Source organism: Sporothrix brasiliensis (genome assembly GCF_000820605.1).
Source record: "Sporothrix brasiliensis 5110 chromosome Unknown Cont20, whole genome shotgun sequence".
Lineage (NCBI taxonomy): Eukaryota > Fungi > Ascomycota > Sordariomycetes > Ophiostomatales > Ophiostomataceae > Sporothrix > Sporothrix brasiliensis.
The window spans coordinates 6,518,538-6,764,174 of record NW_024467139.1 but is presented as its reverse complement, the minus strand read 5'-3'; the positions used below and the strand labels follow the sequence as shown (position 1 = coordinate 6,764,174).

The window sequence follows — 245,637 nt, the reverse complement described above, 5'->3', positions numbered from 1 at the left end:
TAACTAACCCTAACTAACCCTAACTAACCCTAACTAACCCTAACTAACCCTAACTAACCCTAACTAACCCTAACTAACTAACCCTAACTAACCCTAACCCTAACCCTAACTAACCCTAACTAACCCTAACTAACTAACTAACTAACTAACTAACTAACTAACTAACTAACTAACTAACCCTAACTAACTATCCAGTGCGCTGCGTTGGTATGCGACCTGCAGCGTGCGGTAAGGGGTTATCTTGATTGAAAAGTGTGCTGATCAATGCAAGTCTGGGTTGATTTTCCGAATTAACTCTCCTCTACTGACGCGATTGCTTTTCGAACCGCGCATCGAATGTAGGATACCTTTCGTTGGTCATGGAACAAGCGATGCTCGCAACTCCGGGAAGTGACGCGGGCTTTTACGAGTCGTCCGGATCATTTAGTCCCCGGACCTTGTGAAAGGTCCGGGTTCGTAGATTTGTCACCAGCTTCCAAGCACCCCACTTATTTTGACTTCGGTCCATAGTCCTCCTCCGGCCTCAAGCGTCTTTGTTGTCACTCCGGAGATAAAACACCACCAAAATACTCCGTAGAAACCAAAAGACAAATATACGCGACGCGTCCAAGGTGGTTAACCACGGATATTTTTCCTCCGGCATGACAAGATTAACAATTCGATGCACGGTCCGTAGACGGCCACTGTACATTAGAGGCAAGCCCGGGCCGACTTGCTTCACTATGTTTTCTTTCACTTTTTCATGGATTTCATTCTTTTAATCATTTACGCGTTTCAATCACCAATGTTTAAATTAGTACGATGAACATGGAAAACGATTCCTCAACTCCGCCTCAGAGGATGTGAAGACAGATTTCTCGACTTTGCCCGCAGGAGACAAGAAGACCGCTTCCACAGTATCTCCTCCGTACTCCAATGCTTTGTCCCGAGATGCCGAATTGCAGAGACAAGTAAACGGTCCGTTATCTACGAATATGTGCTATTAATTGATGCTGAAATACCACTTCTAACCAAACTATTTTAGACGTGGAAGCGACAGCTACCATGCCTTCAAACGACTCGGCAAAATATCCAGCAGATGCCTTTTCAGTGCCGCGCCAGATCCTTTTTGTCGGAACCATATGCACGGCCATGTTCACCAATCAATGCGGAATGGGAAACACGATAGCAATTGTCAGCGTCATAGGCGAGACCTTTGGTATTTCCTCCAAAGATTCAGGACATCTGTCGTGGCTTGTGGCCGGCTACAGTCTGACAATCGGCACCTTTATTCTCGTCGGAGGTCGCCTCGGCGATGAGATTGGCCACAAGCGACTGTTTGTCGCCGGCATGTTTTGGTACGCGCTGTGGAGTCTGGTGGCTGGCCTTTCCGTTTATGCAGCAAATGACGCTGGGTACGTTCTTTTTGTCTGTTCCCGTGTCTTCCAAGGCATGGGTCCTGCGTTGACGCTGCCCAATGGTCTGGCCATTCTGGGCCGCTCCTACTCGCCCGGCCCACACAAGAACATGGCATTTGCATGGTTCGGGGCGTCCGCCCCCTTTGGTGCCGTTGCCGGGTTCGTGTTTGGCGGTCTTTTTGCTTCCGTGTCTTGGTGGCCATGGACATACTGGAGCCAAAGTATTGCCCTCGTCGGCGTGGCTGGTTTCGCTGCATGGGCCATCCCACACGTTTCACTGGACGAGGCCCGGCAGGAAAGGCAGCCGTGGACAGTACGCAAATTGGTGGCTACTTTTGACGTTCCTGGCATGGTCACTGGCGTTGCGGCTCTCGTACTCGTCAACTTTGCCTGGAACCAGGCCGTCGTCGTTGGCTGGCAGCAGACATACGTATATATCTGTCTTATTCTCGGCTTCCTGTCCGGTGCCGCATTCTTTTATATTGAACTGTCCTCCTGGAACTCTGCGCCTATCTTGCCCCTTTCGGCTTTCAACACAGATATTGCCTTTGTGTTTGCGTGCACCGCAACCGGTTGGGGGTCTTTTGGTGTTTGGGTGTGTACTCTCCTGCCGTTCTCTCTCCACATCGCACACGCACATACATACTAACCTAGCAGCTGTTTTATGTCATCCAGGTCGCCATCAATATCGGGGGCACCACGCCACTGCAGATCGCCGCGTGGATTATTCCAATCATACCCGTAGGTCTCGCTTCGGCTCTCGCCGTAGGAAAGCTGCTCGGCCGCGTGCACGCGTCAAACATTATGCTCGTGGGCCAGACTGTCTACGTAATTGGAACTGCCTTAGGCGCCGCCCGCCCACCGCACTCCATCTACTGGACCTACTTTTTCTTCTCGGTTTTTGCCATGACCATCGGCCTCGATACATCGTTTCCTTCGGCCACGGTCATCTTTTCTGATACAGTTCCACGAGAGTACCAAGGTATGGGTGCGAGCATTATTGTCACCGTTATCAACTACAGTATTTCGCTCTGTCTTGGATTTGCCGGTACTATCGAATCGAACATCAACAATGGTGGTCTTACAGATAATGACAAACTCCACGGCTACCGTGGTGCTCTTTGGTTTGCTGTCGGTCTTTCTAGTCTGGGCCTTGCGTTGAGTGTTATATACACAGTTATACAACCCGGTAAACCTCACCGACTCGTCACCAACCACGACCCTACCTTAGGGACGTCAAGTCATCAAACGGCAATAAATAGAACGTGACAAGAGCAAGAACAAATGAAATACAGCTATTTGAGGTACATCACACAAATCCACCTACTTTGCGGTTCTTTTGTAAAATCTATTACGGTCATTCTATTGTCAGCCTGATCCTTTCCCGCTCATACGGGAAAAGTGTTATGTTTGAAAATTCTCTGTGACTTATCGGACAACCGCTTCTCAGTCCTCTGCAAAATCTTTTGTAAGTTCCAATGAGAGTATGACAAGGCGGTTCGGAGGTGTTCATTGTCAGCAGCGATTCACACAAGTAAATAGCCCGGTGGTTGTTGTCGTACTGAACGCTCGTGCCATTCGGGCTAATCCTCTCCAGAAGGCCTACACCACACGGGCATTCCACGAACTGTCGCACAATTTTCAACGTCATCTGGAGTTCATTGACTGGCAATTGTGTACACTTTGGTTCGCGCAATTTTTGATGCGGTATTTTCCAATTATTTTCATCTCCCAACCACTCTGATTATGCTCCCTTCTATGTTGGCTGCCACCCCTACTGGCTTCGCCTTCATGGTGGTCTGACATTTTTCTCCAGCCCTGGTTGTTGTCTGCCACCGCCTTGTCATGGGTAACTCCTTCTTTTTCTGGCTTTACCTGCCTTCCATAGACTTCCACATAGATGTTCCCAAAAATATAAATAGCCTACTCCTCTTCACTTCTCCGCTCTCCATATTCACCCCTCTCCTTTTCACTTATCGTCCAGTCATATACAAAATTTTCTCTCCATTATTAAAAATTAGGTCCGGGGTGGCGAGCTTCGTGACAGAGGAAAGGTCCAACCAAAGAAAGCAACACGGTCGCAGCGTGGCTCGTCTCCGCACAAAACGGGAGGCACATCAGGAAACAGATGTCGCTGGGCTCAGTATGAATTATGGGATATACAAGCCTACCCAGGGATACTGGGTGCTGCCAGCCTTCATTTCCCGACTTGCCCTTTTGTGTTCGGAGGTTCCTGTCCTATTTGCCATCACGACGGCACCAATCCACCCGGCGTTGTTTTGGCTATCTCCATACCCCCATATGCTGGACTTGTCGTAAATTATGCCATTTCCCTTAACTCGACTCTCAAATAACGAACGGCGCATTTTACCTTGTCCTGCAGGAGATAAGCCACTGGAGTTACGTCGGATTCCAGGATGGTCGGCAACATGCGCGTTAACGGAAATATCTAGAAAGTAAGTCTGACTTGCGATTGTGCGGTGCATAGCGGCAGAGATCGTCTTGCCAGGTGAAGGAGCCAAATACGGCATCTGTGTTATTAAACTTGATACTAAAACAGGGTGAAAACAGCAGTTACTACTTTACTTCCTCCTTCACATCTCGCTTCGGGCTAGTCCTCTATCTTTAAGCACCAATACAAACATAGTAGCCTACATCAATGTTGGTGCACTCAGCATTCACACCCGTATTCCACTTGGCAAATTGTGCTGCCGTGATGCCGGCCGACTTCTCAATGGCGACGCAAGTATCACCAGAGACGACCTTGTGGAACGTCTTGCACGTGGAGATGGTGCCGGGTTGCAGCGGCGAGGGCGTGGTTGGCGTCGACACGGCAGGGCCACCACCGATACACAAGTAATAACCGATGTCGATGTTGGAGCACGTGCTGTCAACACCGCTGTTCCAGGCGGCAAACTCTGCGGCCGAAATGCCCGCCGACTTCTCAATGGCGCCGCAAGTGTCACCGGAGACGACTTTGTGGTAGGTCTTGCATGTCGATAGGGTGCCGGGCTGGAGCGGGGACGGAGCACCGGTTGTGGAGCCCGTACCGCCGCCACCGGCAATACAAAGGTAGTAGCCAACATCAATGTTAGAGCAGGTGGAATCGACACCCGAGTTCCACGCGGCAAACTGCGCAGCCGTGATGCCTGCGGCAGTCTCAATGGCGCTGCATGTATCGCCCGAGACGACCTTGTGGTAAGACGTGCAATTGGCCAGGGTGCCGGGCTGTAGCGGGGACGGAGCACCCGAGGACGGGCCAGTGTCACCGCCACCTGCAATACAAAGGTAGTAACCGACATCGATGTTGGAGCACGTGCTGTCAACACCCGAGTTCCACGCGGCGAACTGCGCAGCTGTGATGCCTGCGGCAGTCTCGATCGCACCACACGTATCGCCGGAGACGACCTTGTGGTAGGACGTACAGTTGTCGAGAGTACCAGGCTGGAGTGGGGATGGAGCGCCCGAGGACGGGCCAGTGTCACCACCACCGGCAATACAGAGGTAGTAGCCAACATCGATGTTGGAGCAGCTGCTATCAACACCGCTGTTCCAGAACGCGAACTGCGCAGCGGTGATATCGGCGGCCGCCTCGATGGCAGAGCAGGTGTCACCGGATACAATCTTGTGGTAAGACGTGCAGTTCGAAAAAGTACCAGGCTGCAGTGGCGAGGGAACGCCCGACGGAACACTCGACGAGGGAGAAGCACTCGCGGACTTGGACGTCGAGCTGGGCGCAACGCTCACGATCGAGGATGTCGCCCCCGGAACGCCGACACACACGGCGCGTCCGACGAGCAGGCCCCGGCAGTCGGCGCCGACCGACGGGTTCCACGACGCGAACTGGTCGGCGCTGATGCCGTATGCGGCCTCAATCTTAGGGCACGTGTCACCCTTGACGACTTTGTAGTAGTTAGTGCAGTCTGCCGCCTCGCCGCTCTGGGTCGGCCCCGGTGGGCCTGCCGCTTTCGATGACGAAGACGAAATCGAAGACGAGGAGCTGGTGGTGGACGAGGTGGTGGACGTGGCGGACGGGATGCGCGAGAAGGACGTCCAGAAGCTAGAGGGCCCGCCGGACCCCGACGGCAGTTCGAAGCTGACCGAGGTCTTGCTGCGGTGGGGCCCGACGGCGCCTGAGCTGCTGCTGCCAGTGACGGTGCCGCTCACGCAATACAGCGTATCGCTGTTGAGGTTCGGGCAAACGACGCCCGGGTTCAGGGCCTGAAACTCGGCGACAGTCAAGGCCCACTCACCGGCGAACTGCGAGCATGTGGTGTTGTCGTCGGCGCCGGCCTGAAAGTAACAGTCGACGCCGCGGGCCGCAATGGGTGCCCAGGCAGCAGCGGGGGCAACAGGGGCCGGCGTCGGGACGGGGACGGCGACCGCTGCGACGAGTACGGGAGAGGCGGCCAGGAGCCCGAGGGCAAGGGTCATGAAACGGCCCATTCTGTTTATGATTTATGTTTTGGTTGTAAGAAAAAGCAGTGTTATTAAACGGAATGGGATTGTGAAAACGAGAGACTGGTGCGTATGACAGACGACTCAATGACGACTAGCCAAAGCAGTTGGGAAGAAAACGAGAGACTGATAAACGAAAGACTGGGAGACGGGGAAGGGAGGAGGGATGCTGGCGATGGACCAGAGGTACAGAGAATTTCGAGAATTCCTCAAGATGATAACCCGTTACTATCCTGGGGAGACGATCTTCTCCTCCAAAAGACGACGGTCCGGTGGTTTATACACGTTATGAGCGCAACATTTGGTCGTGTAAGTCAAAGTGGAGAGATAGCCGGTCAGACCAGGGAGTCAGAATCCTACGGCCGGCACAAAATATGTGCGGCTCTTGCGGTCTTCGCCCAATATCCGACCGATTCCCGACTAGGAAGCGAAGGAATGGGTATTACGGAGTACTAGGTACGTAGGAGATGGAAGAAAGCCTATGTGTAAAACATCACCTCGAAAACATCAAACCTTCACAGGAAAGGTAACGAGATAAAAGACAAGCCTCTGATGTTCGCTCAGCAGAAAACGTGCCGAAGACAGGCGCTTCCTCGGTCGTGGCAGGCTTATACGAGACACGTTCCTGGGTCTGTGTCTTTCTTTCGTCTGTTTTATTTGAGTTTCTTTTTTTTTCGTCGTCAGCTTCGCACGACTTTTCTTGTTTCCATCGAGAGTCACCGACGATCCCGTGTCGTGAGAATTAAGGTTGGATCGTACATGCGCGTGAAATGAGTGTCCCGAGAAAAATGAAATTGGCAGTGGGGGTTGAGCATGTCCGCTGCTCAGTCTTTTTTTTTTTGTACGGGGTACGATGTTGATGAGCGATCGGCGAGAACATCGATGCTTTTGTACCAGCGGAAGTCCAAGAGATGTGCAGCGAGTCTCCTTTCGGGTCCTCAGCGGGGGCATACGATACGGGGTCACTGAGATAAATCGTAAGGATGCAGACCCCGGCGTCGGTGTGGGCGACAGAGACCGACATCCTGGCGATGGTCCCTGGCGGCGGGCCCCTTTTTCTAGCGTTTTCTATCGATAGTCTGACTTGCATGCTTAGCGCGCTGCTTGTTGCCGAATCCTGAACGCCCAGTGCTTGCGGGCCGTTGCGGCAAGGATTGTTTAACAAAAAGGCAGTTGCGGAATCGACGGCACACGAGTGGGACAGCTTTGTGGGTCCGAAACCAAAAATGCTCCGTGAGATTCGACCGCCACTGTCAGCAGCTGCCAACCACCACAGATGCGCAACGAGTGCACGTGGCGTCGGAGGGCGCCTGCAATAGGCGGAGGGGCGGTTGTGGCGCGGCCGGCAAGCTAGAAGCCTATGTGTCGCTGAAATCGTACAACGTCGTATGTCGCACGGAGGACGGAGCTTCGGCACCGTCAAATGGCCCGAATGCTGTTGCAGCGAACTTGCATCATGTATGATACTGTTTCCCCGCGCTAGCTGGTACCTGCACAAGAAGTGGAGCCTGGGCTACTGAAGTGTTCCTGTGGTTGCAGAACTACTTCGAAAGATGGGAGTACTCCGTAAGTATGCTTAATTTAGCTTTTTTTTTTTTGTTTGTGTGCAAACCTGCCCCTTTTCGGTTGACAAGCGGTTGGCGGCTGGCCGGGGGGTGAACCACTCCATACATGTGCATCGTGTGCTTCTTTCTGTGATTCTATTCTTGTATGAGGTACCTGACTTTCCGTCTTTCGGTCACTCAACCATACGGCTCGTTTCGTTTCTCGGCTTTTCGTTTTCGCTCCCCTTTCTGTCTCTCTTTCACCCTCCCCTCCCCCCTTTTTGATTTCGTCTGCTCTCTTTGCTTCCTGCCGCTCGTGTTTTCGCCCTGTGTCGCCAGCAAAATTAGCGCCTAACCCCCCCCCGCAACGCACGCCCGCAATGTCCTTCCGCCGCGCAGCCCTCTTGCTCGCCGCGGCCTGGGCTTTGCCGGCCGTCGTCACGGTCGACGCCATCACGTTCCCACAGACGGTTGAGGTCGACCTCGTTTTCCCGCGCAACGAGACCTACGCGCCGTCCCCGATCTTCCCCGTCGTCTTTGCCTTCCAGAACCCGGCCCTGGCCCCGGCGCTGGACCCGGACTTCAGCCTCAACCTCTGGGTGAACGTCGAGCACAACTCCACAATCTATCTGAATATGATTGACTTGACGGCCGTCAACTTCACCAGCACCACAGCCGCCAACGGCACCAGCGAGCCGCTCTTCGTCTACACGTACGCCGTCAACCTTAACACAACTAGTAATGGCGCCGACCCGGTGACGCGGTACAACCTGGTCTGGGCGTTTGGCGCCGGTAACTGCTCGGCGCAGGAGGAAGGCGGGCCCGTTACACTAGGCGGCGGCTTCCGCAGCAAGAACGTCGTGTTCTCGATTGCGCAGAGCGGCGGCGCCGCGCCCGATATTGCCGGAGGCGAAGTTAGTGAATGCTCGCGCCTGACCAACATGGCCTTCAACCTGACCGACATTCTGCCCGTGGCCGACGTGAGCAAGAACGACGGCCACGACACGTGCGCCGTGTTCTCGGACACGACACCGTTACCCGTTGGCAACCCGTGTGCGGCCACGGCCGACGCGGCTGTGGCGGCGAGCATCTCGGCGGCCGCGACGTCTCACGTGTGCGCGGCCGTGAGCCCTGCGATCAGCTGTCCCAGCAAGAATTCGGGCGCGGCCCTTTCTGTCTACGCTGCCAGTACATGGGCAGTCGCTGCTCTGGCCGCGATGATTCTCCTGTAGCGGGCCAGTGCAAGTTGTTGTCAGTTGACCGGAGGCGAATATCCGCTTTTACAGAAGTACAGACCCAATCACATTATTTTTATTTCACTTTGGGGGTGGCTTGGAACCTGCAGGATGCGACACACTACGGTGTCCAAGAAGGACCCCCCTGCAGGAACGGAAATACCAAAGTTCCCCTTATATCCAATTTGTAATAATAGCATTGTTTATATACTCTTGACAAAAACAAACAAGTTCGACAATTTGAGTACAAAGTACTTCGCACGTTGTAGAAACCAGAAGCAGGACTCGCACCAGACAAGACAAGGAATCACAGCCAGGATCCAGCTCCGAGACAGACCAGAATCAGAGCCAGGTACCAGGAACCAGAACCAGAAAAATAGATGATTAGCCGCGTTCTTGGCAAAGTGCGTGCGCCGAGACAAGCTTTGGCGCCCAGCCAGTCACCCCCACCCCCGTGTTCTCTATTCTATCCTGCTTCCCACTTGGACCCTGTCGAGAGTGGCTATGTCGGGTACGCCGGCGGCCAAACTCGTTCCGTGGCATCCAGCGATCGACTTTCTCCTTTGCGTACGCCCAGAACGGAATACTACGACTGGCAGCAAACAGATTCTCGGGGGCTCTCGTAAGAGTTGTGCGGCGGTAGTCCCTGTCTGTGCGTTAAAAGCCTACGCAGTCTTCGCATTTGCTTTACTAAGCTTCTTTTCTCCGCACCCCCCTACGACATACTCCGTACATGCATTGTGCACGTTCCTGCAAGAGTCCACAAAGGAGGGCGGCTATCTAAAGACACGGGTATGATAGAGGTATTATGGAATACGGCATACGGAAAATACGCGGTACGGACCAGGGACAAAACGAGGAAAAAAGAAGATAGAAAAAAGTAAAAAGAGTGCTTCTACAGAAGGCTGTCAACAAAGAAACCGCCCCCCCGCGCACACGTGTGCCGTCTTGTCGTTGTCGTTTCTGCTCGGATTTCTCGCGTCACTCGCAGGTGTCATTTTGGGGCATTTTAAGATGACTCCTACTGGAACCATGGGACGAAGTGGGTCCCCGTCGATCGAGAGCTGCCGATCCTTCAACCGTGCGCACTTGTGTCGGTGTCCGGATCGGAATGGGCACAGCGACGCACAAAAAACTGCAAAGGACCGCAAAGGGTAACTGCAAAAATGGACCTGCAAGGATGTGTCCCCATCACGACTTTTTGGGAAATGGGAAACCGTCCAGGGGACAGCATACATGCAAACGACCACGGCAAATGCGAGTATGCAGGAGAAGCGTGAGATGGATAACACAAATAAGAAACTAGGACAGAAAAAAAAGAGAAAAAAAAAGAAAGAAAGCACCAATGTCAAAATAGAGACGGAGAAAAAGCAATGGGGCGACAAGGGGCAATGCACAGCGTGCTGAAAATGGTATGCGCCTCCATTACTCGGGATCCGCGGCATCGGGACACCGATGCGGTTCTTGAGACACGTTCCTCGACCGGGGCAAGCGAAACAAAAAGGCACGGCCATCCTCTGGCGACGGCCTCGACAGGAAATGGCTTCTTCTACTCCCCTTCTCAAGCAAAAGGAACTTGGCTCTCAGCCGCCATCAAGCATATTCCTCACCTTCTGTCCAAGGAGCTCTGCTCTCACACTCCACAGTAACTTTCTGTGGACGAGGCAGTTTTCTGTCCTGTCTTTTTTGATATCTTGAACCACTTGTCGATTCTGTCCAAATTTTCACCTTGGGCAGTTTTTGGTTCTATCCATTCTTTTATTGAGTTCTTTGGACTCCGTCCCTTCTCTCTATATTATACACTTTTCATATACCAGCCACAATGCTTCCCTCGTGGTTGTCGTCGTCGGCGGCCGCCGGCCTGCTGCTGCTGTCCTCAGGGCTGATCAGCGGTGTTGATGCCCGCTTCAAGCTGCGTCAGCCTGCGGCTCCCCACTACAAGAGCCGTGACGGTGACTGCCCCATATCCTGTATCAAGGCCGGGCCCGACCCGGCCAACTGGCCGGTGTACCGCAGCGTAGAACAGCTGAGCCGCTGCTCGGAGACCATCTTCTACCACATTTCGCTCTACGATAACGTCGACAAGGACGACTCACACCATCGCATCTTTGCGTGTTCGTCGTTCGGCTCCCACAAACCGGCCTCGCCGGCCCACTCCAACAAGATCGTCACCCAGGTGGCCACCAACGCCACCTTCACCGTCGGCCACTGGGACGACAACTCGCCTACCAACGTCGACCTGCGCACCATGTCTGCGCAGGTGCGCCGCTTCCTGAGTGCTGGCTACCAGGCTGCCAACAACGGCAGCCACACCGCCCAGCCGCAAACGCAGGTGCTGTTTGCTCAGACCCGCGGCAGCACCATGGGTCTGTACGTCGGCAAGGACGTGCAGAATATGGCGTCCGTGGTGCAAGCCCTGTCGACACTGGAGAAGACCATGACAGCCTCAAACGAGACACACGGCACCGTGGCGCTCGAGCTGTGTGGCGCCGAGTACGATGCCGACCACTTGATCGGCTTCGTGGCGACGAGCAACTCGTCGTTTGAGGCAGTGCAGAATGTGATGCAGTCGTGGTCCAAGGCCACGTGCATTGACTTCAACTCGACGCAGACGTTCGTCAGCCCCGTTGGTTACACGACACCCCTGACGCCGCCGGCCAGCACGGGCTCGCTGAACAGCACTCTCTCCGCGGCCAAGAGCGGCCTGGGTCTAGGCGCCCGCTCCCACGCCCACGCCCGCGCCCACATTGCGGCTCGCTCCAGCCCGCTCCTGTCCCCACGTGCCGATTGTACGACCGTACAGGTCGTCTACGGCGACGGCTGCGGCACGCTGGCCACCAAGTGCGGCATCTCTGGCGCGGACTTCACTAAGTACAACCCCGGCGCGACGTTCTGCTCGGACCTCAAGCCCGGCCAGCACGTGTGCTGCTCGGCGGGCACGCTGCCCGACTTTTCACCCAAGCCTAACGCGGATGGCTCGTGCTATGCCTACACCGTCCAGGCCAACGACAACTGTGCCACCATCGGCGCATCGTTTGACCTCACCAACGACCAGATCGAAGGCTTTAACAACGACACGTGGGGCTGGCAGGGCTGCGGCAACGTGCTCCTAGGCGCCGTCATCTGTTTAAGCACGGGTTCTCCCCCGTTCCCGTCGTCCTTGTCCACTGCTGTCTGCGGCCCTCAGGTGCCCGGCACTGTGCCGGGCCCCGGTGGCACCTTTAACCTGTCGGGTCTCAACCCCTGCCCGCTCAACGCCTGCTGCGACATCTGGGGCGAGTGTGGTATCACGGCGGAGTTCTGCACGGATACCAGCCTAGGGCCCCCGGGAACGGCCAAGAACGGTACCTACGGCTGTATCTCTAACTGCGGCACAGACGTGGTGAAGGGCCCCGGGCCAGCGAATCCGATCAAGATTGCTTATTACGAGGGCTACGGTATGGACCGCGCTTGTTTATACCAGGACATTTCGCAACTTAGTACCGACTACACACATGTGCACTTCGCGTTTGCGACGTTGGATCCAAACACGTACGCCGTGTCGACCGGTTCTACGTCTAGCACCTTTGAATTTAACAACTTCGTGAGGCTCGGCTCAAGTTTCCACCGTGTGTTAACGTTCGGTGGCTGGGCCTTTTCGACCGACCCGAGCACATATCTTATCTTCCGTAACGGTGTGACGGCAGCCAACCGCGTGGCTATGGCTACGTCTATGGCAAACTACGTCAAACAGTATAACCTCGACGGTGTCGATATTGACTGGGAGTACCCGGGCGCACCCGACATCCCGGGCATCCCGCCCGCCAGCCTCGACGACGGCGAGAATTACCTAGCCTTCCTCGCGGTGCTTAAGAACCTGTTACCCGGCAAGACAGTCAGTATCGCAGCACCCGCATCCTACTGGTACCTCAAAGGCTTTCCTATCGCCGAAATCTCCAAGATCGTCGACTACATTGTGTTCATGACGTACGATCTACACGGCCAGTGGGACACCAACAATGCCTACTCGCAAGAGGGCTGCTCGACCGGCAACTGCTTGCGTAGCCACGTTAACCTGACGGAGACCATGACCTCGCTGGCTATGATCACCAAGGCCGGTGTCCCATCCGCTAAGGTGGTCGTCGGCGTCACCAGCTACGGCCGCTCTTTCGGTATGAACGACGGCAGCTGTTACGGGCCCGAGTGCACCTTTGGCGGCACCGCGCTGGAATCCACGGCGACCCCTGGCCCTTGTACGAACACGGCGGGCTACATCGCCGACGCGGAGATCAGCGACATTGTCTCCGGCACGGACTCGAACAGCGGCAAGCGCGCCGCCTCCAGCCGCATCAACCAAAATTTCTACGACAAGGACAGCGACAGCCAGATCACCGTGTACGACGGCAACCAGTGGGTGGCGTATATGACGCCGGACATTCTGGCCTCGCGCCAAACACTCTACTCTGGGCTGGGCCTTGGCGGCACGACCAACTGGGCCACCGATCTGGAGACGTACAACGAGGTGCCCGGCGACATGCCGACGTGGGACGAGTTCCTCCTGAACGTCAAGGCCGGCGTCAATCCGCTGTCGCTAGCGATTGATCCCGGCAGCCTCACGGGCAACTGGACAAAGCTGGACTGCTCCAACATTGCTGTGGTCAGCACGGAGAACATGACGTCAGAAGAGCGGTGGAACGAGCTGGACGGACCCGACGCGTGGGCCGACGTAATCGACCATTGGAACAAGGTCGACAAGGCGGTAGGAGGTGAACTCTACCTGAGCCGGTCCATCAGCACGTCCATCAATGGTCCCGAGTTGAGCAACTGCGGCGTGATCGGTCGGACCGCCAACTGCGAGCAAATCTTAGTGTGCAAAGACATCTACCCCACGACTGGCTCGGGCCCTGTTGCCTACGAGCTGTGGAACTCGATGGCGTATTTGCACGAGATCTACGGCACCTTCTACGACGCGCTCGTGGCTGCGGCGGCACTGACGTTCGACCCGTCCTATGGGGAGTTTGAGAACACCTTTGCGCCGGTGAAGCCGTCTGATGAACTGTGGATCAGCATTCTACTGGATGTTGCCAACCTGGTGGGCACAATTGCCGTTGCGGGTTACTTTAACTCCATCCTTAAGGGCCTTCCCTTCTTCAAGGCCAACGGCATACAGTACGACAACTACAAGGATTCGGCCAAGGCCCTCGTTAGCTTCGCCGTCGGCATCACGGGCGACTATGTCACGGGCAACGAAGGCAGCTGGACGGCCGGGTCGCAGACCTCCTTCAGCGCCTACCTCGGCCAAGTGGTCAGTATTTGGGTCAACTCGACCGAAAACCAGGTCGCGGCCCTTTACAGCGGCTCTACAGACACGCTCCCTATCTTGACGAGTTTGATTGCCAAGGGCCAGATGATTGAGGGTGACAACGGCTCCGGTACCCGGGACGGCTCTATGCCGGACGTAGGCGCGTCCGACGAGACCACGGGAGAGATCCGGTCCAGTATCGCGTACGGCTTCTACGGCTATGCCATCCCGGCCGTGTGGTCCGCGTCCGGTGCGGGAGTGTTCGTGCTCGATACGGGCGCCGACTGCAGCAACCTCAACGTCGTGTCCCAGTACGTCGACGACAGTATCCAAAAGCAGGCCATGGGCTGTATCGATAACCACTTGTACTTCCTCGTGTACCCAGACGGCCCTAGTAGTACTACGTGCCCTGCCGACGGCTCGTGTCTCGACAATTCCTTCTCGTTGCCCGACGGCGTCGACCAGATGGACGGCACTAAGTGGGGCGGCGTCACTGTCACCGACCTCATCCAGGGCTCCGTTAACACGTTTAAGGCTAACGGCAACAAGAACGGCGGCAAGACCGCCAACCCGGGCGATGACACCACGTTAAACAACCTCTACGACCAGGACATCACCACCGCAGGTTACGTCCGCCTGCCCGTGTGCAGCGGCGACACGGCGTACTGGAACTGGGAGGAGTACAGCGACCGCACGCTGGAATCGTGGCCCTGCTACGTGCCGCCGCCAAAAGACGATTGCCAGGCGTCCAGCTTCATCGACCAGACCAGCGGCGCATCGCCCAGCGTTAGCGACTGCATGCAGATCGTCAACAACATTATAAACACCGACGGCGAGTGGACCACGCAGGTGGTCGGCAAGCGTCAACGCGCTCTGGTGAAGTACGGCGGCTGTGCGTTCGGCGTGCAGGCCACAAACACGCACGGCAACGTCAACTTCAAGGTGGCCGCCTCAGATATTGTCGACATCATCCAGGAGTCGATCAAGCAGTTTGGCGGCAGCGGTCAGGTCGGTGCAAAGGGCTACATGGACTGCAAGGGTAACATCAACTCGCAGGACATTGAGTGGGGTCTCTACTAAATGGCATGTGAGGCAAGGAGGAAGGATAGAGGGCGGGGGTTCAGTTAACGACAATTCTCTTGTCTGGAGTGGGGGCGGGGTGTTTTTTTTATATTTGTGGGAGGTTTCATCTCTTTCTCTCTCTCTCCATCTCCGTTTTATTAACTCCCCTTCTTTTAATTCTGCTTTTTGTCCCCTCGCACTCTTTTGGTGTTTATTTTGTATCATGTAAATACCAGACTTTTCCGCAGATCAAGATAACGCAACTGGGTATTTATGCATCTAGCCAGTGAACAAAGGCAAACATGCTCGAGAAGACGGAGCTAAAGCGGTTCGTGATAGTGGAGATGTTGCGGACCACGTCGTGGCACTGGCACAGAACCGAGGGATGACGGTCGTGAATGTGGCTATGGACGCCGGGATGTGGCTGAGACAAAATTCACATGCCTTGGGAGCTGCGAGAAAGACACGACAATAAACCCGACTAGCATGTTAGTCCGCGACACGCCGGTGTTCTTTTTCCCACCGTTGTGCCAAGAACATTGGCAGTGCGCGATCTTATATGGATCTGGTTTGTGGCCGATCGCTTCAACATACGATTAGGCTGTGGTCTCCGCTTATTGTCCCGTTGCCACCAGCCCCTGCAGCTGAAGCATTGAAACATGAAACAAAGCCAGCGTCTTACAGCAAAACGCGCCGCCTAGTTAGCCAATTGCCAGCAAGTTACCAGAATACGTAAGGCGTAAATGGACTGTGTAGCTGCCGCCGCCAGTGCCTTCTTCTCTGCTTGTCCCTTTTTTCCCCTTCCGTCTCCACTGACGAATGCAGGGGAAAATGTTTAGCGCTCCTCAACGCGCTGCTACCAACGAACACCGGCGTATTGTATCCCTGACGGCGGCCCTTTTTGGTCCTCCTTCCTTGGCTAGACAGCCTCCGACTGGCCGGCCCTCATCCCTTTCACAGGGAAACGGCAAACAACCCCCACGAACGCACGAGGATGGTCGTCTGCGCTTTAAACTTTTACCGTGGCAAACAGCCACAGCGTGGAATTCGAGTAGTTACAGGGAGTATGGCCAGGGATGTTGCCTTATTTTGTACTTTCTTTCTACTTATTGTTCTATTTCGTTTTTTTTTTTCGATTCTGTCTGCTCGCTCCACACGGGATACGAGAGAAGGATAAAACCAGCGTCCTCGCTGCTTCTCGTGCGAGCAAGCACAAAGCCCTTTTGTCTTCATCCCCGTTTGTCGTTCTTTTCGCCGTGCAGAGTCTGTCACCACCGTGTTTGAATGCCCTCTGGCTGGTCCAAGCATTCTTCTTTCTTTCCTTTGTAGAGTCGTTTTTCTGTCTCTGTTCCCTCATACAGCATAGACTATTCACGAACGTTCCCACGGAGGTTTCGACAATGTTCTCAACGCTCTCTCTTTTCGTGGCCTCTCTGGCCGTGCAGGTCGCGGCCCTGCCCAGTGCCAATCGCACGGGCGTCCGCTATATTGGCGCCAACATTGCCGGATTTGATTTCGGCATCACGATGCAGGGCGTCCAGACTCTTTCCTCCATACAACCTCCTCTTCTCAACGTCTCTGGCATCGACGGTGCCGGTCAGATGCACCACTTTGTCCGGAACGACGGCTTCAACATCTTCCGCCTACCGGTCGGTTGGCAGTACCTCGTTAACAGCACTCCTGGTGGCGAGCTCGATGCGGCTAATTTTGCCGAGTACAACACCCTCGTGCAGTCGTGCCTCAACACCACGGCCCACTGCATCGTCGACGTGCACAACTACGCACGCTGGGAAGGCCAAATCATTGGCCAGGGTGGCCCGTCCAACGAACAATTTGCCAGCTTGTGGTCTCAACTTGCGACGAAATATGCCAACAACAGCCGTGTCCTGTTTGGCATCATGAACGAGCCGCACGATCTGGATGTTTCCGCCTGGGTCGACACTGTCCAGACCGTCGTCACCGCCATCCGCAAGGTGGCCCCGAAACAGACTATTCTTTTGCCGGGCAGCAAGTACGTTCTACTATTGTCTACCGCGCATAGTGTATACATGCAAAGTCCACTAACAGCAAATGCAGTTTCACAAGTGCTGGCGCCATGGCTGGTGTTGCTGGCCCGCTTCTTCTTGACGTGAAGAACCCCGACAACTCAACCAGTGGCCTCGTTTTTGACGTGCACCAGTACCTGGACTACGACTACTCTGGAACACACACCACCTGCGTCACAAATGCCATCTCTTCGTTCCAACCACTGGCCACGTGGCTGCGGGCAAATGGCCGTCAAGCATTTACCACTGAGACTGGTGGCGGCAACACCCCATCCTGCGTTCAATACGTGTGCGAGCTGATGAAGTTCCTGAACACAAATAGCGATGTCTTTTTAGGCACCGTGGCATGGGCAGCAGGCTCGTTTGACCCGTCTACGTACGAATTGAGCGTCGTGCCCACTCGGACGGGCTTGACTTGGACCGACAGCGACCTGGTGACGTCGTGCTTAAAGCGGTAGTTGGATGCCGGAATCTGTTTGCACTGCACTGTACATATTTCTTTCATTTTGACTTTTTCAACCCTCTTTTGTTCTTGCACTCATTAGACTTTTTTGTCTCGATTTTTTTGGTCGGTATTGACACCAATGTCTTGCTACCGCTTTTCTTCCATCTTCATCATGCAATAGAATTTTCTTTAGCTCTGCCTGCCAATTGTCGTTCTTCACATTCCGTTCTATTCTGGCTTATACTTTCCAGGACCTGTCACACCGGGTTTTGTTAAGAACGATGTAATTTCCAAATCTGCATTTGGTTGTCGGTACTCCGGATGAGCAGACAGCGCGATGCAAACAACATGGCAAATGGACATGCTGCCCATTGCCGGCACCCAAACTCCCAATCGCAATGCCAACGCACCGACGCCAAGGCGTCCCTCGCTGCTCATAATCTTTTTGGTGTCAGAGGCTACGTGGCCGTCGTCGCGGCTGGCGGCGGTGGATTGAGGTTTATGATTTGCAAGGTTCTTTTTGACTGTGTTTCTTGTACCGTTTTGTTCTGCTGGTTGTTGGATTACTGACTGATGTTTCACGAAAATCAGGGTCTCGTGAAAAATGGTGCAAAGGTCTATGTAGTGGCGTTATCAACCGACCTTATCGATGGCTGTGTAGCCGAAATGAACGGACACGAGCGACGCCGGATCGGCGACAAAGTATGCATGTGATGTATCAAGCAGGAAGCAGTCGCCGAGCTGGCTGCGTATATAGCCGGACGCGAGGACCGAGTCGACCTCTTGGTCTCCAATGATGGCATACGACGTGGTCCGCCGATTAAATGCGACGTACCGACACCGCCGTTGGTCGAGCTCCAAGCCAGCATGTAGTCGACGCATCACTCGGACTGGGCATCGTCATTCGTTGTGAACACAACTGCGCATTATTTTCTGTCAGTGGAACTTTTGCCACAGCAAGCCAGATATTTCAGGGTCAAGGCCGCCGCACTGGTCGAGGCAACACCATCATCACAAGCTCGTGCGCCAGCATGCACAATGTCGATCTGACGAGCTACGCAGCCAGCAAAGTTGCCACGGACCAGTTAGCACGGCTTCTGGCGGTCAAGCTTTCACGCCTTTCCGTCCATGTCAACAGTATCAATCCCGGGTGTAAAATTTGGCACGTCGGTCGTCTCGGATGCCGAAACGACATTCACTAATATTCCAGTCGTCCGGAGCAAAATGAATCCTTTTGGCGCAGACGACAATATGTTCAGCAACCTTTTTGACAAGGTGCCTGCAAAGCGCGGCGGTGACGACATTGACGGGAATCAATTTGTGTATTGATGGCGGTCGTATTTGCTAGCCAATAGACAGCAGTAAGATTGTCGTGGGCGAGATCGGAGGTGGGGGGAGGGGATGGACCGATAACGACATATATTTCGATATTTTTAAACCCTGGCTTGTAGCTCATACTTGGCAATACCGTAGACAGCATCTCCAACCACCTCGAATCACACAATAATGTCCATTGTCGTCATTCCCGGCGCCCCCCTGTATGTTGTTTTTATCTGCCCATAAAACAACCGTTTTGTAATCTCACCAGCTCACATGTATTAGGCCCGAGCTATCAGACAGCGACCTGGACGGCCTCCTGGCTGCTCTGAATGTCCGCAATGTCTCGCCTACAGACAAAGCGGCGTACAAGCCCGTTCTGCAATCGTTCATGGCAGTGATGAACAAAGTCGGTGCAGAACCGGACTACACCCCACCGGCATTGGTGCCGGAGCCGTCATCGGCAGACCACAGCTTCCGAAGGCCGACTCTTGCCGAGAACCCAATGAATGCGTGGAGTCATGTATTTAATACGCCACTCACCGATACATCTCCATCTTCTTCGACGTCTGGCCTGCTACAGGGCCGTGTCTTCGCAGTTAAGGACATTATCTCGGTTGCGGGCTTGCCAACGACCATCGGCCTATCGCCACAGCTCTTTGCAGGTGGACAGTACCAGCCCGCCGATATCAATGCCACCGTAGTGTCGCGCATCCTGGCCGCCGGAGCTGTGATTCGAGGAACGTCCACGTGCGAGGGCTGGTGTGCATCCCCGTTATCGCATACATCCTTTTCTGGTCACGTCCACAACCCGTGGCTCCACGGACACACTTCGGGAGGTAGCAGCAGCGGGTCGGCCGCATTGGTTGCCGCCCATCATATGAAAAGGATATTTCCCGTCGATACGGCTCTGCGAGAGCCAACGGGAGCTGTCCTCACGGCTGAAATTGCCCTCGGAAGCGACCAGGCCGGGTCGGTGCGTATTCCTTCCAGCTACTGTGGCATATATGGTTTCAAGCCGACATTTGGCCTTGTGCCGTACACAGGAGCTGCTGCCATGTCGCCCATGATAGACCACCTCGGCCCCATGGCAGCATCTCTCGAGGACGTCGCTGCGGCGCTAGAGACTATTGCAGGGTACGACGGTCTGGACCCTCGCATGTCTCCCGAGTCACCGCTGCGGGTCAACGTGATGCCGTACGCGGCCATCTTGGCAGACTTCCGCAGCAGAAATGTGGCCGAGCTGGGCACTTGGAAGATCGGACTGCTCCGTGAAGGCTTCGAAATGACGGGAGTGGCAGACGCCGTTCGTGATACGGTGATAACCGCCGCTCAAAAGTATTTTGAGGCTGCGGGGGCACAGGTTATTCACGTCTCTGTCCCTGCCCATGCCAACGGTGCCGTTCTGTGGAATGCTTCAACACGGCCGTCAATGGCTACGTGGTTACTACAAGGCCGCGGATCGGGCCACCTTACGTATGTGCCACAGCACATTCAGCCTGTGACTGGTCAGCTACCGTTGCCTGAAGGAGAAGCTGGGCTGCAAACAGCATCGGTTCTGAACGAGCACACCCCTGCTGCGGTCAATATTCTCCTTAGCCAGCAAGTGACCAACTCGCTTCTGACACCCGGCCTCGAAGCAAAGGCGCACCGGCGAGTATTGGGTCTTCGTGCTGAGTATGATGCCGCGCTGGATGAGGTCGATGTTCTCATCACGCCCTGTGCACCCAGTGTTGCCCGTCCACTGCCCTCCGCTTCGGCATCTGTGGCTGACAAGCTCGCATATGCAATTGGCACAACCAACAATACAGCGCCCTTTAATGCCACCGGCCATCCGGCTATTAACGTGCCCTGTGGCTTCTTGCCGTCTCCTGAGCGACCAGATGCCCTATTGCCGGTGGGAATGCAAGTTATTGGGAAGCGCTTCGAAGACAATAAGGTTATCCTGGCTGCGGCTTTGTTCGAGCGCGGACGACACATTGTCAGTTTGGGGGATATTCACCGGCAGTGAAGCTGGCAAGCGGGTGTGTTTTGGAAGATTATTAAATCAGCAGGTACATTTTATCTAAAGTATACTGGCCGGACAAATTTGTGACATAGGAGACACTGAAATTATAATTTACAGCCAGACATTAAATTCTGAGAACCTCATTGTACGTCCATTGGGTGTCAACTATTGGCACCAGAGCCTGCCAAGTGACCCCAAATTGACGGAACAATCTGCCAGTAGGATCATAGTCGCCTCTCGCCGGGAGACGACAACAATGATACGATAGTCTTTCAGCGCCGTTGGCAAAAGTGTAAGTGTTCTGCAGTGTAGTCTTTCTTCCGGACGGGTTTACCATGGTGTATGCTACTGAGACCGAGGGCAAGACAAACAAATAATTTCGTTTTACTTGTTCCCGGTGGCGTCATACACAATATACACCTCTAGGAAATCTACTACTCTTAAAATTTCGCACACACACACACAGTTAGTTCTGTTACAGTTTATTCCCCGGAGGGCTCTGAGACGCCAATAACCTGGACTGGTTCAGAAAAGGCGAATAATAACAACAACAAATCCGTTACTCTGCGTTTCATCATTTGAGTCGTTTTGTTACAAATTTCATTGTGCCTCTACATATTTTACCTGGCTGAAACCCCTTTTTTTTGGTTTTCTCCAAACAAGCATATGCTATTTGACCCATTTACCCACGGCTTGACTACGCTTGCTATACAGCATTGAATTGTTAAAGTGAAATACTTCTAGTCGATTATGCTGCACGAGATTGAATATTAAAATTTGACAAAAAAAATAGACGCTAATAGTACTCCAATACGGGAATAGGAACAGTATGAAAATCTTCTTGGAGGGGGAGAAGCAACCCTGAGGGAACCATGTAAACATGTGCACGCCACAAAAAGAAAAAAAAACGCCGTACAATGCCATTACTCTCAACAACCTTACCCCGAAGGCCTCAGTAATACTCTGGTAAACTGCCAAAGCTCGGCGCGGAGCCGCCACAGTTAAAGGAGCGCTTGTATGCGACCTGGGGCATGAAACCACCCTGCAGGCCGGCCTGGTAGCTCCAGAGCGGTGCGTTCTCCGTCTTCCAGGTCCAGTAAAACCAGCCCCAGGCGGTCTCATAGGCAGACATCTGGGCCTGGGCAAAGGTCAAAAGGAACGTCTTGTAGTCGTCCGAGTAGCTGGACACCGGCTGGTTGGCCATGGTGCAGCTGCACTGACTGTTTTTGGTCGGGCAGGCAGGCGTGGCCTTGCCGGAGAAGTTGCCAGTCCACCGGGCACCGTTGCCGACGCCGTTTACCCACTGGGCGCAGTCGGTGTCGGCCTGGGACCACTCGCCAACCATCGTGGGGCCGAAGCCGGTGTCCGTGTTGATGCTGTCGGAAAGCTGGCCCACAAAGGTCGAGCAGACAAAGTCGACCTTCTTGGCGTGGGCGAAAACAATCAAGTTGGTGTCGAAGATGGTGTACTCGTGCACATCGACCACGAGGCCGTTGCCATGGCCCTGCAGATTGCCCTGCCAAGCTGGCAGGCCGCGCAGAGCCTCGCTGAAGACCTGGGTAGCGGCCACACCGTTGTCGGACACAATCTTGACGGCCGATGCGGTCCAGTCGGAGAGCTTGCTCTGGGGAATGGTGATGCCGGGCTCGTTGACGAGGCCGTAAAAGGCAATGACGTTCTTGTAGCGGTCCTGGGCGAAAAACTTGGATAGCTGGTCGTGGATGTCGAGCGAGCGCTGCGCGTTGGTGTTGCCGTCGGTGCCTATGATCCAGTTGATGTTGCCGGAGCGGCCGCTGTGGTTCCAGCCGTTCTGGCTGCCGGGCACGGCGTGCAGGTCGAGGTTTACACGCAGACCGTGCTTCCGCGCCCACTCAATGGCACGCAGCAGGTACCGCCAAGAGATGCCGAGCACGTACGGGTCGCCCGGGTACGTGGTGACGGCCCAGTACGAGTAGGGGATGCGGACATGGGAGAGACCGGCGGAAGCAATGTCGGCAAAATCCTGCTCGGTTATGAACGTGGCATAGTGCTTCTCGAGCGTCGCAGCGGCCTGCTCGGGGCCGAGATGAGCACAGAGCGTGTACTCGTCCGAGACACCGGCGCCGGCCGGATAGTTGAAGAGCGAAGGCGTGATGAAGGGCTCGAGAGAGAACCAACCGCCCAGGTTCACGGCACGGATGGGGTTATCGGAGTAAGAGCCCCACGGCTTGTTGAGGGCCGGCACATTGGGGTTGGCTTGCTTCGAGTCGTCCCAGGTGGAGTTGAGGCCGACAATAGACAGGTTGCCTATGGTCTCGGAGGTGTAGGTGCAGTTGAAGTCGGTCATGTCGAGCCACGTCGTCGGGTCGTTGTAAGTCCCCTGCACTGAAGCGGGGATATCCTTCTTGGTCGAGCAGGCGCCGGCCGTCGGGGAGGCGGTTGCTTTGGTTGACGTCTTTGTGCTAGTGGGTTTGGACGTCGCTTTTGCAGTCGCGCTCGTTGCTGTGTGTGTCGGGTCGACACCGGCGGCCACGCTGCTGCTAGATGCAGACGCCGAGGCCGCGGCAGGCGTGTCGTTGACGGTCGCCTTGTTGTGGTTGCTCGTGTGGATGATGTTCTTGGCCACCAGGACACCAACAACGATGCCGCCTATGGCGAGAGTGGTCGCGATTCCGCCGATGAGGAGCCACATGGGCTTCCTGCTCTTTCGTGGCACCTTCTCGCTCAGTGCTGCGCCGCCCGCCGACCCATGGAGGACGCTATGCAGCTTGTCGGTGCTGCCGCCGTATGGCGTGCTGAGCTGGTCGGTGCTGCCAAACTCGCTGGGCCGAAGGCCCTCGTGCATGGCGTACGAGTTCATGTGTGCGTCGTAGGCCTGCCCAAATTTGTGCAAAGGGTAAACGAGTGACTGGAGGGACGAACCGCTCCGAAAATGCGCAAATCAGGCCTGGTCGTGTTAGTGATGCGTCGAGAAACAAGAAAACCGAAGTCAGGGGTCGAGCTTGCCAGAGAGGCTGCGTAAACAGACCACCTACAGAAAACGCCAACCAGAACAAGGCAAACAAAGCAGGCAAAGCACTGTGGTAAAGAAGGAAAAGAACAAGAGGCGACGGAGGGCCAGCTAAGATGCCGCACGTTTTACTGGGGGCGCCGACATTACATATGTCGTGGTACATTCGTACTCAGTAATGCTTCCGCACGCCGTACGTTTGTCCACTGTCAACAAAAGAACAAGAAAATACGGTTATGCTTATTTCCCTGCGCTAGTTCGCCCGAGTTTGTCTTGGCGACGCGCCTGTTCCTTCTCGTGTCGTGGTTTAATTTTAAAATAGCCACGTTCAGCAGGGACCGACAGGGACCATCTGCATCACGCCCCTCCACTAATACGGCAGGACGGCCTGGTCCAAGACCGTTGACAGAGCCCAACAACTCCAGGGCTCTGAGCGGTTCAGCACGGGCCTCGCGTTTACTGTTCGGAGTTCTGCTTTAAAATAATAAAAGGAGAATGGCGAAAGTGATATGGGAACGATCCAAATACGAGAGGCACAGAATTACGGATGACAGACCCGATGCAAACGACATCGCCAAAGGAGCACTCTAACCGCAGACAGGTCTGGCGGCGCCGTATTGAGCGAAGAGCAGCTTGGCCCAGGCGATTGCCCTCGCTGCAGTGTCGTATTTTGATCTTAAGGATTCGGTGCGCGCTGCATTTGTAGCACCTAGTGCCAATGTGACATTCCATCCTCCTCATTCCTCATTCCCCATTCCCATCAGGCTGTTTTCGGCGCGGCGGCATCTTGGGGCCCGCTTTTGTCTCCTGAAGCAAAATACAGACGACCGTAACCAAAAGGGGCAGCACTGCGACGGCGCAGCAAACTTGAGCGAGCAAATTTGTATCTTACCAGCCATATGAGAGACCAGTGAGCAAGGAGCAAACCAAAGACAAAGGTGACAGCAGGTCTCATCTCGCCAAGGCCATCCAAGCCCCCTACTTGAATGTCAGGTGCTGGCTCTTCCCGTGTCCGCTCACGGCCGCTTTCGGATTTTCCTCTGTCCTGCCAGTCAATTTGCCGACACGAGAGGCTGAGACAGGGGTTACTTTTCAGTGACACCCACTTCAAGCTCAGCACCGAGACTTTCTAGGGTCCAACAGTCGACTGTGCGCAAATTAACTGGCAAATTTATGGAATAATGCACGTCGACAACACTGATTGTAAATGCATCGTGTGAGGGCGACCACGGAAAGTGACACTTCGCACCATATGAGCTGGCAATGTCTTTCCTTGCGGCGCAGGTCAACGGTGAAGGCATTTTGCCGCTCAACAAATACGACCAGCATAAAGGTACTCTTCGACATCAGCCGGACAAGGTCGACCTCACACAATTCCCAACAAGCAGTACTATCTGTCGTTATTTGGCATTATATTGCTCTTTCATGAGAAAGCCAGCAGTGAACACACGGCTTGTCGGCGCCCTAAAGGAACGCCTTTCGTCACCAGCTTCAGACTCATCTCAGCGCCGCATTGTAGACCTTGGGTACCAGTATGTTAACCGCACCAAATACAACATACAGTTGTTGCCAAATACATGACTCCAAGATACAGTTAAACCTCCTACTTTAAAGGTTGTTCCCCGTTAGTCTCGGCTCTCGTCACAGTGAGAGCAGATCACCACTTTCTACGTTAACGCCGCCCTCCGCACTCTACACTTCCCAGGCTGACTAGCCTTTGCCCCGGACTGTCGTCGAGTATCACTTGGAATGCCGTATCCGCCTTAATATGAGCAAATCAAAACATGGCATTGCATTTAACGGCCGAATTGGCCCGCGCCTGATACAACATCGTTTCCTCGATTCCCTGGCCAGAGGGACGAGCGAGCAAGATCCAAATTGAGGCTCCTAGACACCTGGCCGACGGGTGAAAATATAGTTCCAAGGAGCAGCGTCGGGACCATAGGAGAGCCATTGCCAGGACTGTACGATGGCGGATGGTCACACGGTCCCATCCAGATCTTTCAGGACTTCAAATACCTCGTTTATAGTCTGGGCATGACGGTGTGTTACGAACGGTCTCAGCAAAGAAGGCATGCAGTCATCTAGGACAGGCAACCACGATACTGACGCAGCGTCGAGGCTGATAAACATATTTGTATAAAAGAAGAAAGCACATCGCGGTGTCTTGGCGCAGCCGGGACCGCCATTAAAACGTAAGTCTTCCCAAAAGATAAGTCAACCAATTCACCATCCGACCTTGCCCATGTGGACCACAAAACCCCATATTGCCACCATGGTATACAAGACACAAAAAGAAAACATCAAGACGTCCAAGAAAACTTGCAGCTAGAACAAAAAAACGCATGTCGCATAAAACAGAAACGAGGCATTGTTAGAAGGCCACGGCATAGCTATACTTATCTGACACATAAGCGTCAGGCTTCGTAGGCATGACATTCTCCATCGCATCACGGACCTCGAACTCTTCCATTACGGCACCGAAACTGAATGTGTAAGCAAGGGAACAAACCGAACAGGCGTGCGTGTGTGTGTGTGTTGTACAAGCATGGGATTGAATGCGTACCCGTAGCAGCGGACCTTGCTGCTCAGCTCCTCAGTCAAGCGTTGAAAGTCCTTTTCTGTGAGTTCGGCCAGGCGCGGGTGTGCCAGCACCATGCCCCATGCCATCACGGGTGTGATTTCACCGTCGAGGTTGAGCTTGGCGCTGAGGGCCAGCAGAGTGTTCAGGTCTGCCTTGGAGAGCTCCCACGTCCGCTGGCCGGATCCGATGTCTGCACCCTTGACATTGCTGTACCCAAAAGGGATTTCGGACGTCAGTTCCGGGAACGGCTCGGGCGGGCACGTTGCCATCAGCGCATGGCCGCATGGCTCTCCGCCGGCTTCGACTCCGCGTTCAAGCAACCATGGCAGGTGGTCCATGCACGGCTTTTCGAGCCTGTTTTTGACCAATTGCAAAAAATAAAATCCAACGTTAGCCATACTGTCGCCGAGTCCGTCCCTTCGGTGTATTCTTGTGTTTCTCGGTGGCACATCGTCTGCTTTACCGCCATGTCCTTACCCTCCAGGAGATCGTGTAGGCATTGGGGTAAAGGGGAGGGCATAGCAATGGATGAACCCCGGGGTAGAAGCACATGGCACACGGACCGCTCAAAAGCCTATGCCAATATACCGCCAACGTCACCACCCGCCGCAGGGAAACGCCATCAAGCGTCTTTGATATCCTTGTGCACATAGCCGGCCTCCTTTTCTTGATGCTGAGGCTGAGAAATGTTCCGACAATGCCAATTAGAGGCGCACGTGTACAAAAACAAGTTGTTGCTTGCTAGGGCGGTTGCTAGTCTGACAACGGGCCAGCATGGGAAGAGGCAGAAACGGTGGGCAATATGGCGGGTAGAGACGAGGATAACACGGCGCAAGGCTCCAGATGAGCCATAGCCAGCCAGGAAGGAGGAGACAGTGGTAGAGCAGCCGCAGCCACCGACAGAGAGGGGGGCAGAATTCCTACGTTAAGACGAAATCAATGCCGGCTTGCTCGTAGTCAATACCGGCATTCTTTCGAGGATCGCTCATGTTTCCTGTCGCGAGGCCGTGGGGCGACTGACCAGTGCCATGCGGAGAGGTCAATCCGTGCTGGCTGTTGGCGGAACCGACTGGCGGCGGGGTAAAGGCACTCGTGTGTGAGCTGGGAGCTGCGCCGTAGCTCCCTGATGCGCTCGCGGAATAGCCGACACTCGGGTTGCTTGCAGTGTCGTCAAGCAGACTGCTTCCAAGGCCCGCTGGGAGAGCAGCACCGCTGTTGCTGAGGATTTGTCTGAGCTGGCGGTTCTCATCGGCCAGGCGGTCTTTGTCCTGGGCAATGTTGCTATAGATTTCTTTTAGTCTCAAAACCTCATCCTCGAGTGCCTTGATGTACAGCTCTTTGCGCTCGCGATGTGTTCTCTGGGCCTGGCGGTTGAGTTCCTGGCGGCGCGTCAGAGCTGGCCGACTGTCTGGCTTGGGTCCGCGACGTTTTGGCGGGTTACCATCTGGAGAGTATGGTTAGCAATCGAGGAATCTCTGGGATCTATCAAGGAGCGCCACTGACTGCGCATCGACAGAAAAACACTTACCCCTTGTTACGCGCTTCTCGGAGATATTTTTCAGAAAGCTGAGGCCCGTGTTGGTTGACGCGAGGCCGTCGTCCTGGAGCGATGCCATTGTCGACGTCATTATCGTGGCGGGACGAGATGGAGAATGAACACCAGCGGAGCGCAAGCGGGCACAGGGACGATAAATAGGATTGAAAGGCGTCCGTGGAACGTCCTGCGCAGGTTGGCAAGGTGGCCGGGTGCCAACAAAAGAATTCAGTCGATCACGGATTGGTTGTGGAGAGAACGAGGCAGCGCCAGCGTCGATAGAGGCGGTAATGCTCTTTCGATGCAGATGCAAAAGGCGAGGGGAATCCGACGGGTGGACGATGAAACTCTTGGAAGCCTCAGAAGAGCGTTACATCCAACTTTGCCGGGAAGGGGTCGACGGGAGTGGTCCAACCAGCCACAGCAGGTAATGATGCGCAACCACAAAAGGGGGCCTCTGTCGAACGTGGGCGGTTGGCAGGCGGAAAGGAGGGGAAGGGCTTAGTGCGCTGTGGCAGGCTACGGTGGCGATTTCGCTTGGAAGAACACTGGCAGCTTGCAGGTGCCTCTGCAGCCTCTAGTTGGTGTAAAAAGCTTCCACTTTAGCTCGTAGAAGGCACGACAGATAAGAGGAAGGAGAGCCTTTTGTGGTTTGGCGGGAGCGTTGGCGGAGACTTCAATCGACCATGCCGTGCTGACGACGAAATTATGCTGAGACCTGTTTAGAGGGGAGTGAGATGGGGGTGGGATGGGGATGGGAAGACAAAAGGAGAACAAGCGAGAGGATCCAACAGTACGGTTGAGAGTGTGTTTGATGGGATTGAACAGGAGGAGGGCGTGAGTGGCCAAGACGGGAGGCAGCGATGTCGTTCCAAGTAACACTGACCGAATGGTGTCTAGAGGGAAGACAATGTTGTTGTGGTTGAATGCTCGTTGCTTTGGATATTGGCCGTCGTGAAGTGTGTCCTGTGAGGCCTGCCCTGTGAGCAGAACGTGCGCTGCGATTTAAATAGTCGAATGAATTGAATTGACGCAGTCTTCTCTTGCGTGGTGATGTCGCGTTTTGTGAGATGTGAGATGGGGGCCTGGCCGTTTTATCAAGATGCGAGGCAACGAGATGATGTGCAATGGGCTCCAGGGGAATGGACGAAGTTTTCAACAGGGAGGAATATCAGAGGAAGTCATGGGGAGACCAGATATTAAAGAAAGAGCCGTCGAGTCACGACGGCAGCAGAAACGGCCAAGGTTGAAAGGCGAGACGGGCAAGGAAATGGTGCAGAACCCCGACGCCTTGGAGCGAAAGCCGTGAACCGCAAGAGCGACGAACGGCCGGAAGACGGTTGCAACGCCCCAATTTAGAGTAGAAAGTGGCGTCGCTGGTGTCCTTCCTCCCTGCTACTCTTACAACGTTTCGTTGTGGGTTCCCTTGCCCTTCTCCATACCTCGTTTCTTCTGTCGTCTTGTAAATTGCCTTTGATCTCTTTTTACTGTCATCCATTCTCGGTCCTCTTGCACCCGGCGCACGTCAACACAACTTCCTTCATCAGTCCATGCCGAAGCCATTACGTATTCTCGCTTCCTTCTAGCTTCTCTTGGAATTTGCTTTACTGGTACGGGTACAAAGTATCTTACATTGTCCTTGTACGTATTGTCACGTACGACGAATTTCTCTTTGTATCCTTTGCCCTAGGGGGCTGAGCACCACAAGCCGCTGACATGAGGGGCATAAAAAACGTCGGTCCCACTTCTAATGTTCTGTACTGGGTATTTCCGCTTCCAGGGCACATTATTCGTCGTGCCAAGATTGAAAGATGGTCCGCTTTTCCTCGCCCTGCCGTGGAATCCCTGACCACAACGAGCGAATGTCACTTTGAACAAAAGTCGTACGGCGATTCCTTTGAGGTCCATCCTCTTTCGTCTGCATAGCTTTCCCGTTTTTATCTTAACCATTTCGCCCCTCTTCTTAATTGTGCAGCACGTTTTGACGAGCAGCTCCTCCCTAACCAGGACACGTCGGAATGTACATGCATCTATGTCAGCAGACCGCGTATAGCGACTCCACCACTTTCGACCCGGTGCAATGTGAAGGACGCAAAAAGACGTTCAACTGAAAGTCGGTCTCGGCGGCGGGCTCGAGAACTTTAGTGGCATGTTGTCCATATTCTAGACTTGGAACGCTCTGCTGCGCCTGTACGATGTACATGTACAGCAGGTTTGGGTGGGTTCTTTCCCTCCTTTCGTTGCCTTCCGCCTCCTCGGTGTACCAAACTGCAGCATTCGCACTAGCGCTTAGCACGCTTGCCAATCGTGCCTGGTTGAAGGAATGCGACGACAAAAAGGGAAAGCATGATTAGACTGCGCTTGTTCTCGTCGTCTCTCATACGAAGGAATTACGGAGTGCTCCGTTCGTTTTCGCATCCGGCCTTTTGCCTTTGCTCTCCACCCTTGCCCTTGTCCCTTTTTGCATGATAGCTAGTATGCCGTTCGGAGCTGGCCCTCGTGGAGTTCCGGGCCAGATCGGTACTGGCAGTGTCCTTTGCGAGTATTTCCACCCACTGCTCTGTGCCTCTAACACTGTCTCTTTGGGGACATCTTTCACGGACACTGCCTGTGAGACGGACGGCGGTGTCGGCGAAACAAGTATTACACCCGATTTTCTTACTCTCAACCAACCTGTGATACTGATACTCTGGCACTCCCCTCCGGAGGATATGGGGTCTGCTCACTGACGCACTGTGGGGCAAGGCGATCTAGGGCTTACTGCAAGTTTGCAACAACGGCACTTTCAGTTTAAATCTTGAGAGTGGCACCGCATCCAATTCCAACGTGTCGTGGTGGGCAACTGGCCATATGATGCGATGCGCTGTCTGCGCATATGGCCGCTTGAAAGTGCACTTTCCTGCCTGAGACCATGGGCAGCGGTCTTCTAACCTCCTTGTCCCTGCGCTCCATGTGCTGTCCTTTCGAATAATGAACTCCCCAAAACGCACTTTCGCCTTAGTAAAAAAAGATAAAATGATTGAGCTGACGTAGCACGAAGAACGGCTTCTTCCACAAACCCGTTTTGGCCAGCTTCGCCTGCCTGAGTCGTAACGAAGTAACGGGCTTTCGACTCTCACTACCCCGGTCACGCGGGCTATCGCTGGATGCATAAGACGTGAAACAGTCAAGGCGCACGTAAGCGGCCTGAACGCAAAGCCACCGCGGCGACACGACACTCCCGTAGATCGTCACCTGCAGAAGCTTCAGTTGCCGTCTCTGAAGTCTGTCCTTGATCCAACGACCTCGGTCCTTTCCTCTCGATCCTGCCCTGTTCTCGCGGCAGCCAGACTCTGTACTCTGCCGTCATTCCACCCACCGCCCATATCTTCACGGATTCATCGCCCTACCATGGCCTCCCCAGTTGATCACGTTCGGGGTGTAATCATAGTCTTTCCTTGGCTCGCCTGGGTCTTCATCGTGGATGTTCTCCTTTCGGCTCTCCTACCTTTCCTCCCATTCGTTCCCGACGTTTGTTACAACATCTCATCTGCACTCGCCGAGTCCGGCTGGGCCTGGATCCAACTTATCTTCACAAATGCCAACGGGGCCGTCATCACTGACTCTGGCGATGCTCTCCCGCGCGGCGAGTCGGCCATTGTCGTAGCCAACCATGTGGGCTGGTCCGATTTTTACATGATCCAAGCCCTGGCTATGCGCGTGGGTATGCTTGGCCGCTGCCGCTACTTCGCCAAAACACAACTCAAATGGGTACCGTTCCTGGGCTGGGGCTTGTGGGCACTCGGGATGCCCCTGATCAGTCGCCGCTGGGACCGGGATCAGAAAGAACTGGACCGAGTATTCGCGGGTATTGTTGAGCGCCGGTGGCCGACGTGGCTTGTCAGTTTTTCTGAGGCAACGCGCTACACACCTGCCAAATACCAGGACTCCATGGCCTGGTGCACCGAGCACAACCGGCCGCAGCCGCAGCATCTGCTCTATCCACGGACCAAGGGCTTCGTCACTACTGTCAAGCACCTCCGCAAGGCACCGCAAGTCAAGGCTGTCTACGACCTCACCATTGCCTATGAAAAAGGCTCCAAGTTCCAAATTCCGCCCTCCATGTGGGAGACGCTCAGCGTCGCCCGTCTGAGTGACCGCAAGAACGGCAAAGGATACCGGTTCCACGTCCACGTTCGGCGGTTCCCCCTGGTCGAGCTGCCCACCAAAGACGACGAACTTGCTAAGTGGCTAGAAACTCGCTGGGTCGAGAAGGGCATATGGTTAGAGCAAAAGAGGCTGGAGTGGGCAGAGAGCCAGGCCGAGTTGAAATAAGAGTTTGAGCGCGAGATATAAAAAAAAAGAAGCAGAGGGGACACGTCACAGGGCCAACATAGCAGGATTTATCTTTTGGGATGAGATACGACGAATGGTCCAAGGGAATAAGGAACCCCTCAACAATGGAACGAATCTTTATATTATTCGTGCCCAGCGCTATATAAACTTTCCTTGTGGTTTTTCTTCCATAGTGTTATGTTTACAGGTATAAAGTTGGTAAATGGCAATGGTATACTTAGTTTAACAGTTTAGCCAACCATTTCATTTTCAGTTAATTTTACAAAAAAAAAAAAAAAAAAAAAAAAAAAAAAACTACACACCCCAGAAAATCTCAGAAACAAGGAACATACAAGATACACCAGAAAGGAATTTAAATTAAGTGAATATGAGTTTGAACATAATTGAGCAACTGGTAATTACTTTTGGCCATAAGCTGACACCAACTTAAACCCTGCCCAGGTTTAGCGACAAGTGTGCTATTTACGCTATTGCTTAGCGACTTTTGCTTAGCGAATTGGGCGCTGGTCGACTTTAGGCAGAGCCTGTTATCTTTATCGTGCGTCACGCCGATAAAGGGACGGAAAGGTGGGGAAGGAGCTGCTAGCCAGACTTGGTATGCTTCCTCAATCTGAGTAGCACCGACTTGCGATACATCTCTGCATTGCCGAGAAACGACACTTCCCTTACTGCAAGAATAGTGACGGGGCCAGAATAAGGCACTGAGACAACACCATGGCCAAAATCTCGAGCAAGGTGGCCGAACGCCTTGCGGGTGTCGACGACGCCAAAGACGCTGGCACCGCCCTCCTCGACATCCTCCGTGATTTTTCGACGATTTCCGGTCCGGCCACCATCCAGGACGACCTGGTCGCTATCGGCGACGCCGTTTTTGAGCGGTCATTGGGCATTGTGGCAGCACGGCAGGTGCTAGATCGCCTGATCAGCACACTGCGCAGCTTCGACAAAGACTCGTCCGACACGGTGTGGATTAGTGTGGGCGACCACCTGCTGCAGAAGCTCGAGGCTGCCGCACAGCACACAAGCTTCCTGGAACAAACAGCGGAACTCTATGATCTTGTGGCCACGGCACACGAAAACGACGAAGACTACGCGGCGGCGGCCAAGCGCCTGGCCTGCATCCCACTTGACAGCAGCCAGCGCCGGGTCAGCCAAGAGGACAAGGTACGCGTGTGGGTGCGCATTGTGCGCGACTACCTGGAGGTGGACGACAGCGCGGCGGCCGAGTCGTACCTCAACAAGCTCAAGAGCGTCATATTCGACGTGCACGACCAAGAGCTCAACCTGCACTTCAAGCTGTCGCAGGCACGCATCAACGACGCCAAGCGTGAGTTTCTGGCGGCCAGCACGGCGTATCACGACATCAGCTACAGTCCCGCCATTGCCGAGGAGGAGCGCATGCACACACTGAGCATGGCCATCAAGTGCGCCATTCTGGCCCCTGCCGGACCGACGCGCAGCCGTGTGCTGGGTCGCCTCTACAAGGACGACCGCGCGACACACCTCGTGGACGAGTACTCGATTCTTGAGAAGATGTTTCTGAACCGTCTTCTGACGCCGGCCGAGGTCGACAAGTTCGCCAAGAGCCTGCAGCCGCACCAGCTGGCGACGACGGCCGACGGATCGACGGTGCTGGCCAAGGCTGTCGTCGAGCACAATCTGCTGGGCGTTTCGCTGTTGTACCGCAATATCCCGATTTCCAACCTGGCGCGGCTGCTGGGCCTGGACGCGGCCAAGGCCGAGGAGACGACAGCACACATGGTCGAGCAAGGCCGACTGGTGGGCCGCATCGACCAGATTGACGGCTATGTGTGGTTTGAGGGCGGCGAGGCGTCGGGCGAAGCGGGCAGCGGGCGTACTGAGGGTGCCGTGGACAAGGAGCTGCGCCAGTGGGACACCAACGTGCAGAGCTTGGCCGAGGAGGTCGAGAGCATTTCTAACGCGCTTCAGCAGGTTTACCCGGGATTTGTCGCGCAGAATCTTGCAGCTTGAGCACTCTCGCCAGATATGACCGCCGTGTGGCCGTAGGATGACAGGTGGTGGTTCATGCATATGTGCATATATCGGCGTTCTGGACCTGGAAGCGACAGCATGCCGCTCGTCTTGTTTATGCTTATTCTTTTATTTTTATTTTAGATTTGTTTATTAACTTTTATTTTTCTTTCTTTTTACGAACTGCCTACAGAGTACTTAAGAATTTATAAAAAATCTCTACATTTATTGAAAGACCTATCATCGCTTGCATCTAGCCCATGTAGTAAAATATCATAAAAAAGCTTACTAGAACTCCAGTTTTATCTCATGCGGCCTTGTGGGTATCCTTTAGTCAGTACACGAAGAGAAAACAGTACCCAAACGAGAAAGAACAAAAACAAGAGGCAGAATCTCAGTGCCAACTCTGTCTAACCCCTTCTATCATCTAGTCGAGGTCCACTCGCCGTACAACTACATAACCGTGGCGGAGCTCGTCCGGCCCCAGCTTCTCTTCATCGAAGTTCACATCATCATCTCGGAACATCTTGCGTTTCCGGGGACGCACCGTAGAGAGTGTTGTTGGCTCTGGGCCGGCGGCAGCGCTTTCTTCTGCCTTAAGGATGCCAATGAGAGACTCGGCGACAAGTTCACCCATGCGGTCGTAACCGTCGGGTGAGAAGTGCACGGCGTCGTCCCAGTAGCGTCTACGCTCGTCGGCGGACATGTCTTCGTATGAAAAGGCCTTTTTAAAGTCAAACGCATGGCTGCATCAATTAGTACCACTCTCTGAAACCTGGGCCGGGTGTCGTCCGACTATGCGCCAAGGGCAAAGGAATACGTACAAATTCGAGCTTGTGTAGCCGAGGATCAACGAGTTGAGCTCGTCGCGGCGCTTGTTGATGCGGTTTACCGGATCGCCTGGCCGTCGTAGAATGGCTACCTCGGGAACAGTGAGTGCCAACACCTTGGTCTTTCGCATCTTCGCAAAGGACCACGTGCGCTCGAGATGTTCGAATATGGTTTCTGGCCGACTGTTGATGGCTAGGTCATTTGTACCGCCGAGCACGATCACCCAGTCGAAGATGCTATCTTGTGGCGTGCCTCGCTCGCGGTAGACCGTCCGCAGCCGACTGGAGAAGTGTTGTGTGAGCCCGCCGTCCATGCCATCCGCTTCGATGTCGACCTGCAATCCCGGAAAGGCCTCTTGCAGTTTCCGGCGCACCATGTGGAGGTAGGGATGGTATTGTAAGCCATCCTGGGTATAGCCGGCTGTGAGTGAGTCGCCGAAGCAGAGGATGCGAAGTGGCCGCAGGGCCATAGCGACGCCAACAGCAGAGGAGGGAGAAGAGTGATAGAAACAGAGAGGAGTGCGGGGAAGAGGATGACTTGCCGCTCAGAGGCTGGAAGTCGAAGGTTGGACGTCGGCGGCCGGAGTCAGTCGGATCGCAGTGAGGGTGATACAGATGTTGGTGTAGGTATATTTTACGTAGAAGCAGTAGGAGGAGCTTGCGTATGGATGGTAGAGTTGTGAATACTTATCAGCGTGACAGGGTCGGAGGCGAGAGGTTGACGGACGTGATCAATGTCGGGTGGGGCACAACTGGGAGCTGCCAGATGCCCCTGTAAGTGTGGGTTTGTTGCCTGCCTTGTGATGACGCTGGCCTTCCAGACCATTCCAGGCGGCGGGCGCACTACAGGCCACGCATTTCAGCGCAGGACAGGACGCCACAGGTGGCTTACGGGCAGCTAGGCTGAGGCGATTTAGACACTCGTGTGGAGAACTGTGACAGGTGGTTGTGTCATTTGTCACCCTGTGGTTATTGGGATTCTGAACATCAACAGAAGAAAACTGGCCGAAACTGTACAAGAACGTAGTGTATGTTTCTCAGAAGCACAAAACGATAACCATCAGCATTTTTGATCAAGTATGGTTGTACAAGAGTCCAGTATTCAGTTCATGCCGAAGGCAGCCTGCCACTGATATATAGACGTGCCGTCTGATACCGAGTCGACTGCATGGGAAGACATACCATTACAAGTCCGCCATCAGCTACCATTTCTATTCCTTTTGACGCGTGCCTCATCCCACGATACACCGACTTGGTTCATGGAAAATCCAGCCATGATAGTCACCCGTGACACGGCATGTGCACAAATTCACGCGCACTGTTTGTTTGTTGTGATAATACAGCAGCTATTATCTTGGCCCGGCTCGTACCACCTCTTAAAGCACGGTGTTGGACTGCATTTCGCATTTGACACTCCGCAGGGGTCCATGCCAGCCGGCGTTGTTTGCTTCTCGCGCTCTTTGAGACGGTTTGTCTTCAGGGGGGCCTTTCCTGGAGTGCCTCGCTTGTCGTTCAAACGCTTTGGGCCCCTCCCTCGCTCCCTACAACGGCCACCCGCTCACATTTCTCCCTTCCATTGCTCTTCCATTGTGCGTACGACATTCCTGTGCGTCTTTTCCCCTGCCGCTTAATCCCGGCCATGTTCTCTGCACGCTGATTGGCCCGGCCGCACATCAGGTGGGCTATTTAGCCTGGCCGCCCCCGTCCCTTGAGGCATGCGCTAAAAATGCGTGTGCTCTTTGGATCTGCGTAATGCGCCATCCAACGAGGTGTCGACTGGCTGGAGTAAGCCACTCACAGTCACCGTTTTACGGCGGACATGCACTGTGCAGTGTGCCGGCGTACGAGTAAGACATTGGGCGTCGGTTGTTTCTGCTCGCCTCGTCCACTGTCCTTGCTCCGCTCGCTTGCCATTCTTGCCAGGTCTTTCCAAATCCACACTAAATTCACAGGCCTCGTGACAGAATCCACCACGTCGAGACGGAGTAATTCGTACGGCACCTGGAAAACGTCGTAAGATTATGTTGCGTATTTCTAGATCGCCTTGGGCTGCCCCAGTCGTTAGCCTCCCTTGTTTACCGTTGGCAGTGTGTCGCAAAGCATCATTTCTTTTTGCACTATATGTATTTTTTGGTCAAGGAACCTTAATTTCTTAGCACTACTATTGCTGCCCTTTTGTGAGGGTTTCTTGAACCAATTTCCAGTTTGTTTTATGCGATTCTCCACTGCTGTTTGCTCCTTCCTTGCTTCGTTTCCTGCGTACACCGTAGTTGCCATTGGCGTCTGGGTTGTACTCAGTGCTCGTTTGCTCCTGATATTTTGACGTTATCTTACGTTTCTCTCCTGCCACTTAGTGGCTCTCCCCCCCCGCGTGTTGTCCCCTTCCGGCCCATCACTTTCTTCGCCGCGTCCAGACCATCACAGCGAAATCACCCACCTCGACACACCTCGAAGCAGCGGCAAAGCCAAAAGTTTCACATCTCTGCCCAGGACAGCCGACCGCTGACAACGTCCTTGTGTTTCCGAATATCGTCTGATCTCCCTGTTGCCACCGACGGATGCTGCCGTGACAGTCTCCCACCGTCCCGAGAACCGCCATTTCACTCCCATCACGTCCACAATCCGTCTGCGTCTATCTCTCCGGCAAAGGCGAGACTTTGGATCCCAATTCCGAAGACGCGAAAGGGACACCAGACCACGGTACGGACGGCGACGACGACGGCGACAACTACGGTCCATACGCTATAAAATATCGCTCTCCGGCTGCCGGCCTGTTTCGACATGTCTGGGAGTTTGGCGGTGCTCTAGCTCTGGCTCTTTGCCAGACGATAGCCAGGACCGCAGCGTCTATCGCGAGCGCTCCGACAAGATTGACGCCCGGTAATTCGACAGGGTATCGACCGAGCCAGCCCCGTCTGCGTGCGCTGCGCATTTCCCTTGACTTGCATATTGCTTTCGACGATAATCGTGCACGACTTTCGACCGTCTCCCTCCTCCTTTCCTGCCCGCCGTCCACGCGTCACCACCCACCGCATTGACATCTCGAGGCGTTATTCCTTGATGCCAGCCCCCAATCCGGGCCCGACATGGAGCAACCAGACCCCGATATGCTCGCCCCGCCGGCGGTGACGTCCCTACGCGATGCTGCTGGCAGTATGCAGCGGTCCTTAAGTGAGGACATCCGCGAAGAGCGGGACGAGCTGCGTGAGGCTGCCGAGCAGACCCTCAATGTCTTCATGGACCTCAACCTCGACGGCACCATCCGCTGGGTTAGTCCCTCGTGGGTAGACGTTCTCGGCACGCCCGTCGACGCCGTGCAGGGCACTGCCGTGGCCGACCTGGTCATTGGGGACAACAAGGACGTCTTTGCCGATGTTGTCAAGTTTATGAAGAAGGATGACTCTCGCAGTCAGATCGTTCGCTTTACTATGCGCCTCGGCGCCCTCTCTAAGCTCCTCCCTGCCGATCTCTCTCTCGGCCCATCCGAAGATGACAACGCGACAGACAGTCCGGATTCACCGGCCGACACTATCGACCTCGAGGCCCAGGGCATTATGGTGTACGACACTGCTTCAGGTGACGAGAGCCACACTATGTGGATGATTAGGCCATGGATGGCGCCGCGCGAGATCAAAATCAACCTCCCTCCACTTATTGTCAACTCCCTGGGCTCCGGCGCCGAGATACTCGCCAGCTACCTCACGCAGCTCGCCGAGCATGGCCTTGACGACGATAAGGACCACCCCCCGCCACAACCTGTCCTCTGCCGCATCTGCGAGCGCCAGATTCCACCATGGTGGTTTGAGAAGCACACCGACCTCTGCCTTCAGGAGCACACTGCTGAAATGGACGTCCAGATGGCCCAGGAGAGCCTGACCGAGCACCGCCACGCCATCGTGAAGGTGCTCGATGCCCTTGAGGCGCGGAAAAGCCGTTCGTTGACCGGCGACTCATCGCCACTGCTCATGGCCGAATACAAGGGCCTGTCCATCGGCCCACCGCTCTCCTCCAACTCTTCCTCATCTGCGACATCCTCCCCTTCGCCCGCCCCGGGCCGCTCCCGAGATCGTTCATCTGGCTTCGGACACGCACGAGGTCGATCGTTTGCCATTCGGCGGCCCCAGGCGCGGATCGTCGAACTGTTGCTGGATCTGTGCGACACGGCCATCGAGATCAGCACGCCGGCGATTAAAGAGTCGTCCTCATCCCAAGCCCCCGGCGAACTGCGCACACAGTCTCCCCAGTCCGAGTCCCGCATCTCCCAGGTGACCCAGTGGCAGTCACCAAGCAACAACACACTGGAGCAAGAACAGGGCCTCGCACTGCTCTGTTCTGATACGGAAAAGGTCGCAAAGGCTAAAGTCGAGACCGTTTTGCGCCACCGCCGTGTTATCGAATATGCCGAGCGTATTCGCGTCGAGTTTGCTGTCATCGTTCAAGATTGCATCGACGGTGCCATGCGTAAAGCCGCCAGGATTGCTGCTGGCCGCCTTAGCGACTCAACCGAAGACGAGGAAGAGGATGACGTGGACCAAGTCCCTCCTGTGGATGGCGAGACTGAGCCGCACACATTTGAAGAGGGCTTCTTTGCGGGCTCCTTCGATGCCCCATCTACCTTGGCCATGGCCCTCGAAAAGGCCAAAATCAGCGACAACCCTGACGACCGCCGACTGTCCCAGGCAACTCACTCTCTAAAGTCTGGCAGCCCTTCCGAATGCCCGACCCCCAAATCGAACCGAGGCGCAATTGGCATTCCTGGCCACCGCGACTCGCGTCGTGGATCGATGCTATTCGAACACGATGCAGGCGACAGTGATGGCAGCTTGCGGTCGTCGTCCCTCGCGTCTCGACCACCACCACGCACCGAGTCTCCCATCTCGGAATTCGGCGACCTTCGTCGCCAGGCTAGCTCGCGCCAGCATCACCGACGAAGTCTCATCATGTCAGGTACCGAATCACCACGCCGACAGGAATCGCCGTCTCGAGCGGCTGGCCACGCGCCGTCTTCTCCCCTGCGCATCTCAAAACCCAGAAGCATACCATTGCCTGCGGACGGTATGGCTTCTCCGGAGGCGTCTCCTATGTTGCCCACCAGCGAATTCGGTTCACCCTACATGAGTGCCCAGCACTCTTTCCAGCAACAGACACACCACCACCAGCTACATCACCACCGCAGGCAGTCGTCTATCTCCCTGTCGGCTGCTGGTGACTTCTCTGTGCGACAAGCGCCATCATCGCCGCGACTCAGTGCCGCTATCGGTGCTGCTCCTATGGCCCGCGCTGTCCCGCCATCGATTAAAGATTTTGAGGTCATTAAGCCGATCAGCAAAGGTGCTTTCGGTAGCGTCTACTTGTCCAAAAAGAAGTCGACTGGCGAGTACTTTGCCATCAAGGTGCTGAAGAAGGCAGACATGGTAGCAAAGAACCAGGTCACAAATGTCAAGGCGGAGCGTGCAATCATGATGTGGCAGGGCGAGAGTGACTTCGTGGCCAAGCTCTACTGGACCTTCTCGAGCAAGGACTACCTTTACCTGGTCATGGAGTACCTCAACGGCGGTGATTGTGCATCCCTCACTAAAGTTCTCGGTTGTCTGCCCGAGGATTGGGTCAAAAAATATCTGGGTGAGGTCGTCCTTGGCGTCGAGCACCTCCACAACCGCGGCATTGTCCATCGCGATCTGAAACCCGACAACCTCCTTATCGACCAAAAGGGCCATCTCAAGTTGACCGATTTTGGGTTGTCCCGCATGGGATTGATTGGGCGTCAAAAGCGTGCCCTGAACAGCACAGCATTGGAGCCAGTACCCGACTTACTGAAGCAAGGTCCTTTTGCCCGTTCGGCCTCGATTACGTCATCCCGCTCGGCGTCGCTTGACCTCCACAACTTGGGCGCCCACTCACCAGGCGGTACTCCCCAGATGACCCCAAGCGACTCAATTGGTAGCTTTAGCCAGCCGTCGTACTTCAACCTGAGCAACAACCTACCCCACGAAGCGCGCCGGGTCTCAGGCCAACGGAGCGACAGTGGTGGCAGCGATGCACTGACCAACATGATCAGCAACCTCTCGCTCACCGACGTGTCTTCCGCTAATTTACCACCTGCCATCCATTCCCCACAAAACGATGCCACTGCCACGGAGGGCAGCGGTTCCCCCGACCTCCCCTCCCTGCAAGCGACCAATACACAAACCAGCAGTGGCCCCGAACAGGGCAAGGGCACCCCGCCTCAGTCGAGTATGCCTCCACCGAACTGGGCGCTCTTTGACCCCGAAGATACAAACCGCCGCTTCGTAGGCACGCCCGACTACCTAGCGCCAGAGACGATCAAGGGCGAGCCTCAGGACGAGACAAGTGATTGGTGGTCTGTCGGTTGCATCATGTTTGAGTTCCTTTACGGTATCCCGCCGTTTAATGCTGCAGAGGCAGAGCAGGTATTTGAGAACATCCTGGCGCGTCGCATCCACTGGCCAGACGACATGGACGACGACGTGTCACCGGAGGCCAAGGACCTCATCAACAAATTGCTCTGCATGGACCCACATGCCCGTCTGGGTGCCAACCGCGACGAGAAGTTTGCCTCGGGCGGCGAAGAGATCCGAAGCCACCCTTGGTTCGAAGATGTGAAGTGGGACACCTTGTTGCAGGACGAAGCCCAATTCGTGCCGCAACTTGAAAACATTGAAGACACCGAGTACTTCGACGCACGCGGAGCAACCTTACAATCGTTTACAGAGGAGATCGAGGACCCGTCGTCATCTACGAGCGCACCTAGCACCGACTACGTCGACCGGCCCCACGATGCTTTGTCTCGCGTGCGGTCGCAGGCGAACTCGATGAAGCGTGGTCTAATGCCGCTACACATTCCGCCGCATGTCCGTGATCTCAAGAGCCGTCGTTTAAGCGAGCCGGTGGTGACGGACGACTTTGGAAGCTTTGCGTTCAAGAACCTGCCAGTGCTTGAGAAGGCCAACAAGGATGTCATCCAAAAGCTCCGGGCGGAGGCTCTTGCTGCGCAAAGCAAGCAGCCACCAGCGGGTGGGAGCTCAAGTGGCGCAGGCAGTAGCAGCACTTTGGCCTCTCCAAGCCCTGTGCTCGAAGGCAGCCCTGTCCTGCCAACTCCTACAACCGCAACCAACCCGCAAATCCAGCGAACACTGTCGAATGCCAAGGGCAGCCAACGACCGCAGTCGCCGTCTGGACTGAGCCAAGCGAACTCTTCACCCAGCCGCGTTTCGCAGCCCTCGTCACCGCTCCTTGTCTCATTCCACGCGGCACCCGACGGCCGGCGCAAGGTCTCCAATGGCATGAGTCTGCTCCCGCCAGCCAACACGACCGCCGGCATGCAGCACCTGCCCGGCAACCCGCTGATCGAGATCCCCCGTGTGCCGCCTAGTTTGCAAAAGGCTGCGACCACGGTCGGCGTGTCGTCTCCGGTCAAGGGGCGAGGTGCACCGCCGCCATTGCCTCTGTCGCCGCAGAAGGCTCTCTCTACACCGCGCCAGTCCAGCAACCCAACAAGCCGCTCGCGATCTTTGACCGTGGGCTCACAAGAAGGCAGTCCTGTCGCCACCGACATTCTTAGTCATCGCAACCGCCGTAGCCAGGTGTTTGACATGTCACCCTCCTCGTCAGACAACGAAGGCGATAAGGCCAACGCGATTTTGCTTCGCGTGCAACGCCGGCGGCAGAGCTCGAGACGCATGTCTCAGATTGCCATTGACAGCGGGCCCGTGTTCCGCCCTCTGGACGTGCTGATCTGCGAGGACCATCCCGTGTCTCGCATGGTGATGGAAAAGCTGCTGGAGAAGCTTCGCTGCCGTACCATCTCGGCGGCTAGCGGTCCTGAGGCTGTACGGTATGCAATGAGCGACATCAAGTTCGACATCATCTTTATGGAATACAAGCTACCGCAGATCAGTGGTGCCGATGTGGCTCGCATGATTCGAGACACCACCAATACCAACTCACAGACACCGATTGTGGCAATCACGGCTTATCTGAAGGAGCTCCAGGCGCGACAGCACTTTGATTCATTGATTGAGAAGCCCATTAGCTCCTCAAAGTTGACCGAAGTGCTGGCCAGCCTCTGCCACTGGAAGCCACCAGCACCAAACCAAGCATCATCACCTTCGTTATCCCTATCGCACCCTGCTCCGTCCGGCCTCCGTCAGGAGAACGGACGACTGGAGGACAGCCCAACGTCCGGATCGTCCATTTTCCCTCACCGACCAGGCAGCAGCTTCCGGGGCTCTAGCCGAGGTGATTCTATCGGATCGAGCCTGTTTGGTGACTCAGAGTCAATGACGACGGACGACATCCCCTCCATTGCCAATCGGAAAGCCACAGGCGATTGGGACGACAGCGGTTTGGGGATCTCCCAGGAAGAGTTCCTCAGCTCTGGCGCCCCAAAAGCGGTCCAGGCCGCGCCGCCTGCCTCCCAACCCGGAGCAGGGCCCGATTCCAAGCCGGCGACGCTAAATACACAGTCGACCGACACGTCGTCCGAGCAAACCCACGTGTCTGTGCCCGTGAGTTTGGCCATGCACTCCCCTGTTCCAGTGCCCCTGCCGCAGAGGTCGCTCGAGAAGTTGCGTGCCAAGCGTGAAGCCATTGAGAAGCGACGCCTCGACAGCAATATTGATTCGGCCGATGACGAAGACGACGAGCTAGGCCTGGGTCTCACCAGTACGATAACCAACGCCAGCAGCGGCAGTTCAAGTAGCGGCGGGAGTGGTCGTCAGGGCCCCCAACCGCCTTCCCAGTTGTCAAGCCAGCAGCCACCGACGGGCGCTGCGCGCCAGCATTTCCGCACCAAGTCGATGCTTCCGTCATCGAAGCTCGGCATTGAGATGATGCGCGCCAATAGCCACGATAGCGTGGTACTGTATGCCGGATCGGAGAGTGCCGTGACAAGTGCCAGCACGAGCACGGCAGGCCCGACCACACAGGTAGCCACGCCTGCCGATACAGATACGGAGGGGGCTGGTCCTGCGGGTGGAGAATCGTCGGTCCCTCGTACACCCGTGGCAGAAGAGACGCACGCAACACAAGAGGCACAGGAGGTACACGAGGAGGACGAGTACGATGAAATGGCTGATACGACTGTGATTCACACCTCCCCTGATGAGTTGACTGCGGCCTCCCCTGGCAAGGATAGGGACGCTGCCCAGTCTGCGGACACAACTGTTGCCGAGACCAAGGCTGCTGCCAGTGCCAGGGCAGACTCACCAAATGACTCGGAGAATTTTATCTGAGCACTGCAGCAGGATGCGGATGTAGGAGACGGGAGAGTGGAGGGCTGTTTTGCGTTTCGAGACAGGGTAGGAGAGTGAGCAAGAAGAGCGTGTGCTTTGCGTTCGTTCTCATTCTTCTCGTCGTTTCCTTGTTCATTGTTTGTTTTATTTGTGTTCATGTAAACGCAACTATTGCAGCGAGGCGTTTGATGGCTTATCCCGAGATTGTTGAGCCTTACTTTGATTGTCAATTTCATTTGTTTACTTTGCTTTGATGCCGTCTATTTTGTTTTTGATTCTATGTGTACCTTTCGGGATTTGACTACCCTGCCGCTGTTGCGCTCTTTGCTCTTGGAGTTTCCATTTTCCGAAGAGCCTCTTGCGTTAAAATGATTTTTTTTTTTAAAAAAAGCACGATTAGGAAAACGTCCGACAAAGGAGCAATGTCGTATTGTCGTAGTATCATGCATTATTTTGAGGTATATCCGTTTTTGTCTGCCTCAGGTCGTACGCTGTCATTTTGACCGTCCTAATCATCAGTTACTTACAAAGGCCAATTAAGTACTATGTAATTCTCCTTAGACTATGTACATTTTCGTCGCGGAGATTAAGATTATTTTGACGCTATTTGAAAACAGCGCGCCCTGTGACACGCCCGTGGAGTTGTCTGGCTCGTAAGGAATGGATGCCGGGGTGGTATGTGTCACTCCGAGGAGTCTCAATTCGATGCATCTCCGTCTTATGCCCGTTCAGATGCAGCACAACTGCTCCGAAAACGTTCGTCTACAACATACGCCGAGACGAATTGGTGTCAACAGTGATCTTGAGTGATGCGGAAGCGGATGTCACGGGAGGCAGCGGGGAATATATTTCTCCTCTAGCACCTAGGTGCCGATCCAAGGTTTAGTGTTGCTATAGAACGGCCGATCCCCGCAGTGGATTTCTGCAGGCCTGTTTCGTGAGTCAACAGACCGTGAGTCAACGGAGGACGGAATCTGCAGACTATTTTAATCTGCTACGTCCACAGGCACCAAAGCGCAGCCAACAAACATCGTCATCCTGAACCCATGACACACCGCACCACAGCACACCATGTCTCCCAATACCGCCATCCGCGATGAGCCGGAGCACATCCGCACGCTCTTGACGCGCCTCCACGGTGAGTCCAAGGCCCAAGAAGCGTCGCTGTCGCGGGCGCACTACGACAAGGCGTTGATCCACGATGTGATGCGCGACAAGTTCATCGCGCTCGACGAGGACAAGGCGCACTACATCTACCTGCTGTTGCGGGCGACAGGGGCGACCACGATCGTGGAGGCAGGCACGTCGTTTGGTGTGAGCACCATCTACTTGGCACTGGCCGCTCTGGCGAATGCCAAGGCCGCGGGCGGGGGCAAGACAGCGCGTGTCGTGGCGACGGAGCACGAGCCGACCAAGGCGGCACGGGCACGCGAGCACTGGCAGCTGTGCGGCGACGACGTGGTCAAGGCGATTGACCTGCGCGAGGGCGATCTGCGCGAGACGCTCAAGACGGATTTGGAAGCGGTCGACTTTCTCCTTCTGGACAGTAGGTCAAGAACCCCGATTGCTGAGCCTTCTTGCATGGACTCCGGTTATTCACACACACAGTCTGGACACCCATGGCGCTGCCGACGCTCAAGATTGTGCAGCCCAAGCTGCGACACGGCGCGCTGATTATTGCCGACAACACGGTCACGGCCAAAGACAGCTACAAGGAGTTTTTGGACTACGTGCGTGCGCCGGGCAGTGGTTTCATTGACACGACGGTGCCGTTTGAAGGTGGCCTCGAGGTGCTTGTCTATGCTCCAAGCCAGTAGGCTAAACGTGCCATTAACGTATTGAGGACTTTGGAAAGACAGGCGAGCTCAACCCTAGCTGTAAGCCTGGTCGATTGTTTACGTTTGTTTTATGAGTCGTGTTCTATGCAAGCGCCATTTCAACAATGCATGGTTAAGCAGGGTCAAGGAAAGACTGCAAAATAAACCCATATTCATAACCACATATTCACTATGGACTCTCCTCCTGCAACTGCCTATCTTCCTCTATCTATAGATTTCACAAAGTTGGTCCATCAAAGGGGACCTAGTAGGCACGACCTGTATCACGGACACCGACAATGGCGAGACGCAGGTAATCGGGGTTTTCCTCGAGATGCTTCTTGAAGTCGCCGGTGCGCAGCTCGTCGACGTCCCAATTGGCGGCCACGTAGCGGCCATGCAGAAAGTGGGCCTCCTTGGAGGCAGCCCAGACGGCAAATGAGCCGGGCAGATCAACGGAGTCGAAGGGCAGCATGTCCTCGGTGATGCCAAAGTTCCTCCAGTCGTCGCCGTACAGCATGCCCGGGTGGAAATTGAGGACCTGCAGCTGATCGGGCTTGTAGGCATCAGCGATCTGCATAATAGCAAACGTGGCGGTCGACTTGGTCAACGGATACGAGGGCCGCACGGCCACGATCGGATTCTTCAGCATGTGGATGGCGCCGGTGGTTAGGTGGAGGAGTGTCTTGGGGCTCTTGAAAAAGTCCTTTTGCTTCTGGAACTTCTCAGCAAAGTGCAGCGCGCCCTTGACGTTGACTTCAAACTCGCGCCACAGGGTTTCGATGCCCAGGTTGTGCAGCAGCTTGGCCTCGGCAGGGTAGGCGGCGTTCAGCACCAGGATATCGATGGAAATAGCCTCGGCCGCGAGCCAGTCCCAGAGGCCAACTACCTCGTCGTCCTTGGACACGTCCACAGACCGGGAAAGGAACGTTGTGGGCGACTCGATGCTGGTGGCGTACGACTTGAGCTCCTCAACAGCCGCATCCAGAACAGCCTTGTTGCGGCTGACAATGATGACCGTTTTGGCATGGGCCGTGGTGAAGGCCGTTGCAATAGCCTTTCCAATGTTAGTGCCACCACCAGTAATCAGCACAGTCCGGCCGGCCTGGGCCAGCTCAGGCCGTGCAGGGTCAATGGCTCGGTACGTGCTGCTGTGGGAAACCGTGGTGAAGGTAGCCGGGGCCGTATCCATGTTGGCCAGAGAGGACAGGTCGAAATCTTTATGAGCGGCCATTGTGGGCGGTGGGGGAGATGGGAGAGGAAAAGTATAAAGTAAGTGGTCGATGTGGATATGTGAGAGCGAAAGTGAAGATGTTGGGTTGAGGACGACTTGATTCAAAGATCGATGATCATGTTTTGTGTGACCTTATATACCAGTTGACGACCTCATATTCCACACGACTACACCACACGTCTTAACCGGCGACATTTCAAAGCGCCAAATACAACCAACGGCGTGCTTAAAGTCTCAGTAGGTTTTTGTCATGGCCTTGCGTGACAAAGTCCGTAAATGTTCCTGTCTACGGACGCTTGTGGGCATTTGCGGGCGCTAGTGGCCAAATCCGCCGACCTGACGCGGACACGCTGCGGTGGCATGCGGACGGTATCGTGCGGACTGGGCTCAATTAACCTTGTTACAGCGGACGGAAGTGGACCACCGGCGGCACATTGCGGGATCTAGCCTAATTAAGCTAGCGCCCACCCGCTGTCAATGCCAAATCAAGCGCTGACGAACAGGGCTTGGTGGTAATGGCCAACACAAAGTCGCCGAAGGCCACAGCACATAATGTAAGTCATGTAATGCGAGTCGGTTGAACATCACTCTCCGAGACATTTGTTGGTATTTGATAGTGGGCGATGCCATTCCGCAATACAATACTGGGTATACTTGGCCAATAGCGTTGCAGCGAACGGAGAAACCTGGGCAGCAAATCTTGTCATACATATTCTCCTCTCCAATTGCCCCATACTTCATTACATAGGAGTCGCAGTCAAAACAGGAGGATAGAATGGGTCGGTTAGCGGATGTAATTACGTCTGTCGTCCAACGGCAATGACATGCCAATATCGGCGTCAAAGTTGATGTCCTTGAATGGCTCCGTGATAAGTCGTAGTGAAAGTCATTGTGCCTTGGTGATGACAGCATCTCGGCAAGGTCTGATCCCGGCCGTAGTTCCGGGGGCCGAGGATAGGCCTCGTGGCACGTTTTGTGCTTGGTGCCCACGAGTCGGCCGTCGCCCCGAGCTTTGCCGTCATCGCGGCCCGCTGGAACCGCCGCGAAAAGCAGCCCATCCGCCAAGTTGCTTGGCTCTGTGGCACGCCGCTTTTCGCCATCCTGGGATCGCTGATTAGCTGCTGCTTCGGCCACATGAGCGACCGAGACACTGCCTTGTAGTGGGCCATGTTTTTGAATTTCGACTTCATCACCTTCGTCCGGGCTTGGTGATCGGTTTTTGTTTTCCGTCGGATCGCTGGCGGCGCGCTAGGCGTCGGGCGTTGGTCTTCTATACACATTTACTAACAACTGCATAACATATATTGGATAACACCTGTTTTCGTGTGGTACCCCTGATGCTCCTCCCTGTGTACACGTGGAGGAAGGCAAAACGCCACGAGGCAGCTGTTCGTGGTGAGGTCCAAGAAGATCCAGACGTTGGAAGACAAAACCGACTACGAGATCAAGAGCTTCCGCAATGTCACGTTGAGTAGTATGGGGAATTTGCACACCCTTCTGATAACATTTAACTGTATTACTTACAATAGTAATGATTTGAGTGGCGTACCAGGCACGTCAACGCTGTCAAATGGCTGAGGAACTGGTGTCGCTTTTACGGGCGGCTTTGCAGTGGACGGAAGTGGACGACGGAGGGTGGGAGCTGGGCGGACGCGGGCGGAGCTGTGCGGGGTCTAGCCTAATTAAGCTAGCGTCCGCGTGCCGCCACAACCATCGCTGACAAACAGGAGGTAGAAGGAGCGATGGATGCCAGCAATCGACTGCAAACTGCGCTTCTACTCATCGGAATACTATTCCACAACCACACACGAGGCGCATGCCAGTATGGGGATGTTCCTTGAGCCAAAGGCGTGCAAGGCGTGCGCCAAGTCGAAGCGCAAGTGCGGTCGCGAGCAGCCTGCGTGTTTGCGCTGCCAATCCCGTGGTACCGCCTGTAACTACCCGCTGTCGCGACCAGGCACCTTTGTGGCGATCCTCGACGATGCGCCGCCTACGGTGAACACGGCCCCCACACCGTCGCTGGCTATCACATCGACCAACGGCACCCCCGAGGCAAGCATTCCGTCAGCGCGCTGCGTGCTGAGCCGACCCCCTCTCTCACCCTCAACAGCGTCAGCCGCGATTGTGCCACCTGGAACTCCATCGGCTTGCCATACGCCAATACCACCCATCAGCTCACACCAGTGCCTGGCCTGGTTTCTCAACACCAACTCGTGGAAGATTGAACACTCGGAATCGTCCGTGTCGACAGCATACAGCAGCTCATTTCTCAAGATGTATGTGGCACGCATGCAGGACTGGCTGGCGCAGTGGGCCGACACTGGGACGAATCCGTTTATTCACCTGCGCCTCTACGATGCGCGGTTCCCGGACAACCTGCAGATCGCCTACACGACACTGACGACATACCTCAACCGCACCAAGCACAACGCCGAGCTCGTCCTCGACATTGTCGAGAACCAGGCGAGCAAACTGGTCGACAGCAGCGACGACGGCATCCTCTCCGGCGGCAGCGACGCGTCGCACGACCTCAGCCTCCTGGACCAGTGCGCCCGGTTGCACGCCCTCGTTGTGTACCAGACGATCAGCCTCTTTGACGGCGACATCCGGGCGCGTCACCTTGCCGAAGGCCGACTCCCACTGCTGAGCCGCTGGGCAATGCAGCTCGTGGAGAGCGCGCGACAAAAATTTTCGTCGACATCGGCTGTGCTGGACATGACGACGGCCCTGTATTTTGGGCCCATGGACAGCCACGAGCATCCCTGGTACCTTTGGATCTTGACGGAGAGCATACGACGGGCGTGGCTGATCGCCAACGGCCTCAATGCTATTTATTGCATGCTGCAGCGTGGCTGGCACCCGTGTCCCGGCAGCGTCATGTTTACGACGCGCAGAGGTCTCTGGGATGCGCCGTCGGCGCTCGAATGGGAGGCGAACTGCTCGGTCGGCGCGCCGGAGGGAGTCGGATTTATGCCCCGGTTCGCGCTGAACCAGCTGTTTCGGACGTCGACGCCGGACCAGGTGGATGACTTTACGCTGCTCATGATGGAGATTACCTACGGTATCGAGCCGGTGCAGAAATGGCAAAAGGAGAATACGACGAAGGAATAAACAAGTCGGCGGATGCGATGCGTGTCTGATTTCCTCTGCCGGCGTCAAATGGGAAGCTGGTAGTATAGCAGTAGGGCGTGATGCTACAGAACAGCGGGGGGCGATCCTGCCGAATACTTTCGATACTGATATTAAAACTAGCACGTTGTTGTCAATATCTAACTATCTTCAGAGCCATATCTCACCATTGCCCCATAGAATGTCCACTTCACGGTGAATTATGAATTGCAAAATAGACCGCAGTTCCATGTTAGCAACCCATTAAAGCGCTCGACTGTGTACGGAAACCGATTTGTAGACGACACGCTTCTACGCTGGTTCGTAAAGAAGAAAGAAAGCTCGGTATACTTTAGATTAAGAAAACATGGCAACAAACAGGTCAAAATTATACTAATTGATAGTAGTGGTGGACAGAAGATAACGAAAGCAGATACTGAAACCATGAAAAGCGTAATGAGATGTTGAAACGATGTAAAATCAGAGGTCAAACGCGAAACATGAAAGAAGGCATCGATATGAAATAAACGACAAAACAAGACGACGAAACAAGACGCATCGAAATCCAAAAACGAAGACTCATAACAGGAGAGGGGGTTAGTGCACGATTCGGCTCCTTGCTTATCTAATTTTCTCCTTACTGATGTATGACGAACCCTTGTCGTTATACACCCAGACGCGTTTCCCGTTGAACACTCCTTCTTTCCATTGAGCCCGTCTTGTCGACCTCGATTTTCTGTTTGCACATCGAAAGAGGTACTCGTCGGGCGACAACACGTGGGAAACTTTCCTAACGGTCACAAATTCAACATAGGCCTGTATGTTGTCAGAGTTTCCTGTCACAGAATCAACCAGCATTCGACCAGAGGATGTATCAGTATCCTCCCTACCACTTGGCCCATGACTGCTTCCTGCTGCTACCTCATGTGGCATCGTAGTAGAAGCCGATGGAATGGCGGTGTGAGTTTCGCCAGCTTGTCCGGACGCTTCGCCCATATCGATGATTGCCTGTCCACTCCCCAAATCATAGTCGGTAAGGTCAAATTGTGCGTGGGATTCGGTAAACTGGTCCCAGGTCATGTCATCGCCTTCGTCGTGCATCATCGTTCCCTCGTATCCAGTTTGAGGCTCAGCGCTGGGAAGGCTCGAAACGCCCGGTGTATCGCCGGAATGGGAAGCTGGATGAGACGCAGATGTCGACATGGTCTCCGTCAATATGGACGCAGTGTGGTTCTTGATTTCTTGCACGACATGGAAAAAGACAACAGCATCGGGGTGTTTCGCATCGATGTATTCGGACCGAGTTGCTGTGACTCCAGGTTGGCCGTGTATGGGAGTCAAACTTCTGGTTTCGCAGTCAAACTTCCACAGACGGAAGGACAGGCCGATTGTAGTCATCGCCCAAACCTCGCGATTGGCAATATCGTCGTCCATGGGCACGTTGAGATTGCAGACGTCATAAACTTGAAGCTCAACTTGTCGTGCGTTTCCGATATCGCTCTTGCACTCAACCCACAGCAGAGCAACTTCATCGTTCATCGTGTTGCTCACCCGGGTAACTGCCATGTCGGAACGGCGGAGGGAGTCATCGGGGTTGACCTCATGCTGCACCATATAGAGATCTCGTTCCCAAAAGGCATGCTGCAGGGCAATGTTCCAAAATCCCCTAGCTTTGGACTCGGATGCGCCACATGCTTTTTTATAAAGCATTTCGAGCACCGGGTTAATGACGATCGTCATAGTTGCAGTTCTTGTGTACACGGCGGTTTTGTGTTTTTTGAAGTGGTCTTTGTCGTCTTGGATTGTAACGACCGCCCCGACAGAACGAAATAGAAGGGAGCAGGTGCAAACTATATAGTGCTATGCAATGCTAATGGTGTCGGGCATGTCACATTCTGACAAAGGAGGCAACTTTTCTTTGAATAATCACAGCTTTCCCAGGCCTCCACTTGCGAGCCTACGTTTTAAAATAGAAAGAGCCTCGCGATATCTGTCGCCATACGCAGTTGCTTTTTTAGCGCCGGCCCGTTCCGCGGCCTATGTCTTCCACACCAAATTGTCTGTCTACTAGCCAGGTCAGCATCAGACCTTGGAGTTCCATCAGCGCCTACGGTATCCAATAAAATGTTGGTTCTGCGTTTCACGTCACATTCAATCTGAGAGATGGTTGGCCATTGTTGATTGAAAAGAGTGCAATACTACTCCACTCTTATGCCCCTTGAAGCTCGATGCCATTATGATACAAATATGTCCTGCGCGGACTGAACCACCACTCAAGGACGCCACGCCACGGTACTGTTGTCCATTTGTCCTTGAACCAATCGTCGTCGTCGAAATCGGCCCGAATTTCGTTACTGTCACTTTCATTTTCCAGTGCACGCGATGCGACGGCGGCAACATAGTAGCCGTCGTAGAGGCTTGCTGTTCGTTTTGACCAATGCGGGAACCGGCTGGCCTGAAATCGTCGGTGGCAAATGTGCAGACCATCAGACCGCGATTGGTCTACCCTGAACATGCTTGGATTCAATTCGTCGGCCATCGTTGCCGCCCAGTCAACGCGCCACTTGCCAACATATGCAGGGGCTCGGCCGTCTGCGTAGGAAACCAACATACCAACGACCGGACGGTGCGGTACAATCGGTTCAATGCAAAGTCGGATCGATGCGATATTTTCCAATGAGCATGATGAATACAGGCCGCCCGGCAGTGGTCCTCGGAAAGGACCAATCGACAAGGGTGATTGACGATGCAGCATCTCGTCCATCAGCATAGCTGGCGGTCGCTTCTGTTCTGCATCGGCCTGTGGCAAGTGTGCAGGGTCCTCAAGGTCCGCCAGGCCGAACGCAGTCAACTGTACTGTGAGCCGGACGCGGTGCTCGTCAAGACGGTTGAAAAACATACGACAGCAATTGCCGTTCCGAAGGCGGGCGAGGCACCGTACAGTTGAGCGTTGCAAGTAGTCGCCCCAGAAAGCCCCAAATTCTTTTCTTCGTCCATAGTTTGTTTGAAACTACACCAGAAAACAACAAAGAAATTAGTGCAAAGCCACGGTAACGTCGGGCAGGTCTGCGTTAACACTCACCACAAGTCCAAGACTGCTCTTCGGGTTAGAACCAGGCCTTTCATAATATGCCAGACGCCTGTAGATGGCAACAATGGTCTCGCCTGGCACAAGTGGCATGTACACCCAGGAACAGTAGGCAAGCCCAGGGTCCATATCATAGGCTCTTGCAAGCGCTTCACTGTCTTCGCCCCGTGTATGTGCAATGATGGAGTAAATTGATCCACCGTTACACGCCACTGAGTAACCGACGGTGTCTGGGTAATTGATGTTAACATACGACATGCGGTACGGGCCGGTCGCGGTTCTTTCGCTCGGAGATGGTCTACGTGGCGGCATAATATAGCTTGTCTGGGGCGTCGAGACAAGGGGCACCGGCCAGAGAAACTGTGATTCTGAGATAGGTACGGCTGCAGCGGTATCAAGAACAGCAGGGGCTCTGGAGATGGATCGCAATTTAATGCCCTAGTACTCCGTCAGTACATATATACAGTTATATGTTGGAGGGGAATATGGACGGCGGTCGCAGAACTTACGTCACTTTGAATCCTCAGTGTTAATGGGTACCCGTCCGCTGATTCTGCTGCTTTTAGGTCCAAGGACTCGCAATACCAAGAGACTTCATGTCTTAGAACTTGTGTTTGGTGACGGCACCAAGTAGTGATCTTGTCTTGGTCGTCGGCATCTTCGTGGCGAAAAAAACGGACACAGCGAATGCCAAGGTGGTCGCCGGCCACAAAAAGACGCACGTGGGATGCGTTCGTTCGCAGACGTCCGGGGAACACTAAAAGGCACAGCTTCGTCATGGTTTTGTCGGCGGCATGCGGCGTCACGAGCTGCGGATCCGCTCGCGACAGGCTATGCACGTAGTATCGCCCCTCGTAGAGGATAAAAGAAGCATACACTGGTTTGTCTAGATCAATGCGAGCTAACCCTTCCCGGAAGGTTAGCTGTGCATCCAGTTGTGCTTCAGATTGTGCGTCAGCTTGTATTTCGGTTTGTACTTCGGGCCGTTCTTCATTTCGTGAGGTTCCCGGGCTGTCTCGTGGTGCTCTCCCAGTTGTGTCTCGCATTGCGTTTCCGGTGGTGTTTTCGGTGGTGTCTTCAGCAGTGTCTTCAGCGGTGTCTACTTGTGCTTCCCCGGGCCCGTCCTTTGATATTCCGTCGAATGGCTTATTTACTGCTTCCTGGTGTGAATTATCGTGACCTTCTCCTAATGTTCGAGGCTGCGGTATTTCTCGCGCATCAAGTTTCGGGTCATCATCCACACGATCGGCCAGCACCAGGGCCGAAATAAACGCGCACTCGCCCGTCAAGTGCTTTGCCACCATCATCCACAGCTCCATCGGCAGTGGACGCATCCAGGTATTAGAGCCCTTTGAGCGTGGTTCTGCCAGGTCCGACAGCCGCCGGGCCAGTGAATGTTGGATACGGGCGACCCGATGGAGCTCGTCTGCGTGGGAGATGGGAAACGTGTATTGTGTGATTCCAACGAAGATTCGAGATATTGTAGACCAAGGTGCGGTCCCGTTGGAGGTTATGTCGGTACTTATTTCGACGGACAGGTGGCTTGGCAGGCGGCCAGGAGTCGATGGCAAGGGCATAACGCTGTCGTTGACATGGGCAGCAAAGGCGCAGCAGCTGGGATGCATGCCAAAGGCTTCCTCGTCGCGGATGCTGCACTCCTGTCTGCCGCACATGTGAACGCAAATCGGGCGTACGTTGTCGTAGTACAGGGTGGGTTCATCGTAGGGAAACTCTGGAGTGACAATGCCGTCAATGCCTGTGAGCAATGTGAGTAACGAGAATCATACCATTCGTGAAGTGGCAGCGACGTTTGGGCTTTCCTTACTCGTAACGATCAACTCATCTTGGGCAAAGGAAAGCTGGCAAACCACACATCTCGGATGGGATATGCAGGAAACAGAAATGTATGGCTCTTCTTCTTCGTGCGGTTCTAACATTGCCATTCTTCGTTGTCAATACTTGAAGTTTAGACGATTGTGAATAAAAGGGGCGGCGTTATGTGGAGTATTGTGTGAAGGAACACGCTGATCGCCTGCCTTTGGCGGGCGTCATTGGGCACTACTCGTTGATTGGTTGGACCTTAGGAGCCTTCGGGGACCGTGCGTCGACATGAAGAATCGTCAACTTCGTACCACCACCGCACACATCATGACGCCGTAAGACGCCTGTACGAATATCTGAGAGTCCTTGTTCGCAGATTACTCAGCCGAACGTACGCCATATTTTGTATTTCGTACCTAAAATTTATTTACGGGGAATAAATGAACTTGGTTGAATTTTAATAAACAGCAAAATAAAGGCGAGTACCGGACACATTGAACGGAGTCGGGCCTGTAAATTTCGCGCAATCGGCCAAGATGCGATTGATTAGATTATCTTTGAGCTACATGTCTTGTCAGCGAACAGCCGTAACTCTATACCAGGAAACTAATTCATCTCTATCGTTCAATAAAACGGAACCTATCACTGTCAATAGAGGACTCAAACATGGTCTGCTGCGCGTATAGCCTACTCATACTCCCTCCGTCTCTCTCGCAGCGAACGCACGGTATTCGATGATTTACTCCCGCGTTGGCACATTGCTACATGTCCATACGCTCGGAGTATCGTGTCGAGCCAAAAGTAGCACGCCCATTCCACCCCAATTTGAACTATGGCTGACTGATAACGTCGGCTCTATTCACAGTTCGCATCCACATGTTCTTTGACGGCGCAGCTTTGTGTTCTCTCCTCTGTCTGGAGCACTTTCAGACCTGTGAGCTCGGTTTCTTATCTCTCGGCACGCCAGACGACATGGCCGGCACGAAATTGAAGCAGGATGAATCATGAGGCAGTACGGAGCATTCTCCCGCGCAGTCCAGCGGATGCCCCAAGGCGGATGCTCGAGTGCCGTGTCACAAGGCTCAGTGGGCTCTCTGGGCGAAGCCCCACTACAGCTGCGCGCCCCATGGCACTTACCGTAGCGTCTGTTGTAGCATCTGTTAGCGACCCTGGGTGTTCTTTTCCAATGCCAGGAACACCACAGCATCGCCAAAACAGTCCCAAGCGAGCTCCAAAATCCCAAACCGGTTTAGTAGGATATTGGCATGGCTATTGATAGCCGTTTATGTGCCTCGACAACCACCACCACCGTCGTGATGCGGAGAGCCCTGGAGGGGAGCTTATATATGTCTGAGGGAGGGGTGAATAAGTCGGAGACAAAACGAGGGAAGCAAGACGTACGACAAGACGACATCGTCACGACTTAACACGGTCGCCTACGCATCTACGATAACCCTGACGAACCACTTACGCCAGCCCCAACCCCGACCAACATGGTCGTCGGCGCATTCCCGCTGTCGGGCAAGATTGCCGTCGTCACCGGCGCCGGCTCGGGCATCAACCTGGCGTTTGCGAAACAGGCCGTCGAGCAGGGCGCGTGCGTCGTCGTTGCGGACCTGACGTTGACAGACGACGCCAAGGCGTTTGCGGCCGCCCACGAGAAGAGCGTGGTGTTTGCCAAGACGGACGTCACAAAGCGGGCGGACCTCGAGAACACGGTGGCGGTGGCCCAGTCGACCTTTGGCGACGTGCCGGACGTGTACATTGCGGGCGCCGGCGTGTTCGAGCCGGACTGGTCGAGCTTCTGGGACGACACGGAGGACGACGGGTACAAGCAGGTCGAGGTCAACGTGAACCACCCGATGAAGCTGTCGCGCATTGCCATCCGGAGCCTGGTCCGGCGCAGGAAGCCAGGCGTGATCCTGGTGGTGGCGTCGCTCGCGGGCTACCAGGGCGCGTTTGCGTCGCCGCTGTACTGCGCGACCAAGCACGCCGTCGTGGGCTTTGTGCGGTCGGTGGCCGACCTGGACGAGCTGCAAAACATCAAGGTTGTGCTGGTCGCCCCGGGCTATGTGCACACGCCCATGTGGACGGCCGATCCGGTCAAGATGAAGCAGTTTGGCTACAAGCCGTCGATGGCGGTGATGCCCGAGGAGGTGGCGCAGGGCATGGTGGACCTGGTCACCAAGGCGGAGTATGGCGGCGGCGCGTGTCTGCAGGTGGCGGTGGGCGAGCGGCGCACGCTGGGCGTCTGGAACATCCCCGCGCCGGACACGGACGGCGCGCGGGTCAGCAAGGAGGTGCTGGAGCGGAACTACAAGCCGGTGCTGGAGAAGATGCGGAATGTGTAGTCGGGGGGGGGGGGGGGGGGGAGGAGCGTCGATGGGCCCGGAGTACATGGAGCCACAGGGTCAAAAATAGAAATAGCCAAAATAAGCTTGAGTGAGATTTCGGTGACCGCTCGTTTGTAATGCTGCTGCCTGTTTCTGTTATTGTCGATCTTGCATCTCTGCATCAGACGTTAAAGGACGGTGCAGGCCTCCGCAGAAAAAGGAAAAAGCTTATTTTGAATGTGCCGACGGGCCGTTGAAAACACCATCACGCGTGAGAGTGTGAGATGGAGGTGTGATGGAGCGTGATGGGGGTGTGCTGGTTCGTCGCCAAGCCTTCGGGCAAAACTCGTGTTTAAAAATAAATTAAGGAAGGAAACGTGCACACAGATGAAGACGCGGAGCCAGGGGGTTAACAAGTAGTAAAGGGATGTTGGAGCGGCACGTCTGTATGGAAGCGGCACATTGAATCTGGACCGCGAATCGGTGTCTGCTCTCCGCCTGTGTCACGGTTTTGAGGATTTTGTCGTCTGCCTTCTCGGCTCATTTCATTTGAATTGCCAATTTTGTGCGAAACGGTGAAAACGCACAACATGGCACTCTAAAACCGGGGTCTAAACAAACAGTGGCATTCTCTGGAGATTGGCCGGGTCCATCATTTTGGCAGAGTGGCATCGTACGTACACGGCTACGACACGCGAGCTTGCGATCGTTGCGATCGACAGGGAGTGGAATCAAAATGGGAAAGGCCAAGAGAAAGGGTACTTTGAGAACAGGGGAGACGCGAGAATGGAAAGAAGGAAAGGGGACGAGGGGGATCTATGGAGAACCTACCGTAAGTACAAATCTACAGCCACCGTTGTGGAGAGGAGTGGGACGCCGCATCTGAGTGCCGTCGACAGCTTTAGCTGGCGCTAGGCAGCAGAATTAAATCCAACACGAAACGAACTCAGGCTGTGGGAGCACGTTGGACTGGCCCTGGTTGTGGTTGTTTGAATGTGCCGCTTCCCTGTTTCCAACCATTGCCTCGACGCCAATAGCGCACCTCCCAGGGAAGCCCCTTTGTTACTGGGCAATTGCTGAAAGGCTTGGCCTATCCCTGGCCCGCGCCAAGTGTCCACCCGCAACCAAAACAAACTCCCGAAGCTGCGCTGCAACGCCACTGACGTCGGGCGCGACGTCATCCACTCCAAACATCTGCTCTGTACTGGGCCGAGGACCTTGTTTGGACGTGTCATGCACTGACGGGCGCTTTGTCTCATCACGTTGTTCCTCCTTGCGCGGCACAGCATCTGTTGGGCGGGAGTTGACTGGGATGAGTCGGAGACGGGCGGGGAGAACAAAGAAACCGAGGAAAGCGAAACAGAAACAAATAATTTGCGAGATAGAAACCGAGAACAGCCGCAACGACGGAGCAACGTTTGGGCGTGAAACTCCGGCAACAATAAGACACGAAAACGGGAGACGGGAGAACTGCAGACGGGTCGAAAAAAAAGTCGAAGAACAACACGAGATGACAGCCAAAAACACAGTCGCCGCTCCGTAAAAACTTGGTCGACAAAGTGGGCCAAACCTCCCTGAGATCGGCCACGGCGCAGCAGATGGAAGCAAATACCAAGCAGTACCTTCGTACTCGAGACAAGGTAGTCGAGACAAGCGAGGCAGGATACTTTCACTTGTTGACCCCAGCCATCGCGTGGTCTGCAATTGAGCTCGTGTGAGCGTCTTCCGTCGCAGACTGACACGTTCAGTTGGCCATTGCAATCCCACTGTCCCTCACCTTTTGTTTCTCCTTTTTTTTTTTTTTGGGATTTCTCTTCTTCCTCCTCACAACTTAGTACTTTAAGGCTGGCATGCATCTGCGGTCCACACCATTGCGAGTTCCTTCTTGAGCTGTGCTCCCTCGCCCGTGCGACAATTTCGATCGTGTCTCGACCGTTCTCGACATTCCTTCCACTCAGTCCATCACTTCTCGGACCTTTCTCCCCTCACCATGTTCCGCCAGCCATGGCACGACCGCGTTGCATCACGGCGTCGCCTCTTCAAGGTTGCCGTTGCTGTCGGCTTGGTCGGTCTGTTCATGCTTTACCGCAGCCTCTGGTACGACATCTCCTCGCCCGTTCCGTATGTTCCCTGGACACGCACCGACTACGGCGGCACATGGATGAATGGGGCCTATGCAGACGTTGAGGGCGTCACAGCCGCGCCGCCCGCACGCTGGACACTGCCACCAAGCGCGCCCGGCAAGGCCAAACACCAGCGCACGGCGCGCGTGCACGCCCAGCTGATCCTCGAGCAGGCCGAGGCGACGCCCGACCAAAACCACCTGGGATGCCCGGCCCTGAACCACGAACGGTACGCCGAGCTGGTGCCGCAGCCTAGCGAGGGGGACGGCAGCTCGCACAACTCCCACCGCACCTACTTTTTTGCACTCGACTTGCGCCAGGTCGTCGGTCTGCTGCCCACGCTGCTGGGCTCTATCGTCGAAGCCGTGCGCTTCCTCGGCCCCGCCAACTGCGTCGTCTCCATCGTCGAGGGCCGCTCGAACGACGGCACCTACGAGACGCTCCTCCTCCTGCAAAACGCCCTCAACGCCATGGGCGCCGTCGTCTACATCCAGAGCACCACCATCAACCCCCTCTTTGGCGACCGCATCGGCAAGCTCGCCAAGCTGCGCAACCTCGCCCTCGAGCCCATGCACCTCGAGTCGGCCAACATGCACCCCGACCAGAGCGTCATTCTGTTTCTCAACGACGTCGCTGCCTGCACCGAAGACCTGCTCGAACTGGCCCTTCAACGGCGTCGCCAGCACGCCGACATGGCCTGCGCCATGGACTACCACCGCCTCGACCGCCAGTACGGCTACAAACTGACCTTTTACGACGTCTGGATTTCGCGCACCATGGACGGCGAGGCCTTTATCATGGCCCCGCCGGGCCTCGCGCAGTGGCGCTTCGCCGACGACCTGTTTCCGTACGACGACCTCGCGCGTGCGCGCTATGCCCAGCGCCGGCCGTTCCAGGTGTTTTCGTGCTGGAACGGCGCCGTCGCTCTCACCGCCCGGCCGTTCTTTGACAAAAAGGTCGAGTTTCGCCGCGCGCACAACAATGTCGGCGAATGCGGCGCCGGCGAGCCGACCTTGCTGTGCAAAGACCTGTGGAGCCAGGGCCACGGCAAAATCGTGGTGGTGCCGTCCGTCAGTCTCGGGTACTCTTTGGACGAAGGGCTCGATGTCAAGGGCAGCATGGGCTACACGGCCAACTGGACGGCCACAGAGGACGCCGAGGGTGACGGTATTGAGCCCATGGCCGTCGATTGGAACCCGCGGCCACCCACTGTGGTGCGCTGCATTCCCAGCTGGCGCAAGCAGTTCTGGCAGGCCTGGGACTTTGGCCTGGGCAAGTTGCGCGCGGGCAAAGCGTAGCCGTGATGGGCGGGGCGAGGACTGAAAAAACTCGACACGACAACTGCATTTCTGGCGTTGGGCGCACCTTCATTTGCAGCGTTTACTTTGTACAGGGTCAGAATACCATTTTGATTTTCTAAATAGCACCTTTTCAATGGCACTTTTGCATACAGCTCATCGTCCCAGTACCACCACATGTGCCAAGACAGGGCTGAATTCCGTGCCATCCCACCGGCCGCCCCGCTAACCTGTTCTGACCCCGCGTCAGGACCATGAGCTGAATGTTGCCGTGGGTGGGTTTCTGTTGATTGTCGTGGCTTTGATGAAAATAAAGTGTGTTGTACGTTTCTCCTCTGTCCTTGCAGACGTCACGCTCGTCTGATTCCGTGTTAAGACACAGCCGCCCCGCCACCTGCCGCCACAATGCTCTGCTCACTTTGTCAGGGCATGTCCCTCCAGCGGCTGGTGGGCCTCGCCAAGCGCGACTTCCGATCAGGCTTCTTTCCCAGTTCGGACTACTACCACCACCATGCGTCCTTTGCCGAGCTCGAGGCATGCGCCACCGGGACCAACCACAACGGGTGTTACCTCTGTCTGTTGATTGTCGACTGTTTTGCCAGTGCGCAGCACGACGCCAGCAACCCGCTGTGGCCCGTGCCGCCCAAGCCGGGAATGGCAGCCCCGGCGGGAGTACCCGCGCCTCATGCGGCAGGCGCGACCATGCGCGACGTCGCCCGCAAACTCCCTCATTCTGACGTCCGCATCGCCCTCCGCGCCCGGCACGCGGCCACGGGTGCCACCATCCAGCTGGTCCAGATGTTTGATATGTTGGCAGTGCGACTCGGCGACCGGCTCGAGCTGGGCGACCCGCTGCGGGTGCCAGACCTGTTGCTGGTGCTGCGCATCCCCAGTTTCATACAGTCCGCTGCGGACTACAAAACGCTCCAGAACAGCCTTCCCGTAGTGGATGGATACCGCATTGGCTGCTCTACGCCAGACAGGCACCTGGGCTCGGCCGGAAACTTCAAGCTAGCCCGCAGCTGGCTCGACGACTGCTCTCAGCACCACAAACACTGCTCAACGACGGCACATACAAAATTGCCACCTCAGCTGCCGACGCGCGTAATTGACGTGACCTGCTCGCCGGCCAGGATTGTGCACGCCGTGGACATTAACAAAGGCCGGCCAGACCATGGGTGTGCTGAGTACGTGGCCCTCAGCCACTGCTGGGGACGGCCGCCCATCAAGACTCTGTTAAAATCGACGACGATCAAGGAATACACGACTGGCATCCCTGAGCAGGACCTGCCGCGCAACTTCCGGGATGCCATCACAGTGACACGCAATCTTGGCGTATCCTACGTGTGGATCGACTCTCTCTGCATCATCCAGGATTCAGTCAACGACTGGCGGTATGAGTCGGTGCGGATGGGCGCGCTGTATAGCCGGGCGACATTCTCGCTGCTGGCCATGGCGGCCGACCAAAGCGGGAAAGGGCATCTCAATGAGGTGCCCTGGTCCATTGTCCCGGCGTGCACTGTGCCCTTCGACACGGATGCGGGTACAGCCACCCTCCAAGTATCGCCCATCTACCAAGACAGCGAGAACTTGCGTCAGCTCAGCGACACGGCGCCTCTGAGTGTCCGTGGCTGGACCCTGCAAGAAGTTGTGTTTTCGGCACGCATCTTGTTTTACGGCGCCCACCAAATCTACTGGTTCTGCACCGAGGGCGGCTACAAGTCGGCCGAGTCGCTGCCGGACGGCATCTTGTATCCGCATAACAAGTATCCGAGCATCGCGTCGGCCTACTTTGGGGAGGATACCACGGCGACACCGACACCAGCACCGCTGTCGATGGCGTCCGCGCCCACCGTTGCCGCCTCCACCACGGAAGCCATCCTGACCGACTTTTACCACTTCGTCGAGTCGTATGCCCGGCGCACCTTGACCTTTGGCACCGACAAGTTCCCGGCCGTGGCCAGTTTTGCTCAGAATGTGGACCGCGCCATCAAGCGCAGCCAGAGCCAGAGCCGGGGGCCGGGCAAACCGGTCGACTACTCGTACGTGGCCGGCATATGGACCGGTGACTTTCGGCGCGGCCTGCTGTTCTGCCCCGACGGCATGCACGCCCCGCACGTGCTGCAAACGAACGAAAAGGACGGGCTGTACCGTGCGCCGTCGTGGTCGTGGGCCGTGACGGATGCACCCATCATCTTCTTGGCCGCGCAGACGCCCTTGACAGGCACGCCGAGTCCACTGAATGCCCAGCTGCTGTCGTGGTCCGCGCGCCCACGCGACCCCAACAACGCGTTTGGTGCTATTGACGGCGCCCGCATCGTCGTCAAGGGACGAGTGTGTCGGCTGCGGCGGAGTGCCACGCACTTTATCGGGGCCTATACGTGGGACAAGGACGAGGAGCAGGGGTCGGCATGGTTTGACGACCAGCCGACTGTGGGTGCCGGGCCCGACTTGCTGTCCACAGCCAATGGCAGCTGCATTGTCTTTGATGGAAAGACAGAGGAGGATACCGACGGTGAAGACACGTTCCTTTGCACATATTATGCGCCAGGCACGACGACAGGTGCAGACAGCAACAAGCAGACGGTGGCGCCAAATGTCAAAGACTATGAGAAGCAAGAGTATACGCTGCTGATGGTCGACCTGGGCCAAGCAGACGACGAAAAGCAGGTGAAGAACAAAGTGGATAGAATTGATGGGGGCAGTAACGACAGCAGTGATGACGACGGCTTCGACAATGACTTTGACGATGATGGCGATTTCAGCGGCGATGAAGACTGGGATATGGCCGAAAAGTTGATTCACTGTCTGATTCTGCGACAAGCAGCAGCCATGGTGTACGAACGAGTTGGTGTCGTCATTCTCGACTGGAAGAGCCGCAGTCGCGTCAACCACTGGCGTGAAGAGACCATGTCACTTGTCTAGACATATGGGAGACTATGGGATAATAGCATATGATGACAACATGACTATAAGTGGATGTTTATGCTAGTCTAAACCAGAGCCAATGCGCACTGTATGCAGCGACCATTTCCGGCTGCGCACAGCTGCGGATCAATGTAAATGACAATCAAATGTACAATAACGCCAATCTTTCCTTGTTTGCCATGACCTTGCGGTCTCTCCTCCCCCTCGTCTCATCATTGTAGCCCCTCCTCCACCAGGTCCTTGCAGAAGAAGCGCATAAATGGGTAATCGGTCGCCGTTTTCTTGCCCAGGGTCCAGTTCTCCACCCGACGGATGTGGTTCTCAAAGATGGGGCTCAGCACCAGGTTCTGGCCGTCGCCCAGGTCCAAAAAGGCACCCGAGTCTGTGTACGGCCAGTTTACCGACATGTCGGCGCCCGTTTTGACGCGGAACTCGTCAAACTCAAAGTCCTCTGTGAGCCACGACTTGCTGCGAATGATGGCGTCGCGCGCCTGCGGCCACGTGATGATGTCGACCCACGGCGGGTGCGGGACGGTGCGCTGCAGGTGCGTCGGTTTCAGAAACTCGGGCAGCTTGTCGTAGCTGGACTTGTTGCGGCAGACGAGCCACCGCAGCAAGTGCGACAGCGTGTACATCAAGGCAATGCGTGTCGTGACCGAGCGGACGTTGCTCTTGGCCACGACGTGTGTCGCCAGGGCAAATGTCAGCGGTTTGGACCCGTCGTCGCCCAAATTGGGGTTGAGCAGCGACGAGATACTGGGAAACTCGGCCTGTGTGAGCTCGCCGGCACCGCCCGACTGCTGCTGCAGCCGCCGGCCCGAATTGGTCGTGTCAAAGATGAAGCGGTCCAGGTCGTTGGCAGGCGCCAGGTGCAGCGGCACGGTCTGCCACGCGGGGGTCGTGGGCGGTGCCAGGCTGTGTGCAAAGGCCATGGTGCTGCCGTCGCCGGCACCATCGACGTTTGCCAGCATCGGTGGCGACAGCGTCACGTCGTCGTGTGGGGGCGGCATCGGGAACTCAAAGGCAATGTTGCCGAGCTCGCTGTCGTGGTGGTTCGGGTCCAGGATCTCGCGCAGGTTGACTGTCCAGATGGAGTCGCTGTGGCTCGCGTCGACGTCGTCGTCGGGGAGGACGCCGGGCAGGCCGCTGCGGTGGGCGACGGGCACGGCAATGGTCGGCATCGACGACAGGGACGACATCGATGTCGTCGACGTGGGGGAGTGAGGCTGCCGCCGCAGACACACGCGGCCGCTTTGGCTTCGGCCGCTTCCAGCGCCGCCGACAGCCGCACCACCTCCTGCTCCAGCCACTGCATCCGTGCCTTCTTGCGCCGCTGACAGTGCTGCTGGTTCGCCCGGTCAATGGCCCGCTTCCGTTCGACCTGCGAGTCGGTCAGGTTCGACACCCGCCGCGCCGCCGGGTCCTGTCTGCCCATGGTTGATGATGTCTCCGTGTCCTTTAAGACGTATCGATCAAGCAGGTTGCTGAAGGCCTCGACGACAATCGTCGTCTTTCTGCATCTGTCCCTGTTTGTCGTTTGTCGTCTGCTTGATTTGCAATCCAGGCTCGAAGAAAACCCGCATGAATCATGGTGAGAAAGAGGGGGCGGTACGCATTAGAACACTTTGGGGCGTTTTTGGAGCATCCTTGGGCCATCTTGGATCGTCTTTGGCCGTCCTCTGCACGTCGTCCCCCAGGACCGCACGACTGGGGCTTTTCTGGGGGGAAGGGGGGAAACGGGAGAAAAGACCGAACGACTCCGCTTCTCCGCCTTCGACTCCATTGCGTGCAGCGGGGAAGGTGCGGGAGCATGAGCCAACAAGAACTTGTCCCAAATAGGAAGGGCCACATCCAAGGCAATCCACCAATCAGCGGCATCGCAACTCGAGATGTCGTCAATGACAATTGAATCAACTATGGCTTACCCTCGTATGGTGATTCAAAGACGAAATCGTTGCGGTTGTTAAAAGAAACAAAAGTATTGGGTGGTATGTATAGATTTTTTTATCAGAGTTTTTTACTTTTTATTTTTTTTTCTATTTAATCTGCAAAGTAAAAGGCTGAAACATTTCATGCCAGTTCCTGTTTTTCAGAGGATTATTTTCGTTGCCTTTGTCGATGCATACGTGAAATATTAAACCATCAAACTAGCAATGATAAAACGCGTTTATAAAACTACTCTACTTTGTCCCCATTGATATCTTACTTCCCTTTTTTCTTCCGGTTTTCTGTTCTTTTGTAAACTTACGAAGTAATCTGTAACAAGCATTGTCCGTCCTGTGTGCCTCAAACCAGAACGGCATCAAGGAATGCTAATCTTGGCATGGTCGCTCTTCTTGGCCGCTCGTCCGCCAAAGCCCCAGCCGATTTGATGCGCTACTTGGATGTGTGCACCAAGGTCATCGGCCCAGGCCCAGACCAAACCGGGATTTTTCTGGAACATGCGACCCGCTGCAATCAGGTCCAGGGGCACATCGTCTTCCGATTTGCCGCCCGAGATCAGCTCCTCGACCAGCGTGCCCGTCTTGATGCTGCCGACAGCGCTGACGAGCAGTGCGTCGCCCACAGACTTTTTGATCTGCTTCGCAAACGGCGCCTGGTAGCCGGGCCCGCCATTGACCTTTTGGGCAACGTGGTTGCCGCCGCTGGACACGTCCAGCACGTCGACGCCGCGTTTCGCGAACAGGTGCGCCAGCTGCACGCTCTGGTCCACCGTCCAGCTGCTGCCCGCGTACTCCGGGTTCGTGTCCAGCCAGTCGGTGGCGCTGATGCGGACAAAAAGCGGCATCGTCTTGGGAATGACGGCGCGCACCTCGTCGACCAGCTCCAGCGCCAGGCGCGTGCGGTTCTCGAAGCTGCCGCCGTAGTTGTCGGTGCGCTTGTTGACGGCGGGCGAGAGGAAGGACGAGACCAGATAGCCGTGTGCGTAATGGAGCTCGATGACGTCGAAGCCCGCCGACACGGCACGGTGTGCTCCGGCGACAAAGTCCTTTTTCAGCTGGGCAATCTCGGCGAGGGACATGCTGCGGGGCGTCGGATAGTGCTCGTTGAACGGCTCATCGCTGGGGCCCACGACGTCGTCGGGCCATCCGCCGACTTCGACTGTCGCCGTGGCCCCGGAACTGAGCCACGGCGCGACGGTCGATGCCTTGCGGCCGGCATGGGCGAGCTGGATGCCGATGAGTGCGTTTTGGCTGTGGGCAAACTGGACGTGCTTGCGCAGCGTGTCGACGTGCGCATCGAGCCAGATGCCGGAATCCTCAGGCGTGATGCGCCCGTTTGCCTGCACCGCAGTGGCTTCGACCATTAAGAGACCGGGCTGAGACATGTGTTAGTGGTGAGCGAGGGGCTGGGCTATGATGTCATTGAATGCCCCCGACGGCGCGAAGAATGGAATGGGACGTAATTACCCCACGTTGGGCCATGCCGCCAAGGTGTGTAATGTGCCACGGGGTGTGGAATCCCTCATGGGCGCTGTATTGGCACATGGGGCTCACCCACACACGGTTCGGCAGCTTGATGCTTCTGATTTGGAGCGGCGTGAACAGCTTCGGGAGCGCTGAGCCGTCGGCCGGTGGAATGCCGGTGCCCGCTGGCGGGTCTTGCTCTGGCGTGTAAAAGGGCACATTCTTGGCGGCTGGGTTGGGGATCGGGGCCGTGCACTTTTCCTGCTTGGCGAGCGCAGGCGTCTCCGGGCGCGACACGGTAATGCCGTGGTGCGGATGGACGATTCTCTTCTGAAGATAGGCAGCCATGGCGAACGGTGGGTTGGACGTGACTGAAAGACGAAATGATGCGTGGTTGACTTGTCCGATGCTACAAGAGTATAGACCCAACAGCTGCGGCCCATATATATATACAATATATATATGCGTACAATTCTACAAGCAGGTGATTTCATGCTGCTCTACGGCGCACAAAGCGCGCAAATCGATATATTAATAAGGACCAAACACCGATGCAAGCGTCTGTGGCATCTGCCGTCCGCACCTGGGCCACGATCGACGGCGCTAGAGGCGCCCACATTGGCGAGCAGAATCCAACGCCGAGCGGCAGAAGTATTAACCGCTCTGCCGTCGGAATCTATGATGAATAATGCGCATAGCAAAACACCTGGAATTCCGAATCGATACAGACCCTCCTGCCTCCGCAACGTCCGCTTCCGCCTCACCCCGGACTATGGACGGTAGACGCCGAGTCTGCTCCTGGGCGCGCACATCTCTCGGCATGGCTGAATAATAATGTAAAATAACATATTTGTCATAGACGTCACAGCATACGACAACCACGATGTGCAATTTGTCATCACGTGATATGACCCTGATGGTGACGTGACGATATTCTGACGTGGGTGGGACAACAGCGGCAAGACGGCTTAGGTCAGCAGGAAACTGTGAAACGGGCTCGATGGGTGCGATACAATCACTCGAGAGTGGTCTCGCTCCTTCTGGCAAATTGTTATCTACCGTGAGTCGACACGAATATAGGTGGCAAAAAGCGTGCAGAGACGGCGGCCCAGACCAGATGCTGACCAACGTACCGCCAGAGAACAATGCCGACCTCGGTAAACTTTTGACGCGTCTTGTGGTGCGTCGTGGGCGTGTCTTGCTTTGGATCAGCCAGCTGTGTCGCCTGTGAGCCGACGTGCAAGCCATCGCCAGAGAGAGGTCCGTGAACGGGCGACAAGCAAGCAATCGTTGCCCGCGTGAGTCAGAATGCCGTGCGGTGACCTGGCCACCAAGCTCGAGGTTGTCGTGTTTGCGTAAACGTTATCTGCCCAGCCAGCTGCCACAGTCGCTTAGAATTGAGCTTGAATAATGGACCGTACCAATCCGATCATGCAGTCTCAAAGCCACTAAGGAATCCAATTACTAGTTACTGCTCGACGTTAAGATACCATGGAACGCGACCTGGGGCGCAGTCTGGACAGCGTGCCATGGCATATCAAAAGGCCTTTGGGGCGATTCCCGGCGGCTGCATCCTCGACGCAGTAGCAGGTTCGCGCGATTGGCACCGACCCAACGAGTCCACATCGGCAAGCAGTGTCTTGCATGCTTGCAGGAGTTGGCAGTAATACATGGCGTCGGGGGTGTTCCCTTTGGGTTTCTTCGAAGCTGGACATGGCCAAATGGGCCTTGCAGCTAGAGTGCCCTGTTGCCATGGAACAAGCCCTAGCGCTGCGCAAAGACGGGCCAGCATCTTCAGCGCAGGCCCAACCGCGAGCGAAAGTTAACTTAGAAACTGAATAATGCGGCTGTGTGGGCAATGCTCTTGACTCTCAAATCTGAAACCTGCAAGTCCTACGAACGTACTCTGCATTGTGTAGTGCGAAGTAGTCATTTCACACATGGAGAGAAACATCTGCTATTCACGTAAATATTGAGTAAGCCTGTCAAGGCAATGAAACACAGAGATAACCCCCGATAAGTACAGCAACTCCCCAGGGTGGACCATTGGTAGCAGCGCTAACCCCTGAAAAGTAACCACTGTCACATTTTCGTCTCACAGCCCAATTTCCAGTTGCCGTACTGCCGGGCGCGAAGTCGCGAGCTGAATGTGCAGGCCATTACTAGCCATTGCAAGCGCTCCACCGTTTTAAAGTACCTGGAATTCCAAATATGGGTTTCCAGCCAGGTACACAGTGACGACGTGTGCCGATCACCCACGGAAAATGTTCCGCTGCCATCACAAACCATTAACAACCAGCCCGGCTCGACCCACCGGTTGCCAAGGTTAAACGTCCAACGTCCAACGTCCAAACGGCCTGCGACAGAGACGAAAATAATACACCGGATACATCGTGTCTCGAGGCGCAGTCGCTAACCAACGAATTAAAAAGCCGAGCGCGGCTATTCCCTGTCGCGTTCCCCCCGGACTTGGCTTTGTTGTTTCCGTCAACCGGCAAGCGAGCATTGATCGCCGTTCTGCCGTCAGCACTATGTTGTATTGCAGCTCCTTATTCATTTTAACGCGGCAGCGCGAGTTGAAGTCAACGGACGATGAAAACAAGGTTGTTTGTTGTCTGAGCAGTGTAAGCTTTAAGGATACGGCATGTCACAGGGGATGAGACGTATGCGACGGATACGAAAGATGAGGGAGGAGCGGAAAGGAGACCCCTGTGTTTTCGTGAAGAATACCTTATCGTCAATGTATACATATACCGCCTGAAACTTGTGCATCGTCCTTTTGTTGGATGCTTCTTCTCATCGTTCTTCCTTCATATCAACTGTGTTTGCTGCATATCTTCCGATCCTCCAATAGCAACTCTAAACTCGACTTGCCCAACCATCCACGCACCCCTTCTTCCGGCTCCCACACTTCTCCTCACCAGCAACCAATATGGTCCGCGGTCTCTTTGCTGTTGCAGCTCTGGCTGCCTCTGCCGCCGCCGAGGCGCACGTTACCGCTCTGGCCCGCCGCATTTCCGGCAACCAGCTCAGCTCCGCCCTCGAAAACTTTAGTACAGGGGACCTTTCTATTGGCGGCGACGGCTCCGGCAATGGCAGCAGTGCCGTTGTCGTGATCAATGGCAGCACCGTCAATGGCGGCGGCACCCAAACGACGGATACCGAGTCCAGCGCCGCGACACACAGTGCAGCAGGCGGCTCCAGCCCCACGGCCACGCCCACGGCCACCAACGGCAACGGCAACACCCAGTCGGCGACCAACACCCAGAACGGCGGTACCCCCGCGGCGACCACGTCGAAGTCGGCAGCTGCCGCTTCGCTTGGCCGTGGCAGCGGCATGGGCGCCGGTGGCATCTTTGGCCTGACCTCGGTCGTGGCCGGCCTGGTCGGAGGCGCTACCATCATCATTGCGGCAGCTCTCTAAGTGCACCTTGTCGTCTTTACTTTGTCCTGCCGTACATACGCGCACATCATCCTCGGAGAGTATTGGATACAACTCTCTGTTTCACCTTGTTGCTTCTTTTCTAGTCTGTTTTCTGTTGTATTCTCTTGTTTTGTACCTCGAACATGTTTTATCATCCTGTTGCATAGGCCAAATAGTAATTCGATTTTCTCAAGTAACTGCAGCGATTTTCCTGCGGTCGTACTTATTTAACTCTTCGTGCGCATTCCGACGCGTGCTTTACGGCTAAGTGGCCATGTGAGCAATCTAAAAGTTCTATTTTCACAACCGCGGGCTGACTACACAACCCGCTCGAGTTTTGATTCACGCAACGAGGGCTCAAAAACAACTGGGAGGATCTAGCACCTCAACTGACTTGGAGTACAGACTGCTTAGGCAAGGAGTGGGTCGTTGTTGTCGGCCGTCTTCTTGCCTTTGCCCTTGGTCTTAGCCTTTCCTTTTCCCTTGCCGACGTCTCTGTCACTGTCTCTGCCGCTGTCGATGTAATCATCGTCGTCATCGTCATCGTCGTCATCGTCGTCATAGTCGTCGCCACTATCTTTCTCCTCGTCCTCCCGGGCAAACACGGCGGCAGTGGCCTGCGTCGCGAGCGCTTGTGCCATTTTCTTGTCATCAATGCTGAGGTCGGCAATGACATCGGCCGCGCCAACTCCCCAGAAAAGCTTGGCGTCTGCCGCCGTGAGAATACCGTACTCGCGGGCAAAGACATACAAGATGGAGTTGCGCAAGTACTTGCCGGGACTGCCCCAATATGTCTTGGCTAAGGGCGGGAGGTTGTCAAGGTCAGCCCAGCATTCGTCGATCTCGACGCGCTGGCGACGCAAAAGAGAGACAATAGCCTTGAAGTAGAGGTACGTCCTGGCGGGGCGGAAACCGTTCAGAAACTTGAGCGGTCGGCGGTGGAGGTCCTCGTATGTCCACAAAATGGCGTTGCGCTCCCCAAGGTTCCTTGTCAGAAGGTGCAGGACAAACTCGGTCTCCTTAGGGTCATCGCTCGCGGGCAGGATAATGGCCTTGGCGCTATCTAGCAGCTCCTTGTAGCCTTTGCACACGAGCAGGCCGTTCTGCGGATTCCAGAGAAAATCCTGGCGCTCACCAAATAATGCTTCGGCCGTCTTCGGACCTACACTAGCATTAACAATGTGAGCCACCGTGACGTCGGGCATGTGGGTGTGCGCAATAGGGCAGTATATGAGCTTGCCGTCGTAGAGTGCGTCGCCGCCATAAGAGCCAAACAGTTTCTTACGAAACTGGTTCCTCTGCATTTCGGCGCGGAAGGCGCAGACAGTTTTGCGGGCACCCTCAAGCTCCGGGTAGCAACGCAAGACAGCGTCAATCATCACCCAGTCTTCGTCCACGTCCCGCTTAATTCTCTCCGACACGATGTCGGTGGCCCAGCCGCTCACCAGCGCGGTGCTTTTGGATCGCAGGACCGACAGTGAAATGGCCATGGCCTTTTGTTTGGCGAGGTAAGGCGCCATCTCAGTCTTGTACCGGGCCGTAGGCAGGTTAATGCCGCCCTCCTTCCATTTTTCTTTGAGAGAGACGATCTTGTTTGTCATGTCCGCATACCTGCCAGCGAGAACTCGCTCATCCTCCTTCATATTTCGAAAAGCGCGGATAATCTTCGCAACGCTTCCATCGTCTTCGGCCTTCTCGTCAGGCGTCTGGGAACAGAGGGGTGTCTTCTGTATTGCCTCATGCTCGGCCACGTCTTTAGCGGACATGGCTTGGCGTAGAGTGGGTGTCAAAGCCGGAATTTGCATCATGCCCTTTATGGGCGTGACTGGACCCGCGAGTCGAAGGGCGACACGACTCTGTCGTGTTGTACCGCGAGTGGTCGTGTCGGTGGCTTCAGGCGAAGCCTTGCTCTGTGGATTGTCGATATTGGGATCAATGGCAACATGGGGCTCATTCTTGTCGACGGGAGAGGCAGGGGCATCTTGGGAGGACCTATATGGTATCGAGTCAGTACACCGGCCAGACAAAGAGGGCAACCAAATGTTGTTTTTATGCTGTTGTTGAAATCGAGATCCACAGAGGCATCATGGGCGGTCATTGTTCCGCTGAGGTGGGGACAACGTACATCTTGCTGGCCTTTGCCGCCTTCTTCTTGGCCTTTCCAGCCATTGTAGGAGCGTGGATGAGGGAGACAGGAAACACAGAGAAAAGGTAATGAGGAAGAAACCGATGGGAAGGTTCAAGAATATGGGGTGTGGAAATGAGAAGCCAAGTAGAATATGGGAGGCTGGTGAGACGAAGAGGACAGTCAAGCCAAGAGAGGGAATGTTTTGTGTAATGGCTGCGAGCATGGGTATTTTTGCTCGAACGATACCGGAAACGCGTCGAGAAGATTGTTTCCTTTTTTTTTCATTTTTCCCTTTTTTTTTTGTCAAGACAACGTGTCCGGTGGCTTTCGAGTTCTCGTTTCGGAAGGCACTCGAAATTCGTGTAGGAAAGAAGCCGTACGATGCAGCAAACGCGTTGTTGGTTGCTTAGCTGTAGTCGAGACGTAGATGTGTACACGTGACTGTATTTGATACATGACGCCAATGAATTAAGTTCGGCCAGTGTGTGCAAGATTTGTGAATGACGCCCAGACCCAACCAGCGTTTGCCGCGAGATTCACGTTGTTCGTTTGATTAGCTTACTACGTTTGCTTTACTCGAGATCGTGGGTGTTGAGCCTTGTGATTTTCGTGGCTTCATAGCTTCATGAAACTTGCTGCAAACAATGCCTGATGAGCAGGACAAAAAACAGAATGAATAGATATAAAAATCCACATTTTATTCCAATGGCCGTTAAGCATGAATGACGCATACCACAGCATTCATTCACTTGCATCAGAATTCCAAACGGAGCAAAAGTTCCCACCCCTCGTACAGTGCATCCAGCAGGCCGTAATTAATGTTGCCGTTGAGCAAAGAGGCAGCGGTCCGGGTGGACAGAGAGGGGTGGGTTCTCATCAGTGAGTGGTGTGCCCTCGATGGTCGCTGTAAAATTAGGCGAGGTTAGCCGCCACGGCGGACCAAGTGCACAATCTTACGTCTGACCGCTGGAAACAAGTGCTGTCAATACGCCCCCCAGTGTGTAGCAGGTGATTGGCGGGGACGCAACTCCCTTTATTAGCAGCGGTGACACCCTGTATCCGCGCAGTAGGTTTCATTTTACCTTATCGTCCGGGACTTGTTAGCGATGCCGCTACCGGATTTAGTGCTTTTAGTGAACGCCACTCGGTTAGCTATGATAAGGTTTGAATACGGCACGGTAGACACTATGGACAGGGCTGTGAAAGCGGCTCTGCCAGGCCCGCCAAGGAATTGAAAATGAGCGTCGGCAACAGGTCAGATTGAACGTGGTGATATTGAATGAAATTCATATAGCTGCACAGAACAATGGGTTCAAAAGAATTCATGCAAAACACACGAGAAATACATGTCAAATCTCTCTAAATATGGACGCGCTCCTCTCTCACGTATATGCATAAATATGGCTCGAAGACTCAACCAGACTCCGTAGATGCTTCATTTTCACCCTGTTGACTCTCTCACTCTTCCTCTCGTCTCATATGCATTACACTGTCTCAGAGGCCTATGCTCGGCGCTCCTGCTTTGGAAAGAGCTGCATTGACGTCACCCAGCCTCTCTAAAAAGTGCGGCTTGTAGGCTGCGCGCTGCGACTCGGGTGCCGGATGGGCATCGACGACGGCATCCTTGGCCAGGAGCAGCGGAACTGTGATGTGGAACATGAAGGCGACGGTGTCCTCGCAGATGCGAATGGGCACGAGGTCCTGCGTCGTCGCACTGACCCACGTCTCGTAGGTCTCGCCATGCGGCATGTAGCTGGCCTCGTAGCTCAGGCCGCCGGCCTCTAGCGAGTGGGCACTGCCGCCGTAGGTCCCGTAGAGCAGGCCCATGACCTCGGAGGACATGTTGCGGTGGTAGTAGGGCGGGCGGAAGGTGTTGCTGGTGGGGATCCATTTCGGCGTGAACACGAGCAGGTCCGTCAACGGAACACCGGGGACGGTGGACCGCACGGTCAGGACACTGTAGACGGTCGGGTCGGCCTGGTCGCGCTCGACGTTGGCGACGTTGATAAACTTATCGGTGGCGTACTTGAAAGGCACCAGGTTGCCGCGCCATGCGACGACGTCAAAGGGCGAGTGGTCCAGCTGGGACACAAACAGCTTGCCCAGCAGCTTGTAGACCACCTCCCAGCTCTGCTCGTCAATGTCAAACGCGGCCACGGGGCTCTCAAAGTCGTTGGGCAGGGCCATGCCGTTGGACCCCATGGGCCCGAGCTCGGGGAGGTCAAAGTGCGCTGCATACACCTCCTGGATGTAGCCGCGCGCGGCCTTGTCCTTGCCTGCGTCAACGTCTGGCAGCTGCACGCGGAACCGCAGCCCGGCCTGCACGACCACAATCTCGCCTGGCCGCACCATGAGCCAGCCCAGCTCCGTCTGGATCTGCAGACGGCCTTGCTGCGGCATGATGAGCAGGTCGCCGTCGTTGTTGCAGAAGGCGCGCCGTCCCATGCTGCGGTTCGCCGTGTACATGTGCACCGCCAGACCCTGCCGCAGACTCGGGTCGCCCTGGCCGCCCACTGTGCGGATGCCCTCGACGAAATCCTTGCTCTCGTTTTCGGCCGGCAGCGCAAACGGATCCCAAGCCAGCTGGTCCGGCACGACCGCCACGGCCGGGTTCGTCGCCAGAAAGCTGGACTGTAGTGCCGGGTTGAGCTGGTCGGCCGCCTGCAGCGGACCGTGTGCAACGGACGGCCGCACGCGGTACATCCAGACGTGCTGGATGCCCGACCGCGGCAGCACGACAAACGACGAACCATTGAGCTGTTCCGAGTAGAGGTCGAAGGCACACTTTTGCGGTGTGTTCTGGCCCAGCGGCAAGGCGCCAGGGACGGCCTCGCTGGCGAACCGATTGCCAAAGCCTGTCTGGTAGATGTAGGGGTCGGCGTCGCTGGGTGTCGTCACGTAGCCGCCGCGGGCCATTGCGGAGGCCATGGTGGGGGTACGGTGTGTGTGTGATGGAGGGACAGGAGGGCGTCGTCTGTTGGTCGGGTGAGATTGTTTCAGCCAGGGTGGGTAACGACCAAAACCAACAGGCAGAAGGGGTGAGGGGACAAAAGAGACAAAATAAAAACAAAAAGGTTCAAGATTGAAATGCTATAAACGGTTCGCTCCTCGTGTATATGTAAACCATCGACACCAGGCAGCTAACGAAGCCCAAGAGAGCCCCTGCTGGTTCGGCGGAGAAGACTGAAGGAGACACGAGGGAAATGAAGACGATCACAAGAGAAAGGCAAAGAGGGAAAAAGGGAACACGGGAACGAGGGAGAGAGGAGAGAGGAGAGAGGAGAGAGGGAGAAAGGGAGAAAGAAAGAAGGTAATGGGACGCCTCTCGATCCAGGCCAGACGCCGCTGAAGAAGAGGAGGTGCGAACCATTGTCTCATCCAAGTCCTTGTTCCCCTTCCGGCAGGCAAGAATCCGTACGGAATACCGACAAAACGAGGCAGAGCCAGCACGGGCAGGCGCAACCCCACGGCGATCTCACTGAACGGCCTAAGAGGGACCCATTGTTTGCCTGCGCGCCCGCTGCTAGCTCGCCGTGGCGGGGCAAGCTGGCTCTGGACAGCGCACTTTGGTGTGCGACATGCGGTGTATTGCGACGTCGTAGTGTTGTATTGTACTGTGGTTTTGGGGCCCTCTGCCGGAACCCTTGCCGGAACTGGTGGCGCGGCCACACCGGTCGAGCCTGCCCAGACAGAACCAAGACGTTCCCCGTTCGTGCTAGCGTTATCGCCGTAGCCAGCCTCTGCAGCTCCTCTGCTGTCCAAGTCCCCAACCCGCACCAAGCTCTCTTGGGCTTCTTGGCTGTTGCCGGCGGCAACGGGATTTGCAGGCAAGTGCAGTGCAGCAGGGCCCCTGCCGCCCTCTCGTCCTTTTGTCATCGTAGCGATTTTTACGTCAATCTCACAGCCATCACCACTTTTCTCACCGCTGCCCTTGCGAGCAGACTGGCCAGCCACCGTCATGTCATATCCGAGCCGCGACGGCGGCATCCTTTACGGAATGCCAAATACCGCTTGAGCGAGAGCAACAGACGACGAGCGGTCGCCAAGGGCCAAATCAAGCTCGAATCAAGATCGACATATCAAGCTCAAATAGCAAGCTCGCCGCGTCAAGCGCAGCACACCTAGCTCGACACACCAAGCTCACACTGCAAGCTCATGCACCAAGCTCGGCACATTTGACATATATTCACAACGACACCCACCAGTCCCCTCCTCAAAACGTGCCAAGACCTTTCCCATGGCCGTAGGCTCAACCATCGTCGCGGGTGTCGCAATCTTGCCGCCCAGCGCGTATGCGTTGCTGCTCGTGCTCGCCCTTGCCGGCGTGGCCGTGCACCGCCAACTTGCTTATCGGCGGCGTCGTGCCGGCCTTCCTCTACCTCCCGGACCGCCGGCTGAACCTGTCCTGGGCCACCTCCGCGTCATCCCGGCGGCCAACCCCGAGTACACCTACATGCAGTGGAGCAAGGAGTACCAGAGCGACGTGCTCGGCTTCCACATCCTGGGCCAGCCCATCGTCGTGCTCAACAGCGCGCGCGCCGCCATCGACTTGCTGGACAAGCGCGGCGCGAACTACGCTGACCGCCCGCGGTTTGTCCTGTTCGAGGCCATGGGTTTCAAAAAGACGCTAACCTTTTTGCGCATGGGCCCTGCGTTCCGCCTGCACCGTCGCATTCTCCAAAAACGCTTCCAGAAGAGCGCCATCACGGTCGACCAAGACCTGCAGACGCGCGAGACGCACCAGATGCTGCGCGGCCTGCTGGCGACACCCGACCAGTGGGAGACGGTGCTGCGCCGTTTCGCGACCGCCGTTGTCCTGGGCATTGGCTTCGGCATCGGCATCCACTCCGACGCGGACCCGTACATCCAGATGGCCGAGGACGCGTCCTATGCCCTGGGCCACGGCGGTGCACCGGCCGGCACGCCCGTTGATTATTTCCCCGGGTTGCGGCTGCTGCCGAACTGGATGGTGGACCGCTCGCTGCGGTTTGCGCGCACATGGCGCTGGGCCATCCGCCAGCTGCACGAGGCGCCGTACCACGCCGTCGTGGCCTCTTCGACCGCCACCGCGGCCGACGACGGCGCGCAGGCAAGCAGCCTGATTCACGGCCTGCTGGCCCAGCGGCAGTCGCAGCTGCGCACGGGCGCCCAGCCGGAGTTGAGCGAGGACGACATCAAGGGCGCCGCGGCGGCCGTCTACGCCGCCGGCCAGGACACGACGTGGGCCACGATGATTGTTTTGATTCTCAACCTCATCCGCAACCCAGATGTCCAGCGGAAAGCACAGCGCGTGCTCGATGACGCCCTCGGCGACCGGCTGCCGACGTTTGCCGACCGCACGCGGCCCGAGCTGGAGTACATTGAGCACATTGTCTCTGAGACGCTGCGGTGGTGCCCCGTGTCGCCCGTCGGCGTGCCTCATCGCACCGTCGCCGACGATGAGTACAGGGGCATGTTCATCGCCGCCGGGGCCTATGTGTACGCCAATGCGCGCGCCATCACGCACGACCCAGCCGTCTATGCAGATCCGGACGCATTCGTGCCCGAGCGGTACGCCCGTGGTGAGCCGCTGCCCGTCGGCCAGTTCGGCTTTGGACGGCGTGTCTGTGTGGGCCAGCACCTGGCGCAGGCGAGCGTGTGGATTGCGGCAGCCTGTTTATTAAAGAGCTTTACCCTCAAGGCAGCGCTCAACGACGATGGCGACGGACAGACGACGAAGCCCGACTGCGAGGTGAAGCTGACCTATGGTTTGACGAGCCACCCAGAGCGATTTGGCTGCATTTTTGAGCCGCGAGGAGACGTGCAGAGTCTAGTGGAACGGGCGGTTGTTTGAGGGGATGAGTGAATGATGACTGGGTTTTTTAAATAATGATGCGTGGCATTTTCAAAGACGGCAAGATATGTTGAATTTCATAGCGATAGTGTATTCATTGATAAATGACAAAGAAAAATATCATGACTGGACATCAGTTGATCAATTTCGTAATGAAGCGAGAAACGAAAACATTTAAGGCAAAATTTGACAGGGTCAGACCGGCAGGTCGCTGTTAACCTCCTTTAGCCGCTGTATGTCGCTCACTGTATCCCTGAACTAAACGAGTGCACCACAGCACTTACACCAACCAAAACGGGCCCGTATCCCAAAGCCTGTCGCCGTTGTCATCCACAAGCTCCTCGCCAGACTGGTCCACCCAATACACGCCTCCGGTGACTGGGTCGACCTTGCGCGTACATCCAAACGGGCTGCTCGTAGAGGTCCCATCTGCCTGCCGCCAATGGGGCTTTCCAGAGAAAAAAGTGCAGCTCTCGGCAAGGGTGTTGTTGATGGGCGTATTGAAACGCCGCATGCCCTGGACCCGCCGAAATCCCTGCACAAGCAGGCGGTAGAACGCATAACGAATTGGCGTGCCACCGACATTGTCTCGCGGGAATACCCAACAGTCAACGGTGCAGTTGGTCAAGATATCCTGTGGCTTCGAGATACGGAACTGCAACATCAAAAAGGTTGTGTTGTCGAAGCAGAAGATTTGTGGGCAGTTGTATTTGTGTGCGTAACTAAATTGTTGAAGATAGTATTAGCGTTTATTATAACGTATCGGATAGAATAGTAATAAGAGGGGGGGATATAAACTTCACTGACCCTCTGAGCTCGCGAGAGAACTGTGACTGCACATTGTCTAAATTTCCTTCTTGCCACGCGACCCGGCGTATGATGTTTCTCTTGAACTCCCCGATTGCTATATTGGGCCTCTCTCGACCAACCTCGAGGCCTTGGACAATGTACGAGAAATCCACCCGTTCGCTCCCGTGTGGTGGCGGATGGTGGCTGGTCTGTGTCACGATTGGGTATCGGTGGAAGGCCGGCAGTAAGACATTAGACACCTCGTTATGAAACCAAGAGATCCCATCTTCTTCAGAGTAGAGTCGGTAGCGTCTAACGTTCGGTCGGCGGGCCACTTGCTGCATACGAAGTACATCATCGTCATTCTCCGGTGCAAAGACGTCAAAGTTGGCCGTGACCGTGAACATGTCGGCGTTCATGTAAGTGTGCACACGTAGCTTCTTTATGGGAAGATAACTGTGTGTCCAAGCCTTATTGCTCTGTGACATCATGTCGGTGGCCTCATCGACAGGTGCCGGGTGCTCGTTGACGATGACTCCAACAGTGGTCGCCATATTGAAACGTGGTTGCTTTGAACACAAGACGTTCACGAAAAGCAAAACAAAGAAAGGAAAACGAAGAAAACAACAAAGTAGGAGCTTCATCGTGTTTACAGTTGCATTAGGCAACAGCCGCCCCCAACTCTGCGGTATTGCTGTTGACGCACGGGGAAGGAGCCGTCGAATCATACCGTACTGTTTTTTTCAAGTGTCGTCACGTGATACACATTACCGTCTCTTAAATTTATCACGCGTCGTTAAGGGGTAGAATTCCTTTTTTAAAATGCAGAAACGACACTACGGCAGAAACAAAAATCAACCGCGCAAAGCAACAACCAAGACTATCGAGGCAAAATGGGGCGGCGCGACTCTGATTCTGAAGAGTACGTTGAGCCTGGCACGTACCCGCGCATGATTCAGGTATGTTGGTTGACCGACAGCTCCCTGGCATCCTATCCCAGCTAACGACGACTTTAAGTTTAGGCTCGGTCTGAGCCGGATCCATGCCAAAGCAGACTTGTTTCACACAGTCTTCCCGCACGTTCTCGATCTCACTATTGTCCCGCGACGTTGGTACGGCCTGGTCCGGCGCTGCACGGCATGGCTGCCGATGTCGTTCCAAGCCGTGGTCCGCCGTCTATGGCCCGGCGCATTTTTGCCTTCGCGTGTGGTCCTTAAAAAGTTGTCCCGACCAACAGAGTGTCGGACGGAGCTCTTTGACAACGAGATCGCCATGTACAAGCATCTACACGCCCTCCAAGGCAAAATCATACCCGAGTTTTACGGCGAGGGGTCGATCCGAGAAGACAACGGCGAGCGTAAACGTGCCATTGTCTTGTCGGTAGTCGATGGCGTGGTTGCTAACTTCCAAGCCGTTCCCATCCCCATGGAGGAGTTCAAGCGACGTTTAGGTGTGGCTCATGGGGAGATGCTACGGCATGGTGTGGCATATGATGACGTTCAGCTGAACAACGTCATATTACAGGAAGACGAGAGTGGTGGTAATGGAGACGGACGTATCGTCTTTGTGGATCTGGAGCATGCATTTCTCAGCGAACCAGAACACGCGGAGCGACGTGCAATAAACCTTATTATGGACTATGGCTATCGCTATCGGGATTGTCTCAAAAACTGGGAAAACAGGCAACGGGATGGCTATCGCTATCGGGATTTTCTCAAAAACTGGGAAAACAGGCAACGGGATGGCTGGTGACCCTAGTTCAGCTCGTCATGTCTGTTCGATTGTCTGGGGATGGTCATCTTAAAGGCAAAGTTTACGAGTTGTGGTAGGACACAGAGGGTCAACCAAAGAAACAAATTCAATGTAAATGACGTGAGATATATGACTGTCATCATAGCGAAATACCTTGTATCCAACCCTTCCTCAACCTGCCGAGTGCTTCCTCTTCTGTGACGACGTCAGCGTACTTGCTGTCGAGATCAAACAAGTTGGCGTCCTGGATGGCCTTGGAGCGGTCGCCGCAGGCCGAGGCGACGACCATGGGCCGGAAGCCGCTCTGCATGGCGTCGAGGGTGGACGCGCGGACGCAGCCGCTGGTGCTGACGCCGCAGACGACGACGGTGTCGATGCCCTGGACGGCGAGCTCGGTGGCGAGGGTGGTGCCGAAGAAGCCGCTGGCGTAGCGTTTCTTGACGACAATGTCCTTGGGGCGGGGCGTCAAGGTGTCGCTGACAAAGTCGGCGAGGCCCTGCCTGTTCAGCTCGCTGCCCGCCTGCCACACCGCGAGCGTCTTGGCCTTGTGCCAAAAGAGGCCCGCGTCCGCCATGTCCGGCTGGGTGTACTCGACGACGGTCCAGGCGACGGGACAGCCGCCGTCGCGAGCAGCGTTGACCAAGCGCTCGGCACTGGCCGGGACGCCGACGGCGTCTGGGTTGGCGGACAAGTCGAGCGGCGAGCCGGGGGTCCAGTAGGCCTTGCAGATGTCAATCAACAAGAGGGCAGGCCGCTTGCCCCAGCCCATGCGGCGGCCGTAACCCGAGGCAGCATACGACGCGGCGTCCTGGTGGTCGTCCATTGGACGGAGGCGGTGATTGTGGGTGTGAGGTACGATGGTGTGGCGTGAACAGTGATGAAGGTGTGACGTTAATGCTGTGTGGTGTCGTCGTTCACAGGGCTGTAGGTTTAGCGGGCCGCAGTGGTTTTAGTGCTGGAGGCTGGTGTTGTAGCGGCCCACTGTGACAGGTGTCTCGCTGCAGGTGGGGCCTTTAGCGCAAGCAGCCCACGATACATGCTCCCGGCAATCGCCCGGCAAGTTAACTGTCCCATTTCCATTTCCTGACATTGTCTTTCGACGCCCACTTCTTGTTATCACCCACCAACTGTCAAGGCAGTCAGGAGGCGTAATCTGTTTTTTTTTTTTTTCTTAATTTGTTTCGTTTTTTCTAAATTGGTTGGTTTTCATTGGATTTACTATGTCTGTTGCAAAATTGTGCTCTTGATTCATTTGTGGCTTTTATTTTCATTATTTGGACTTCATCCCATGCTTTCACAGTATTGACACGTCGTTTTCAATTCACGCATACCACATTTCACCCATCACCCATACACCCATACACCCATACCTCCCATGCAGCATGTCCCGCCAGATCTACCAGCCACTGCACCCAGCGGTCCGCCCACTGCTCGACCCGCAGTATGTGGCATTCCACGATGCACACATGCAGTATGTGCAGCAAGACGACTCCAAGGTCTGGGATGGCAGTGCGCGGACCAAGCCGTCCTTACCGCCGGGTACGCTGGATGTGGTCCCAGTGGGGTCGACAGAGGACATTGACGTGGCGACACTGAACGGCAAAACCACGTTTCCGATGCGTGTGTTCCGGCCGTCTTCATCGTCGCCATCGCCTTCGTCGACATCGTCGTCGACTCCTCCTCCAATCTTCGTCTGGTGCCACGGTGGCGGCTGGGCGATTGGCAGCGTTGCGAGCGAAAACGACTTTTGCACGCGCGTCTGTGAAGGCGCCGGCGTGATTGTGTGCTCGGTGGGCTACCGTCTGGCACCCGAAGACCGGTTCCCTGCGGCGGCGGACGATGCCTATGCAGCTCTGGTGTATGCATCGTCCGACGAGGGTGGGAAGCGTATCGGGGGCGACCCGGCCCGAGTGGCGGTGGGAGGAACGTCGGCTGGGGCGACACTGAGCTGTGTCGCTGCTCTGCGGCAGATTGAGGCGCTCGGCACCAGCACGTCACCGCTCCGCGGCTGCCTCTATATTGTCCCCGTGGTGGACAACACGGCGACGGTCGAGACAGCATGGCAGCCAAACGCAACGACCGCGCCGTGGCTGACACCCGGCCGGATGCTGTGGTACCGGCGAATGTACATGCCTGACGAGAGCGATTGGTCCCATTGGCATGCGTCACCCAATCTAGCACCGCGTGAACTCCTAGAGAAGCTGCCCCAAACTTGGGTGGCCGTGTCCGAGCAGGACCTCTTGGCGCCAGAGGGTATAGCTTTTGCCAAGCAGCTGCAGGAGCTAGGCGTAAAGACGGAGCTGCAGGTGCTCCAAGGCTGCACACATTCGGTCCTGGCCTTGGACGGGTGAGTTTGTTTCCCGTTTTCTGTTTCCCGTTGTGGGACTACATGATTTATTGACCACTACTAAAAAACAACAGAGTCATGGACAAGGGGAAGAAGCTGGTTGAGGATGCTATTGAGGCTGTTCGGACGTTTTTCAAATAATGGGACGTGCTGAACGGCATGATTTTATGTAATGCTATTGGGACGCGCTACCGCTATATTTATATCTATTATATATATCTATTATATATCCCCGGCTATATACTTTATTACAGTCATTGTTGTGCTGCACGCCTACTCCCCATCCACCTCCTTCTGTGCAGCAATCTCGCGCGCGCGACGCCATCTGCTGCCAATCTTGATTTCGGCGTACATGAGCACAAGCATGGTCGCACTCACGAGACCCCAAAAGACATAGGTCCAGCGGTACGAGAGCGTGGTCGTCATCCTGTCGATGACGGCGACCAGCACGGTGGCGAGGAGACACCGGACCAGATTGGTGCAGGCGGTGGCGGACGAGCTGCGGGACTGCAGGACGTCAATCATGAGCGTCATGGTGGTGTTCAAGATGGAGATGGAGGTCCACCCGAGGACAAACTGGAGGATCAAGGCGACGGCGATGTGGGCGCGGTACTCGAGGCAGAAGCCCCAACCAAAGACGGCGGCCGTAAAGACGACCAAGTGGATGGGCATGGTGCGCAGCCGGGCGTATTCGCGGGGAAAGTCGGCCGGGTTGGCCAGCGATGCCGGTGGGAACGTTTTCTTGACACGGGCAAAGTCCCAGTCGAGGAACTTGCCGGTCGTCGTGCTGCCGACGATCATGCCGCCGCCGGTGGCCAGGTAGCACAGGCCGATGGAGGTCTCGTCGAGGAACGGGTAGATGGTGGCAAAGGACGACGAGATGGTGGCCGTCACGGTGTAGTTGATGCTGTAGACGACGCCGGTGAAGAAGAGCGTCATGGAGATGTCCGGGTACAGAAAGATACCAAAAGGGTTGGCCGACACTTTACGGGCGCTGGCCGGCGTTGGTGGATGGTTTCTGGGCACCGTCTGGCCATGGCGGCCGACAACAGGCACGAGCGGCCGGTAGACGCCCGTCAAGGCCACACTACCGTTGCCGGCAATGCTGCGCATCGTCTCCGGCAGGAAGAGGATGACCAACAACAGGCAGACGGCGGCCATGACGACCAAGAACCAGAAGATGTACCGCCAGCCCAGCCGTTGGCTGAGGACGCCGCCAATCGCAGGGCCAATGCACGGCGCCAGCATCGGGCCCAGGTTGAAGTACCCAAAGTAGCCGCCGCGCTCTTCGGGCGTGGAAATGTCGCCAATGACGCCGGCGCCGAGGGCAATGGTGCTCGCACAGCCAGCGGCTTGTAGCAGACGGAGGACGATCAGCAGCCAAAAGGCCGACGTCGGGCACAGTGCGAGGCCAATGCAGGAGGCGATGAGGATGGTGAGGCACGCCAAGAAGACGGGCCGCCGGCCGTAGCGGTCGCTCAGCGTGCCCCAGAGCATAGGCGAGACGCCTTGCATCAGCAGGTAGGCGGTGACGGTCTGGTTCATGGCTTCGGTCGAGACGTGGAAGACCTTGGCCAGCGTCGGCAGGGCGGGAAAATAGATGTTGGCGGGCAGCGGGCTGTACAGGCCCGTGACGGCGACGAGGCCGACCATGGCCCATTTTTCGTTGCGGGAGTAGACATGGTAGGGCGGGGGACGTGGTGGTGAGGCATCCAAATCTTGCAGGACGCCGTTGGGGGTGAGGGCATTTGGTGGCGACACATTCTCGAGGTCCAGCCTTTCAGTGTCCGTATTGACGTCGACCGGTGCTTGTTGGATTGGTTCTGCCATTATGCGCCATTTCGTGGCGTTGAGATGTGATCTAAGTGTGATCCTGTGGTGATCCTGTGGTGATCAGTGGGATCCGAATGGTGATCCGAGATGCAATTGAGCCGGCGACGATGACGGGAAATCAAATAAAAAGAAGACTCAACTCGACAATTCTGAATAATTCCAAGCGGATCAAACAAAACAAAACAAACAAATGGCCCTTCGCCGAACACGGAGAAGAGCAAAATGCACAGGAAAAATTAAACTGCATTCGGCTACAACTCAAATCGAAAGAAGTCGCCGACTCGCCGTAATTACATTCCCGCCGCAGTGGAGTCGGCACCTGCTATTACAGCCTGCGAGCCTATTTTCAGTGGGCCCGACTGCATCGCCGGCAGTCCTCAATCGGTGGTCGTACCTCGACATCATCTGTGTTATTCCCATTATTCCCATTCTCTGGCGATGTATGTCGTGCATCGTACTTTATCGTGATTTTATCCGTGCAGTTGTCTCTCCTACGAACTCCAATTGGCCAATCAGTTGATGTGGGAAGTCGAATGTAAGAGTGTGCTATTTGCTTCTGCCTTTGTAGTGGATTTGTCCCTGTTAGCACTACCCATTGTCCACTGTTAGTTGCCGGAGACGCTTAACGGACAAGGTAAGAATTGACATTTCTAATTCGTAATTACGCCAAGGGTCAATGGCCAGCTACGCGGTAAAAAATCAAGGCGAGCCTGGCTCCTCCCAAGGGATGGCCAGCCGGCAACTCACCAAACCTTACCGTAGCGAGTGCCATAGCACCGCGCAATCGGAGCCGGTCCACTACTAGACCCGAGTCCACCAATCGCCAACGGCGGAAGCGCAGTTTGACCCACTGTTATGATTGTCGACAATCGCTTTGTGGTGTCCAATCTTTTCCATGTCTTTGTCGGAACTATCTTTTTTACATCCCATCCGCCCCTGAGATACCAACGTCCGTGTTGTTATCCCACGCGACCGACACAGACTGCGTCACATTTGCTGTTGTCGGGCATATATCAGACGGTGCTCGCAGCCAGGGCAATGTCCAGATTGGGTAGTTAAGTCATCCCATCAACCGAATCTACAGCTTCCGATTCGGACGACATTACATTCCCGAGTCGACGCTTTCCGCTCTCCGCTCTCCGCGTTCATCGCCCATCGCCTACGACCCTCTCCTCCCTGTGAACTCGCCTCCATCCCTCCCATGGACGCCGACGTCGAAGCACGCGGCGCTTCCGCGCCTCCGCTCAAGTCGGAGAAGGACGCCGCCGATGCCCACGATCCGTCCTTGTCGTCCTCTACCGACAACATGGCGGCTGCCGACGACTCCTCGGCCGCGGCGCACAAGCCCTGGCACAAGCGCGCCATCGCGTACTTTACGGCCAACACGATGGAAGCGTCTGCGCAGGGCCCGACGCCGCTAGAGAAGCGCACCGACCGGCGGGCGTACACGGGCTTCACGCTGTGGTTCACGCTCAACTGCAACATCCTGCCCATCACGTTTGGCATGCTGGGCCCCGAGTTTGGCTGCTCGCTGCGGGACAGCGCCCTCGTGGCCCTCTTCTTCACGCTGCTGACGGCGCTGGCGCCCGCGTACTTCAGCACGCTCGGTCCGCAGACGGGCATGCGCCAGATGATGCAGGCGCGCTACTCGTTTGGGCGCTACATTGTCAGCATCCCCGTGCTGCTCAACATGGCCACGCTGACGGGCTTCTGCGTCATCATGGTCGTCATCGGCGGGCAGTGCCTCACGGCCGTGAGCGGCGGCAGCCTGAGCCCGTACGTGGGCATCGTCGTCATGTCCCTCGTGGCCCTGTTTGTCTCCTTCTGCGGCTACAAGGTGCTGCACGTCTACGAAAAGTACTCGTGGGCGCCGGCCCTGCTGGCCATCGTCGTGGCCACGGGCTGCGGCGGCAAGCACCTCAAGGAGCAGACCGCTGTCGATGCGTCCCCCGCGGCCGCGGTCGTGTCTTTTGGCATGGTCGTGGCGTCGTACATGCTGCCCTGGGCCGCCATTGCCTCTGACTTTTTCACCTACGTCGACCCCCGCGTCCGGCCGCGGACCATTTTCTTGTCCTCGTACGCCGGCCTCGTGCTGTCCACCGTGCCGCTCATGACCCTCGGCGCCGCCATTGCCGGCGCCCTCGCCAACGTCCCGGCCTGGAACGACGGCTACGAGGCCAACATGGTCGGCGGCGTCCTGGACGCGATGCTGCAGCCGGCCGGCGGCTTCGGCCGGTTCATGACCGTCCTGCTGGCCCTGTCGCTGATTGGCAACACCTCGGCCACCTCGTACGCCATCACCGTCAACTTCCCCATGCTCGTGCCCGCCCTGGGCCGCGTCCCCCGCCACCTGTACGCCGTCTTCCTGGCCGCCGTCGTCATCGGTGTCGGCATCGGCGCCTCCAAGGACTTTTACAACAACCTCAACAACTTCATCACGCTCATTGGCTACTGGGCCGCCGCCTTTATCGCCGCCTTTTTGGTCGAGCACCTGTGGTTCCGCCGGGGCGACTGCCGCAACTACGACCCGCGAGACTGGGACAGCGCCGGCCGCCTGCCGCTGGGCATCGCGGCCATCTGTGCCGGCCTCTGCAGCGTTGCCCTCATCGTGCCGAGCATGTCGCAGGTCTGGTACGTCGGCCCCATTGCCGAGACGACGGGCGACTTGGGCTTTGAGTTTGCCTTTGTCGTCACCGCCCTGCTCTACGGGCCCTTCCGCCTGCTCGAGAAGAAGCTGTCCGGGCGGTAGTCCACGGAGCATGGCTATGCACACACACATATATGTTGCCATCTATTGTATATTTTGTTTGATGTTTTATACTTGTATCTTGTTATATATCGAGTCGCCATAGACAAACACACCACAGCCTCCCACCGCCCACGTCTCCTAAATGACATCAGGCAGCGACTGCTCGTACTTCATGTAGTCGGCAATCTCGGCGCACAGGTCGTCGGCCGCGTCCTGGGCGATGGGCACCATCGGCAGCCGTGGCGCGCCGCCGTAGCCGTGGTAGTGGTCCAGGACGGCCTTGAAGCCGGGGATGGCGCGCTTGGTCAGGCTCCAGTCGGCTTTGGCCAGTGCTTGTTGCGCGGCACGCGCCCTGGGCAGGTCGCCCTGCACGGCCAAGTTGTACACCTCGACACAGGCGCGGGGGACGATGTTTGCTGCGCCGACAATGGCGCCGGTGCCGCCGACGACGACGGCGGGCAGAATGCAGTCGGCGACGCCGGAAAAGGCAAAGTAGGGAGACGACGAAGGCGACGCCGTTGTCGACACGTCGGACACGGTGGCCGGGATGTCGCTGATGACCCGCGCCATCTTCCCCACGCTGCCGCACGTAAACTTGGTGCCGACAATGTTTTTGTGTTGCGCCAGCCGCACCAGCGCATCCGAGTCCAGGTCGAACCCGCCCGCCGCCGCCGGGTAGTTGTACAGCACGACCGGCAGCGGGCTGGCGTCGGCCACGAGCGCAAAGAACCGCTCAATGCCTGCGGGGCCCATGCCGCCGCTGCCACCGCCGACGAACGCGGGCGACAGGATCAGGACGGCGTCGGCGCCGGCCGTGGCGGCATCGCTGCAGAGACGGAGGGTGCCGCGGACGGAGTTGGCCGACGTGCCGGCAATGATGGGCACAGACGCAAACCCGGCGGCGTCCAGAGCCCGCCGTGTAATCGCGACGACGTCGGCGCGCTCGTCGCCATCGAGCAGGGCGGCCTCGCCATTGGAGCCGTTGCAGACGAGGCCCGTGCAGCCTGCGCGGACGAGACGGACGGCGTGCTTAGCAATCGTGGCGGCGTCGAGAGCATTGGGCGCTTCACTCGAATCTAAACCGGTGGTGGACGTAAAGAAGGTCTGTGTCGGGGCGTAGATGCCCGGGACGAGTGAGCGGACCATTGCGGGTGGGTTGTATCGCTGAGATTGTGGGATTCTTGTGAGTACAAGTGTCTGTGGTAATGTTGAGGTAGAACTGTGCCGTGCTCCTCGCAATGTTGATTATAAACTACTTCCTTGCTTAAAGAGTGCACCATCAACGACTGATTATATGCCACTTGGAGAGCTCATCGCAGCTTGCCATTTCGAGGTCTGTCTGCAAAGCCTCGCGCCTCACCTCACAGTAGAGTATTCGACCCTACGCCGTAGTCGGGGTTTCTTTCTTCTCTTTCTTTTTTTCCCTCCATTTATTTCTTTCCGCCCGCAACGCGAGAACTGCACAGTCAACCGTTCTTCCCCTTTATTTCCATATCCGTCATCCATGCTGCCATGGCTCCCAAGATGATCATGCTCGCCAGACAAGCAAGCAAGGTCGTGCCTGCCGGGGTGCGGCGCCACGCACCCCTGCTAGTACTTCTGTCCTGCAGCGTAGCCGTCGCGTGTAGGCGGCACGGGGAGCGGGGGAAGGCGGCGCGCTGGTGGTGTTTACAGTTAGCGGCTCGTTGGTGTGGATGGTGGAGACGGACGACTCCGAATTGGCGGCGCTGCTATGAGGTCCTCCGGCTGTCCATTTGATCGTCCTACGGAGACCTTGCTCACAGTGGGCTCTCGCCTCTGCCGTCGGTCTTTATTGCTCCGCTGTCTCCATGGTCGCAGCGATTGCTTTTGGCTGTTGGAGGCACAAAAGCCAGAGCTCCGAGACGTGGACCGTTTTGACGAGGTAGATGCTTTGAGGTCGTTTGGGCGTGTATGGTCTACTTGCTGTGCCTCTATTAAAACATATTCGCTCCATTACTTTTCTGTTCGTTTATCTATTTTGTCTACTGTTTATTATTTGATCATTTTTGTTCTGTGTCTTGTCCATTTGGTTGATTTCTGCTCTTCGACGTCAACTAGAAGCATCATATCAACATCTCCAAAATTCTGCGTCCCCTCCTCATCTCAAAATCTCCATCTTCACTCTACCCCCAACATGGGCTCCGTCGCGTCTTCCAGCTTGACGGTGGCCGACGTCACCATCACCGGATTCACCGTCACCGACATCCGCTTCCCGACCTCGCTCGACGGCGTGGGCTCCGATGCCATGCACGTCGGCACCAACGGCTCGCACCCCTACGTCCGCCTCGAGACGAATGTCGGCAGCGCGCTGGTCGGCGAGGGCATTGCCTTTTCCAACGGCCGCGGCAGCGAGCTGATCTGCATGGCCCTGAGCATCTTTACACAGCGTGTCGTCGGCAAGACGATGCACGAGCTGACGCGCAATATGGGCAAGACGTGGCGGTACATGGTGGCCGACAGCCAGTACCGGTGGATCGGCCCCGAAAAGAGCGTGACGCACCTGGCCGTGGCGGGCGTGCTGAATGCCGTGTGGGACCTGTGGGGCAAGATTGTCCAGAAGCCCGTGTGGCAGGTCGTCTGCGACATGACGCCCGAGGAGCTGGTGCAGTGCATCGACTTCCGGTACATCACCGACGCCATCACGCCCGACGAGGCGGTGGCCCTCCTCAAGACGACCCAGGCCGGCAAAGAGGCCCGCCTCGCCGAGGCGCGCGCCAACACGGCCGTGCCGGCGTACACGACGTCGCCCGGGTGGATGGCCTTTACGGGCGACCGCATGAAGGAGGTGCTGCGGGACACCATCGACCAGGGCTACACCGTCTTCAAGTTCAAGGTCGGCACCAGCGTCGAGGCCGACCGCGCCAAGCTGGCGGCCGTGCGCGACGTCCTGGGCTACGACAAGGGCTACCAGATCATGATCGACGCCAACCAGGTCTGGAGCGTGCCCGAGGCCATCGCCTACATGAAGCAGCTCGTCGAATTCAGGCCCGTGTTCATCGAGGAGCCCACCAACCCCGACGACGTGCTGGGCCACGCGGCCATCCGCAGGGCGCTCAAGCCCTACGGCGTCGGCGTGGCCACCGGCGAGGCGGCCCAAAACCGCGTCACGTTCAAGCAGCTGCTGCAGGCCGAGGCCACGGACGTGTGCCAGATCGACGCGGTGCGGCTCGGCAGCGTCAACGAGTGCCTGGCCGTCATGCTCATGGCGTGCAAGTTTGGCGTGCCCTGCATCCCCCACAACGGCGCCATGGGCCTCACCGAGCTGACGTCGCACCTGTCGACCATCGACTACGTCGCCGTCAGCGGCAACAAGTCCATGCTCGAGAACGCCGACAGCCACCGCGAGAACCTGCGGCACCCCTCCCAGATTGTCAACGCACACTATGTCACGCCGCTGGCGCCGGGCTACTCGACGGGCTACACCGACGAGGCCCTCGAGAAGTATACCTACCCGACCGGCTCTTTCTGGCAGAGCGACGTTGGGCTGGAGATTCGTGCTCAGCCAACAGGTGGTGGGCTGTAGAGACAGTCGAGAGATGGGGGGAAGTGTGAGAGATGACATAGATTTCATGGCTAGGCTGGTTGTTTTTGGTTGCTTTTGGTTAAATTAAATTGCATTGAATTAATTTGACTTGAATTTGAATTATCTCCGTCGTCGTAGTTGTTGGTCACCTGTTTTGTTGTCCTCCCGTACTGTAGTTGGCTTTCGGCCTACTTTACCTCCCGCCCGTTATTCTCGCTCATACCCTCGACAGTATCCTCTGCTTCCTCTGCATGTCCTCCAAAATAGACACCACAGCCTCCAAACTCGACATGTGCCAATTGCGAATGTTGCGAATGGCCACCGTCTGCAGCTCGTCAATGTCGGGCACCAAATGCTTCAGCAGGGGACACAGTGACGACAGGGTGACGACCACCACGGCCGCCAGCGAGCTCAGCGAAAACGTCCACGTGTACTGGCTGGGCCGCTGGATGATGTGGGTGACATTTAAAATGTACGAGCGGCAGGCGTCGATGCACAATGCGGCCTTTTCCCGGATGGACTCGGGAATTGTGACGGTCGGCGGCGCGCTGACAATGTACAGCACAAACGGTCGATAAATAATGTGCCGGGCGGCAAAATACCGAATGCGCAGCACCAGCTGGCGGTCGGTGTGGCCCTCGGGCACGGTATTGAGGAGCGGTCGGTAGGGTTCGGGGATGGACGCGTGCCACAGGTCGAGCTGCCGGCGCAGCTCGTCACAGACCGTCTGCATGGCCGTAATCTCCTCGATGGTGAAATTGTCCGTGGTCATGAGGGCGGCGGACGACAGCCGGAACAGGTGCTGCTTGACGGGGTACAGGCAGTTGTGGATCCGGTTCAGCAGGCGGCGTATTGAGATCTCGGCCAGATAGCACGTGGACTGCAAGGGCGACAAGCTGTCGCAGCTGGGCAGGGCCGTCTCGTCAGTCAACTGCTGGAGGCTGCTGCGGGGGAGCTCGAGCTCGGCCAGCCGGTCACACTCGAGCAGAAAACAGGACCAAAACAGGCGCAACAACGCGTCGTACTCGTGCGGAGCCGGCGACTGCTGGATCTGCTGGATCTGCCGCGCCTCGAGCCCCGACAGCTTCAACTGCAGGATGGTCGAGGCCGAAAAGATGAGGCGCCAGCTGTGCAGCGGCCGCACGATAAAGGCAAAGTAGTTGCTGGCCAGCACCAGCGACTGCGCAAGGATCGTGCTGTACGAAAACGACCAGGCCGACTGCGCGACGAGCGTCGGCAGGGCGTGCTGCATGTACTCCATGCCGGGTGGATTGGTGCGGAAATCGGCAGCACCGGGCGCCGACACGGCCACAGCGCCAATGGCCAGGACGACCATGCACAAGGCGTTTTCAATGGCGCTCAGTCCCGCATCCGCGCGAAACCGCGCATATAACGCTCGGAACTCGGCCTCGTCCAGCACCGGGTGGCTCTCGTGGGCCATGCTGAAAAAGACTGACACGAGGTAGTCGGTGACATCGCGGCCCAATGGCGGCAACGGCCTTGGCTGCGTCGAAAAAGACGATGCCGCGTCCAGAGCGAGCGATGGCGGTAGTGGATCTCGCGATTCGAGTAGGAAGAAGAGGTCCGGAGGATACTCGCCGATCAGTGCCTTCATGGCCGGCAGGCTCAGCAAGTAGCTCGACGACGTCTTGTGCTTGACGGGGATGGTCAGGGGTGGCACGCCGGTCATGTCCTCAGCGATGTTAATATTGGTGAGTGGCAGCGGTGTCATGGATACGCCCATGTGCGACGTGGACAGCGACGCCAGCGACCGGTCGTCGGGCACGGATGCGGTGGCGGCATGGCTGGTGCCGTTGCTGCTGCTGTTGCTGAGGCCGCTGTTGCTGCTGTTGCTGTTATCACCAGCAGTTGTTGTTGTTGCTGCGGGCCAAGATGCTGTCGTCGACCCAAGCCCTCCTACCATCGACAGCAGACTGTCCGATTGCGCCTCGAGAAGGACCTCGATGTCGCGCAGCCGACTCAAGATCTCGCGGCTGCCGCCCGACGTGTCAATGCGCTGCGAGGGCGCATCGTCATACTCGCAGTTGACCTGCGCTTCGATGCAGTTTTGACACGAGGGCTTGCCGGCATTGCATCGACGTTTTCTGAGGGAGGAAGAGGCCAAGATGTGTCAGTAGGCTGTGAGGGCGGTGAAGGAAGGGGTAGCCAACGGAAGGTACATGGCAGAGGGAAGGTGGCAGAAAAGTGGACTGCGAGGAAGGAGCGAATCGACTCTACTCAACTCACCTGTGCCGACAATAGGTGCACGCCAAGGCAACCCTCTTACGGTTGAAGCTCATGCTGTCGGAGAAAAGCTGGAAGAGGCAGGGGGAAGACAGTCGAAGAGAAGATACCGGCTGGCAGTATTGCCGTCAGTATCCGTAGGGTCTGTCAACGGCGGGCTGTCGGCTGTCTGCCCGCTTCGTTTGCTGCAATCTACTTTCGTCCCTGTTTGTTGTTGAAAGAAAGTTCAAGCGACCGCAAAAGCGCATCGGGGAAAGGCGCCAGCTGACATGCGCCTTATACAGAGACCAAACGCATGCAAAAAGGCAGGACTCTGAAGACGCTGGAAGCTTGGGAGAGTCGCCTGAGGACGCTAACGACTAGTGCCTAATAGCGCTGCCCACACGCTATGAGGGCCAAGTCGCGTGGTCTCGCGTGGACTACCGAATTATGGGGAAGGCAGAAGCCGAGGACGGCGAAGGAGTCGAAGAAGGCGAAGACAAGCGGGCGAAGAAGAAAGAGGAGAGCAAACAGCGAGGATGGGGAGTGGTTAAGAAGAGTCCGAATAGCGGCAAAAGCAGGAGAAGCATAGAGCGTTTGATTTCGGGATAGGACGACCTTCTTGGCAAAACTATGAGGCTGTTTGTAGGACGATTATTTGTGTGTGTTGGTTTCGACAGTAATGTGACGAAGAGGTGAAACTGGATGAATATCGCAGATAGTCATCCCAAAGAGAGAAGTCGGTCAAGTCGGCAAAATGGCTACTTGGTTTGGTGACACGGCAATAATCACATTATGTTCCAAGCTGAGAGAAACAGTCGACAGAATCAATTAGAGGTATTGTACACACTATCTACAGTCGATACATTCCAACATACATTCTTGAGAACAGGGAGCGTGAGAAAAGGATGCTCGCTCACGCCTCCTCGACGTGCTTGCTTCCCGCCTGTGCCTTCGTGTCCAGCACCTCCTGCCCCAGCTCCGAGGCCTCGGCGGCCGCAATGCGCTCGTTCTCGGCATCGATAAAGACCTGCGGGCGCTTGCGGTCGGTGAGGGCGGGCTTGCCGAAGACAAAGATGGAGGGGTGCGTGATGAAGATCTGGTCCATATCCTCGAGCGTGCGGCGGGCCGTCTCGGGATACAGGCAAAAGACAACGGGAAAGTAGGCGTAGCAGATGATGGCAAAGATGAGGTAAAAGGCCCAGCCCAGGTTCTTGACGCCGGTGGCGGTGAACTGGGTGACGGCAAACGAGCCGATCCAGTTGGTGGCCGTGGCGGCGGCGGCCCCGCGGGTCCGCCACGACAGCGAGTTGATTTCCGAGTTGAAGACCCAGGGGACCTTGGCAAAGGACGTGCCGTACGTAAAGTAGTAGAGGAAGAACATGGACGTGGTGACGTTGCCGAGGATGCGCTTCTTGGACGGGTCGTTCTTGGCGCCGAGCAGGGTCAGGGCCGAAATCAGGTAGGTCGAGCCCATGGACACCGATCCGTAGAGCATCAGTTTGCGGCGGCCGACCTTGTCAATCAGCAGCAGACAGACGCAGGCCGAGAACAGGTAGATGACGCTGTTGATGGCGGTGAACAGGCGCGCCTTCTTCTCGCTGAAGCCCAGGCTCGTCTCGAGCAGCGTCGGCAGGTAGTAGCCGAGCGCGTTGACGCCCGAGAACTGCTGCATCAGCTGCGTGCCGCACGACAGGACGAGGCGGCGCAGGGTCTGGGTCTGGTCGCGGCACAGCAGGACGTCCTTGAGCGGCATCTGGTCGCAGCGCTCGAGGGCCAGGGTCTGCGAGATGTTGAGGAAGGCCGCGGTGACGGCCGGGTCGTGCACCGACACCCCGGGGCCCTCGAGACGCGCCAGGATGGCCAGGGCCTCCTCGTGGCGGTCCTTGAGCACCAGCCAGCGCGGCGACTCGGGCACGAAAAAGAGCATGGGCACGACGACGAGCGGAAAGATGAGCTGCAGGGCGAGCGGCAGGCGCCACTGCAGGGGCCCGCCCTGGAAGTAGATGCCAAAGTTGATCCAGCTGACGAGACAGAAGGCGGCGGTGTTGCACCACGAGCCCAGGGCCACGAGCTTGCCGCGGACCGCCGGCTTGGAGCACTTGGCCTGGAAGACGGGGCAGACGGACGAGGTGACGCCCATGCCGTAGCCGTTGATGATGCGGCCGACGATGAGCTGGGGCAGGTCGAACGACGTGATCTGCAGGATGGCCCCGATGATGTTGCAGGTCATGCCCAGGACGACGGACCGGCGGCGGCCAAACTTGTCGCCGTACGTAAAGGCGGTGATGGCACCGACAAAGGCGCCCAGACTAAAACACGACGAGGTGATGCCGGAGATGTTGGACTTGAGCGTCTGCGGGAACTGCTTCCTGAAGTCGGCGGACACGAGCACGCCCGAGAAGACGCCCTGGTCGTAGCCAAACCAGCCGAGACTGATGGCGTTGACAATCGTGATGGCCACCAGCAACTTGACGCCGCTGAGGCGTTCGTTGAGGGCGGGCATGGTGATGATTTTGTGGAAAATGTAAATAAAAAAAAGGGCAAAGAGGAGAGAGAGGAGAAGTCAAGCGAGGAAACAGTCTTGCCAGAACGAAAAAGAGGGACTGGATATGGAGAAACAAACGATCGTCAAGACGGGGGTAAGAAGACTCATATATAGACGATCGACAATGGAGGTGTGATTGAACAAGTGCCAGATAAGGTGACAAGGGGGGAAGCAAGTAACTGGGAGGAGAGAGGAGGGTAAGGTGCCGGCGCGACAGACTTGCAGACAGACTTGCAGCAACAGCTAACCGAGATGGTGTGTTGATGGCTTGTGAGCGACACGAGGAAGACAACAGAGAACCTGCTCTCCTACTCCAGATAAAAAGAACGTAGAAAAGAATCTACGTTCGTCCGTCAAGGCTGGGTGGCATCTCTGGATCCAAGTGAGGAGCGAGGGACGAGAGACGATGCTGATGCCGACTGTGTGCCTAGTGGGACGAAGAAGGAGACGGCTGAAGAAAGACAGACGAAAAAGAAAGCAACGAACAGCAACACAAGGGTACAAAACCGACAGGCGAGTACTGGGGAAAACTGGAGACAGACATGGAGACAAGCTGGAGACAAGATGGAGACAGGACGGAGACTGGAGAGACACCCGGGGCCAGGCTGGGGAACGGTACCAGGGCCGTGGTTAGCCTGCAATTTGTTTCCATCTTTTGCCCTTTTTTCCTTCTCGTTTCCTTGTCCGCCTGGCATGCGCATTCCTTAGTGTTGGCGCGTCGGGTGTGGGCGGCAGCGCTTGCCGCTGGGACCGGCCAAGCCTTCCTTTGTGGTGGTTCATATGCCGCTGTTGCCCTCTCCGGGAAGTGGATCCCTCTCCACATCCGTTTACCCTTGGGCCAATTCGTGCCTTCCCCGTAGCCCGTCTGCCCCTGTTCTCCAGTCAATAACAACATACTTCCCAAGGAAGGAACTACCCCACCGGGGGGGGGGGGGGAGTGGAAGGCATCCACGGACGAGCTCAAACTATCTCCAATAGCTTCTCCGTTTTGACGCCAACTTGTATCGCAGGTTCCATATCGGACGGCGTAGAAAGTCCCACAGTGGCGGCATTGCCAATTCTAGGAGAACAACCGGTAACTCTAGAGATTTGACAAGGCTCCGCGTATCGGAAGGAACCAGGCCAAACTTGCCAAAAGTACGGGGAAGGATGACTTGTCGTGACAACGTCAATCTTTCTCAACATTCCACACTTGGCCTTCAATCGACACAGACTATGACCGCCAACACTTCCTCAACTTCGTCCTCGCCAGCCACTCAACTCACCTTCCCTACTCAAAATACAGACAAACACACCATGTCTTCACCGTAGGTGCCCACGTCCTCTACCCGTCTCGACTGTCGTGAAGACCCTCTTCACAGCCACAACTGACCTCCTGCCAGACGATACGTCCTCGTGACGGGCGCCACTGGCTTCATCGGTGCGCATGTCGTCGATGTCCTCTTGTCCCGCGGTCTGCGCGTCCGCGGCGCCACGCGCTCCGCGGCCAAGGGCGAGGCCATGCGCGCGGCCCGGCCGCAGTACCAAGACAAGCTGGACTTTGTCACGATTGGCGACTTTGGCTCGACCAACGCTGGCGAGCTCGCTGCTGCCGTGAAGGGTGTCGACGGCGTCATCCACGTGGCCAGCCCGTTTACGTACGACACCACCGACAACGAGAAGGAGCTAATTGTCCCGGCCATCAACGGAGTCAAGGCGGTTCTGGCGGCGGCAGCAGCCGTCCCGGACGCGACGGTCAAGAGAGTGGTCGTGACCTCGTCCTTTGCCTCTGTGCTGGACGCCGACCGCAAGGACCGCGCCAACGGCGTCTACTTTACGTATACGGGCGCTGACTGGAACCCCTTGACCTATGCCGAGGCCGCCGACAAGGCCACGGGCGCGGTGGTGGCCTACCGGGGCAGCAAAAAGTTTGCCGAGCAGGCGGCGTGGGACTTTGTCAGGGAGACGGCGCCGCCGTTCGACCTGGTGGCGCTGTGCCCGCCCATGACGTTCGGTCCCATTGCGCACCCCGTCGCGACAACAGCCAACCTCAACGAGTCCAACGCCATGCTGTGGCAAGTTGCGTCGGGGGCGACGCCGCTGCCGGTGGCGCGGGTGCCGTTCTGGATCGATGTGCGCGACCTGGCGCTGGCCCACGTCGAGGCGTTGCTCAGACCCGCGGCCGGTGGCCAGCGGTACATTCCTGCATCGCCCGAGCGGTTTTCGTACGGCCGGGCGGCACAGATCGTGGTGGACCATTTCGACTGGGCAAAGGCGTCGGTCACGCCGGAAGAGCAGCCCGTGGACGAGTCACACGGCGTCGATGGCGCGGCCGCTGCCCAGGCTCTCGGTCTCAAGTACAGGACGTTTGAGCAGACGGTGGTCGACCTCATCACGCAAGCCAAGACGATGCCGTCCAATAGAGGGTAGATGGTAGACAGTACATGGTAGATGGGTGTATCAATGATCTATGGCCGCAATTCTCTACGGGATGACTTCCGTCTTTCACCGTACCTGTTTGCGCAAACCATTGGCTCGTCGCTCGTCGCTCGTCGCCTACTCGTTCGCCAGCGCGTCCTCAAAATACACAACCATGGCCCCCTCGTGCACCGACTGCGCAAATGTCCGCAGCTCTGCGTGCGCTGCACAGCCTTTGTCGTAATACTGCATGTCCTCGAGCGAGTCAAACACCGAAATGGCCGCAAACGTAAAACCCTGGCTGCGGGCGTCGGCCAGCGCAGGGCCGGCCTTGACGGAGCGGATGTAGGGTGCGCCGTTCTGCCAGCCCGTTAGTGGTGAGCAGCCAGAGTGAAGCGATGGTCAAAAGCCACGTGGATGATAGTATCTGCTGTCACAATTGAAATACTAAGTCTGCCTTTGCGGGACCTACCTTCAACGCTTTGGTCGGCATGGCTCGGTACAGGGAAACGAGTGCCTGCCGGTCCGCCGCCTTGGGGACTTTAAAATATGTGACGCGCGTGATGGCCATTGTGTGTACGTTATAGGTGTGAGTCGAGTTCTTGATTCACAAAAGTAAAACAGGTAGAGATTTTGTCGGCAACATCAGTTTGGCCGATAGTAGTTCGGATGTATTCCGTCATCGGATCGGATGTAAGCCCGGACGCCACGTGATTCAACACGTGGCATTATACACGACCTTGATCAAGCGCGAGGGTAGGACATGCCGTAATGACGGTAAGGCACCATGTGGCAGCGTTAATTAAGGTCGTATAAGCTGTACGGGTGCGATGTTTCAGGTCGTTTATAGACGTACGGTTTATTCGTGGTGTGTCCCACGGTATACAAAGGAGCCTGTTCCAACTATCGCGGCCCATGTGGTATCCTTCTGCCTTTGCTGGCATCAACAAACTGTTTTGAGGTTTGTCTTCTGCCACCGCACCGTGTCAGACAAAGTCTTGTTTATTTTACGTCTTCGCGTTTCATCATTGCAAAGACTCCACGACTCCGTCAAGGTCCAGCGTTTAATTGGTTTCCACCGTCGCCCTATCAGCGTTCCTATCGCCAATACTCTTTCTTCGTCCCACTGCTGCTACGCTGCAATCCTCTTCGTCTCCGTTTCTGCGTCGCAGTTACATTTACTTACTACATGTTGGCTGTCTCCATGTTGGCTCTCTGTTTGCGAATGCACATATATGCACTACCCTGGAAGCAACGGCACAGCTCACTTACACGCCACATATGACGTCACATTTCCGAACGGCTGATTCCCGCTTTTAATCTATTCGTCTGCCGTCCGATACAACTCCCGCTACAGAATACAATATCTAGTTTCGTTTATTATCCGAAGTATCATGTGGGTTGCTCATTTGACAAGATCACCACGCGAGCAGGGCGCAAGGGTGGAGCTACTAGAGGCGACTCAGAACGCTCCGGGGATAGGCGGCAGCGCCATGCCATTGTGGACGTTTGTTGACAGTCTGGTACAAAGGCTAAGCGAGATTCTTATATTGACGCTTTGGAGCTCGTGATTCCAAAAAGAAGAAGGCGGGAAGGCATGCACCAGTAGATAGCATAAGAAACGGCGACCGAGCACTGCGACGGAAGAGGCCCTGTGCGGAGCTTTCCTTTTTGGAGACAAGAAGAAAAAAAAAAAAAACACAACTATAACTTTAGCTCCGCCAAAAACAGCGATATCGCGGGCGAGCAGGACGGTATATAAACTTTGCCAGGTTAATAAGGAGCGTGTATGCAATACTCCAGCTACATTCACCCATTCATTACCGTCACTCATCGCCATCACTATATTCCTTGTCCTCTAACAACCTCGTCACATCCTTTTCACACCTTCACACAACCCCGATCATGTATCCCGACACGTTCGAGGGCTTCGCCATTCCGTCCGCCGAGCAGTGGAACCGGCCGAAGCGCATCGAGTTCAAGCCCAAGCCGTTTGGCGACCACGACATCGACATCAAGATCACGGCGTGCGGCGTCTGCGGGTCGGACGTGCACACGGCCACGGGCGGCTGGGGCAACACGCACTGGCCGCTGGTGCCGGGCCACGAGATTGTCGGCCACGTGGTGAGCGTCGGCGCGGCCGTGACAAGCGCCAAGGTGGGCGACCGCGTCGGCGTCGGTGCGCAGATCTTTGCCTGCCTGGACAAGGCCGCCTGCGGCGCCTGCGCAACGGACAACGAGACGTACTGCCCGCAGCAGCTGGACACGTACGGCAGCGTGTACCCGGACAGCGGGACGCTGGCGCACGGCGGCTACGCGTCGCACATCCGGGCGCACGAGCACTGGGTGTTTCCGATCCCCGCGGCGCTGCCGACGGCGCTGGCGGCGCCGATGCTGTGCGCGGGCCTGACGGCGTACTCGCCGCTGGTGCGCAACGGCGCCGGGCCCGGCACGAAGATTGGCATTCTGGGCCTCGGCGGCATCGGCCACTTTGGCGTGCTGTTCAGCAAGGCCCTGGGCGCGGAGACGTGGGTCCTCTCGCGCAGCGACAAGAAACAGGCCGACGCCGAGGCGCTCGGGGCGGACGGCTTCCTGGCGACGGCCGCGGCCGGGTGGAACGAGGCGCACAAGATGACCTTTGACATGATCCTGTCGACGGCGTCGTCCAACGACGGCTTCGACCTCAGCCCCTACCTGTCCCTGCTCAAGGTGCACGGGCGGTACATTGCCGTGGGCCTGCCCGAGGACGAGGGCTGGCAGGTGCGTCCCCAGAGCCTGCTGAGCAACGGGTGTCTGATTGGCAGCAGCCACCTGGGCAGCCGGCGCGAGACGCTGGACATGCTGCAGCTGGCGGCCGACAAGGGCATCAAGAGCTGGGTGGAGACTATCCCCGTCGGCGAGGAGGGTGTTGGCAAAGCTCGTAAGTGAGAGGGCGGAGGGGGTTTATGCTGTATTACTGTTTGTGGAAGCGTGACAGCAAACTAACAACATCTAGTGACCCGTCTGCATAACAACGACGTCCGGTACCGCTTCACCCTGGTCGACTACGAAAAGCAATTCCCATAGGAGGGTAGCCGCGTCCCTACGTTGATAGAGTGGTTAGAACGGAAAGTTAAAATTGGTCATGTAGGACCACAGGCCGTGCCACAGCGTATAATTTTATCCTCCGCTTATTGGTAGTCTAAAGGAGGAGCCCCGTTGACAACTTTTTGTGGATTTTCTTGGTCAAAAATAAATAGATATATAACTACTGGTCCTCGGCGGCGACGTCCGCGTGTAAATGGAGAAAGACGTCCGGCGTCCTCGACATGGCCTTGTAGTAAGTGAGCTCGTTAGAAAGACTGTTCTAGCTTGTTCGGTCACCGTCTACGTGTTTTCGCCCACTGGCCTCTTTTGAAACCTGATTCAAGTAATTGCCGAACTTGATTAAAACTTTATTGATTTTATTATCAATTTTGATTAAACATACAAAATATAAAACGGCCAGCAAAGGAAAGAGTGCACACCACCCCCAGACACTTAGGCATATTCCTCCGCTGCCACCACCGGCTTCTCGTCGCTCTCCTGGCGCTGCACGTCGCTGATGCGCGCCAGCTCGTCCATGACGACGGCGTGCGCGCCGCGGACGGGCTTGGTGGCAAACAGGCGGTCCATCTGCTCGAGGGGAATGGCCTTGGTCTCGGGCAGCAGGAAAAAAACAAAGACGGACGACAGCAGCATGAGCGCGGCAAAGAAGAAGTAGACGCCGTAGCCCATTTTCAGGAACATTTGCGGCGTGAAGCGCGAGATCAAAAAGTTCCAGAACCAGTTGTTGGCGGCGGCCGACGCCTGGCCGAGCGAGCGCGTGTTCTGGTCAAACATCTCCGAGTTGATGACCCAGGGCGTGCCGTTCCACGAGGGCGTGTAGACGGCCGTCCACAGGTAAAAGAAGAAAATGGCCGCGACACCGCCCGGGGACATGCCGGCGGAGGAGTCGACCTTGGGAATCACGTCCTTGACGAGGGCGCCGATGATCCACATGCAGACCGAGCCGGCAACCGAGCCAAACAGCAGCAGGTTGCGCCGGCCGAGGCGGTCAATCAGGTACAGCAGCCACACGAACGTGATGGACGTCTTGACGACGCCAAAGATGCCCGTCGTCAGGAAGCCCGTGTTGGTGCCCGTGATGCCGAGCGTCTTGAAGACAGTGGGCGAGTAGTAGTTGATGGCGTTGATGCCCGTCGCGTTCTGCCACAAGAACAGCATGCCGCCGAGGAAGAAGCGCCACTGCACGCGGCTCTTCTTGAGCGCGCGGAACGGCTTGAAGAAGCCCGCGCCCATCTCGTCGCGGAACCGCGTCAGGTCCTCGTCAATGTAGGCCACCTCCTGCAGCATGTACGTGTCGTCCGCCGGCAGCTGCCGCAGCCAGCACAGGACCTTCATGGCCTCCTCGCGCCGGCCCTTGGAGAACAACCAGCGGGGGGACTCGGGCACCCAGAAGCTGCCAATCAGCAGCAGGCCGGCCGGGATCAGCTGCACACCAAAGGGGATCAGCCACTGGGTGTTGTTGGAGGGCAGGTGCTCGCTGATGCCGTAGTTGATCCAGAAGCCCACCAGGCCACCAACCTGCCAGCCCAGCTCGTACATGCCGACGAGACGGCCGCGTATGGCCGGCGGGGACAGCTCCGAGATGTAGATGGGGACCATGTTGGAGGCGCCGCCAATGCCGAAGCCGGCCAGGAAGCGCGTGCCGACAATCACGTTGAGGCCGCGCTGCGCATTGGCAGCCAGCATGCCGCCGGCGCCGGCAATGAAGAGCACAGAAAACAGCCACAGCGACTTGCGGCGGCCGATGAAGTAGGAGGACGCATAGGCGGCCAGGGAGCCGAAGAAGGCGCCAGCCTGGTAGACGGAAACGATGTTGGCGGAAATCAGAGCACGCTTGGAGTCCGAGTAGGAGGCGAGGTTGAATTCAGCAATGAACGAGGGCAGGGCAATGGTGGTGCCAATAAAGGCCGAGTCGTAGCCGATCATGCACGACGCCCACGACACAACGACCGCACAGGCGTAGATGCGCCAGTTGTAGACGGCGCTGGGCGTCGGCCGATCCTCGCGGAGTGAGAGGATAGACATGTTGTGGGAGTATGGTGCAGTCAGAGGCCGGCGTATAAGTGAATAAAAAAAGAAGAAAGGCCAAGAGATGTGGAGAGAAGACCCCGGACTCGATAACGGAAGGAAAAGGAGGCGGCTGCAAGACGAAGGCACTGCCCGATATTATATATCTGGATGGGATGGGATTGGGAGACGTGTGCGAGCCAAGGGTCACACGGGGTAAGGGGAAGCTAGGAAGAAGACGAGATGACCTCTGTCCAAGTCAGGGTAGCATGGGACCGGGGTATGGGGAGGATGCGGAGAAGCTTGAGCGTTGGAAGAGAAGAAGGAAAGGACGGGCGCGATGGAGTGGAGAGGGAAAGGAAGGGATGGAAGAAGACGGCAACTCGGAATGTGGAAGATGGTTTTAGGTGGTGACGAATGAAGTGACCGCAGACATCGAATCCAGAGTGTGGATGGATATGGGGAGAATGGAAAAAGAAATACACACAGCTAAAAACAGGAGACCAGGGAGGAAAAACAAGAATCATGAATCTGGAATCGGAATTCAATGTGAGAAAAGCGATGAGGGAACGAACGAGGTACGTCGTTCAGGGAAACAGAAGACGAGAAGAGATGAACGACACTCAACCGCATGGTCCACAATGCCAATACAACCTCGACGCGTGACCGAATGCTGTGAACGTTCTTCCACACACAGGACCGGCAGTGCCCAGTTGTGCCGAGTTGTGTCGACTGTTGTGCAGAGATGCGTGGACGAAGAACTGTCAACCACCTGGCCGACCTCAATCCACGATGCTTCGGGGGAAAACCCCGACCGCAGACGACTGGCGCTAGCGGCAGTGCCTGGTGGTTCCTGCGCTTCCTGGCGCTCCTAGGGCCTTGTCAAGCTTGTCTGTCCTACTTCTTTCTTTTTTTTGGTGACTCTAGGCGTTCTTGGGCCTTCTGGCTTGTCTTTTGTCGACTCCGTGGCCCCGCAAATGTCCCCGGATCGCAGCCAGCTCCCCGGATTTATGGGTGCAAGAAACCCCGTTTTGGGAGGATAAGAGTTTATCCCAAGTTGGGTGCATCAGACAGGGTCCTGGGTGGCAACGTCGTAGCGCGTGTGTTGGTGTGGGTTGTCAAAAAGGTTCAAGAGCCCGGCACTTGGCAGGTGTCAGGCAATTTGGGACGTGTGCGTGGGACTTGGCTGCGGTTGGCAATTGGGTGCTAACCCGTGCCAGAATAGACAGCCGGCCACAGGAAGAGCCCCAGCTGTCTCCAAAATCTCCAGAGCATCTCCAGATCCCAGAATGAATGTTTTCCCGGTGGGGGGTATGCCGGGGGAGCGTGTAGCAAAATCTCTGGAAAGAAAATACCCACAGGCAGAAGACAGACCGCCAGAATATGTCACGGGAGACAACACCAACAATTCCAAGAGTGAGATTGGCCGGCCAGGGTGGTATTGATGGGGAAAACGTGGAGTGGGCATGGAAAACGTGGGCAACATGCCCGACTCGTGGCCAGCAATCCAATGAGACACGATTGGTCGGTGCAGGGTCATGACAGCAAGAGGAAGACCACTGGGAAGAAGACTGTCCATTTTGTCTGCCAAGTTGACAGCTGCAAACAAGTCCGTGGACATTTTCCGCATAAAAGACCATCCAGGTTCGGGACAGATGGAGAACGACAAGACTTGACGAATTGGGAAAGAAAGAAACAACACTGACGACAGCCATCGCTGATGCCAACGGAATCGGAACAATGGAAACGGAAAGACGGAAATGAAATGGGAAAGAAAAAGAACACGAATCGAAGATGAAGATGAACATCGACATGAACATGGAAGCGGCATATCTCATTATTACATAAACAGGCTACAAGCCACCAAACTCGCCCATCATGGCGCCCAAATTGTTGTCTATGCCCGGCGCAAAGCCCAGGTTGGCCATAAACTGCGAGCCAATATCAGTGTCCAGTCGGTCCAGATAGTCAACCGCCGACAGGTCGTCTAGTAGTGCTTCATAGTCGAGCGTGCCACCACTGGCACCGGGCGGCCCGTGAAAAGCGCCGTCAAAGTTATCGACGGCCATATTGTCTGGTCCGCCAACCGCACTGTAGGACGAACCCGTCATGGGATACGTCGGGGCGACATTAGCGGCATTAGCAGCAGCAGCAGCAGCAGCAGTGACGGCAGTCGGTGACGAGGTCGACAGGGGAGGGAAGCCAAAAGCAGGCGACGGTCCGTTTCCATTGTTGATGTTTACATCTTGTGGCTGCGGCGGCTGTTGTTGAGGTGCCTGCACTGCTTGCGGGGATGTCTCCAAAAAGGACAGCCTATGATGACGTGCCGTTGGTGGTTGCTGTTGCTGCTGATGCTGATGCTTCTGATGCTGCGGACGCACAGCTGCAGCTTCAGGGCTCGCAGATTGATAAACAACAGGTGCATTGTTTGCCGTGGTCATAGTTGCTCCGGGGATTCCTTGTCCCGAAGGTGCCAGCTTCTGCCGCAGCATTGCGCTGGGCCGTGGAGTGGTAGCATTTGCCACTGCAGGCAGCTGTTTTTGCGACTGCTGTTGCGATGTCGCAGTATGCTGCCAAACCGCCACAAAAGCATCTCTCAAGGCGCAAAATCGCTGCTGCAGGAGAGACGGCAGCTGCTGAAACAATGGATGCTCGACAACGGTCAAGACACACGGCACCAGCGTGGGCGGTGCGCCAGCAGATCCGAAACGGGCAACAAACTGCTCGAGGACATCGGCCAAGAGATGGGCACGGGCAGAATCGATGCTTCCATTGACGTTGGGGGGGCCGGAGAATAGTGGCAATAATATGTGCATCCAAATAAAGGTGATGCGGAGGATATAGGCCGACGGGACGGCGGCAAATGCTCGGTCGGTCGACCGCACAAAGGCCGAGAAGGGCACATCGGGTCGTATTACGCGGTCCAGGGCATCGCCGTGGGGGTTGTCGTTCGTCCCTGCCGCCGTCGCTGCAACCACATCGTTGTAGTCAGAGGGCGAGGGTGCCTGGGAGAGGTTCGTTTGCTGGTGCTGCATACAGGTAAAAAGATCATGCAGCTGGTTGAATGTCGTCAAGGAGTACGCCGGACTGCGCTCTGATGTGGCCCCGCCGTCTTCAAGGCCAAATCCGGCACAAGGTACCCATGGCTGCCACTCATCGAGGCCGTCTTCTGGCAGAGCTGGGCAATTGTGTGGGGAGTGAGGAGAGAAGGAGCTGGGGTTTTGATGTGATCGATACGCCTGTTGTTGGTGTTGGTGTTGATGGTTGTGGTTTTGTGGTAGAGATCGCAACGGCCTCGGAGATGACCGCACAATGGCCAAAAAGGCCTCAATAACGCAGCAACCACTCGTGACTGCATCGACAATGCGTCGACGGATGGCCATGGGGCTATTCTCGCCGACTCGGGATAGGCAGTCGGCGTCCTGCACAATCTGTCGTGACAGGGCCACAAGCACGCGTGCGGCTGTATGCCGGCGTCGGCCGACGTTGATCAGGGCCAGCAGCAAGAGAGCGCGCGCATGGGGGATCTCAAAGGGTCCGTCGTCGAGCGGGATCATTTGGCGGGCGACGTTGTAGATACGATGTGGCGGCCATGCGAGCGACGGGTCGCAGTGTATTGTGGAAGGTGTGGCTGTTGACGTTGCTGTTGGTGTTGCTGTGTTTGGATCGGCCTGTTGTCGACTTCGCGACGCCGCATTCTGAAAAGAGGCAAGGGCCAGGACGCTCCAGAGCTCGGCAGTGGCGGCCGACGGAGACGACGGAGTGGCTGATGCAGTCGGCGCCGACGCTGGCTCACCCAGCTCGCGCTCGTACTGGTAGACGGCCTTGAGCAGGTCCTGGCGCTCGAGGATGGGGAACCAGCAGTGGGTGTAGGAAAAGTACACGTCCAGAAGTTGCCAGTGGTTCGGTGGGAGTGGTACACGAGAGTTGCAGTGTACGTCGTCGGTGTGGCCACCTGTGCCGGACCGCGGTGAGGGGATGGTGTTTTCAGACGGGGACCATGCTATGGCGGATGCAGCAGGCTCCCCGGACAGTGTATCGGGAGCTCTCCCTGGGCCCTCTGGGGAGGTGTCGTCGTCGGAGCCGGCCCTGTCGTCGGACACGGGCCGTGCCACAGTGGCGCTGAAGCCGTCCGTCGACAGCAGCCGGTCGATCTCGCGCCGTGCGCGGCTCTTGTGCCACCGCCGGTGGAGGCGGTTGTGCCTCTCCAGGTCCTGTTGCTGCTGCTGCTGGTTACCCGCCGCGCCGGCCTCGGGGTTGAACAGACGCCGTGCAGCGTCGCCGCCGCGCCGGCCAAACAGGCCGTCCAACGCGTCAGCGCATCCCGGCACCTCGTCCAGCAGGGACGACAGAGTCAATTCGAGCGTGCGGATGTAACCCGTCTGGACACCGCGTTTTTTGGGGCTGGTCTTGTAGGTGCAGGCGCGGCGCTGGGCGACACACGAGGAGCACTGCGGCTGTGCACCATCGCACTTTTCGCGCATCGCCCGGCACTGGTCGCAAGCACGAGAGACGCGTTGACGCTTGGGTGCGGGCACCGATGTCGTCAGGCCGGTTGCCGTGGTCGTGGCGGAGGTTGATGAGGCGGCGGGAGAGTTGTCTTGTGCGGGCGGTTGTTGTTGTTGTTGTGATGATGGCGGACGAGGAGCCCCTTTGGACAATACTGCATTTGCCGACGCGGCCATGGTTGTGCCTTCCTTTCCTCGTCCTCCTGTTCCTGTTGCTCCTGCCGTTTGCACCGGTGGTTCAGACGTTCTTTCTGTTTGTGCTGTGCCAGCTGCCAATGCGGCAGCCGCGACAGTCGTTCTTGCCGTCCGCGTGCCTCGAGCCGGCGTGCCTGCGCCGCGGGCAACTTTGGTTCTGCCGGTGCTCTGCTGCGTCGCTCCTTCCTCTTCTCCTTTCCCTCTTCCCTCTTCCCTCCTTCCTCGTCGTGGACTCTGGGGTTGTGGATCAGGACCACAACTGCCGTGGATCGGTGCCGACCATCACTACCAAGAGTCGATACACTCACCCTATCCGCTAAAGCCACTGAAGCACCAAAGTTCACGAAAGCACCTCTGGGGCCGATGTCGTCGTCGTCCGCCGTAGTCGTCAATCGTCCATTCGACGTGTTCAGTGATAGAGTACGGTCCGAAGCTTCATGCAACTCTGGACATGTGCATTTTTCAGTCGCATCGAAAGCAAAAAGAAAGTCAATGTGGCCATGCAAATCTCGGCCGTCTTACGGAGTCCCATCAGTTCTCCGATCTACAAGCGTCTTTCTCCTCATTCGCTTTGTCCCTGCAAAAACCGCATGGCAGCAAAGCCAAAGACCCAACGGTTAGGCGCTATATTTTAGGGTCGTACCCCTGTAGTTTCTTTACTTTGGGTGTCATTCTGTTTAGACAGGTCAAGCCAGTGTGGTACTCGCTTCCCTTACGGTCTCAAAATGGCTCGTCTCCTCGCCTGCCGTATGCTCGTTGTTTTCTCAGGGATGGTTTCCAGAAATCTGGGGGAACACTGCTTATTGGGTTTCTTCCATCTCGCGGTGCGGGGAATCCTGAATACACCTTGGTGAGCGCAGAAAATGCATGCCGCAATGGATCGAGGAGGGACAGGAAACAAGCCAGGTAATGACGGGCTGGCTGAGTGGAGATGGCTGCCGATAGATGACAGGCTCACAGGGCTTGGCCTGAGTGGGAGTTGGAGGTAAATTGGGGAGGTTTGGGGGCGTTACAGGATGTTAGTTGGGTTTTAGTACATTTTAGTGGACAATGAGACACCGTTCGGGTGCTCTGTTGGAGTACTCGGAAGAGTCTTTATCCAGAAAAGTCGCCTAACTGAAGTCTAAGGGTCTGGGGGCGCGGGGCAAACAGTGGCCCCTGGTCAGAGCTTCCGTAGGCGCTAACCCGAAGAGCTGAGGGGACTCCCCGATGCTGTCGTTGGCACACTGCCAATTGTGTACGCCAGCACACCTGGGCTTTGTGGTTGACTCTTTTCCAGTCCGAACCGGACACCTCTACCAGTATCTCGTGATACTCCGTGCAGAGAGACGGCCACACATGCTGGCATATGGCACACATGACCTTTTGCAGACGAAAACACACACGACAAACACAGCAAGCTTCTTTACCTCACGCATATCCATCAATACGTGCCCATGGTCAACATTTCACAGGCCTCTAACGTTGGCAGTGGGGAAAGCAATCGTCGGTTCTTTGCGTCCACATCCTCGTCATTCCCTCTTGTCAGCACAACATCGTCGTCATGGCTTCGGTGCTGAGCGGCGTCAAGCGCTCGTTCGCCGCAGCGTCGGCCGACTGGGACGGACCTACGGCAGCAACTCGACCACAGGCATTGGAGAGTGAGAGTGCAGCAAACGCAAGAGTAACAACATCGTCGACATCCTCAGTGTCCTCGATATCCTCCACAAAGTCCGCCTCCTCGGCCATGGACACCGCAATTCCAAGGATACAGCTGCCGGCGACACATGCAGCCGAGGCCGCAAACCATTCACGAAGTGAGTAGCAGGGAAGCGGGCAACCCGGCGAATAGACAGACCATCACGGGAGCATGCTAACATCCAACCCCAATCCTAGACGCATCGTTGCCCTCCTCCACCTCACAGCCGTCTGGCCGACCACACTATGACGCTGACGCCTCCGTCATCCTTACTGGCGTCCGCGGCGCCGGCAAGTCCACTCTCGCCGTGATAGCGTCTGCGGCGATGCGCCGCAAGATCGTCGAGGCCGACAAGGTCTTCTCCGACACCCACGGCCAGCCCAGCGGCGCCTTCCAGCGCGAGCACGGCATCCTCGCCTACCGCAAGGCACAGTCTGCTGTCCTGCAGCACATCCTCGAGACGCACCGCCGGGGGGCCATTATTGTGTGCTCGTGGATGGAGCGTGACGTCCAGGCCCGCCTGTCGCAGTGTGCAGCCACCAACCCCATTGTCCTGATCCTGCGGGACACGGCGGCCATCCAGACGCATCTGCGCGTGTGGGACGACGCGCGCGTCCAGGACCTGGTCACGGCCAGCGGGCCCGTCTTTCGGCGGTGCGCCCGCTTCGAGTTCTTCAACATCTCGGAGACGCCCTCGACCGGCCTCAGCGAGGCAGCGAGCATGCGTGTCACGCACAGTGCCCAGGCCAACTCTGCCTCGACCGGCACGACCACCCCCGACGAAGACAGCGACGCCCGCGGGCCCGCGCCCTACCTCACCCTCAAGCGCGCCGAGCGCCACTTCCTCAAGTTCCTGTCCCTCATCCTGCCCCGCGGCGCCATCCCCTTCATCGAGTCCGCCTACCCCCTGGCGTCTCTGGCGACCGAGGACCGCCAGTTCACCTATGCCCTCTCGGTTCGCCTGTCCGACTTTGCCGCCGGCGATGTGGACGTCGAGGAGATGGAGGCCGGTGCCGACGCCATCGAGCTGATTGTCGACTGCGTCCCCGCCGCCCGCGACACCGCCTATCCCCGGCTCATCACGCCCCAGCAGGCCAACAACATCAGCCGCATCGTCAGCCACATCCGCCGCAGTACGGTGATTCCCATCATCTACCACGTCGTGCTGCCGGACCCGGATACGGCGGCACAGAACGAAAACCAGTGCAGTGCCTACCTGTCGCACGTGCTGCACGGCCTGCGCCTGGCCCCAGATTACGTCACCGTTGATTTGAGACTGCCCGACGCCGAAATTGCCCGCGTGCGAGCTGCCACCTGGTCCTCGCGTATTATCGGGACGGTCGACGTCGAGGGCCCATCCCCGTCTGCGCCGTCTGCGACACCACCTCCCTCGTGGCACGACCCTGCCTGGCTGGCGTACTACCGCCGCGCCGTCGACCTTGGCTGCCATGTCGCTCGCCTGACGCGCCGTGCCGTCGAGCTCAGCGACAACTTTGAGGTCTCCCAGTTCATCTACAGCGCCAAGATGTCCTCGTCCTCCCCCTCAACACCGGCCATCCCTCTCATCGCCTACAACACCGGCCCCAAGGGCCGCTTCTCTGCCTGCTTCAACACCGTCCTCACATCCGTTGTTGCCGAGTCACCAGCAGCAGCGATTTCTACCGTAATCGGCTCGGCCAATGCCGTAGACGCTGCCGACACACGGACACCCACCACGCCCACGTCTGACTTCGTCTCACGGCCAACACGCCCTCCGTCTCCGTCCGACTTTGCATCCTCCTTATCGTCCTCATCCTCGTCTTCTCTCACCGCCCGCCAGGCCACTATCGCCCTTGCGTCTGCCTTTGTCTACGAACCCATGCGCCTCTACGTCTTTGGCGCGTACGTCGACTACAGCGTATCGCCCGCCATGCACCATGCCGCCCTGGCCGCCTGTGGGCTGCCCCACACCTACCGTCCCAACTCCACGGACTCCATGGAGCTCATCAACACTCTGATTCACGACCCGCGCTTTGGCGGCGCCTCCATCGGTTTGCCCTTCAAGGTGTCGGCCATCCGCCTCACCCACACGCTCAGCAGCCACGCCCGTGCCGTCGGCGCCATCAACACCATCGTCCCCATCCGCCAGCTCAAGGCCGACGGCAGCGTCCCCGACTACGGCCAGATTCTGACGACGCGCAACCAGTCGGGCCCCGTGCTCGCCATTTACGGCGAGAACACGGACTGGATCGGCATTCGGGCCTGCATCCGGCGGGGCCTGTCGCCGGCGAATGCGGTCCGGCCAGGCAGCGTCGGCCTCGTGATTGGCGCCGGCGGCATGGCGCGCGCGGCCGTCTATGCGATGCTGCAGCTGGGCGTCAAGCAGATTGTCGTCACGAACCGGACGGTGGCCAATGCCGAGAAGATGGTCGCCCACTTCACGGGCATGCTCGACCGGGGCGAGATGGCGTGGCTGAGCCGCGGCGAAGCCGCCGACCAGACGCAGACGCAGGCGCAGACGCAGACGCAGACGCAGACGCAGTTCCACGTCATGCGCACGCACGACGACCCGTGGCCCACCGGCTTCCGGCTGCCCACCATGATCATCTCGTGCATTCCGACGCACCGCATCGGCGCCGTCCCCGCCCCCGACCTCACGCTGCCGCCCGCCTGGTTCGGCAGCCCTACGGGCGGCGTGCTCGTGGAGCTGGCGTACAAGACGCTGCAGACGCCGCTGCTGAACCAAAGCCGCAAGTTGGCCCAGCAGGGGTGGGTCAGCATGGACGGTCTGGACCTGCTGCCCGAGCAGGGGTTTGCGCAGTTTGAGCTGTTTACGGGGCGGCGGGCGCCACGGCGGTTGATGCGGGAGGAGGTGTTTAAGGCGCACAAGGACGACCAGGGACGGTCGAACTTGCCGCAGCTACAGGGGCGGCTAGACAATATTGTGAACCAGGAGCCGTAGGCCAAGACTACCGAAGGCGATGTCTGCCGAAGGCGATCTGAACGCCGAAGGCGATGTGAACGCCGAAGGCGATGTGAACGCCGAAGGCTATCTTAGCAATGCATGTAAATAGAAGACGAAGACTACGCAGATATCTTGGATACTACGATACCAAATGAAAGATGAATGCAATTCAAATAACAATGATGCTAGGAGTACATTACTTAAATAGAATACAGACAATAACTGCGTCTAGTACTGTCGTTGCAAATGTTGATGGTGTCGAAACAACTAGAGTCACAGGTTTACACATCATAATAGGGACGGGACACGATTGCACATATGTTAACATTGTAAAGTCGTCATGTACATTGAATCGGCGGGTTCCAGTGCACCGAATGACTGCAGTCTATGTCGCAGATGTCTATGGTCGCTATGAATAAAGAAGAGAAAGACAACACCACACTTCATCTACATCTTGGGCAGCTGCATCAGGTGCGAGGCAACGGCCTTCTTCACCTCCTTGACCGGCAGCTTGTCCAGCGTCCGGCCCGTCCAATACCGGTCCTGCTCCAGCCCCTGGTAGATGAGCGCCTCCGTGCCCAGAATCACCTGCCACCCGGCCCGCTCGGCCAGCGCGCCCAGCTCCGTGTATGGTGACGGGTTGTAGCACATTTCGAGGAGGGCGCCGCCCTTGGGCGCCTTGGCGAGGAACACTTCGGTGATGCGGCGGGCCAGCTTCTCGTCTTCGCGCTGCGGCGGGACGTCGGGCACGCAGCCGACGGCGGCGCCCGCTGCGGGCAGGGCCTCGGCCTGCTCGACGGTGGCGACGTGGACGATGTTGTCGGTGCCGAAGCCGGACGCCTGCAGATCCGCAATGACGGCGGCGACCTCGGCGGCGTCGCGGTTCACCAGGTAAATGGCCGTGCATCCGAGGCCCTCGCGCAGCGCGTAGACGGCACTGCGGGCGGCGCCGCCGCCGCCCACAACCAAACCGGGGCGGCCGCGGATGCGCGCGGCGAGGTCGGCCTCGCTCAGGTTTTGCGTAAACGCGTCCCGCACGCCCACCGTGTCCGTGTTGGCGCCGCACAGCAGGCGGCGGCCCGTGGCCGGGTCCTGCTCCAGGTAGATGGTGTTGCACGCGCCGACGGCCGTGGCCTCGGGCGTCAGCTTGTCCAGGTAGGGGAGGATGGTGACCTTGTTGGGCATGGTGACGGACGCGCCGTAGAAGTTGGGCGCGCGCACGAGCTGCAGGAACGTGACAATGTCGGTCGAGTCAAAGCGGACCTGGCCCCAGTTGATGCCTAGGTTGGTGTAGACGACGTCGTGCAACATGGGCGACAGCGACGCCGCCAGCTTCTTGCCAAAGAGGTAGCCGTGCTTGTCGAGGTGGCCGACGGCGGGGACGTCCGTCAGCGCAGTAGCGGCGGTTGTGGCTGCTGCCGCCGGCGTCGGTGGTCGTGCTGGTGCCGGTGGCGGTGGTTGTGACTGGGACTCGATCTGGGTCGCCATTGTGATGTGCGGCGGTTGACGGGGGAAGAGAGAAGAAAGGAGGAGTAGGGCAAGAGAAAGGGACAACACAGGCGTGGACGAAGCAGGTAATGCTGCGTTCGCTCCTACGTTTGCCTCGGTGTTCTCGGTGTTCTTTATTGTAGACGTTCCTTTCTGCGTTTGAAATATGTTCTTGTGAATATGTCTGAAATTGAAATGATAAGGAAACCTCGTGAGACGATATTTCCTCACTTCCTCGAATGGAGAGTAACCCAGATATATCACGACATGGACCAACGGCCAATCTCTGCCTCTCCACGCCCACAAAGTCGTGATATGGAGTAATTACTCTGGAGAAGACCGGCAAAAAGGCCTACTGTCTTCGACATTCCTTCTTGGGGAATGAGAACTGTGTGTATGGTAGCCGGACCGTCGGCTTGCTCCCGTAAAGCGAAATGGGGAAAGGCAAAGCGTGCGTGGAAGAACGCTTTCACTGCAAAGTTCGGCGTTGTTTGCGCCGTCTTGTCGACTCGGGAAAAAAACTGGTAACAGCATAAAACGCTTAGCCTAGAAGACTTAAAACGAGTTGGAAGGACTATCGCCTGAATTAGCGGACGGACTGCGCTGAAGAGAATACCCCAAAAGCCCGGCAGATGGTGCGTACCTAACTGGGCCCACTGCAGTGGCCAACAGACCTGAAAAGGTGCCTGGATGCCCCTGGTAAACATTCTTCCGGCCACCACACAAAACGGGTCAACGAACAGCAGCCCAAGAAAATGCGTTGCGAGTCTGACAATAAGTGGGTCCGTCCACTTTCGTCTGTGTTAGTTGTTGTCCCTGCCTAATCAGGAAGTTCTTACTTGCAGCCTTCGTCGCTTACGCCCAGCGGTAATTCGTATTGTGCAGACAGATCAGCAACCACCACTGACGCTCTGTATGGTTTGCAATACGGAGTGCAACGCCATGCTGTGCAAACCGGGCAGAGCGCACGCCATCAGCTTTGTTTGATGCACTGTTGACGTCTTTGATGGTGCAGCCACCAGCCTCGAGCAAAGCCCGTGGGTACCCGTGTCAAGCCATCCCTCCATCGCTCCTTCCTAGCCACACTTTCGTAAACGATGTGTTTCGTTGCACATTCGTAGCTGCCGAAAACGATTTCAGTACGACGTACAGAGCCATGTCTTTCCCGGGACCGTAGAACGTGACTGCCTTTTCTCGTGCATATCTGTATCTGTTCTCTGTCGGCTCCCTCTTTCCTTGATGAATCGCTTGCCTATGTTATCGTCTGGCCTTTCCTGAATACGTTGATACCAATTGCCCCTGAAACTTCTTACTTCACTGCTTTTATATCACTCTTTTACCACCTATTTCACAATCCTCTCATATCATTGACTCACATAGACACAAGTTGACATCTCCAACCATCCCTCTCCGTACCTCCTTCACACCACACACTATGGACTGCAAACTTGCCATCAGCTCCATGTCTCTGGCGCGCTGCTTTGCCGGTCACAGCTTCGAGCACAAGCTCGACATGGCGCACAAGTACGGCTATCTCGGCATCGAGGTCTTCTACGAGGACCTGGTCGACGTCGCCCACACGCTCGACAAGAACGCCACCAACAACGCCGGTGACGCCGCCACCCCGTCGGCCGAGAGCCACCTGGCGGCCGCCCGCTGGATCCGGGCGCAGTGCCAGCAGCGCGACCTGGCCGTCGTCAGCCTGCAGCCGTTTATGCACTACGAGGGCCTGCGGGACCGGGCGGAGCACGCACGGCGGATCGAGGAGTGGCGGCTGTGGCTGGACATGGCACAGGCGCTGGGCACGGACCTGGTCCTCGTGCCGTCGACGTTTTTGCCGGCGGACCAGCTGCTGGCGGGCGGTGGCGTCCAGGGCCGCGCGGCCGACCTGGCGGAGCTGGCCGACCTGGCGGCGGCCGTGCACATTCGCGTCTGCTACGAGAGCCTCTGCTGGGGCACGTACGCGCGCACGTGGGAGGACAGCTGGGCGGTCGTGGACGCGGCCAACCGCCGCAACCTGGGTCTGTGCTTGGATACCTTCAACATCGCGGGCGCCGTGTACGCGGATCCTGCGGCTCCGAGCGGCAAGGCCGTCGACGCCGAGGCCGCCGTCGCTGCGTCCATGGCCCGTCTGCGGACGACCGTGCCCCGCGAGCGTGTCTTTCTCGTGCAGCTCGTCGACGCCGAGCGGCTGGATGCACCGCTTGTGCCGGGTCATGTCCTGTACAGCGCCGAGCAGCCCTCGCGCATGACCTGGTCGCGCAACTGCAGGCTGTTTTACGGCGAGGAGAAGGCGTACCTGCCGGTACTGCAGATTGCGCGGACAATCTTCCATGGCCTTGGCTACAGCCACGACTGGGTCAGCCTGGAGCTGTTCAACCGGTGTATGTCAGACACGGGGGCGGGCGTGCCGGAGGCGCTGGCACGGCGGGGTGTTCTGTCCTGGCAGCGTCTGCAGCGGGACCTGGCGGCGAGCAGCGCGGCGGACGTGGCATCGAGCGAGACGCCCAAGATCTCGGCGTCATTGTAAAGCAGGGTGACGTGCTCAAACTCATTTTGCCCTTATGTTGTATTCATGGCTTGCGTTGCTTTATACCACATAATTTGACTCGCAACAGATGATGGCTCGTAGTCACACCTGTCGCTCTTGATAAAGCAATTTTTCAATCTACATTATTGTTTTGATGTATCTTGTTCTCCATCCATCTTCTATAGTCGCGTTCCATTCTCCGTTTTCCGCCACCACCTACTTGCCCTTCACTCTCAAGTGCTTCGCACAGAACTCAATGGCCACCGTGTAGCCGTACGCGCCCAAGCCGGCAATCACGGCCGTCGCCTTGTCGTGGAAGTAGCTGTGGTGCCGCCAGGCCTCGCGCGCGTGCACCTGGCTCACGTGCAGCTCGACGAACGGGATGCTGACGCCCAGCAGCGCGTCCCGGATGACGACGCTCGTGTGCGTGAAGCCGCCCGGGTTGATGATGATGGCGTCGACGCGTTTGTGCTCCGCGTGGCCCGCGACGGGCGTCGTCACCAAATGACCGAAGCCGCCGGCCTCTTGGATGCGGTCGACAATGGCACCCTCGTGGTTGGACTGGAAGACCTCGAGCTCGACGCCCAGATCCTGGGCCTGGGCCTGGGCGGCGACGACGACGTCGTCCAGGGTCGTGGTGCCGTAGATCTCGGGCTCGCGGGTGCCGAGCATGTTGAGGTTGGCACCGTTGATGAGGAGGATGCGGCGGGCCATGGTGGTGGTGGTGGTGGTGGTGGTGCAACGAACGAGTGTGTAAGTGGTCGTGGTAGTGGTGACAAAGTATTGATAACTCATGTCACTCGGACCTTATCCACTGGCCGACGTAAGTGACTTGTTATCTTACGGTGACAATATAGCAGCGACCTCAATGCTCATGGCCCCTCATCTCCCGACACCCGTACTCAAGCCCATGACGCTCTTAGTCTCCGTTGCCGGTGGCTGCATTTGTGAGTTTGTGGAGGTGTGGGGAGTCAGAGGGAAGATGTTTGTGTGGTAGCAGAGTTGACGCTGGCCAGGACAGTGGAAGAGTGCTCTTCCGGTAGCTGGGCGCTGCAGCCACTGAAGGCGCTAAAGGATGCGCTATGAAATGATAGAATTGGGGTTGCTCACGCCTCCACCAGGCTTTAGCGTCCCGCGTAACGGGATTCGTATCGACTCGCCATTTCTTGTCAGGTCGACGCATCTCAGTTTGGAGTCGCAAGGCCAGCCACTCTTCAGATACGTCAGATACGTCGGACACGTCAGTGAAGATCCGCGCGCGGAATTGGATCCATGCAAGGCTGGCTTCGGCTACTGGCGGTCGAGGAAGGCACGGAAGGTACGGAGGGCAGATCGGTGTTCACAACTGAAAGTGCTGCAGTGTAGCTTCCGTCACCACTGCCAAACAAAGTAGGAACAACAGTACCAAATTTTGAGCTCTTTCTGACGTTTGCTGTCAACCTCTTCTCTTGACATTTCACCTTGCCGTTTATTGTCCCATTTGCATTTACCGATTACCGATACACGCATCTTCCTCTTCACCACAATGGCCTCCTCCTCCGCCAGCATGTCCGACGCTGAGCTCGGCAGCATCTACGAGTTTGCCGTGCAGCTGACCAAAGATGCCGGGCAGCGGCTGGCCGACGGCGCCAAGGCGCGCATGGCTGGCGGCGGCGTGCGTCTCGACACGCAGGAAAAGGACAGCTCGGTCGACCTGGTGACGCAGGCCGACGAGGACGTCGAGGCGTTTGTCCGGGCGGCCATCGCCGCGCGGTATCCGACGCACCAGTTTCTCGGCGAAGAGTCGTACTCCAAGGGCGCCTCGCGCGACTACCTGGTCGACAGCGTCGCGCCGACGTGGATCGTCGACCCGCTCGACGGCACCGTCAACTACACGCACCTGTTTGCCATGTACTGCGTGTCCATTGGCTTCGTCGTCGGCGGCCGCCCCGTGATGGGCGTCGTCTACGCGCCCATGCTCAACCAGCTGTTCAGTGCGTGCCGCGGCAAGGGTGCCTGGCTCAACGAGACGACGCGGCTGCCGCTGCTGCACAACCCGGCCGTCCCGCCGCTGCCGGCCAACGCGCCCGCGGGCTGCATTTTCAGCTGCGAGTGGGGCAAAGACCGGCGCGACACGGCGTCCGGCGGCAACCTGGGCCGCAAGGTCGAGAGCTTCGTGACCATGGCCACCGAGCGCAGCGGACGGGGCGGGCTGGGCGGCATGGTGCACGGCGTGCGCAGCCTGGGCAGCGCGGCCATGGATCTGGCGTACACGGCGGCCGGGTCCTTTGACATTTGGTGGGAGGGCGGGTGCTGGGAGTGGGACGTGGCGGCCGGGTTCGCCATCCTGGAAGAGGCCGGCGGGTTGGTGACGACGGCGAACCCGCCGGCGAGTGCCACGGGGGACTACGCGGACGTGGCCGTGGAGGATGCCCACCTGGGCGGCCGCCTGTATTTGGCCATCCGGCCGGCAGGGCCATCGCCGTCAGTTGACAAGGACGTACCGCCGGAGTCAGGCCGGGAAGCCCAGGAGCGTGTGGTCCGCGAAGTGTGGAAGCGCGTGACGGCCCTGGATTACACACGACCGGGTGTGTGAGCGAAGATAGGTGGCTTGCGAGATAGTCAATCACGGCCTCTCTGTCGTTCATTTCGCCGAAGAGAGAAGACTGAGGCTGGCACGCCGGACAGCGACGCTAGGATTCCTTCAAGTCCCAAGATGGTAACGCCGCGGCCTCTCCAAGTGTCTCGCTCGTGCCGATTTCCGCGCTATTTCCTTCTTCGCACAGTTGCGATCCCCACTCTGTGCTCTTCGGCATGTGTCCAGGCGATACTATTATGGCCTTTGTGAGCGTCGGGGTTGTGTCGGTTTGGGCTGGGTTGGGGTTTTAGTTATTCCCGGATGGCTGTAACCCGCAACCTGCAGCACCGACAAACGCAACCTAGCAGACAAGACCCGGCGATGGCGCAATGGGAACAGAGGAAAACAACGGTGAAGGAACTTGACGAAATTATGAGCATGAGAGGTGCAGAAAAACTAGCGAGAAATAAACTACAAAGACTCAGAATAAACACACAGTCTACGCAGCGAGCCTTAACCAGCACCTGCATGCATCGACGAGCGAGAGAGTAGCGAGACTGATGTCGTCCAGTTAGACGGACAAAGACTCCACACGAATCTGACTGCATATTGCGGAGAAGGACATGACCGATGAAAGGACAGTTACCATAACCGAGGAAAGGACGGCACGGCACCGACGGCGAGGAGGCCATGACATCTGAAGACGAGGCATGTTCGACAAAATCAAATGAATGCTGTCAACACCGGCGAAAGGCAAAAGCATACCAACGATGAATGCCAGGAACGGTTGACAAGAACAACGTCCACAATCAGTGGCATACAGAGCCGATAGACATCATCGGCATGGACACTCCTGTAAATGAAAAGGAAGTCGAAACAAACACTACACCTCAATCACAACCACAACCGCAACAACAACCACAACAACAACAACAACCGCTCGACGACACACCTCACGATGCACCACTGACCGAATCTGCGCCGCTAACGCCCGGCCTGCCCCATGACGCGGCCCCCGGCGGCGGCTTCCATGCATGGCTGCAGGTTGCCGCCGCGTTCCTGTTGTACTGGAACAGCCTGGGGCTGCTCAACGGCTTCGGCGCCTTCCAGACATACTACGAGCAGGGTCTGCTGGCGGACCAGAATGCGTCGGCCATCTCGTGGGTCGGGTCGGTCCAGGTGTTTCTGCTGATGGCCGGCGGCTTTTTCTTTGGGCCGCTCTTTGACCTGGGATACGCGCGGTCCATGCTCGTGACGGGCACGTTCCTGCTCGTGTTCGGCTGCATGATGGCCAGCCTGGCCACAACGTACTACCAGGTCTTGCTGGCGCAGGGCTTCTGCATGGGCATCGGGGCGGGATGCCTGTACATTCCGGCCATCACGCTGGTCCCGAGCTACTTTTCACGGCACCGCGCACTGGCCATGGGCGTCGCCAGCATCGGCAGCAGCATGGGCGCCTCGCTGTACCCGCTGATGTTTGCGCGCCTGCAGCCGCGCATCGGCTACGCGTGGACGATGCGCGCCATCGGCGGCGTGGCCCTCGCGCTGTGCAGCGCCGCGACGGCCGTGGCCAAGCCGCGGCTCCGACGGGTGCCCGTCGTCGGCGGCACGAGCGCCTCCCGCTGGAGCCTGGCCGGCCTCCGCCTGCTCGCCCACGACGCCGCGCTGCTCGACCGCCGCTACCTCATCCAGTGCGTCGCCATCTTCTTCTCCAACCTGGCCTTTTTCCAGCCGCTCTACTACCTCGTGAGCTACGCCGAGGCGCACGGCACGCCGCCGTCCCTCGCCCAGTACCTGCTCGTCATTTTGAACGTGGCGGCCGTCCCGGGCCGCCTGCTCCCGTCCGTCGTGGCCGACCGCTACGGCGTCGTCGCCACCTTTCTGGCCATTTGCGCCGTCACGGCCGCCGTCGACTTCTACTGGATCTCGGTGCAGAACCAGGCCGGCAACCTCGCCTTCGCCGTCCTCTACGGCTTCTTTTCGTCGTCCGTCGTCACCCTCGCGCCCGTCGTCCTCAGCAGCATCACCCACGACCTCTCCACCCTCGGCACGCGCCTCGGCTGTGTCGCCGTCCTCAAGGGCATTTCGTCGCTCATCGGCCCGCCCATTGCCGGCGCCATCCTCGACGCCAGCGGCAGCTATTTGGGCGCGCAGCTGTTTACCGGCACGGCCATGTCGCTGACGGCCGTGTTTACGCTGCTGATGTACCTGACCGTGCGTAGGATGCGGAACACCTCGGCAGTGTAAAGTCTCGCGATCGAGGGAGTCATTGCGTACATAGACTGAGGCGTTGCTAAAGCATCCACTAGAAGATACATTTACTGTTATTTTAAGTTGAATAATATCAAAATTATTTGATTTTTAACTTGGACGGTTTTGCAAAACATTTTGTTAAAAAAATATAAAAATAAAATAAAAGAATGCGACTGCAAATATTTATTATTATGTATTTGCTTATTTTAATTATCCGTTTTACTTTAATAAAAATTACGTATTTACAACCAATACGTAAAGAAGTGAAATTAATCACCCACTACTTGACAAGTTCCTACCACAGCAAGCAAAGCATCTACACAACAACTCAGAACATCTCTTACTAACAGCCACTCCTCACCGCACCTACAGAGTCACCACCACCTTCTCGGCCGACACACCGTTGCGCTGCAGGTCCATGGCCACCTGCAGCGCCTCCAAACCGTGACCCGCCACGCGCGTCCGCGGCGCTGTGACGTACTGCTGTGCCGCCAGAGCCGCCGGCAGAAACTGTCCAAAGACGTCGCGGCCCACAACGCAGTCGTCCTGCAACAGGTCCTTGGTGTCGACAAACTTCGCTTCCACGCCCGTCGACCGTCCCGCCATCGACGTGCGCACGCCCTGCCACAGAGTCGACGCAATAAACGAGGCACGCCCTGTGAAGGAGGCCACCTTGGGCGGCACCATGACGGCGCCGGCCATGGCCACGAAGCGGCGGCTGCCCGGAAGGCGACCCAGGACGTTCATGCAGAGTTCGACGGAGCCGTCGCCGACAGCCAGCGCACCGACGACCTCCCCGCCCGCCAGCGCCTGGACCAAGTCGTGCTGCAGCGTCTTGCTGCGGTAGTCGAAGACGGCGGCGGCGCCGAGGGCCTTGACATAGGCGAAATTCTTGGGCGACGCCGTCGTGACGACCTGGTAGCCGGCCTGGGTGGCCAGCTGGATGCCGTTGCAGCCCACGCTGGAGGCGCCGCCGGCCACCAAGACCTTTTTGGTGGAGCTCAGAGGCCGGGCAGGGACGGTCGGCAGGTCGAGGCCCAAGAAGGCGGGGTGGAAGAGACCGTACGCCGCCGTGGCGAGGGTCAGGGGCAGAACGCACGCGTCCGTGTACGCCATCCACGCGGGGATGCGTGCTGCCAGCAGCGGGCGCACGACGGTGTACAGCTGGAACGCGCCCTCCGCCTGCGCGGCGGCGTGCGATGCGGCCAAATCAGGCGCCGCGCTGCAGACGAGGGCCATGACGCGGTCGCCCACGTGGAAGCCCTCAACGCCCTTGCCGACCTCGACGACTTCGCCCGCCAGATCGCCGCCGGGGACCATGGGGTACTTGATGAACGTCAGGACAAACTGGCCGAGCACCTGCAGGCACCAGTCGACGGGGTTGATGGCGACGGCATGGTTCTTGACGACGATCTGGCCGGGGCCCGGGGCCGTGTAGGGTGCAGGTCCAACGACGAGCGGGCGTGCGTTGCGGGCCTTGAGCCACGCAGCCTGGTTGACGGGAGGCATTCTTTGGTCTAGCTGTGGGAGAGACAACGAGTCGGCTCGATGAGGAGGTGAGATGTAGAGACACAGTCTCACAACAAACGAGCAACAAATTCAAGACCCTGGAAATCCTGACACTCGTCTGGGTTGCCTCTTCCAAGACAAGCGAGTCTTCTTATCTACCACCTTGTAGCCATTTTGTCGTGGTCGTGCACCAGAACCGACCGGAATAGATCGGAATTCGGAGTCCGCTTTGGACGGTGTTAAGCCTCGACAGTCAACAACGTCCACATGTGGCCCCTGCAGCGGGCTCAATAGTTGGGCCATATCCCGAGAGATGGACGTATTCGACTGGACAACTTGGACGAGCTCGCAGTCATCGTCCGCCCGAGCGGCCGAGACGGGCCATGTCGTGACATGGTTGTGTGGATGCTGGATGGCATCAAATCGCCGATGCTCCTCTGTAGAGCGCCGTCAACTGTGACGCTGCCGGCTGTACAACAGCATGGCAAGTAATGTCCGCAGTCGGAGAAACAAATTCACTTTCCTTCCTTTTTCCCTTTCTTCTGCTTTTGTCAACCCTGGCAATGGTTTCGGACGTCAATCAATAGGAGATCGTCACCATATTTGGTCGTGTTTTGGTGAGGAATTGGCTTCGCGCTACTGTCAGCCAAAGCGGTAGCATGGACAAGTAGTCAACTACTATTCCGCCAGCTGGCACCAGCTGTAAATGACCCACTTTTCATACCCCGCCCTCCCACAAACGACCCAAACTTTTTTCGTGGTTCCTTTTCCCAATTTTTTCGCCCAGGGTGTATTTACTTCGATTATCACAGACGACGAACCCCACGATTCTGATTCACGATTCCACATTCGTCGACACACTTCCTCGTATCGACGCCGCAATGGAGTCTCTCTCGCAAATCATCGCCGCTCTGCCGGACGGCGACGGCTGGGGCCCGCCGGTCTCGACCGAGTCGACGCTCAACGGCGTCCCCTATGCGCCTTTCTCCAAGGGCGACAAGCTGGGCCGCATGGCCGACTGGACCGTCGACGGCAAGGACACCGGCCGCGGCGGCCGCCAGCAGTACAACCGCTACAACAGAGGTGAGTCCGCACGAATCCCAGCAGGGCATGGCCTAACATTTGGGCACAGCTGACGTTTTCTCCTCCACCCCTTAGATCAACAAGTCTACGGTGCCGGTACCGTCTCGCTGTTCTCCGCACCGCCCGCCGAAGACGAGGGCACCTTCTCCGTTGTCAGCAACGTCCGCGACACCGGCAAGACGAGATTTGGGCGCGGTGGCGCCGTGTTCACGCGCGGCGGCCGCGGCGGTGCTGGACGTGGCGGCCGTGGCCAGGACGCTCGCGGCGCGCGCACGGCGCTGACGGCCCGCGGCGGTCGGGTGGGTGGCGCGGCGGGCGGCGGCGCGGCGGGCGGTGCAGCAGGTGCACGGGGCGGTGCGTCGAACCGCGGGCGGCGGTTCGGCTGGAAGGACTACGACAAGCCGCAGCGCAACCGCGACGCGTCGGTCAACATCAAGGCCGACTGGCACCTGATGGAGGAGATTGACTACAACCGGCTCAGCAAGCTGAACCTGGACGCGGACGACGGCGAGGACCTGGACTCGTTTGGGTTCCTGTACTACTACGACCGCGCCTTTGACAAGCCGCCGGTCGCCAAGTCGAGCGAGCGCAAGCTGACGGCGCTGGACCGCGCGGCGTACAACGTGACGACGTCGTCGGACCCGGTGATCCAGGAGATGGCCGACAAGGGCGAGGCGACCATCTTTGCGACGGACAGCATCCTGTCGATGCTCATGTGCGCGCCGCGCTCGGTGTACCCGTGGGACCTGGTGATTGTGCGGCAGGGCGGCAAGATCTTCTTGGACAAGCGCGACAACGCGGCGCTGGACATGGTGACGGTCAACGAGAACGCGGCCGACGCGCCGCTCGAGGCGGCCGACGGCAGCAAGGACACGGTCAACCAGCCGGGCGCGCTGGCCGAGGAGGCCACGTACATCAACCACAACTTTGCCAACCAGGTGGTGCTCGAGAGCAGCGCGGCCGGCGGCAAGGTGCAGATGGCGCACGCCAACCCCTTCTACAACGCCTCGGAGGAGACGGAGCCGCCGGCGTCCAAGGCCTACAAGTACCGCCGCTTCGACCTGTCGACCAACGACGAGGACCCCGTGTACCTGGTGGTGCGCACGGAGCTCGACGCCGTGCAGAAGAACGCAACCAACGGCGAGGACCAGTTCCTGAGCGTCAAGGCGCTCAACGAGTTTGACAGCAAGGCGCAGGGCTCGGGCGGCGCGCTCGACTGGCGCACCAAGCTGGCCACGCAGCGCGGCGCCGTCGTCGCCACCGAGATGAAGAACAACTCGTGCAAGCTCGCCCGCTGGACCGTGCAGAGCATCCTGGCCAAGGCCGACGTCATGAAGGTCGGCTTCGTGTCGCGCGCCAACCCCAAGACCAACGATAAGCACGTGATCCTGGGCGTCGTCGGCTGGAAGCCGCGCGACTTTGCCGCCCAGATGAACCTGAGCCTGTCCAACGGCTGGGGCATCGTGCGCACCATTGCCGACATGTGCCACAAGCAGGGCGACGGCCGCTACGTCCTGGTCAAGGACCCCAACAAGTCCATCCTGCGCCTGTACCAGGTGCCGGCCGGCAGCTTTGACGAGGACGAGGAGGACGAGGAGGACGCCGCCGAGGAGGCGGAAGAGGAGTAGAGACGGGGACGCGCAGTGGTCTTGCTTTTCCCTTTATGTTCTGTCGTGTCGTCAGTCCTTGCATCTTCGGGATCGGAACGGTCGGGCAAACGTTTTTAATTTTCCAAGTCCTTATGTAGACCGTTGTGAATTTACGAGCGTACACGTGAGAATAAGACATGACGGCGTAACAGTGTGGCACACGTGAAAGAGGAAGATCGGTATACGTACATTGTATGCCGTAGATGGCTGTTGGTTGTGTAGTTGTGATCCGATACAGTGCGCAAACAAGGTACAGTGTGAAGTTACACTGTTGGGTCCTCTAAGACCTCTAAGAATTGGCGTAGCCATCGACCTTCGTCTTCATCGGGTTCTCCATCCACAACGGCACGGCAGCACGTCCACCCACCGTCATGCCCACAACCCCCATAGCGGCCACACCGCCCATCCAGCTGTACGCCGAACTGCTCGTCAACATCCGCCAAGTGTCTGTTTCGGCGTCGTTTGCGGGACCAATCGAGGCGCGGCAGACAACGGCCGAGGTGCTGCCGGATGGCGTGACGTTGCGAGTGCGACGGCGTGGCAAAGACGATGGAGACCAGCAAACTGCCGTGCTGACCCTGCCCGGCCGAGTGGCCGTGACGGCGGCCGGTGCACCGCTTCCCGTACCAGGCCCGGCGCTGGCGTCGGGGTACGTCGCGTGGCGGCTGCCTCTGCAGGGGCCGACGACACAAAACGGGCAGACCGACGACACGGAGCTGGCACCGTGGTCAGCACCCGACTTGTCGGTTGGGTCGTCTGTCCGCTGCCGTGGATGTTCTGCCGAACTGGTCGCCGCCCACCGCATCGAGGCGTGGAAAGACCTGCCGAGCGACAACTGGGCGGAGATGATGGAGTTTTGGCACTGTCACAAGCCGGATGTGAAGGAAACGGAAACAGCAGGCGGGCCGGGTGCGGCTGCAAAGAATGGCGAGGACACCGGCACTGGTCTTGCCAGCCGTGGGTACGGAGCCAACAGCACCATCTCGGTGGACGCGGGCGTCGGGTTTGTGGACCTGACGACGCTGCTCGTTTCCGAGGTCGACTGTCAAGGCGTTTTGGTGAGTCTTTCTTTCTTCAACTTTGCACTTTTCGTGTTGAGTTGCCGTGTCCCCCATACTTGGGCATCAAGAAGGCGGCCAAGCTGAGCTCTGCTCGTTCGATAGCATGTCCACCGATACAAATGCCCTAGAGCAAACTCTTTGCGGACGGCGTCACCTGCCGCCCTTTCATGGTTCAGTGTTTCTCATCAGAAGCATCGGCCAGAGAATGACGGCATGGAGGCGCTCGTTCGTTTTCCTCACCATGCCCTTTCTGTGCCCGCCAAACATACAGGGCGATGCACAGAGAGGTGACGAGGGACATGTCACGACGCATACCCGTCCAAATGAATGAATACGTACCGCTAACATCCCGCAGTTCTCCGAGTCCACTGTCGACAAGGCCTCGTCTCGTCTCGACGATGCACTGTCCACCGTCCAGACCGCCGCCACAAACGCAGCAGCCACGACAGCCAACACGGTCGCCGCTCCACGCGGTCTCAGCGTCCTTTGTGCTGCGTGTCGCGCCCAGGTCGGCTACTTTACTCTACGGCAGCAGGCAATACACCTCTTCAAGTGGCAGGTGCAGGTCGCTACGGCTGGCCAGCAAGGGCAGCCCACGATTGCCGACTGTGTAGCAGCAACGCTCGTGGCAACGATCCAGCGGACGGGCTCGTCCAAGTCGCTGATCGTGCCCATCTACGAGCTCGAGGGACGTGTTCTGGGAACAGAAGACACCGAAAATGTTCTCCAAGTCTGGGTGCTCAACGGCAGCATTGTGTATTCATCGGGGAGGTCACGAAACCCGTCCACCGCCACGCCATCCCGCGCCGTCAAGCTGCTCTACAAGCACATCCCGCGCGCCGAGGCGGATGCCATTCTGGAAAGCCTGAATTCGGACGTGCAGGAGATCAACTTGCCGCGAGAGACGATTGGGGCGGTGACGGAGTTGCTGGAGTCAAGCACACAGCTTCTACCAGCACGAGACCGAGACTTTAAAGAATGGAGGATTGGTGTACTGGACCGTTGGGATCCGAGGAGGCATTCCAGTGGATAGTAGAGCATAGATACCAACGTACATGATGACAAAAGAAATACAATCAAGGCATTTTGTTCGTAGATATGGCCCTGCCAACAGTGTTTACAGTAGATGCCCCTGTATTTCCAGCGGACAAGCCGTACCGTTGCATCCGCTAATATTCTTATTCAGCGAGGATGCTCCACTTATTCTAGGCACCGCACGGTGTCCCAACTAGGCCAGCCTCGCGAATGGGAAGCCACTAATGGCCAGCCTCTTTCCCCGTTTATTCGTCGTTTCCCATTATCAAACATCCACGTCGCCGACGGGGTAAATAGGGAAATACTGGCATCTCACACCGACGCACCGATATTCTCCAGACTCGCCTGACTCACCCCGGACTAGCGGCATGTGAGACGGTCTCGGCGTCCTACGGCTTCTGCCTGCCTTGTTTACTATTATTCAATCCCTTCCCTCCCGCCATGGACATCCCACTGTCGGCGTACATTGCCGCGGGCAGCTTTACGGTGCCCCTGGACGGCACAGATGTTGAGGCACCGGACCAGTGGCTGATGGTCCAGCCGGGGGATGCCAAGGGCGGCAGTGCTGAAGGTGCGAGCACACTTCCCCATGACACGTCGCTGGCCCTCTTGAAGCTGCCGGCGCTGGCGCCCAGCGTTCGCCCACTCCTGCACCGGTGGATCCGGCTTGCCTTTCGGGGCGCAACGACGGCGGATGGTGCAGCTGCAACGTCTCTCGGCATCTGTCGCCTCTACGTTCTGCCCGATGACGCGTACCGCCGGCTGGTGCCACGGTCGGACATCAAGGTGCGGCGGGACCTGCAACGCCTGCTGAACGGGCTGGACTACGCGGACGCGGGCTGGCGGGGCGTCGCGACGGCGTCACCCCTCCTTGTGCACGATGCGCGGGTCAGGGTACGGCAGGACGACGACGACGACGACGATGACAACGGCGGCGGGGCCACGACCCTCCTGCAAATGTTCAACACGATCCCGTCGCCGCAGCCACGGGTCGACCTGGTCCACGACGAGTCGTACCAGCGTGTGATGGATGCACTGATGACGAGCCGAGTGCCCGGGCTGAAGGAGACGACGACGTTGTACGGGCACCAGATGCGGTCGGCGGCGGTGATGTTGCAGAGGGAGCTGCAGCCAGGGCGCGTAGTGGATCCGCGGCTGCTGCGGCTGCGAGAGCAGTCTGAGCAACCCGAGCCCGAGCGCAGCGAGGACCAAAAAAACAGCACTTGGTACTACGACGACGTCACTGGCGAGGTATTGCGAACGGCGCGGCTCTACGACGGCGTGTCGGGCGGCATCCTGGCCGAGGAGATGGGCACGGGCAAGACGCTCATCTGTCTGGCACTGATTCTGGCGACGCGGGCGTTCCCAGCAGAGCTGCCAGACGTGTACGACCATCGCGTGAGCGAAGCGAGCGAGGACGACAACAGACGGAAAGGGCCACGGTCGCTGGGCGACATGGCCGCCACGATCGTGTCACGCCAGTCGGTGCCGTGGAAGCTGTACTTGGCCGACACGGAGGCCAACGCAGACGAGTTCCGCCACTGCATCGCAGCCATCCAGCGCAACCCGGCGATGTACGTACTGCCACGGTTCAAGGCGACGGCGCGGGACAGTCCGCGGGCGTCGACGTCGTCGTTTTCTTCGTCGTCGTCGACGCCCATCACGCTGAGCAGCTGCAGCCTGGTGCTGGTCCCTGCCAACCTGGTGCGCCAATGGGAGGAAGAGATTGCCAAACACACGCAGGGCCTCAACGTGCTCGTCGTGGCCGGTCAGCGTGCACCGGTCCCGACGACCGAGCAGATTCTGGAGGCGGACATCCTGCTGTTCTCGATCCCCCGCTTCGAGAAGCTCGTGCACGACCGCGAGGTCACGCGTGCCGGCTATGAGCTGCGCTCCCCGCTGGCCGCCGTCCACTTTAAGCGAGTCATTGTCGACGAGGGCCACCGTCTGGGCAACGCCAAGATGGGCCGCAAGAGCAACCTGCTGCTGGTCCTGGACTGCCTGCAGGTGTCGGCGCGGTGGATCGTCACGGGCACGCCGTCGACCGGCCTGTTTGGCGTGGAGCAGCAGCAGTCGGATGGCGTCGAATCCGTGCCCCCCTCGCCGCCCGGGACGCCCGCCACGCCCGCCACGCCCGCCGCGCTGCAAGAGCGCAAAGACCTCGAGCGCATCGGCGCCATGGCCAGTCTGTACCTGCGGGTGCGCCCGTGGGCCAACACCATCCGCGAGGTCGGCGGGCATACCGCGGCGGGCATGGCCGTCGGCGACGCCCCCGCCGACTGGGCCGTGTATGTCATGCAGCCGCACCACAGCAACCGCAGCAGCGGCGGCCGCCGCGACGGCCTGCGCGCCACCCTCGACTCGCTCATCATCCGCCACCGCACGTCCGAGGTGGGGGCGCTCTTGCCGGCCGTGGACGAGCGCGTCGTCGTGCTGGACGGCTCGTACCAGGACCGGCTGTGTCTCAACCTCTTCTCGATGATGATTGTCTTCAACGCCGTCCAGTCGCAGCGCACCGACCAGGACTACTTTTTCCATCCGCGCCAGCGCGGCGCCCTCCTGCGGCTGCTCAGCAACATCCGCCAGGCCACCTTCTTTGGCGCCAATTTCTATTCGGTCGCCGAGATCGCCACCGCCCTCGAGACGGCCGAGACGTTTCTGGAGGACCGCAAGGTGCCCATCGGCGACGCCGACGAGCGGCTGTTGCGGCAGGCCATTGCCTTTGGCCACGTCGCCGTCGGCAACCGCTTCAAGCGCCTGGCCGACGCCTGCCACGAAGTGCCCATTTACGTGGCCGACATGCCGGGCGGGGGGTCCTTTGCCGCGGCGTGGTCCATTGATGGCGAGGAACCGAGTGGTGGTGATGGAGGGGGTGGAGGGCGTGGAGGGGGTGGAGGGGGCCTCCTCACATGTACGGCGGCACCCATGGTCCGCGCCCTGCAGCAGTACGTCCGCCCGTGCATGGACGCGCCGACGTCACTGCGCGCCATGTTCGACGACGGCCGCTTTGAGCAAAAGGGCCGCGACGTGTTGCGCAAGCAGCAGGAGTCGGCACAGAAGCAGTCAACGGCAAGGGCTGGCGGTGGTGCTGCCAGCAACGGAAGTACGGCTGGCGGCACCACCGTTGCTTCTGCAAATACGGGGAGCAGCAGCGCCGCACCGGTCAAGGGCGATCCCACCCTCGCCGGCAACACCAAGCTCGGCGAGGACAACCATGCGGGCTCGCTCAAGAGACGGTCCACATCAGGCACGGCCCTGGACCCCATCGCTGTGGACGGCCATGCATCCTCGGCGGACGTGTTTCTCGCGGCGCCCCTGGCCAACACGCGTCTCGTGTCGACGGCGTCGGCCAAGCTGTCGTATCTGCTGGACGCCATTGTGCGCCATCAAGCCGAGGAGCAGATTATTGTCTTCTACGACAACGAGAACGTGGCCTTTTACTTGGCCGAGCATCTGGAGATTTTGCAGATCCAGCACCTGATCTATGCGCGGGGGATTACGGCCGAGCGGAGGGCGCAGTACGTGGCGACATTCAATGGCGATGCGGCGGCGGCGACGGCGACCGGCACGGCGGCACCGGCGCCGACGTCCTCGCCGTTCCGCGTTCTCTTGATGGACCTCTCGCAGGCCGCGTTCGGCCTCGACATGCGCTCGGCGTCGCGCGTCTACTTTACGTCGCCCGTCCTCAACCCGCAGGTCGAGGCGCAGGCCGTCGGGCGTGTCCGGCGGATCAGCCAGGGCGCCGCCCGGGGCGGTGGCGCGGGCGCCCACGCCAACGGAGAGAAGCGCGTGCTGCATGTCGAGACATTGGTCCTTCGCGACAGCTTGGAGGAGGTGATTGTCGACCGGCGGCACGCGCTGACGCCGGCGGAGCACCGGCGCATCAAGACGCTGCTGGACGACGGGCCCATTTACGAGTGGGTGCGGAATGCACGGGTCGTGCCGATGGCCGGGGACGGCAGTGGAGCCAGCACCGGCACGACGAAAACGACGAACACGACGAACACGACAAACAGCGACATCGCCTACGCGTCCGGTCCGGCCCAGATGGCCCCTCTGCAGACGCCGCAGTTCTTGTTCGGCCGCGGGTCCGGGCGCGTGGTGCATCCCGACGAGGGACTCGTGGTGATGGAGCGGGCGGCCAAAGAGGTCCCGAACCGACCCAAGGTCAACTTCAGCAGCGACAGCGCGCTGTCGACCAACGAGCAGCATGAAAGCACCGCCAACACCAACGGGGCGCACACCGGCGGGCCGTCGAGCACGACGCCTCACCCCACAGACGGCGACATCGCCTACGAAACACATAAGCCAAAGAAGCGCAAACTGCTGCCCAATGCGCCAGTCAGGTTTGCTTGAAGGAGGGATGCGGTTGCACGACGGCGTGGGTAACGTGGATAACAATTGGCATAATCGTCGTGTCGCTGTTGTAGTTCTACAAACCGCGACCGTGAATCAGGCCGTGAAGCATGCAGCGAGCGTGTGCCTAGGGAGGTTTTTCTGGGGACGATCAGCGAGGCGGTTGATCCGTCACAATGGGATACGATGAGACGCGATGGGATGCGATAGAATTGCAAAAGAAAAAGAATGGTCAGCGGAAGACAAGCACCCCGGACCCAAACCTGGACCCTGATCGGAGCAATTTATTCCGTGTCAATCCAAAAGACAAGGTGCCCAGCTGACAGTGTCTCGAGACCGTCTTTTGCTGCGTAAGGCGTGTTACACGACGTCTGCCAGGGCTGAGCCGCCGATGGTGGAAATGATGGCTGCGAAAAGAGACAGAGGAGTTGTGGACGTATCGGGATTTTGGCTGGAGTTGCGAGTTAGGTTTTGATTTCTTCCGTCCGTTCTGCCTTGCTGGCGTTGACATGGGACGGCGCCACGGATTGCTTTTGGACGCAGTGTATTGCCATTTACGACAGCCTTTTTGTTTTTATCTTGTCCGCCCGACCGGCGCCAATATATTTGTGCTACGCACGGCTGACGTTCAGACTTGTTCTCCCACACCAAGAAGACGATGACAAAACGACCTCCCTGGCGATGAGATGCAATATTTTCCGCCCTTGGCCTCCCTGGGCTGAGAGATTTGGTGCCTGGCAATGAGCAGACCATCAGACCATCAGGCCATCGGACCATCAGGGATAGGCTAATTAGCATCTTCGGACACCGCCTCCCAAGCTCGTCCCTGTCAACGGGCTGAAGAATTTGGGTGTGCAGCGTTGGTGCACGTAACGCGCCGATCCCTTTCATGGCCCCTTGCATGGGATGTCTTCGGGAAAATGGGAGCCAAGGAAAGTTGACGATGCAAATAGGCAAGGACAGAAAAAGGGACAGAAAAAAGGTCGGAGAAAAGGACGAACAGCAATTGACTGACGCAAATGGCCCAAGACAAACGACCAACTGCAGTTGCAAAACTGTCTCGCCTGTCCGTCGACGACGACTCGTCACCCGCCCACAGCAGACCTCCGTTGCACATCGCCCCGCCCGTCCTACACGGAAACGACAAGGACCGAAACGAGGCCGACGGCCCATTGCCGTATTTGGTATGTGCTCTGGCCATAAACGCCGAGTCGTGTGCGTCTTTCGTCTTTTCGCCCTCGTCGTATCTCGCGTCTCGCGTCTCGCGTCTTGCGTCTTGCGTCTCTCGAGGTTGTGGTAGCACCCGCCATAGGCTCACAGCAGGTCGGTCGTACCAGAGATCAATATCGACCCCGTCGTACGGGGCCGTCCGGGGCCTGTCGCCAGAGCGGCGATGCTGTGCGGTGCCCGCGTTGGTGTTGTTTTGTTTCTACGTTGTTCTGGGTTGGCCAGTCTCGCGAGAAGGCGACTGTGTTGCGTCGCCAGGCACACCTAGCGACGACTTTGCAGATGGCCAATTCATACGGGCATGAATTTCTGCTGTGCGCGACGCTGTGGTTTTGCGCCGTGCTGCTCTTTCGGAGTGATCTGTGGTGATGCTCTACCGGGTACAGAAGTACGTATTGGGCTCGTTTCATTGGCTTCCCTACGAGACTTAAAGTGGCGTTTTCGCGTAGAGTGCTGCGTTCTGGAGCTCGTTCGAGGAAGGGTTCTGGAAATTTCTCATTTGCCTTTATTCGAGGGGAGAGGGAAAGGGTAGGTCGTGCAGCTGGGAAGGATCGTCGACAATGTGTCTTGTCTGTGATTCCGTCGATTTACCAGAACGCAGGGGTGGCAGGCTGGTGGCAGCAAGTGGCAGTGGTGGAGAGGCAGACAGGCAGAGAGGCAGAGTGGTGAGAGGCCTGCTAGGCCTGCAGACCTGCTAGATTGAAAGGCAAAGTGATCGGCAGCGATCTGGGGACGATCGACAGGACGCATGCCAGCGCTTTGGTGCACACTCTCACACTCGACGCGAACGGCACCACGGACTGGCATGCCAACGGAATGTTTCACCATGAGTTTGTCGTGACCGCCAACTGGTGACATCACTGCGGCCCGGTTGGGCAGTCTTGGTGTCCTGTTTGACTGGCTCGACCGGTTCCAGCCATATGTCGCAGGGCACGCACCTGAGCACACATTTCAGTGGATGAGACACAATGGAGCAAACGACGGCCACATCTGTGGGAAGCGAGACAGTTGGCAGTAGCGAGGAATGCGGCTACGAAGGGTGGTTCGGTAGGAGGGAAAGAAGGGAAGGAAGAAATAAGGAAAGAAAGTGAAAGGGCGAGAAAATGTGGAGGAACTGTGGGAGACGAGCTGGGAGACACGGCGGGAGGCGATCACGAGAGACATACAAGTGTCATTGAGAGCCGGTCATGGAGGTGATGGACAGATGCACAGAGGGCAGGAAAAGGGATTGTCGCGATGGACAAGGACACGCGCCTCGACGAGAGCCTGTTTTCGATGTGGATGTGGATTATACGTCTCGTCGTTTCTTTTCCTCTTGGTCCCTTGGTACTTTATTCTGGTGTCTCCTCCCTCGGTACCTTTGTTTCTGTTTCTGTTTTGTTCTTGTTCTGGTTTGTTCTGTTCTTGTTCTGTTCTTGTCCTGTTCTTGTTCTGCTGTTTTCTCTTTTTCTTTTTGAGATTCGTTATTTCTGGGAGCAGTTTCTCATTCTCTTCTCGTCATCATGACATCGACCATGCCAACAATGCCAGCAATGCCAGCAATGCCCGCAACATCCACTGCCGCCGGCCGGAGAGTCCGCCGACAGAACCCGACTGTGCGGCCGTCCGGAACTTGGGCATCGACAGCACCCGCATCCCGATTCAAGCCCATGACGATTCGCGTGGTGACATCCGAGGACGAGGCCAGCAGCAGCAGCAGCGACGAGAGCAACCATTCGGATCACGATGTCGACATGGACGGCTTCGACGACGACGACGTCTTCATGCCCGCTGTTCAAGCCACGGCCACGGCCGTGCCGGTCAAGACACAACGGGCACAGGCTGCGAGGACGGTCCGGAAGACGGCCAAGCCGGCGTTGTCAGCGGCGACAGCGTCGACAACAACAGCCAGCAAGAGCCGCCAGGACGATGCCTTTCCGCCAGCATTGGTTGCGTGAGTTACTTTTTGTGTTCTTTTTTGTTTTCTTTTACTTCTGGTGTCCCCTTCTGCTTCGTCGTTTGATTTGTTGTCTCTACCTCTGCCTGGAAGTCCAGCTTCCCTCCATCGTTGTCTGAACACATCCGATTCTGGGACCAGGATCCAGTCATAGTCATCCACAACACAACGCCTGCACAATGCGACGTACGCCACTCTTACAACAATGCCCTGCAAATACAACTACATCTGCATCCAGGATGGGACAGGGGTTGTAAGGTGGCGGCCGTGAGGGGTTGGTTGACAGGGGTCTGCCCAGCGAGGCTCTTTCAGCGTCTGCCCTCGAGACTCCGGCGTCACTCAGCCCTCTTTGCCGAGCCTGGCCCTCGATGTCTGCCTCCACACCTTGACGCCTCCACGCCTTGACACCATTCCGCCATTCCGCCATTCACCCAAGCTTAAATTTTAAAATTAAAATTGGCTCGGAGCTTTTTGGGGGAGTGGGCCGTTTTCTCTTTGCGCCTCTGCACCCAAAGGAGCAGCTCTGGCAGTTTCGGCAGCTCCAGCAGCAGCAAAGCAACAGCAACTCGGCTTCTCAGCTTCTCAGCTTCTCAGCTTCTCAGCTTCTCAGCTTGGCTGCCGGCGTCAATCCCAAAGAGGACGACGTCAAGCGGCAGTGCGGGTCGGTCAGCACAAGGGTTGGAGCGGGAGTGGGAGACGACTAAACAGGAACGAAAGCTGAGAGGTGTGGCGATGATGAAAGACAGGAAGAGAAAGAAAGAAAAAAAGAAAGAAAAAAAGCACAATCAGCATCACGAAAAAGAATACCAAAGGACAGAAGGACAAAAGAGACGCCATCCGACAAAAACAACAAAAACAAAAGCAACAACTCTCAGCACGTCTCATCCACTCCGACGCCACAAATACCGACACATCCATCGATGCAACTGCACTGCATGCAACTGACACAGCACCACCCGCAACCGCTCGCTCCTTGTCGGGGCTGAGTACTTTGTCGTCTGTGTCGTTTGGCTGTGTGGTGTTTTTGGGCCTCTGTTTTGGTCCTCTGTTTCGGCCGCCGTTTCTCTTTGCATACGTCTGCGCCAATGGCTGCCGGCCACTATTCTCCAATTTAAGATTGCGCTCTTTGACGGCGGCTTCTTTCTTAGGCGTTCTTCCACGACTTGGCCGTTGTTGACGCCAGGCGTGCACCAGTCAACGGCCGTCCACTTGCGACCTCGCCGTATTACGACCTACGCAGCCCACTTTCTCCAACAATCTTCTCTTTCTCGTCGTTTTCTTCTCGTCATCCTCGTCCCTTCTTCTCTCGCTTGTGTCTCTGCAGCTTTCCTCTTCATTGTCTTGCTCTCAGTGAAGACTCTGGTTGTTTTCTTTCTGTTTCTTTTTTTTCCTTCGTTCTTGTTGTCCCTATTCCTTCATCTCATTCCTTTTTTCTGAACCCTCTTTTCTTCCCATAATACGGCAATACGCACGCCAACACCAAAACGGACTCGACCCCACAGCCCACGCAAGTGCTGGCGAGAGTCTAATTTGCGCACTGGCACGTTTTCTGCACATCACTTTGGAATAGGGGGAATACGACACGAGGACGATTGAAGACGAGACGATCAGTACCGACGGAAAAGATCGAAAAATAAGAAAAGAAAAAAAGAATCAACAATGTACTGACTGTCCTCCTTTCAGCTTCTTGCAAGACGATACCGATCTTTGGTATGCGCAGTTTGCCGGTGTTTTCAAACCCAACAACATCAACAACTCACAGAACCAAGTGAACACCCACAACACCCACAACACCCGCTCTGCCCGCTCTGTACCTGCATCAGCTCCACCGCACTACATGCGCACTGCTGGCCCGCCGTCAACTAGTCTGCCGGCGAGGCTGCCCACGAACCTCATGGCAGACTCGACTGCTGCCTTGCCCGGGCGGTTGACGGGCGCACCAAGACTGTCAACAGGAGTGTCAACAGGAGTGTCAACAGGTGTGTCAACAGGAGCGTCCTCAAATATGTACGCAGGACCGACCCGCCATACTCTTGTCGAGTCTTATGTGCCTGCACCGCTGCGCATCGAGAAGAAGCCGGCGATCCAGACGACTCAAGCACAGACAACTCAAGCACAGACAGCGCAGACAGCACTCGCACAACCACAGCAGGCGACGATCCAGGCAGCAACACCACCCATGCAGTCGACCCAGGACTTTGTGCGCCGCACCGACCGGAGCATGGCCCGCCAGCAAGCCCAGGAGGCCGTGATGCAGCAGCAGCAGCAGCAGCAGCAGCAGCAGCAACAAAACTACGGCCATCAGCCACAACAGCAGCCACAGTACTCCCTGTACCAACCGCGCCGGCCGGCACCCGCCCACGCCCCTGCCCACCCTCATCCGCACCACAGCCACCTCCGCGGCCCCAACAGCGCTCCCTTCCAGTGGCAGCGTCCGGCCCTCCTCAAGCCGACCAAGGCGGCCCCGGCCCGCCCGCGCGCGCCGGGCGAGATGTTTGCCGCGCTGCCGGGCGAGGTCTTGGAGCTCATCCTGGACGAGCTCAAGCGGTCGCACATGGAGGACGGCCAGAGCTGCGCGACGTGCTGGATGCGCGACGCCTGCGCGATGGCGGTGACGGCGCGCAAGATGCTCAAGTACGCGCGGGTGGCGCTGTACGAGGGCATCGAGCTCGCGGGCGCCGAGGCCGTGCACGCGCGGCACGCGCCCAAGGCGAAGAAGCTCAAGTCGCAAAAGGAGCGAGACGAGGCCGCGCAGCAGCAGGCCCGCCGCCTGCTCGCCGACTCGCGCCTGTCGCTGCTGCTGCGCACGCTGCAGGCGAGCCCGCCGATTGCGGCGATTGTGCGGACGCTGCGCGTGCCGCCGACGTTTGCGTCGGCGCTGCTGACGGCGCCCGTGGCGCCCGACGCGTACGAGGCCCTCGTCGCGTCCGTGGTGCAGGCGTGCCCCAACCTCGAGCGCGTGCTGGGCTACTACCCGGCCTACGACCACAACGCCGCGCACGCCCGGTACGCCGCGGCCCTGGCCTCGCGCGCGCGCCTCAAGGAGATGACCTGGGTGGTGGCCCCGCTGCTGTCGCAGGAGCAGCGCGAGCAGCACGCGCGGGCGCAGCGCGAGCACACGTTGCTGCAGCAGCAACCGAAGCCGCGCACCCGCGGCAAGTCCTTTTCGCACATGCGCCGTCCGGCGTCGCCGCCGCTGCTGCCGTCGCTGCCGTCGCCGCCCGTGTCGCCGCGCCTGGCCCAGGACGACGGGTTCGCCGAGCGGATGCGGCCGCGCACGGGTTCGGCTGACGCTGTTGGGACGCCATTGTCGCCGCCGTCGTCCTCGTCCTCATCCTCGTCCTCGTCCTCGTCCTCGTCCTCGTCAGCCGTCGCCCTCGCGCCGCGCCAGAGCGCCCGCTTCCTCAACCACCACATTCACTGGCAGTACCTGTCGACGCTCGCCGTGCACTGCCTCCCCGGCGCCACGCTGACGCCCTCGACGCTGCTGGTCGACGCCCTCATGTACCTGCCGGCCCTGCAGAACCTGTACCTGTCGCATCTGCCCGCCGCCGCGTTCGACGACGCCAGCCTGCTGGCCCTGCCGCCGCTCCGGAAGCTCGCGCTCGTGCACCTGCCCGGCGTCACCGCGCAGGGCCTGTCGACCCTGGCCACGCGCGGCACCAGCCGGTCGCTGACGGACGTGTCGCTCGTCCACGTCGGCCGCACCGCCGGCGACGCCGGCGACATGCCCAACCTGCCCGCGCTCGCGCGCCTGCTCAGCAAGCTCGACAAGCTGACGTCGCTGTCGCTCGTGCAGTCGCAGGCGCCCGCGCTGCCGTCGGGCGACGTCATCTGGCTGTTTCCCTACCTGGCGTCGCCGTCCCTCGAGAAGCTGCACTGGGACGTGCCGACGCCCACGCCTGTGCCTGTGCCAGCGGCAGCAGCAACAACAGCAGCGGCAGCGCCCTCCGAAAGCCCCTTTGGTGCGCCCCTGGCCGGTGACGTCGTCCTCGCCCGCAGCATCGCCGCCCAGGGCTTCCCGCGGCTGCGCCAGCTGCGCACGCCCAACGACCCAGACGGCCTCTTCCAGGCGCTGTGCCGGCCGCAGGAGCGCGTGGTCCTCGCAAAAGACCGCTACCGGGGCGCGGGCACAACGTACCCCAGTGCATTCACGTCACCAGCAGGGACGACTTCGACAACGTCGACGCCTCCCTCGGCCGCGGCTGCGGGCGGCCACCGCCAGCGCGACTCCGAGTCGTCCCTCTTTTCGGCGTCGTTTGGCACGCACTCGCGCACCAACAGCACCGCGTCCTTTACGTTTGGAAAATCGTCGCCGTCGTCGTCGCCGTCGTCGTCGTCCACGTCGAGCGCGGTGTCGTCCGCCTCGAGTGCGTCCTCCACGGCGTCCGCGCCGCCCGCCGCCGAATGGACCTGCACCCACCTGGGCGCGGCGCGCGTGGCCGCCCAGGCGCGCATCGACGCGTCCCGCCGCGCGCCGCGCATGCTCGTGCACGTCACCGACGAGCACGGCCGCCTGGTCGACCAGTACGGGCTGGCCGGGTTTGTCGGGACCGTCGGCAGCCCCATCACGTACCACCTGCTGCCGGATGCGGGCGCGTCGGACGAGAAGGGCGGGCTGGTGGACATGCACGATGTCTTGTGCGGCGGCGGCGGCGGAGGCGCTGCCACCGGGGCTGACGACGCCGTCGCAACAAAGAACAAGACGGACAAGAAAAAGGAGGACACGTCCGAGGCGAACGCCTCCATCGCCGCCTCCGCCTCTTCGAGAGAAGGCTGCACGGGCCAGTGGAACGCCAACTGGGAGCTGCCGCAGAAGAAGGACCGCGCGCGCTGGTGGCACACGGAGCGCCCGCGGTCGCGCGCGGTGGCGTTGTTTTAGGTTGATGGAAGGACCGGAGACCATCTTGTTGCTGCGATAATTACTAATGAAAGAAAAGGACGGCGGGCTACAAAAACTTTGAGGTGACGGGCATCTTGACGATTTATGCAAAGCGATTTCTTTGGGTTTCCGTTTCTGGTTGATTTTGTATTACTCTCACTCACCCTGTCTGTATCTATGACATACCCCTCGACGCCAAATTGAATTGCAGGATGAAGCAATCCCTCAGACGCCAGCACTGTACATAAAGCCGTCTACCTCTGTCCGACATACTCTTTGTCGCGACTGTTGACATCTCCGCCAATCTCCACGGGCTTTCGGCGTTAATTCGCAGTGGACGTCAAGGCGCTATCCGGCTGTTGCCGGCGCCGAATGGCCACTGTAACAGCCCAGTAGCGTAATTACGTCGCCCCTGCCACGGGGTTCGGCGATGCCAGCGTGCAAGGCCTACCAACGCCCCTAAGCCTCGACGTCATATTCTCCCCACGGGCCTGCCAGCGATCCGAAATTTACGTTTTTTTTACACGCGAGCCAAAGCTGGCCAGCAACACAACGTCGACATCCAGGAACATCACGACGACACCCACTGTCTCCATTTCGCCCACAACAAGAACACAATGCCACGATTCGCAGCATTGCCTGCTCTCGGTCGCGCACCGCTGTGTGCGCAGTGCGCGCGCGCTGCACGCCGCAGTACGGCGCCGAAAGCAGCAGCAGCAGCGGCAGCAGAAAGGCCGCCCACGTTTACGTCCACGTCTCGCGCCATGACCACGGCACGACGGTCGTTTGCGTCGGCGCAGGCGCGCACGTCTCTGCAGCAGTCGCGATGGCTGTCCCTGTCCCCCCGGCTGTCTGCCGCCGCGCGCGGCCCACCGGCAACAGATCCCGATGCGGCGTCGTCCTCATCTCCGTCGGCCGCATCCCCGTCGACGCCGCCCTCGTTCTACGCCCTGTTCCCCAAGACGTTCCCGCGCGGCGCGCCCCCCGCTGGGCCCTTTGCCGTCGATGTGCGTGCTCTGCGCACCGAGTTTCTGAGGCTGCAGGCGGCCGCCCATCCGGATTTTCACCATGCGGCGGGGGGCGCAGCAGACACCAGCGTGAGTGGCGCTGCCGACGCAGCCGACGCCAGCGATACGAGCGAAACGAGGACACAAACAGGGACACAATCAGGGACTGGCCACTCTAGTGCCCGCGCCCGCGCCGAGGCCCTGTCGTCGCTCATCAACGAGGCCTACCGCACCCTGGCGTCGCCCCTCTTGCGGGCCCAGTACCTGCTGCGGCAGCGCTTTGACGTCGACCTCGCCAACGACGAGTCGACGCTGACTGGCGACCGTGGCAATGGCAGTGGCAGTGGCAGTGGCAGCGGCGGCGGCAAAGACATGGACCTGCTCATGGCCGTCCTCGAGGTGCGCGAAGAGATTGAGCAGGCCCAGGCCGAGGCGGACCTGGAGCCCGTGCGCGCGGCCAACGACGCGCGCATGCGGGCGAGCGAGGCCGTGCTGGCCGCCGCGTTTGCGGCCGACGACGCGGCGGCGGCGCAGCGCGAGGCCGTGCGGCTGCGGTACTGGGTGAACATTGACGATGCGCTGCGCAACTGGGAGCGGGGCAAGGACATTGTGCTGGAGCATTAGGGGCTGCAAGCGAGGGACGGCATGCCGGGTCATGCAGCTGCATCGTGGGAGCATCGGCACGGCCATTTTTGTATTTTTGCTGACTGTCTCTGACAAATGCGAGACAGCGATAGAAGTGGCAATATACAGCGAGACGCAACGCGACGCCCACAGACCGACTGAATATCGCTAGCCTTCATTTGCCCACCACCCTCAACGGGCGAGCCGTGGAGAATGCCGCCTGGCGGTCGTGGCCATGAGATGGACGGATCGTATGGACGAGCAGGTTTTGTGGCACCCGTCCGCGGAGCACAACATACAGCGTGCGACGATATAGGGTCTGTCAAGACCAGAAGACCAAACACATGAAAGAGACAGTATCAAAACGAACAGCAGCCTCGGCATGCCTAATGCAGTATACGAAAAGCATCCGCCGCACATCGCACCCTCCAGCTTGCAGACACGTGGGGGTACGCATGGGGGAACGGTGGAGGTGCGGAGTGGATGGAGGCAACAAAGGGAGTGGGAGGCTTGACAGCGGGATCCTGCATGGCCGCACGCCTTGCCTGCTTGCCTGCTTGCCGTACGCCAGAAGCAGCTGCTGAGGCTGCGCAGATTGCATGAACAAAAACGGCGCAACACAGGGTCACTACGAATAGATGAATGCCATGATGCGTATTTCGCACGGCGTGCTCCAATCTATTCCGTGGTTGTCCAGCCACGACCCAAATCAAAACCGGGCCCTTTTCATTTCTCGTCTCGCGTCTCCCATTTTCAACCGGCGAGACCTGACCACGGGACCCTTTATGCAAGTCATAGCCGAGGATGGTAAGGGGCCAAAGGCTTGTCTCGGCGGCAACGACGCACTCGGAGCAATCAAAGACAGATGACACCCAGATGCCCATGAGAGAGGGAGAAGGTCTATGACGCACGATGCGATGGAGGGAGGGGTGGGAGTAGACTGCGATATGATATATGATGCGACACAGTGCTTCGCTCGATGGGAGTATTGGATATGCATATTGTACGCATCAAACAAGACAATCAAATGCATCAATGGACGTGGAAGTGGAATAATACGGTGGAAGAATACAGCAGGATTGTGCCATTGTGAGGAGCCATGTTTTCCTACAGATGTCTGGGTGGAAAGCAAGACGAACCAGAGTCGACGGAAACTCGGTTGGCACAGCCGGCCAAAACTGCTCAGGACCACAAGGACCAAGAGAGCCAAGACCAGGCCCTCCAGCCAGGGCAACACGAACCACGTTTGTGGACTCTTGGTTGCGAAGCACTCGTTTGCATTGGGTTTTATTTCAAGTTTCTTGTCGTTTTGCGAGTGGGTGTTTTGTATGTTCACAATTCACAATTCACAATATGTCACACACTAACCGGGCCCGAGCTTCCGTTTATTCACGGTTTATTTCCAGTCGACACCCCTCGACCTCGTCGTGTCGTCCCTGGCTGGGTCCAGAGTCGAGGGATCGTCATGTCATGGCCTCGCGAGTTGCGCCTCGCTTACGGGCATCGGCCTCGTTTGCATAGTGCGATAGACAAAGTACGAATACGGCCACGACGTACATCCACAAGTGTATGGTTGCAGTGGACCCCATTTCCTGGGAACGGGGAAAGACTGCATGCACTGCAACGCTTTCCCCTGCATATGCCACGGTGGATGTGTCCGGCGTTGTCTTGGACAGCATCCACAGGCCGACCGCGCCGTGAAGATATCTAACCGAGATTCGAGGGGACGATGCCAATTCAAGTAGTCCCTTTTGTGAGGCGACGTACGTCGATAGCACGTAGACTTGGTTACTTTTCGTCATTCTCAATGCCCACAAAATGCATGAGCAAGAATCCTGCAACCAAGGAGGCCATCTTCAAAACGTTTATCCCCTTTTAAGACAGAGACCTGTGCAAATGACGACACATCCGCAGCATCCGGCAATTGACGCAGACTGGAGACTGGAGACCGAGACTGGAGACGATCTCGCTGTATGTTGCAATTTCATCCTGATACAGGGGTAGACACTTTGACGGAGCACTGAAGCGTTGCAAAAACGTGGCCGAGTAGCATTCATCAAGGTGTCAAAATTCAGGATTCGCAAGGTATGGACACTGGACACTGGAGATTAGACAATACACCATAATAATTAATCAGATGGAGGTGGCCAGGAGTCCCTTGCAACTGCAGCTTAGATTGCAACATAAATTGCACCACTACGACAGTACTGCACCACCAGCCAAATAGTTGCTCTGCTAAGGAGGGACCGTTACAAATACTGTCGATGGTCGTCCGATGACTTTTCGGTCTTGACGGAGAGTGCAGTCTCGCCTGAGCGTCAGACACTCCTTTAATTGCTTACTTGCTGCAATCTGTGTACACTTTATTCCGCTATGCTGCTTCCGTTTTGCTTTCATGGTGGGCTGAAAGCAGGCTCTGAGAATGAGAGGCGAGCCAACCCGTCCATCTCTCCATGATGCGACAAAAAGTGATGATGGACGCTGAACGAGTTTGTACAAAGCTTGTAGTGACTCCCTCGCAGAGACGGGGAACACACGTCATGGTCTTCTCGGCATATGTGTCCATCCTCTGCCCATCTTCTGTCCTTTCTCGGCCGGCGGTGTGCACATCGTGGGGGTTCGAGCCCCCCCCCCTCTGCCCCCAATTCGCCCAAACAGCCGTGTGCTCTGGCCTTGCCAGGCCGCCGTTCCGCGTGGGATGCATCACGGGGTGGAAAGATGGAACGATGGCAAGCTGGAGGGGGGGGATAACACGGTTATTAAGATAGAGGATCAAAGTTGCAATTAGAGGAGGATGTGCCCATGATGGCCCATGATGACCCATGACCCATGACCCATGACCCATAACCACGATGGGGCGATACTGAGCCGCGCAAAAGGTCAGGGCTAGTCTGGTCCGGGCTGGGCTGGGCTCTGCCGTGTCGTCTGTCTCGTCTGTTTCGTCCGCGTCGTCCAGGTCGAACCGGTGTCCAGCTGATCATGTTTCGGCGGTGAGCCTATTAGTCCAGGTGATAATGTCCTTTTCTTCTGTCCGCTGGCGAGCACTGTCAATAACACAGCTCTTATCAATAAGACGGGCCGCGTTATGGCGTGAGGCTTGTCAGTAGGACCTGATAAACGAGACGGAACAAAGACCATCGTATGGCGTCATTCGTATGTACGCTCACAGCGGAGACGCCGGCCGACGACATTGGCCATGTATTTTCTGAACCGAGCCGTCGCTGTTGGGCGACAGAAACAGCATCTGCGTCAGGACTCCGTACGGCGTACAAAGTAGTGGGCGATGCGCTCAACCTGGGCGCCAACCTGGGGCACGGACGTCCCAGGCAGAAACCATTTCTCCAACGACCAGGCCACACGCTTTGCGCGCAACCAAACGTCGCGTCGCCACCGCTCGGGCTCGTCAATCGGGACGTGCTAGGAACAAATGGTCGACGGAACCATTGAATCGAGGTTCGAGAAGCTTTTCGAGAAGCTTTTCAAGAAGGGTTTGTCGTTTGTCTTTTGTCGAGGGCGGCAGGCTTTTGAACAAAATAAAAGAACGTGCGCTGCAGCTTTGTTGCGTACCTTGCAGAACTACTGTCCCTCTCTGACCACCTCTGGCCATCTGAGACTTGCTGTGCATTCTGTGCACGTTCTGTGCACACGGCCAGTCCGCGTCTGTGGTGTCTGTGAGTTGCGTGCGTTCAGCGTGTTGGGGCGCTGTGTGGTAAATTGCATTCATACGACATGCTTCTTGGAGACACGGAAAGGCACCAGAGCAACTGCCGGGCCGAGAAGGAAAAGGGGAGACGAACGACGAGAAAAATGGACGGGCGAGACTCGACCGCAACACGTGGGCTCTCGATTCGGCTCTCGATTCGGCTCTCGATTCGGCTCTCTATCCGGGCGTCTGCCCACATCACACGACTTGTCCCGTCTGCATTCCTTCTTCCTTCCGCGCCCAGAGCCGCCCACTGTTCCCAGGCAGCAAGCATCAAACGGCCATGTGGGCTGCCGCGGGCGTCCAGGAGGGCACATCACGCAGATCGCTGTTGGATCACTGTTTAGTTTTTGCATGTTTGGGGGACAGGGCGGGACAGAATGCGTGGGGAAGCACGGCAAGCCGTTGTGATTTTGTTTTTGCGGTTCTTGTTCGCCAGGTCGCCATTAAAATATAGGCCATATAGGCCATATAGGCCATATAGGCCACAAGGTCGAGTGCTGGATAGCCCGATTGGGTAACCCTGTGTTATGAACAGTTCGACGTGGCCGGATTCAACATCGTATCCGCTCACGACGCGGCCGTTGCGGTTTCCAGGCGATTGCCACTGCCCAGTCCTGTCGTGCCCGGCACATTCCGTCTGCAGTGCATATGCTCCCTTGCTTCTTGTCTTTTTCTACTTGGTCTCTTCCCTGTTTCAAGACTACTGCACTCCAGAATGCAACGTTCCGCGTCGACGACTGCGTCCCAGTCTCGACAGTGCCCTCTCATCTCTCCAACGGCCGGCTTAGCCCCTTCTGCTCTGCATGGCTAGTTCTCGTCAGGTCTCCCCGGCTATACTACTCGCAAGCATTGCTGTTTTAAGTTACGCCAGTTTATCGTGACCTTGAGACTGTTTATTGTATGTCAGACTGCATGGCGACAAACATCTACTCCTGACGAAACCTGCTAGATCATATCTATGGTCAGGAAGCAAAAGCAAGTCGACAAAAGGTGACTCCATAACGCTTTGAACAAGCCACAAGCCACAGTCACAAGTGTACGTCCAATGGCCTGCTGACAGGCTCACTGTTTTGCGTCGCAGGTCTGTCCCCATTGTCGATCGCCATCGTATGCGACATGGCCCGATCCTGGCCTGACTGGCGGAAGGTCATTGCGGGTGATGGGAAAATAAGCCAATCCCAATTTGACGTGCTGGCAGCTTGTACTCTGTCATTTGTCGACCTTGTTGTCAGTTGCTTCCGGCAGTTGCGGGGAGGACTGCCGTTGTACATGTATTCAACGATTTTATTCACGTTGATTTTATTTGTATGTATTTGCAATCCCTGCTTCTTTTTCCTTTTTTGCTCTCATCCTCTCACATCCGCCTCGGCTATCTTCTGTTTTAGGAACCCTTCTTTTTTGTCTTGTATTACGCTCTTTGTTATCCCTGTACGAAGTACTCTACTCTCCTATTTTTCGTGACGAAGCACGTTTCGGTCGATGCGCTCGGACCTCTTTTTGGAGAAGACCAACGGCCACACGACATTCACGCGACAAAGAAAAGACCACGCGAAAAAAGGGGAGAGCGGCCAAAGTAGAAAATCAAAAATGGAGAACAAACCAGAGAAAACAACGGGCACACAGACACTCCATATTCTGCCCTCTGTAGTCTGTATTCTGCATTCACAGTTACAAACATGCTGGCATGCTGACTTGAACGGTGAAGCAGCAGCATGTGCGACGTCAAGTGATCTGATACATGCTGATCGTTTTGTTTGGGATGTGTGGAGTACACGATTTTTTTTTTCTTTTTTTTCTTTTCTTTTTTCCTTTTTGTGTCTGAACTGACTCTCACACACTCGCAGCCTTGCATACTCGTGCCTGCATGGCGTCGTATGCAGTCTGTCCTGCACGACTCTGCACCAGTGTGCACGTGGCTCAAAGAGGATGCGTCCGGTACAGCAGACGCCATACAAGAGGACATTACCGTGGCATGGCTGCACGAACGTACGATGCGAAGAAAGCTGCTAGGGCCTCTTTGGCACTCGACGTGACGGCTGCATGCTGTGATGTGATAGTCCAGAGTATGTCCGTCTTTCTCGTGCCATCTTCTTCGATTGCTTCTCGTTATGCGCAGTCTTGGGCTTGCTTGGCTTCAATATCAGACTCTGTACATTCGTACGTCGTATCTTCTTTTTCTCCTTTCCCCCATCTCCCATCACTCTCCTCCCCTCTCCTCGTCACGCCTTACGCCGTAGTTTCCAGTCCGTCCGTGCGCAGAGGCTACGACGTTAGCCCCATGCGACCGTAGTCAGTAGTGACCAACTGGGGTCAAAAATAGCCCCAACAGGGAGTGTTGTCTCCCACGTCGACTTTTTTCCTTCTCCCCTCTGAATCTCCCCTCTGAATCTCCCCTCTCTCTTCACCTTTCACGTCACCCCCCTTTTTGTGCCTCGTTGCCTTTCTACCTCTCTGCCTTTGTTTCTTTTCATCCCCTGGCCCGGTGGCTCCTTGTGCTGCCCCCAACCATCGACGCCTGAATTCTCATTCGTGGACTAACAACTCCGTGTGTCGTACATTCGTAGACCCTCGCTCTGTAGGGTTGACTTTGCCAAGGTGGTGGTCTGTGTTCGTCGCTGCCGAGCCATCCTGGATGCAGCCATCCTGGATGCAACCATCCTGGTTTTGTATCTTACTCTTGTCTTGGCCGTCGTCTTCCTGTGTATCTCTGTATGTCGTAATTACTCCGTAATTTCTGGCCCCTGTCCTGGTTGATTTTGCCAGCCTGGTCGTCTGTTCAGTCCATCATTGAATATTTCGTAGACTGTTCGTGTTGGTTGTGTTCATGTAGGCGGTTGGCGGTTGACCGTTGACCGTGACGGTAGGTGGTAGGTGGTGGCCGTCGGCGTCTGTCAGAGAGGGAAAGACGAAAGAGATGAATGAAGAGCACGTCGCAGCAACACGTTTGGATGAGCCGGCACTTGCAAGATGAGTCGATGCAGGTGATGTGTGAACTGTTATGCCGTGGATTGGATGTTTGTACGACACAGGTACATGCAGGTTGTGCAGATTCGGTGTGTTTACGATTTGGATCTGCCTGGTGCCATAATCTTACTTGGGCCACTACCATACTGCCGCCTGTTGTCGCCCAATGCTTCATTGCCGATGACTTGACAAGTTTACGGAATACCACATCGTACGTTGCCCATTTCATTAAATCCTGCGAGACGATCAATGGCGTTTTGGCAAGGAAATATGTCGTAGTATGGAATGTGCGTACGACGTAATGATCAAAATCTCGAAAATCAAAATCAAAAAGCAGGTGAAAATGTCGACTGCAACATCGAATCAGGCCTAGCCCGGCGGAGCACAGTCGTACTTTTCTTGGCGCCCACCCTGCCCCTGCGACCGTTTGACGGAACATCGTTTTCTTATCGTGCCACTGGGCACAAAACGACAAACCGGTCCGGCCAATGCTGCCCAGCTGCCCTCGAATCCCGCCAGGCCCGGGGATCGCAACCAGAGACGGATGCCAGGGCCAGGATGGCCGGTCCATGTCGCAGCCCGTCAGAGTCGTAGTCGTACGTCGTCGATGGCCTGTTGGGGTGCACGTCACCCCTGGATGTCGTGACGGGGGACGATGCTCATCACAGTATGCCGACATTCGTACGGAGTATGTGCAAAGTAGATGATGTCGGGTTTCGGCCAGTCGGTCACATCTCCGCAAACCAGGTGGCTGCAGCCGGGAAGCAAAGTAAACAGTCAGATGCGCCGTACGTCACGATCAATGGTCAAGCCAGGGACGCGGCAGATGGAGGCCAATCTCCAGCTCGTCATTCGACATTGATCGTCCGTGGTACGAATACACGGATGCGCTGAGGCTGGCTCCTGGCCAGGAAAATAGCCATAGCCGCAATGTCCGTGTACCTTGGCCTCGTGTGAAGTGCAAGAGTGAAAGGCGGCCCTGCTCTCGCTCTCGGCCCTTTGATCCCTTGCCCCTGGCTCACCTGGACCTCTGTGCGCGCATGATTTGTTGTGTCGTTTTGTCCGTCGTCGTTCGTTTTTTTTTTTTCTTTTTCTTTTTTCTTTTTTCTTTTTTCTTTTTCTTTTTTCTTTTTTCTTTTTTCTTTTTTCTTTTTTCTTTTTTCTTTTTTCCTTTTTCTTTTTTTCTTTTCTTTATGTTCTTTATTTTCTTTCTTTTGTCCATATCCTTGATCGTCGCCCCTCTTCATTCCTGTTCTCATACCATTTCTCTGTACATGCGCACTGCCCTCCGGCAGCGTATCCGAAAATGATCAGTGTTTGTAAGGTAGCGTTTGATTTAACGGCTCATGTCCCGTCTTTTGTCTGTCCTTTTCTATTCCTCTTGTCTCCAACCTCCAATTCTCGGTGTATGACGGTGTGTGCTCAACGTGCATCACGGTACATGCACGTCTTCCCCCATTCCTCATCCCTCATCCCTCGTCCCTCTTCCCTCACTTCCCACTTGAAACCAGGTCTAAGCGGCCTCTCAAGCCTCTCAACACAATTGGGGCCTGTTTTACCAACAGTCCTTTTTCGAGGCCTTTACGAGTTCTCGCCTTCTCTTGTCACGTCCATACTCTCTTAGTATTGTTCTTCTTCCTCTTGTTCAGTTTCTTTTTTATTCTTCTTTACTCGCCTTCGTTTCTCCCTTTGCTTCTCCTCTTCTTCCTCTTCTTCCTCTTCTTCCCTCCTCCCACCAGCTACTTCTCCACATCCCCACCGATCATCTCGTGCCGCTGTCACTTTTTGACACAACGGACGTGCCTCTAGGCCAGACTAGACTAGACTGTGTTTGAGCACGATCAACACGTCTCTTGACCACAGTCCACCACTGCCACGCCTTTTGCCCTTTTTCTGACGGCCACCTCTACGACATGCTCTCTATTTAGTTCTTTTCTTTTTCCGTTGTCTTGGCATCCACGGCGTTTCCCTTTATTCCCTCGTTTCTTTTCCGTGCTTGGTGACTGTCTGTCTCGAGCTCTGGTTATTTCCTCTTCTGGGCGTTCCGCGTTCTCTGTCTGTGCACCCTCTCTTGCCTCCCTCCCGGCAGGACGACCTCTCTCTCGCGCAATACACTTTATATAAGTCGCCCACGCTGTACTTTGTCCTCATATAACCCGGACGGACCTCGCCAAGGCCAGGCCACGACAACAGGCCAAGCATCTCGTGGCTGTTCTGTTTGTTCTGTTTGTTCTGTTTGTCCTGTTTGTCCTGCTTTGTCCTGCTTTGTCCATTTCTCTTTCTCTTTTCTCGTTTCTTTCATCCGTTTCCCATTTCCTCCCGCTTCCCGTGTCCTTCGGCCTGTGTCCTCGTCTTCATCTGTCGTCCTTTGCTCGCTTGTGGTGTGCAATAAGGCCCGCGGCCGGCCCAAGGTGTTCCAACTCAACATCCAACATCCAACATCCAACCTCCAACCTCCAACCTCCAACGCAATATCCAACATCCACCATCAATCCACAATCTACAATCTTCCATACACACCCCTCCCCCTGTGCCCTGGTCTGCGTCCTTTTTGTCTTACACCCTCGTGGCTGCGTTGCACACCCCCCTTTGTTTCTGTCCTCTCTTCTACAAAAGTACCCTTCACGTCTCTACCTTTGACTCGTCAATCCCTGCTCTTCTGTAGAGGACTGCCTTTTTTATGTGTTTGATCGATATTTGATCGTTGTCTATTTGATCTGTATTTTATGATTTCCGTTTTTGCTAGCCTTCTTTCTCCATTTTCTTTTACCCACTTCATTAATCATTCTCATCACCTTTATCTACTTTACGACTTGCCCTGCAGTCCTTGGCTCCGTCAGTCGTACCCCCCGTCTCAACCAAACTACCTCGCCATCGACCTCTCAATTCGTCAACCTCGTCAACAGTCCTTACGAGTTCAATTTACTATTTCATCATTCTCTTCCCCACCGCCTCCCTCCTCCTCCTACCCTCGCCTCGGATCGTCACTCTTCTCTCGGAAGCCGGCCACTCCCTCTCCCTTAGTTGCACCGTCCAGGATCCATCATCCATCGATCCACCTATCTTCTACAGCTTGTGGCCCTGTCTCTTGTTGATTGCTCACCCACGACTCTATTTTGTATAACAAGGTGCAGGACAACAACCCAGGACATCTCGCACACATATCACACACTTCGTTTCGAGGTATCACTCCCGCACATATACACCCCTCACCGTGTCCATCCATCTCTCCATCTCTCCGTCTCTCCGTCTCTCTGGCTCTCCATCTCTCTTCGTCTTGGCGCCGATACTCAAGACGAGACACAGAAAACAGCTCATATCTGCTTCCACCTATTCTCGTCCTCCACTATTCGACCAGGCAGAACAGACCGGGGTCCCGGACGAGGCAATACAACAGCGTTTCTTGTCCTTTTTTCGTCTTCCTTCATCCCTCGCGTCCAACAACACAGCCGTCACGCAACTGGCTCGGCGTTTCTCGGCTCGTTTGGGGTTGGCATCCCCTTTGGTCTTGTCGGTTCTCAACGCCATCTTGCACCTGTCTCGAGATATATTAAAGACTCCTCTCGCCTCTCGTCTTCTGGACCTCTCAACCCTCATCTCTCCTCCTCTTTCCTCTTCTCTCCTCCTCTCTCGCCCCTTTATCCTCCTCTACCATCTTTCTCTTCAACGCCAACCAGGCTCGCCCTCTCTCCATAGTCCCACCACCAAACCACCGCGTCACCATGTGCGACTTTACAAAAAACTACTACATCTACACGTCCTGTGTCGACCCGGGCGCACACTACTTTGGCACCTCCGTCGACGGCAGCCGGAAACACGCGTGTTCCAAAGGGCCGCATGAGCGGTACATTGTCCTGCCGGGGCAGTGTCCTCTGTGTTGTGGATAAACCAGCAATATGCGATGAGCGATGAGCGATGACCGACGAGGGACGAGCGAGGCGAGTCGTCAGAAATCGACGAGCAACGCGTCGACAAGGAACCCCGTCTCTTTGACTCCGCCATCCCATCACACTGCTCCTGAGGTGCACAACAAACGCCACTACTGTCAGAGAAACGCCAGAGACCGTCACAGCCATCCAGCCATCAGCAGGTCGCTTGAACTGCTGTCACGCACCGGGGCTGTCACGCGTACAACGCCAAAACGCCTCGACGTGCTGAGCCGGCGCCTCTTTACATCACGGACTCGTCCTTTTTCTACGTTGCAGCTTTCGTCTTATGTCGTCTTCTCCCTCCGTTTTCTGCTCGTTTCGTTTTATTATATCCCCTGTTGCCAGCATCAATTGACTGTTTTGGTGACTTCCTTTCCGGTTTTCTTGTCCAACTTCTAGTCTTTTTTGGTACTTGGAGCGAGGCGCTACAGGATCTTGCGCTTGACTTTATGTGGTTTGTTTAATGTCCGATTTCCATACACCTTCTTGTTTTCCTTTTTCCTTTTTCCTTTTTCCTCGCCACCCACGGTGAGCCATCACCTCTGTACGCTATGCAAAGACAGTCGTTTCACGGTTTTCTTCATCTTAATATTTTGTGGACGCTGCCACCGGACGACACTTGGGCTCTCCTGGTAGGGCCATTCTTTCGTCGTTTCTCTCGTTGTTTCTTCCATTATAAAAGACTATAATAGTGCATTATTACAATACTACAAAGTATCCGTTACTTTAACATGATCTCTTTTGGATTTTCAATCAGCAATGGTCGCCGGCCATTGTCACAATGGCCTCCATCCACGCCTGACCTTCACGCTGCATTGCCCTGCATCCTTCATCTTCTACAACCTTCCAGAAAGCAGGAGACACGGCACGACCAGCAGGAGGGGAATGGCTAGGCGAGGGACAACATGAAATCAACAGGAGGATCAAGCCAGCCGGGCACATACATGGGGCCAAGAGGGTGTGCACCAGTGTCGTGGCCATCCATCTATGTTGCTATGCGTTGCATGCAGAAGACGTGCAGAAGAGACGCAAAGGACATGGGGACGTTCACAGGACCTGCAGGCAGGATAACCGACGAGAGCGGGGCGCGAAGACCGGAGGGCCATCCCACCAACGGCCAAGAATCCAGGAGACCGTGATGAGTCTCGACGAGTGAACACGACTGGGCAGCGCACGCCCCAATCAGGACACCATCGGACACGACGCACGCCCGGACAACGACAATGACGTCTCTCGTCCATTAATTCATATCGCGTTGCCGATTTGCCCCCCTCTTCACCCTTTGGCTTCTCCTCTCGTCCCTTCACTCGCCCCTCCCTCATCCACACCGGAACCAGGGGGTGGAGCTGGCCAACTCATCACATATAGGTGCGGCGGGCTATATGGCGACCGGAAAGCACGTAAGACGTATGTCGTAGAAGAGGAGACAGAGAGTCCAAAACGAGGGTGTCGGCAGGATAAACAGGCTGTGTTCTGCGGACAGGGATCTCCGTATGGTGCCCGTTGCCTCTCGTCTATCCGTTGTTTTTTTTTTTTTTTTTTTTTTTTTTTTTTTTTTTTTGGCACTCCTTCGCGTCCTTCTGCATCCTCCGCACACACTGTTTTCCTCCAATCCACGTTTGTTCGTCTTGCCTTTTCCCTCTCCTCGTCTCTCGCCCTCGTCGACCCCTGGTCCTTGGACTCCCCGTCCCATTCCGCATCGCCGCCCGCCTTCCGAAGCCAAGCTTTGCGGGCCTGGTTTGATGAATCAAAACAGATTAACAGCCCATGGCACCCCATGACCATAAACAGTCAGGCGCATCGTCCAGCTTCCCTCGGCTTGTTTGGGTTGTGACGGCCTTGTGATTGCTCCCTGTGCCCATCTTTGCCTGGGCAGAGGATATTCCTGTTCCAGGTATATCAAACAGACAAGAGCAGTGACTGGTCTGGAGAGGATGACTGCCCAAACTACGTTTGTGGTCTGCAGCATATGAGTGGAGTGGGAGGGGGCAAATCATCACTTTGTATGATCTTCCCCGCTTGATGGGCAGGGCAGGCCAGGGAAGAGAAGGACGTGTTGAGGTATTATCGTGGGAGGGTGTATGGAGTATCTGCACACCTACACACCATACGCACCATATGCACCATATGCACCATACACACCAATGCGCCAAATGCACGTTATGTAGCATGCCAACAAGGCACACAGGGGATATGAAGAGGGCAGCCGGCCCGGGGTATGGGCATTACGGAGTCGATAAAACGCTACACAGTCCAAGCAGAGGCGAGGTATTGCTTTCAAAAGGATTGAAGTTTTCAAAAGGATTGGAGTTTTATTGCTTGGGGTTTGATGCGAATAAAGTGAAAATGCAAAACGTCTGAAAGAGGAATGGACCTTCGGACAACACAACTGTCGTACACATCCATCTAGATAACTACATAAAACAATGCAGTGACACTGACAGGGAGTTGAATATGCACGTCGACGCATCCAGCTTACAGGGTACAGAGTGCGTTGTACTTACGCAACTTTTATTCAACAAAATCCATTTTGTTTGCTTTGGTTTTTATTTATTTTGGTTATTTTGTATGTTGTATTATTATTATTTTTATTTTCTCCGTTTCTTGTTTGGCCCCCCCCCCCCCCCTCTTCCGCTCTCTACCTTCACTCTCATACATTCTCAATCTGCGCTTTGACTTGAATTCGACCAGGTATAACTTCTGACATTGTTCATGCACTGCGCACGGATTGCATTATAAAATAAGGACAAACGTGGAATTAAAATTGAATTAAATAGGTAAGGCAAAGAATGACGCTGAGACGCTGAGACTGTCGAGAATAAGGTCGTATATGAAAGAATCAAGTTTATCGAGCTGGTCCTTTTGGACACACCCGGACACAGAATTAAAATTAAAACAGGCCACAAAATAACACCCAGACAGGCAACAAGTCTGGGCATGGAGACAACACGGACCATTTTCTATTTGTCTGTTGTTTTTTGGCTCTCGAGCAACTGTTGGTTTCAATTAGGCTGTCTGGAAACTAGCTGTGCACGGTAGGTCAAAAGGTCAAAACGTTGCTCAGGAAATTAAACAAACAGATTCTCTCCCGGCAAAAGAAATAACAGAAAGGGAAATAAATAAAATAAAATCCGGAAAAAGAATATGAAAAAAAAAGTAAACCTTGCCAAACACATTGTCCCACGTCGTAACTCTGGCTCCAGTCGTCTGCGGATACTCCCTCGGCGTCCCTTCCCTTCCGTTTTTAAAACGCTAAAAATTGGGTCTCTACAGGGGACATGTCTGTAAGACAAGGTATAACTTGTATATGTCATGACAAGGTATGGCATGGCGCTCAAGCCATTGGTGCACTCTGGCAAACTAACAACATACACAAACGTCAAGGGTAAAGTCTGAAAAGGTCTAGCCATGTCCCATTTTATTTGTTCTTTATTTAGCACAAACCTGTCGACGGGGAAAGGAGAAATATCACATATTCAACTGTGCATCGCAGAGTGCAGACGATCAGGGAGATGCAACGGGAAGGGAGGGGGCGGGAATCAGATCGATGCATCGGTCGAGATGAACTCCGTTTTGCAAGAAGTGATAGTTGACAAGTTGACATGTTTGACAAAATGGCAGACAAGAGCGAACACGAATCGGACAAGACAAACACGGAAAAGGGACGGAAAGAATACGTACAGGGGCCACAGCCCTGCGGACACGGCACGGGGAAGCAAGTCGAGCGACGCGGTGAACAAATCAGAGGACAGGACAACCCGTCCATGTCGATGAGGTATGCAGGGCGAACGGCAAATCGCCAACCGTAATTGCAACGTCGACAACAACTGTCGTATTCTCTCGATACGCCAAACAAGGACAATAAGGAGACAGAGAGGCAGATACGAGAGGAACGTGGGAAAATACACGATGCATCATAGACTGCAGGGAACAGGCAGTGGGCGCTTAACGAGGTGAAGCGATGATCAGCAAAATCAAAATAGCATCGCTGGCTGGCCAGGCTGAAAACGAACCCCACTTACACCATACTTTGACACGGCAGCACAGCAACGCATCGACACGTCGAGGCCCGCAAAGGACGGGAAAACCGAACTCGGTGAGGCCCAGGAGATGCGGCCATGAGGCACAAAATCAAGCCGGGACGGGATGTGGGCACAGGAGGCGCGGGAGGACGCATGGTGGAAAACAGAACAAGACACAGACGGCTCCGAATACGACCGAAGCGAGAAGTTGCTACATTGACCATCGACGGGCCATGCAGACTTGGGTCCTGCATTTACGAGTGTCATTTCGCTTAGTTGGGTGTTGCTTGTCACGTCACCTTCGCAGTCGGTTTCAACCGTTTCACTCGAAGGCATCCCAAGAATAAACACTGTATGAAAGTTGACGATACGCTGGGCAAACAAAAATAGACGACGCCCGAAGGCAGAGGAAATATGGGGTGCATTATCCCGGCATATGAAAAGCGTTCTACATTCATCTCTCGTATCCTCAGGGAAGAGCATCAAGATGCAGCAGCAACTGCTGGATACAAAGGATGCAACTAAACGAGAGCCCAGGTTACCCGGCCGCCCCATTTCCTCAACCGCGGCGGTCAACTTGACACGTCGACTCGTCACCGTACCTACGTAGGACATGCCAACGACTTTTCGGTATAATGTTAACTTTGCTCAAGGCACACCCTCGTCAACATCGTCGGTCGTGATCGGGGTGCTCTTCGTAAGCCGTCGATGCGAGGTCCTCCGTCCACGAATGATGCTCCCAAAACTATCTCTCTGCCGCTGTTAGCTGAAACCGCAAACACAGTCTAGGAGTAGACGGGGGGAAGCAATGATGGCAGCAGGCAAGGTGCGCAGCAACAAATCAGAAGTCCGATGAATTCATGGGGCCACTTCGAGATTCCCGAAGCAGCCCTAACATAAGAGGTACCAGAAAATTGTAAAGGTGATGATCATCATTTGATTGCTGGCAGTGAATGGGAACGAGGGGAGAGTGTGCTCGCAAGAAAGGGCATCGAGAACTTACCAAAAGGCTGAGCAACGCGCCCAGGGGAGGTCCTGCCTCGCCCAAAAACGATGTTGACGACGAAAGAAAATTTTAGCAGCAAACGAGCAGCCAAAGACGGCCCTTTGAAAGGTAGCGATAAGAAGCTCTGGCCCGTGCTCGGTGGCTGATAGCATCGCTTAGTCATCTGTCACGTGCACAGCTCTAGAACCGTTCTTAAGCTAAAATGACCCCTAAGATAATACCAACGTGCGCACTTTTATTTTTCCGCCCCCCTCTAGCGTCGCATGGAACAGCCCACCACAGAGAAAAAAGAGTTGGGTGGGAGGTAAAAAATTAGCCCCAGCCAAAAAATTAGAGAGTTGGTGTGCAGTTTTCTTCGAGGCTGTCACGACGCTACTGATTTTCCTCGTCTATTTTTTCCTCCTCTTTTTTGGCATCTCGACTACCATCAACAACCTCGACAATCACCACCACATCCCCATCCACCAGCAAACATGGGTCGTCTTCACAGCAACGGAAAGGGCATTTCGTCCTCCACCGTCCCCTACTCCCGCACCGTCCCCTCGTGGCTCAAGACCACCCCCGACCAGGTCGTCGAGCAGATCTGCAAGCTGGCCAAGAAGGGCGCCACCCCGTCCCAGATCGGTGTCATCCTGAGAGACTCGCACGGCATCGCCCAGGTCCGCATCGTGACCGGTAACAAGATCCTGCGCATCCTCAAGTCCAACGGTATGGATTGAACCCGAAACCCGTGTTTTTTCCGAGAGGACCGACAGAGCGACGACAAAGTCTTGCGAGCCGAGACGAGAACCGAGACGGCAATTTGCAACGGGAACATTGAGAAGCGAGCAGACGAGAGAAGAGGAATAGGATAAAGGAGGGGAAACACCACCAGAGCCTAGTACCTTGACTCCCCCGTCTTCTCGACCTCGATTTCTCGGAGAGACCATCGTCGACCGTTTTCGTTTTGAGGGGCTCTTTGCGTTGCTTTGTGTATCCTCTCGCCTTTATGTTTCACTTTACCAAACTGGCTTTCTCCTGGTGTGGAGATTGTCCATATGCCTCTGGCTGGTCATCGACTGACAGAGTGATTGATTAGGCCTGGCCCCCGATATCCCGGAGGACCTGTACATGCTGATCAAGAAGGTGAGTCTCGATGCATACTGTCTCTTATCCGTATCTCGCTTGCCTCTCGTCCACGCTCTAACAAGTCCCAGGCTGTTGCCGTCCGCAAGCACCTTGAGCGCAACCGCAAGGACAAGGACTCCAAGTTCCGCCTGATTCTCGTCGAGTCGCGTATCCACCGTCTGGCCCGCTACTACAAGACCGTCGGTGTCCTGCCCCCCACCTGGAGATACGAGAGCGCCACGGCCAGCACCATTGTCGCATAAAGTGCCATCCGCATAACAATGGATGTGTAGTTTTTGGACGTGTTCCGCTGGACTGTTGCGTGAGCTGAGAAAGCGTCTCGTGTCGTGGACGGGAGACACGAAAAGAAAAGCAAACAAAAGGGCGTAGGACGTTCTTTCTGGTTCTGGTCTTGTTCTGGTTCATTTCCATTTCATCAATGGCGTTCAGAACGGGGGAAGTGGGAAAATTCTTCGAGCGTAATTAGACGCTCAATTCAAGTCACGAAAGCTAAAAAAAAGCAAAAACAAAGCATAAAGAATTATGATTCCCGCCCACCCTTTTTTCTCATTCTTTTCTCCTATCCGCGGCACTGTTGGTGTCTTTTCTCTCGCTCGCGCAACACAACCCCCAATAGCATGGAACCCAATTGCTAGTAATAGAAGAAGAAAAAAATGGGAAAACGATAAAACGCAACAAACGAATTTTGTTTGACCCGTACCATGTGCCGTAGAATAGTATATAGACATCTGTCCTGTTTCTGTATGCCGCGATGCTCTTGCTCTCCGTCGTGCGCCTCGCGCTTTTCATCACATCCCCGTCCTCGTACCCGTAGCCGCTCACTTTGTCCCCTCCAGTTCTCTCGATCGTTGCAGCAAGTACTCGCCAAGCACGCGCAATGGGTCTCGTGGCCTGGACGTGTCAGTCTCTCGTCATCTTCAGTTTTTGACTTCAGGATATAGCCCGGCCCACCGCTACGTACTGCTCCTTCGCAATCATCTTCATGCCGTCCAGTAGCGGCTTGGTCAGCTTCGAGTTGATGTACTGCCGCACCGGCGCGCCGTGCAGCGGCGCCTCGCTCGGTATTGTGAAGCTCGCCTCTGGATGAGCCGATGCCGCCCTACTGCTGCTCTCCAGACGCTCGCCGCCGTTGGCCGTGTGCCGCACTGGTGTCCCTGTCCGACCGGCAGAGGTGTGTGCAAGAGGGGCCGGGGACTATACGCGTCGGTGTTTGGCATTTGTTAGCTTTGCATCGTACTTGACGTCGCATCACGGACGGCCCACTCACAGCTGCACCGTCGGTCATGGCGATCTCGCCGGTGGATGCATCGACCGAGCCTTCGGGTGCGGTGTCGGCGCCGTCACTGGGCGGCCGTCCCTCAATGTCGTGGTCGGCCATGTTGAGTGGAGACGTAGTCGACGGCGGTGAGGGGGACGGGGTTGGCAGGTGGGAGGATGGTTGAAGCTGTCGTCTCGAATTGTCGCGCTTTTCGTTTGTTCGTCGCGATGCGCCTGAAGCGGGAAGCTGAAGCTTACGAGCTGTCATTAACGGGCGCGCAGAGGCTTTCAATTAGTGGTCATGTGATAGCGTGTGCGCCTGGCGCCGCCCAAAATGACAGAAAATGTCCCCTGGAACGCGTTGTGGTCGTGCCCCGCAACCTGAGAAAAGCCGGTCCTGGTCTTGCCAAGTTCACAACTCGGCGAATGTGCGGCGAGATCGCTCTTTCCTTTCTGCTTCCTCGTCTCTTTATTAGAGGAAAGAACGACTCAAAGGTACCCCTTTTCCTTGGCTGTCCTTTCCATACTAAACCAGGAGCTAGAAATATGGCCCAGAATGGACAAATTTCTTGTCCGGCGAGCACGCCCGTCTTCTTCCACGCCGTCCTCGCGAGATCGTGAGCGATCGGACGAGAAGCGTGTGAAAAGGACGAAACTTGAGAACGACGACACTTCTGCCGACAGTGGAAATGAACATGTTCTTCTTGACTACCTCAAATGCGAAGAAGAAGAAGACGATGCTGCTGACAGTGGCAGAGATCTTGAGCTCGTCGCCGGTAGTTGCGAAGCCGTCCCCTTTGAAGAGCCGCTGGCTGCCATTGAGGCGACCGACGAGGTGATTGACGACTCGTATGGTGCGACAGACGGCGCCGCGACTGATGGTCCGACTCTCTACCGGAGTTCCATCTATGTTGACGCTTTCAACATTGCCCTCGACACCGTCCTCGAGCAGGAGGAGCACCTCTTTAATGAGAAGGAGAAGGCCGTCTTTTCAGCCTGGCGCAGCCTCGACTATGAGGCTCAGTACCTGTAAGCACTGTGGTGCTATTTGCCCTTTTCATTTTTCGGGGGGCGCATGAAATTGACAAGCAACTTCTATCCAGATATGTCCGTCTCTTCCTGAGAAAAGAGGCCGCTTGGCACAGGACGCAGCGTCTCAGCTACCGCTCCAACATTGGAGATTTGCAGGCGGCAATTGAGACACTGCAAAAAGAGCATCAACTGCCGCTGTGTGAGGACGATGTCCGAAAATCACCACTCTCTAAAACTGTCCCCCAAGACTGGGCCTTGGGCGACACCTTTGTGTTTGCCCAGATGTTCGACAATATTGACACGACCGTCGAAGAGGCCGTCTCACTCTTGTCACTCGACGAGCTCAAGACCCTGGCAAAACAAATGAAGGCTATTGGCAAGACAAAAACAGAGCTACAGGCAGCCATCATACACATGGCAACAAGGCAGCGGACACTCATGTCGGCCGGTCTCCGCCGCCACTCGACCGCCGATTCCGCACCAGGGACGCCGGCGACACCTGGAACACCAGTACCGGAGCGTCGACGAGACAGCACGGCTTCGTCCGATCGCGGTGAGCAGCTCATCGAGAAAGTAGCGGCCATAACCGGCCCGTGCATTCGCATCTGCCCATCTGTGTTCAGACTGTTTGAGCGCGTGCACTTGGTTTTTTATCGGACAACGGAGTGGACCGAAAAGTCGCTCACAACCATCGTCCTCGCCAAGATGTCCAAACGCAATTTTCCCGACTACATCGTCTCGCGAACCGCAAACATTTTCGAGTCCCGCCAGCAGCTGCTCGATTTCGAGGAGGCTTTGCGGCTCGAGCACCGAGTCGATCACATTCTCAACGTTGACGGCAAAGAAGACGGCTTTCGGGACGTTGTGTCTCTGTTCCACAGCATCGCCGACCATTGGCGCGCCCTCCTCAAAGACGAGAAACGTCGACAAGACGAAACAGACATCGGCGGTTCTGGCGACGAGAGCTACCTCCGGCGCTTCAAAGCCGCACACGTTTTTACTCGCATCGCCCACTACGCAGCCCATTGCTTTGGTCGACTGCATGAGTATGTGGACGAGTATGCACTCATCCAAGAGCTTCTTGACCAGCGACTACTGCATCTCGCACGCCGAGGCTCGTGGTATCAACGAAAGGCTCTGTTGGAGGAACGCTACATGGCTACGGCCGCTTCCAATCCCAAGTACAAGGACGAAGATCAGCAAAAGAAGTATTGGTGGCGGAAAGCGCTCGAAACATGCGAGCAAGCGCTGCAGGACCGTGACTGTCACCTCATCTACCACTTTGATTTGCAGAAGCGGACGCTCAAGCTGGAAAAACGGCTCCGGATCCCTCGGCGGCTTCAGCACGACTTTGGCCACGCACGCCTTCTTGCGCCCGAAGAGCATTTTGTGGAGGGTGTGCAAATCAAACGAGACGAAGGCGTGCTACCACACCTCACAAGAAAACCCAACTCTGGCAGCAACCCGGATGGCACCGTCAGCGTCAGCAGTGTTGGGTTTGGTGGTGGAATGAGTACAAAGACTGTCTGGGTCGACGAGCAGGAGGCCGAATCCAAGGGCGACGGCGCCGCTGCAGAATGCTCTGTCGAAGAAATGTGCCTCAACGAATACCGCAAGCAGGGCTGGAAGGGCTACCATTCTGAGGGCGGCATCGTACGAACCCTCTTTGCGTACCTGTTCTACGATATTTTGTTCTTGTTTATCCCCAATGTCTTCCAGACGCCGTACCAGGCGTGCCCCCTCGACCTCCACACCGACACTTTCTACCCATCGCGGGCCTCGGAAATCAACCGCCGGCTCGCCGAGATTGCCAATGGCGAGGCGCCACGCATTGTGCGTGAGGTGCATGCCGCACACTTTGAGCGCCGTACGTGCATTGTGGGACTCCAGTGGGACTTCCCACTCGAGGATGTGGTCGAGCTAACCCAGGGCTTCCGCGGCGACGCCCTCGCCCTCGTGTGCAAGGTACTCGCACAAGAGTACCGCCAGCGAGGCGGCGGTCTGCCAGACCTATTGCTTTGGCGCACGGAGCCTACGCCGGAAGTCCTGTTTTCTGAAGTAAAGAGCGCCAATGACCGTCTCAGCGACACCCAGCGCATGTGGATTCATGTTCTGGCGGGGGCTGGCGTGCGTGTCGCTGTCTGTCATGCGATAGCCAAGCAGGTTCGAGTCAAGTCATAAACGAGGGGGTGGGAGGGAACAAGCGCGTTACTCGTTTTTATCCACCCATGTCGACCTCCCTCCAGACTGTGCATCGTTCTCAGGTTGGATACGATGGTGATATTGTCTCGGTATCATTGTCTTCCTCCAAAGATTGCACACCACCTCGTCTACATTAGCTGCATCATCACACGCACGATGATTGGGGAAACGATTGCTGAACGACAATAGCGCGGACCAACACCAACAGGCGTTTACAAATAAGCGCGGCCTGGCCACATCCTGGATGCTCTTGTGCGGAAGCGCGGCACCAGCATAGTGTTGGGAGAAGCACCAAATTGGAAGGATTCAATACTAAGACGATGCTTCCCAGCTTGGCGCCCATCACATCCTCTCCTCTTTCAAACCAATCACTAGAAAACTGTGAGAGTTGATAAGTACCTTCGTCTACTCGAGGAAGGCGGCCGAGACGTCAAGGTAGTTGGGTCGTTAGGCTCGTTGTGACATTCCGGTACACTCTGTGTACGAGCAGGTTCGAAAGTGTCGGTGCTTGTTTGTTCATCCGGCGTTTTGTTGGATGCTGTTTGCTCGCTGTTGGAGTTTGTCAACTCGACTGCCGGCTGTTATTGTCACACGTTGCAGATCTCCCAGCCTCTACTTTGAATCTCTCTGTGGTCTATGACACGCATTGGACACAGGCCCTGATGAACGCAGCCCAGGCACGACCGCATGGTCTGGCCTTTGGGCCATCTGTGTCCTTTACCGCGCATTCAATCTGTTTATTTGTTTACATATTCCCCGACCCACAGTTCTTATCACCTTCTCGCCCCGTCGCGCTTCCTGGAACGACGCTTGTTTGTTTTTCTGCTCGCGGGAGGTGGTCCAATGGTTCACCTCGTTGATGGGTGAGATCTGCAACATCTGGGGGCCATCTCTCTCGACCCATCTGGCCCAGGCGTGGCCCTACCTGGCCGAGCTGTCTCGACAAGATGAAAGAGATGACAGGGATGGCAATGACAAGAAATACGGGTGGCTGGCATCGGGGGGTGATCAAATGCTTGCTCGAACTAGGTCGCCAGTTATGCGGCCAAGTCATCTAAAGCACCTGCCGAATGGTATAACGAAAAGTGAATGGGCCTGTCACAACTGGAGGGGTGGAGGGAAGGCTTGGGCCTCCATATATGGCCGCAGCGACCACTGCGAGGATGCACAACAAGACAAGACACCGGCCAATGGCTCTTTGAAAAAGAAAAACACATGCATGACCTCGCGCGCGGGTCGGCCTGTTCCTTCGACGTTGTTTCTACGCCTCCAAACAACATAGGGTTTTCTTTGGCCTTGTTCAACGCGTTCGAACATAGAGCGCTGCAACGATCAATGCATCCGGGAGGTGTGGAGACCATGCATGATCTTTTGTTGACAAGAAGCAAACTTGACAGTTGTTGCCTCAGGACCTTTGGTGGGGTTGGGCGTTCGATGGTGTCGATGGTGTCGATGAAGTGTTAGTTGAACGGTCCCATACAAGCGGTCGCCAGCTAAAGTTTTAGCGCTGTTCGGGCCGCCCACGTCTCTCTCCGCCCCCTAGCGCCTTTCCGATTTAGGCAACTAAAGCGGTTACTGCCCCTGGCCAGGCCAGGTCTGGGCACAAAGTCTCCCCATGACTTATGACGACGAACGACGTGCAGCGCGAGTGAGTCTCAGCGAGACGTTTCTTTTCAGTCACTTTTAACCGGACGCTGAGCCCCCGTACAAGCCTCCAAAGAGACGCCCGCAATCACATTTCAACTTTTTTGTGCACAAATCCTACGTTCCCTGCAGCGTGACCCGCCGACATGCTCATTGGCTCATGGCCCTTGCCTGCAGATTCGACGCTAAGAGAGATCCTTCTGGTCGGGGGTATTACAGCGCTAGCAGCCTCAGCCAATCGTCCTCATTCGTTGCTTGCCGCCGGGGCTGGTATTGAAAGAGGTTGTGTTCACTTTTCAGCACACACGAAGTCACTCTGGGTCGCCTTGGAGCTTGAAGTACCGGGGACAAGCTGCAAACTGAAGAACGGGACAAGACTAGCGCCATCGTGCCGCCTGTCGCTTTGCCCTGCTTTCGTCGGCACTCTTGTCCTCGGAGTAGTTGCTTCTTGTCCTTCTCAGGCGCAATCTGCAAAGACGGTTGAGCGCTCAGTCCCAAACTGAGAAGAGCCCTACCGAAACAGAGCTGCGCGGAGTAGTAAGTACTCTGTCCGGAATAGTCGAAGCCCTCCAGCAGTCGCCCGCTGGTCATCGGACCGCCTCATACTCACCCTTCACTTACACCAACAATACGCTGAAGTCGCGTCCGTACACTTTGCGTTGTCTCGACGTCTCCCATCCCCAAAGCAATCTCAACCTTTTTCAGAGCAGTTCGAGTTAATCCCTCTTCTCGCGCGCTCCCTCTCGATAATCCCCATTCTACGGAGTACGCCACCTCTTCATTTTCTCCCGCCTTGCCTCTCAATGTGCCCTTCTCGTTCAGACTTCCACTCTGGGACCTCTTGCGCGCCAACGAGCGGGTCGCAGCCTGCTCAGAAACTCAACCCCCCTGCTAGCTCCCCCTGGCACAGTCCAGTCCAACGGATCACAAAAGAGGGCCTGGGGGGTGGCCTGGCGAGCCAAGGCCAGCGTCAGACTCCAACATCCGGCGGCAAGCAGCACAAAAGGCCTGGCCAACCAAACGCAACACACAACAACGGCAGCGCTCGACACCAACGCGCATGGTCCATTAGAGTGGTCTGGCGCACGCACATTCGTTTTGGTCTTTCGCCAGCTCCTCTGACCCGTTTCTTTGGGATTTCTGGCTTTTTCTCTTCCGTCGCGATCCCTGTTGGCGCCTGCGGGAGGGAGGTGGGGAAAGTAGGAAACGTGATGGGGATGGGTGTAAGTACTCCATACAACGTGGATTCCCCATCGAAGAATAGACACAGACTTCAGACCAAAAGACACGGGCGGCTCCCACGCATCGACGCTGGCGCTGGCCTTTTTGAGTATCGACCACTTACGCCGCAGTACGGAGTACATTGCCTGCCCACAACTTTATCTACTGCCACCTGCACTCTTGATGCACAGTCAACACTCTGAACACATTGAGCACACATAGCACACTTAGCACACATACGACATACATCTACCAAACGACACACCCTCCTTACTCACATATCCCGGCCCCCCTTCGCCAGGCGCCCTTTTTTCTTGCCGCCCACCCCATGCTCCCATGCTCCGTGCGGCCCTCCTGCTGGCCCCGAACGCGAGCGTTTCGGTTTCTTTTCCTGGGCCATCCCCCCCTTCCTGCCTTCTTCACCACCCCAACGTGTTCTTCGTGCACTTGTACTTGTAGATAGGTGTATTACTATATGTACACCTGGTTTTCCCAACTCCAGCATCTGGAATCGTTTCTTCCCTCTTTCTTCTCCTCTTTTTTTTGTCTTCTCTTCTCCTACTACTTCCTCATCAGCCTTGCCCTTGACGTTGTCCTGCTGTTTCGTCTACGCCTGTTGCGTTTTTCATCTGCCTCTCCTCCGGAACGAGTCATTTGCTTGGCTTGGTCTTTGGTCTTTGACTGTTCTCTCCCCTCGTCAACCGAAACCGCCATCATGCCTTCCCGCAAGCCTACCCTGGTGCTGTCCACGCCCGTCACGGCATCGTTTCCCGCCGAGGAGCTCATGTCGGCCGCCTCGGTGCGCACGCCGCACTCGGCTATCTCGACGTCCTGGCGGGAGTCAGCAGCTTTGCCGTCGGCAGGTCTGCCCTCTGCTGGGCTTTATTCTTCTGGGCTCCCATCTGCTGGGCTTCCCTCTGCCGGTCTCCCATCTGCGGGGCTTCCGTCGGCTGGCCTCCATTCGGCGGGTCTTTTGTCGGCGGGCCTCTACTCGCCCATTGTGGCTATCAAGACCGAAGACGGCCTGATGAAAACGCCCTTGTCACCGCCCGTCGCCTACATGGATTTCTTGAAGCTGGCCAGCCCCATTGCCACCAGCCCCTGCACCAGCAGCCCTGTCACCACCACATCGGCTGCCGCTACCGCGGACACTAGCACACACACGGGCAGCCGCCCAAGTCACACCCGGCCGCGCATGCTTCACCGTGCCTCGATATCTGGACCGGTCAAGATCACGGCCAGCAATCTCGGCTCAACAAAATCCTCTGCCGGGGTCAAGTCCGCTGCTGCCGCCGCCGCTGCTGCTGCTGCTGCCGCCACGGCACCGTCTACATCACTAGCGTCTACGTCGTCTGCATCCAACTCAGACACCGAATCTTCGGGCAACGACGCCGAGGACAAGGACACCCTCGACAGCGGACCGTCCACGGCATCCAGCAATGCCACGGACTGCTGTACATGTGAGCACAGCCACGAAAGAGCACACAAGTCGCCCAAGATTGCACGCATCGACACGGCCATTCCCGCCAGCGCCTTTTCCCCGAGCAGCATCCCCACATCGGCCCCGCCCATCGGCCGCACGACCTTTCCGAGTCTCAAGATCCCCATCTCACCGGCCATCTCCAACACCAACTCGCCCATCCGGTCGCCGTTCAGCGCCAAGTCCACGAGCATCACGTCACCGTTTGACTGGGAGTCGGCGCTCAAGGCGCGCTATGCTGAGTTCAAGGCGCCACCGGCCAAGTCGCACGCGCATGCCCTTGCACAGGCCAAGGCGCCTGTCCCAGCACCTGCTGCTGCTGCTGCTCCTGCTACTGCGTCGGCTTCCGCATCGGCGCCTGGCTGCGCCAAGTGCTCAAACAAAGCCGTCCCGCCCAGCACGTCCACGTCCACGTCCACGTCCACGTCCACGTCCACCACGACGTCCATGGCCGCCTCGGCCAGCAACGCCGCCAAAACCAGCATCCGCCATATCCGCGAAGTCGTCACGCGCACGGTCACATATACGCCGCGCGTGGATCCGCCACGCATGAACGCACCGCCCAAGGGCAAGAAACGGAAGATTGATTGCGACGATTCGGCGTGATGGCAGATCTGGTTCCGATGCCAAGGGCCTCCCAAAAAGCAGGATTGTAATGGGCGATGCATATATGGCGCGGTTGGCATTTTTTACGGAATAATGGGATATCCAAAAGTGGACGATGGGTAGGCGTTTTGCTTTTTTGTTTCTCTCCAATTTTTGCTTTCACGTTTCAGGCACACGCACATCTCTGAAAATCTGCAGGGCAGCTTTTCGTCCCGCTGTGGTTTGCGCTACAAAGCCACCCACGCTTTTTCCTGTCACCCGACGTTCTCACAACACTCAACACAATCTCTCACAATTTCCTTTGTCGCCTTTGTTTTTGTTCTTTCTTATGTTTATCTACGATACCACAAACAAATGAGGATACGAAGTATTTTGGAGGCAGGATTTGATTTTTATTTAGTCTTTTGTGTCATCATTTTGCAACTTGGCGGAAATGTTATGAACAAGCAGTAATGCAAACAAGAACCTCACCAGTGTCTTCCGACGATCACAGCGTGACGAAATGAAAGACTCTATCACACCTACTGACAAATTCTTTTTTTATTTCATTTATTTTTTGGCCCTCTGTGCTGGCTCTGAGAACAGACCACGTCCGGTCCACGGAATAGAAAGTAATAAATAAAAATATACTGCAGCTGCTATCACACTCAGGCCGTTTGCATCCGTCTTTCGAGCCACTCTGCTGTACGGATGTACATACTTTTCACTCTGCGAATACAATTATCATCACCCGCCCCCTTTCTCGTCACCCAAAGATTTCCACCGGGCACCACTACCGAAAACCAATGGACACAATCCGAGTGAGAGAGGGGGTGTGTCATTACATCGTACATCGTCGGGCGGATAGAGGAAATCGGCCGTTGCATACGTCGTATTGACAGCGTAATATTCTGCGGTCTGAGACGCCCCATGTGGCTGTTGCCCCTGCCGTCTTTATTTTGTCGTGTTTTGTTTCGCAGTGTTCTTTGCCAGCTTTCCCCATGCAAAAGAGGCCCTTCTTCGGTGATTGCGAAGAGGAAAGGGGAATCTCCTATTTCTTGCTGCAGGGGACGGCGAAGGCGCTGACAAGTTCATTGAGCTGACAAGTTCATTGAAAACAAATACTCGACAGCAGCAGAGTACGCCGTGTAGTTTGACGAGGACGACAGCTCATCATGAAGCACGCATAAAACTTAAGCGCCGGCTGGGGGTGGGAATTGGGGACAACGGAGAGGTGGGAGGGCGGCTGGGTGACCTGATTGGACAGCAGGTGTCGAGGGGGGGGGGGGGGGGTTCTGCACAACACTGCAGAGAGTGTGCCCTCCTCGGTCGAACGTTTGAAAGTGTGGTCGCGCTGGTCTAAGTGCCGGGCGCTGATTGGCTTGGGGCGCCGAGTGTGATGAGGTGCAGCAAAGAGAAAATGGGTGCAGAGGGGGGAGGGACCCACACGACCCAGAAGACGACGACACAAAACAAAAGTTAAGCGCCGGACACCCCCTCGATGAGGCAGCAATGGACAATGGATGAATGAGAAACGGGTACGAATTACAAAAAACGACAATGAGCGTGCTCTGCGTGCAGATGCAGCAACCTTTTGATGAAAAAGACATATTGTCCTCCGTCCACTCCTCTCCTCTCTGCCTCTCCCAGTCCACGTCACATCCCATTCCGCCTCCTCATGTGCTCGAAAGAGCTGCGTCTCCTGCAGGAGGCAGATAAGTCTAGTACAGACGAGGATCGTTATTTTGCCCTACTGTGCCGGTACTTGGTACAATATGCAGCTGCCTTTGGCACTTGTACAGAAACGGAAATACGACTCGCCAAAGCCAAAGCCGTTGTCTGTACGTCGTATTACTCTGTAGAGAGGATACTTTGCAGCATCAAATCTTGCACCTATTGTTCGCTGATTTGCAGCATTGTACAGAGTACGTCACGTTCGAAAACGCAACGCATTTGTATATACATATATATATATACAAAACAAAATAAGACGGAATTAATCTCCGCGACGTTCCCTGTACATTCTTTTCTTCCAGGGACCCTACAGCTGAGATTATCGAGGGATGGACCATAAACCTAAGCTTCTACAGACCCATTCCGCCCTCGTTTCCGCTCTGCCCCATCGCCCGAAAAAAAGCATATTCTCGACGCACCGTGACCAAACGTCCACAATAGCACCGAAGAAAGTAGGACGAAATAATTTCACTTCGCCTTCGCCGTCCTGTGCACGCACAATCACAGTAACGCTGGCGATGCTACCCCAGATCTGTTTCGTTTCAAGGCAACAGGCTCACGTACTATAAGAGAGTATCTTACAGAAATAAGGGGCAAGGGATGCCGTAAGAACAGGGGAAATGGAAGAATATGAAACAGTGTGTCTTTCCGATTCGACCAACAGGTCTGACCGACAACCAACGACTCGGTACGAGGTGTCCAGGGTGTACAGAAGACGGAGTAATGGGATGGCATTCGTTTTATTGCAGTGTGTGGCAGACTCTGTATTATGTGCATCGTACGCTCAATGCCAAATTGCCTCCCGTGTCTTTTTTTAGATCCCGCACTTTGGCGTCACGACACAGTCTTGGTGTTGAACAGTACTGTCCAGGACATGTACGAATAGGGCAAAATGAAAAGAACAGAGGAAAAGGGGAAAGAAAAAAAAATCTTGTTTTCATCACGGACTGCCAAAAATAGCTCGGTCACGATAAACTTCGATGACTGGCGATTCCAGGATGCAGCTGCCCCGGATCTGTTCTATCAATAGACCAAGTACTTGTGTAATCGCAGTCGACGATTCCCAGCTGCATGTCATGTTACCTCTAAAAACAAGTGCAATAGTCTAAAGGTACAAGTGAACCTTTACTGAGGGGGAAAGGGAACGACATGGCATATCGTGAATCATGAATGAGAATAAGATGGGTGACAGATGTCAATCAATTTATGACATAACTGTTGTGTAGATCGCTGCTTCAATCAAGCCGAAAAATACATCTAAAAGACAATAAAAACAAATAAATATACAACAATAAAACTAGATACAAAAATCCATCATTAGTACAACACCTTGAATATGTCAAGGCACTGTATGTGTTTTTTTTTTTTTTTTGCATTTTCTGAGTAGCCGTCTCCGATGTGTCGTCTCAGTGAAAAGCTCAAAGAACTAATTCTCATCCGTGGATCATATTACTTGTTTCTTCTTCTTCTTGTTTTGATACGTTTCCATGCATTAATGTATATTGCAGCACCAGGATGTGTTTTATACGTGTATAAATAACGAGAAAGTGTTATTTATGGGTGATGAGAAATATCAGAGCATTTGATTCAAACGATGTGATGAGTGCCTTATGTTTATTTTTGCAAATGACAGAAATCTTGAGCAAAACGTCAATAAAGAAGAGTCAGACAAGAAATCCTGTTTGTATCTTAAAATACGAATATGAAATTTAAAATTAATTTCGTGGTCTATGTAATGAAAAGTCTAATAAAAGCCTTCCCATCCCTTTGCAATCGAGGATAATCGGCCGTCATAGAAAACCAAAGCATTAGCATGTATGCAGGGAGGTGCAAAACAAGTTTGCAGATAGAAACATGAGCATTCTCAGTCCGATTCTTTTTGACAGGACAAATAAGTTCGGTTATCGAGAAGCAATGAGAGCTCAGCCTATCGTGCGGCATTGCAATAAGCTTGCCTGGACGCTCATAGGTCGACCGTCTCTTGGATGTCAACAAACAATCAGGGGGACCAATGTAAACAAAGAGCTACATTTAGCAGCACGCGACCAATCTACTTTCATTCGTTCGGTTCTGACTCTGACGGTAGTGATTGACTGCCGGCAGCATTGAAATGCGGCCTATTTGCTAATTCCAAAAATCCAATGAGCAAGGCAATGAGCAAGGAGGAATCATGACGAGTAGGTCCACAGATGTGATGATCAAAGACGTGACGTCCTGTCCTTTGAATGTTGAATTTAAAACAACCACGCCACGAAATGGCAACTTGGAGTCAGCCAATGTCCGTTCATTTGCACATCGGGGATTCTTCATCACACTCTAAAAGAGGAGCTCATCTCCGCACTTCCGCAGCGCTGTGGTCATCGACTCGGGCGAATGCGCAGAGAACAGCTCGATCAGACCAAGCAAGGCCTTTACTGGACGAATACGATTACTGTTTGATGACGCCGTCTATCTTCATTCTCTCCATGGAAAGCTTGAACCTTGTCTGACCTTTCGTTGCTCGAGTTGTTCACCCAGAGTTATGAGACCAAAAGACAGCCTCCGGTCTCCATCGACGGTGTCTAAAGCCGTTGTGCTCCTGCAGTCTCCTCTTCCGAGCAACCCGAGACTCGGGCCACGCTCGTTTTGTGTTTCGTGCTTCTTGATTCTCACCAAGATCGTGCATTTTTATGGCGTAGAACTGTAAAGCAGTGGCAACGTCTTCCATATAGAGCCGTTAGCTACGATCGGTCCGTCGTTGACAAGTGTGTTCTATATCACCACGAAGGCAGCGATGTGTCATCCACGGCAGGTAAGCTTATTTCTTCGTCTTGTAAGCTTTATGTATAGTACCGTTTACGTGGTGCATGGGTCGTCAGTCCACGACCAAGGATTGTCCACAAGCTGCCCAGTGTCGAGCTGTCTCGGCATCCGTCTGCAGTTGATGCAACACTGATATTGCAAGTTACCAAACTTAGAGGCCCTTTTACAGCAGCGACGGAAACTGTGACCCAGATTGTCTGTGGCACAAAATAATGTTCGGGTGATATATCAAAGAAGCATGTCCGCCAAGACAACCCGTACGGCGACCGTCACGTTGTTCTAGAAAACCTTTACACTCTCGACCTTTCGTGCAATGAAAGCAAGAGAACTCTTGTCCTACCTGGCACGTTGAGGTTCCACGACGCTTCACTTGTTGACTTTGGCCATCTGACAGTGATACAAAGAGTCATACAAAGACGAAAGAACATCCGCGCCACAAGGCGCACAGCATACACTGTGAGAAAGGGATGACGTTGCACGTTGCTCACTGGCTTGGCCGTTGCCACAAAAAGAGAAACGAGGAGGGAGCCTGCCAGCACATAATTCATCCCCTACGAAGTATCCTCCACGTTTGCTCACTGTCATGGAATCTTCCATTCGACTCCCTGCATATCTCTGTTCCTTTCATCCCATATCCTCGCGTCATTATCTAATATTAACTGCCTACTATTGCCTCTTGTCCCTCCCCACTTCAATTCTTGATTTTGTGCAAGGAAGACAGCGTACAGTGCACCGTAGATTTCCTGGGGACGTCGTGTGGCAACAGGTGAGGTTGAATGCTGAGCAAAACCGGCTAAGCCTCTTGGGCATACGAGATGTCCATCGACGTAATGGGCAATCTTCCTCACCGACGACTTACGTTTTAGCCTCTTTGCTTCCGGTGTACGGCCAGTCTGCTCGGTGCCGCGCCCCACGTAGTAGTTACTATTATTGTATTGACCTGATCGTCTGAGACAAGAAGCATGCTCGAGCCAAGCGGTGAACGGGGGAGGTAAAAGACGGGTGACTAAACGTGACATTGACAATCTCGATACAGGACGAGCAAAAGAAGGCAGAGAAGAGCAGAAGAAGAAAGCAAGATTTGACGTCGAGTATGTCGCACGACATACAGGTCAGACATGCGTCAGAGTGCAATGCTCATGCCGGCCTCACCGACATTTGGGGCTGGCCCAGGCCTTTGGGGGTTCCATCGCAGTCACAGAACGGAGAAAGGCGGCGCAGACCACAGAGACAATTGAAACGAAAGCGCAGTTCCCTTGCATAGGAGAGTATGCAGTACTGGTGACTGGGCTCTACTTGCAGTTTTGATTTTTGGAAGGCAAAAAAAAGGATGAAAGGTGGCCGGGATGCAAAACAGTTGTTGTCACGTGATGATGGAAGAGACAGCCAAGAGCCTCGCGGAAGCCACTCCCAGGAGAACAATGTCGTGCCCAAACCGTCGTAACTACGAATTACGCCTGCCGGTCGTGAATGCGTTTATTCTGCTACGAAAAGCGCGTTGGTCTTCTCTCCATTCCTTTATTCCTTTTTCCCATTGCATTTCGGTCCAAATTACGACGTTCCCGTCAAGTAACTGTCAAGTAGCTTTGCACCGAACTTGTGTACAAAAGTACCTTGCTAACGCCCCACTGTTCTCATCACCACGACAAATTAAAACGGCCCAGGACTACACGCGCCCCACTCGGCGCCCCCGCGGCAGAGGAAGGTGCGCGACACGACGACTTTTGCGATTTGCGACCAGCCCGAAGCCTGAGTCCTGGGTCTTGCGGTCGGGCCCAATATCTAGATATTCTCTTGTATTTTCGTCTTTGGGTCGCGACTGCTCGCGGGATGAGACGCACGATGCCTTTGGGCACGGCCTTGAGTGTCTTTTGTGAGGCTTGTGGGCTGAGGTCCCTCAGGCGGCTGGCCAACTCTCGCAGTGGACGAGCGCGCTGAAGGTTTTTGGGTAACAACGTTCGCCTTCGCCGGCCCTTTCCTCTTTTGGCTAGGCGCCAACGCACACAACAGGAAAACGGGGAACGGGCAGGAACGGCCAACAGTTTTCTTCACGCACCGAGTTACCCCTGTCACGCCTGCCCAGCCACCGCGCCACTCTCTGCCCTGCCCGCCAAATTCGCAGGCTCCAACAACTGTAATTCCTGATGACCGCCTGAACGAGCCACTCGTGTCTCACGGATGGTGCCTTTCTCGACAAGCCCCCCACTGCATGGCTGATTCAGCCAGTCACAAAGACGGAAATCGTGCCAGCCCCTCTTTTCCCAGTTTTCCCGCCTTTTCCTCAAATCACATTTCATCGTCCCTTCCCTCTCCCCTCTCCCTCTCCGGTCCTGTCTCCTCTGCTTTCCCTCTTCTCCAATCATCTTCATCTTGCCTCGTTTGCCTTGTGTCGCTCCTTCCCCTTGGACCAACCAGCTCCGTCCACTCACAGGCCGGGACGCAACGTTGATAACGCGAATGAGAAACGCTCACTGTTGACATTGACGACAAGATACGATTTCGTTGCTTGCTTTATGGTCTTGTCTCTCGACTTTCTCGATTTTCTCGGCTTTTTCTCTTGCTGTTTATTGATCAAAATTCCACCCAACACTCGTCAAATCACCATCCGGCATCCCAGGAGCTCGCTTGGACCAACAAGCGCAAGCTTGCCAATCAGCGGTGAGTCGCAAAACACCCAAGGAGAACCGAACACGGCAAAAGACGAAAAAGAGGAGACGGCCGGCCCAGGCCAGTGGCGCCTCGTCATCTGTCGTTGGCCAGCCCTGTGGACAATGACGAACAGCGAATCGACGAGGAAGAAAGACGGTCCATACGACGTGCTGACAGTCTCAGTTGTAACCTCACATCACGCATTTCATCAGACGTTCTCAGCGTGAGAGAACAGAAAAGGAAAGAAAAGGAGAGAAGAATAAAGAAGAAGAAAAAACAAGTAGAAAGAACGCAACGCGAACTGCACAAACTGTGCGACATTCCACCACACCACCACGCGCTCTCCAAAAAACAGCGCATCTGCAACCACTGCAACCACGACGCAACGTCCAGCCGCATCCAGACACGCATCCTCGGATCGCACGCCGCCACAAAAACCCGCCACGCAACCCACACGCATCGCACCGTCCGTGATCCGGGTTCTTTCTTACTTTCTCGTAACTTCTGCCTGTGCGCCGTACTGCTTGTACTCTTTTGTACGCCGTGCCCTACGACAAACACAGGACGGCCTCGTCACCACTGAATCCTATTCCCTGCATCTCCAACGGTCGGCTCTGCATCAGACAAGGTAGGCGTATCCAGCACTTCCAGCACCTCCAGCACCAACACCTCCACCCAATTCAGTTCTGCGCCGAGCTCTGCTCGACCAGCCTCCCGGCTCCGTTTGCCCACAATCGCTCCTGCCCGTCACCTGCGTCACCTGTTTGATCCGGCATTGCTCCTTCCCACTTTTATTCTTCAGCCCGCCAGCCCCTGCCTTCGTTTTCCTGCCCACACCTTTGCACCTGCCAAATTTGCAGCGCGTCTGCTCAGAGCGGCAGTCCCACCAGAAGTAGAAAACCCACGGCGTGCCTTCCTTTTGCTCTTGAAGAGTGCCCCAGCCCCATCCCATCCCATCCCATCCCATCCTCGTCCCCATTCCCATCGCCCCCCTTGCTCTCTTTATTTTCATTTTTTGCGCCAGCAAATCAGCACGCGACTTTCCACCTCCAACTCCAGCGTCCCTCTCGAACCGCCCGGCCAAAGACACCCCAGAGACACCCAAGAGCAACGCTTCCTGCTTCTTATTTGCCCATTTTCCCCAATTCGCCCAATTTGCCTTGTGCAGTCCATTTTCCCACCGCCGCACCGCCCTATCATCGTCCAGAATCGCCTTCTTTTGCCTCTTCTCGCACCTCATTGGCCTCGCATCGAACAAGACGATACTGTCGCACGGCTTTTCCCCGTCGTTGCGCGCGTCCCTTCTCATCTTTTCCTCGTCGACGTCCCGTGATTGTCGTGGCCTGCGGACCGCCCGGGCTCAGCACTTGTCAGCGATCTCCCCAGACCGCAGCATCACCGCGCTCGTCAAATCAGAGCAGTGCACTGGCCGCTCTTCGTGGCCTTTCACATCGCGCCCTCGTCCAGAGTGTGCGTGGCCGCCCCCGTTCGTTTCCCTTGTCTCTCACACGTCCACGTCCCATCCCCATTCGAGGAGCAAGCGCAGGTTGTGGAGAGGTGTGCCGAGGACTGTGCCTGGAAGGGGAGAGCTCTGGAGCGCGCGTTTCCGAGCTGTCGATTCAGTAATTACGGCCTGTGCTTTTGCCTGGCGCATCTCTTCGTCTCTCGTGCCTCCCTTCCTTTCTTTCCTTCTTTTCTTTTTTTCTTCTCAGCCTTTCACCACGCTCGTGCCGACCTCCATCATTCCTTTGAGCGGCCGTTGACTGACATCACTTCGCGCCAGACTTGGATTCCTCCTCCCGCGACCGACTGCTCTTCGCGCGACAGCATCGCCTTACGGTACGTTTCTGTTTTTCCATTGCAAATGCTCATCTGCAGTCTCTGGCGCATTTTGCAAACGTTGCGCATCTCTATGTATCTCGACACAACAACTCTGCAAACTGCACATGCATGCATGCACACCACTCTCGCTCCTCTCCCCTACACCCATTCCGTTGCAAACACACGGTCCGTCGCGCGCACTTTTGCCTGTTCCCCTTTTCCTCTTTTCCCCATTCGCCTTTTTTTTCGGCTTCCCTTCTTCCCCGGTGCCCTTGTGCCCTCACCACACGACGCCCTTCACCTTCGCTCCCACCGTGCCCCTGACTTGTTGGTCGGTTGTCGCCAATGAGTTGCCTGTGGTTTAGTTAGCATTTCCCATTGACTTTTACGTTTCCCGTCCGCGTGTGCCAACTCGTCATTGGCTCCACTGGTGGTAAGTGCTGCCGTGCCTCAAAAAGCTTCCAGCGCCTCAGGACGCCAAAGACGCGCTGCGAACCCCGCCTTGTCGCGGAAGCCGAAGGAACAGAAACAACGTCCAAAATCCACCGTCAAATCCCCACTCCATGCATCCGGGGTGTGCAATGGGCGCGAAACATGCAGAGGTGCAAAAGGTCCAAAAGTGCGACAAACAGCTTGCATGTCAAAAGTTGTCGCTGCTGCTGCCTTGGGTCACCCACACCAATCTCGCCAGCCGCCTTGTGAGCCCAACCACCGTTGGCCGCAGCCTGATGCGCATTCCCCATTCCTGGCGCATACCTGAGCCCCGTCCCTTGGGGCTGGTGTCTCTGGTGTCTCTGGTGCTCCCGCCGACCAACCTACCTACCGCCTTTTGCTTCTTCCCCATCCCGCTCTGCTTCTATCCCCTGGCTCTCCTGTTTCCCCTTTCTGTTTGACTCCGCTCTCGTATCCAGTCTTTTGCCTTTTGCCTCTCAAACCTGTATTTCTTGATTCCTCCCCTTCTTACCCAAGTCTCGCCTCGCCTGACCGTTATTCTGCGCCGCCACCCTCGTTCGCTCTGTCGCTGCTGGCTGCCGAAGCGCTGCTGCGTTGGTTGGCACGAGGGTGGGCTTGGCTCGTGCATATTCCGTCATGCATGCCAGCGCATCAACGAGTGCTGGCCCCAGGGCGCAAACATAGTACCCACCCACCTTCTCGCCCTGTTCCTCGGTTCCGTAGTTCCTCGACCTCGTACCCCCAAACCCCAGTCACTCCATCTCCCAAGAAAGACAATGACCTGCTCTTTTGCTGCGTTTGGCTTGCTACCTTAAATACCGCAGGCACACAGCATCACCAGCAGCAGTAATAAACTAACAATTGTGGTTGGGCAGATCTTCTATTTTTTCGAGTCCTTCTCTTAGGCAAAATCCGCCAACCATTCGCCAACCATCCCGGCCGACGCAAGCTCCCGCGACGCCGCTGTAGGAAACCAGAAAGGACCTTTGTCATTATCGCGCCTGTTTGAGAACCGCGTTCTTCAACGGAATCGACAGTTCGACAAAGTGAAAGCGAAAAGCCTAAAGCGAAAAGCGAAAAGCGAAAAGCGAAAAGCGAAAAGCGAAAGCGAAAAGTCTCGCGTTCGACACGCGCCCAGCGCAACTGTACATACGCACTCATCGGTTGCAGGCTGCTGCATATGCCGTGGCGCGATCAATTGTGCATCTCCATCCTGCCTTAGAAACAACGCTGCCAGCACATCGCCGTCTGCCCAATAGATAAGGGTGTGCCCATCCCACCCTTTTACCCTTTTTGGTCTCCCACCGACACCATCGAACATCGAATAGCGAACATCCGCACATCGAAACGCGAGCCCAACCCGTCGCCTCTCTCACGACCCGAGTTCTCTTTGTTGCATTTCGTTTGCCGCATCCTCCGCGCCCTCTCGACGTTTGCTTGGTTCGCTTGGTTCGCTTGGTTCGCTTTTGCGCATAAAACGGTCCATCGCTGCCAACCAGCCTTATCGCTAGGATCCTGAAAGCCGGTCTCGACTTTTTCCTATTGCTTCTTTTCCCACTACTTCACTAGAGCATGGAGTACGGCCAATATCAGCAGCCGAACAACGGAAATCCTCAGAATCTCCCGCCCCAGTCGCCCCAGCAGCACCACGACCAAGACCCCAACGCCATGTACCAGCAACAGTACGGCATCGCCCAGCCGGGCATGCACTACGTCCAAGCGGCGGCAATGGCCGCCACCGCCGCCGCCTCTGGGTCTAATTATCCCTACGGCATCGCGTCCGAAACCGGCCTCCCGCAAGCAACGTCTCCGCGCATGAATAAGAAGGATGGGCGGGACCCGCGATCGCCGCCACTGAACAGCATGGGCGGCCCGCAGGGCCGCCGAATGAGCAACGTCACGAGCCCCGGCGTGCCGAACGCCCAGGCCATTCTCAACAACCATGGCGCCGCCACACAGCAGCAGCGGGCCCCTGGTGTGGGCGTACCGGCCGGCCAGCCGCAGCAGATGCACGCGCCCCCCTCGCCCGAGCTCGCTGCCGCCCCCGTCGAGGAGTCTCCGCTCTACGTCAACGCCAAGCAGTTCCACCGCATCCTAAAGCGTCGCGTCGCTCGCCAGCGCCTCGAAGAGGCCCTGCGTCTCACGTCCAAGGGCCGCAAGCCGTATCTGCACGAATCGCGCCATAACCACGCCATGCGCCGGCCCCGTGGACCCGGCGGTCGCTTCCTGACGGCCGACGAGGTCGCCGAGATGGAGCGCGGCAAGACCGACGAAGACAAGGAGAACGACGCCGCAGCCGCTGCTGCTGAAGCTGCCGCGGCGCCGCCGCCGAGCAAGAAGCGCAAGTCGGAGGCGGTGTCGGCCGCCAACGCCAAAAAGATCAAGGCGGCGCCGACGGCCGACAAACCAGACGGTGAGGAGAGCTAGACTCCCCGAGTCGGGCGCGCTCTTTTTCCCTTTCTCGTGTGTTTCCTTGTCTTTGTTTCCGGCGTTCTCTATACCCGGCGTTACGACGTGATGAACATATTTTCTCTTTTTCGACGCAACAAGACGGCACATGCCATATCATGTAACCGACGGAACCGTCCAGGGCCGCGCTCCGGTCACAACGCTCATCCATGCGCACATTCGCCCTTGGCGTCTTTTACATAGCTTTACACTTTCACTTTTCTTTAGTGGTATTTTTGTGTTTTATGTTTTTATAACTGTTCCTATTTTCTTTTGCCCTTTTGCGCATCGACTTTATACACTTCTTTCCTGTTGCTTGTCAAACCACACCCAAGATTGTTTCACTCGGAGACATTGTTGTCCCTTTCATCTGACTTTGGGGGCAGAAGGCCGCTGGCCCACCTTGTCTCTTCTCCTTTTATGCCATTTTCAGTGTTTTTTGTCTTGGGATTCGAATTGGAGGGATGGTACTTGGTTCGTGAATGCGAAAAGACTGAAGAGCAATTGCGAGAACACCTGTTGTCGCATTTTCCACATACACACCCACGCACACACACGCACACGAGCGCGAAAACACAAAACAACCAGCAAAAAAACAGACTAGCGACTCTGTGTTTTATGTTTATTTCATTTTATTTTATAGGATTTATTGGAAAGAGCTGCAGAGCTCGCACAGAGGAGCAAATGGGACAAAAACATGGCTTTTTTTACAAAACTTTTTCTTCTCTTATATCAATTTGTTTCCTATTCTCTTTCTTTTGCTCTCTTGTGTCTCTTCCTTTCAAACCAACCTGGTCCCTGATTCCTCCACATTGACAATGGCCTTTTGTCCAACTATATTTCTATTTTGTTTCTTTCGTCAGTCTTCTGCTGTTCTTCAAGCGTCCTTTAAGCGTCCTTTTTACAGCAAGCGATAGCGTGCGTCCTGCTTTTCGTCCTCTTCTTCTTTTTTTGGTTTGCTTCTTCTGATTTTGTGACTATTTCTTCCTGACTCTTGTCGTCTCTCCGTCCTTTTTTGTCTTGCAAATGGTCTGGCTACCATTGTCAGAATAAAAGACGCGACCGGAAATGGGAGTCCACATGGGAGTGACGATGGAAAGCGACGAAGGAGATAAAAAGACTGCTACCGGCCGCTGGGCCAAACATTAAGCACCAACACCAAGACACTCTATTTTTTTTGTCTTTACTTTGCCCTGCCTTTTTTACTTTTTTTTTCTCTCTTTTTGTTTTTGCTGAATTCATATAGTGTTACGAATTTTACGTCTCTTCTCTATGTAGTGTTTGCCATGTCATCTCATGCAAAGCGTACGTCTTCTGTTAGGTACATCAGTGTTGGTGAAGACGAGCCAATTCGAAATCGACCTGGCGCTCCTCTTTTTGTTTCTATAACATGCCATTGGTGAACGGCCCAAACGGGCCCAAAGGCAATTAACAAAGTTGCTGTCTTGTGGTTGGTGATTTCCATATTTTTGGCCCCTGGTTAGTTCTTTAGTTTCGTCCTCAGTGTTCATGCCCGAAAAGTGAGGCAACAATGAACTCCCCCAGCAGTTGGCTCGCGCGCGCCAATCACAGCCGCTTGCGTCGAGGTATTGACGTCGTTGCTCCACTCTGGGCTGGCTGGACTGGCTGGACTGGCGGCGTTGCGTCAAATGCATGTCCTCACTGTTTTTGTCTTTGGCCAGCTTTTTCAAGTTTTTTGGCGATGCTGGCTGCACCTCGTCGTCTCTGGCCATCCCACAATCCTGTCTCGTCTTTGCCGCCTTTAGCCTCCCCCCGCCGCTGTCTCGCTCGTTTCATATCTCGCTGTCATAGGATCTACAACTCTCCAACACGCTTCAGGCGCTCGCTTGACAAGCTCAACAGAGCTTCTTGGGACAGCAGGACAGCTCAACCGATCGAGTATATAGCTAGAAACTCGCCCCAATCGCGTGATTCCGTTTGCAGCTCTATCGTTTTGGCCCGTCTCGCCCGTCTCCCACCCCCGAGCTACTGCAGATTTCCTGGATAGCTCTGATGCCCTCGTCGTCACGAGCTTAGGAGAGGAGACTAGGCTCGCCCAAGGAAACCGTCTGATAGTTGGGATCTACGCCTGCGCCAGCAGGGGATCGAAGCTATCCCTGTCCGGAGCAGCGCGGTCCCAGTTTCTCTGTAGTCTCGCCTGTAGTCTCGCAAGAGCAGCCGCCTAGCATTGGTTTTACCACCTGAGGACCGCCCCAGGCCGACACGGGTCGCCTCGGTTTTGCATGCTCTGGCTGTCTGGACACGGCCAGAACTGCTGTCCTGTGCTCTGTGGTTTGCTCATTCTTTGCATGCGCAGTGTTGCGCTGTGCCCTTGTTTGTGTGGCTTTTGTTGTTTTGCGGGCCGCTTGTTTTGGTTTCCAGCCATGACGTAGTGGGCACTTGTGTGAGGACGTGGGAAGTGGAGACGACGTTGCTTCCTTTCCCCTGGCCTTGCAGAACCTCTTCCCTGAGCTACCTTGCCAGCTTGCTACCCGTGCTGTTCCTTCCGTATCGCATATTACCATGCAAGCAAAAGCAAGACAGACAGACAGGTTCCGCTCTAGCTGTAATTTGGCAGTGGACCATGTCCCACTGCATGTGGACGGGGAAGGAGCGACCGCGACCAAACAACCAGGTTGTATCGGGAAGTTGCATAGATGGACACAAGCTGGCAAGGCAAGAACGGCCCAGATCAGGTCCAAATGCCGGCCAATGTGCGCACAGATTCTCCTCACTCGCAGGTTCTCTACTCTGTGTGCACTCAAGCAAGGTCTTGAATTCATTGCCGACTAGCTCGCTAGCTGTCCAGCCCACGCCCCGTGGCGCGTCGGATACGCTCGACGGCGTCTCCAATGACACCTCTTGATGACGCTCGATGACGCCTATTGCTTTGCCATCTTCCGCTCCTTGCCCTGGCTGCCCTTTGCTGTCATTCGCTCCTTCCCTGTCATGAATGTCTGCTCCTCACCGCTCGCTTCTCACTTTCCCCCCTGGCCCTAACCCTGTCCCTGTCATTCGCTCCTTCCTCACGACGTATCTTGTCTCTTTCTCTGAGTGGCTGGGTGTCATTTGCAAGCATCGGGCCCATTAAATCTCCACAGGGGTGAATATCTGCCGTCGCTGCGTCGTGCCAAGCACTCCTTTCGACATACGTCACACGGTATTATCCATACCCGAGAATCACCAACAGTCGGATAGCAAGCATGCGACATGCACGCGGCGTCCAGCAGCCAGGCTGAACAACTCTTCGCGACATATTTTGCCATGACACTCGTACCAGAGAACATGCACGCTCGTGACTGTTTGCTTTGGTTTTCTGTCCATTTTCCCATCCACTGTCCTTGGCTTGTCACGATCCTCACTCACACCACCTCTGCATATCAGTCCATCCAGACACAACCCCCTTGACATTAAACCAGACATCTCACATTTCCCCTGCCACCGACCATGAATACCGGCGGCGGTGGCCGCCAACGCCACAAGAACCAGCATCAACACCTCCCATCACACGGCTCGACAGGATCGATCGGCGGAACGGCCGTGCCCTTCCCGCCGCAGTTTGACCCCGGGCCTGCGTCAGCATCGTTGCCGACGACGACAGCATCGACACCCACACCCACCCCGACGCCCACCCGCGCCAACACGGTAGGGTCGGCCGTGTCTGCCTCCTCCACCTCCACCACGGCAGGCTCCGTCCCCGGCCAGCGCAAAGAGCGCGGCGCCATTGCGGCCCAGGCCTGCGACACGTGCCGCAGCCGCAAACAGAAATGCGACGAGCAGCGGCCCGAGTGCGGCACCTGCCAAAAGTTCAAGCTGGCCTGCCGCTACCGCGAGCCCCAGCCGACCAAGAAGGACAAGACCCTGGGCGAGATTCTCGACCGGCTCAAGGCGCTCGAGGGCAAGATCGACGGGCTGGGGGGTGGAGGGGCCGCCAGGCAAGCGTCGGCTGGACATGCCGCGCCGGCCCTCCTCGGCCTGCCGCCACAACCACCTGTGCCACCCGTGCCATCCGTGCCACCAGTGTCACCGTACACATCCACCACTGCTGCTGCTTCGGCAGCAGCAGCACCCACCACACCCTCGACGTACCGGTACTCCCCGGCCGTGTACCAGATGCTGGGCTGGCCCGTCGTGCAACAAATGCTCGCACCGCTGGCCCCGCAGCTGGCGATCCTCCAGATTCACGTTCAAGCACTGGGCGCCGAGCACGACGCTCAGGCCGTTGTCCTCGGGCTGCACCATCCGCAGCAGCGGCTGCCGACCAACGACTCCATGGGTGGCGGCGTGGGCCACGCCATGGGCGGCGTGCCCGGCGTGCCCGGCGTGCCCGGCATGGGCGTCGGTGGCATGACGGCAGCCCCCAACAGCTTTTATCCCGCCATGCCAGCCTCTGTGGCAAGCCCCATGCCCTTCTCGCTTGGCGCCTCCCTCGGCTCGACCATGGCCACAACATCCCTGGGCGGACCGCCGCTTCTGTCGTGGGACACGCTCTACCGCCTCAGCACCGCCTACTTTGACTCGTTCAACTACATTGCGCCCATTGTCGACCGCCAGACCTTTCTGGGCGTGACACTGCCCGTCGCGCTGGAGCTCGGCCAGGATGCGACCAACCCGGCCGACAAGACGAGCAGCGCCGGCACCAACGACCAGGCAAACGCGGCCCTTGTACTCCTCGTGGCCGCCCTCGGCGATGTTGCCATTGCCGGGGTCCAAGGCGCGCCTGTTCTGGGGGCCACGGGCGGCGTGAAAGGCGGCACCGTACGGCACCCACCGGGCCTTGCCCTCTTCAACGAGGCCCGGCGTCGCATGGGTTTTGTGTCGGGCGACTGTAGCCTGGAGAACATGCAAATCTACGCTCTGGCAGGGTGAGTCAAGTTTGACACGATGCACAGCTGAACCGTCCGCTGACTTGTGATTTTTGTTTTCCCTGTTACCTAGGATCTACTGCTCGACATGTCTACGACACATGGTAAGGACGCCTCGACCTCCTCGACACAAATTTTACTACTTTTTTTTTTAAGCATCTAACCGTCTAGGACTACTGGCGATATACAACGACAGCATCCTTGTCCTGTCAAGCCCTAATTACAAGGTATGCCGGGTGCCGACTTCGTCCAACCGCTCATACGGGTCTGCTTACAATGTCCCACTAACACATCCAGCAAACCCTCCGAGTTGGCATCAACCCGTGCCGATCTGATCCGCCACATCTTTTGGTACTGTTTGATTATTGAGACGTAGGTCTTCTTCTTTTTCTTCTTCTTCTTCTTTTTTCTTTCTTTTTCTTTTCTGGCTTGTGGCCTTCTCCGCCCCTTTCATGATTCTCAACTCATATCTGACGTGCAAAGCCACTTCAACATCGAACTCGGCCTGCCCCTGACCGGCCTTGACCGCTTTGAAGACCTTGTCGGACTGCCTTCCTTCAACGGACCCTACGCGCAAGACGACTACCTTGCCAACCAGGCATCCCACTTTCAGGAGCATTTTGCTTCGCAGATCGTGCTGCGGCGGCTGTGCGTCGACTTTGACAGAACCCTTCGTTTTGGTAAATAATTGCGACCCGTTCCTCCCGTCTAGGTTTTTGCAAATGCAAGTCCTTTACTCTGGATCCAATAAAACTGACAACAGCACTCACCTGGGCCGTGGTCACAACAGGAGCAGAAGGGAATGGAGCAACAACAAAGACGCAGACTTCAACGCCAAGTGCAGCAAGCATGGATGGGCAGACCATGGGTTCCATGGGTTCCATGGGTTCCGTCGGTTCCATCGATACCCCCGGCAGCCTCCCATCACCGCTTACGTCCTCCCTCCACGGCGCGCCTGCGCCGTTTTCCTTTCCGGCGAGCATCGCCCAGATGGCCCAGCAGCTTGAGGGCTGGCGCGGGATGCTACCACCTCACCTGCGCTGGCAAGAGTCGCGACCGGCCGACTTTCCCAGCGCCGGCGCCTCGGACGACCTTGTCGTTGTAGACGGCGACTCGGTGGACGAGGACATGGTCGGCCCTTCGGCTACGGCGAGCTCCTCAATGACCTCGTCAATGACCTCCTCGATGGGGTCGTCCAGCACATCCGCACTTGCTTCGACCTCCACCCCGATTTCGGCTACCACGTCCATCCACTCCTCGGCCACGCCGGCGCCACCCGCACCACCTGCACCACCCACGGCCACCATGTTCTCGGCCGATCTCGACGCCACGCCCGTAGCGTACCCCTTCGCCCTCGATCTGCAGGTCGCGCTCCTGCGCTCCCGCTATTACTACACAAAGTACCTGGTGTACAAGCCGTGTCTGTACAAGGCCATGCACCACCCGGCACAGCTCTCGCACGACGACGCCGCCGGTGCCGCGGCCTGCTTGCAAGCGTGCCTGTCGTGGCCCATTGCCATGTCGCCGACGTGCACACGCAAGCGGCTGGTCCCGTGCCTCTTCTTCTACACGCAGAACTTCCTCGGCGTCCTGCTCGTCCTCCGCCTCGCCCAGCAGCTGCCCATCCTGCAGCGCATCACGGCCACGCTGTGCGGCGGTGAGCAGTTTGCGCGGGCGGCACGGACGACGACGGCGCTGTGCATTGCATGGCTGCGTGATCTGCGCGGCGTTGATCGGGCGGCCGAGTGGGCGTGGTCCGTGGTGCAGGCCCTGTACATTGTGGAATGAAGAGAGGGGAGCTACAAACGAGACATGGAGGAAAGCTGACAATATACACGGTCCATTTAACAGGATTGACACACTGTGGATGATATCTGTTTCAGCTTTTTGGATATCATTTGGGCGACAATCGGATGCTCTGATTAGGTTTTAACTCATTTATTGATCTCTCGAAAAGGCACAGCCTCTTTATGATATATGTACAAGATGCTACTGTTTCTGTCTCTCTCTCTTCTTCTCCTCTTCGTCTCTTCCCCTCTCCCCTTCTCCATTTTTCCTTTCTGCTGATTGTCTGCTCATTCTCTGTCTCGCTGTCTGTGCCATCTTCACTAATATGTACAGGATGTGGCAAATCAGGGGGTTGGTCAAGAGGCCCGTCACTTTAAGCAGTGAACTTGACACCGCGCTTGCCGCCCTTGTTCTTGTTGGCCTTGGCCGACACCGCCTCGGCCGTGCTGGCCGAGCCGGAGGCAGCAGCGGCCGAGGCGGCGCTGTCGGTGGAACCGGAGGACGAGGAGGTCGACGAGGTCGACGAGGTGCTGCCCGAGGCGGCGCCGTTGGCGACCTGGAAGGCGACGACGCCGCCAAAGGGGCCGGCCGGGTTGGAGTTGGCAATCTTGGCCAGGCACACGTTGGACTGGCCGTTGACGGTGCCGGTGCAGGTGGTGCCGGCGGGGACGGCGACGGCGACGGGGTAGTCCTTGTTGACGTTGGCGGCGCGCTTGGCGATGACGCCCATGGCGACGAGAGCGCGGCGGATGGGGTTGCCGGAGGGGGAGATGTTGCCAAAGGTGCCGGGGACCTGGGTGGTGACGTCCATGAGGGCGCCGTCGGCAAAGTTGCCGGTGCCGGTGGTGTCGAGGACGGCCTTGAGGGGGCCGGCGCCGTCGGTGGTGACGATGTGGAAGACGCCCGAGAGCGAGCCGTTGTCGGCCGAGACCTGGGGCAGGTCGCCGCCGCCGCTCAGGTCCTGGGCCTGGCTGACCATGTCCAGGGTGTTCTTGCCCTGGCCGGTGGTGCGGCCGAGGCCGTTGGACTGGGCCTTGATGGAGCTGAAGACGGTGGTGTCGACCTCGGTCTTGGAGTTGCGGCCGGCGCCGGGGACGACGCCGCCCTGGATGCCGAGGCCGGTGGTGTTGCCGCCGGCGTCGCCCTGGATGGCGGCGATCTTGCCGTGGGCGGCGACGAGGGGCGAGGACGCCAGGGCAACGAGGAAGATCTTGGAGAACATGTTGATAGGAGGTGGAAGAGTGGAAAAGTGGAAAGTGAAGTCGAAGAAAAGTTGAAACGAATCAATCGTATGTGTAAGAGTAGAACTGTAGTGAGCAGAAAAGGAAGCACGAATCAATCGGCTGAAGAATGGAAAGTAGAAGAAGAAGAAGAGAAGAGAAGATGAGAGGATGGTGTTGAAAGGTTGTCAGAAGAAGCTGTTGCTGATGAGGAAAGAGAAGATGGAGGAATGGAAGAGGGCGAGACGAGGTGTTTTATACTTTTTTTGGTCCACGATGTCAAACAAGAAGAGGACAAGAGGACGCCATCTATGCTTCTCTTCCAGACTCTGCCCGCCTCTTGGTCGATGCCTGGTCCACCAGGTTGAAACAGGCTTCGGCATCGGCCAGAGATGCGTTGTCGGCCGCGGATGCTGTCGGCGTGTAGGAGGTAGGCGAGCGGCCAGCGGCAGCCCATCACGCCTGGTCTGCCCATTGAATTACGAGACAGAATCGTGACGCCAAGAGTTGAAGCGTTGGAGTGTTGGAGTGTTGGAGCGCGGATGCTGTTCATGGGGGCACAAACGCGATTGGAGCATCGAGCCAAGGCGGTCGTCTACACAGAAACGACATGACACGGGCTGTTTGGAAACGGCCCAGACAGAGAGAGTGGCCCCGCAGAACGGTCGTTTCGAGAAGCAAGAAGCAAGGCCGCAGGGGGATCTGCGGGAACGTTTACTCGGTTGACAAGGTTGACGAGGTGGTGGACAAGGTCTGGGAGTGATGCGAGAGGCTCGGTAGCTGTGGGGAAGCACAAAGGGGGGTTGGGGGGGGGGGAGGTAAAGGGGAGGTGACAAGTCGAAGAACACAAGGGAAGAGAAGAGAGGAAGACAGGAAACAATGCAAACAGAGTGGCGGAGCGTCGCCAGAACTGCGACGTCAGAGAGAGGCCTGCACTCACAAGTATCTGCCGTGTATGCTCCGAGCCGTCGGGAGTAAAGAGTCGAGAGACCACCATGTTGTTGAAGAAGACGATCCAAGAACAGCAAAAAGCTTGACGAGCTTGACGAGCTTGACGAGCTTGACGAGCTTTGTCGATCCTGGCTTTCCGGTACGAGCGTGTCTGTGTCCGTTGTGAAGCTGCCAAGCCGTGGCAGGACCGCCCATGGTTGCGAGGGGCTTTGTCCACGATCTCTCACAGGGATGCAACCTAGGATCGCTGCGATGTCTGCCAAAAAAAAAAAAAAAAAAAAACCCTACGGTAGGCCGCCTGGGAACTGCCGGGTGCGACTCCATGTGTGACGGCAGCCTTCCAGGTCGGCGGGCCTTTTGCGGCGGCCCGAGCTTCTTCTTTTATTTTATGTATGTTTTCACTGGCTACCCAGAAAATCAATATGAAACGGCTTTGTGGCTGGGCGACTAGCGAAACGGTTTGGGGAAGGGGAAGCAAAATGCGAAAAGAGAAAAGGACGCGAGGGACGGCCGTGGCAAACGAGGCTGTGTGGAACTTGATACACTGGTTACTGTTTCTCCAAATGCATCTCCAAACGCCTGCGAAATGCACAGCGGCTGGAATTCCCTACACTCCACGCCTTGCGGAGTATTCTGTACGGAGCATGTCTGTTTCACTGCATCCCTGTCTGCGATTCTGCGATCCTCGTCGCGATCTCTGTCAGGAGGCGACCAGCAAAGGGCGATCGCAGGTTGCTCTGCAGATGGGGACTGCCTTGTCTTGTCCATCCAGCTGTCTGCGAGGATTCAAGGAGACATGCGGTGTGCATTCAGGATCGATCCAGGCATAGGGCCACTATTCTCCGCGCCTCGCTTTTTTTCATGCGTCACCGTTGGTTGGCCGGCGCTTCTCAGCTTGTCGACATGAAAGAGTCGCCAATATGAATGAAACCAGGTCAGCTTTGACTTGTGCTCTCATTTGGAATTCATGAAATGGATTCCGTTCGCGTAGGAAGATGGAAAGAAATGCAATGTCTTTTGAGTTTATTTTTAATATTTTTTTAATTGGTTTATTTTTCAATACATAAACACTCACAATTACAAAGCCATCAACATTTACCACTCCTTCGTTTCCTTATACCTCTGTCCATCATGCTCTCTCACCCGGTACTCGTTTCTATGATCACCAACCAAGCCGCAAAAAAACGTCGTGCGTCGTAAAACGCCCCAAACATATTGTTGCAACACCGTTTCACAGACGCCCTGGTCGTTTGCGGCCAAAACCTGGAACAGTGGAACGTGCATCGTGGACCTGGACGTGCGCACGACCCTGTCTCACGACCCTCGCATTGTCTCTTCGCAATGAAGCCCACCAGGCGTAGGCCGTACCTGCTCGCGAGCGTGCGAGCAGAGACCCCTTTTTGCAGGCGTGGATGTCCGCAGGGAAACATCACCGTCATGGATCGGGGCCACCATGGCCAATACCGAACCCAACTCGCCCGTCGCCCTCCTTTGGTTCTCTTGATCGACGTGCATCCGCAGCAACCCAAAGGACGGGCACGTCCTCACAACGTTCTCCCCCAAACCATGCCCATCCCCCCGTTTCCGCAACCTTCTGGCTCTTGGCCAATCGCCAAACTAAGCACCAAGCCCAGGGCCAGACCCAGGCCCAGACCCTGACACAGATTGTCCCGGACTCGCATCATTGCCCCGAAATGGGAAATGTCGCGAGGAAAGCTCGCCTGTCGACCGGTGACGCACGAATCACAAGCCACGAACCAGAACCAGAACCACAAGCAACCAGGGGCCGCAGCAAAGAGGGCTGTGCTCGGGATCGCAGGATGTGTTCCCGGGGACAAGGGACATCGACTCTGCGTGCTTGGCGCTCACAGGAGCGGTGCACTGGCGTGCGATGTGCTGCAAGGACGAGGTAGGTCGCAACGGTGGGGTTTTTGGTGTTGGTGAAGGGCCAGTTCTTGAAGGGCCAGTTTTTGAAGGACCCGCTCTTCTTTGTTTCCGAGGGTGTTCTTCTCTTCCTAATGTCGCCAAAAGCACAACCTTTGCTCTCTCCTGTCTCACGATGCGTGAATTGTCGACGAGCGCCCCCTCACCCACCCCCTCGTTTCTACCCATCAGAGGCCGGGCTCGTGGATGTTGCGTTTCAGCTTCTCGTGTTTGACAGTTTTCGATGGACGGTGTACGTTCAACAGCGACGTCGGCCGGTAGCCTTGGCCTTGACACCTCGCATCACGGGCAGTGGCAACCGGCTCCTTGCTCATCAAGAACCAAACTGCAACACACGAGTGAGATTCTTTTTCCACTCGTTTGGCAACGAAATTCTCATGCAAGAGAGGAGCCACAACTTTGGCAGAAAAGTATTTGTTTTGTTTTGTATTCAAAAAGGTATCAAAATGTCTATTAAAATGTTTCACCAAGAACCATTGTCCATATATATATATAATATACGAAAAACGGCAGAAGAGTAAAAAGCGAGGCTGTCAATTTAGATCCAAGAGACATGAGACTGCCTTTGTGTCCGAGAGACACACAAGGGGTTCCAGTCTCGAGTAGGAAAAGTGAGAGGCAAGGCGATGGGGAAATACAAAGGCTCATGGCTCATGGCTGATTATGCAGGAGACAATGGATAAGACGCACAAGTGTGCCCGGAGAGAGGGGGGGGGACAGGGGAATCAAAGTCAAAAAAATACAAAAAAAAGGCTGCGACTGCATCGACATGCCCACTCGCATTGTAAATTTACTGCGAGCTCTCCGACGGACCGCTGGCCTTCTCGTTGGCGCTGTTGGGCAGCACAGCGTCCTGCAGCACGCCGTTGGCCTTGCCGTTCTGGCCGGCCAGGTACGGGCTGTTGGGGCTCGTGTGCAAAAAGTAGTTGTGCGCCTCGTCGGTCAGGCCAGTGTCGTCGAGGACGGGCTCGCCGTCCTTGCCGTGCACCTCGGCCTCGCGCTTGGCGTTCTCGCGGGCCTCCCAGTCGGCGCGCAGGTCCTGGATCTTGGCCTTGGCGTCCAGCTCCGGGTTGTAGTACTTGCCGACGCCCCACAGGCGCTCCCAGAGCGACAGGTGCGTGGGGTGCACGGCAATGCCGTGGTACTCGGAGTCGCGGCCGTCCTTGATGTAGCTCCAGCGGCGCTCCTGCTCCTTGAGGTCGAGACCCGTGGTGTCGGGCAGCCAGACCAGCGTCAGGAGCATGCCGGCCAGACCGAACCAGGGCACGACGTAGAACTTGGTCTGCGTGTCGATGTAGTTGTAGAGCACCGAGGCCAGCAGCGCGCCCGACTTGCCAATGCAGGCCGAGAAGCCGTGCGCCGTGGCGCGGATGGGCGTGGGGAACACCTCGCCGGCCACGAGGAAGGTCACCGAGTTGGGGCCGAACTGGTTGAAGAAGGACGACAAGAAGTACATGGCCTGGAAGGAGTGGATGCCGCTGAGGCCCGAGTAGTACTTGTAGTGGAAGGCGGGGACGACGAAGAAGACGAAGCACATGAGGAAGCCGACCTGCATCATCATCTTGCGGCCGTACAGCTTGTTGTCGATGAGGAAGCACGCCAGGTAGTAGCCAAACAGGGAGACAATGCAGTTGCAGATGTTCCACACCCAGGTGACCATGACGCTCTTCGGGTTGTCGGCAATGACGTTGATGAACTGGCCCTGGAACAGCTTGTTGCCGTAGAAGAAGACGTCGTTGCAGAACCAGGTGCCGGCGGTGGCCAGGATGCGGCCGCCAAAGTGCTGGAAGATGGTGCGCAGCGAGTTGACGTCGTAGCCCGTGACGTTGGCGCGCTTCTTGACGAGCTGCAGCTGGCGCGACGCGTTGGGCATCTTGTACGTGCGGTAGTAGACGAGCCACAGCGTGCCGACCGCGGGGAAGGCAAACGACAGGCGGAAGGTCCACTGGACGGTGGACAGGCCGTACGGCGGATCGCCGTCGCCGTGGTGGAAGATGAGCAGCAGCACAATCAGGAGGCCCTGGTTGATCAGCTGGCCCCAGCCCTGCATCAGGAAGGCCATGGTGACCTTGCGGCCACGGTGCAGGCGGTCGTCGCGGGTCGACAGCTTGCCGGCGCCGACCGCGCTCTCCATGGAGGACGTGGCGGTCATGGGGTACTCGCCGCCGACACCGTAGCTGTAGAAGAAGAGCGACCAGGCGTAGCAGATGACCCAGCCCTGCAGGGTCAGGCCCCACGAGGCCGTGAGCATCAGCAGACCGATGAACATGATCAGGGCGTCCTGAATGAGACCCCAGCGACGGCCAATCCAATCACCAATGACCTGAAATGTTAGTCACGGACCTGACAAAGTATACACAAACGGAAGAGAAAGCAGAAAAAAAAATCAAAACAAAGCCACAGCACTTACACCAACAGACACCTGACCAAACATGATGCCAATGACCTCGAGATAGGTGACGGCGGCAATCCAGTTCTTGTCGCACTCGGTGGCCTTGCTGCCCCAGCACTGCGGCCAGGCGGCGGAGAAGAGCGGCGACAGGTTGCCAATGGAGAAGAGCACGTAGCCCTCGAGGCCGAGACCGGCACCGGGCAGCACGGCATTGCGAAAGTACCAGCCGACGGGGCCCAGCGGATCGCGCTTGAACAGGTTCCAGGTGGCCTTGAGCTCGGAGGCGGCCTCGGCGTTGTTGACGCGGTTGACAAAGGCAAAGCGCTTGGCCAGGGGCAGGTCGGCCCAGTAGGTGCCCTGCTCGTTGAAGCTGTCGTCGGGGTGCGTGATGTACTTGAAGATCTCGCGCTCCTGCTCCTCGGTGTAGAGGCCCTCGGGGCCCACGGGGTAGGTCTCGGTCTCGGCGCCCGTCTCGGGACCGTGCGGCACGGGGATCTGGCCGATGACGGCCGAGTGCACCGGCTGGTGCTGGATGAAGTCGGACATTGCGATGCGATGGGGGTTGGGAGAAAAGGAATGAAGGAAGACGAAGAGAGAAAAGAGAAGAGGGAATGGACCGGTAATGTACAGTCAAAATCCGCCGGCGATCTGGATCAGTCTCGCGTGTGACGTCCCTGCTGAGGTGTGTGTGTACTCGGAGACACAGTGAGCATCCTGGGGAAGAAAGAGAGAAGCAGGAAAATGGACAGGACCGGACCAAAGATGGCGATGCGAGCTTGATATACTTTTCAGTCCAGGACGGGGGGGGGGGGGGGGGTGGTCTCGGCGGTTCCTGCTGGGATTCCCGTTTTTCAGTTCTGCTCTTTTTTTGTCCCTTCCTTTTTTAGGTTCGGTTTCTGGCTCTGGTCGCTCTTGCTCACTCGTTCTTGCGCTTCTTGCTTTTCTTGCCTTTCTCGGCTGTTTTTGCTTTGTTTTCTGGTCGCTCCGTCCGTCACTCGCCTTCCTGCGCGTGGAGCTAACCAAGAGTGGGTACGGGCTAGGAAAGAGCGTGTGGCGACCGTCCGTGGGGCTGGTCTAGCCGTGTGATGGGTGGGCGTAGCGTGGGCTCGCGGCGGGATGCAAGTACCTTCCTCGTGTATGGGCGTCGTGCAGCACCTCAGTACCTACGGAGTCGACGACGGGCGGCCGTTCCTTCCTCTTGGATCTCTACTGTGTAAAATGTGTTGGTTCGCTCTTTCCTGGTGGCTTTTTTTGGCGTGCCATTACAATTGCCATTTTTGGCCCTTCTGAAGCCCGCTGGAAGAGCTGAGACATTGACTTTGTGCTGGCTGTTGGCTGCTGACACAGCGTACTCGACATGTCCATCACCGACGGCATCCAAGGAAAGAAACACCTCTCCGACAGAGCACAATAGCACGTTACGCATGGCTCCGTGCTCTGTCTCCGTGCTCTGTCTCCCGACCGATATGTACTGTGTATGTCGAACAGAACAGCGTAAATGCAACCATGGCAGTGTGGGCTGTGGACAATCGCTCCTGCAATCGCTCCTGCAATCGCTCCTTCCTGTCCGCCCCAGAACCAGCTCAAATTGGCCCGATTGGGAAGTCGGTCGGTGACGGATTTGATCCTATGGTACGACAAAGGGCAGCAGCGTGCTCGTGCCCGCCGGGCAGGAAATAGCGATGCTCGTTTTTATGAGTGAAAAGAGAAAACGACCTGACGGATGGCAAGGAAAGACCGAGTCAGACACAAAAAACCCTGGGTCAGCAAAACCTGCCCAAAGCGGCTAGACCGCCATCTAGCTTGGTTCTCCGCTAAGCTCTTTCGTCCACAGGCGGCCCCGGACCAGAGAACTGAACTGTCAGGAATGTCGAACTGCACGATTCAGACGAGATGCGTACGATGTCTTGTCGCATGTCGGATGTCGAGTCTCTGCACGCTTGTCCTCCGTACGTCGTACAGCCTCTTCATCACGAGAGAGCCCAATTGCTATTTCTGGCGTCAAGCGTGCCTCTTTGTCGGGTCGCTCCTTCTTGTGTTGCCGGCTCGCGGCCAGCCCGTCGCTCCTGCCACAGAGGCTGCTGTTTTCCTACGACGTACTAACTGAACTGCCTCGTCGGTGACCTCGAGTTGGCATCGGTCGTCCTGCGCGCTTCTTATGCTGTCATGCGTCCATCGTATGTCGCATGCTCTCCACTCCGTCTCTTCTTGTTCTCTGACGCTCTCGTTTCGTTTCGCGCCGAGCAATCGCCGTTTCCGCATTGAGTGAATGCTCGCGTGCCCTTCTTGACGTTCCATGTCGCCAAGGAAAGACCAAGAAACGCTCTTGCCATCCACTGTTTTTCGCTCACACCCCCACTGCACCATTGGCAGTCTGGCAGTGCCTCGACACTTTTTCCTCTTTGCTCTTTCCCTCGACGGAATTGTAGATTGGCGGGTCCATGCTCAAAATCTCCCACGCTCTTTCGACTCCAGACCACGCAGCCAATCAGTGCAGCGGATCTATACACGTGTGTCGATGAGAGGTGTGGAAGGCCGCCCCGCGCACCGACGAACCCCTGTCCCGGCTTTTGAGTTGGAGGGGAGGCGCCTCCCGACCCACCAACTGGCCCCTCTTTTTTCGCAAAGAGCAAAACAGAGCGCAGCAACGAGCCCACGTGCTGTCCCACTGCGTCTTTTGTGGGTACATCCATTTGCACAAGAATTGGCGCTGGCAGGAAGTACTGCCTATTTGCTTCGTTTTCCTCTCAACTCACGCAGTTCCTCCGATTCACTCATTTTGCACCCTGCCAATCACGATTCAGGGTCGCGAGACCATCGCCTTCGCGGTACCTTGTCGCAACGCCGTATCGTGTTTCGTCTCGCCGTATTTTGTACGGACGCCGTCGACCGTTCTGTCTCGCTTCCCTCAGCCTCTGCCGTCGCAGCCGGACGGCCCCCAAAAACACAAAGGCCTCATGTCCACCTGTGTTTGATTTCTTGTCCCCGTTTTCTCTTCATTTGGTGATGGTGAAGGGCGTTTGGTGCGATGCACTTTGTGTGGCTTTTTATTGCAGGGCCTAAAGGTCGCTTTATCGATTTGGCGTTATCAGCACAGACTACGTATCGCAGCCTGGGGTAGGAGCACGTCGTCGCAGGGCGGCTTTCTATTGGTCCATTTCAACGTCCCTTTGATTTGGCTGTTTCGTGCATCCTGTTTTCCTTTCCTCCCTCTTGGCTTTCAGTGTGCTTCTCTTGTTTCGTATGGGCAAGAGTGTGTACTGTCGTACTCGTCGTCTCGGTTTACCAGGCGTACCGTCTTCATTTGCTGGTTCTTTGCCTTTGCCGAGAAAGGCTGCATTTTGCAGTGGAACGATGGCACGATGGCTGCTGTCCCGTCTGCGCTCGGAACACATGGAAGCAACGTGAACGGCTGAAGTGAGTAGTGCCCTGCTTTGTGCGCACTCTATTTCGCCTGGTCTTGTCCCTTGGATGGTCTTTTATCAAGACTAGCATCCTGTTTTGCTGCACACAATTTATTTCCGTATCGTGTTTTCGTCGCTGCATCGACATCGCGACATTTGTCGTTGACGACAGGATATCTTGGCCGCTCTTGGCTTCACATCCGACGACGTCACAGTCGCCTCCCACCCAGGCCACCAGCAATGCCGGCATCGAAGCGGCTGCCAGATCCCCAATGGGGCCGCGCATCGCCTGTTGTCTTGGCCTTCCGACGTGGTCTTGGCGATGAGCATCGTCACCCTTCCCACAGCATCCCCCAAGGAACTAGCTATTGTTTCTCGGCAGCGCTTGTCAAGACAAGCTTTTGGTAACGGTACTGAGCAGCCAAGAGCAGCCAAGAACTGGGGGAGGAGCTGCTGCGCGCGGGAAAGGCGTTGGGTTGCCAGGATGAAGAGGAAAAATACACCAGAAACGAGGACTCGGAGGGCAAAACGACGGGAGATGGCCTCGTAGCACCGATGCCCAGACCTGTGTGCCGGCATGGCGACGTCTTGGTATTGGCACGAAGTGGTCCTGACGCTCGCCTCGCGCGCTGTGGCTTTCCCTTTTCACGATGCCCCATTTCCCTTGTTGCCCACACCACCCTCCCAATCTGTCCCAATCCGTCCCAGCTGGATCCCAGCTGGATGCAATTTCCCTTGGCTTTTTCCTTCAGAGGGCCTGTGAGCGTACGGGAGCCAGGCACACACGTCCGTCAGCGAGGCTGCTTGGCTCCGTCGAGGACGACTTGGTGTCAAGGGCGTGATCTTGCCAAGCCTTGCCTGCCACACTCTCAAGAGTCTCACACAGCGCACACACATATTCTCCCACCCCCTCCCTGCCCACCTACCGCGGCCCCCATCCGCCCACCGACGGAGGACCCATCCAGAGCTTGAGCTCGGTGCACGTTTTCGTCTGTTTGGTGCCTCCCCCGGTCCTTTGTTGTCTCCCCCCCCCTTCATCTTCCGGCGCCGCATTGCCAAGCAAATAGGGCAATGCACCGTACCCATCTGCCCTTTCCCATGGCGTTTCTCGCTGGTTGAGAGAGTACGTATGACTTGTTGTTTCTGTGTATGGACGACTCATGTATCTTTACACCCTGCCTTTGCACCCCAGACGGCAAAACCGACAGAAAGCCAAGGCGCGTCCTGCAGCTCTCTCCCAGGACGCCGTCGCCGTTCAACGCCTACTCCGGAAAGCTTAGGCGCCCCCCTTGCTTGCAGAAAATGGGACAAGAAGAGATCAATGATATTTGATTATTTTTGGTGGATTCAGCATTTATCGATTTTATCGATTGTATCGTTTTGGCATCAATTTTATATTTGATATTCGTTCACTTACACGAGGAGCTAGAAAGAAATTTCTTCAAATTCCTTTTCCTTTGTTTACCTTGCCAATGGACATTGTTTTTGTCTTATGGCGCTTGCAATTTCCATTTCCTCGGAACATCCGCGTTTGTTATTTTACATTACACAGTTTCTCGTCTCCGTTTTGTCGTTCCCATCATTATGTCGGGATGGTCGCACCTCGCCCCATGTCCCTGTCTTCCTCCGTCCTGGCCACAAATACGTTGTTTCTTTTTCAGGACAACTATTCTGTACATGTACAAAACTGACAAATTCTCATATTCCGAGCTGCGCGTACAGAGTACATGTCTGCGCTTATTTTGACCCGTTTCTCGCCTCGACATGCGCCTTTTCCTCCGGAGTTTGTAATAGCTTCCCAATTCGGAGACTGACCGAGACGTTGCCTCTTTTCTGTGGGTTCGAGAGATCCATCAACTCCATCAAAGCCCTCCTTCATATTCCTTTGTGTTCCAATCGGGGTGGTGAGAAAGAGTTGTTTTTTTTTTTTTTTTTTTTTTTTTCTTTACTTTTAATTTTGTAAAGTTTTCTTTTTCAACATCTTTTCAACGTCCAACAGCCAGAATTGGCGCCCAGTCAGATCCTGTCTTATTCCTGCAGCTTCTTCGGTGTCGACGGTATCGTCGGTGTCCTACGGCGTATGGTATGGTTTCTTGTCAGCGATTGCCATTCTTTTCCCCGTCTTTCGTCTGTTGTTTCGGCGTCCTCTGTACTCTCCCTACGTCTCACCGTCACTGTCGACACGTTACCGACGGCTGCACGTCGCGTGCCACCGACAACTGGACCCAAGGCCGCCAAAAAATGATTATGAACGGAAAAGGAACCAGTGGGGATCTTCATGCATATGCACTCGTGAAGCTTTAAATTTTTGATTTCCTTTTTTGTCCCAGTGATTTTCTTCTTCGTGCAGCTCCTCCCCCTTCTAGTGTCACCGAACCACGTACCTTGCCCTTGTTCTCCACGTTTCTCACTCCGTCTTGTTTCTCCTTTGCATGCGTCTCCTTTTTTTGCTCCACCGGACATGGCCGACGGGAGCTAGCAAATCGCTACTTTGCTGCAGGAAGGAGAGCAAAAGCACAAAAAAGTTACGTTGTAACACGGAGTGTTTTTCTTTTTGGCATGGCGATGTATGTTGTGGTGGGAAGCAAATAGGACCAGACTGCTTACGCGTGTGCGTCTGACAAGATGGTTGTCGAAGCTGTTTTGGTAGTATTGCGTACTATTGTTTTATTGCCGTACTCGGTAGGTAGTCCTGTTTCTTCATGCTGTTTCCGTGACCGACGGGAGCATATGGTCGACACCAAAATAGGCGCCTTTTTCTACTTCTCTACTCTCCCCTTCCCTGCATCGTCCCCTGTCTGCCTAACCCACGCGCTCGGTCAGGATGTGCGTCTCTTCGTCTCATTGGACAACCACGGCATGCTCATTGTCCCGGAACCGCGTGGCGAGAGCGACCCGTCGTATTTTAGTAAATTTGAATGGAAGTATGTGGTCTATTGGGTACGGGATGGGATGGGATGGGATGGTATGGGACGGCACAAGCATGTGCATGGTGATACTTTGGGCCAGTGCGGCTCGCATTGCCACTTTGTGTTGCATCTTGACGATGCGTTGTGGTTGTGCAGTTGTTGGACAAAGGATCAGAGGCACCAGGTGGTACCTAAAAGGCACGCGACAGGATATGTTTGCAAAAGCTTTGACGAGCTTTGACAAGCTTTGACATTGAGAGGTTCAAGACAAGCTTTCCGGGGGTGACGGTAGTCGTCGGCTTGGCATCTTGGCGTGTGTGACACGTGGATATTCAAAAATATACATGGAAAAAACATTATCACAACGAAGAGGTCGAGCCGTCCCCGACTAGAACCGCGGGAACATGCCCTCGAGCCAAATGTCACCCCAGCCAACCGCCGTCTGTCCCATCACCGTCTCGACAAGGTGCCATGGCGGTGGCTCGGCCGTGTCGCCGCGGCCGGGGCCGCTGTTCGCCGCAAGGCGACTGTGCCCATTCGCATCCGCATCCGCATCCGCCGCAGTCGTTTCCAGCCGCGTGGCCACGGCCGCCCGGAGGACACGCACCAGGTGGGCCATGCGCCCAAAGACGTCGTCAATCTGGCGCTGCGGGCCCCGCCACAGACCACGGCCGAGGCCGGCGGCGGCGCTCTTGAGGCGATCAGCAAAGCGGTCCAGGACGTCGAGCAAGTCGACGCTGGCGCGGACGGCGCGGGCGTCGATGGACACGTCGACACGCGGCGTCAGAGGCGGCAGCGTCGACAGGCGGACGAGGGTGACGACGGCGCGGCACAGCTGGGCCCAGACCATAAAGGAGACGCCGGCAAAGGCGGTGGGCGGGACGCCGTCCAGCAGGGCAGCGCAGAGGGCGCGGATGGCGTGGACGGAGCGCCAGTAGCACCGGACGCGGTCGACGTCGGTCTCGGTCGATGTCGTGGATCCCTCCTCGGTGGGTGCGTCGGCCGCACTGGGGGTGTCGGCGGCGGAAAAGGTCATCTCGCTGAGGCTGAGCTCGACATACTGCTCGTGGGCGACGGCGACGGCGGTCCACAGCTGGATAGGAGACGGCGCGTCCTGGTGTTGCTGGCCGCTGGTCATGGCCATGGCGGGCGGAAACTGCGGCCGCGCGGCCGTGAGCTCGTGGAGCTGCGTCCGGAAGGCGTCGGTGATGTAGAGCGGCAGGGCGGCCTCGTGCTCGCGCGCGTGGACGGCCTGCTGCACGACTTGTTGCAGGCGGACCTGGTAGGCCAGCACGACGTCGCCGGGACAGGCCGTGTGTGCCTCGACGGCGCGCAGGCAGTCGTCCATCTGCGGCGTCCAGTTCATGCCGTCAATGTGTGCAAAGTAAATGGAGGTTCTGGGCCGGTCAGCGTGTTGCCTGGCAACATGACCGAGGGCATGTTGGGAGTGGGGACCTACGACGACGCAATGAGGAAGCAGCCCAAGACGGCCCGCTGCTTCGCAAGTGTCTCCTCGCTGTCGGAGAGATAGATGTCGTCGGTGCCCCCTTTGCCTGCGCCACCTTCGGCGTCTGCATCGTCTGCAACGCCTGCGGCATCGCCGGCAGCTGCAGGCACCCTCTCGTATCCCTTCTCGTCGCTCTTTGGGTTGTCGCCCGTGTACGTCGTCACCATGTGCTGGTCGGCCGGCAGCGGCTTGTGGAGGCGCATGTCGCAGACCAGGGAGAGCGCCAGCATCACCAGCCGCGACAGCGTGCCGCTGCGGCTGACCATGGGATCCGAGCCCCAGGCAATGAACACCAGCAGGCCCAGCAGCAGATCAATGTTCGACCGGTTGTCGACGAGCATCTCGCGCGCCAGCTGCTCCTTGATGGCGCGGCCCTGGGCCGCCTTGTCGCGCACAAGCGTCGTGGTCGACGCGACGACGCAGCGGAGGAGAAAGGGCCGATGGCGCTGCAGCTGGGCGGACGTCGTCTCGGGCGGGAACCACAGAAACGGGCAATACGGCAGGTAGGTCGACCGGAAGACCGACCAGGCGTGGTCGCGTGCCTCCTGGGACAGCGATTCGTAGAGCACGGGCGACGGTATACGTGCCGATGCGGCAGCGCCGGCTCCTGGGGCGCCCTCGGCGGTGTCCGGGCGGGTCGACAGAGAGGTCGGTGTATCGGGATGACGCGGACTCTGCGTCTGTGGCCGTTGGCCGATGGGCGGTGGCAGCGGCAGCGGCTGCTGCTCCATCTGCGTCCCGTCGCTGTCGCCGTCGTGCAACACACCCCGTAGGTGCTCGTCCATCCGCCCGCCAAAGACGTCCCGCAGCGCCGCGGCCGCCGCCTTGGCCGGCGCCTGTGTCACCGCCTGCAGCATCGTCATGATGCCGTCCAGCTTCTCCTCGATGGAGGCGACGCGCTCGTCGGCGGTGTCCGCGGACCGCAGTTCTCCCGCCGTCGCCCCGGCGGCCGATGATTTGGGCCGGCTGCGCTTGCGGATGGCCTCGGACGAGTGGCACGTCTTTTGCAGGCGGTGGCATCGCTCACAGCCGTCGCCGTCGGGCCGAGACACGCAGCGGCACTTGGCCTTGAAGCAGTGCAGGCATGCCTGGCCGTAGGGCGCCGAATGGCTGGGCCCGCGGGAGGCCGCCTCTACCGACCTGCTGCCGGCCATGACCGTGAAGGGGACGATCGCAATGAGCCCTGAGGCCTTCGCTGTCGCTCCTGCTGTGATGTCGTTCAGTGCAATCGGGATTATTAGTCAGCAGCTGGAATTGGCGGAATTGGCCGAGTTGGCGACGGCAGGGTCGAGACGGCGTCCAAATCCACACACAAGAAGTAATTAAGTACGAGTTGGACAGTTCTGGTCCTGTGTATCGCATATACGTCTTCTCATGTGTTTCTATGTCTTGACATGAAAAGAACTACCAAAGTTGACGTAGTCTTTATGAGGGCGTCCCAAGACCGGACTTTTCAATTCCGAAATCCGGTCCAATCACAAATTCCGATATATCCACGTCCGCAGTGATGGATTCGATATCATGACGAGAGGATACTCTACAGTTCGGTCACTTGGGATCTTTGCCAATGTCTTGGGCGTGCTTCGGATCGACGTCCATTGCCGTCAATACATTTGTTCTATTTATACACGCAGTGCGACATGCACCCAACACCAGAGCACAAGAAAACAAGATGGCCATATGACATCAATAAAGCAATGCTCGCCCTGTTCGTAAACTCTCCATGACCCCTTCACCCCCGCCTGTCCCGTCTACAGCTTCTGGTACTCCAGCTTGCCCTCCAGCTTCTTTGTCTCTGCGACCTTGCGCACTGCCTTGTTGAAGTCGTCCTGGTTGACCGCGTCCCGATAGTCCTTGATGGCAAACAAGCCGCTGCACGTGTTAGCTACACTGCAACAAAACGCAACTACAATGCCGCAGTAGGCAGTAAAGCAGGGGGGAGAGGGCACTCACGCTTCTGTCACGACGTTCCGCAGATCGGCACCGTTCAGGCCGTCGCTCATCTTGACGACGCTCTCAAAGTCAATGTCGCCCTCGGTGATGACGCTGGCGGCGTGGATCTTGAGAATCTCCAGGCGCCCGACCTCGTTGGGCAGCGCAATCTCAATCTTGCGGTCCAGCCGGCCGGCCCGCAGCAGCGCCGGGTCGAGGGTGTCGGGGCGGTTCGTCGCCATGATGATCTTGGTCTTGCCCAGGTAGTCGAAGCCGTCCAGCTGGTTGAGCAGCTCCATCAGCGTGCGCTGGATCTCGCGGTCGGCGCTGGTGCCCTCGGAGAACCGCCGGCCGCCAATCGCGTCGATCTCGTCCATGAAGATGATGCACGGCTCGTGCTCCTTGGCGTAGCCAAACATTTCGCGGATCAGCCGCGCCGACTCGCCAATGTACTTGTCGACAATCGCCGACGACACCACCTTGAGGAAGTTGGTCTCCAGGCTCGACGCCACCGCGCGCGCCAGCAGCGTCTTGCCCGTGCCGGGCGGCCCGTACAGCAGCACGCCCTTGGGCGGCTTGATGCCGACGCGCAGAAACAGCTCCGGGTTCTTGAGCGGCAGCTCAATCACCTCGCGCAGCTCGCGGATCTGTTCGTTGAGCCCGCCAATGCCCGCAAAGTTGACCTGGCCCGGGTCCTCGAGCGACATGTTGTACACCAGCGGGTCCACCTCGCGCGGCAGCATGCGCATAATCGTCAGCGTCGTCATGTCCAGCGCCACGCGCGTCCCCTGCTTGAGCTTGGCCCGGTCCACCTTGGACCGGCACCCCACCACGTACCGCGGGCCCGACGACGCCTTGACGATGAACCGCTCCTCGTCCAGCTGCTTGAGCACCTCGCCGATGATCTGGCCCACGCTCTGCAGCGCCTTGATGTTCTCCTCCGTCTGGTCAAAGTCGCGTTGTAAGCCCTTGATCTCGAGCCGCAGGTCTTTGAGCTTGGCCTCCCACTCGCGCGACTCGATGAGCCGCTCCTTGAACTGCGAGAGCGCGTGCTCGCGCTCCTGGTCGGCCATTGTGGTGTGTGTGTGTGTGTGGCCGACGGCGAGAGGAGAGAGAAGAGGCGGAGGGGGAAAGAAAGAGATGTCGACAGAGGAGGTCGACGGTCTCGTGCTGCCAGAGGGATGGATGGATGGATGGAGGGAATCGACTCGAAAACTCGTAATGTCGTCGCTCAATGCAAAATTGCGATTGTCGAGGTCGTGAGCCGGAGAAATTGACGTGGTTATGAATGGCTTGATTTGATGTTTGTGATATTGACCAGGCGGCTGCGGGCGGCGAATGGCGTCGGTCGCCCAGGGAAAGAGCTTACCTCAAGCTTCTGCTGCCTTGCGCTGTTGGCGTAGTTCCTTTCAGGGCGGCCATTGGGCCCACGGCCACTGCGCTATTGGTAGCCGTGCAGGTGCCGGACTAAGAGTTTTGCCGATCCGATAGCGACTGGCGATGATTACATAACATATGGAGTATAGGCCCACTTTTACGGCTGTAGCTGGTCGCATCCCGCCAAAAACGACGACATTTAACGATGCTCAACGACAGTTGAATTGGCGGCAGACGCGACAACCACGACAACCCGACGAGGACTCTTTGCTTACGGAAAATAGCCTGTTTGGACTGGACGGTACTATACAAGCTCACTCAAGTCGTCTCTACGTTTCCTTTCTGGGTGAAAGCCCTCCGTCTTCAACATGTTGTTCTTCAGGTGAGAGACGACGACGTGGAGATCAATGAGACGAGGACGACGTGGAGATACAATGAGACGTCGGGCATACTGACACCAACACCCCCCACAGCTTCTTCAAGACGCTCATCGACACGACCGTCACCGTCGAGCTCAAGAACGACATCCAGATCCGCGGTACCCTCAAGAGCGTCGACCAGTACCTCAACATTAAGCTCGACGACATTACCGTCGTCGACGAGATCAAGTATCCTCATCTGGTGGGTCTCTAGCATGGCCCCCATCCCTTATCTGTCTTACCTAATTGTATGTCTATGTCTCGCTGCGTTTCTCTAACGCTGGCCTGCAGAGCGCCGTCAAGAACGTCTTTATCCGCGGCAGTGTGGTCCGCTATGTGCACTTGCCGGCGGCGGCGGTGGATGTACCGTTGCTGGAGGATGCGACACGGAGAGGTATGTAACGCCCGTGGCGATGAAGGGACGATGCATTTGCAGACAGCTAACCCCGTGTAGAAGCTGCAAACAACGCTCCAAAAGCCACGGCCGCCGCAAGGTAGGCTGTGATGCTGAGATGGTGCAGATCCGATGACGATCCGATGACGACGACAACGGAGGGAGGAAACAGTCGTGGTCCCCATTCGAAAAGCCACATTCGCTACCTAACAGCGCAAACCGAGGGGTACACCGAGACCCAAGCAGAGCTGTTGAAGACGCGGCACAATGCCTCGGACCACAGCATGCCCTTGCACGATGGCATGAGACACGGCGGCCATGGCGCCAGCTGGTTCCTTGCCCGAAGCAACGAACAGTATACCATGCAAATAAACGCAATTGTCATGTCATTTTGTATGTCATACGGTACCAAGCGCGCCAACGTGATTTGTAGCTTTTAATATCGTGTACTCCGTACAGCGAGTGATTATGATGGGTGGTTATTTTGGTCTTCCCGATCATACAACCGCTATGACAAGTTGTTCCAATGCTACCAATATGCAACGCCGCCCTTCCCATCCTTGCCGTCCCAAAGCCGAGACTTCTGCCCATCTTTGCTGTCTGGACCGCCCTCCACCAGCGTCTGCACCATCCCGCCCCGCCGCCGCTCCGCAAGCCACCGGTCGATCCATGCCTTCATGCGCTTCCGCGACACGTCGCTGCCGACATTAACCGTGGGCACGACCTTGTCGATGCGCAGCGCCATGAGAAAGAGCGCGAGCTCCCGGAACGAGCTGTGCTCGCTGTAGGGCACGCCCAGGCAGATGGCGTCCTGCGTGCTGCCGCGCTGGGGCACGAGGTCGCGCGCGCCAAAGCGGGTGCGCCAGCCGGCGCCGTGGAGAAGGGTCGTGGTGGGGAGCGTCGAGGGCGCGAGGGCGGCCGACGGGGTGGCGGCGGCGGCTCCAGGCGCGCTGGCGACAGCAGCGGACCCCGGTGCCGGCGCCCCGGATGCTTGGCCGGGCCGGTAGTTCCACCCCGACGGCCGAAACCCCACAATCCGCGAAAAGTGCGCCTTGTACCCGTCCAGGTACTCGGCCAGCGTCTCGGCGCGCAGCTCCATAAGCATCTGCATGTGGACTTGGGCCTCGGTGGCGTCGCCCGTCATGAGCGCCGTGAGCTCCGGGTCGCCGAGCTGGGCGACCACCTTGATCTTGGCGGGCGACGCGTAAATCTTGGACCCCAAGGCCTGGGCAATGGCCTTGCAGATGCGCTCTTTGCCGATGCTGTAGGTGCCGCAGACGACCAGCAGACGGTTGCGGTTGCGGTCGCGGCCGGGTGGGCGGCGACCAAGAACGGCCAACGCATCGCGTGGTGGCGACACAGGTTGTTGCGGTGTGACAGGCTCCGGTACAGCAGATGCCTCTCCTCCTGCCCCTCCGCTGCTGTTGGCCCGTTTGAAAAAGTCCTTGACGGTCCCGCTGCCGTCGCCGCCACCGGTGTCTCGCCGCCGCAGCGCCTTGTTCCACGCGCCCTCGTCACCGGCCCGCAGGCTTTGGTCGAGCGTGGCGCACAGCGCCGCACACGCCGCCACGACGTCGTCTTGCGGCGGGAACGAGTACCGCGGGTTGAGGTACGTCGTGTCCAGGTAGCAGACGTCGATCCGCTGCTGCTTCTTCTGCTTGGTGAGCGCATCCAGCGTGTCCGCCGCTAGTAGCGGATGGTCCACGTGCGCGCGGCACGCGCGGAAATCGCCGCAGTGCAGGATGCGGTGGATGCGCCCGGTGGGCTGCATCGTCTTTTCAAACAGAAACATGGCGCTGCCCGGGCAGTGGTTGGCCGGGATCATGGTGACGCGGACGCCGTCGATGCCCGGCACGGGGACCGTCGCCTCAAAATCGAGAGCGACGACGTACTGCGCGGCCGTGCCCAGCTGGCTGCGCACGAGGCTGGCCGTGACCTGCGAACAGTAGATGGGGCCGTGGCACCACTTGGCCGTGAGGCCAATGTAGTGGTCGCTGTGGAAATGGCTCAGAAAGTAGGCGCGGCAGCCCTCGACGGCGCCGTACCGGAACGCGTCCACGCAAATCGAAAAGCCGGGCATGATCTTGTAAAAGGGACAGGTGCGCTCATATGCCGGCCTGCCGCGGGCGGCCACCTCGAACGCAGCGGCGGTGGCCCAGGCCTCGTCCTCGGCGTGGCCGGACATGAGCTTGGCAAAGGCCGAGCCTGGACCGTTGGACGAGGATGCGCCGCCCGGTCCGCTGCCGCCAAAAGCAATGGGGTTGGCCTGGCCGGGCCGAGGCTGCGCTGTCCGCATGAACCGCTTGGAGAAGCCGGACAGGGCGGTGCTTGGTCGGGCCTCACTTGTGGTGTGCTGTGCTGCTGCCGTGTTCTTGGTTGGTGGTGGTGGTGGAGGCGGTGCTTCTTGTGGGACGTCTGCGGTGCCGCCCGTCAGCCCGTCCAGACACGCGTTGACATGTACGGTGGCTTGGTCGGAGGTCTTGCCGGCCAAACTCGTCCCACAGATGGGACACCCATCGGCTGCTTCGTCTCTAGGATCGGTGTCGTTCACCAGCACACCAACGTCGGCGTCGGCTTCCAACCGCGCCTGGGCCTCCATGTACTTCCGCTCGCGGAACTCTTCGCCAGCAAACGCAAAGGCGTCGTCGTCGTCGTCGAGGTCCGCAAATCCGGCAAAGTCGGCGTCGTCGAGGTCGTTGAGGTCGTCGATGTTGACAACGTTGTCGGCATCTGTGTGCTCTGCTGTATCGGTCGTCTTCATGTCGATTTTGATAAAGGTCTCGTCAAACGAGGTGTGGGTTTCGAGGCGGCGTGGCGAGAACGTGATTGCCTCGTCCTTTTGCGTAGCCGGGGGTAGTAATGAGTCGTCCTTTTGGCTGTGGCTGCCATCGTCGGCATCCGATTCCGAGTCGGAGTCGTCGACAAAAGGCCCTCGCTGGGTGGCTCTGGCCGTTGCTGTTGGCGTGGAAGTGGGCTGCTCCTCGCTCAAGCGTCGCCGCTTGACAGACCCTGTGCACTCGTTGAACCGGTCTCCTGTTTTGTGCAACATCGCTACCTCGCTCTCTGCATGGACCACAACCTCGTTCTCTTCATTGCCTTGGCTTGCCGCCAGCAGCTTCCAGACCGCATCGACCGAGCCGGCCACAAACATCGACTCTTCCGGTGGCGGCACCTTTTTGAAGAAGCTGAGGATGCTCTTGTTCGGCGGGCCCTTGACTGCGGGTGCGGCCATCTTGTTCCGTGCCGAGGCGGGCGACGAGCCCAGCCTGTTGGACGACGGTGTTGTCGTCGACGCCTTTGCTGCCATCGACGTCATGGTCTGTTGCTTGGACTTCTGCACGGCCCCAGGCCGCGCCGCGACACGGGTCCTCGATGGTGTCGGCATGTCTCTAGGTGGTATTGGAGGTATATTTCATGTTGTCGCGCTGTTTTTGCCCTGCGATTTCTCGCAAGCAGCCAGTTGTTGGCTCGGTAGTGTAGACACAGATTGAGAGGATGTAGGCAACCGATCGCCAAAAGTCTCGAAAGACACGAAAGGCACCAGAACGCGGGGCGCGTAGTCACGTGGAAGTCAGATCCCCATTAAATGGCGCCCACCTGAGCTTATATAATGCATCCGGGTGATCCTTAGGGGACCCTAGTGCTAATTTAGTGTATCAAGCGCTATAATTTGGTGCTGTAGCATCTGGTTATGGCATTTGGTTATTGTCTGCAACATCAACACATCAACACACCAACACTCTCATATGACGGATGCCCATGACACACTTGATTGCAACCGTTTGAATTTGCCCTTCCTAGGCAGTACCCCCGTAGCTGTTGCTTATTTATACCTCAAAAGAACTGTACATTTTATTCCCTATCCTTGCCACCAGCCTGAACATAGCGCAGCAATACATCAAAGTAAATCGATAAACACAAACGGAAAAGATGGAAAGAGATGAGGTAAAACAATGAAAGCAGAGAGCATAAATACGCCCAAATAGACAGGCCCGTGCCTGGTTGCATGATCGCCCTCACCACGCATCCACCTCAAAGTTCTCCTCGGGGAAGTAGGTGGCAATGACGGTGCGGTCTGAGAACTTGCGGCCGGCCAGGGCCTTGAGGGCCTTGGTGGCCATGTCGGGCGTCTCAAACTTGACAAAGATCTTGCCGACGCCGGCCGACTGGCGGCTGCCGCCGGTGGGACGGGGCACCTTGAGGCCGGTGACTGTGCCAAACTTTTCGCATTCCTCGCGGACATCATCGCGGATTTCTACAAAGTTAGTGGGCCGTGAGATCCTTGACAGAAGAAAAAAAAAGAAAAAGAAAAAGAAAAAAAACATACCCTCATAGTCCTCATTGTCGACCAGCTCGTCGGCGGTGACCATGTTGAGCAGCTGCACGACGCGGCTGACGTCGGTGGCGTCGACGGCGACGGTGCCCGCCAGCATGGACATGGCATTGACGCCGAGCTCCATGCCGGCGGCCTGGGCGATGCCGACGCTCGCCTTTTGCACGCGCAGCTTGCGGTCGCCGAGGTCCATGCCGTGGAGGCCCTGGATGGCAATCTCCGTGGAGGCGGGCTCGGCGTACTCGCAAAAGGCAATGCCGCGCGACTCGTCGGAGCTGCGGTCCTTGGCGAGCACAAAGGCGCGCAGCTCGCCAAAGGCCACGAGCAGCTCCGTGACCTGCTCGTCGGTCAGGTAGGGCGGGATGTTGGTGATGCTGATCTTGTTGGGCGTGTCGACGACGACCGTGGACACGACGCCCGGCTGGTAGCCGCTGTAGTCGACGACGGCGGGCACAATGTAGTCCTTGGGGCGGGACAGCTGCAGGCCTTTGCCTGTTTGGCTGCCCGTCTGGGCAGTACCGTTGGCGTTGGCCGCCTCGCCGCCGTCCGTCATGGCCGTGTCCTCGGCCTCCATGGCGATGCCGTCCAGGGCCAGGGCCACCGTCGCGTCGGCCGCGTCCCGGAACTCGAGGAGCGCAAACGACGCGTCGCTCGACAGCTGCGCCTGCACGCAGGGGTCCGAGCCGTCAATCACGTTGAGGCCGTTGAGCTGCAGGTTGAAAAAGGACACCAGCGCGTCCTCGCTCGTGCCGGCCGGCAGGTTGGCCGCCAGCAGCCGCTTGGCCTGGCGCGAGTTGGTCGGCTTGAGCACGGACGCGGCCGCCGCATTGTTGGACGCGGTGGCCGCCGGCTGGGCGATGAACGCCTGCAGCTTGCTCGGGTCCATCTGCTGCTGCTGCCGGGGCGCGCCCGGCAGCGGGAACATGCCCGACAGCTTGGCCTGCTCGGCGGTGACGCTCTCGTAGCCGGGGGGCTTCATGTCCCACTGCGTCAGGCGGCGCTTGCGCTCGAGCACGGACGCGACGTCGGTCAGGTCGGGCGTGGGCTCGCGCTTCTTGGGCGGTGGCGATGCGCTGCGTCGGCGCTCACGGTCGTCGCGGTCGCCACGGTCGCCACGGTCGCCTCGCCGCCTGCGGTTGTGGCGGTCGTCGTCGTCGTCATCGCCACCGCCGCCACCTCGTCCCCCGGCGCCCGACGGTCTCGATCCCGGTCCCGGTCCCGGTCTCGGTCTCTGTCTCTCTCCCGCTCACGATCTCTGTCGCCGCCGCCACCCCAAGGGTCGCGCTCGCGCCGGTCACCGCCCCGGCCGCCCGAGTAGCGGTCCTCCCGTTCCCGGTCGCGGTGGCTGCGTGACGATGAGTAGCTGTCGGGCTCGGCCCCACCGCCTTCTCGGGAGTCTCTCGCTTCGCGCGGGTCTCTCGGTTCTCTGGGTTCTCTGGGTTCTCTGGGTTCTCTCGCTTCGCGCCGCGATCCCCGTGCACCGCGGTGGTCGGGCGACCGCGACCGTCTCCGCGGCCGGTCACCTCTTTCTCGCTCGCTGCGGCCGTGGTCGCGCCGCTCGTCTCTGTCGCCCCGGTCGCCTCGTTCGCGTTCGCCTCTCGAGCTGCCGTGCCGTCCCCCTTCTGCGGAGGTGTTAGCTGTCCGTCCCAAAACCAATTTGTGAGAGAGCCTTCGCCATCCCCCAATGGCTTACCTCGCGAATGTCCTTCGCCGTTCATGATGGTATGTGGTGGTGTCGAGATGAAATCGACGGCGACGTTGCGTAATGCGGCAGGCGAAAAGATGTCGATTCAGATGCAGTCGTCGCCTTGCAGAACAAGCATATGCAATGAAGTGCGTGGCTGGAGCTTTTGCTGGCCAGCATGTTTTTTCCGGCAGCAAAGCACCCCAGTAAATTTTGATCGCGTTGTGCACTAGCCGAATACGGACTAGTGCGTTTCTCATGCATAGCACTGCTTCGGAAGGCCCAGATCCCCTATTTAGCTACTTAGCGATCGCTAGACAGCATCTCAGCTTGAACCTCTGTAAACAGGTTGACCTGTTTGACTTTCTTCTCACAGACGGCTGCACCACAGCAATGGGGCGCTTAGCGGCACAGTGGCAGAAACTGCCCGTCACACTGACGGAACTGTGTATTGACACCACACTGCGGTGCGGCCAGTCCTTTCGCTGGCGCAAATTCGGCGACGAATGGTGAGTGTATGAATGCATCGTCTGGAATGCATTTTCTCGATACTGCACGAGGGCCCTGGCTAACATCCTAGGCGCTGCACATTGCATGGCCGGATTCTGTCCTTGCGGCAAGATGCAGAGAGCCTGTACTACAAGGCTGCCTTTCCCAGCGAGGCGGCAGGAGCTGCTTCATCGGGCGTGCTCCGGCCACCATCTGGGGATGCTGCCGAAGGGAAGGACGTCCATGACGACGGCGACGACACAAAGGCTCTCGTACGCCGCTACTTTCATCTCCAGCTGGACCTGCGCGCGCTCTACGACCAGTGGTGTCGCGACGACGCCAACTTCCGCAAAAAGGCGCCGCAGTTCAGCGGCATCCGCATCCTGAACCAGGACGCCTGGGAGGCGCTTGTCTGTTTCATCTGCAGCAGCAACAACAACATTGCGCGCATCTCGCAAATGGCCCACAAGCTGTGTGTGCACTACGGCCCAAAGCTCGGTCAAGTCGACGGCGAGGACTACCACGACTTCCCCTCACCGTCTGCGCTCGCCCAACCGAGCGTCGAGGCGCACCTGCGGCAGCTGGGCTTTGGCTACCGCGCCAAGTACATTGTGCAGACGGCGGCGATGATGTGCGAGACGGGACCGGGGTGGTTGCGCCAGCTGCGGAATCCGGCGTGTCCGCCACCATGGACGACGGGGGCGGCGGCTGCAACGGCGGCCACGGCAACGGATGGCTCTGCCGACGCCTGCGTGCCCACCTACAAGACGGCCCACGAGCAGCTGCTGACGCTCAGCGGCGTCGGACCCAAGGTGGCCGACTGCGTGTGCCTCATGGGCCTGGGCTGGGGGGAGGCGGTGCCGGTGGACACGCATGTATGGCAGATTGCCGTGCGGGACTACAAGTTCAAGAAGCTCGCGTCCAAGACGTTTTCGCGGGCCATCCACGACGCCGTCGGCGACCACTTTCGGACCCTCTGGGGGCCCTATGCCGGCTGGGCCCAGTCTGTGCTCTTTACGGCGAATCTCAAGTCGTTTTCCGAGCAGCTCAAGAACGGAGGCGATCTCGAGAGCGAGGACAAGGCTGCGGGCGAACATGGCAAAATGGAGGAGAACGAGGCTGCCACGCGATCCACAGGAGTCACGACAGCGAAGAGAAAGCGGACAACAGTCGTCAAAGTCGAGGAAGAGGCCAAAGTGGCCGTCGTACAAGAAGTGCAAACGAGGTCAAAACGAAGCAAACGAGGCTGATCTAAATACAGCGTCTCTTGTGGATTTAGTGTAAGAATAGTGTACAAATACAGCGACTGCGACGGATGGTTACAGGGAATGACAAAATATGTACTTCTCGGCATGTTTTATTAGCAAATGTACATGATCACGTGACTCATGCTTACCTAACACATTTCCGTTCCAAATTTGCCTGCGTCTCGAGCTAAGTAGCCTTCCGTCGCGCAGGCGAAAATTTTGAGGCAAAAGCGACCATCAAGAGCTCATTCACAACAGACGGTCCCTTGCCTTTGATCACTCGCATCACCAACGGCCATCCAACACGACGAGTGCGGTTGCCAACCCTGCCGAGTTTACGTTTCCATCGACACAGCGCGGCCCCGACGCTGTCGAGCCAAATGACAAAAGGATGTGCACATAGATAGGGGCACATCCACGCACTGCTCCCAAAGAAGCTGACGCCGACGCCGACCAAACGCGACGAATAGGACGACAATCCACCAGACTGCCGCCACCATGTCGAACGCCGATTTCGACCAGATCAAGAAGCTGCAGCAGGAGCGCAATGCGGCGGCCGCGGCCAGAAAGGGGGCCTCCCTCGACCCGTCCAGCCAGCGCGTCGGCTCGTCGACCAAAGTCAAGCTGACGGACACGGTCGACACGGAGCTGTACGGCACGGGCGAGGACAAGTTTGCAGGCTACCACACATCGCTGCCGGTGGGCGACGGCGACGACAACGACGACGACGACATGCCCGACGCCTCGGCAGACCGCTCGCGGCGGCTCGTCGGCCAGTACACGGCAACGCGTGCCCAGATCGACGAGTTTGCGCGCGGCGCGGGCGTCGAAGAGGAGGACGTCCTGCTGAGCCGCGGCGAGCGCAGCAACCGCATCGCCGACCGCGAGACCGACTACCAGAAGCGCCGCTTCGACCGCGTGCTGACGCCGACGCGCGCCGACCCCTTTGCGGCCAACCGCAACGCCGGCGCCACGTCCACCGCGTCGTCGAATGGCGAGCCCAAGGCCGAGGGCTACCGCGAGATCATGGAGCGGCGCGAGATTGAGCGCGAAGAGCAGCGTGTGCGGCAGGCCATTGAGGCGAAGCGCCGCGAGGCCGCCGCGAACGGCGACGGCAGCGGCGACGACGCCATGGTCACGGAGCACCAGCCAACACTCACCTACCCCGACAAGGAGAACGAGGAGGCCGGGTCCACCGAACTGGCCGCGGGCCGCAAGCGCAAGAAGCGGTGGGATGTCGCGGATCCGGCGGCCGCAGGGGCCGTCGTCAAGAAGGAAGAGGCCGAGCCCGACACCAAGAAGCGCTCGCGGTGGGACCAGGCACCCGCCGTTCCAGGGACAGCAGGCGCAGGCGCAGGCGCAGGCACAGGCGCAGGCGCCGTTGACACAAAGAAGCGCTCCCGCTGGGACCAGGCACCCTCGGCCACGCCCATTGGCAACACCGCGGGCCTCGTCACGCCGATGCACCCGTCCCAGGGTGCTGGTGCGGTTGGTGCGGTTGGTGCTGGTGCTGCGGCCGGTGCCGGTGCTGGTCTGCCGGCGACGATCGGGTTTGGCAACGACCTGTCCGCGCGCAACGCGCCCATCAGCGACGAAGAGCTCGACGAGATGCTCCCCGGCGCCGACGAGGGCTACAAGATCCTCGAGCCGCCTCCGGGCTACGCGCCCACGCGCGCGCCCACCCACCGCGTCGTCCAGACCCCGGCCCCCGCCGCCGGCTTCACCATGCAGGACCCGGACAGCAGCCGCATGAACGGCGCGCCCGTGCCCAACCAGATCCCCGGCATGTACGACCTGCAGTTCCTCAAGCCCGAGGACGTCGCCTACTTTGGCAAGCTGTCCGACGGCGCCAACGAGGACACGCTGAGCGTCGAGGAGCTCAAGGAGCGCAAGATCATGCGCCTGCTCCTCAAGGTCAAGAACGGCACGCCGCCCATGCGCAAGACGGCGCTGCGCCAGCTCACCGACAACGCGCGCAGCTTCGGCGCGGGGCCTCTCTTCAACCAGATCCTGCCGCTGCTGATGGAGAAGTCGCTCGAGGACCAGGAGCGCCACCTGCTGGTCAAGGTCATCGACCGCATCCTCTACAAGCTCGACGACATGGTGCGGCCGTACGTGCACAAGATCCTCGTCGTCATCGAGCCGCTGCTCATCGACCAGGACTACTACGCCCGCGTCGAGGGCAGCGAGATCATCTCGAACCTGAGCAAGGCCGCCGGCCTCGCCACCATGATCAGCACCATGCGGCCCGACATCGACCACGTCGACGAGTACGTGCGCAACACGACCGCGCGGGCCTTTGCCGTCGTGGCCTCGGCGCTCGGCATCCCCGCGCTGCTTCCGTTTTTGCAGGCCGTCTGCCGCAGCAAAAAGTCGTGGCAGGCGCGGCACACGGGCGTCAAGATTGTGCAGCAGATCCCCATCCTCATGGGCTGCGCCATCCTGCCGTACCTCAAGCGGCTGGTGGACTGCATCGCGCCCTGCCTCAACGACGAGCAGACCAAGGTGCGCACGGTGACGAGCCTGGCCATTGCGGCGCTGGCCGAGGCGTCTAACCCCTACGGCATCGAGAGCTTCGACGACATCCTGAACCCGCTGTGGACCGGCGCGCGCAAGCAGCGCGGCAAAGGCCTGGCCGGCTTCCTGAAGGCGGTGGGCTACATCATCCCGCTGATGGACGAGGAGTACGCCAACTACTACACGAGCCAGATCATGGAGATTCTGCTGCGCGAGTTCTCGTCGCCCGACGAGGAGATGAAAAAGGTCGTGCTCAAGGTGGTGTCGCAGTGCGCGAGCACCGAGGGCGTCACGGCGGGCTACCTCAAGGAGCACGTGCTCGACGAGTTCTTCAAGGGCTTCTGGGTGCGCCGCATGGCGCTCGACAAGCGCAACTACCGCCAGGTGGTCGAGACGACGGTGGACATTGGCCAGAAGGTCGGCGTCGGCGAGATCCTCGAGCGCATCGTCGCCCACCTCAAGGACGAGAGCGAGTCGTACCGCCGCATGACGGTCGAGACGGTCGAGAAGCTCGTGTCGTCGCTGGGCGCCGCGGACATTGGCGAGCGCCTCGAGGAGCGGCTCGTCGACGGCATCCTGCACGCCTTCCAGGAGCAGACGGTCGAGGACATTGTGATGCTCAACGGCTTCGGGTCGGTCGTCAACGCCCTCGGCGCGCGCTGCAAGCCGTACCTGCCGCAGATCGTCAGCACGATCCTGTGGCGGCTCAACAACAAGTCCGCCACGGTGCGGCAGCAGGCCGCCGACCTCATCTCGCGCATCGCCATGGTGATGAAGCAGTGCGGCGAGGACGCGCTCATGGGCAAGCTGGGCATCGTGCTCTACGAGTACCTCGGCGAGGAGTACCCCGAGGTGCTGGGGTCCATCCTGGGCGCGCTGCGGTCCATTGTCACCGTCGTCGGCATCAGCCAGATGCAGCCGCCCATCAAGGACCTGCTGCCGCGGCTGACGCCCATCCTGCGCAACCGCCACGAAAAGGTGCAGGAGAACACCATCGACCTGGTGGGCCGCATCGCCGACCGCGGGCCCGAGTCGGTCAACGCGCGCGAGTGGATGCGCATCTGCTTTGAGCTGCTCGACATGCTCAAGGCGCACAAGAAGGGCATCCGCCGCGCCGCCAACAACACGTTTGGCTTCATCGCCAAGGCCATCGGCCCGCAGGACGTGCTGGCCACGCTGCTCAACAACCTGCGCGTGCAGGAGCGCCAGTCGCGCGTCAACACGGCCGTCGCCATCGGCATCGTGGCCGAGACCTGCGCGCCCTTTACGGTGCTGCCGGCGCTCATGAACGAGTACCGCGTGCCCGAGCTCAACGTGCAGAACGGCGTGCTCAAGTCGCTGTCGTTCTTGTTCGAGTACATTGGCGAGATGGCCAAGGACTACGTCTACGCCGTCACGCCGCTGCTCGAGGACGCGCTCATCGACCGCGACCAGGTGCACCGCCAGACGGCCGCGTCCGTCGTCAAGCACATTGCCCTCGGCGTCGTGGGCCTCGGCTGCGAGGACGCCATGGTGCACCTGCTGAACCTGCTGTACCCCAACCTCTTTGAGACCAGCCCCCACGTCATCGACCGCATCGTCGAGGCCGTCGAGGCCATCCGCGTCGCCGTCGGCCCCGGGCTCGTGCTCAACTACGTCTGGGCCGGCCTCTTCCACCCGGCCCGCAAGGTGCGCACCATCTACTGGCGCGTGCTGTCGGACTGCTACATTGGCGCCGCCGACGCCATGGTGCCGTACTACCCGGACCTGGAGGAGGACAGGGTCGACCGGCCCGAGCTGGCGGTGATGCTGTAGCGAGAAGCAGGGGAACTAAAAGCGAGTGTGTATGTAATACGTGTTTCATCTGTCTCACATGTTTTTGTATTTGGTGCAAACGGATTCGGGGACATGGTTCCTACAGCGGGTTATCCATTTATCTTTGACTTGACTTTATTTGTTTCCATTTTCATCGTCTGTACTCATTTGTTTTATTAAGATTTCCCTTTATTTTTCGTCCGTTTTCTCCCGTTTCTTTGTGTACATTAAGGGACGCATACTACCCAAGGTGTCCAGGTTGTCTGGTTCGTTTAGACACGGCTTTTCGATAGGTGACGAACAAGACAGATATTCCAATGCCTCTTTTGTCGTATCTGCCGATGTCGCTTGACACGCGAGTCGTGCCTAAATCTGGGCATCGTATTGGCCTGACGTAGTGTGACCTTAGTCCGGTTTCGTTATGACTCGAAAGGCAGTGGAGTGCACTGCTACAGACACAGAAAGCGGGATGGCGTGCTCTCTGCGCTAAATGGCACCCGCCAGGGACAGCCGCACACTTCCATTGCCAATTGCCTGTGTGGATTGCATGTGTGGATTGCATGTGTGGATTGCAGCATTGCTCACTGCTCACCGCCGGGGCTGCCACAAGCTCCGACAGCTTAGGGATGACACATTACACATTCTCGACTTCACCGGACTGGACGAGGAATTCATGTGCAGACTGCCCGTTGCATAGGCCGTGTCTGCCAAGCATCTGTAGATTTGTATAGTAGGTTGCCTGCAGATGGCAGCTGTCTAGATATGCGATGGTGGACGATATGGCAACAATGATATAAAAACGGTAGTAGAAAAAAAGAACACGCAATTATGGAATAGCCCTTCCACCCCTTTTCTCATATTTTGCAATGAAAAAGAAACCAAGGTATGTTGAAACCGTACGCCAGTGCTTGTCATCATTCCCGCCCCATGGGTTGTGTTTTTGGTTGTGGGTCATGAGCATAACAAAAATGCTTTTTGATGAAAAAGGAAAATACAGAAACAAATGAACAGAGCGAGAAGTAGGAAGAGCAAGTCCGTCTTCCGGGGAGGAGGGAAGCGACGGGAGACGAGGGAAGAGAGAGAGCGGAGAGAGACCAAACGGGAGGAAGGAGGCGGAGCGGATGCGTTGTGCATAAAAAGGAAAAGAAACAAAGGGAAAGCAACCACAAAAGAGCAGGCGGGTGGGAAAAGGAAGTTGATTCGTTTTCGCCCATAAAAACACCCAAGTTGCCCTGTGGTCCCTTTTCTCGTTTGCTTTTCAAGTCTCTCTCCAAGAGAGGGGGGACAACAAAAAGCCATTTTTGTTATGCGACGAGAGGAGCAGAGCCGTCCCAGGAACGCCGTTCCAGAGGCGAGGGCAGCTGTTCCAGTTGTGCTGTCGAGACGCGAGCGGAGCCGGGTCGACACTCTCTAGAACTTGAGCGTCTTGGGCTTCTCCCACGAGAAGCCCTGGTTGGTGCCAAAGTGGCCGTTCTTGGCCGTCTGGAAGTAGATGGGCTTGGCCAGGTCGAGCTCCTTGACAATGACACCGGGGCGCATGTCAAAGTTGTTGCGGATGATCTCGACGAGCTCGTCCGACGACTTCTCCGAGGTGCCGTAGGTCTCCACGAACAGCGACAGGGGCTCGGCGACGCCAATGGCGTACGAGAGCTGGACGAGGGCACGGCGCGCGAGGCCGGCAGCGACCAGGGACTTGGCGATCCAGCGGCCCAGGTAGGCCGCCGAGCGGTCGACCTTGGAGAAGTCCTTGCCGGAGAAGGCACCGCCGCCGTGGGCACCCCAGCCGCCGTAGGTGTCGACAATGATCTTGCGGCCGGTCAGGCCGGCGTCGCCCTGGGGGCCACCAATGATGAACAGGCCCGAGGGCTGCACGTGGTAGATGGTCTCGTCGTCCAGGTACTTGCTGGGGATGACCTTCTTGATGATCTTCTCCAGAATCTCCGAGCGCAGCTTCTCGGTGGTGATGTCCTCGGCGTGCTGGGCCGACACGACGACGGTGTGCACGCGCTGGGGCACGACGGCGCCGCCGTCGTGCTTGTACTCGACGGTGACCTGGGTCTTGGTGTCCGGGCGCAGCCACGGCAGGGTGCCGTCGCGGCGGGCCGCCGACATGGCGGCGTTGAGGCGGTGGGCCAGCAGCAGCGTCAGGGGGAACAGCTCGGGGGTCTCGTCGGTGGCGTAGCCGAACATGATGCCCTGGTCGCCGGCACCGAGCTCCTCGAGGGCCTTCTCGTAGTGCAGGCCCTGGGCAATGTCGGGCGACTGCTCCTCAATGGCGACCAGCAGGTTGAGCGTCTTGTAGTCGAAGCCCTTGGCCGAGTCGTCGTAGCCAATGTCCTTGACGGCGTTGCGGACGACCTTCTGGTAGTCGAGCTTGGTCTTGGTGGTGATCTCGCCAAAGACCATGACCATGCCGGTCTTGGTGGCCGTCTCGCAGGCAACCTTGGAGAGGGGGTCCTCCGCCAGGCAGGCGTCGAGGATGGCATCCGAGACCTGATCGGCGATCTTGTCGGGGTGGCCCTCACCGACGGACTCGGACTGGGAGTGGTAGTCATGTCAGCGAATGGTCACACAAGCTGAAGCTCAGCACGCGAACAAGGAGGCGGGGTGGTGAAGTGGAGATGAGGGAGATTGGGGAGCAGAATGAGGCCCAGGTAAGGGGGGTCGGTTGGAGGGGCAGATGCAACATCCCCTGAATTGGACAGCTGTTGACGGGAACGAAGAACATAGTAGCAGCAGCAAATCGCAACAAACATACCGTGAACAGGAACGTGCCGGCCTGGTGCTTCTGCCACGAGGGCACGGTGACACCGTTGGAAGACATTGTGAAGAATTGAGGATTGAGGGCAAAATTCGGCTATGTGGTACCGAAATGAGAGAAATATGGCGGGCGACTCCGGAGGACGGTGGCCGGCGAGAAGGATCTGTAGGACGACAAGGCGCCGGTTAGGAATTGGACAGACACGGCAATCGGGTCAACGTCGGGCGGTGTGCTTACAATGCAAGAGATGGTGATGCACAAAAAGAGAGGTGAAGAGGAAGAGAGAGAAGAAGGGAGAGAAAGAGAGAGAGAGAGACAAAAGACGAGAGAGGAAAGAGAAGGAGGGACAAGAAAAGGCAGGAGTGAGCCAGATGGCGGCGTACAAGCCTATGGCAACGGCTAAGTGTCAAGGAGGGGTCCTCCCGAAAATTTTAAAGTGGGGATCTCAACATTTGCTGCTTTGGCGCAATCGCACGTGGTGCCGGTTGTCGGTTCATCCTTCGTCCTGCGTTGGCTCTGCCGAGTGGCTCATGACTAATCTTGCTCATGCCCTCATTGCACAGTTCCCTGCACCATTCCTGGCACCAAGCCAAGGTAGGAGCGAGGGGCAGCTTGTTCCAGCCAATCAGGACGCGTGCCTTGGCGGCATTTGGCAAGAGCAACCCACCATCGACCCGACCGTGACGACAGACGGCATTTCATGTTAGTCAGCAAACGACGTGCATTTTGTATCGTCACGTTTTCGAGTTTTCGAAGTTCTTGCTTTTGCTTTTTTCCAGTCAAGACCTAGGGATCTATTCTCACGGGTTTAGAAGATCCATATATTCGAAACATTTTCAGTCCTCCTACCTGCACCGTGCACATGATTTTCTGGAACTATTTTGCCTTATTGACGAGTTCCTGCAGCGACCTCCCAACCCTTCTAGACCAGGTGCGAAACTTTATTTCCTTGCGGAGCTCGACGGCATGCACAGCTGGTTCTGGAGTCTCTACCGTATCTGATGCCTTGGGCGCATTTATATCTGCCGGCTGCTTCGACGAGGATGTGTGGGATTGGCGTATGGTTAGGGCATTGGGACTGGGTATGGGCGTGGCTTTCTCGTTGATAGTCTTGTTGCCCTTGCCTTGTCGCTGCTCAAGCCCAGGGTTCATGCTGCTGGCTGATCCTGCAACAATATCGTGATGCTGCGGCTGTAGCTGTCTGGGCCCGCCCGTGGATCTCTAGTCCTCGGCATTGTCTTGCTGCCCAATGGGCGCCGTTCCATCACCATCTCCCTCGTCCCAGTCGTCCAAACTGTGTTTCAGGAAATCGGGGTCGCCTGCAGCACCGGATAAGCTTGCCATGCGTAAGTACGCATGTTGAATATCAATCATGGCCTTCATTTTGAAAGCTTCCTCCATTGTGGGAAGAGTGACAGAAAAACAGTCCCCCGTCTCTACTGCACGGCTCGTCCGTATGTTCGTTGCGCCGATCACAGGCGCCCCGCCAACTTCATCGCCCTCACCAGCATCACTGCTTTCTGTAGCTTCACCGTAGCGCTCGGACCGTTCCCACGACCGAAACCAATGTTCTCGATCCTCCGATGGCACAATTTCATTCCAGATGCTGGTTTTGTTCGGCTTGCCTCCGGAGTGTGATGCGGTCCTGCTGGCCTGAACCGGAAGCCACTCCATCTGGAGCGTGATTTTTCCATGAACCGGAGGCTTGCCGCCGCTGCGTGTGACCATCCTGGCGACCCATGCGGGTGTCTCTCCATCGTCATGCTCCCGTCGAGTCTGCATCAGCTCGACAGGGGACACTCCGAGGCAGCGCAGGGCAAAGTAACCTTTTGCCCAATACCCATGGAGCGTCGGAGTCAAGCAAATCATGTTCCACGCCTTGTCCGTGCAGCCCGGCTCCTGGACCAGGAGATTGGAGCTGTCGCCAAAGAAAAAGTCCAGGACAGTGAGCCTAGTAAGCAGTCGTAGAATTCTGTCGTCGCTGTTGTTTGCTGCGAATGGGAATATATGGCAGACGTCTGGCTCACCCAGTCCTGTGATCAAACATCTGTTTCCATCACGGGAACGGCACTTTGCGTTGTTAATATTTCCTTCATCCAGATTTATGTCCTTTTCTTTTTTGTCTCCTCTCTTCCCTCGTATCCTTCTTACCTCAGAAACCTGGGCCTGGGAGCGCGCCGTGGAGCTCGTTGTCGCTGGGGCCGTGTTGGACTGTATAACTGTTGCGACTGTTATTCAAGTGTTCCTTTATACTCGAACGTAAAGGTGGATATGGAACGACGACACCTACAGATTCGTACCAATTCTTCAGCGTTTAACGACAAGATCCACAGATGCCGCGAGCTGCCGCTCAGCGTCTCTCCAAGGCGACGCACTTCTCTCAGCGGTAGTGCGTAGACCACGCTGAGCGTGAAACTTGTTGTCTCAGAAATTTTGCTGTTTCCGAAGCGCTGGTGCATCACGTGCATCCATTTTTCTGCAAACAATAAGCGCTCCTCCATCTCGTCTGCAGGAAGACTGATGTCGAGACTTGCATGGTCTTTCTTGTTGCTGAGGTACCGTACTAGTTGGTTACGATCGAGCCGCGTAGTTGTCGGCTCCGCGAGAAAAGATGCAAGGAGTGATGCAAGTCGAACTTCTGTTTGGGAAGGCATTTTTGTGATCCGATAGTTGTCGCCGTGATGCGATGTAGAGGCCGAGCTCGCAGTTGACGCCGAATGTGAAAGGGAGCTCTATACGTGTATTGCGGCCTCTCACATACTCAGTAAGCAGTGAGAGGGACCACGCTAGTGTGCGTTGCAAGTCGTAATATTGAGTCGCCGTCTGCTTAGGGACAACGAGAAGATGAAAAGCGCTACGGCTGTGGACGTGTCCAAATCGCGAAGAGAATTTTCAGAGTGAAAAGGGAGCACAAAATCCTAACCAATCCGGCATCTCAGCGAAAGCGCGCAATGTATCACTGTCAAGGAAGGAGCGAGATCTTGCGAAGGCGCGGAAGGTGCGATCCACGGCGGGGTGCAAACACCATTGCTCCTTCCTATATCGTCGCTGATGTTCGGCGTCGTTTGGGAAGGAGCGCGCGTCGTGTCACCTGGTTTGTCTTCGGTTGTGAGCATTGTGTAATGGTGAGCAGAAATATTGATAACGCACCAAAATCGTCTCCAACCACAGCGCGGCATCTATATCGCAACGCAATATAGACGACCAGAACGACATCTGTTCCCTGCACGTCGTGTGTCAGAGTTTACAAAAGAGGCGCATCCATCACAACGAATGCATCGGACAACAGCACACGCGTTTCCGATGCCCATTTTTGGGCGACAGCAATACACATACGTCGTCAGGTCGTTCGTCTACCGGGTCTTGGCATCAGGATAGGAACAGCGTTGCGGAGACCAAACCCGAAATCCGATGAGGTGCAGTGCAAAAGTGCAGACGACAACGGACGTTGCTTGCAGCCTGATTTATTGGAGAGCATGAGACGAAACGTGCTCCGCAATCTCACTACTTATATGGATACTTTGCTTTCCTTGTTTGCATCGCCGCATTCAGGCCTATGGGTTGCGCACAAAACTACGTCATCGAGTTGGAGGACAGAATGTTGGTCGTACGAGGTACAGAAAACGAAAAGCGGTAGGAAAAAGGATCGCGGCATAATGCTGCTTTACTTCGTATCAATCAAATAGATATCCCTTCCAGAAATGTTCCGTTAAGTTGCATGGAGTTCTTTGCCACCAGCGACCTATAAAAGCGCTCTGCCGCCCTCCCCGGATGCTGATCGATCCGCGCGACGGTGCCAAACGGCCTTGGTGCGGGCGATGTGGAGCGGCGGCGAGTTGCTTGATGCCCAGACGCGATTGGAGATTGTGTTTAGTGTTTGTAGTTCGGTAGACGGAGCCGCGAAAAAAAAAAAGGACAGAAAGGCCAAAGTACGCAAAGAGGCAGACTAACAAGTGTACCGAGAGCCTATCAGCTTGCCGAAGTGTGCCAACTACAAATAGCGACATGTGAAAACGTAAGGATGGGCAAGCGTTCAATCCGCGTCCGTCCCCCACCCATTTCCCCTGAACATCCTTGAAATCTGTACATCTGTACATCTGTACATCTACGTCCTTTATCGATCGTACCAGCGCGGCGGGGCGCAGACGACGCACATGACGACGATCGTCATGGATCATCAGTAGTATTCACACAGCAGCGACAACATTGAGTGAGTATACGAGTATCATGAAAATGCAATGTACGTCCAATGTCAGGACAGGATTTGTAGCACTTGAACGTGAAAACTTCAAAAGAATTTGCATGGTATTGGAGAAAAAAGACTCGTAACAGATAAATAAATACTAAAAGGGGGTAGTAGTACTAAAATAAGAGTAAAATATATACGAGGTGATCTGGTTCGCACAAAAAAAGATGTGGTAAAAAGAAGAGGATTAAAAATGGAAGCCAGAGGGAAAGAATTGGAGGGAGAGGGAGTAAAGGGGTTGATGCAGTGATGTGGAAGGACATTGCGACTCGTCATAGGAAAAAAGAACATCCGGAAATAAATGCAAAACAAACACAAACACGCACGACGGCCTCGTCTTGTTGGAAGCAACAAGTAACCTATATACCTTATAGTTTGGCCATCAAAACGGGGGGGAATCGATGCAAGAGACAAAGTCAAAACCCATGAACAGGAGACCAAAAGCAAGGGAAAACGCAAAATGCAACATGCAAAATGAAAAAGCAAAATGCAAAAGCAAAAAGCAAAACAAAACACAAAAAGGCCTCCCATAGAGGGCATAAACGCAACCCAAACCGAACCGAACCCGAATTTCCAATCTCCTAAGACCCAGTTCCCCGCCCGCCTCCAGTCCTGGGAAACCCGATAGAACAAAACCGCCCAGGACCAGTCCGGAACCGCCAGAAACCGTCTGTTGTTCCCTTTTGTGTCGTAGAAAGAAATAACGGAAGAAGGAGAAATAGAATAAGAAGACGCATCACATTCCTGTTTTTGGGTGTATTTTGTTTGCTTTTTTTTTCTTATTTTCGGGCAGACTGTACGTCTACTCCGAATTGTGGTGGTCATCTGAGCCGGCCTCGGACGGCGTCAGGTCCTTGTGGACCTTGCGATGACGGCGCAGGTTGGACACGACGCTGAAGTTGCGGCCACAGCCGGGAACCTCGCAACGGAAGGCTACAAGAAAAAACATTAGTATATTGTCAACGGCATGATAAGAAAAAGGGAGGTTACTCACGCTTCTCGCCCGTGTGGCTGTACATGTGCGTCTGCAGCGAGCTGGGCCGCGTGAAGCGCTTGTCGCACACCTTGCACTTGTGCTTCTTCTGTGCCGAGTTGGTCATCTTGGAGCTGAACTGGCCCATCATCGACTGCGGCGCCGGCGGCACCGACCCGACAAACGGCGGCTGGTGGCGCTGGCCCGGGTGCGCTGCCGCCGCCGCGGCGCCGTGCACGCCGTGGTGGTGTGGCGCCGGCGGTGGCGGCACGCCGCCGTGCAGCATGTGGTGGTGCCGGCGCGAGGAGACGCCCTCGATGTCGGAGCCCGAGTAGTCGCTGATGTTGGAGTTGGAGTCGATGGAGCTGCCGCCCGTCGTGTAGAAGCCGCCGAAGCTCTGGCTCGACACGCTCGAGCTCGTGCTGTGCGCCGTCGAGGGGAACCCGTACGAGTCGGCCGAGCCGCGCGCCGAGCGGGCCAGGCCGTTGCTGCCCGCACTGCCGCCGCCAGCGGTGGCGCCCGGGTACCCCAGCGGCCGAGGCGTGTCCTGGCTGTTGAGCGACATCATGCCCTGGCTGGCCTCGAGCGCGTCCTGGAACCCGCGGCGGTTGTCGACCGGGTGCGCCCCAGCAGCGGCCGCCGCCGCCGCCGCCGCGTCTTGCGAGAAGCGGCGGGCCACCTCGGCCGCCGAAGCGTCGAGGCCAAAGGCGCCACCGGGTGGCGGCGGCGCCGCGCCGCGCATGGTCGTCGCGGGTGCGTAGCCCATCTGGTCGTACGGCGTGGCGGCCGCGGCATACGCCGCCGTCGGGTGGATGGGCGAGGGCGCCGAGTACGAGGCGGCCAAGTTGCTGGAGTCGGCGTAGCCCGCGCTCGTCGTCGTGGCGCCGCCCATGGCACCGGCCTGCGGCAGCGACACGGCCATGCCGCCGGCCGTGCCGTACGCCATCGGCGCGCTGGGGGGCATGCTGGTGCTGCCGTTGCGGTGCAAAGTGGGCGCGGGCGGCAGCGGCTGCTGGCTGGGCGGACGCGGCGGGCCCTGGAGGGACTGCTGCTGCGCCTGTGGTGTCCGTTGCGCTTGTGCCTGCTGATGGCTGTGCTGGTGCTGCTGCTGCTGCTGCTGTTGCTGGTGGTGGTGCGGGTGCGGGTGCGGCTGCTGGTGGTGGCTCGGGGATTGCTGCTGCGGGTGCTGCTGCGTCACGGGCGAGTGCTGTGCGTGGTGTGGCGCTTGGTGGTGGTGTGGTGAGGGCTGTGGCAGCTGGTGATGCTGCGGCTGCTGCGAGTGCGGCTGCGGAAGCTGTTGATGCGACTGCTGCTGCTGCTGCTGCTGCTGTTGCTGGTGATGTTGGCGCAGGCTGTCAATGCCGCCGAGCGACGGATGCTGCTGCATGCTGCTGTAGGCATTCTGCTGGCTGGCGCCGGACGGCGCGGTCCACGGGTTGGTAAAGTGCGGCGCGGCGGCCGTGTGATGTGAGTAGGAATTCATGTGGTCAAAGTTGTTGAGGTAGCGCTGTTGGCTGGAGTCCACGGCCATGGTCATTCTGACGGCTGGTTGAGGTTGCGTGGTTTGAAACGGGAAAGAGGGAACAAGGCAACGTGAGGAAGGAGCGGTCTGCGTCTGTGATGTCTCCCACTTCGCAGATGGCAGGTGCGAATGTCGAAGATCGTCAGGGTCGTGCCTGCCGTTTGTTCGATTTGCAGTAAGACGGTGGCGGTACTTTACTTTGGTGATACTTTGGTGATACTTTGTGATGATCGTTGACAATGTCAAGCGAGGGCGATCTGATATACGATTGCCGGCGGGGACATATATCGGGTATGTTCAATTTGCAGTCGAGGCGAGAGATGATGTGAATTTCAAGGAAAGAGGAAAGAGAAAGAGAAAATGATGAGGGAAGATGAAGATATTAAGCAAAGAGAAAATATGTTGTTTGATGTCGAGAGGTATGATAATAAACAAGGAACACAAGGGAGAACAGGAGAGAGCAAAAAGAAAAAGGAAAAGAAAAAGAAAGGGATTGGCAATGATCAAATAGGCTTCTCCCGCACAAGGTGAAGTGAGGCGTACGACGTATGCGTGTGAGTTGCATGTGTGGAGGGATTCCTCCAGTGTGTCTCTTTCTGGACTTTTGGCCTTTTTTGGTGGTCCTTTTGGAATTTTAGTCGGTCGTCTCTAACGTCGTCTTTTGGCTTGTTAGTCTTGCTTGAGGACGGTACTCGTAGCTTGTATCTTGCCCCAGTGGAGAGGGGGTGGGCGGTAGAAGTGGGAGTGGGAGTAGGTGTAGTGCGGGTGTGGATTGTGGTAGTGGTCGTGGGCGTGGGCGAACAAAAAACAAAAAGACACAAGACTTGAGCAGGTGCCGTCTTAGCTGTCAGCTCTTTGCTCGTCTTGGTGCCTTTTGGCGCGCTTCTGGGGGGCGGGACCCAGCAGTGGACGAAAAGGGGATAACACAAAAGGAGAGCAAGAGGAGCAGAGAGGCAAGTGTGCTTTAAAAGAAGACTAAAACGGAATGAAAATAAAACGAAAAGAAAGATCGGCAAGTCTAAAGTGAAGCTTGGGACAGGGCAAGCAGGAGACAGCCGCGGTCAAGACGACCTGAACATGGCCACCGAGTACGAACTGTCGTCTGTCGTCTGTCGTCTGCGTTTGTCGTCTGTCGTCTGCGTTTGTTTCCTCTGCTTCTGGTGGCCGACTAGAAACGTTTAGGACGGCGTATGGCGCAATGTCTGTTGGTTGAGTCGCTGGGACGTGTGGCGATGTACAAAGACTTTGCCGTGGTATTTGGCGAAGCGGAGAGCGTTCATGTACGTTGACAACTCCCGTTTGTATTTCCTGCATGTCTCACAACGCCAGAGTGCAATGGCGACAATGACAACGACAGCGGCCAAATATCAACTTGATGCCGTGTCGCCGTGTTAGCGGACTCCAATCTCCAATCTGCGGCCAATCTGCCGTGCAGAAAGTGTAAAATGACTAGCAGGCACACCGGGTCCAAGATTTAAAATGGAAGAAGAAAAACAAATACACACACACACACACACACACAAAAGACAGGACCGAGATGAAGCCTGGAATGGCGTCGGCTGAGGGGACACACCCAAGACAAGAAGATCCGTCCAGGGCCAGCTGAGTCTGCCAAAGTAGAAAGCAGGCCAAGACCCGGCACCGGCATCCCGAGACAGGCACAGAGGTAGGACCGGGCGAGAGAGACGCGCGGGAGACGGCGCAGGCCAAGATGGCAGACTGGACTGGCAGGGACAGAATATCCCTTTCCAGCTGCCCAGGAGCCAGCTACCTAACCCATACTCGTTTTCTCCGGGGTGCCATCACAACAGGATCGACAAAAGCATCTCCCCTCGCCCATCGTCCCCCCCACCACGCAGAGCCAACAATGTAAAACTGATGGGTGCTTCCCTTTACCTTTGTTTCGGTATTTGGTCGAGAAGCTTCATTCCTCGGCATTTCCTTTCGCTTAGAGCGCTGTCTTCTTTTTTTTTTTTTTTAAAAAAAAAAATTTTTTGCCTCTCTTTCTCTGACTTATGACTATCTATTTGATCCTCTTATTTTCTTGTTCGAGTGGGGAAAGGGGGGGTGCCTGTGCTTCCACACTCGTGGGTTGTTTCTTTTTTTTTTTTTTTTTTTTTTTGTCAAACACGCCGCAAATTGAACACAATATCAAGTCTCGGTAGACGCCATGTCGACAAACGTGACGTTCACAAACTACGGGCAACAAAGGGCAACGATGGGCAGCGCGGATGCAAACGGCGGCCTGCAGAGAGAAGCTTGGCTTGTCTGGCAAGTTCCGTCTGAGCGATTGTGGCGCCGCTGATGGGCACGGCTGACGGACCCGAGAAGATCGACGTGTACCAGGTGGGAATGGGGGAAGGCTCGAGGAGAGGAGATATTCCGTATTGTGTACAATGGTGAAATGCTGTCAACTAGTCGTGAGGTTGTATTTCGTAGTAGTTACAAAGAACAAAAACCGACAAATTATGTTAAATTGGATGACGACACCCGAGTTCGTGTCGTGTAATGTCAGAGTATTTTAGTGCGGGTATGCAAAATACTACGAGGCAAAAGGAGAGGGGAGACAAAAGCGGCGAGCCTCATGGGAGTTTGGTGGCCGTTGAACTAGACCTTTAAACAACGTACGACAGACGATGGAATGACGGAGTACGAGTCGGCTGGTGGAGATGCCAGTGGGGTCATAGGAAGCGCGGGAAATGGGAAATGGGAAATGGGAAATGGGAAATGGAGGACAGGGGAGCGAAAAAGGCAGCAGAAAAAGAATGACAAAAGAAACGAACAGGAGTGTTTTTGGAATTTTGTGCCTTGTGAGTCGCCTTTTGAGACGACCAGCAGACTTGTGAGAGAACAACAGTCGCAACGACAATAGTATGCAACAAGCAGCCGTCGTTTGTGATCTTGTGACCTGGCAGAGCGTCGAGTGTGTGTGAAATAGACAAGGTAAACTACATGCACCAAGAACCACGGAAGAATCACAGAGGTGGTTTTGCCAGGCACATGTTTGCGGCCCAACTGGCTGGAAGACTGGACGATATATGGGGCCCGGATGTTTCTTTTGGCGGAAGTGGCAAAAGGTCAACAGACGTTGAGCATAAGGACGATGGTTTGAAGGAAGACAATGACGAAAGGCGTACCAGGGGAGGGGTGTGGGGGAGCAGAGAAGAATGAGAAACGATGGAAAGCCCAGAGAAAGACAGGGACAAGGGACAGAGAGCTAAAGGAAAATGCAAATGCAAAAATGCAAATGCAAATGCAAATTCGTGTCTGGTAGTGGCTCCGGTGGTGTGTGGCAACCAGCTTCTTGGGCTAAGGTGGCTAAGGAACAGGGTTTTTGGCGGTCGAGGGAGGTGAGGGGTGTCTTTACAAGGGAAAGGGGAAGGACAGGGAAAAGAAAAAGAAAATACACAACACTAAAGGCAGCTACTTTTGGTCAGCCAGAGCGACGGTTTCCAAGAAAAACGGGTCAAAAGGAAGGCAAACACAAAAAGGCATCGACGAGAAGTCGAGAAATTCGAAAGAGGGAACGACGACTGCGTAAAAGGAAGCAATAGGAAAAAATAAATAAAAATAAAAATAAAAGTCGACAAGACAGCAATTCTGTAAATTGCGATGCAACAAACACAGAGCACCCAATCCTCAAGTGCCAATCCACCGCCAAGACCAAATGCCCAAATGCCTTCTTGCACTAGGGTCGCCCTGCAGTTGTGTTTGCGACGTCCGATATGTCTGATATGTGTATGCCGTACTGTGAAGGACGACCATAACGAAAAAGGATTGTCCTAAAAGTGGCATCGTCACGCGGCAAATGAAGGCACGCTACAGCAGATGTTTCCCCAGACCAGAGCCCGGATTCAACACGGGCGTGAACAGAAACAAAAGGCAAAGGTATGTCTCCAAATTGGCCAACATCAGAGGCAAAGAACACAACACACAAAAATGCGGAGGAGCATCCGATCTCCGCGTGTGGTCGAGAATTCAGAGGTCCTTTGGAGTAATAAGGCCAACCCCACAGACAGAAAAAGAGACGAGAAAAAAGAATAGTCATCCGCACAGCCTCGCAAATCCACCTGATCCGTGGTCGTGGGAGACAGGCGTTACAGAATATCTTGTTTTCTGCAGAGTATGTCGTATGTTGCCTCGCCTCTCTGTTTTCAGGCATTGCAGCAGGCCACATTATGTCATTGGTCGGAACGTGTACGTTGATTGGCCAATATGAGGTGCAGACCCGTTGTTCTACTTTGCATTCTTACTCTGCCTTTGGAGACCACCTTGTGAGAAGTTTTGCCAGCCACGGACGGCAATGCTGAAAAGGGAATACGAAGAACCAAACAGTTACGACAAGGAACGCGAGAGGACAAGCCAGGCGAGACAGGCAACAGCATAAACGTACATAATTAGGTGCGGATGCTGAGAAAGGACAGAAACGACAGACATGGGGGAAAGAGAGAGAGAGGGAGAGAAAGGAAAAAAAGAAAAAAGAGAAAAAGAAAAGAGAAAAAGAAAATAAGCTTTGCTTTTGCTTTGTTAGACCATCTTCCTCGAGAATAGACAGGAGACAGGTTTCTACAGCAGAATGCTCCGGCGCCAAACTGTCCTCCTGCCTGAAAGAGAATGGGCCCAAAAGGACGAGGGCAAAATAGCCAAATGGCAAAACGGCCAAAGTGACTAGGGCCACTCTTACTGTGCACACAGTACAACGCCTTGACGCTTGACGCATGACAAACTCTGAAAGAAAAAAAGAAAAAGAAAAAGAAAAAGAAAAAGAAAAAGAAAAAGAAAAGAAAAAAAAAACAGGGGAGGCCCCCTGGACAGCGACTTCTCAGGGTCCTGCCATCTCTACAGGGCCAGAGGGACTTCAGCCAGGTCATCCCCGAGGCTCGTGTCCTTTACCTGTTCGTTTGAAACCTTCCTGTCTCTTACCTCGTCACGTCTTGTCGTTGTCATTTCGTATCGTACCCTCTCCCTCTCTCGACTCTCACTTCTGCCGTCGTACGTAAGCGGGGCAAGTGTGCTCCGTACTCCGTATTGCCGTTGCATTTGCTGCCGACAGATCTTGTTTTCATCTTGCCTCCCTCACGCGTCTGCCACTTTACCTGCAACAACCTCGTCTCTCTTTCCTGGTTTCTTGTCATCGTGTCCCGTCCATATCGGCCTGTGGTTGCGAATTACTGCGTATCTGGCCGCTCACTACGCAGTATTCTGTACGCCGGCCGTACTGCCAAATGGAAACGGTAAATACGTCGTAGATTATGTGCACATGCCCCATTGTCCCATTTAGTTTCGACGGCATTTTGTCATAACTACCTATTTGGGATAGTCTCGTCTGACGTAGCCTTGATTTTAAGTTTGATGGGTGGCACAAGGGTAAAAGAAGAATAATAAAATGGAATAATAGAGGAAAATGGAAGAGAGAGAAAAAAAAAAAAACCAACATGCATTGTATGACATTCTTCCTTTTTCCTCCTCACCGCCGCTTTTCTTGTTGTTCCCGTATTTGAATTTAGCTCGCTGGAGTACTGCACCGCACCAATTTATCGGCCATCCACTCCGATGTCCATTCTGTTCGTGACCACGCCAGCTGTAAACCAAGGCAATCTGAACGAGACATTTAAGGGAGAACAAGACAAGAGGGAGAAAACGAGGAACTGGAAACGGGAATCCGACGAACACGAACGGAGCCAGCGAAAACGTTCCGAAAAGCGCGCCACAGCAAAAGGGACAAAATGCGAGCCATGTAGAGAAAGTCCAAACAACACTCGACAACGCCGGCAAAACGAACAAATAGGACAACACAAACCGTGACCAGACAGGAAGAGGAAACAAAGGCCGCCGCGATGTTGCTACGGTAAAAGTGCATGGAGTACGACGCTGTGGACGTCCATCAATACGACATTGGGGCTACGGCGCATTACGCACGATGAAGGCATCCAGATCACTTACATCGTACACTTGTCTTGACATCTCTTCTTGGCAAACGTCCTTTGCGGTCCAGAGGTGCTTCATACTTTTTGTGTACGGAGTAGATCGCCTCGCTCCAGAGCCATGTCCCAAAACGAGAGGGGCGTGTTCCAATATTGCAACGGCCATCGACGATCACGGCAGACAGCCCCTCTTCCTCTGAAATAAGAATAAGAATTACGCTGAGCGATGAATGACTGCCAGCAGCGAAAAGGGAAACAAGGACGGACGCTCTCCCGCCGCCCCATCACCGGTCGAGAAGTGGAACGCTACGACGTACAGCCCTCCGTCGAGTCTCGGTTTTCAAATGCCCAAGTCACAACGCTAATTTGCTAGTGCACAGCACAAGCCGGTTCTCGCAGTCACGCTTGCTCCTTTCTGTCGACATCGTTTGTCGTTTTGGGGGCCTGTTTCCCACCTTGTGGGGGGTGCCTTGACTGGAAAACTCCGACGCGCCAGCAGGCGTCTCTAGCAAGAACAGAAGAGACGACGAGACGACGTTCTCTCAAAAGTAAATACGAAGTACGTCGTGTCCCTCCCGTACAATCCCCACAAGGCGCATACAGAGGCTTTTGCCATTTCACAGCAAAAAGGGCCTCTTAGCAAAGGGGATTGGGATTGAGACGTTGAGCCATTTGAGACACAAAGACATGCATCAAGTATGCTCCGACAGGCGCCTCGCCCGTCGTTGGTGGATATAAGACCAGCACACCACAGCGTGGGCGCGCAAACCTGTAAAATCCGCCAGGCCAGGTATTTACTCCATACTCTGAACTGCACCCCCTCCCTCCTTCTGTTCCCTGTCCCACATCCCCTGCCCCCCTGTCCCTGCTCCCCGGAACATTCTTTGGACTTTGTTCGAAAAGGGTTGGAAGATGCGCGCTGCGGGTAAGCTTTTTTTTGAACACCGTCCACGAAAGACAAAAAAGAGGGGCTCGTTCCCTGGTGATGGTGACTGAGGGGGAGGGGGAGAGAGTGTGAAAAGGGTGAAGAAGGTGAAAAGGGATGAAAAAAAGGAGAGACGAAAAATGGTGAGCACAAGGGACGAACGAAAAAGAGTGCACGGGGAAAGGACGGTAAACAAGGACAGATTAAAACCGAGGTCAGGGTCTTTGTGTTCACAGGTCGTACTGTGGTACTTTCTGTACATACTTGACGTCTCCAGGCTGCCGGGTCAAACGCCCACAGACTTGCACCATCGTACATCTATCTGATTGCACATCCGTCCATCCATGTCCATCTTGCACATCTTCCCCACGGACTGTTGGAAAACACACTCACACAATACATCAACACAAAAACTGATTTTCTCCTCTGCCGCCTGTCGATCCTCGACCAACAGGAACCAAAAGCCTCCAGTTGGCCGGCCGTCAAGACGGGAGAACAGCAAAAGTGTTGGACCCGCGTTGGTGGCCGGCTCGCGACGAGAACTGTTTAAATGTATTGGTCTTGGTGTCACTAAATGTACTTTGTATGGTGTAATATGCCGCAACGGGGCTCGGTCGCCTCCCACTCACACCTCTGCCCTCCCGCCCGCCCACAGACACCGGCTTTCGGTACTTGGGACGATCAGTTGCCTCTAACAGTCAAAGGCCAAGCAAAAGCCAAACTCAAACCCCAAACCCACAGAGCCTGGCGAGCCTGTCCAGCAAGCCCACTGTCCCCCATTAACCCCTATCCCCGTAAAATAAAAAATACACTCGAAACAGCGCGCCTGTGCAGCAGAGTCCGACACACAAGGAAATAGGGCGCGCAGAAAAAGGGACACTGTACGATGTAGGGTGTGAGCTTTAGGGTTACAACTACAAAGTAACTGCTTCAAAAAGGGGCACGAGAATATGGGGTAGAGTACATCGTTACATGTAGTTGCCTCTAGGCCGTTTTAGGGGGATAAGAGCAAACGGCAAAGGCGAAAAGGGTAAGGGGAACAGAAAGGGGTCAGGAAGGGGGAAAAGGGAGCGATCGCAAAAAGGTTGTCCCAAAGAAAAAAAAGACGAAAATCTCTGACGATCGGAAGACGAAAAGGGGCAACGACCCAAACAAAGCCCAGCCAAAAGGGGACGCGGGCTTACACCCTACACCCGTCCGTTGGGACGAACCTCTCCGTGTAAGTCAGTGAGGGGGGAGGGGTGAAGATCAAGAACAACATTGGATGTCTACGTCGACATGAAGATGGATTCTGTACGCGCTGGTTTTGCGTCTTTTTTCCGCTTCCTTCACTTTGACTTGTGACTTTGATTTTGACTTGTGACTTTGTCTTTCGACTTTCTCCATTTCCACTGGGCCCTGTTGATTTGCTTCATTTCCTTTTTCTTTGCCCTCTTGTCCTTTGCGCTTGTTTCGTTTTCGTTCGGCACTTGTCGTTGCAGTCCGCATCCTTTGTCCTTTTGCGTTTGCCCTTCTCTTTTGTCGCATGGACGTCGCCGGACAGAGATCCACAACAGCCACAACAACCGCGGCTTCCAGCTAACGGCTGTTCCTCGCTAGTTTTACTCTTTTCGGGCAAGAGACTGCAAATCCAGAATGTTGGGCATCAAGCCTACGATGGACGAAATATGTCGTAGCTGGGCTTGAAATGTCTTTCAGATAAATAGAATGCACCGGAATACGCTAAACGGAGATGTTGGGAGACTCGCCGTGTGTGTACTTTGCTGTGTGAATAATTTTACAAGGGGTTACTATTTTCTTTTGTATTCTGGTTCATGTTACTGTTTATTTTTTTATTTTATTTTTCAATGTATTATATTTTTTATAAAAAAGAAAACAAAAACAAAATATGTATATTTGGGCAAATAATAAAATACACATATCAGAAGAAAATACTGGAGAATCATCTGGTCAACAAACCGCCGACGTCAATTACACCCACAATTCCATTTCATAATACTACAAAACACGTTTTCAAGTTGCCACCTTGACGGCCAAAGCAAACACAATTATCACGTTCTCACTTCTCGTCCACGTTCACGTCCACCTTCTCAATCTGTCCTTGTTTGTCAACCCCTGTCACCATCTCCACCATTGCCGAAGGTGGTCGGCGACCAGACGCAAAAGAAAAGGGCATGCCAAAGATGGATGAAGAAGAGAAGACGAAAAAGGACAAACCGACCAATGTGAACAGACCAATGAGCATCCACCAACCGTGGTCGGCTGTCAAAAGGCAACAGGGGTCTCTATCTCTCGTTTCTCTCACTCTATCGTCGTCTCTGACGCAAAGTTCCGCCACCCAGCGCGGGAGCAAGGGGTCTTAACCCGGGCAAGTGAGCGCGAGCCGTGTGGGTATGGAAAGACAGGAAAAGACAGGAAAAGACAGGACAGACGCACGAAAAGGCTGAAATATCCGAAAAGGGAGACGTCGCAGCTGGAATAGGAAACAATCGACGCCACAGACGCTACCCGCATGATGGGGGCTTTCCCTCCTTTGGTGCAAAGCGATCTAGCACAGTAGCCGGCTAGCGTCCTCCCTGTTGGTCCCTCCAACTGACCACAAACCTGATCTGCTGGCCTGACCTTTTTCGTCGGTGTGTTTCCATGTTTATGGAATGTGGGATATGCATATGGAACCCATCGTGGACTGGGCGGCGTACGCTAGATGACTTGCAAGATGGGATTGCACGGAGCCAGCCTGGCCAAAGGAAGCCAAATCGAAGCCTAAAGGGAGCCAAAAAGGAGCCAAAAGGAGCCAAAAGGCAGCCAACGACGCACGACGGAGCCGGGACGTGAGGCGCAGCAGCTTTAAGCTCCAACGCGGCTGCTGTGGGGTGCCACATTTCCAAGGCACATGAAGACGGGAAAGGATACAAGATGTAGGCATTTGCGGCTTTTGGCCACTTTTGTGTCGTGTCTTGACGGGAATGCGTGCCCGTGGCCGACACTTTGACCTTCTGACGACCTTTGACGATGTTGTGACGTTATGGACGTACGACTATTTGACGGACTCCTCTTTTTGCGGCGCTGTTGTTCGTCCCTGGCAGACGGGCGCCGCTTTTCTTTTGGCTAGCTTTGGCTTGCTTCGGTTCGAAAGTCTTCAGCATGTGATCCCGAAAGGCAACGAAACAATTTACAGAACGTCCCGAAAGTTGGCCATGGGCGGGGCCGTGCTCCTATGCGACCGTCTCGATAGTATAACAGCAGGCGTCATTACCACAAAGGCCTTGTTTCACGTCAGCCTGGGCCGCTTCACATGACACGATATCGTACGGTAGGAAACGCATAGAAAAGAGACAAGAGAACGAGACAATGCACGGAGGTCGGAGCAGGCTCCGTGCTGTCGCCCCGCCCTCGTTCCGCCGTCGACTGGATCCATGATGACTAGACTGTGAGGAGGGTGCACAGTGAGTCTGAGGAAACAATACGCCGTACGCAGACACAGAACAAAAAGCAAGAGAAATCACGACGTCGCTCGTGTAAGTGGTGGTTGTCGATTGTCGTCGGTCGTGCCTTCCTTATCCTCCTGTCGGACAAGCGCCCGTGCTCTTACCCCTTGTGGACAATTGAAGTAAGATGCCATTGCGGGCTGGATCCCTCGCGCCTTCCCCTAACGCTGTTCGTGGCAGTCGAGTCGCCTGTCTCTCCGCTCCTTCCTTTCCTTTGTCTCTCTTACCCGCGCGCCCCTGCACCGTCCCGCCCTGTACGTCCCGTCCGCCCTTGCTCCCCAAGGCTAGCCTTGCGCGCAGCCGCCGCTAGTATCTTACGCTGGTTGTTGGCTTGGGCCAGGAATTCCAAATTGGTTATGGGAAAATACAGAGAAAATAAGAGAAAATAAGAGAAAATACAGAGAAAATACAGAGAAAGATACTGGTTCGAGGACAACCACTGTCCATATTGCGTGATTGCGTGATGGAACGTGACCTGGCTTAGGCTGCGATGCGAAGCGTGAGTAAAGTAATACTATTGTTTAAGTAAACTGCACTGATTTTTAAGCATTTATTTCTTGGATTCTTTGCACTGTCATAACTCCCTGAGTTGTCTACGTCCTACATTGTACACATATCCCGTGACCCCCATCCAACAATCCTTGTTCACAGTAAATTATGGCATGCACCCCTACAACCCTATTCCCAATACCCAGAATTCCCAAATTTCAATGAACTGAAACATCCCCACGTTCTACTTACAGGCGATCTGGGCTGCTGGTCTTGGACGCAGCCAAGGCAAATCTTAAAATTGCCCCCTCCCCCTCACCTTCCCGCTGTCACGATTATGTTGTTAAGTTAAAGATGGGGATGCCTTCATTAACCCAATGCGCCACCGCGCCTAAGAGTCGCCCGTCGTCTGCCAACCATTGGAATGTGCCTGTATGCACACCAGAGTAGTGCCGAAATAAAGACGAAGCAATGGCACGGTGCCTTTTTCGACGCCTCTGGTTGTCATGGTTTAATGCGTTGAAATGTCTTGGATTGGTATGCTGGCTCGAACGGAGGCTGACTGTGGGAAAAACGCTGGGACAGGGCAGCAGCCGACAGACTGCTGGACCGCTCGACTGCTGGACCGCTCGACCGCTGGACAGGGAACCAAAGTACCAAGGACAAAAACACAATTGCAACTGCCGTTTGTGTGATCATGCACGTCGCCGATTGCAGGCGCTACGACTGAATTGGACAAACCATTGCAGGCATTTGTGGCTTGCGACTAGAACCGACAAGGAAGGCGCGAGCAGAAGGTAGAAGCGTATTTTATGACGCACATTTGTCGGTTTCTTGTTTAGTTTTATGAAGAACGTAAAACAAAACCGAAATCACGATGAGAGCAGACGAGAATGGCGTTGAACGGGGGTGAAAGCGGTCACCGTTCAATGACAAGACAGACTGCCACAAGGCTGCCCTGACGTATTAACACCTTCTGGACAAGCATCGACAATCATCGACAATCAACGTCAATCAACGTCAATCAACGTCAGCCATAGATGTTAATCCAACGTTTTTGTGCAGCATCAACCCACATTCAGCACGCCCACGCCATGTCATGTAAGGTTCACAGGCGAGGACGATCACCCAAGCCGGCTCGAGGCGTTGGGGGGCGGGCGGGCTCCAGACCAGCCCTCCACCTGCAGACCACCCAGCCCAGTGTCCACTTCACAAGGGACGGCAGCTGGGAATGGGAATGACGATCACCGTCAGTCCCCAAATCGGTGCCCACTAGAGGGGTTATTGCATATTTGTACTCTATCAAGTCTGTCTTCCCCGGCAGTCGCTGATTGTTCTCCGGATGTCGTTCACGGCCTGAGACATTGTTGCGATGGATTTGTTTACCTTGGAAGTAAATCGTATATGGACTGCAGTGAACACACTGGTTTTATTTCAAAGCGAATCCCCAGTAAAATAACAATGGCGCGTCGTATTTGCCTTGGATGTGTCTCGTGCGCCGAGATGGACCGGCCAAGGCAGAGTGTACACGCATGTGTCGTATGTTCGACGTGTGTTCGACGTACGGAGGAGTTGCACAACCCCAACCGGAACTGCGCTCTCACCGCCAGGAAACACGCAAAAACGCACAGGACATAGCCAGCGGGCGCGTCGGTTGCCCGTGCTGTCTCGGTGTCCACTGGCCATGGCCTGTGCTTGCCCTGCATAAAATAGTGTAAATTAATACCGTCTTTTTTCTCCCTCCGACATCACCAGCACAGCAAAATACAAAATAACAGGAGGCACAGGTCCTGGCCGAACCCCACGCACCCAAAGAGAGCAAAAACACCACTGATGTCCACTCAGGACGCCCAGCCGACCAACCATAGCAGCGCGCATTCCAGGGCAAGGCCCACAGCAACTGACAGGGGTGTGTCGCACCATGAGAGAAAGCTTACCCGCTCGAGCACAGCGGGAGACAAGAAGCCAGCAAACAGCGGAGAGGCGTGTGGGTGGAGCTGGGCAGAGTGGATGCAATGGAGCTGAGGTTGCAGTGCGGACACGGACGACACCATTCCTTTTGAGGTGCCAGAGGACGACACAACAACGACGGGACTGCATGTCGAACACTGGAGACAGTCGGGTGTTGGCATTGTCAACATGCGAGGATGCCATTGAAAACACAAGATAGTCCGACGTATGGAGAGGCTTAGAAGGAGAGCAACGGGCTCACGGGCTTCAAAGTAGGAAGACGCTTGAAAGCATGGAGTACGCCAAAGACCCATGACATGAACACCTGTGAAGACAGTGCTGGTTCGAATCCACTCATCTACGATGGACTCCGCAGTCCATTTCCTCACCCCTGTCATTACCAACTGGGGTCTTAATTTGGTGGGAAAGGGAAGAAGGAAGAAGAAAGAAGACAATCCTCCACAGTCCGGTTAGACGAAATATACGACGGATTTCTCCGGAGCCAAGGAGAGAGATGGAAACAAACGAAGAAAAAGAAAAGAAGAAAAAAGGAAATACGGCGCAAGTGAACGAGTACAAGACAAAGAAAGCAAAGGTGTCGAGGCGAGGACGATGTATCAAACGATAACGTAAATCCGTGAGCTGGCAAAGAATAATTTCAAATATCGAAGCCATATTTAAAACTCTCGTATGTTGTACTTCGTACGACGTATGTCATCGCTCTTCAGATGCTACTGCTACCCACGTTAGCCGGAGTTGTAATTCGTAGAGACGATATATTTAAGATGAAAAGTCGACGTCAACCCTCAGCCCAACCCGCCGACCGGAGACTCCGTGCGCTGTTTCGTACTCTTTCCGGCAAAGCCTCTCTTTTCATCTTATTGTTTCGTGTCCGCAACGGGCCATCGTGTGCCTTGTGCTGTGTGTCAGGATCACATCGCAGGATGAAAATGGGACTGTCCACCTGCCGCCTGCTCAACTCGGTCAAGCCTGGTTTGTCCCCTGCAGGTGGAGGAAAGCAAACCCACTGTCTGTGAGATGTTCGTCGACGCTCTGCCGAGCCAGAGAAACCCACTCACATCAACAAATGACAAGATAAAGATGGCGAGATGAGAGATGAGAGATGAGCCCAAAGTTGCAAAGACCGGGATGGCCTACCAGGATATCTCTGGTGTGCTTGTCAACGAGCAAAAAGAGAAGCGTCCGGCAGCTGCATTTTGCAGGGCGATCCTTTTCCGACCCTTCCTTCTCCCCTTTCCCTTTCCCTCGCCTTCGCCCATTGCTCGTCCGTCCCCCTGTTCTGACGTCCCCTGCCATGTTCGATGCCGCCTTTCCTCTTTGGCCGTTTTTCGTCTTTCTTCGTAGTTTCTTTCATTTCTCTTTTGGGAATTCCTTTGCGCGCGCCCGGCTTGGCTCTTGTGGCCGTTTCCCCTCCCAAGATTGTTCAAAAATGATGGTCAAGATTGCCCAGCATGGCCTTGTCCCTTTCCGTACTCGCCCACTGGTACCGACAGCCTTGGATCTGTTTCGTTTTCCGTTTTTTTTTTTTTTTTTTTTTTTTTTTTTTTTTTTTTTTTTTTTGCCTCTCTTTTTTTCTTCTTTTCTTCTTTTTTACTTTTCTTCCTTTTCTTTTTCTCTCGTTATTTTGCCCATGTCCTTGTCCATACCCCTTGTCGTCCAGCCTTTTGGGTCTTTCTGTTTACTTCGTGCTGCGAACCAGCCTTGGGGGTCAGGTCAGGTCGGTCTGGGTTGTCCCAGTCTGTCAAAAAAAGTTAAATTAGAGCGAAGAAGAGCCGTTCTCTCCCCCTCTAAAATGACCCCAAAGACACCCCAAGACACCCCGTCCCCAACGACGTCAGGTCGCCGATGACTACCCAAATTGGTCACTAACACAAAAAGCTTGGCCTTGCGACTGCGGAGAACAGACAACGACTCGCCCAATGTGCCCCATGTGCCCCTTGTTCACGTATCTACGGCCAAGTAAACAAAGAGGTGACGGATGCCAAATGGGTGACAAGGTGAATGCCGAGCAGGGTCCAAAAAGGGTCCAAAAAGGGTCCAAAAAGGATCCACGACATAAGAAAAATCAAGGCACGAGAAATGAGGTGACCACATTGTGCACTACGACGCAGATAAAACGACAGAGACATCAAGAAGTACATCGAACCGTCTCGACGCGACGGACATCCACGTCAAGTGACCGCAAAAAAGGCCCGGATGCACGGATGCAATATGCTGCACGTCACAGCCGAGCGCCTCTTGACTCTGTTTTGGGATGCGTCTTGGTGTATGTGAGGTATTTGAGATTGTGTGTTTCTTTATTGAGTCGGGCGCTCTTCTTGCTTTCTTTTTTATTTTCCTTTTTTGTGTCCTATTCAACCTCACCGCCGCCAAGTTTGGGGGTCATGAAAAGAAGCGCCGAGATGAAGATGCCGTTGTAAAAGAGAAGAAAAAAACAGAAACGTGACGAAGAAAATAAAGAAAACTTTTTTTTCTACTTTCTTTGTTATTTCTTTTTTCAGCTGCAACCTGCAATCGACAAAGATGTCCAGGGGCCAGCACCGACGACGTTTATTTGATTTTGTGTCGTTTCCTCCGTATTTCGTACTCCATACTCTGTTGCTGTGTAAGCACTCATATCCCGTCCCTGATCCTCACGCAGGGTATGTTCATGTTCATGCTTGCATGCGGGACGGCACACGAGGCGCAACAAGACAAGGCCATGGCCCGTTTGAGTGGGAAAGACCGGTTTTCTGTACATGTTCCTACATTTGTGTGCATACTTTGCAAATGAAACCTATGCGTTTCCAGCAAACTACATGTCTGTGTGCGTGGTGCAGAGATGCTGCTGCGGGTGGCCAACGGATGATTTCATTTCTTTGTTTCGTTGTTATCACAGTGGGCTGTCCGCACAACGGGATAGTGGCACTCCGAAGGCCAGGACGTAGCTCCGCAGTTGGCGAAACCTGGGCAAGACGTGTGCGGCGTACTACATGCCGAAAAACCAGTATTCTATTCTCTGGACTTTCTTTTTTTCTTTACTATTTCGTCTTTGTTCACCACTTTTTCAACCTCTGCTTTGAGTCTTCAAAGTGTCTCGTTGTCTGTCCACTGTCAGCACGTCCTTCTTGCCCTCATGCCCTCATGCCCTGAACGCCCTCTTCGGAAGAAGGATGTCGTGCACAGTTTAAGCCTGTCGATCGCTTGCCTTGTTGGGCACAGTGGCGACCAGCTGCTGCCCGGCTGCCCTGCTGCCCTGCTGCCTTGTCGCTCTCCCTCCCGTCGCTTCTCGCGTCTCTCTCCCTTCTCCCTTTCCCTGCGGGAGCGTATTGCTTTCTTTTTCCTGACGCTACTGCAGCCTGCTGCTGCTGGAACTGCAAAACCTCCGCAGGCGTCTTCTGGTTGGACTGGCTGGGACTGGGAAACGGCCAGAAAGACAAAAAAGTCACCCCCTGTCGCCAATCAAACATAGCGGCCAGTGTGGACCGGCTGCAGTGAGGGAGGAGGGAGGAGGAAGGAGGAGGGGGGGGGGTTGTTGAAAACGATGGGGGTGTGGAACCCGTTGACCGACAGGGGAGGGTGCTGAAGTGGACAGGAGGACGCTCTCACAGTCTCGACAATAGTTCACAAGAGACCCCATTACGTCGACGGGCAGATTTGGAGCAAGTGCGCCATTGGCTGGGCACAACTCGAGCGGGGCGTGATGGCGGGTCATCCTGACGACCTCAACCTCGAGCTGCTCAGGCCGACAGGGCTTTTGGCACGGCTGCCTTTCAGCACTTCAGCACCTCAGCACCTCTGCACTTCCTTTCAGCAGGGCGGACCCTTCGCAGCGTCACGTTGCAGGATGGGAGCGGATAGCCGAGCGGACGAGGAGCAGCGAGAATGGCGTAGGTTGCAGGGAAAATGGGACAGGGGAGCAGGGGAATCGACAAGGGTGGCGGAGATGGAGAGCAAGGGATGTGTCGGGCTGCGTTGTGACTTGTCGTCAGTTGTGGTCCTCCCGCCACTGCCTCTACTGCCACCATTGTTAGTTGTGTCGGTCCACGCCCACCGCAACGCTCAACGGTCGAGAGCTTGCGGGAGGGCCATCTGAAGCAGGCTTGACAGTGAAACACAGCAACTGAACACAAGACAACAAGACAATCCCCCCCGAACAGCCGCCCAACAGCCCAAGTCGACAAACACGGTTAGCACCATGGGCCAGCTGCCGGGGCTTGGGACTGGGCGAGGCCAGGGCTGGGCTGGAAAAGTGTCCTAAAAGGCGGAGGAGATTGCAACGGCGGTGTCTCGGCCGCACTCGAGAATCATGACTTTCTTTTGTGTGCTATGTCTTGCCTTGTCTTGCTTTTCGTCTTTATTTTTAAACTTTTTATATGGTTGATGCGTTTGACGGCTAGCCTTGTCCAGCTTATTCTGTGCCAAGTCTCCTGGTTGGCATTCCAGATGCAACTGAATTACGGTACTTTGCTTGGCCAGATCGAGCCCGGGTTTACGACGTTTGCTGCTAGGTTTTATTTCATTGTTTGTATCAATATTATTTCTTTTTCCCTGCCTGTCCCTACTAAACAACTGTAGTATTACCATTTTATCTTCTTCTTACCTTTGTTGTCGACTCCAGTCCAAGTTGTCCATGCCTTTTTGTCCGGGAAATGTATCCACTGTCACATTAACCTCGGCGAATACGACATCCCCCAACCGCCCAGCCAATTCCCGTAGCCCCAACCCCAGTTGACCAGGGTCTATGAGCAATTGCTGTCTGTTGGTTGTGGCATCTTGATATCAACGTCAACAAAGTTCATCAAATGGAAAATTGGACAGCAAGCCATCGGGAAACTATCCGACATGACCTATGCATTGTACAAAGAAGAGCCGTCGAACAGCCGACAATTTTATTTTTCTTTTCATCATGACCGCCTCATTTTTGTTTGCTTTTTCTTCTTTGTTATTTTACGAAAAGGGAATAAAAAGTACCGTCTCACAATTTTGCCCGCATCCTTCCTCTACCGTCACTTTCTTTGTCGATGCTTATTTTAAAATATGTGCCTTGTGATGCCTCTGCCAACGGCTAAACTAACATGGAGAGGGTTAAATAAAAAAGGCCCATCATCTGCTCGTGAGATGCAAGGGACAAGCTAAGCTACTGGCGTCAAAGTGTTATCAAAGGACGTCGATTTTGCAGAAGGGACCTCGGACGAAGCAACAAAGCGTTAAAATAAAACTCCGAAATGGTGGGATGCCAGCCACACAAGGGGCCCAGAGGAGGACACTAACTGCATAAGGTCGAGGCTAACAGAGACATAAACACAGCAAAAGACATAGACAGTATTTGGGCGCTTTTTCGTCTCGTTGTTTGTCGAAATTGCGAGCCAAGTCAACGCACGCAACCCGATATTGTTTTTCATTGTTTTTTTTTTTTTAATTATCTTTTTAAATAAAAGACCTTGGGAGAAAACATTT

At 56.4% G+C, this 245,637-nt stretch overlaps 72 protein-coding genes across 72 annotated transcripts; 39 read left to right on the top strand and 33 right to left on the bottom strand.

Moving 5' to 3' along the window:
* Positions 1 to 1,152: 1,152 nt before the first annotated feature.
* SPBR_07193 (MFS transporter of unknown specificity) lies at positions 1,153 to 2,628 on the top strand (the record flags this gene model as incomplete). Its single annotated transcript, XM_040765447.1, has 3 exons — positions 1,153 to 1,992; positions 2,055 to 2,528; positions 2,575 to 2,628. The coding sequence occupies 3 exons, from the start codon at positions 1,153 to 1,155 to the stop codon at positions 2,626 to 2,628; spliced, it is 1,368 nt and encodes a 455-aa protein (XP_040617782.1).
* A 1,394-nt stretch (positions 2,629 to 4,022) lies between these two features.
* On the bottom strand, positions 4,023 to 5,843 carry SPBR_06967 (uncharacterized protein; the record flags this gene model as incomplete). The annotated part of the gene is made up of 1 exon (XM_040765223.1): positions 4,023 to 5,843. One exon carries the CDS (start codon positions 5,841 to 5,843, stop codon positions 4,023 to 4,025), a length of 1,821 nt encoding a protein of 606 aa, XP_040617781.1.
* Positions 5,844 to 7,779: 1,936 nt separating this feature from the next.
* On the top strand, positions 7,780 to 8,631 carry SPBR_07726 (uncharacterized protein; the record flags this gene model as incomplete). Its single annotated transcript, XM_040765980.1, has 1 exon — positions 7,780 to 8,631. One exon carries the CDS (start codon positions 7,780 to 7,782, stop codon positions 8,629 to 8,631), a length of 852 nt encoding a protein of 283 aa, XP_040617780.1.
* Positions 8,632 to 10,456: 1,825 nt separating this feature from the next.
* SPBR_06364 (uncharacterized protein) lies at positions 10,457 to 14,995 on the top strand (the record flags this gene model as incomplete). The annotated part of the gene is made up of 1 exon (XM_040764621.1): positions 10,457 to 14,995. One exon carries the CDS (start codon positions 10,457 to 10,459, stop codon positions 14,993 to 14,995), a length of 4,539 nt encoding a protein of 1,512 aa, XP_040617779.1.
* A 1,382-nt stretch (positions 14,996 to 16,377) lies between these two features.
* SPBR_07498 (glycoside hydrolase family 5 protein) lies at positions 16,378 to 17,480 on the top strand (the record flags this gene model as incomplete). Its single annotated transcript, XM_040765752.1, has 2 exons — positions 16,378 to 16,988; positions 17,054 to 17,480. The coding sequence occupies 2 exons, from the start codon at positions 16,378 to 16,380 to the stop codon at positions 17,478 to 17,480; spliced, it is 1,038 nt and encodes a 345-aa protein (XP_040617778.1).
* Positions 17,481 to 18,973: 1,493 nt separating this feature from the next.
* SPBR_06965 (uncharacterized protein) lies at positions 18,974 to 20,795 on the top strand (the record flags this gene model as incomplete). The annotated part of the gene is made up of 2 exons (XM_040765221.1): positions 18,974 to 19,005; positions 19,070 to 20,795. 2 exons carry the CDS (start codon positions 18,974 to 18,976, stop codon positions 20,793 to 20,795), a joined length of 1,758 nt encoding a protein of 585 aa, XP_040617777.1.
* A 949-nt stretch (positions 20,796 to 21,744) lies between these two features.
* SPBR_06932 (uncharacterized protein) lies at positions 21,745 to 23,631 on the bottom strand (the record flags this gene model as incomplete). Its single annotated transcript, XM_040765188.1, has 1 exon — positions 21,745 to 23,631. One exon carries the CDS (start codon positions 23,629 to 23,631, stop codon positions 21,745 to 21,747), a length of 1,887 nt encoding a protein of 628 aa, XP_040617776.1.
* Positions 23,632 to 26,155: 2,524 nt separating this feature from the next.
* SPBR_07952 (uncharacterized protein) lies at positions 26,156 to 26,634 on the bottom strand (the record flags this gene model as incomplete). Its single annotated transcript, XM_040766205.1, has 2 exons — positions 26,156 to 26,267; positions 26,348 to 26,634. The coding sequence occupies 2 exons, from the start codon at positions 26,632 to 26,634 to the stop codon at positions 26,156 to 26,158; spliced, it is 399 nt and encodes a 132-aa protein (XP_040617775.1).
* A 651-nt stretch (positions 26,635 to 27,285) lies between these two features.
* On the bottom strand, positions 27,286 to 27,993 carry SPBR_07829 (uncharacterized protein; the record flags this gene model as incomplete). Its single annotated transcript, XM_040766083.1, has 2 exons — positions 27,286 to 27,809; positions 27,894 to 27,993. The coding sequence occupies 2 exons, from the start codon at positions 27,991 to 27,993 to the stop codon at positions 27,286 to 27,288; spliced, it is 624 nt and encodes a 207-aa protein (XP_040617774.1).
* A 3,296-nt stretch (positions 27,994 to 31,289) lies between these two features.
* SPBR_07659 (1-acyl-sn-glycerol-3-phosphate acyltransferase) lies at positions 31,290 to 32,213 on the top strand (the record flags this gene model as incomplete). The annotated part of the gene is made up of 1 exon (XM_040765913.1): positions 31,290 to 32,213. One exon carries the CDS (start codon positions 31,290 to 31,292, stop codon positions 32,211 to 32,213), a length of 924 nt encoding a protein of 307 aa, XP_040617773.1.
* A 735-nt stretch (positions 32,214 to 32,948) lies between these two features.
* Positions 32,949 to 34,226, top strand: SPBR_07343 (COP9 signalosome complex subunit 4; the record flags this gene model as incomplete). The annotated part of the gene is made up of 1 exon (XM_040765597.1): positions 32,949 to 34,226. The coding sequence occupies one exon, from the start codon at positions 32,949 to 32,951 to the stop codon at positions 34,224 to 34,226; it is 1,278 nt and encodes a 425-aa protein (XP_040617772.1).
* Positions 34,227 to 34,653: 427 nt separating this feature from the next.
* Positions 34,654 to 35,526, bottom strand: SPBR_07705 (lipase, gdsl; the record flags this gene model as incomplete). The annotated part of the gene is made up of 2 exons (XM_040765959.1): positions 34,654 to 34,972; positions 35,051 to 35,526. The coding sequence occupies 2 exons, from the start codon at positions 35,524 to 35,526 to the stop codon at positions 34,654 to 34,656; spliced, it is 795 nt and encodes a 264-aa protein (XP_040617771.1).
* A 2,616-nt stretch (positions 35,527 to 38,142) lies between these two features.
* SPBR_06317 (serine/threonineeeee-protein kinase RIM15) lies at positions 38,143 to 44,310 on the top strand (the record flags this gene model as incomplete). Its single annotated transcript, XM_040764574.1, has 1 exon — positions 38,143 to 44,310. One exon carries the CDS (start codon positions 38,143 to 38,145, stop codon positions 44,308 to 44,310), a length of 6,168 nt encoding a protein of 2,055 aa, XP_040617770.1.
* A 1,071-nt stretch (positions 44,311 to 45,381) lies between these two features.
* SPBR_07794 (O-methyltransferase) lies at positions 45,382 to 46,127 on the top strand (the record flags this gene model as incomplete). The annotated part of the gene is made up of 2 exons (XM_040766048.1): positions 45,382 to 45,856; positions 45,919 to 46,127. 2 exons carry the CDS (start codon positions 45,382 to 45,384, stop codon positions 46,125 to 46,127), a joined length of 684 nt encoding a protein of 227 aa, XP_040617769.1.
* A 265-nt stretch (positions 46,128 to 46,392) lies between these two features.
* SPBR_07622 (NADP(+)-dependent dehydrogenase) lies at positions 46,393 to 47,361 on the bottom strand (the record flags this gene model as incomplete). The annotated part of the gene is made up of 1 exon (XM_040765876.1): positions 46,393 to 47,361. One exon carries the CDS (start codon positions 47,359 to 47,361, stop codon positions 46,393 to 46,395), a length of 969 nt encoding a protein of 322 aa, XP_040617768.1.
* A 1,824-nt stretch (positions 47,362 to 49,185) lies between these two features.
* SPBR_07338 (RNA polymerase 2 mediator complex component) lies at positions 49,186 to 50,472 on the top strand (the record flags this gene model as incomplete). The annotated part of the gene is made up of 1 exon (XM_040765592.1): positions 49,186 to 50,472. One exon carries the CDS (start codon positions 49,186 to 49,188, stop codon positions 50,470 to 50,472), a length of 1,287 nt encoding a protein of 428 aa, XP_040617767.1.
* Positions 50,473 to 51,355: 883 nt separating this feature from the next.
* On the bottom strand, positions 51,356 to 52,209 carry SPBR_07723 (uncharacterized protein; the record flags this gene model as incomplete). The annotated part of the gene is made up of 2 exons (XM_040765977.1): positions 51,356 to 51,383; positions 51,455 to 52,209. The coding sequence occupies 2 exons, from the start codon at positions 52,207 to 52,209 to the stop codon at positions 51,356 to 51,358; spliced, it is 783 nt and encodes a 260-aa protein (XP_040617766.1).
* Positions 52,210 to 56,871: 4,662 nt separating this feature from the next.
* SPBR_07720 (uncharacterized protein) lies at positions 56,872 to 57,729 on the top strand (the record flags this gene model as incomplete). The annotated part of the gene is made up of 1 exon (XM_040765974.1): positions 56,872 to 57,729. One exon carries the CDS (start codon positions 56,872 to 56,874, stop codon positions 57,727 to 57,729), a length of 858 nt encoding a protein of 285 aa, XP_040617765.1.
* A 1,972-nt stretch (positions 57,730 to 59,701) lies between these two features.
* Positions 59,702 to 61,132, top strand: SPBR_07231 (alpha-1,3-mannosyltransferase; the record flags this gene model as incomplete). The annotated part of the gene is made up of 1 exon (XM_040765485.1): positions 59,702 to 61,132. The coding sequence occupies one exon, from the start codon at positions 59,702 to 59,704 to the stop codon at positions 61,130 to 61,132; it is 1,431 nt and encodes a 476-aa protein (XP_040617764.1).
* Positions 61,133 to 61,537: 405 nt separating this feature from the next.
* Positions 61,538 to 64,057, top strand: SPBR_06656 (uncharacterized protein; the record flags this gene model as incomplete). The annotated part of the gene is made up of 1 exon (XM_040764912.1): positions 61,538 to 64,057. One exon carries the CDS (start codon positions 61,538 to 61,540, stop codon positions 64,055 to 64,057), a length of 2,520 nt encoding a protein of 839 aa, XP_040617763.1.
* Positions 64,058 to 64,272: 215 nt separating this feature from the next.
* On the bottom strand, positions 64,273 to 65,495 carry SPBR_07390 (uncharacterized protein; the record flags this gene model as incomplete). Its single annotated transcript, XM_040765644.1, has 2 exons — positions 64,273 to 65,286; positions 65,352 to 65,495. 2 exons carry the CDS (start codon positions 65,493 to 65,495, stop codon positions 64,273 to 64,275), a joined length of 1,158 nt encoding a protein of 385 aa, XP_040617762.1.
* Positions 65,496 to 66,362: 867 nt separating this feature from the next.
* Positions 66,363 to 67,815, bottom strand: SPBR_07214 (NADPH dehydrogenase; the record flags this gene model as incomplete). The annotated part of the gene is made up of 2 exons (XM_040765468.1): positions 66,363 to 67,379; positions 67,471 to 67,815. The coding sequence occupies 2 exons, from the start codon at positions 67,813 to 67,815 to the stop codon at positions 66,363 to 66,365; spliced, it is 1,362 nt and encodes a 453-aa protein (XP_040617761.1).
* Positions 67,816 to 70,399: 2,584 nt separating this feature from the next.
* Positions 70,400 to 70,891, top strand: SPBR_07945 (uncharacterized protein; the record flags this gene model as incomplete). The annotated part of the gene is made up of 1 exon (XM_040766198.1): positions 70,400 to 70,891. The coding sequence occupies one exon, from the start codon at positions 70,400 to 70,402 to the stop codon at positions 70,889 to 70,891; it is 492 nt and encodes a 163-aa protein (XP_040617760.1).
* A 410-nt stretch (positions 70,892 to 71,301) lies between these two features.
* Positions 71,302 to 73,060, bottom strand: SPBR_06997 (uncharacterized protein; the record flags this gene model as incomplete). The annotated part of the gene is made up of 2 exons (XM_040765252.1): positions 71,302 to 72,883; positions 73,017 to 73,060. The coding sequence occupies 2 exons, from the start codon at positions 73,058 to 73,060 to the stop codon at positions 71,302 to 71,304; spliced, it is 1,626 nt and encodes a 541-aa protein (XP_040617759.1).
* A 1,453-nt stretch (positions 73,061 to 74,513) lies between these two features.
* SPBR_07229 (uncharacterized protein) lies at positions 74,514 to 75,947 on the bottom strand (the record flags this gene model as incomplete). The annotated part of the gene is made up of 1 exon (XM_040765483.1): positions 74,514 to 75,947. One exon carries the CDS (start codon positions 75,945 to 75,947, stop codon positions 74,514 to 74,516), a length of 1,434 nt encoding a protein of 477 aa, XP_040617758.1.
* A 1,309-nt stretch (positions 75,948 to 77,256) lies between these two features.
* On the top strand, positions 77,257 to 78,852 carry SPBR_07106 (cytochrome p450 monooxygenase; the record flags this gene model as incomplete). The annotated part of the gene is made up of 1 exon (XM_040765360.1): positions 77,257 to 78,852. One exon carries the CDS (start codon positions 77,257 to 77,259, stop codon positions 78,850 to 78,852), a length of 1,596 nt encoding a protein of 531 aa, XP_040617757.1.
* Positions 78,853 to 79,132: 280 nt separating this feature from the next.
* SPBR_08993 (uncharacterized protein) lies at positions 79,133 to 80,195 on the bottom strand (the record flags this gene model as incomplete). The annotated part of the gene is made up of 2 exons (XM_040767119.1): positions 79,133 to 79,507; positions 79,782 to 80,195. 2 exons carry the CDS (start codon positions 80,193 to 80,195, stop codon positions 79,133 to 79,135), a joined length of 789 nt encoding a protein of 262 aa, XP_040617756.1.
* Positions 80,196 to 80,534: 339 nt separating this feature from the next.
* On the top strand, positions 80,535 to 81,393 carry SPBR_07719 (uncharacterized protein; the record flags this gene model as incomplete). The annotated part of the gene is made up of 2 exons (XM_040765973.1): positions 80,535 to 80,600; positions 80,659 to 81,393. The coding sequence occupies 2 exons, from the start codon at positions 80,535 to 80,537 to the stop codon at positions 81,391 to 81,393; spliced, it is 801 nt and encodes a 266-aa protein (XP_040617755.1).
* A 139-nt stretch (positions 81,394 to 81,532) lies between these two features.
* SPBR_07847 (maleamate amidohydrolase) lies at positions 81,533 to 82,216 on the bottom strand (the record flags this gene model as incomplete). Its single annotated transcript, XM_040766101.1, has 1 exon — positions 81,533 to 82,216. The coding sequence occupies one exon, from the start codon at positions 82,214 to 82,216 to the stop codon at positions 81,533 to 81,535; it is 684 nt and encodes a 227-aa protein (XP_040617754.1).
* Positions 82,217 to 82,775: 559 nt separating this feature from the next.
* SPBR_07494 (uncharacterized protein) lies at positions 82,776 to 83,881 on the top strand (the record flags this gene model as incomplete). The annotated part of the gene is made up of 2 exons (XM_040765748.1): positions 82,776 to 83,740; positions 83,815 to 83,881. The coding sequence occupies 2 exons, from the start codon at positions 82,776 to 82,778 to the stop codon at positions 83,879 to 83,881; spliced, it is 1,032 nt and encodes a 343-aa protein (XP_040617753.1).
* A 132-nt stretch (positions 83,882 to 84,013) lies between these two features.
* Positions 84,014 to 85,570, bottom strand: SPBR_07134 (major facilitator superfamily transporter multidrug resistance; the record flags this gene model as incomplete). The annotated part of the gene is made up of 1 exon (XM_040765388.1): positions 84,014 to 85,570. The coding sequence occupies one exon, from the start codon at positions 85,568 to 85,570 to the stop codon at positions 84,014 to 84,016; it is 1,557 nt and encodes a 518-aa protein (XP_040617752.1).
* Positions 85,571 to 86,774: 1,204 nt separating this feature from the next.
* Positions 86,775 to 88,322, top strand: SPBR_08978 (uncharacterized protein; the record flags this gene model as incomplete). Its single annotated transcript, XM_040767104.1, has 1 exon — positions 86,775 to 88,322. One exon carries the CDS (start codon positions 86,775 to 86,777, stop codon positions 88,320 to 88,322), a length of 1,548 nt encoding a protein of 515 aa, XP_040617751.1.
* A 138-nt stretch (positions 88,323 to 88,460) lies between these two features.
* SPBR_07590 (dihydrodipicolinate synthetase family protein) lies at positions 88,461 to 89,468 on the bottom strand (the record flags this gene model as incomplete). The annotated part of the gene is made up of 1 exon (XM_040765844.1): positions 88,461 to 89,468. One exon carries the CDS (start codon positions 89,466 to 89,468, stop codon positions 88,461 to 88,463), a length of 1,008 nt encoding a protein of 335 aa, XP_040617750.1.
* Positions 89,469 to 90,477: 1,009 nt separating this feature from the next.
* Positions 90,478 to 91,866, top strand: SPBR_07261 (uncharacterized protein; the record flags this gene model as incomplete). The annotated part of the gene is made up of 1 exon (XM_040765515.1): positions 90,478 to 91,866. One exon carries the CDS (start codon positions 90,478 to 90,480, stop codon positions 91,864 to 91,866), a length of 1,389 nt encoding a protein of 462 aa, XP_040617749.1.
* Positions 91,867 to 95,005: 3,139 nt separating this feature from the next.
* Positions 95,006 to 96,595, bottom strand: SPBR_07114 (uncharacterized protein; the record flags this gene model as incomplete). Its single annotated transcript, XM_040765368.1, has 1 exon — positions 95,006 to 96,595. The coding sequence occupies one exon, from the start codon at positions 96,593 to 96,595 to the stop codon at positions 95,006 to 95,008; it is 1,590 nt and encodes a 529-aa protein (XP_040617748.1).
* Positions 96,596 to 97,933: 1,338 nt separating this feature from the next.
* Positions 97,934 to 99,046, top strand: SPBR_07488 (uncharacterized protein; the record flags this gene model as incomplete). The annotated part of the gene is made up of 2 exons (XM_040765742.1): positions 97,934 to 97,944; positions 98,020 to 99,046. The coding sequence occupies 2 exons, from the start codon at positions 97,934 to 97,936 to the stop codon at positions 99,044 to 99,046; spliced, it is 1,038 nt and encodes a 345-aa protein (XP_040617747.1).
* A 126-nt stretch (positions 99,047 to 99,172) lies between these two features.
* Positions 99,173 to 99,605, bottom strand: SPBR_07972 (stress responsive A/B barrel domain protein; the record flags this gene model as incomplete). Its single annotated transcript, XM_040766223.1, has 2 exons — positions 99,173 to 99,394; positions 99,507 to 99,605. 2 exons carry the CDS (start codon positions 99,603 to 99,605, stop codon positions 99,173 to 99,175), a joined length of 321 nt encoding a protein of 106 aa, XP_040617746.1.
* Positions 99,606 to 100,939: 1,334 nt separating this feature from the next.
* On the top strand, positions 100,940 to 102,100 carry SPBR_07448 (alcohol dehydrogenase (NADP+); the record flags this gene model as incomplete). The annotated part of the gene is made up of 2 exons (XM_040765702.1): positions 100,940 to 101,954; positions 102,030 to 102,100. 2 exons carry the CDS (start codon positions 100,940 to 100,942, stop codon positions 102,098 to 102,100), a joined length of 1,086 nt encoding a protein of 361 aa, XP_040617745.1.
* Positions 102,101 to 102,553: 453 nt separating this feature from the next.
* Positions 102,554 to 104,146, bottom strand: SPBR_07110 (quinate permease; the record flags this gene model as incomplete). The annotated part of the gene is made up of 1 exon (XM_040765364.1): positions 102,554 to 104,146. The coding sequence occupies one exon, from the start codon at positions 104,144 to 104,146 to the stop codon at positions 102,554 to 102,556; it is 1,593 nt and encodes a 530-aa protein (XP_040617744.1).
* A 1,835-nt stretch (positions 104,147 to 105,981) lies between these two features.
* SPBR_06572 (uncharacterized protein) lies at positions 105,982 to 108,813 on the bottom strand (the record flags this gene model as incomplete). The annotated part of the gene is made up of 2 exons (XM_040764828.1): positions 105,982 to 107,306; positions 107,475 to 108,813. 2 exons carry the CDS (start codon positions 108,811 to 108,813, stop codon positions 105,982 to 105,984), a joined length of 2,664 nt encoding a protein of 887 aa, XP_040617743.1.
* Positions 108,814 to 110,374: 1,561 nt separating this feature from the next.
* Positions 110,375 to 113,450, top strand: SPBR_06527 (uncharacterized protein; the record flags this gene model as incomplete). Its single annotated transcript, XM_040764783.1, has 2 exons — positions 110,375 to 110,627; positions 110,707 to 113,450. The coding sequence occupies 2 exons, from the start codon at positions 110,375 to 110,377 to the stop codon at positions 113,448 to 113,450; spliced, it is 2,997 nt and encodes a 998-aa protein (XP_040617742.1).
* Positions 113,451 to 113,900: 450 nt separating this feature from the next.
* SPBR_07564 (quinate dehydrogenase) lies at positions 113,901 to 114,941 on the bottom strand (the record flags this gene model as incomplete). Its single annotated transcript, XM_040765818.1, has 1 exon — positions 113,901 to 114,941. The coding sequence occupies one exon, from the start codon at positions 114,939 to 114,941 to the stop codon at positions 113,901 to 113,903; it is 1,041 nt and encodes a 346-aa protein (XP_040617741.1).
* A 1,435-nt stretch (positions 114,942 to 116,376) lies between these two features.
* On the top strand, positions 116,377 to 117,471 carry SPBR_07510 (4-hydroxyphenylpyruvate dioxygenase; the record flags this gene model as incomplete). The annotated part of the gene is made up of 1 exon (XM_040765764.1): positions 116,377 to 117,471. The coding sequence occupies one exon, from the start codon at positions 116,377 to 116,379 to the stop codon at positions 117,469 to 117,471; it is 1,095 nt and encodes a 364-aa protein (XP_040617740.1).
* A 216-nt stretch (positions 117,472 to 117,687) lies between these two features.
* SPBR_07940 (3-dehydroquinate dehydratase II) lies at positions 117,688 to 118,185 on the bottom strand (the record flags this gene model as incomplete). The annotated part of the gene is made up of 1 exon (XM_040766193.1): positions 117,688 to 118,185. The coding sequence occupies one exon, from the start codon at positions 118,183 to 118,185 to the stop codon at positions 117,688 to 117,690; it is 498 nt and encodes a 165-aa protein (XP_040617739.1).
* An 811-nt stretch (positions 118,186 to 118,996) lies between these two features.
* Positions 118,997 to 120,046, top strand: SPBR_07557 (myo-inositol-1(or 4)-monophosphatase; the record flags this gene model as incomplete). The annotated part of the gene is made up of 1 exon (XM_040765811.1): positions 118,997 to 120,046. One exon carries the CDS (start codon positions 118,997 to 118,999, stop codon positions 120,044 to 120,046), a length of 1,050 nt encoding a protein of 349 aa, XP_040617738.1.
* Positions 120,047 to 120,871: 825 nt separating this feature from the next.
* SPBR_08982 (MFS monocarboxylate transporter) lies at positions 120,872 to 122,275 on the top strand (the record flags this gene model as incomplete). The annotated part of the gene is made up of 1 exon (XM_040767108.1): positions 120,872 to 122,275. The coding sequence occupies one exon, from the start codon at positions 120,872 to 120,874 to the stop codon at positions 122,273 to 122,275; it is 1,404 nt and encodes a 467-aa protein (XP_040617737.1).
* A 372-nt stretch (positions 122,276 to 122,647) lies between these two features.
* Positions 122,648 to 123,790, bottom strand: SPBR_07463 (zinc-binding protein oxidoreductase; the record flags this gene model as incomplete). The annotated part of the gene is made up of 1 exon (XM_040765717.1): positions 122,648 to 123,790. The coding sequence occupies one exon, from the start codon at positions 123,788 to 123,790 to the stop codon at positions 122,648 to 122,650; it is 1,143 nt and encodes a 380-aa protein (XP_040617736.1).
* An 881-nt stretch (positions 123,791 to 124,671) lies between these two features.
* Positions 124,672 to 126,501, top strand: SPBR_06957 (translation initiation factor 3 subunit D; the record flags this gene model as incomplete). The annotated part of the gene is made up of 2 exons (XM_040765213.1): positions 124,672 to 124,873; positions 124,949 to 126,501. 2 exons carry the CDS (start codon positions 124,672 to 124,674, stop codon positions 126,499 to 126,501), a joined length of 1,755 nt encoding a protein of 584 aa, XP_040617735.1.
* Positions 126,502 to 126,893: 392 nt separating this feature from the next.
* SPBR_07017 (uncharacterized protein) lies at positions 126,894 to 128,616 on the top strand (the record flags this gene model as incomplete). Its single annotated transcript, XM_040765272.1, has 2 exons — positions 126,894 to 127,580; positions 127,939 to 128,616. 2 exons carry the CDS (start codon positions 126,894 to 126,896, stop codon positions 128,614 to 128,616), a joined length of 1,365 nt encoding a protein of 454 aa, XP_040617734.1.
* A 443-nt stretch (positions 128,617 to 129,059) lies between these two features.
* On the top strand, positions 129,060 to 132,974 carry SPBR_06411 (snf2 family helicase; the record flags this gene model as incomplete). The annotated part of the gene is made up of 1 exon (XM_040764667.1): positions 129,060 to 132,974. One exon carries the CDS (start codon positions 129,060 to 129,062, stop codon positions 132,972 to 132,974), a length of 3,915 nt encoding a protein of 1,304 aa, XP_040617733.1.
* Positions 132,975 to 135,733: 2,759 nt separating this feature from the next.
* Positions 135,734 to 136,841, top strand: SPBR_07492 (uncharacterized protein; the record flags this gene model as incomplete). The annotated part of the gene is made up of 2 exons (XM_040765746.1): positions 135,734 to 136,134; positions 136,748 to 136,841. The coding sequence occupies 2 exons, from the start codon at positions 135,734 to 135,736 to the stop codon at positions 136,839 to 136,841; spliced, it is 495 nt and encodes a 164-aa protein (XP_040617732.1).
* Positions 136,842 to 138,142: 1,301 nt separating this feature from the next.
* Positions 138,143 to 141,019, top strand: SPBR_06566 (uncharacterized protein; the record flags this gene model as incomplete). The annotated part of the gene is made up of 1 exon (XM_040764822.1): positions 138,143 to 141,019. One exon carries the CDS (start codon positions 138,143 to 138,145, stop codon positions 141,017 to 141,019), a length of 2,877 nt encoding a protein of 958 aa, XP_040617731.1.
* A 617-nt stretch (positions 141,020 to 141,636) lies between these two features.
* SPBR_07586 (Co-chaperone Hsc20) lies at positions 141,637 to 142,650 on the top strand (the record flags this gene model as incomplete). Its single annotated transcript, XM_040765840.1, has 1 exon — positions 141,637 to 142,650. One exon carries the CDS (start codon positions 141,637 to 141,639, stop codon positions 142,648 to 142,650), a length of 1,014 nt encoding a protein of 337 aa, XP_040617730.1.
* Positions 142,651 to 158,750: 16,100 nt separating this feature from the next.
* On the top strand, positions 158,751 to 159,647 carry SPBR_07677 (small subunit ribosomal protein S13e; the record flags this gene model as incomplete). Its single annotated transcript, XM_040765931.1, has 3 exons — positions 158,751 to 158,985; positions 159,356 to 159,402; positions 159,474 to 159,647. 3 exons carry the CDS (start codon positions 158,751 to 158,753, stop codon positions 159,645 to 159,647), a joined length of 456 nt encoding a protein of 151 aa, XP_040617729.1.
* Positions 159,648 to 160,335: 688 nt separating this feature from the next.
* Positions 160,336 to 160,783, bottom strand: SPBR_07968 (dpy-30 protein; the record flags this gene model as incomplete). Its single annotated transcript, XM_040766220.1, has 2 exons — positions 160,336 to 160,599; positions 160,673 to 160,783. 2 exons carry the CDS (start codon positions 160,781 to 160,783, stop codon positions 160,336 to 160,338), a joined length of 375 nt encoding a protein of 124 aa, XP_040617728.1.
* Positions 160,784 to 161,218: 435 nt separating this feature from the next.
* SPBR_06617 (fanconi-associated nuclease 1) lies at positions 161,219 to 163,875 on the top strand (the record flags this gene model as incomplete). Its single annotated transcript, XM_040764873.1, has 2 exons — positions 161,219 to 161,691; positions 161,766 to 163,875. The coding sequence occupies 2 exons, from the start codon at positions 161,219 to 161,221 to the stop codon at positions 163,873 to 163,875; spliced, it is 2,583 nt and encodes an 860-aa protein (XP_040617727.1).
* A 3,601-nt stretch (positions 163,876 to 167,476) lies between these two features.
* Positions 167,477 to 168,847, top strand: SPBR_07276 (uncharacterized protein; the record flags this gene model as incomplete). Its single annotated transcript, XM_040765530.1, has 1 exon — positions 167,477 to 168,847. The coding sequence occupies one exon, from the start codon at positions 167,477 to 167,479 to the stop codon at positions 168,845 to 168,847; it is 1,371 nt and encodes a 456-aa protein (XP_040617726.1).
* Positions 168,848 to 179,857: 11,010 nt separating this feature from the next.
* SPBR_07722 (nuclear transcription factor Y, alpha) lies at positions 179,858 to 180,712 on the top strand (the record flags this gene model as incomplete). Its single annotated transcript, XM_040765976.1, has 1 exon — positions 179,858 to 180,712. The coding sequence occupies one exon, from the start codon at positions 179,858 to 179,860 to the stop codon at positions 180,710 to 180,712; it is 855 nt and encodes a 284-aa protein (XP_040617725.1).
* A 3,468-nt stretch (positions 180,713 to 184,180) lies between these two features.
* Positions 184,181 to 186,286, top strand: SPBR_06814 (uncharacterized protein; the record flags this gene model as incomplete). Its single annotated transcript, XM_040765070.1, has 3 exons — positions 184,181 to 185,598; positions 185,896 to 185,970; positions 186,082 to 186,286. 3 exons carry the CDS (start codon positions 184,181 to 184,183, stop codon positions 186,284 to 186,286), a joined length of 1,698 nt encoding a protein of 565 aa, XP_040617724.1.
* Positions 186,287 to 186,447: 161 nt separating this feature from the next.
* SPBR_07644 (uncharacterized protein) lies at positions 186,448 to 187,386 on the top strand (the record flags this gene model as incomplete). Its single annotated transcript, XM_040765898.1, has 1 exon — positions 186,448 to 187,386. The coding sequence occupies one exon, from the start codon at positions 186,448 to 186,450 to the stop codon at positions 187,384 to 187,386; it is 939 nt and encodes a 312-aa protein (XP_040617723.1).
* A 373-nt stretch (positions 187,387 to 187,759) lies between these two features.
* On the bottom strand, positions 187,760 to 188,608 carry SPBR_07728 (cell surface protein; the record flags this gene model as incomplete). Its single annotated transcript, XM_040765982.1, has 1 exon — positions 187,760 to 188,608. The coding sequence occupies one exon, from the start codon at positions 188,606 to 188,608 to the stop codon at positions 187,760 to 187,762; it is 849 nt and encodes a 282-aa protein (XP_040617722.1).
* Positions 188,609 to 192,291: 3,683 nt separating this feature from the next.
* On the bottom strand, positions 192,292 to 194,439 carry SPBR_06796 (uncharacterized protein; the record flags this gene model as incomplete). Its single annotated transcript, XM_040765052.1, has 2 exons — positions 192,292 to 193,824; positions 193,912 to 194,439. The coding sequence occupies 2 exons, from the start codon at positions 194,437 to 194,439 to the stop codon at positions 192,292 to 192,294; spliced, it is 2,061 nt and encodes a 686-aa protein (XP_040617721.1).
* Positions 194,440 to 200,594: 6,155 nt separating this feature from the next.
* SPBR_06731 (uncharacterized protein) lies at positions 200,595 to 202,867 on the bottom strand (the record flags this gene model as incomplete). Its single annotated transcript, XM_040764987.1, has 2 exons — positions 200,595 to 201,603; positions 201,666 to 202,867. 2 exons carry the CDS (start codon positions 202,865 to 202,867, stop codon positions 200,595 to 200,597), a joined length of 2,211 nt encoding a protein of 736 aa, XP_040617720.1.
* A 597-nt stretch (positions 202,868 to 203,464) lies between these two features.
* On the bottom strand, positions 203,465 to 204,718 carry SPBR_07367 (26S proteasome regulatory subunit T4; the record flags this gene model as incomplete). The annotated part of the gene is made up of 2 exons (XM_040765621.1): positions 203,465 to 203,585; positions 203,667 to 204,718. The coding sequence occupies 2 exons, from the start codon at positions 204,716 to 204,718 to the stop codon at positions 203,465 to 203,467; spliced, it is 1,173 nt and encodes a 390-aa protein (XP_040617719.1).
* Positions 204,719 to 205,390: 672 nt separating this feature from the next.
* Positions 205,391 to 205,939, top strand: SPBR_09010 (U6 snRNA-associated Sm-like protein LSm2; the record flags this gene model as incomplete). The annotated part of the gene is made up of 4 exons (XM_040767136.1): positions 205,391 to 205,404; positions 205,496 to 205,643; positions 205,733 to 205,835; positions 205,896 to 205,939. The coding sequence occupies 4 exons, from the start codon at positions 205,391 to 205,393 to the stop codon at positions 205,937 to 205,939; spliced, it is 309 nt and encodes a 102-aa protein (XP_040617718.1).
* A 425-nt stretch (positions 205,940 to 206,364) lies between these two features.
* SPBR_06569 (DNA cross-link repair 1A protein) lies at positions 206,365 to 209,220 on the bottom strand (the record flags this gene model as incomplete). The annotated part of the gene is made up of 1 exon (XM_040764825.1): positions 206,365 to 209,220. One exon carries the CDS (start codon positions 209,218 to 209,220, stop codon positions 206,365 to 206,367), a length of 2,856 nt encoding a protein of 951 aa, XP_040617717.1.
* Positions 209,221 to 209,851: 631 nt separating this feature from the next.
* On the bottom strand, positions 209,852 to 211,886 carry SPBR_06850 (splicing factor U2AF 65 kDa subunit; the record flags this gene model as incomplete). Its single annotated transcript, XM_040765106.1, has 4 exons — positions 209,852 to 210,090; positions 210,163 to 211,344; positions 211,419 to 211,790; positions 211,862 to 211,886. The coding sequence occupies 4 exons, from the start codon at positions 211,884 to 211,886 to the stop codon at positions 209,852 to 209,854; spliced, it is 1,818 nt and encodes a 605-aa protein (XP_040617716.1).
* Positions 211,887 to 212,245: 359 nt separating this feature from the next.
* SPBR_07300 (N-glycosylase/DNA lyase) lies at positions 212,246 to 213,591 on the top strand (the record flags this gene model as incomplete). The annotated part of the gene is made up of 3 exons (XM_040765554.1): positions 212,246 to 212,361; positions 212,433 to 212,613; positions 212,638 to 213,591. 3 exons carry the CDS (start codon positions 212,246 to 212,248, stop codon positions 213,589 to 213,591), a joined length of 1,251 nt encoding a protein of 416 aa, XP_040617715.1.
* Positions 213,592 to 213,873: 282 nt separating this feature from the next.
* SPBR_06399 (uncharacterized protein) lies at positions 213,874 to 217,948 on the bottom strand (the record flags this gene model as incomplete). Its single annotated transcript, XM_040764656.1, has 2 exons — positions 213,874 to 217,893; positions 217,940 to 217,948. The coding sequence occupies 2 exons, from the start codon at positions 217,946 to 217,948 to the stop codon at positions 213,874 to 213,876; spliced, it is 4,029 nt and encodes a 1,342-aa protein (XP_040617714.1).
* Positions 217,949 to 219,309: 1,361 nt separating this feature from the next.
* On the bottom strand, positions 219,310 to 220,723 carry SPBR_07246 (S-adenosylmethionine synthetase; the record flags this gene model as incomplete). Its single annotated transcript, XM_040765500.1, has 2 exons — positions 219,310 to 220,437; positions 220,658 to 220,723. The coding sequence occupies 2 exons, from the start codon at positions 220,721 to 220,723 to the stop codon at positions 219,310 to 219,312; spliced, it is 1,194 nt and encodes a 397-aa protein (XP_040617713.1).
* A 1,158-nt stretch (positions 220,724 to 221,881) lies between these two features.
* Positions 221,882 to 223,161, bottom strand: SPBR_07341 (uncharacterized protein; the record flags this gene model as incomplete). The annotated part of the gene is made up of 3 exons (XM_040765595.1): positions 221,882 to 222,559; positions 222,812 to 222,871; positions 222,961 to 223,161. 3 exons carry the CDS (start codon positions 223,159 to 223,161, stop codon positions 221,882 to 221,884), a joined length of 939 nt encoding a protein of 312 aa, XP_040617712.1.
* Positions 223,162 to 225,708: 2,547 nt separating this feature from the next.
* Positions 225,709 to 227,416, bottom strand: SPBR_07023 (uncharacterized protein; the record flags this gene model as incomplete). The annotated part of the gene is made up of 2 exons (XM_040765278.1): positions 225,709 to 225,839; positions 225,901 to 227,416. The coding sequence occupies 2 exons, from the start codon at positions 227,414 to 227,416 to the stop codon at positions 225,709 to 225,711; spliced, it is 1,647 nt and encodes a 548-aa protein (XP_040617711.1).
* Between the last annotated feature and the right edge of the window lie 18,221 nt (positions 227,417 to 245,637).